We start from the raw sequence: 288,358 nt of genomic DNA, 5'->3' as shown, positions 1-288,358 counted from the left end.
CGCTGTTGCTCATTGATTAAAATTGCATGAATAGCGATCGAGTCCCGACGCTTCACTCGTCAGTCGAGTCCGCTCGGCCTTGCTGTGCGGTTGTGTAACACGGAGCATATGACTGATCACGTGAGTATATCTGCGATCGTCGAGAGGACGTGACGATGCTCGTACATTGATGAGATTATTACTGATGATCTGTATGATTCTATGAGTTGATGTACAGCATTATGAAATGGTTCTTATCAGAGCTAATATTACGTTATCTAAAATAAAATGTTCTTATCAGAGCTAATATTACGTTTATATAAAATAAAATGTTCTTTTCAGAACGAATCTTTCCGCATACGCTTATTACAGTTATTATGCACGATTACTATTTCTACGATCTATAATGCTACGTTACAAGTTAGATATTAGACATTTGTGTTAATTGATATTATTGGTTGTAGGTACAGCTACAGGTGTTTGCGTCACCATTTGATATTAATCGTGCATAAATCAAATTGTACATATGGATGCTATTTTTGAATCCTTCTACTAACATTGTAGACTCCATACCAGTCGAAGTACCTTAAAATAATGTTATTATTACATTCGCCAAATAATAATTGTTCTCCACTAAAAAATAAGTATTTAAGATATTTACCAGAATAAGTTTTGTAACGTTCGTGCTTACTTATTATTGTGACATTTTTCGTGCAGCTTGGGCGCATATGCAGCTTTATATATTTTCACAGACATAAAAATATTATTTCCTGTTCTTTTCCGAATTACTGCAGCTGTGCCTGATAGGGTTGAGTTTTTTTTAGTGACCTTATACCCCAACAGCCATCTGCTATGACGTCAATAAGTATACCATTCATCCATAGCAGCATCATTCATTCAAATGGCTAATTTTTTTCCCCAAACTTAGTTGACTGTGTCCATTCTTTTGTTAAATATGTTAGAAGATATTTAGGGCAAATGCATTGCTGTTAACAATTCATTTAATTGCGTATTGCCACATCCTATTGCTACTGCATTCGCAACTGTATTTATATTTATATCAATTTCAGTATCATTGCAACAAATGGAAAAAGTTTCCTAACACATTTTGCATTTTAATTTAAGATTTGAAACTAGCCCTTTTTTTCTTTCAATTGCCATCCACAATCTATTTTATGTTGTGTATTCCATGTGAGGAACTTCTTGAAGGTCCTTAAAAAAAACTTTATTTATATCATATCTTTTTGCTTCCAACTCGACCCTTGACGACAACGGAATAATACCGCCGACCATCCCGCGTTGTCAGAGCTCTAATACCTGAAGTACAGTTCAGACAGACAACTGTTAGGCGAGCTCAGTTTTCGTTAGGCGTAAGGAAGTCGAGCGGCCCGGATGGCATGTCTCCAATCGTGCTTAGAACATGTACGCTGGTGCTAACGCGTTTATTCCGGCAATCATATACAAAAGGCGTAGTCCCTGACTCATGGAAATCAGCCCTTGTCCATCCCATCAAAAAAAAAGGAAACAGTTCGGATCCGGCAAACTACAGGCCTATAGCTGTTACCTCCCTGCTCTCCAAAATCATGGAGGGCATAATTAACCGCCAGCTCTTGATATACCTAGAGGGTCACCAGTTGGTCAACGACAGTACGGCTTTCGCCATGGTCGGTCGGCAGGTGATCTTCTGGTATACCTAACACGTAGATGGGCGGTGGCAAACAAAAGCAAGGAGGAAGGCCTGGCAGTTAGCCTGGATATATAGCGAAGGCCTTTGATCGTGTAAGGCACAAGGCGCTTCTCGCAAAACTTCCATTATTTGGGTTTCCTGAGACCTTATGCAAGTGGACCTACAGCTTCCTCAAAATCAACCTGTAGGTCGTTATCGAAGGTTATGCTCGAATCCTAAGCCCGTGAACGCTGGAGTTGGAGGGCTGTGTGCTATCTCTCACACTGTTTCTTCTGCATATCAATGATATGTTGGACACCTCCAATATACATTGCTACGCAGACGACAGCACGGACGATGCCGTATACACGGGCCATGCAGGTCTCTCTCGGGAAATCGTCGATTAGTGCCGGGAGAAACTTGTGCCTTGTATCGAATCCTCTCTTGAGAAGGTCGCGGAATGGGGTAAGATGAACCTTGTCCAATTTAACGCCCAGAAGACTCAAGTTTGCGCGTTTACTACTAAAAAACCCCCATTTGCCGTATCACCGCTCTTCGAGAACACTTCCCTTAAAGCCTCGCCCAGTATCGGAATACTGGGTTTCGAAATCTCGAGCGATTGCCAATTCCGTGGCGTCATAAATAGAGCACGGCAATACTTCAAGCCGGCCCACATTCTAGCGCTCTACAAAGCGCAGGTCCGGCCTCACATGGAGTATTGCTGTCATCTCGGGTCTGGCGCTCCCCAGTATCAGCTCGATTCGAATTTGACCGCGTGCAACGCAGAGCAGCTCGAATTGTCGGGGACCTAGCGCTCTGTGAACTGCTGGATCACTTGGCGTTGCGTAGAGACGTCGCTTCATTGCGTGTCTTCTACCGCATTTATCACGGGGAGTGTTCCGAAGAGCTGATTCCTGCCGCCGAATTTCACCTTCGCACGACACACCACAAGTTACGATACATCCCCATCATCTGGATGTGTGGCGGTCCTCCACAGTGCGGTTTTCAAGGAGCTTTCTTCCTCGTACTACGAAGCTGTGGAGTGAGCTTCCTTGTGCGGTGTTTCCGGGACGATACGACATGGGTACTTTCAAGAAAAGCGCGTACACCTTCCTTAAAGGCCGGCAACGCTCTTGTGATGTTGCAAGAGAGTGTGGGCGGCGGTGATCACTTAACACCAGGTGACACGTACGCTCGTTTGTCCTCCTATTCCATAAAAAAAAATACATTGTATACATTATATAAATACTCACCACGTCTCTGCATTGTCTTCGAGAATCTATGTTATTTGGTATACTTACCCCTAAAAAAACATAATTATTTCATTGAAATAAAATATATTTATAGTAAACATTAGAACTCATGGTCATACTACTTGCGTAAGTAGAGATATACTTACCTATAACTATGCCAATAACAGATCTCAAGTATTTTTTGAAGTCAAATTCGAACTTTCCTTACTACGCTGCAATGTATAATAGTTACCTACATTAGACTCGGGAATATTTGTTATTTGGTGTTCTTATCAAACGAAAATGCATGATTATATCAATATAAACATACAGGCTAGCCAAAATATTTAATGTTGTTGTTTTTAATATCATTTTACTTAAATCATAATGCCAATTACTATGTACCTATATTATGTTAATAAAAATAGGTAGGTACTTATGTACTTACTCAATGCTATCACGCATCTCTTGAGTCATCTTTTTACATCGTTTGCAAGGACTGTTTTACGTTTTCTGGACAACTTCACGGATTTTCTAAGTTTCCGCCCAGTCGTATTTTTTTTACACCAAAACAGAATCGTATACCACTACCTGATACAGCAATGTGAGAGGTAATTATATCACCATCACGCTGATTGAAGTATGTGAATGATGACAGGCATGAAAAATGTATCGCCTGATCATATTTTGCGAGCGAATACTTTCTTACTTTACTTATGCCAAAACGTAAGGCGCAAACAGTTATATGCTTATAATCCTTGTTATTGATTACTAATCCTAATAAATGGACTTACATAATAAAAGTACAAGCTTTATTTATTTATTTATTTAAGCTTTAAGGATAACCCATCTGAGTTTCGTACTAAACAAATACGTCATACCGAGAAACAGCGTGTTTAACTGTAAATAAAAATGGTTGTTAAAAATAACTATGGAGTATTAACTATAACCAACAGCAAGCATTTGCAACTTAAAAATTAGACTTAAGGGTATATCTAACAAGATAAATTAGTATTCATAGCTCCAAATGCTATATTTTCACCATAAAACTTGGGTAAAAACACCTTGTTTGCGTGTTTTCTCCTCACTCTTTGCCTTAAATTTATAAGTTATATTAGAAATCAATGGATTTTTGTTAGTTAAGTTTTATGTAAAATGTACGTGAAAATTTTAAAATGTAGTCAAGTAGAAGTGGAAAATTAATTCTGTGGTGTAGTTTAGTCAGGTTTGTTCTAAATGGGGTATTAAAAGCAATTTTTAATGCTTTACTTTGCAATATTTGTAGCAACTAATAATTAGATAATATACAAGTAGAACTCCAAACGGGACATGTATACGTAATTTAGGGACGAACGAGAGTACTGTATATTCTCAGTTTAGTGTACGGGCTTAAATTACTATTGCGATTTAAAACGGGACTAAGGGCACCCAGGGCTTGGGCGCCTTTTACATGTACGTGCTTAACATGCTTTGACCATTGGACTTTATTATCCATTAAAACTCCAAGATACCGAACAGAGCTTCGCCATCGGATTTCATGAATAAGACGTCGTTTTGAGGCTTTGCGATGACGTGTAAACAAGATAGCCTCCGTCTTAGACCCGTTTAATTTTAGCTTTCATTTAGAGAAGCAATTCGATTGCAAGTTGTAATCTACTAATTATAAGATCGACATCGTCAGATGAAGTGTATGAGGCTGTGTCGTCCGCAAAACATGCAAGGCTAGTATGTGGTTGGATAGGGATGTCATTAAGAAAGATAAGGAACAAGTATGGGCCTAGAATAGATCCCTGAGGCACAAAAGCAGGGGATAGAAAACATGATGACTTGGATTTGTTTTAGTGAACTATAAATTGGCGGTCGGAAAGATAGGACTTAATAAATTTTACAAGATCTAGTGGAACATCTAGATTGAGTAGTTCGTGTAGTAAGCCTTCATGCCACACACTATCAAAAGCTTTTTCGATGTCTAATAAGAACATACCTGTTGACTTATGAAGACTTAGGTTATGAGAAATATGCCCTGATACTCTAGCCAATTGTTGCACTGTAGAATGTTTGGATCGAAAACCGAATTGTTCATTAATAAGTATATAATCAGAAACACACAATAAACGGGTGTAAATAATTTTTCCAAATAACTTACCTAAGGACGGGAGTAGACTAATTGGACGATAATGAGTAGGATTTGATTCGTCTTTGCCCGGTTTTTTTAAAGGAATAACTTTGGCCCTTTTCCAAACTTTAGGAAAATAACCAAGAAATAGGCGGCCATTAAAGATTTTTGTTAGGAAGACTACAACCTTTTACGTTAAGTTTTTGAGCATTATATTTATTTTATTTTTATTTATTCAACAGAAAAAAACGGTCACATTCATAAATTGATTAAATAAACAGGATATTAAATCTAGACCTAAAGTTCCCTAATTTTTAAAACAGCCAATACAGATATGAAAATTAGTAAGTTACAACAAACAATATAATTCTAAATTTGGTTACAAGTTTTTAAATGTATGGTTACAGCATTTTTAAATGAAGTTAATGACTAAACATGAAAACGTCTAAGTGGCAAAGTTCGGTATTCATATAATTACGCACTCTTCTGATAAAACAATTTTTAACATAAACGGTCCTGCTATGCGGAATGCTAAATAAGGGTTTACTAACTCATTTACGCTCACATCTACGGGGTACTCTAAATGTAATGTTATGCAAAAAGGCTGGAACGTCAATCACGTTATTGAGAATTTTGAAGAATAATATAGAATCAAAATAATTGCGACGAAACTCTAAAGACATAATGTTGAATTTTTTGATTAAAGTCTCATAGTCTACATGTTCGTGACAAAGCCTATAATCCAGACATCTTACAAACTTTTTTTGAACACTTTCTATTCTGTCGATATGTTTACTATATACAGGATGCCAGACTGTCAAAGCGAACTCAAGATGACAAAATGTACAAAACTGTTGTACAAGATTTTATAGGTCAATGGAGATTTGAAAGTCTTAGTCACTCGCAATACAAATCCCAGTTTATATGCTTTTATTTGTTAAAATGTGATCTATATGTGGGACAAATGTCAATTGAGAGTCCATAATGACACCCAAATCCCGAATCTGTGTTACACGTGATAAAACATTACCGCCTAATGTATAACTGTTGTTAATTATGTTGCGTTTTCTGCTATAACTAATTACGTGACATTTATCCAGATTTAGAAATAATTTATTTTGGGTACAATACATTTCAACTGCTTTTAGATCATTTTGTAGTAATTGGCAATCTTGAGGATTTTGAATTATTCTAAAGATTTTAGTATCATCCGCATAAAGTAATATATTAGTGTTATGGGCACAACAACGGCCCAAGGTGGGATCCCTGAGGAACACCTGAACTTATTTCTTTATATTGTGATGCGAAACCCTTTAGAACAACTGCTTGAGTCCTTTTTTCTATATAAGACTTGATCCAACGTAGGAGATCGCCATGGATTCCAAGTCGCCAAAGCTATATATATAATAAAGCTTTATAGCAAGCAATAGGGTGTTATGACAAATTTTGTCAAAACACCTGGAAAAATCAGTGTATACCACGTCAACTTGACGATTACCATTCATTGCATTTTAAACTATGTTTGTGAAAGTCAGTAAGTTATTATATTGTGAATATCATCGTCTCCTGGAGCTTTGTGGGTCTTGAGAGCACAAAGTGCTTTACGAATCTCTATAGGACGCACTATTCGGGTCGGCTTCACAATTGTGAACTCATCAATCTTTGTTAAAGAGTTATTTATTACAGTCTCGATTTCAGGACTTTGCCAATCCTTAGTTAGATTTATATTACTTTGGAAAGCGGTAGCCAGAGTATCACACTGTTCGGAAGGGTTATTGGTAAAAGAGCCGTCAGGACGTATTAGTGCTGGAATTACAGTGGACTTAGGCTTTAGGGATTTTGTAATGCGCCATAGGTCGGTTGAGGGATAAAAAAGTCTATTTATTACACTTCGTATATATTTTTTATCATTACTGCTAGGAAGCGTCGCAGGTAGTTTTTGTATTTAATAATATTCAAAATATAGCGGGGTAGCTTTGGAGGTTGTAATCTAGTCATGGCCGTTGGGACAGCATACTCTTTGGCAGCATGAAGCGTAGAGTGCAAGAGATCAACAGCCAAGTCGATCTCATTTGTAGTGTTAAATGTAGTTGAATCGAGACATATACATTCGTCCATTTTTGACCTGTAATGGCTCCAGTTGGTATCTTTGGTTGTAGGAAGACGAGACACGGTGCCATGAATACTTAAAATTAAGGGGTAATGATTAGATGAGAGAGCTATTTCAGCTTGGATATCACTTATGCTAACAATATTCTTGGAAAGGACCAAATCAGGCTTTGACGGCTTATGTCGGGAAGAATAATTAACTTGAGTTGCTCTACTAGTGGATTGAGTAGTCATTAGCTAACATGTGTTAAAACAAGACCCTTCCACGACTGTTGGTATAGCTACTTCGCCAAAAGTTATGATTAGCCTGATGAAAAAGTATGGCATTAAGGGCCCTGGTTTATCTTGGTTTAAATCATATTTGGATGCCTGCGTTCGCAAATCGACGTGGTAAACGTAAAGCAAGAAGTAATAACTTATAAGTCGTCCTATTCCAAATGCAAAAGTGGAGTTCCTCAGGGAACTGTTATGGGTCCTTTGTTGCTTATTATTTATTAATATGACTTTCAAAACTTACTCAACACCGTTGAGTGTTTTGTTTGCTGATGATATATTATAGATTCTCATGTCCCCTATTCTGATAATTTAAATGAATACGAATCGATTTAATTGGCTTGATAATAATGAATTAATTGTGAATTTATTGAAAACGAAGTATATGCAATTTTGTGTAAAAAGGACGTAGACAAACAGATCTTAACATTAATTATAATGGAATATATATTGAAAAAGTTGACAGTACTATATTTTTAGGTGTTATTGAAGATAACATCTACTTTAAAATTGTAAGACTACTGATCAATCTACTCTGAGAGGACATAAGTATGTGTGATGAAGGATTGTGGTCTAGGTAGCGTGCATCTTGGCATAGATATTAGTTTTGTGCACAATTTGCATTTTTTTAGTCAAAGTAAATGTAGGTGTGCTCTAAAACGTTAATGAAAAACTCATAATTATTTAAAATTGCGAGTTTATTGGGTCTTCCAAAACAAACGAATTCTAGTGTCTAAAGTTCTAAACTTAACTAAAGAGTAACTTTGGATGTTGAAGCGTGAAACTGCATGTCCTCAGCATACTTTTCATAAGATGGTACGTAATTATCGAATGCCAATCGCAAGCATGATGACGTATGTTCGTCAGTTAGTCGATTGCGATATATTGACTTAATTATCTTCATTACCACAGGAACGATTTACTAGATCGATAAATAAAAGTATTTTGCGAGCATTTTTTAAGCGATTATAAAAAAATATAAGTAATAATCTTTTAAAAGTCTGAAGGTTGCTCGTGTTAACATTATGATTGTCGCAGTTTCAAGCAAATATTATCAAGAATATATTGATATGTAACAGTTAAAATGTTAATTTCTTTAAATTTTGCTCACAATGATTCTTTAGGACCTAGCTTATAAATAGCGCAAATAGCCCTCTTCATCTGCCGCATAGATGCAACGTACCTACGTACGATGCATCTACGCGCATATTGCGTATTTTTATACAATCTAATTAATTAATCTAATTCTAGTTACGATTATTGTAATTTTTGGAGTCGGTATCATCGAAGATAGGTTTGTAACTACATACATAGTTATAGGTGAGATGTCGTTGAGTCGTGAGGAGGCGAGAGGCGAGAGCGGGTCGCGGGGGAAGGACACTGATTCCAAAAATTACAATAATCGTAACTAGAATTAGATTAATTAATTAGATTGTATAAAAATACGAAATTATTTTTATACTTTTTAGTGCACATTAGCACATTATATCTATTGATTTGGAATAGTTATTTTATAAGTGGGTTGTTTTTTGTTGAAAAAAAAAATTTATTAAATGGAACATATTTTGAGTCTATTTTTAATTTATTTAGTTTAAATTCTGTTTTTTTTTTTATTTACGTCTCTGAAGTCTGAATATTTCTTTTTTGTAGAATGGAATGTAAGTTTATTTTTTAACTAAGCCATCGACCCCTCGACTATATTTTGAAAGGGAATGGACCCGTTCCCCTATGTCGCCCCAAGCAATGACATTTAAGCGAGTAAGCGATATATCTTCATGGTAATGACTGGTAGTATGTAGCGGTATGGCCAGTCGTGTTATCAGCGCGTTCGTTATCAGAGTGATCGTTATCAGCGGCCGGCGACCGTTATCACTTACTCGGGTCCTCACTTCCACAAGACGTGTATCAGACGAGACATCACAACACTACGAGCTCGTGGGATACCCTGTAGTACACAGGACTCGTTCCTCTATGGAAATGTAAATCTTGATATAAAAGAGTGTCAATGAGTTTCTTGCTACTTCTTCTAAAGAGAGTGAGTGTCCCAACACGCATTCCTTCCTTAATATCTCTTACCATTCTAATTACCAACGAACAAGAGTCGCTCAACAAGTGTACTGCAGGCGTCGCGAGTTCGGGGTCATTGTTGTACACACCAATACTGTGACAGGCTCTTCAGCACAACATGCCGGTAGGTTAATGACACGGCAGCGCCGCTCTCTGTCGTCAAGCAGTAATGTTGCTTTATTGTATTTCGATTTGAGGGACGCCGTAGCTATCGAAATTACTGGGCAAATGAGACGTACCATCTTATGTCTTAAGGTGACGACCGCAATTGTAGTGTTGCTCAGAATTTCGTGTTTTTTAATAGTCCTAAGCAGCACTAGATTGTAACGGGCAGGGCGTATCACATACCAGTAGATAAACGTTTTATTTGTCACTCTTTCTCATAAATACGTACAATTGTTCATTATGTTCATGGGAAAATTAACGATTCTTAACGAGTGTGTAATTTGTAGGTACGAGACAATGTCGAGGCCCTTACCTCAGTACTCAATTATAACGTATACAAAATCTAATTTATGTATCAAATGTATTTCTTTTTGTATTGAAACTGTAACAAACTTACAATAATAGTTCATCTGTAAATATATAAATAAAAAACAGGTTTGCAGTAAGATCAAAAGAGTGGACTGTTGACCCTAAAACTAGTTACACTGTATATTCAGGATCAGTAATTCCTCGATAAATTAAGATATCAGTAATAATTACTGAAACATAATAATTATAATAAATTGTTTTATTTATTAGTAAGTAGGTTACCTATAGTAGACTTTCTGTTTCTGAATATGATAGATAGGCGGTGGTTTTCTTTTTTACTTCGAAAAAGCTTATCTATTGGAGATTGTGGTGACAGTTCGCGAAGGCATTTTTATATTTTGTTACGGGACATACATGGGTGGGGTAACGTGCAAGAACGGGTAGGTCGGTGTGTTTTTATTTATTTGTCGTTAGAACTTGGCATTCTAAGTTAAGTAGGGTAGGTAGGGTATCGCATAAATACCTCTTTGAGCTCTCTCTAGACTTAACGTAATACTCGGGTTCCACTCCAAACAGGGATACAGTAGGTCAAAAGTGATTGGCTTAAGGCATGGTGTAAGTTTTCACTGTGTTGGGGTCAGTCAAGTGTCGTAACGTCTTAAATATGTATATTAATTATCGCAGCTTCATTTTTAACTCTTCGATTTGTGTACCTTTGCCATTTTAGGATACAATCAATGTTGATGCTGCGGTCACTAGACACTTTTAGGAATTACAGGTTGGTGTTGTTGGATGGCAGATATGTCTGATAATATTCCAGATTACAAGTAAGACCGGGGAAGCAGATGTGAAGGAATAAGGAAGCACTTGTGTTGTTCGTATAATTAGTGTAGTTAGTTGAAAGCCAGTGAGCCACGATGTTAATAGAAATAATAATAACAACACTGGGCATGCTGTTTTGCACTATTCCAGTCATTTCCGTGCACCACGAGTGTAGTGTTGAGTGTCATCTGCATACGCCGCGCTGTACTAATACCTATATGCCGCAGTATGGTGTGTTTAGTTTGGACAGAACTGGTAGATATGGTTTATAAATAAAACTTACTAAAACTCTATTCATTACAACGGGAAATACACCTTTGTTTTAACGACGGAACTGCTCTAACTAAAGTTGAACTGTGGTTTCGAGCCTGTCACGTATTTTTTATATCTTACCTAAGAAGGTGTAATCGGACTAAAGGTTATTTTTATAAAAAGGAGGACAAACTAGCGTACCTACTTGTCATCTGGTGTTAAGTGATCACGGCCACCCACGTTCTCTTGCAACACCAGAGGAATCACAGGAGCGTTTTCGGCCTGTGTAGGTACGCGCTTTTTTAGAAGGTACCCATGTCGGTTCGTCCTGGAAACACCGCGCATCATTGCAGTTCGTGGTAGAAAGCTCCTTGAAAACCGCACTGTGGAGGACCTCCACACATCCAGATGGTGATGATATCCTAATTTGTGGTGTGTCGTGCGAAGGTGGAATTCGGCGGCACTCGCCATGATATGATGATATGATGTAGAAGAAATACAATGAAGCGACGTCTCTACGCAACGCCAAGTGATCCAGTCGTTCAAAGAGAACTGGGTCCCCGAGAATTCTAACTGCTCTGCGTTGCACGTCACGGTCGTATCGTAATGGGAATCAAGCGATGAAACAGTCGTCCATGGACATCAACACTAGGGATCAAGAGATAGTTGCTGGTCGCTTAGATGATTGATGATGTAATAACTATGAAGTTGAAGCCTCGACTGTTCTACCGGTCCGCGCCACGCCATTCATTTAATTAGCTCAAGCAGTAAACAAACTACGAACAAAGTCTCGTCCGTTGTAAGATCGTGTCAACAGTACTTCAAGCTCAAGAGGACATCGCAGTGCTGTCCAGTCGGGAAGTACAAAACACTTGAGGATTCGAAATCACTCTTTGTAAGGAAATTCAGACATATTATGGCAGCTGTACTCACTGAAGCAAGGTTATATATTTTATTGTAGACGCCGCGCCGGTCGCAGCGAGCCTCCACCGACGCCATAACACATAGCTCACCTTGATATGCCTACCTTTAAAATTGTTTCCGGGTGATTTATTTCCGGCCCGCGGGCTGGGTAAGTGTAAGGTGAACTTCGTACTGTACAGTGTTCAATTTGCAGACGTAGTCTACCTTCAATTTTAATAAAATTTTATAAGATGGCCACTAACCGAGGTACTTAGTTGCTCTTGGTTACAGAACTGTAAATATTTTTTCAACACACTTGCTCGTAAAGTCATCCTTATTACATCAATCTTGTGCAATAAACCACAGTAGACATGTCTACTGTGCATCAACTGACATATAGCACACGCGTGCGACACCTGTTCCCTACAAAGTTAAGTTAGTACCTAACTGCAAATTCAATGAGAATCAACAGAACATTTTGAATTTATATTGGGTAATAAGTACAGTTTTTGTTCTAACAACGAAGAGGTTTTATGCTGCTGAAAATTCATTTACTTTTTGAAATAGATTGTAAATATTTGTGTGTAATGAAGACGAAAACAACATTTATTATTATTAAATTATTTATAATAATTCAATTAATTAGTTATAAGATACCTACATGCGTTTTATCACTTAAATTAAAACCTTACGTTTGGCGCGTACAAGAAAAAAACTTGCGCGCCATTTGCCATAATTTGTTTGTATCACACTTGTAACTGTGGTAAAAAAATGTTTTTTTTTCAAGTCACTTGTATGATGCAAGTGACTTGAGTTGCAACCGAGTTGTATCACAATATAAGTAGGTACTATAAGACACTATCACCTGATATATTACTGGAATAATGCGACTACATCTCCGTGACGGTGCAATTTCGATACCTCTCACAATTTAGGGTCAGGACACTGGGCAGGATGTATTACTTGCCATCGTCTTGTCATATGGGCTAGGAAAAAAAATGGCGTGCGTACGAAGTACACATGTCAGAAGGGAAACTTCTTTGGAAAACTAATTTTTAAATCTCGTTTATATCAATTATCCTATCTGTTCTCTAAACCAAATGTTTTTTGTAAATATTAGAAATTATTAGATGTTCTACTTACTCGCATCCACGCGCTAAACATGCACGATACAAAGCTAGTAGGGAAGATGTTCTACGTTTTCTTTGTTTACTTGGCATTATGTTTAAGAAGGAAAAAAGAACAAATAAAAAAATCATATTTATTAACAAAATCATAGGAGTTGGTAGTCATTACAATTAACAATATATTAATCATAATTATCAATTCATTACTACTATTGAATATTTATTATTATTATGTATTTTAATATAATATAGGTATTGATTATAAATATACTTATATACATAAAATAATAATATAATAAACTTATATAATGTAACAGTATTCAAAGTATCAAAAATCAACTTAGGAACATATTCATCTATAACAATTCAGATATTACATTTAGTTAAAATTGAGCTCTTAAAATTTCAGTCCAATTGCTAGCTAATATTTTAAGTAGTTACTCAATCAAACAATAAGTTACATTGCATACCATTATTCTATGCACTACAACTTTGTGTCATAAAACCATAGTGTAGATGACAATATTTCTTAACAATAATCACTATATATTTTTAATATTGTGTAAGATAACTGCTAACTTTGCTTTTAAAAAGAATTATACTTAATTTTAGCACTCTTCTTTGTTTTTTTAATTATGTATTATTGTTATATAAATTATGAAATTCCTGCTCTTAAACCTATATAAAAAATTCTTAGTCTATTAATGGCAAGTGTTCTTCAGACCAAATAATCAATAGGTGTATTGACTTGGTTTAATGACTAATGAAAACTTTAAAATCTAATTTATATAAAATATTCTAATTTTATATATAAGTAGGTATAAGTTTTAACAAAAATATAGAGAATATGTGTATTTATCTCTTACATAGGTACATTATAACAGCATTAAGTTATGTTTCATTATAAATTTTATTGCAGTACAATGAATATACAATCACCTCTTACATGTTAGCAATACTAATTTATATATGTATATACTTAATTAAATATATGTCAGATTTGTTCACTGAAGTTAAAAATTTTCAATAACTTATTCTAGACACAGTATACACAAATTATAAACTCAGTCTTAAATTTCACTAGCACTTAAAACTACTTACAAACACAGCAACAAGAAACAATATTATATCAAAATAAAAATTTAATCAACTTTAACAGAAGGTGGAAATCAGTCTTATTATAAATGTGATATTTAAACATAAATGCCAAACATTATGACCGAACCACCTAGTAACTGTAGACATAACAACTTATTTGCATATCTTCACATTTTATGTTTATCATGTTTATGTATATCCAATTTAATGTCATTAAATATCACATGAAAAAATGGTGTTCCATCTAGCTTCCAAGCAATATAATCAGATGAACTAATAGCTGGCTAGAATAACTTGCTTATTAGCATAAAATGTATTGTCTAAAAGGTATTCTAAGTTAAAAAAAAAAGCTATTTTAATTGTTAGTTAGCTTAAACTTATATTCAACATTAAACAAAGTCCTTTTATTTCATTTTTTTATTAAACACAGGCTGCACCACACGATCAGGAAATAGAAATATTTATAACCTTGAATTGATACTGGATATAAATGTTCAGTAATATCCTCTTTTTATACTAATTTAAAAAAAAAAAAAACAAAATTAATGAACAGTATGTGATTCAAACCCAATCTCTGGAGTCTCCAACAGTTAAATACTCAGCAAGTGTGACAACATACTAATATGAACTAGAAAGCTTCATGTTTGTTCCATTCTAACAGTAGCTGGAGAGTTATTTAGAGGTTAAGGGGCTGGAGGTATATTTTTGAAATTAAAGGGCACAAAAGTCACCAGTGCTGGATCTAACAAAATAAATTTAGTGCTTTGTATCAAAAACATTTAATAGCTTTTTCAATTATTTTGGTAACATAGTCTAGAGGAGACTTACTGTCTGTGTCGTATAAGTGATAGTTGTTTATCACTTTAATGAGTCTATTATGAATATAAAATAATTATGACCTGACCCAAGACTCATTGACCCGAACTGCTGACTCTCACCTACCTACTTATTGTACATTTTGTTTGGAATATATGGATTGGTTATTTTAAAACTGTTATATTATGAATTTTATGTTTTTATTGCTATTATAATGAACTGTTGTAATAATGAAAAAATGTGTTCTGTATTGTCCAAATAATATATAATTAATTCAAAGTTCAGATTCAGTCGATTCATGGATCTTCCATATTAAGAATGTGCCAATACACACTAGTGAAAAAACCTAACTATTACAGAGGTAAAAAGTAGTAATGAGGCGATGACCCATAAATAATGGTCGAAGATTTGTTGATGTTAATAATTGTTACAACGAGGTAGTTATTATTATAGCCCCCCTGATAAATTAATCTGATGATTCCCTTCCTTGCAAGCTTTGGGATATAATTGAAAACCCCACTATTTCTAGCTAATTCATAAACACTTTAAGTACACCAACTTTAAAGTTGATTAAATTTGTTTATAATTTTCATAAACTTTTGCTTTTAAATAAATTGGAACCCATATTTGAAAAATAACAGTGAGATCCATAGTCATTCTTTGATTCATAAAAAGTATTCTTACCCTGTTTTATCAAACACACACCTATGGCACAAAATCACAGAACTCCTTTGGACAGCACCATGTATTGGATGGAACCACCAATGTTACTAGTTTGTTCACCAATATGGAGAATTCCCATCATCTTTCCTGAGCCACGAGTTGCCGTAGTTGATGCGAGCGCACGATATGCCGGGAGACTTCCGTACCGAAGACTTCTCTATTGTGTAGTTGTTGCCATCCTTGCTGTCCCAGTACTGCTCTCCTTGACAACAGAAACTCACACAGAAATCTAGCTTTCTCGAATGAATCGGCAACTGCAGTCGGAATCCGAAGGTGTCGTAACTGGATACCCTGTTCTTATTTAAGGGTCCGGATTCCACAAACGCACAATACGTGTCCTCGTGCGTCCTCCACCCGTCAGAGGTAGCTCTGACGAACACTTCTTTCTCAAAACCTATATTTTTCACTTTTACAGTCCCGTCGACAGCACCCTCGTTATGTTTCACGATAACGTTTTCCAACGCAACATATTTCTCGGTGATTTTCCGTCGGAATTCCAAATAATCGGAAGCGGGTTGAGGAAACCTTACTTCCCACAGATCGACTACGGCTAGCGGCTGCTTCCTCTGCTGAGGTGGACTTGAGACGATTTTCAACGCCCAGTACGGAGGTACATGGGATGGCTCAGTCATGAACTTGACATGCTCTAGAGCATAGCCGCGGTCATCGGCAAAAACAACACTTTTCTTTTTCTTATCGTTTGATAACTTGATGCAACTTCGAGGTGTTTTGTTTAAAGATAACTGGATTGGTTTGAGCGTTGATAAACTTGGTGCGGAGTATCTGGATGCAAGTTTGGCTTGTCTTCTAATTGGCACGGAGTAGTCGCTGAGGAAACCGGCCGGAGGGCTGTGCCCGTAAAACATTTGCTCCGACGCCAACATGTCTATAGCTGCACACATTATGTAGCTGACACGTAAACTGGCACCGCCGCCGGTGGTGATTGTTGAACTAAACAGCGATCAACTTTCCGCGCAGTTATATATCGTCCGCTGTGGCTGCCAAGCTTGATAATGGCCTGGAATAGAGTGACCAAAAATTTGAAACTTACCGGACATTGTATTTTATTATTGGTGTTCACGAAATTAGGTCAGGGGCACTGTTTATTTTAACAGTATCAATCAAATTAAATTAGATATTATGGTATACAGTTGTATTCTTCTTTCTACTTCAGTTTACTGCACACTATAAAAATAATTTACATAGTTACATACCTTTTTTTATGGAAAACGACCAATGTGCGTTCGATTCATCTGATTACCATTGTAAAAGTCCATGTGAAGCATGAAGTAGGGTGCCCTGTTCTGTTATCACGTGTAAAATGTTAACACAAATTTTTAACCGACTTCAAAAAAGGAGGAGTTATCAATTTGTCGCTATGTTTTTTTTATGTTTGTTACCTCAAAACATTCGACTGGGTGAGCCGATTTTGATAATTATTTTTTTATTTGAAAGCTGGTGGTTCCCGTGGTCCCATTGTAATTTGGCCCAAACACTGACGGTGACAATGGCATCCATGGGAAAACCATAAAAGTCTTGAATTTGCTATACACACATATAGCAAAGCTGATGATTTTACAAACAATTCAATTTCGCGCCAACCGATTTCGATGAATCTTTTTTTATTGGAAAGGATATACTTCAAAGATAGTTTGGTGAGAGTTTGGTTAGGTTCTGATTACGGAATCCATCAAAGTAAAAAAGTCAAAATCAAAGTTTTTATTTGCATAAACATGTTAGATTGATGTTACATAAATTAATATTATAAAGTACATGTTTGCCACAATTATGACGTGCAAATTTTCCAAAATACATTTCTAAATCATTAGATACAATAATATCAGTTTAAGAAAAGGTTAGTAGCAGTATTATTGATTAATATAAATTATTAAATTAAAATATCAATTTTTTAATTGAAAATATTCGTCCAATGAATATAAGCAGTTTTTAATAAGGTATATTTTTAATTTAGATGAGAAATTCCTATTTGACGATACCTCTCTTATTATATTTGGGATGTGATTATAGATTTTTATGCACATACAAAAACAGTTTCTCTGAAATAATGTAGTTCTACAGCAAGGTACTTGTAGTTTGGTGGGGTGGATGGGAAAAGGGAATTGTTTTCATGCTTACTGAAATCGCTAAAATTTTATCGAACTAACATACAGCACTCAAATATGTATAATTCAACAATTGTTAATAAGTCATATTTTTTATAATATACATATATATATATGACATATACATATATATATATATATATATATATATATATATATATATATATTTATTTAATATATATATATATTCAACAAACAGTATGGGTGCGATCTGTAGCAGAATTTCTGTCTGTAATCAAATTGCAAAGCGCTTACGTTCATTGCTGCATTGATAAATTTAGTATATCTACACATATTTAGACAAATTGTTAGTAAGTGTACTTCAAATTCACTAAAACTCATAAAATTAAAAATTAAAATAAAAACAACTGACTTCATAAACACTATTCTAAAACAAAAGATATAATATGCACTAAAAGTATAAAAATAAATGCGTATTTTTATACAATCTAATTAATTAATCTAATTTTAGATACGATTATTGTAATTTTTGGAGTCGGTGTCATCCAAGATAGTTTTGTAACTACATACATAGTTATAGGTGAGATGTGCTTGAGTCGTGAGGAGGCGAGAGGCGAGAGCGGGTCGCGACGGGAGGACAACGATTCCAAAAATAACAATAATCGTAACTAGAATTAGATTAATTAATTAGATTGTATAAGAGTACGCAATTATTTTTATACTTTTTAGTGCATATATATATCTATTGTATTTGGAATAGTGTTTTTGAAGTCGGTTCTTTTTTTTATTATTTTTAGTAAAATGTAATGTAAAAGTAAGTATAACCATTTTGACGGATGATCCTACCTCGTAATTCACCAGTTCATTTATAATTTTAGAGAGGTGAGATATAGACATTAAATGTAAAGGTATTTATATTAATTTTTAAGTTTTATTTTGACCTAACTTATTATTGCTGTATTTAGAAACACCCAAGTTTTAAGTTTTTGGGTACCAACTAGTATATTTAGTTCAGTTGATAGAAAATCGTACAATAAGTGGTATGAATTTGAATATACCTTTACATTGTTTGTAACTTTCGTGTTCTCAACTCATGCTTAGCGAGCCAACTTAAGCAGTTAGCTCTGATATAACTATTTTAAGTTATAAAATCATAATAAGTTAATTGAACACAGCGAAAAGAATAAAGTGATTCTATTATTATATTATAGTAATGTGTTAATATTAAAAATAATATTACTTATTATGGTCACAATTTTTATCAGGTACTTTCTCAACTGAGGAAAAGAAGTGATTTTTATGTGTTTGTGGTTGATATTTAATTGAAAAGTATTTTAGTTTATCACTGTTGACTGCATTTCTTTAAGATAAGGAGGTAATTAACAACATACGTATGAGCGTTTGTTTGTTAAACACTCAATGATTGTTGCTATATACTTATTTTCATAATAAAATAAGATAAGCTAATGATTTATTATCTATTTTCTGCCCTAGAACTTTTATAGAAACTGTAGAAAAAGTTAACACAAACAAGATAATGTTTTAGAAAATAGTTCTACTTATGGACAATGTTCTATTTATAATTTGTTATAACAATTATAATCAAAACTGTTTCTAGACAAAATGCACAATAATATGTAAACCAATTAAGGGGGCTATATTTTTTGTTATAATTATTAACTTATATTAATTTCTTGAAAAAACGTGTAACTATACCCCATAATATGTATGCACGTATGCAACAAAATGAAATTGTACCGAAAAAGTCCCACAAGAACAGCTTTGATGGTGCCCGCTTGTGTTCACGTTCCGAGCACTACGTTTCGCGTCGCCGGCGCGTGATACGGTGAGGTGCACGCACTGTGTGTCTGGTCTGCGATACACACATTACACACAGCATGCCGTAGACATATTTAGAGTTTCAATTATTATTTATAGCCTTATAGGTGAAGAAGGTCGCCGGTGCTTTTAGAGGACATAACCTTTGACTCTCATGGTGATAAAAAAGTTTCATGACTCTTTTTTATATACTTATTTAGTTAGATATCTCGTAATATACCTAATCACTTGGCATTTAACTAGAGGTTTTATAAAGTCTAATAAGTCTTAATTCAATTTTTTAAATCCCAATATTATGTTATATTATAATTTTGGGGTGTTGAGGGGCTTCTTTTACTCTTTAGTCTGTTGTAAGAACTTTTATCCAGGTCGTGGTGAAGTTGAATTCGATATGTTCCGCAGCATTTTAAGCTGAAATCGATGGAGGATTTCAGTTTTAAATTTGATGCAATTATCCATAGTTCAACTCCATGGGACCACATAGACTTTTATATACATTTATATAGGAGTAATTTATTTTAGGGTGACAATTTTGAGTGTCAACGCAGATGTCAACCGAGTTGTATGCCATGTGCTTTTCTTTTTATTAAAAATATGTTTTATCATGTCAGCCTTTTGTCCATGAGTAAACTCAAATATCGCACTTACTTGCACTGAGGTAATTAAATGTTATTCAATTTGACTGGAGAGCCATGTCTAAGAGTGAAGAAGTGGTCATATGATCAGATTTGTACTCATTCGCTTCGATGCGCCAGTCGCGCAGCCACACAGATATCTTATAAAGAAGTCTTTGCAGCATATTGAATGCAAATTCTGGATCTTCATGAGTAGCTAGCATTGCTTTATCTTCGTCGAAGGTCAGACGTATATAATATGTAAGACTGGACCCATAACACTTCCTTGCGGGACTCCCGCCTTAATGTCATATAAATCAGATTTTTCCTCACCTAGCTTTACATTAAAGTAACGTCGAGTAAGATAGGATTTTAAAAATCGATCTTCTATAAATCGATAAGTTTTGGAAGGATTTTCAATATCTTTGTGCCTTTGTGCCAAACTCGGTCAAAAGCTTGCGAGATATCGAGGAAGCCGAGCAGTACTTTTTTTGTTCAAAGGCGGAATTGATCTCATTGATTAGTCGATGAACATGAGCCTCACGAAATCCGAATTGGTGCGAAGGGATTATATTAATTGATGTATTGATTTCTGGTAGAAGTCTTTTCATAACGAGAGTCCAGCAGTTTAGAACCTTTTTGGAGTAGGCTTATGGGCGATGTGAAGTAACCTTATCCGGTTAATTTCCAAGCTTAAAGAAGTTTTAAAATAGCATTGTATATTTGTTTTAATAATATAATGCCTATGCCAGGTAATTCTTTTTATGTTTTTGCTGTTATGAGGTCATAGCCGGGAGCCTTTTTAGGGTTCCGTAGCCAAATGGCAAGGGGTTCTCCATACTTAGCACTGAAACTCAAAAACTTTTTTTTATCAAACCCATACGTGTTTGCGCTAGAGACACTTCCAAAGTGGTAAAATATGTGTCCACCACCCTGTTACTTCATAAATAAGAGAATGATGAAACTAAAAAAAATATATAATGTATATTACCAGGCAAGTTTCCACCGAAAATTGGTTTGAACGAGATCTAGCAAGTCATTTTTTTAATACGTCATAAATCGTAAACCTACAAGAACTTTTATATTATGTTACTTGCTGCTACGGAACTCTTCATGGGCGAGTCCGAGTCACACTTGGCCGCTTCTTTTAAATCTAGTATATGAACGGCATGGTATACTCCACTTTTGGAAAAACCATTGATGTGAAGTGATAGCTGATGGGTCAGGGAAATGTTTTCCCTAACCATGTCTGTCTTAGTTGATCTTAAGTCGGGATTAGAATTAATAATAAATAATTTTGCTTTGTCTGCATCAGTTCTAGCCCAGCTTCCATCCTCTTTGCGTAAGAGTGATTGAAAAGTGATTGGTCTTTTAACATTTTAATGAGTTTCCATAGTGAATAATCAGTTGCTTGCTTATGGTTATGCAAAAAGTTTTTTAAAATTTCGTTGCTAACTTTGATTAGCGTACTTTTAAGTTATTTTTTCGTTTATGTTCCGGAGATTATGATTCTTAATAGGTTTTTCTAGCTTGTCTCTTTTTTGTACCAGATCCACTACAATTTGGGCATTAGTCGATATGTAATTATTATAACTATGAACTGTGGAGTAGCTCCCCAAGCCGCCGCTTGGTCACACGTATTTAAATATGATACCCTGCGACTTCGACCGCATACACACAGGACTGAGCACGGAGTAGCGACATTTCGATTACGATGTAAAGAATATTTCAGGTATCTTTTTCACACCTCGGGTTATATTATTGGACTTTTAGTAAGGATCCCAAATGTTTTTGAAAACATAATATAGTCTATGTCACTCGGGGATTCAAATTCAAATTTAAAAACACTTTATTCATGTAGGTCACGGAAATGACACAGTGAATGTCAAAAAAAATATAAAAATATTGTTTCTTTTTGAATTTACCGCTACTTCGTAAAGGGTTGAGCTAATGAGAAGAAGTAGCAAGAAACTCATTGACACTCTTTTAAGTCAAGATTTACATTTTAATTGTTTTACAGATCATTTCAATCACAATATATGCAAAGTGACGCAACAAAAATACTCAAATGTCAAAAACTGAAAGGTTTACACGAGTAAGTCAAAAAAGAAAAAAATGAGTAAATGAATACTTATAAACACAAGAGTTATTGAGTATAGTAGATGCATCAATCCACACATACCGTAAATAAATAGAGGCATTATGTGAGCATTTCATAAAATAAAATATATAATAACTTTAACGGAAATAATAATAATAAAAAACACATCAAGCAGACCTCCCGATAACAAGACCATCCAGCCACCACGAGTAGCACCCGTTCACTAGCATGACGCATGGACCAGCCATCGCCTCCCTCGACCATATTTTCTCGACGATACCTGTCACTATCTACATATTATGCAATACTTACTAAATGCCTCTACTTACAATTTTGTTTCAAATTACATCTCATGATAATTATTATTATTCTTATTAAAATTGATTAAAAACAGAAACAATATTAATATTTAAATTATATAACTATAATGACATTTATCAAACTAAGACAGACATGTAACAGCTCAGCAGCTCAGTGACAAGGGTTCTTTAGATCCAGGTATTCAGATATTTTATAGTACCCTTTTGTATACAACTTTTTCTTTAGCACTGATTTATATTTATTTAAAGGTAAGTTCTGAATGTCAATAGGGACCTTATAATAAAAACGTATACATAGACCTCTGAATGAATTTGTGACTTTTTGGAGTCGACTTACATGAACAGCAAGCCTATCCCTATTTCTAGTATTGACATTATGAGTGTCACTAATTTTTTTAAACGAATTTATATTTTTTTTACATAAACAAGGTTTTCATATATGTATTGCAATGTCAAAGTCAAAATTTTTATTTCCTTAAATTTTTCCCTTAGTGACACTCTTGGTCCTAATTTACAGATGGCACGAATAGCTCGCTTCTGCAGTGTGAAAATGGTGTTAACATCGGCAGCATGTCCCCAAAGTAAAATACCGTATGTCATCAGACTATGAAAATAGCTGAAGTAGACCAACCTCGCGGTATTTTCATCCGTAAGCTGCCGAATGTTTTTAACTGCGTATGCTGCAGAACTAAGCTTTTTCGCCAAATTCATATTGTGTAGGTACCCAACAGTGAAAGAATTTTTCGAATCGGTTTAGTAGTTTCGGAGCCTATTCAAAGCAATCAAACAAATAGTCAAATCTTTCCTCTATAAAATAGCAGTATAGATTTGTACAGCATTAGTTATTGTCACAGTCAGATTTTAATGGGATTTGTTGAATCAATTCAATCTTCAAACGTTGTGTGAATCTAATCTAATCGGTATATTCACTCACACTGTACAGGGTTTGTTTTATTATAGGGCTTACAGGGTCTTTTTTCATTTATAATATAATAATATTTAGGTAGGTGTATAATACCCATGCTGTGTATACTGTCATGGAATAATACAACTTAGATCCTATTTTCACATAATTTTATATATTGATATAATGAATTTTAGCGCTATAGAAGCGGCATCAGCATGTGTAAAGGATTCGTAGAGAATAATATAAAATATTTGTAATATTATATTAATAATGTAAGTAAGGATCTCATGACACAGACACGATACTGCCATACACTACATACCGGCTTAAAAAAATAATCGTCAAATTGGTTGTTCGTATTTTGTTTTGCGATTTGTTTTATTTTGATTTTATAAGACATAAGGTTAAGTGATAGTACATATAAGGAGCCTGGTCGGACAGGACTACAAAGATATATATATACGATAGCTGATACCCCGCGACGTCGTTTGTGAACGTATTTTTACACCTTGGGTTACATTACTGGACTTTTAGTAGAGATCCCTAATTTTTTGAAAATGTAATATAGCCTATAACACTCAGGGATAATGTAGCTGCCCAACAGTGAAAGAATTATTCAAATCGGTATAGTAGTTGCGGAGTCTATTCAATGCAAACAAACAAATCTTTCATCTTTATAATATTAGTATAGATATGTATATATACACGTAGGTACAACGTGAAACATAATCGCCAAATGACAGAACCACACTACACACAGTTAAATTGGCAGACATCTAAAAAAATGTCATTCGTAAAAATATTAACTTTTTAATATTCCTTTATAAATTATTTAAAATTAAGTAGTTCTATGAAATAATTGGTCAAAACAGAATATCTTTAGCTTTCTCGAGTTTTACTGATGCCAAGACATTCATCAATAATGCTAATCTGGAAACGATGAGCTTGAAAGCCTTTAAACCATCTTTTAATATAATGCGTATGGGCTCTGTACGGTGAGTGCCAGCTGACGCCTGACTGGCCGATTGAGGAAATGTGTAAGTTCCTTTTGTTTTGTATATTACAGCCATTGTAAAATACTCTACTTAATAAAAAGGAGTGGCCGTTGAGTTTCTTGTATGTTCTTCTCACAAGTAGAGCTTTTTTAGCTTTATAGCTTTTTCTGAAAATATGGTAAATTCAGTTATTTAAGAGAAATATTTATAGTATCGATTCAAACGCGCATAATTTAAGTCTTAATGTTAGTTATTTGAGCTAGTTAAGGATGGTTACTTGTCTGGAAACCAACTCAAAATATCGTTCGTCTAATGTCATATTCGATGGCCAGCTATGCAATTCTCTAACGTAACCATTCGTGGCTGTTCTCGACGGCGCGCTCGACGTCGAGCTAGCCTTCAATTCGACGTCGAACTTACCGCTGTTGAAATTCATATTCACAAACTCATGACAGCTCGACGTCGAACTGGAGGTCGTGGCGTTCGTCGCTGTTCTCTAAGGCGAGCTAGGGATTGACTAAACTTCTAATCGGTATAAAAACGGTTTATTTTTACAAGGCAATTAAATTAAAACTATTAATTTAATAAATATTATTTACACAAAAATGGTTTAATAAGTAACATACTTGCAGTTTTACTGATAGGAAAAATAATCTAAATAATCATTTTCTTCAATTATTTTTGATAAATGTTGTAGAATGTCACCGTTATATCTACACTAAGTTTTAATACTTTTTCGTAACATTTATGGTGTCGGTCTTTTTAATAAATAAATAAAATAATAGAAACAATAAAAAAATATAAAGGTCTCGCGGAGGTCTACGTCTAACATTTACGACTAACTTACTTCTTGATTTAATTCTTTTGCCCATAAACCTAACAGGGGTTCTTCTTGTTCTCTTCTTCGTCTTCTACTCGATATTGAAAAATAATTTAAATATTATTAATTTATTGTATTTTGTTTAGAGCCGACGGTCTTGTTACCAATGCTTTAAATAAATAAAACTAACTACAACCAAAACATCTGTTGTTTACAAATAAAAAAAATCTTCGTTTGTCCCGACCGTTCACTCTATTTTGTATTATGTTCTACATTACCAAATCTGTTTTATAGTTAAAAGTAAAGAAAGCCTGTGCTAATCGTAAGTATTTTTTATTTTCTTTCATTTATAATGTTTTATCGTTGCTTACTTAGTTTTATTTATGTGGTATTAATTTTAATAGAATAATAGAAATCCGATTTATTTTAGCAAAGATGTCGCTATCAATTATTCCTAGCATAGGCTTTTCTAGCCGGTATTGCCCGGCTAGAAAAATTGTCAGATATGTTTAATAGGTACAAGTTTCTTGCCTCCGGTCACGCTTGTACTGCTTATGCTAGAAACCATATTAGAGCAGCTTGGAAGGAAGTTGTCACTATTTTCAATAGTGAGGACAATAGCTGCATTAATAGCCTAAACACTTGAACGGAATTGGTAATATTATTACCGTTATCCGGAGTATGACGCCGAATCATATGGTGCGAGGCACCCACCGGACCGTCCGATCGTCCAGCCGTACCAGAACCGATCATATGTTTAGGTTATAAGATTTCGTAGCAATAGGCTAATACCTATACATGGTAGGTACCTAAGTATGTATTTCCTAGCACTTAATTTCAGTGCACATCGGCTACTGGAACGGCCCAGGCACTGGGATCATCCAAAGGGAAACAAACCCTGCCCTAAGGGTAGAACACTCCCAAGATTACAATTTGTTTTTGATCTGTGCAAGCACGCCGTCAATTGCCGTTTGAGCGCAGCCCATGAGATGATCCGTTCTCTCAGATCCTCAAAATCTACACGGAGCCAGAGAGCAGATAGGTCCCTACCCTCAAAATTGCTGAGACGGCGACAGCAGATATCCTCCATATCGTTATGTGGAGTGTAAAGGAAAAATACTGAAAATAATTATTTTCTTCAATAATATAACATGATATTATTATCATGTGACTGGTCTCTTTCGTAAACAGTATAAATTACATTAATACTCTTGATAATTATTTATACCAACGTTCATTCTTTTATATCTGGGTCAGATCATACAAGTACTTTATGTATGTACTTGGTAAACATGCGTAAACCGTACCTATCTAGGTTCTTACCTACTTAATATGTTTTCTAGTTTTTCAATTAAAATGATTATTCTATAGTTTGCATACCTAAGTAGCTGGTACCTACCACCTACATTACATTCTTGTATGTAGATACTCATTGCTTGATTCAATTTAATCTTCCGAACCATCGGACGCGGTACCATATTCGATAGTACGTCGCATTGTCCATCACAAAATTATAATTATTACATAACCTTACCGGCTACGACGCCGGACTAATTGGTGCGAGCCGCCAACCGGACCGTCCGAAGGTTCGGCCGGACCAAATCCGACCATGTGCTTAGGCTATTTATAACACTACCGATCAACAAAATTCTATAATAACATCACAATTTAAATTACCTTTCAGGCGAATATCAATTTAAATAATAGTAAAATGAGCACAACGTTGATTTAACTCAACGATGTAAACCACAGAGTACATAATAGTACAAAATAACTCTTTTTTTTAACGAAATGGAAGCCAATTCACTAAGGTCGTTTTTCGCGCCTCCGCCCACCCGGTTCAAAGATTTTGATAACTATTGTTGTAGCTACACAGAGAAATGAGTGTGCTTACATTTAAATATTATTATAAATGATAGTTCGTTGCGCTGTCTTATCTGTGGCACATTCCCTCAACGTTAAGAGTCCTCCAAATAATCAAATAAACAGTCAGCCACACCAAGTAATAACATTCAATAACTAAAATAAAAATTAATTTAATTAATGAACATAAAGCCACGTTGCCCGCGCCGTCCGCCTTACGTGCAATTTAGTCATTGCTTCATTACTTAAATAAAACTAATACATAAACCCAACCCTCGAGGTAATATTTTTATTATGAAATTCAAACATAAGCAAAGAATATGTAATAGTACACTATAAATGACTTTCTTAATGATATAACAGACTGGGAAGCTTTGTTGTACGATATATCTATTTACTTGTGCCCATTATTTTCAGGTCATAAGCACTTATTAGGTACACTTCACTGAATTCAGTTGTTACTGAATTTAGACATGTGTAATTGTATTGAGTAACCTAGCATCCTAATTTAAGAAATAAGGATGGTTTCTGACTGACTGAATAATTTCGCACCCTAATTAGAAACGCATATAGGATGGTTTAATTGCATTAAGCTACTGATTTCAGTCTATCGTGGCCTTTATAGTAATAGTGTTCTGTGCTTTTTTTTTTTCTTTTTTTCGTGGCGAGCCCAACAAGTTTCAGGGATAATTTTTGTCAGCAGTGGTTGGGATATTAAAGAACTGAATTTTAAATCTTGATATGCATTTCCAGTTGCAATAAATCTTAGTGTTACGACCAATCTTTGCTTTGCACTAATACTGTCTCGTAGGATAGTAATGCTGGGAGAGTTTCTTGCGCCGCTTCTTCTCTCTCAGAGCGCCATTTGTTTCCGAAGCGGTAGTAGTATCTAGTAGTATAAGAAATGACATCAAAAAGAATTCTTAAGGAATCAATTTTGAGAAAATAAATGCCTTTTATCTTGCCTTCTAATAAACAGTGTCACAAGATTTATTAATATGTCAAATGACCAATCCTAATCCATTCGTAGATAATTTCTGAAGTCCGCTAACTTTCCGCGCAGTAATAAATATTCCTTCATTCACGTTCTTCTTTTTAATTTCTCTATTTCAATTGAGCCACGGCCAGGGCTCGGCAAAGACAAATTTTTTAGTGTCTGGAGCCCTCCTCGTATATGTCACCTTAAATAGGAAATTTAGTTATTGAATCATTTACCAATTTAAGTCTTTAAAAAAATTGTCCTCAGTGGGATGATGATGACGTTACATTTTAAGAATTAGAATAAATTTTTAGAATTTGTAAGTTCCTTCTGAATTAAGCCGACTACATAAATTCAGTGTAAATCGCTTTAGGCAAATTTTTTCGAATGTGTGGTAGTTTTAGACTTTCAATAAGTGATTTCAATTTTGAATAAAAATAATTAAATTTGAATTGTAATCCAAAATGATTCCAGCGAACGACCTTCTGTATTGACCCAATTGTTAAAATAAATGGGGCACACTAAAAGTTTTGCAATTTTAGCTAATCGGTAGGTACTATTTGAATTTCGAATGTTATAATTTTTGAAACGTTGTAACCTTCTTAGTAATAAAAAAAACAATTGGCGGGAAATCATTTGTTAATTGATTTTAATCACACATCAAAGTTCTACGTACGCAGCGAAAATGGAATTAAGTCGAAAAGATTATACAGGGATGATTATTTATGGACTCATCAGGAATATTTTTGAGGCCTGGGAGGAATCACAGAATGCAATTGGTATCTTCTGTGATTTATCTAAGGCTATCTTTTCTATTCTATCTAGGCTTTTAGATTGTGTTCAGCATTCAACGCTGGTCAGGAAGCTATGCCACTATGGTATAAGAGGATCTGCACTCGATCTTCTGATCTCATATTTAAATAATAGGATTCAGAGGGTCGAGGTGAATGGCAGGAGATCTCCTGGGACTCCTCTCGGTATGGGGGTACCACAAGGGTCTATTCTTGGACCCTTCCTCTTCCTAATTTATATAAATGATCTACCTAACCTTGTAGAAAAAAAGCACAAGGTGGTATTGTTTGCGGATGACACTTCACTTATATTCAAAGTGAAACGAAGCCAAGTTTTGTATGACGAAGTAAACAATGCTCTATCTGACATCGTGTACTGGTTTAGCGCCAATAACTTATTGTTAAATAATCATAAAACCAAATATATTAAATTCACCGCGCCAAATGTCAAAAATGTAGATGCGGATATTTTATTAAATGGAGAGGTGGTAAAACCAGTGGAATCTGCTATATTTCTTGGCATTACTCTTGATTCCAAATTGCAGTGTCCCCATCCCAATCCCCATATTGAAGGATTGGCGAATAGGCTTAGTTCTGCAGCATATGCGGTTAAGAAAATTAGACGGTTAACTGACATAGATATGGCGAGATTAGTATACTTTAGTTATTTTCATAGTATTATGTCCTATGGTATATTGTTATGTGGCAGTGCGGCCGATATTAATACTATCTTTGTCCGATATTAATACTATCCTGCAGAAAAGGGCTATTCGCGCGATTTATAACCTAGGTCCTAAAGAATAATTAAGAGAAAAATTTAAAGAAATAAACATTTTGACTGTTGCTTCTCAATACATTTTCGATAATGTTTTGTATGTTCATAAGCACATTGAGGAATTTTCTAGAAACTGTGACATACATAATGTTAACACGAGGAACAAACATAAACTTGTTATGCCTACTACTCGGTTGGGTCGAGTTAGTAAGTCTTTTGTTGGGCGATGTATATGCTTCTACAATATGATCCCAGAAAATGTACAAAACAAATGTGTTACGAAATTTAAAAGAATTGTTAAAAAACGTTTGTGTGGGAAAGGTTATTATAGCATAAACGATTTTCTTAATGACACCACGGACTGGGAATAAAGCGAACACCCTCAGGCTCTTTAATTATAAATGTTTATTGTACGATATTACATTGTAATCCATATTTTATATTTAAAAAAAAAGCCCGCTGAGTTTCTTGCGCCCATTCTTCTCAGGTCCGAGGCAGTCTCTTTTGAATGGGTGGTAGATTTTGACGTTCAATAAGTGATTTTAAATCCTATTTTGAATAAAAATATTTGAATTTGAATTTGAATTTATGATTTTAAAAGTTCTCTCTTTCCGCAAGACTGTGCCAGTCGTCTTCAAAATGCTTTTGAAGAGAAGCACCTTGCTTGAGCACAGGCGATGGTTTGCTGAATTTGAGAGAGGTCAGGTTTCTTTACATGACGAATTCCATGAAGGGCGGCCTTCAAGTGCCGTCAAAGAAAATAATGTGGCTACTTGTAGAAAACCTGCGGATTACTTATGAGATAATTCAAGGACTATTGGGGATTGGTATGAACCAAATTCAGAAAATTTTACACGAAGAATTGAAAGTTCGGAAACTTTGTTGTCGTTGAATCCCTCATAAACTGACAGCGGAGCAGGAGCGTGCTCGCGTGGAATGGTGCTCACAAATGCTAATGAAGTACGACCACAGACATTCTAATTTCTAATGCTGTTTATTACATTGTCACAGGAGGCGAAACGTAAATTTATTGTTTTGGAGCCGAAAAAACAGCAATTTTGCAACAAACAGAAAAATGAGAACAGGCTAACAAAAGGCGAGAAACGTTGGAAAAAAAAATTTCGCATTTTTTTGTCTCAGCTACGGGTCCCATCTGCACAATTCCACTTGGAGATCAAAAAAGTGTTAATGCCGAGTGGTATTTTACCATTTGTTTATCCAGGGTGTTAAAAAAATTCGCGAAGGACGATCGAAAAGCCGCGTTCTCCTACAACGCTTCTTCACACACGGCCAAAACTAAGTCATTTTTAGCTTTCGAAAAAGTACAACTCGTCACCCATGCTGCACAAAGCCCCGCACCCAGCACCCTGTGATTTCTGTATTTTCCCCAAACTTTTACCAATTCCGAAGAGGCTGTGATAGCGTTCAATTAGCACGTAGATAACATGCCTTCAGATCTGTGGTCCTCCTGTTTTGATGGTTCGATGGCATGAAAAAATGTATAAAATTTAAGTAAAGGAGAGCATTTTGAAAAGCAATAAACATGATATTTTGGTTATAACATGTTGTTTTTTTAAGTTACGAAAAACTTTTAGTGTGACCTACGTACTTTGATGTCTCGTCATATTCGTAACTGGACGCTTTATTCTACTTCCTACTAATATCAAAACGCGCAATTTTGTAAGAATGTGTGGATGTATGTTTGTTACTCTTTCACGCAAAAAATAATGAATGGATTCTAATGAAACTTTACAACATTTGACTGCGGGCGAGGGAGTTATTCATTTTAAACGTCTGCAGTTCCCATTAAAAGTTGCATTTTCAATTACAATGAACAGATTTGTTGACCCTCCACAGAGTACTACATTAAAACTTAGACTCACCCGATTTCCTATCTCAGATAAACATAAATATTAGACAAATGTGCCGAAGATTTGCATTACCATCAATCATCATATTATACATACACCAGTACCTACAGCTTACAAACTATAGCGTTTATAATACCTTTTAGTCAGATCATCATAAAATAGTGGATTGTTAACCGAGGGTTGAAAGAATCAGCGAGGGCGGCTATAGTCCCAGTAGGATTTGATTATTTTACCCGTGTTAAACACTCTCCTTTTCATTTCGAATATGAGGAAAATAAAACTATTTTTTTATCTAAACTATTCATAGATAATATGTAATATTATTAGTACTACCTGTTTAAAATTAATTGTCAAACTAGGACAATTAATGTCGACTTTTTGAATTTTAAATATGGAACTCAGCGCGTAATTGTTGCAGCTTATTCCGGTCAAAGAAATTTGCGCTAAGTTCACACTGGCTGTTTAAAAAGTCACATGGCCGCAGGATTTTTTTTATTAGTTTTTCTTTTACATAAAACTCTTCACAGCTGACAGCAGTTCTATTTTTAAAGTTCAATCCTGCCCTTAGGTGGGAAATTATTTGTATGAGTTTTTCCCTCTATGGAGGGAAGTAGCAATTTCCACCCAATAATCAGATCAAAACATCATTACTTTCCTTTTATCATTCATTTAACTTTTAAAAAGTCGACATAAATTGTCCTAATTTGACAATTAATTTTAAATAGGTATCTACTACTAATATTATTATATAATATCAATAGATAGTTTAGATAAACAACTAGTTTTATTTTCCTCATATTCGAAATGAAAAGTAGAGTGTGTAACACGGGGAAAAGAATCAATTCCTATTCGGACTATAGCCGTCTAAATACCTCGGGAATTGATTCTTTCGACCCTCGGTTAACAATCTACTATTTCAATTTACATACATTATACAATATAGTTGTTCGAACAATTATAACCGGAAAACGGCTGGACCGCTTTGGTTGTATTTGTCAAACACCGAAAAAATATAATATAATCTCTGGATCTACATAACCGATTTTGAAAGTTCTGTTACTAATAGAAGCCACATTTTTGTGAGCATCATTTAGAGCTATATTTTACTAATCCGAAAAATTAAAACACTTTTTCGTGGTACCTAGTTGGATTTAAAAAGTAAGTCGGAAAAAAGCGGTTGAACACAAAAAAAAATTATCTGGCAAAAGATCATTTGCCGGGTCAGCTATGTTGTAATATGTAATAATAATAATAATATTTGAAAAAAGTAATACAAGTTCTATGCAGAGGACTATTATATTATCTAATAAGAACATTTTAGTAATAGGTTTTTACCTTTTTAGTTTTAACGGAAAAATGATTAGAAGAGAATGTTTAAACCATCCTCAACGAATTAAATTTTTATTAGATACCAATTATTTACCAAACAAATATTTTCATACCAAATCTAGAGCTGGCTAGGTTATTTTGATATCCATTAAAACCTATAGTAACTTCCAAAAGTACTAATTATGAGTGCTGCTGTCAGATGACTGCCTGTACTAGAAGGACTTTGCTTAGATTCCTATGGGTGAGTCATCTGCCTTCTTGAACACAGCAGACAGAAGTCGTGTCCCGCTGACGGCTGGGTGCGTGTTATCAGCGACGCGTCACGCGGCTGGTCACGCGGCGTGTCCGTGTGTGATAGCCCGCTCGGGTCGCCGCCGGGCACCGAACACGCGACCTCGTTCCCGTTCACAGCGAGCTGGCGACCGCGACCATTGAATTAGATGTCGTATACAGTGTCATGACTTCATTATGTGACTTGAATTGTGCTGTGTCACTCTGTCAGGTGTCGTGTGTATCTGAAGCGGTGGAAGAGATTTAATGCCTCAGACTTAGAAGAATGGGCGCGATAAAATTAGCGGGTTTTTTTTTCATCAAAAAATATGTTTACAAAGTAATATTGTACAATTTAACTTATTATTTAATAGCCTGGGCGGTCGCTCCATTCCCAATGTGTAGAATCATTAAGAAAGTCATTTATGTTATAGTGACCTTTACCACACAATCATCATCAGTCAATATTGCACTACAGCGTGACGCCTCCTCCTTGGCTCGTGTTCAACTTGTCGCAGCACCCAAACGACATATTGGTCACCTCCCGCAGCGGTAGCGTGGCCGAGCGGTCTAAGGCGCTGGTTTAAGGCACCAGTCTCTTCGGAGGCGTGGGTTCGAATCCCACCGCTGCCAGATTTTTATTTTTACATTTTATTTTGTACAACCCCATTGTTATTTTATTATCACAGCTGCGAGCAAGACTAGGAGCCTATATTTAATTATTAACAAGTGTTTTTATTTCATATTTCGTTCGTAGTATAAATAATTTTTACGAGGGACCAACGCTGGTATCGTGCATGAAATTAAATTAAATTTATTGCTAAGAATACAGTATACATTCTAGATCTTAATTTTAACTTAACATTGCAGTCCAAGAGATTGTTTCCGTGGCAAGTATTTAATTCTAGCGGTAGATGATGATATTATTTAAAATTTAAGTATAATGTTGTTCTGGTCTCCGTGGCCATAAACTAGTCTATCCGGTAATCTGGTGGAGTGAGGATTTAATTCAATGGCCTTTTTAAATTAATGATTATTTTGTAATACAAATTGTGTAAATTTCTTAAGTTTCAAATATATGTACTTACCTATGTCAATATAAATATAACTTTTTAAATAAGTATTTACATGTAAATGTCGGACCTCCACTTATAGAACGTAGACATATTTTTGAACAACAAATGCAGATGAGAAGACCTATCTGAAGACTGACATATCTTTTTAACCGACTTCAAAAAAGGAGGAGGTTCTCGGTCGGTGTCATCCAAGATAGGTTAGATGTGCTTGAGTCGTGATGAGGCGAGAGGCGAGAGCGGGTCGCGGCGGAAGGACACCGATTACAAAAATAACAATAATCGTAACAAGAATAAGATTAATTAATTAGATATATATATAAAAATACGCAATTATTGTTTTTTAGTGTTTATTATATCAATTGTTTTGGAATAGTGTTTTTGAAGGCGGTTGTTTTTTTGTTAAATTTTTTTTTTATCTTATGAGAAGCAATTCGCCTCGATTTTCTAAGGACACACACAAATCTACCAATTAAACAGTATACCTTATCAATGTGACCAGAAAAATAAAGGTAACCCACCCTGTCTAATATAACACAACACAATATTGCACTGTTAACTTTTTCGAGATTAATTCAATTATAATTAATATTAAGATCAGTTTGTCAACGCGTTTTACATTAAATTGCATTAACTTCGTTAGCAATAAATCCACAACTATAGTCTATGCGAAAAAAGGACCGAAATAAGATTTGAGGGCGCAGCTTCATATAATTACCACATTTGTAATGATGACAACACAATGTTATGACTATGACATCTTGTATATTATTTTAGAATATAATGTTTCCATATTCCGTCTTAATAAATATTTTATAGGATGAGCCATATAAAAGTCATAATATTAGTTCCATTTTATGCCACGACGGTTCTCTTTCCGTACAGACTTTAATTCATTATTATTAAGCATATCAATAATATTTTTCAAAGTAGGTACAGTTAGTGTCCAATTCATATTCATTTAAATTATTAGCAAAGAGGGTTTCAGAATCGACATATCGTCAGCAAACATAAAGCATTGAGATATTTTATGAGTCATTAATATTAATAATAAGTAACAAAGGGCCCAAAATAGTTCCCTGAGAAACTCCACATTAATAGTTGGAAAATGAAGACTAATGAATTACTACTTGTATAATTGTGCGTGACTCTTTCAGCACATGTGGGTAAGTACCTGTTTCTAAGGGCAAATTAACTAGATAAGTCAACACACCAAGGATCCCAAATCCGGACTTTTTTTTATATCTTTGTAGAACCTCCATCTAACCCACAAGCATTGGTATTAATTAGTGACTTTACTACTTCTGCAATTTCTAGCTCACTGAATGACTTATTACGTTGAGCCTTGCATAATATGCATTTTCCCGCATAGTTTAGAGTACGAAAATATGTTTTCTAATTTTTTAGATATTATGTCAGTAATATTCAAAATATCCCCTGGTTAGCCACTTAGGCTCTGACAATTTGTTGGATACTCTAATTCGAAACTTGGAGAAGCATTGGTTGTACAGAACACTAATAAGTTATACTAATAATATTACTTATATAACTATACACTGCTTATTTTGCTTGCAGATTTTATTTTATTTTAAGTAAGTAAACCACGAAATCAAAAGATTATATTACTATGAATTCAAATTATAAAGCTATATTTTGATCTATTAAGTACTAAGTAATTGATTAAAATATAGTTTTAGAACATTACCTCCGTCGTACAACTACTGTTGGGTAAACAATAAACATATTGTGATGAAACCATTCTACAGTCATTTAAATTGTAATATTTCACTACGTGTGTGCACGGACGAGTAAAAAGGAGGAAGGAGGAGTAAAAGGAGGCCTCCGCGCCGTGATATTAACAAGTGAAGCATCTTTAAGCTAGTGTGTGTGCAGTTACGGAGGATACCAGCTAACACAAATTATGTCCCGTTATTAGTCATAGACCATAGTATTATATAGCCACATTACTTTTAACTTCGATTTTCTAATTTCTGATAGGCAGATTGTTTCCTAAATTAAAAATAAATATCGCAGGAATAGTATGAGTAAATAAATAAATTTCATAAAAAAGACATCTTGAAAGTTAGGATTGCGGATTATATTTCTGTGTCCATGTCTTGTTTGCAGTATCTTTGCTCCAAAGAGAATTTAAACACTACGTTCACTTTGTTCTAACTGATATAGAAATGACGTATTAACATTTCTTATTTTTAAGAATACCCAGACAAAATTCATTCTTAAGTTCGTTTGTTTGCCACTGACGTGGTATCAAGTAGGTACCTACATTTTTAGAGAACAAATAACTATGTGCTTTGAAGTGATTTGTTTGTTCGGGAAATACACAAGTGATGGACATTTTGACTGAGTACATCATGACAGGGTAGCTACAATCGCACTTACTCATTGGTGATGTCATAATCTGGGGTTCCGTGTAAGTCATACAACGTTGTATTTCACTCCCATTGTAACAGATGGTGCTTTACGCTACTATCGCACTTATTCATTGGAGATATCATAATCTTGGGTTCCGTGTAAATTATACAACGTTATAGTTCGCTCACATTGTAACAGGTGGTGCTTTATACTACAATTGCACTTATTCATTAGTGATGATACAATCCGGGTTCCGTGTGAACGTTGTAGTTCACTCCCATTGTAACAGATGGTGCCTTACGCTACTATCGCACTTACTCATTGGTGATGTCATAATATGGGGTACCGTGTAAATCATACAACGTTGTAATTCGCACCCATTGTAACAGATGGTGCTTTATGCTATAATCGCACATATTCATTAGTGATGACACAATCCGGGGTTCCGTGTGAACGCTGTAGTGCGCTCCCATTGTAACAGATGGTGCGTTTCGGTATTATCGCACTCATTAGTGATGTCACAATCCGGGGTTCCGTGTGAATCTTAAAGCGTACAACGTTGTACTTCGTACCCATTGTAGCAGATGGTGCTTTATCCTTTAATCGCACTTATTCGTTAGTGATGACATAATCCGGAGTTCCGTGTGAACGTCGTAATTCCTACCCATAGTAACAAATGGTGCTTTACACTACAATCGCACTTACTCGTTGGTGATACGTTGTAGTTCGCTCCCATTGTAACAGATGGTGCTTTACGGTACAATCGCACTTACTCATTGGTGATGTCATAATCTGGGGTTAATCATCACATTGATTTTTTTAATCTGCAAAATATGTTAATTTTAAGTAAAATATAGGTAAAATAGGTGTGATAAGATTTCGAACTTGTGTATTATTAACAGTTGTATCACGATACGCAATAAGACGAAGAAGTTACAAAGAGTTAGAGTAAAGCGTAATAAGAGGCGGGACTGCCTAAGTAAGAACTGAACCATTACATGGATTACCCAATTTTTTGGGTAAATTCCCTGTTTATTCCGGCCACACTGGATGTCACTGTCCGTCACAGACGATGGCATTTGTCATAATGGCGGTTGATCGGCTTATAAGTTATATTAGTGTAAGTGTGTGCGTGGGGCTATGTATTTACACTTTAACTGGCTTGTTTTGATGCTTCACTGTTATGTAGGTGGCACGGAGTCCTTATTTTTTTACTCGTCCGTGCGTGTGTGTAAGAAAGTACCTATATTGTGTATTGTGCAACGCACCCAAGACTGCGTAGCTGTGACTAGCAATACATACCTATTTCTACTAATATTTAATATTTTGTGCTAGCAATGAAGTTGCATTTTATTATTATGTTAATTAATATTTTATTGCTACTGACATGCACACATATTTCAACTTTAATTTTGTTATGTATTTAATTACTTATTCCATTTATTGTATTTAATTAATTTGCATGCCCTGAAACCCTGGCGAAACATACTACATTGCCTAAATGCCTCGTCTTTTTTTTTTGGATTGCGTGTAAAGAGACTTAAAGTAGCTCCACGCTCGAGCTTCTATCCCACAACAATAATCCGCCATATCTCAGGCCTAACAGCTTGACACTTAAATTGGGTTGGATATGGATGAGATGGTCTCGTGAAGCCACGTTTCATTATTCATGTTTATAAATAATTAGAATTGTTCAGGATTATGTATTTTTTGAAGTGAAACTTCTTTAGAATCGTTGTGATTTCAAACCGGATGCAACGGAAAAAACGACAGGTAAGAGACACAAATACAAAAATGTGTAGGATGAAGCCGGCAAAGAATGAGACAGAAATATGCATACTATTGAAGTGAAAACTTCTTTAACTTTGGGCGACAGTAAAAAGAGACAGACACATAAATTCATAAGAAAAGTGGGAGAAAATGAGATAGTAAGCATTATACAGTGTTTTGGTACCAGGCGATCATAGTTGAAGAAGAGATTGTCATATGTATGACGCGAGTAGGTACTCGCGTCACTCATAAACCTCTAATTGCATGCTAATTTAAATTAGCATGCATAAAGTTTATTTAAAATTTAGAAACTTACGGCCTTACAAATAAACTTGATATAAAATTATACCTGATAATAAACCAAAAATATGTAAAATGTTTACAAATAGACATTTTACTTATGATTGGTTTGTTCGGACGTATAACGTTTCCCGCGTTTATTTGCATGCAAGGTGCCTGACATTCGGGACACTTCTAAATGATTAGTGTTGTCAGTGATTTGCATATTCTTTTTTTTATTTATTTAGGAGCTTTTATATGTATATACATGTCAACTTCATTATAATCTAATTACATTAACACTAAAACAAGAGAAAAACAAAATTTTTAACTTAACAAATTAAAAAAAATAAATAAACAGGATTCAAACAGACTTATGGCAATTAGAATTCCACCTTTGCATAACACGCTACGCACAGTTAGGATATCATCCCCAATATCTGAGTGTGTGGCGTTTGTGGTGGTGTGTCCTCCACAGTGCCTTTTTCAAGGAGCTTTGTTCCACGTACTACAAAGCTGTGGAATGAGCTTCCTTGTGCAGTGTTTCCGGGACGATACGACATGGGTATTGAGAACCTTCGTACACTTGAGGCACCTTCTTATTTTTCTATGAGTTTCGTCAATTGTTATCGTAAGGTAAGTACGTGTCATATTTCGTTGGTTTGTTTTAAATATAATAACAACTTTTATTCCATGTGAGTATTCTTATAGTTGTCAGGGATATAATTTGATTACAGATATGAGGAAACGATGGCTTAAGATAAGATTAAGATTAAAGTCACTATCAATGCTGTAGGACTCATAATATAAGTACAAATCTAGCGTTTGCCCGCGACCTCGCCCATGGATGTATCGTCATATCATATCTGTTAACTTTATATTTTGTGGCAATAAACATAATATTGTCTACTAAAATACAATTTGACTGCCTTAACACATTCAAAGTCAAAGTAAAATAATATTTAGTTAATTAGGCGCTAAATAAAATAAGCGCGTCTCGATCATCACTATAAATATTTCTATTAAATTACTGAATCTACGATATATTCGGAAAAAGTAGAGCTCGTGAGAAGAACATACAAGAAAAAGATTAGTTTGCTAGGTGCTGTATCCAATATATGAATCATGTTCAAAGTTAAAAACGTTTTAAATATTAAATATTTCATAAAAAGTAATAAAGAATTAATTGTATTAAAATAAATATTCCTCCGGACTTAATGCAACCTAAACGCCTTGAAGCGTTTTCAATGTCAGTTGCAAAAGCCATTACATCTAACACAGATGAAAATTTTTTAATAACAGGAGATTTCAATCTTCCAAACATAGAATGGTCCACCAACTCTGGACCTTCTATATTAAGGAAAGGAAGTACAGAACTACAAAAGGTATCTGAGCTCTTTATAGAACAAATAAATGTTTCAGGACTCAAACAATATAACCTTACTTGCAATCATAGTAATAATATATTAGACTTAATATTCAGTAATTTTTTCTTAAGTGTTACTAAATTTAACACATCTTTAGTGAATGTAGATAAATATCACCAATGTTTAGGAATCGACGCATTCGAACTGATGCTACGCAATTTTCCGAAAACGCATCCTGAAAAACACAATTTCTTCCGTGCTAACTATGACGAAATTAACAAAGCTTTAATCGAAATCAATTGGCATCTGGTTCTTAGAGGTGTAAATATTGACGATATTGTTAAAACATTTTATACAACATTGTTTATAATAATAGAGGAATTTGTGCCAAAAAGTAAAAAAAGATTGCAGAAATATCCTCTTTGGTATTCAAAATCACTCATTCATATAATAAAAGATAAAAAGAAGGCTCATAAAAGATGGAAAACTTATAAAAATCCAAGAGATTATGATGAATTTTTTTTACTGCGAGCTCGTGAAAAACAAGTTATTAGAAAATGTTACGATTCTCACATAGAGCACTTACAAAATAATGTCATAAAAATCCAAAACATTTATGGACGCATATAAAGAATTCAAAACAGAACAATTTGGGATATCCTAATCCAATTAGCCTAGGAAGTCAAGTTTTTTCAACAGAACAGGATGCATGTGAAAGTTTCCGTAAGTTTTTTGAAAGTGTATTTCAAAGTCCCGCGACAAGATACAATCTCCCACTCTTACCAGAATCTGATGATATTTGCAATGGTATAAATGTAACTAAAGAAGAAGTTTACAAGATACTAAAAAAATTAGACGTAAATAAAGGCCCAGGGAGTGGTGGATTGCCAAATATATTTTTACAAAAGTGTTCAAAAACTCTGACTGAACCTCTTACCCATATTTTCAATTTATCTCTTAATACATTTGGAATATTCCCGGCTATTTGGAAGGAGGCCCTTATTGTACCTATCCATAAAAACGGCCTCAGAAATAAAATTGAACAGTATCGTCCTATTTCAATACTGAATTCATTTGGAAAGCTATTTGAAAAATTAGTATTTAATAAAATTAGTCCAATTATTATGAAACAAATTCCCTCAGCACAACATGGATTTATACCAAAACGCTCGACAGTAACAAACTTGGCTCTTTTTTCCGATTTCATTTTAAACAGTATGGATGATGGATACCAAGTAGATGTAATTTATACAGATTTCCAAAAAGTATTTGACCGCGTGGATCATATAATACTACTTCACAAACTGCATGCTCTAGGAATTCGGGGAGATCTCTATAGATGGATAAAATCGTACATTACCAAACGAAGGCAAGCAGTAGTTATAGGTAGTTTCAAGAGTAGTTATACAGAAATTCTGTCGGGTGTACCACAAGGATCTATTTTAGGGCCTCTCTTGTATAACGCTTACCTATTCGATATTGATTTGTGGATAAAAAATTCAAAATATTTACTATTTGCCGATGACAAAAAAAAATTCATAAAAGTTGGTTGCCTTAATGACTGCGTTCGATTACAGGGAGACTTAAATAACTTGTCAGAGTATTATAAACTAAATAGAATATCGATAAATGCTTGCACGTATCTTTTACACGTAAAAAACAAATATATAAATATGAGTATAAAATAGAAAATCACATAATAAAAACAGCTACAACAGTAAGAGATTTGGGAATGTACTTAGATTATAAAATGACTTTAACTCATCATATGGACATTAAAGATAAGGCCCTTAAGCAATTCGGCTTTGTTAAACGTACCTGTAAAACTTTTTATAATATCAAATGCATAATTTTTTTATATTTCGCACTTGTTAGAAGTCTACTAGAATATGCATCCAATATCTGGTCTCCACACAATACAACTTACATACAAAAAATTGAAACCGTACAAAAAAAATTCCTAAAATATTTATGTTACAAAGCATATCATCCCTACACGTCATACGATGAAGCATGTAGATTTTTTAATATAGACCCACTGGAACTCCGCCGAAACCAACAAGATGTAATGTTTCTACATTCTTTATTGTCAGGCAATACAAACTGTTCTGAATTATTAAGTGCCCTATCGTTTAATGTACCACAATATAGAACACGTCATACGAAACTCCTGGTTGCACCACGTACCAAAACAAAACTATTATAAAAACTCGATTATTTGCAGGATTCAAAATAATTACAATAATAACTATGATATTCTAGATATCTTCATGTTAGAAAAGGATAAATTGAAGCGTGAAATTATTAAATTACACCAGTCTAAAGCGGTGCCTTACTCATTTGTTTACAATATATACATATTGTTATCTACTAACCACACACATACGCTTTCACACCCACACACAAACATACACACAGTAAATAAGAAACACAAGAGGCAGTTGTTCTGTAATATATCTTGTTGTAAAACTATTGTAAAATAATATTGTCAATATGAGTAATCTATAATGGCCTTAAGAATTATGTTATATATTATTGTTTATTAACGTTTACTGTAACGCTGTTGATTACCAATAAATAAATAAAATAAAAAAAATAAAAAATAAATTATCGTATATTGGATGCATCAACCTTTAGATCTTGAACTCATTGTTTATGAGAGGATGCTTCGTGAAAATGATGGTCGTCATTATTATCTATAACAGGTCGACCTCTCTATCCGTCTATAACGGATACATTTGAGGGAAGAAGACGACCCGGCACACGGCGCCGCCGCAAGCAATGTCATTTTAGTGAGCATGACGAACCATGTTATAATAGCATACACATGATAACTATATAAATTACAAAAATAATGCTCACTAAGCAAGCCCACTAGACGATTCTATATAATGCAAATTACAGTAGATTTAATATGGACTAAAATAATACAATAATATTATTCATGTTACATTATTAAGATTGTACAATATTAATATTATGTAGAATTATTATTTGGTGGACCAGGAGCATCTATATCCATACTTTTTTATACTCTATATTATATTCTTTAATCGTATAGTAGGCTGTTTGTATAAAGCGAGTCTTTATAATTGTTTTGAATATAGCAGGAGTGTGACATGTTATATTATTTTGCACAGGCCAAGTTAGGATATCAAACAAGAATATATTGAGAAATACACTTGACGCTACGTAGAGACGTTACTTCACTGTGTGTCTTCTCCCGCATTAATCACGGCGATAGTTCTGTTTATTATAAATTTTCTGCCACCAACCAAACGTCGTCCAACCAGACTGTTAAATGAGTTTGCGCGGTTTTTCCAGGACGATACAATATTGGTCCTTTCAATAAAAGCTCCTACACTTTCCTTATGCTGGCAACGCTCCTGTGATTCTTGTAGTGTTGCAGAATGTGGGCAGCAGTAATCACTTAATGTCAGGTGACCGGTACCTCTCGAAGCTAGGACCGACGTGTTTATAATGCTTTCTTTAAAAATAGTAATTAATGTATAGACGCAGCTCATTTAATTATAATAATATTATTATTTATTTCAGATACCGAACTATGTCTCCCCGCGCGCCCGCCGCCGCCATGACACCTCGCGCGATACAGATAACTAAAGTTCGACGAACCGCTCGATACTTATCTTGACATTCCCATTTTAAACCAATGTCAAGGACGCCATTATTTCTCTGCAAATACATTATTTTTGCTTGTTTTTGTCATTCTGTATTCGTTTATTTATAAAATAATGCATATCTTATTCAATCTGTTTTTAAGAAAAACAAATTTATTAATGTTACTGAAAGGTTATATTTTATTTATCTTTGTCTAGTCACGTTTTCTTTACTGGTTGTTTACAACAAATAAACCAGTTTAGTTACTACTACTAGTTCAAAGTGTGTGCGAACCCGGTGTAATTACGGAAACTTTCTCAGATGCCTGTCATTATTGCCATTGTCATCTCAAATCAAAAGGGTTTCATACACCCTTCCCATTACAAATAAAATGCCGTTCAAAAGTTTTGAAAAACCCAAAATTCTGAATGGCATCCTAATTGCGTCATCCTAATTTCATCTAATAAATATCCCTTATTAATAAAAGTAAATTAAAAATTAATTTACCCCAATTACTCGATCTAAGAATTTTCGAATACCAATCTACGAATCACGCCAAAATGCGAGTATTCACTCGCATTTTGCGAAGGTTTCCCGACCTAGATCATGCAACACCGGACCTGTTCTACAGGGATGCCGTAGTGTGTTCTTCCAGGCGACACGTCACGCACTCACTTTGACTGAGTTTGACGTCTCTTACCGACAGTGCGACCGCTTTGCGCTCGCGCTCGTAAAAACATTAGTATTTTAATTTTACGCTTTATAACTTAACCTGCATCTGTATATCTTTTAACTTTTTAAATTTCCACCACCTTCACAACGTCCGAGCGTATTTAGTACTCCATTTTGGCCGGGTTTTAGGGACCGATAACAATTGATGACCAGGAAACAAACAATACAGCAAATTGATTATATACGCACCAATGATATTATAGTATTAAAAGAGTTAAATATCATTGATACACGCACGATGTCCTTGTTATAATATTATTGTTGCCGTTTTGAGACTTAAAATAAGATAAAGATAATGTCTGTTAGTGTTCTTTACTTATCATTACGTGAGCTTCTTGCTCTTGTAAGGTACAAGGATCTTATAGGTGCACAAAATATGAAGATTAGGTACCCCTTTCACTAATCGCTTGCTATTATAACAGCTTTTCAGTTTTTTAACCGACTTCAAAAAAGGAGGAGGTTCTCAATTAGTCGGTATGTTTTTTTTTATGTTTGTTACCTCAAAACTTTTGATTGTGTGAACCGATTTTGATAATTCTTTTTTTATTTGAAAGCTTGTGCTTCCCGTGTGGTCTAATAGTAATTTGGTCCAGATCTGACAATGGCATCCATGAAAAATCATAAAAGTCTTAAATTTGCTATACATACGTATAGATGCTAGAATGATAAATTTACGAATAACTCAATATCGCGCCAACCGATTTCGATGATTCTTTTCTTATTGGAAAGGATATACTTTAAAGATAGTTTGGTGAGAGTTTGGTTAGGTTCTGATAACGGAATCCATGACAAAGTAACGGAACACTGTCTGTAATCAAATTGCAAAGCACTTACGTTCATTGCTGCATTGAAAAATTTAGTATATCTACACATATTTAGACAAATTGTTAGTTAGTGTACTTCAAATTCACTAAAAATCATAAAATAAAAATAGTTTTAACAAAAAAACAACCGCCTTCAAAAACACTATTCCAAAACAATAGATATAATGTTCACTAAAAAGTATAAAAATAATTGCGTATTTTTATACAATCTACTATTTGGAGTCGGTGTCATCCAATATAGGTTTGTTACTACATACATAGTTATAGGTGAGATGTGCTTGAGTCGTGAGGAAGCGAGAGGCGAGAGCGGGTCGCGGCGGAAAGACACCGATACCAAAAATTACAATAATCGTAATTACTAGAATAAGATTAATTGATTAGATTGTATAAAAATACGCAATTATTTTTATACTTTTTAGTGCACATTATATCTATTGTTTTGGAATAGTGTTTTTGAAGGCGGTTGTTTTTTGTTAAAAAAAAAATTAAACTTATTTTATTCATTAATCAATAAGAGGACATTTATTCCGCCTTATTACAGACGGAGGTGATACAAGCTCATTTGTCCTAATAAATTATGAACTTGTAGGTATTATATGAGTAGTAGTGGTATATTTACCTTTTGGGGCACAACCGTAGTGGGTCGACACGTCCGGGGAAGTAGCACTCTCTTCAGTCTGTAGGCTATCAGGAAGTAAAAGCACACCCAGAATAATGTATCAAACTTATTAGTTCCGGAGAACCCGTTCTGGAGATGTACACACCCTGCTGCCTGGCGTACTTTGTAATGGTTGAAAGCGTGCTGACTCGAAGGAAACAAAGGAGGAGGCTCCGACCACTCCCTCGCCGCTCGGTATGGACTTTCATATTACCCGGAGGCTTCGTTCTTATCGAAATTTCGTGTCATTATGAAATAAATGTCAGGAAATAAATATTTTGACTTACAAGTTACACATCGCAATACATAAAATGAAAACCTTGTTTATGAAAAAACACTCAAAATGTCAATACTAGAAATAGGGATAAGCTTGCTACGGTAGTCATCTACTTTCTAACTAGTCTTGTAAGTCTACTTCATAAAGTCACGAATTCATTTAGAGGTGTATGAATATGTTATTACAATAAGGTCCCTGTTGACATATAGAACTAACCTTTAAACGAATGTAAATCAATTTTGAAGAATAAGTTGTTTAAAAAAGGGTACTACTGAATATCTGGATCTGCAATGACGTTCTATGTATAGATATAGATATGTACATAGAACGTCATTGTCATCTATCTAAATAACCCGGGTGACTGAACATGTCTGTCTGAGTTTGATATATGTTATTATAGTAAAATTCGAGTCTTCTATCGAGTCCTCTCTCGAGAAGGTCGCGGAATGGGGTAAATTGAACCTTGTCCAATTTAACCCCCAGAAGACTCAGTTTGCGCGTTTAACACTAAAAAAACCCCATTTGTCGTATCACCGCTCTTCGAGAACACTTCTCTTAAAGCCGCGCCTAGTATCGGATTACTGGGTCTCGAAATCTCGAGCGATTGCCAATTCCGTGGCCATCTGGAGGGCAAAGCCAAATTGGCTTCGAAGAAGCTGGGCGTCATCAATAGAGCACGGCAATACTTCAAGCCGGCCCACATTCTAGCGCTCTACAAAGCGCAGGTCCGGCCACACATGGAGTATTGCTGGTCAGGCGCACCCCAGTATCTGCTCGATCCATTTGACCACGTGCAACGTAGAGCAGCTCGAATTGTCGGGGACTCAGTACTCTGTGAACGGCTGGATCTCTTGGCGTTGCGTAGAGACGTCGCTTCATTGTGTGTCTTCTACCGCATTTATCACGGGGAGTGTTCCGAAGAGCTATTTAACCTGATTCCACCTTCGCACGACACGCCACAAGTTAGTATTTCATCCCCACCATCTGGATGTGTGGCGGTCCTCTACTGTGCGGTTTTCAAGGAGCTTTCTCCCTCGTACTACAAAGCTATGGAATGAGCTTCCTTGTGCGGTGTTTCCGGGACAATACGACATGGGTACCTTCAAAAAAAGCGCGTACACCTTCCTTAAAGGCCGGCAACGCTCTTGTGATTCCTCTGGTGTTGCAAGAGAATGTGGGCGGCGGTGATCACTTAACACCAGGTGACCCGTACGCTCGTTTGTCCTCCTATTCCATAAAAAAAATAAAAAAAATATTTAAATTGTTAGAAAGCCGGGGTATGAATTGTCCTAAGGGATTTTAGGAGCTTTTAATTAATTTTAATAAAATAAATATTAATATCAGTTATTATGAGTTATTTAAGTAAATTTAACCAAAATGGTCAAATTGTAAGTAAAGGCATTTAGTGAGTATTGCATAATATGACTATTTAGTTCTCGTGACAGGCATCGTCATGCTCGGTTTAATACCACTGCTTGTGGCGGTGACGTAGGACGGGTCGTTCCCTTCCCTAAAATATGGGCGAGGGAGGCGATGGCTAGTCCATGCGTCATGCTCGTGAACGGGGGCTACTTGTGGTGGCTGGATGGTCCTGTTACCGGGAGGTCTGCTTCATGTTTTCATTTTCTTTTAAATTAAACTTATTATATTGTTTGTATATAAAAGCGAATTATTGGACGACCAAGCCTTGTTAGAATTTTTAAGAAGGTACAAAATTTCAACAACAAAAAAAAGAACTAATAGAACATCTGGATTCGCACCGGGGTCTTCTGCTTTCAGGATCACCCAATTTCATTTGAGCTATTATAGCCTTAAATTTTGTGGCGAAATTTATCTTTGTATACTAATGTTACTGTAGCAGTTTCTCTTCTCGCCTCCGCAAACTAAATTTCAATAAATTCGTTGGAGCCGTTTCCGAGATTCAGATTCTATATATACAAGAATAGCTCGTTTAAAGATATAAGATAAAAGGCTCGCATAATGCCTTTATATATTTACGGTATGTGTGGATCGATGTATCTACTACTTAATAACGATCTAAATAACGATAAGACACAAGATCTTTTGAAATCAAGAAATATGAATGAAATTATAAATTTCCTAATTAATTTACTTTTTCTTTACTTACTCGTGTAAGGCATTTAGTAATTGACGTTTGTGTATTTTGTTGGACCACTTTACATATATTATAATTGAAATGATTTGTAAATTGCATTAAAAAATATAAGAACTTGTAATACTTTGTTTTGAAAAGAGCAACCTTACAATTTCTTTTTCGTTCTTCTCTGAGGAAATCTGACTTCTGAATGACCTGTATGAGACTAATGACATATTTCAAGTGTAATGTGATAACTCACATGATAGGCAAACCTAATATATTTGTAAGATTTGTTTTGAATGAATAAAATTAGGATTCCTATGAAATATTTTTGATTTGTCTTCCTCGTCAAGGAGGAATCTTGGGTCTCTTGCTCTACACGCAATATAATATAAGATGCCTCTCTGGCAGATACTTTCTATCACTCTCTTGCATGTGCGTCCGTCAGGAGGGTGTCTGTTTTCCTTTGCGCCTGAATTTACTTGGACGACAGGATCTTTCTACTTACTGGCTGTGCACGGACTGTGAGGACCAATCGCGTATCTACGCGTGCCTATAAAAGTCCCACAGTAAGTGGTAACACAGTAAGTGGTAACGCAGAGAGTGATCGGCTCGATTCGAGATTGTGGTTTGTGACGATTTCAACGTGGAGATCTATTTGTGATCTGTTCACAACTTCGCTTTATTATAATATGATCCGACAACACTGGTTACTGCGTCACCGCGAAACTCACATGTGAATTATCACACAAACACATCCCTTCTGTTGATCTCACATCCACACAGCTACCTGGTTTCCGTGGAAATTTGGGGTAAAGGTACACAGGTATAGTTGTGGTGAAGTATATTAGTTACGTATTATTAATCATCGTCAACTTTCGTTCAAATGTACCAAACGATACGTAAAGAACCTAAACCAATTAAAGGAAATAAACCTTACGATCTAAACGATCGGTGGAGGGATCGTGATACATTTTGACACATTTCAAACCACACATCCGACGTATTTCACTGCCTCCCATGATTTTAGAATAGAATAGAATAGAAATACTTTATTAGCAATAATAAAAACACTCACACAAAAACACAACAATATACAATATTAATTAAAATCTTAAAATACTAAATTAAATACCGTAACTATATTATAAAGATTCAAAATAAAGTAATAATAATAACAGTGTGAGCGTGATTCCCTGCTAAAAGGAGCTGACTCAGTATATTGTTGGTCAGTGCAGAAGACACCAACACAACACTAGTTTTCAGCAGCCCCTCGTGACATTTGGAGTAGACAGTTGCAGTAGTCTTCCCATTGTTATTAATTTGTGTAGGTAGGTATCAAAGGGAATGACAAAATATTATATTTTCTTTTTCGTTTTCTTAATTTATAGTGTAATAAAATAAAAATAAATAAATAATTGTAATAATAATAAATATTAAATAATAGTATAATCTGTACGTAACTTAGAAACTTCAGAAATTGACAACTCTTCTTGTTTACTCAGTTTACGCATAAGTTAATAGTAACATTTTATATGTCGCCTTAAAGATAATTATTATATAGATAATAATTATCTTTAAGGCGACGTCACCATATGGCCCAACGGAAGACCAGCGCTAGTTTTTCAAACCAGCAAATATGCTGAGTTGGGAAAAGTTAGTTACCTCTTTGTGACGTATAGAAAATAATATTTCTCAATTTTGTTTTATGTTTTATTGTACTATCGTCATGAATAAACTTTTTCTTTCTCTCTTTCTTTCTTTCTTTCTTTCTTTCTTTCTTTCTTTCTTTCTTTCTTTCTTTCTTTCTTTCTAACTGTATATAATATAATAAAGGTGGCATTAGGTACTGTAAATGAGATATAAATATATTGGTGAACATTAATATATATACATAATAAAAATACATTGCACATCAAGGATAATTTAATAATTATAATGATTCTAAAATAGTTTTTTTATATTTCGATCAAAAATTTTGAACATTTTTAATGGTCTTAATGGTGGCGGTAAATTATTCCAGCACTTAGTAGCACTGTAACGAAAACTACCCCTGAAGGCTGTTGAATGATGCCGGGGCACTGCTAATATCTGCGAGGCAGATCTGGTTTTTATATTATTAGCACTGCGTTGCCCTAGCCATTCAAGTTTATTATACAAGTAAAGAGGTTATTTAGTATGTATGATACCGAAAAGCAACGTTGCTAAATGCAGAGACCTTCCATATTAAGTATATTGGCCTGTTTTAAGTATGGACTAATGTGTTGCCTGGGCGCAATATTCCAGCAGAATCAGGCGCACGCATTTTGCATTCGTTGGATGGAACATTTTGTTTTGTACAACTGTACAAACGGTAACTACCTTAGACCATACACCACGTCACAGTAATTGAGCTTTGAAAGTACAAGTGCTTCACATAATCTGACACGAAGTTCTGTATTTAGATAGTTTTGAATTTTGTAGATAACTTTAAGTCTATAAAAACAATTGGATAACACTTGGCTTATATATTTTTCGAAGCGCATGTTTTCGTCAATTATTAAACCTAAGTTGCGCGCCTCGTGGACCCGCTCAATGTCCGTGTTGTTGACCGTAACCTTCGGATTATACTGCTCAGTCGATTTCACAGACATAGGGGTGCCAAGGATTATAAATTTTGTTTTTGAGGGATTAAGAATTAAAGAGTTACGATCTGACCAACTGCAAATTTCATTTAGATCGGAATTTAACAATTTTGTGGCATTTCTTTTTTTAATTTTTTTTTTGTTACGGGAAGCTACGACTTTATATATCATTCGTCAGCTCTCGTTGAGATCGGTCAACAATATAAAAGGGTATAAACAAAGTAACAGTAGGAAACAGTAAGTGCGACAATCGTAACATATTATTATGCCTACTACTCGGTTAAGTCGAGTAAGTAAGTCTTTTGGAAACCAGAATATGGTGCAAAACAATTGTGTTACCAAATTCAAAAGAATTGTTAAAAACGTTTGTGTGATAAAGCTTACTACAACATAAATTATTTTCTTAAACCACAGACTGGGAATATAACGACAGATTTATTTCGATCAGGTGGTAGTTTTTGACGTTCAATAAGTGATTTTAAATCCTCTTTTCAATAAAAATATTTGAATTTGAATTTTAGGTTTCAGAAAAATTAATTTGGTCAGTACATGACAGAGTGTGTTTTACGGTTTTTAAAATAGTTTAATAACCAATTACCAACAGCTATTTCGTCGCTTGGCCAATATTCAAGGAACGAGGAATCTCGCCACACATTGGCAAGCGGTCACCGTCCGGTCATAAAACGATTTAAGTACCAGCTCTCAGTCATAATCACGGAGCAACAGATGCCTATTGTGTCATCAGGCTTTTTTGATTCAGATTATAACTTACATTGAATGTTGGAGTAGTTCTTAATACGAATTCCAGCTTCGATCTAACGAAGCGGAAACAGATCGCAGTATCAATACTGTTATTGATTGGGACATGGCAGTGGACGCACCTTTTGTGGTTTAATGGTCTCCATAGGGGAAGTTTGACTTGATCACTGAACCTCGAACCAGCCACTAAGGTTAATAATAATTAATTTAAAGTGATGTTAGAAGCATATTCGCATCAAACTGCCAACGAATTATCGGCGTGGCTTGTCATAACGGCCCCATAATATTGACCCAGATCGGTAAAATTAAAAAAAGCAATTGTGTGGTTTTATGAGACCACGATGCAAATGAAACTTTGTTTCACAAAATAACGAATTATTAATATCAGCACATAAAAATGTCAATATAATATTATAAAAGTCTTGGTCAGTTGTGTCTGCGCCTTAGACCGCGCGGCCAAACTGACTAGAAAACAGTAGTTGAAATTAATGATACAACTTCATTGATTTTAATGTGACATACGATAAATGGGCGAACATATTTCAGGCGATGTAATAAAAAAAATTAAAAGTTAAAAAATCTAGGCCCATTATGAAACTGACCCACAAAGAGAAGTAAGTACGCGTTGAAGCTTCCTTGGCATGCTGAACCGATAAAGAAGTGAAGGGACATGGTGGTGACTGGTGACAAGTGAATTGTACACGCGAGCGAACAACGCAATGGCTGCCACCATCTGCTAACACCAATACGGAAACCATCGTGGGATTAGTCAGGAATCCTAGGAACTTAAAACTTCCAAATCTAATGAAATTAAAAAACGGGGTATAAAGTTCCCGAATTTTTTCAATTTTTTTTACCGGGTATTTAAAAAAGAAAGCTGATGAAAAATCTAGTTATTTAGACTCCGGCATCAGTTTTCATTAATGGCATCGAAATGTAATGATGGAATTGACATAAACTACTTTTTGCTTATTTATTTATATACTTATTATAATGAAATACTCTGAAGATGACAGTGAAAAAGGTAAATAATTTACTAGAAGACAAAGAAGAAGACAGCAGGGAGCAACCTCTCCCTCTGACTCCCACTGGAACCAAGCGCTCGTGTCCAGGGGCGGAGCTGGTGCAGCGCGATAAGCCCCGCGCGGCCAGACGTCGCAACAAGATGGCGCCGGCCGTGCTATCGCGACATGTTTTTATATTTAACTCTCTAATTACAACTTTAATTATAATAATCTGCGACTCCGCGACCTCTCGTTATCATTATTATTATACAGTTCGCATTATTTTTTATTTTATTGAGTGAATTTAAACTTAAACAAATATTTCAAGAAAGCTGAGCCACCTAGATAGTAGAAACGTAGACTCATCTGAGTTCTGTTTAATCACTCTGTTTTTAAGCTTATGTGCTGAGGCTATCAGTGCAGTTCTTAACAAATTTTGACGCCGTCAAGTCTGCGTCTAAAGCCAATAGTGCCTGACTGTCAGAGTGAATGTATATGTTTTGGTTGAGGTAGCCTTTTTTGGATACTGATTTCCGCACATTCTAAAATGGCTTTTAGGCTTTGCAGGCTGTTTAATCTGTCTGCAGTTGTTTTCTGGGTGGCTTTGTTCCACCACACGATGGAGGCATAGGTGATTGTAGGCCTCACAACTGCTGCGAAAAGCTATAGGAGGTGCTTTGGGCGTGCTTCCCGGCGTTTCCCTACCAGACGTCGTATTACTCCAAGGCTGTTTTAGCCTTTTTTACTGTTTTGTCCATGTGAGTTTCTGATCGAACGTGATTCCCAGCTACTTCACCTCAGCTGAGAATTCTAAAGTCGAGCCGTTTAGAGTGGGACACTTAAGTTTATTGAGTGGTCTTTTCCTGGTGAACGGCACTATTACAGTCTTTCCTGCATTAACTGATAGTTTATTGGCTGTGCACCACTTTGAGATGGTGCTTAGCGCCTTTTCCAATATTAATAGAATGAAGAAGAGAGATTAATCTAGAAGGCTTTGGCAGAAACATCTGACTATGACGACTAGGTCATCAGCGTACCCTACGCCTCCTTGTGGTGTATTTTTTTTATGGAATAGGAGGACAAACGAGCGTACGGGTCACCTGTTGTTAAGTGATCACCACCGATCACAATCTCTTGCAACACCAGAGGAACCACAGGAGCGTTGCCGGCCTTTAAGGAAGGTGTACGCGCTTTTTTTGAAGATACCCATATCGTATCGTCCCGGAAACACCGCACAAGGAAGTTCATTCCACAGCTTTGTAGTACGTGGAAGAAAGCTCCTTGTAAACCGCACTGTGGAGGACCGCCACATATCCAGATGGTGGGGATGATATCCTAACTTGTGGCGTGTCGTGCGAAGGTGGAATTCGGTGGCAGGAATCAGGTTAAACAGCTCTTCGGAACACTCCGCGTGATAAATGCGGTAGAAGACACACAATGAAGCGACGTGTCTATGCTACGCCAAGTGATCCAGCCGTTCACAGAGCACTGGGTCCCCGACAATTCGAGCTGCTCTGCGTTGCACGCGGCCAAATGGATTGAGCTGATACTGGGGTGCACCAGACCAGAGTTGACAGCTATACTCCATGTGTGACCGGACCTGCGCTTTTTAGAGCGCTAGATTGTGGGCCGGCTTGAAGTATTGCCGTGCTCTATTAATGACGCCCAGTTTCTTTGAAGCCAATTTGGCTTAGCTCTCCAGATGGCCACGATATTGGCAATCGCTCGAGATTTCGGTACCCAGTATTCCAATACTAGGCGAGGCTTTTAGGGAGGTGTTGTCCAAGAGTGGTGATACGACAAATGGGGTTTTTTTAGTGGTAAACGCGCAAACTTGAGTCTTCTGCGGGTTAAATTGGACAAGGTTCAATTTACCTCATTCCGCGACCTTCTCAAGAGAGGATTCGATACAAGGCACAAGTTTCTCCCGGCACTAGTCGACGATTTCCCGAGAGAGACCTGCATAGCCCGTGTATACGGCATCACCAGTGCTGTCGTCTGCATAGCAATGAATGTTGGAGGTGTCCAACATATCATTGATATGCAGAAGAAACAGCGTACGAGATAGCACACAGCCTTGGGGCACTCCAGCATTCACGGGAGTGAGGAAGCTGGAGGTCCACTTGCAAAAGCTCTCGGGAAACCCAAACGATGGAAGTTTTGAGAGGAGCGCCTTGTGCCATACACGATCAAAGGCCTTCGCTATATCCAGGTTAACTGTCAGGCCTTCCCCCTTTCTTTCAATAGCCGCAGCCCAATCTATGTGTTAGGTATACCAGAAGATCACCTGCCGACCGACCATGGCGAAAGCCGTACTGTCGTTGACCAACTGGTGACCCTCTAGGTATATCAAGAGCTGGCGGTTAATTATGCTCTCCATGATTTTGGAGAGCAGGGAGGTAATAGCAATAGGCCTGTAGTTTGCCGGATCCGAACTGTCTCCTTTTTTTTGTATCGGATGGACAAGGGCTGACTTCAATGAATCAGGGACTACGCCTTTGGAATAAGAGTGCCGGAATAAACGTGTTAGCACTGGCGTCAACTTAGGGGCACACGTTCTAAGCGCGATTGGAGAAATGCCATCCGGCCCGCTCGACTTCCTGACGTCCAACGAAAACAGAGCTCGCCTAACAGTTTTCTGTCTGAACTGTACTTCAGGCATAGAGCTCTGACACCGCGGGATGGTTGGCGGTGTTTTTCCGTTGTCGTCAAGAGTCGAGTTGGAGGCGAAAACAGCGCATAGGAGATCGGCTTTCTCTTTTGCCGTATGGGCCATGGTGTCATTCCTCATGCGCAACGGCGGCATGAACGGCTGGCTGAAGTTACCAAGAGCAGCTTTCGACAACGACCAGAACTTACGTGTTCCGGTCGGGAAACTGGAAAGCTGCTCGCCGATTTTGACAACGTGTTTTGACGTCGCACGGGCGATTTGCCGCTTAAAAAATCTGGAGGCACGGTTGTATTTCCTCTTAAGAACTATGCAGTTCGGATCCTTTGTGCCCAGCGCCGCAACCCAAGTTTGATACGCCTGTTTTTTGCAGTCAGATGCTGCTTTAAGTGACGCATCAAGCCAGGGCTGTGATCTGCCACCGGTCCTCGACACTAATCCATGCGAAACATAGCGGCACTAGACTGCTACTTCACGCCGGTATTCTGTGCAAGTGTGGTAATTAACCTGGACGAGTCTAGCTCGATTATGCTGACGTCAAAAGACGGCAGCGTGACTCTCCCACTTCTGAAAAGCCCTTAGTCGCCTCTTACGACACCCATGGGCCTGGGACTCCCCTATTCTTTTTATGCCCCGGGGAAAGTACAGGGCGAAATATATATATGTATAGCTCTATTAATGTCCCATGGAGAGAAATTAGACTTTGACTAGTGTGTCTGTCGCGGTATTGTCAAAAGCGACTTCAATGTCTAGGAACGCACAAAGTGCTTTTTGTTTGTCTTGTATCGCCTTCTCGACTCTATCCACAAGTTGTAGAAGAGCCGTATCTGTAGACCTGCCTCTACAGTAGGCGTGTTCAGAATTGTGAATGGGCTTTAGGCTTAGAACATCCTGTCTTATGTACGTATCCAAGACTTTACGTTAAACTTAGCCGAGTGTGATAAAACGTGAACTTTACTTTTGTATTCGGCTGTCTTAGCTTAAGCTCAGTATAATTTCAATCTGTCGAATGACTATAAAAACGAAATCAAAGATTATGCTAAGCTAACACTCTACTAAGTTATACGTAAGCGAAGTTTGAGCTCAGTGTAAGTACACTCTATAGATCTTAGCCCTGCAGGAATCAGCACAGTGCTGCAGATATTACATGTGGCACAATATGGTGGCGAGACTTTTGAATATAACACTTGTATTATGTATCCTCAACACGAGTGCTGGTGGCGGGAGACTGCTGTGACCTGTCAGCCACTCTCTGTTAACTATACAACAACATGATCCGTGATGGATGTCAGCGCGGCTGTAATCTAAGGTTGTGAACTTGTTTGTCAGTCTATCTGTCACCTTGTTTAACCACGAAACGCACCACTGCATTGATAGCGCCGCCTCGCTGATAACGGAGTCGCATCGGAGTGTCGGAGGTAAACAGCGGGAGACTAATTATTATTTTTGCATGTTCTCAAGATCAGCGTGCGATTCTTACATGTAATAAAAATATATTTTGGTATAAGAGAATACTAACATTTACGGACAGTGGAGAAATATTTGAAAGGAAAAACGATTCTACAGGTCACCTTATGATAAGTGATCACCGCCGCCCATCTTTGGCTTCAGAGGAGTCACGGTGCCAGTCTTTAAATCAAAACAAATCTAAGTTATTAACTAAAACGGGGCAAAAAATAATATTTGTAAATTTCGTTATACATTTTACTACATATTAACCATCACTTCAGAAAAGGTTGAGAATAACAAGAAATCACTTTTTTCGCAATTCAGTATTGGCAGGGTCAGCATGGCACGCCTCACAAGAGAGGCGTGAGCTTTCACTGGTACGAGGTGTTTTACCTAACAACACACACTGAAAATGTTTAGAAAATGAAAAACGGCTTAATGTAGAAAGTTGCCAATACTAAAAAAAAAAATAACAAAAAAACAACCGACTTCAAAAACACTATTCCAAATATTTGTAAATTTTCATTAGCAATGTTTCTAACTGGCAAGTTCTAAAAATTTTCAGTGTTACCCACGTATAAAGTCAAAGTCAATTAGGTTAAACTTTACGTTTTACGACCAGGCACATGGCGCCGCCGCAAGCATGTCTCGCATGTCATGTCAACTCGACATGTCAAAAAAAGCAGATTTCTTTGAAATCAAATTGGTTATTTTATTTTATATCGCACTTACAGATTAATATGAGTGCACTTATAGTTAAGTCAAATAATCTGTGAGGTAAATACAATATATTTCAATAATAATTATTCTGTTTAACATAGGAAATAATAACATTAAAAATAATATTCTCTGGACATTCGTGTGTCTGTGTTTATGATAGGTGTGTGTGGCAGGGAAGTTGATCGAAAAAATTATCGTATTGGAAATTCTTTTTTTAAAGTAAAACACTGCAGACCTCACTTAATATGATCGTTAAATTCACTGTTGTTTCATTATTATTTATAAAAAACTAAGATATGACTGTGTATGTTTGTGTATATCTATACATTTTACTAAAGTATTTTTTTCCTCACCTTATAATATTGTAGAAAATGAGACGTGCACTATTGGATTTTCCAAATGTTTTACAAATATTTTTAATAGGTTAGTACAATGTATGGAAAGTTATGTTACAAAATAAATATTCAAATATTTCAATTTCCAATAAGTGAAAAAAATGTGTGTAACGCACACAACAAATACCTAGGTATATATACTAGGTATATCTACTAGGTATATATACTAGTTATATCTACTAGGTATATATACTAGGTATATCTACTAGGTATATCTACTAGGTATATATACTAGGTATATCTACTAGGTATATCTACTAGGTATATCTTCGGCGTCACAAAACGAGACTCCTTAAAAATATTAGGTATTTCTCGTACTAATTAACGTTTATAAAGAGAACAATATCGTTATATATTAAATACAACCAAAGAAAATATTATTATACTACATGATTAAATTAAATAACATTTATTTAAATATCATTAAATTATTTATATACAATTAGATATACATTTTTAAATATTATAATTATATTATTTATTATTGTAAGTGAAATTGAATGGATTTAGTGAACAGTTCAATGTGTTAATACTGTGCAAATAGTGTTTTTATTTGATTGATATATCTATTATTGAAATTAAGTGTTAAAATTAAATTGAAATTAATCATTCAATTGTTATTAATTATTATGAAATTTCAAATTTATTGAAATTTCTTATTTATCACTTCAATCGGCAGTCTCTACAATTTCTAACTATTTTTATGGAAGAGAGGACAAATAGGTTACCTGATGTTAAGTGATCACCGCCGCCCACATTCTTTTGCAACACCAGAGGAATAACAGGAGCGTTGCCAGCCCTTTAAAAAAGTGTACGCGCTTTCTTTAAAGGTTCCTTTAGGTATGACACATACTCCTGGAAACATCGCACCGTATTCAAGCTCTAAAGGTTGATGCAGCCTGTATAAGATAATTTATATTTATACAATTAATTATTCAGTACTTTTTATGAAATGGTTGTAATATATTTAAAACGCTTTAAAATTTGAACACAATTCATATATTGGATGCAGTAATGTACAAACTTATTTGTTACTTTAGTTATTCTACTTTAATAATAATAATAATACTATAGTTATTTTCATAGTATTATGTCCTATGGTATATTGTTATGGGGCAGTGCGGCCGATATTAATACCATCTTTGTGCTGCAGAAGAGGGCTATTCGCGCGATTTATAACCTTTTATTTTATGGAATAGGAGGACAAACGAGCGTACGGGTCACCTGTTGTTAAGTGATCACCGCCGCTCACAATCTCTTGCAACACCAGAGGAATCACAGGATCGTTGCCGCCTTTAAGGAAGGTGTACGCGCTTTTTTTGAAGGTACCCATGTCGTATCGTCCCGGAAACAGCGCACAAGGAAGCTCATTCCACAGCTTTGTAGTACGTGGAAGAAAGCTCCTTGAAAACAACACTGTGGAGGACCGCCATACATCCAGATGGTAAGGATGATATCCTAACTTGTGGCGTGTCGTGCGAAGGTGGAATTCGGCGCACATAGGTAGATTTCGCGAATTTAGGCGGCCAAAAACATTTTACTGTGTTTACAGCTTTTAAATGGGGTTTTAGTAATTAAAAGAGGTTATTATAAAATGAAACACTGTATGGAGTAAAACAAAAATTTTTAATAAATTATTTACTCAAAATATATATAAATATTAAGATTTTAATAAAAATTTATATTATTATGTTGTCTCAGCGGAGTAATTCACGGGACGATGCCCGGTCCTTTGAGAGGCTTGCATGGGGGCATGGGTCCAACATGTAGAGGCCCTTTGAGACTTTTAACTGTATAAAATATATACATATATATATATAAATATATATATATATATATATATATATATATATATCAATATATATATATATTTACCTATATAACTAAATATATATAAAAAAATCTAAATAAGTATACTAATATGAAAAAAAATAAGACATTTGATATTTACAAAATAATTTTATTCCATTGTATATCATAAAAAACAAAAAAAATAAAACATTTTATAAAAAGTTATTAATCTTCAGAAAAAGATGTGTCGGAGTCCTATATTTCATTTTCGGTCTCATTTGGATCCCCAGGCAACAACATTGCAATAGTTTCGCTTAAAAAAGATTTATGTGAGGTTTTCCTGATTGGCCTCAAACTACTTAACAATGGATCTGATGATCTATGAAAAATATCTAAGTTGCACTCTTCGCGCGAAAACTTTCTCGCGTAATTTAGCCTGTAGGTGCGAAAGTGTTTGTTGCGTGCCTCTGCCGCTTCTTCTGACAGCTGTCCTATCGGCAGCAATGCATGTTCGATGATGCTTTCACCGTGGATTAAAATCTTATGCATTGTTGGCGTCATGGGGTGCCATCCATAAAGATCAACATATAACTTTGCTGTATCCAAAGCGTAGTTATTATATTTAGAAACATCAATTTTATGGCCACTAGTAATCACCTCTAATATAACCTTCAACCTATGGATAACTTCATGGTTAATGCCTGTAATCTCAGCAGCCAATTCAGTGTCATCAAAAAAGCGTCTACTGGTATTCCCATCATTTGTGTTACCAAAGTTAGCTTTAGGCATATCAACTAAAAGGCCAGTTTCTGTTCTGAATCTTTCTTGAATTTCCCTTTATCTTTGTTCTTCTAACAACTTTTCCTCTGGGGTCCTCCTTTCTCTGTACTTTTTTACGGGTAATTTATATGCTAAATGCAAAATGCTTTCAAAAAGCCGTATCCTGGCGTGTAAATTAGAGATTCCAAACTCGAGAGCTTCGGGACATTTTACTACATTATTTTTACTAAGATCATTGAAGTCTTTTGATGTCGCTCCACATATAAAACACCGACTTGTTGAAGAAGTGTTTGTAGCTGCGTTGCATACTTTGCCGTCAATCATCGTCATTTTCATAATATGCCGAAACGTATATTTGTTAGAATTAATATCAACTTTTGTTGCGGTCAGGCGCTTTTGTGCATTTTCTACATATGCTATTTCTTCTCTAGTGATATTTGTTGATTCTTTCACGAAGCGAAATCTAATCGGTCGGCAAAATCGTGGTGACGAAGGTGTAGGATTCTGCCATACAACCTTTTTGCCCTGTTCTCCACAGACAATTTGGATTGGAACAAAAGAACTCAAGAATATATTTGCATCAGAGTCGGCATCTTCTGTAAATTTCTGCTTATACCGCGTTTGTTGTGAGCCGTCACAACCCCATTTCAATATAATAGTTAATGATTGTCTTTCATTAGAATTAGTGTTATCAAAACTTCTTCCAGGAATTTCGATAAGCGCGTAACGGTGTGATCAATTAGGCTTTGAAGGTCCATTTCCGCGCAGGTAGCCGTTACCCGTAAAGCCGATTTTGGCGGGTAACACTCTTGCTTCGCTTTCAACAAAAGGTCCTAACAAGGGAAATGTCTTTTGTTTGTTGCTCTTATTATTTCATATTGCCTTTGTGTGAGATCAGCCTCAACAAACATCTTAAGTGCTTCGAAGGGGGTCAACGGAGGGATAGCTTCATCAACCTTAGAATAAGCCTTTTTGTATTGACTGGCTTTTGTTGGCGAATTGGTTACGTCCTTCAGGACTTTGGACGCATTTCTTTTTCCATCTGATTGTAAAAGTACTTGCGCAGCATGGACTACTACTTCAGGGTCCACAGAAGAACGTATTTCTTCTGTTTTCCTTCTCTTGCTTCGCTCACTCAAATCGGCAAACGATTTACTTGGACGACCCTGGCGATGAGTTGTTTCAATCGGAATCTCAAAGGTTCCACCTAACCAAGAACTATTATTTTTTTCGAAAAACTCTTTATTTTTATGTGCTTTCAACCATCTTTGTTTCATTTGCGATCTAACGTATGAAAATTTATGCTTAAGAGTTTTTTTATTGTCTTCTGTATCACCATAGCGCACCAGCAAGTAATTCTCTAAATAATCCAATTTCTCATCAAAAGAAGGTAAGTTTTGTCCCTGCATTAGGTCAAATAAATATTTTTTCGTCACTACCTTCACGCCAGAGGTATTTGATGACCCTAAAACGAAGACAACTATATTTTAGAAGCGTTAGAAAAAATATTTTTTTTTCTTGTTTTTTTACAAAAAATCTTTGATAAGGATTTTTCCGAGATTTGCGGTTTCTAGCGGCAAATTTAAAGTAAAAGAGAAGAAAACAGGTGGGATGGACCCTGAAGTATAATTAAAACTCTTGAGAAATCGAAAATCAATGATAAATTTGTACAAAAAACATCTTGTCTTACAAGTGAAAAAAAATATGACAATCTGTAATAAAACACCATTATTATATATAGTTTCAAAGATTCATACCTGAATTATGCGAATCCATCACTTTAACTAAGGTAATTAACTTCACAAAAAAAATATGGACTTTGTAAGAGAAGTTGCACAGTGAGCGACGCGACGCGTCGAGAACTGTAACGTACACCGGGAACGGAGGTCACGTTTCGACTATGTGTAAATAATTCATGGCACATGGCCCAAGGGTGGGGATAGTGAGGATAGATTCATGGAAGTGTCTTGTAACGGTACCGGTCAAAGTTTTATGGCTAAATTGACTTTGAAAAAATGACTTTTGGCCGCCTAAATCGTCGAAATCTACCTATGTGCGGCGGCAGGCATCAGGTTAAAAACTAGTCCTTTATAATTAAAACCTAGGTCCTAGAGAATCATTAAGAGAAAAATTAAAGGAATAAACATTTTGACTATTGCTTCTCAATACATTTTTGATAATGTTCTGTATGTTCATAAGCACATTGAGGAATTCTCTAGAAACTGTGACATTCATAATGTTAACACGAGGAACAAACATAAACTTGTTATGCCTACTACTCGGTTGGGTCGAGTTAGTAAGTCTTTTGTTGGGCGATGTATATGCTTCTAGAATATGATCCCAGAAAATGTACAAAACAAATGTGTTGCGAAATTTAAAAGAATTCTTAAAAAAGGTTTGTGTGGTAAAGGTTATTATAGCATAAACGAATTTCTTAATGACACCACGGACTGGGAATAAAGCGAACACCCTCAGGCTCTCTATTATAAATTTTTATTGTACGATATCACATTGTAATCCATATTTTATATAAAAAAAAACCGCTGAGTTACTTGCGCCCATTCTTCTTAGGTCTGAGGCAGTCTCTTTTGAATGGGTGGTAGTTTTTGACGTTCAATAAGTGATTTTAAATCCTATTTTGAATAAAAATATTTGAATTTGAATAGTTATTACGAGTAGGTACAACCATTGTTTGAGTTTCTTGTATGTTTTTCTCACGAGCTCTACTTTTTCCGAACATATAGTACATTCAGAAATTCAAATGATTTAAACCTCTTTAATGATGCTTCAAAACCGCTTAGTTGAATAAGCCTGATTGAATAAATTTTATTTAACTTTGACTTCAGAGATCCCAATGGATGGTGTTACCCAGCCGCGCTACAAGCTAATAATGAGCAATGTGCATCCCACCCCACTACACAACCACCATCATTTGAACCCGGCTCTCGCCACAGTGTGTGAAGCCTTACTGATCTGTTTCGGTCGCTCTTATCCACTTCTCATCATCTGTTATAAATCTTCAAAAACGGTTCAGTTTCATAACGACTCCATAAAAAATTACAAAAGAATTCTCGGTTCATCAGTTATCTTTCATTGAGGTCGTCTAGGTGCCACATTACCCATATTTTTTCTGTTCCCTGCTTTATCAAATTTTCCAAAACTGTCTTGTGTTCGATTCCCAGTTCTTCAGCTATCATAACGCCGACCTTGCTCCACTTTAACAAAAATGGCATTCATTTTATCCGTAACAGGGCGACCAGAGACGGGTGCATCTTAAGTAACATAAATTCCCGGATTGAAAATCCATAAATGTCACAATTTTCGCAGATTGCGTTGCATTGTATCCTTTTTTGTAATAAAATTTTTAAATTTATCGAACTTCTTCATAAGATTCACTCATTTTGAAAAGAAAAGAAAAACTATATCTGGAGTTGCAGCCAGATACACTATACTATATGCGAGAAGAAGTCTTCAAGTTTTTGCAGTGGAAAAGTTTCTACTGCAAAATCTTGTCCAGGAGTTAAAATGCCACTGCGTGTAGTGGTGACTTGGGGCGGGTCATTCTTCCCTAAAATGTGGTCGAGGGAGGCGATGGCTGGCCCATGCGTCATGCTCGTGAAGCACCGCTTGTGGTGGCTGGATGATCCTGTTACTAGAAACTCTGCTCCACCATTTCTGAAGTGGTGGTAAATGTAAAGAAAAGAAAACTTTTGACATTCATAAGTGTAATTTTATTGACCTACATCAATAAAGTGATTTTGATTTGATTTATCTTTATTTATTATTCTAATTAGTATTTAGACCGAGTCCCTAACGGACAACTAGCTGTAGAATGACGGAGCCAAATTTTCCTTTGAATTTTTATATTAGTAAAATACTTTAGTTCAAGAAAATCGTAAAGAAGTTTAAAATTTTAAAAAATCGGCATAATAATAAAAAAATGCTGCACGTTTCTCACACTTACTTTTTGTGATTACTTTTGATAATTAAATAGCACATTTCAACCTACTATGTTAAGAAATAACATCTAACAAAATATTCAAGGACCGATGTTTTACAAATGAACCAAAAAATGGCGGCGGCGGAGCTGTTATTATGATAATTAATTTATGATCTTCCGAAAATAACGTACAAGTTACCTCTATCTCAATATCAATATGTTTAATTACAAACACAGCCTAGTAATAGGTGTCGCAGTTACAGATATTATGAAGCCACGATCTAGCCGCGTGTTTATAGATAATAATAATTATTATTGGCAATGTTGTGTTTTGTTGGCGCCATTTGTAATAATTATTGTAAACTAATTATTACATAATTGGTGTGATTATATTTATTTCTGCTGGTTTACATCCGCGTGGTGAATATTATTATGTTAAGTGCTCGACAATACTTCCTTCGTCATGATCTTTGCCATCAGACCTCAGCTCTAGATCAGTATTTTACACACATCTTCATCACCACTGGGTGTCAGTATTTTATCAATCTTTTGACGACCCTAAATGTTTCGGTTAAATAATTAGATATAGAATATATCTAGAGTAATATCTGCTATTTTCAAATAATTCAATAGAACTACAAAGGAATATATCATACAGTGTTGGGGAACAGCATCGTTCACGAACTATGGTATAGCTCGTAGGATGGGTGTTTTGTGAGAACTCCCTTGTCCCATGGCCCAGTCAACGGCTGTTACATTCATTTTAACTGCCAGACCTTCTCCGTTGCTTTCTAAGATAAATCCTATCGACAAGTTAAAAATACTGGATGACTATTAGTCGATATAGCATGGTGATATTCAAATTCAAATTCAAATTCAAATATTTTTATTCAAAATAGAATGTGAAATCACTTATTGAAAGTCAAAAAAAAAACTACCACCCATTCCAAAGTGAATGCCTCAGGCCTGAGAAGAATGGGCGCAACAAACTCAGCGGGCTTTTTTTTTCATCAAAAATATGTTTTACAATTAAAGTAACATTTACAAAGTAACATTGTACAATTAAACTTATTATTTAATAGCCTGAGGGCGGTCGCTCCATTCCCAATCTGTGGTATCATTAAGAAAGTCATTTATGTTATAGTAACCTTTACCACACAAACGTTTTTTAACAATTCTTTTGAATAACGTAACACCTTTATTTTGAACATTTTCTGGGATCTTGTTGTAAAAGCATATACATCGCCCCACAAAAGACTTACTAACTCGACGAAGCCGAGTAGTAGGCATCATCAGTTTATGTCTGTTCCTGGTGTTAACATTATGATAGTCAAAGGCATGCTGTCATATAACAAAGAGCGCCATGGTCATCAAAAAGGAAAGAAAATCTGCTTCAAGATTCAAATTCAAATTTTATTCAAAATAGGATTCAAAAATCACTTATTGAACGTCAACAACTTCGTCAACAACTACCACCCTTTAAAAATAAACTGCCTCAAACCTGAGAAGAACTCAGCGGTCTTTTTTTTATATAAAAATATGGATTACAATGTGATATCGTACAATAAACATTTATAATTTAAGAGCCTGATTCATTCCAAGTCGGTGGTGTCATTAAGAAAATCGTTTATGCTTTAGTAACCGCTTTTTAACAATTCTTTTAAATTTCGTAACACATTTGTTTTGTACATTTTCTGGTAGCATAGTGTAGAAGCATATACATCGCCCAATAAAATACTTACTAACTCGAATTAACCAAGTAGTAGGCATAACAAGTTTAAGTTTGTTCCTCGTGTTAACATTATGAATGTCACAGTTTCTAGCAAATTCCTCAATGTGCTTATGTTTATTATCCTAACTCAAACCCCAGCCTCATGGCTGTAATAGGAATGAAGGCGTCAGGTTATGGTTGGACGTGTGACATAGACACGTGGAGATACAGATGTAAAAATAAGAATGGAAGGTTTGACGTAATGTTTGATGTTACGAAAGTTTGAGTAGATACATTATGCAAATAAATGTTCCCCTAGAATACTACGGACAGTCCAAGCAGGAACGCTCATGGTGTTAACACTACCGGAAATGTTATGATAGTGGTGGTGGTTTAGCGATAGATGCTTTTTTAAATAAGAAGGCCACCTTGGCTTGGAAACTGACTTTAACAACCTCAAGGGCTGAGTTAATTCGACTTTGGTAACTGTACATAATTTCTATTTGACCGCGTTGACCCAATATAGACTGCAGTGAAATGATGAGGAAAACTCCCTGAGCCCTGGACAAAGGATTAACGCGATGATAAAAAACGTTCAAATTAGATTAGATTCAAATACACATTGATACCATCACTATATGACATTTAAATGTCACATGATGGAACTGGGACGTGACCGGGATTAGCTACTAATAAAATAGACAAAATGAAAACTTAAATTAAATATAGTTCGTGTCTTTTGTTCGGTATTTTAAAAACAGTGGTATTGAAGTATCTAGTATATTAGAAATGACATCAAAAAGAATTCTAAAGGAATAAATTTTGAGAAAATAAATGCCTTTTTATTGACAATAACCTCCAGAATGGTATTTACATAAATATTCAATTATAATTATGGTTAGTGGTTTTCTGTAGAACTTTGTAAAGATATATTAATTGCCTTTTAATATTAACGATAAATAATAATGCTTTTGAAAAAATATTTGAAGTTATTTTAGACTATTTGAAGGTTGACGTTAACTGTCACACAGCATAATTTTTTTATGATTATTTTTGCATAAACCCAAACATATACTTATGTGTATTATTTTGTACAACCACCGTTTCACAATAGTGACTACCACTGAGAGTTTTAGAACCGGCTGATTAGAAACAAAAGCGAGGTTTGGTTGGTCCTCGCAAGGGGACCCTACTTTACCAAGACAACGCCTCATCGCATGCAAGACGGACAGTCGAATATTTGGCTTTAGCGGGTTTTGAGATAATGAGTCATCCAGTCCTGATCTCGCGGCTTACTACTTTAATTCCCAAAAAACAACTTTACGTTTCTGAAATGGAATCAGAAGAGATCTCTACAGAACTGAGAGCCTGCACTGCACGTAAGGAATGGAGGATATTTCTAATTCAGTTATTTTAATTTTAAGGATTTTCGGTTTGACACACGACAACCACTTTTGTATAGGTATTTTATTATTAATACTAAGAATTGTGTTCAAGCATTCAAATAATCAAGAGAAATAACCGTGTACAACCCTTAATCGCGACAATTATTTATTCATCTTTGATTTTAAGCGCGCGACTTTAAAAAGTCACCACAGAGCAGACCACAAGATGAGAAATAGGGAAAATATATAACGATGATATTATTGCGATACTTATTCTATGGCTGAAATAAGACAGCTTTTGCAATTAATTGTCAACCCTAATGTCAATTTATATGATTTTAATTCGTAGACTGAGAAGTCCGGGAAGGTTTTCTCAGTCTACGTTATAATTGAATTTTGAGCGTGACTGTGACACCTGTCACGCGGTGACAGGTGATACTGTGACAGTGGTTTTAAATTGAAGTCCGAAACTCCGAAGCATTTTCTATTTTCTAAATTAAAACAAAATGGCTGATGCTTTGGGCAAGGTGTGTCGTTAGAGTTTCGAGTGATCAGCACGTCTCCATTGGACATCAGTGAAAGTTTTGGTGTTTACTGGTTCGTAACTTTGTCTTGTGATTAATTAATGTGGATTAAGTTAATATGTTACATTCAGCTGCCGAGGACGACAGGATTGCTATAAAGAAATTGACGGATGCCAAGGAGGTGACTCGTCGATATCGATCAAGTCCCGCCGCGACTCCGCCGCCGCGAGAGCCCGAAGGCTGCATGTTTGCCTGGCGTGGGCTCTTTCCGTTCTCGCGACCGCTAAGTCGCGTCGTCGCGTCGCGTAATCGTGTTTATAAGTATGTCGGTTGGCTTGCAGCGGCTCTCCTGGACATCGAGTCCTGCCGCGTGGTGCCGCAGCCCGCGCCGAAAAGGGGCTTCGCCCCTTCGCGACTTGCCGCGCGCGTTCGGAGCCCTCGCTCCAGAGAATTGTTCAGAATAACATAGGTGAGCCGATCTCAATATAATAATACGACAGGTGAGTGGCTGCGAGAAAAATCAATATACGCCCGCCATCTTGTGAAAGTAATGTATAAATAGCTTAGGTAATGAAAAATTAAAGATAGCTCAGAAGATGAATAAGTTTTAGCTGGCATTTGGCTACCATCTGTCAAGTATGTTTCATGGAAAACTCTGGTAAGTTGAGTGATTTGTTAACTTCCGTCAGTAATAATCTCCGATCTTCTACATCTTGTGAGGATTTATTTTACTATAACAATCATTGTATTTACCATTGGTTTTACCATCTTAAACTAGTAAATAAGTGTACTTATTATAATATTATTGTAGTGGAATTCCTCAAAACTTGTGCACAATAGTTAATTAGCTAAAAAGTAAAGTTATCGGTTATAGTATAACAATGAAAACATGGTATGTTTGCAGCATCAAACATTAAAAATATAACATATTTTGTATGTTATATTTATATATAATATTATGTTATGATTAGCCATATGGTAACAATGAAACTACTGCAATTTTTAATATTTTATATATTAAGCACTAATAATACTATAATTACCATGAATTAAGATTTTCTATATGCTTTATTATAATCTCTACTTTTGGTTTTTTAATTAACCCGACATGTTCTGGGCACTCTAAAGTCTAAACCTTGAATTTAACAAAATGGGTGAATCATTGGTTCCTAGATATTTCGACCACTTAGCTGGGTGAAATTCTTGTGTTGGGTAATATGGTTTTTCCATCAAGCATGACATTTAAATCTTGTAAAAAGATCATAGTTAAATAATGAGTTTCAACTTAGGTATGGTTTTTGTTAAAGAAAATATTGACTTGCAGAGGTTTAGATTCACTTACCCTTTGAAGTAGGAAATGGGAGGTGAAATAGTTATTTGTTGTTGAGCAATAGAGGTTTTGAACAGCTGTTGTACTGTAGTTTGTAACATTATTGCTGATTGGTCAATGATATTAAACACTTTGTATTTCATTGAGCTTTGTGTTGGGATGATATTCAGAAAAGCATAAGATCCAGTCAATGTTTGTTTGTATTTAAATAGCTTTAAAATATAGTATATACTTATATTTTGTGTTCTTTAACAACAATTCATTATGGAGATAATTGTGTCAGCATTTACTATTAATTATTATGGTACATTTTGTGCCTATCTTGAGTTTATTTTGTAATGTACACATCAGCCAAGGTATCAGTTTTTAGTAGAATATTTTATGTTAGAAATCTAGAAATCATAGCAACTGTGCAATATTTATTTTAATCTTAATTTTATTTATACTTATAATATATTTTATATTCAGATACATTTACACAAATCATCTTATTATAAGTCATCTATTAATACACATAAAATAATATGCAGTCACAGAACGTGAGCGCCAAAATCACGCCAAATCACAAATAAAAATCATCTTTGAAGCCAGTGTGTGCATATATAGTATATTGCAAGCACTTCTAACATCAACATTATCCAAACACAGCAAAACATTATATTAAGAAATATTTCAAGTGCACTGTTGAAATACTTGAACATCTAGGCATTACCAAAATCAAGCATGAAAGTACACTACCTTCAGAGAGATATAAAAATAGACTGTTTCGCCACCCCAATACTTTGGTAACACCTCTTGTTATTAGACATTAGCTACAGGAAACCCTTGATCTGGTGTGATGAGCAAACACTTCACTCCAGAGAGTGAGTAAGCAGGAGCATTAGATGCTTCGGCAAGGAAGCACACTCAATTGTGAAAAACAACAACTAAATGTATTAAATTCCTAACTGCAAATGTCTGTAAGGTGAAATGTACTTGTGGACTTAGGGAGTATTTGTAACTTGTAACTTTCAACATTCCACGCTGGTCAGGAAGCTATGCCACTATGGTATAAAAGAATCTGCACTCGATCTTCTGATCTCATATTTAAATAATAGGATTCAGAGGGTCGAGGTGAATGGCAGGAGATCTCCTGGGACTCCTCTTGGTATGGGGGTACCACAAGGGTCTATTCTTGGACCCTTCCTCTTCCTAATTTATATAAATGATCTACCTAACCTTGTAGAAAAAAAACACAAGGTGGTATTGTTTGCGGATGACACTTCACTTATATTCAAAGTGAAACGAAGCCAAGTTTTGTATGACAAAGTAAGCAATGCTCTATCTGACATCGTGTACTGGTTTAGCGCCAATAACTTATTGTTGAATAATCATAAAACCAAATATATTAAATTCACCGCGCCAAATGTCAAAAATGTAGATGCGAATATTTTATTAAATGGAGAGGTGGTAAAACCAGTGGAATCTGCTATATTTCTTGGCATTACTCTTGATGCCAAATTGCAGTGGGGCCCCCATATTGAAGGATTGGCGAATAGGCTTAGTTCTGCAGCATATGCGGTTAAGAAAATCAGACGGTTAACTGACATAGATACGGCGAGATTAGCATACTTTAGTTATTTTCATAGTATTATGTCCTATGGTATATTGTTATGGGGCAGTGCGGCCGATATTAATACTATCTTTGTGCTGCCGAAGAGGGCTATTCGCGCGATTTATAACCTAGGTCCTAAAGAATCATTAAGAGAAAAATTTAAAGAAATAAACATTTTGACTGTTGCTTCTCAATACATTTTTGATGATGTATTGTATGTTCATAAGCACATTGAGGAATTTTCTAGAAACTGTGACATTCATAATGTTAACACGAGGAACAAACATAAACTTGTTATGCCTACTACTCGGTTGGGTGGAGTTGGTAAGTCTTTTGTTGGGCGATGTATATGCTTCTACAATATGATCCCAGAAAATGTACAAAACAAATGTGTTACGAAATTTAAAAGAATTGTTGAAAAGCGTTTGTGTGCGAAAGGTTATTATAGCATAAACGATTTTCTTAATGACACCACGGACTGGGATTAAAGCGAACACCCTCAGGCTCTTAAATTATTAATGTTTATTGTACGATATTACATTGTAATCCATATTTTATATAAAAAAAAAAGCCCGCTGAGTTTCTTGCGCCCATTCTTCTCAGGTCTGAGGCAGTCTCTTTTGAATGGGTGGTAGATTTTGACATTCAATAAGTGATTATAAATCCTATTTTGAATAAAAATATTTGAATTTGTAGGCACCACAGTTTGTTTGGTACTACTTTAGACTCAAAACTTTAATGGCACCCACATGTCATATATTTTAGTTATTTCCATACTGTTATGTCCTAGGGTATATAACTGTGGGGACATGTTGCTGATATTCAAATAATTTTTGTGCTTGAGAAAAGAGCTGTTCGAGCAATCTACAACTATCCCATAGACATTCATTGAGAGATAAATTTAAGAAGATCAACATATTAACAGTACCGTGTCAATACATATTTGAAAAACTAATATGTGTTCATAAAAATATAGACCATTTTAAAATAAACAATCTTGCTCTGATTCACACAAGGCTAACGAAAATAGACTAATCATTTAAGGGACAATGTGTTTGTTTTTATAATAAGAAGAAATTCGCAAACTACATAGGCTGCACTAAAAGTATCGGGAATGGAATATTACCACTGTTCCTGTCATATTAAAATCTTTTTAATTGAAAACTCCGTGGTTTTAAAAATCGAATACCATTTATTTATTTAATAAAAGATTCTCGGTCTTGTCACAAGGTCTTGTCAAACTTGTTTAGTCGTTGAGAAAATGGAATTGACTCGAGAAAATTCTAGAGCAATGATTTATTATGACTTTCGAAGTGGTTTAACACAAAAACAGTGTGTTGACCTGATGATTTCTGCATTTGGCGATGAAGCCCCATCCAAAACCACAATTTATCGCTGTTTTGCTGAATTTGAATGTGGACGTGTCAAGCTCAGTGATGATCCCCGGCAAGGTAGTCCAAAAACTGCAGTCACCAAAGAAAACGTTGATGCTGTGCGTAAGCTGATTGAGGAAGATCGACATGTGACATACTGCGAAATTAAGACAACTTTAGACATTGGCATCAGTCAAATACAAATAATCTTGCATGAACAATTAGGTGTAAAAAAGTTGTTTTCCCGATGGATACCGCATTTGCTCTGTGAAGAGCAAAAAGCGGCTCGCGTTACTTGGTGCGTCAGAACTCTCGAAATAATCCACGCAGGATCCTCAAATGCTGTATACAATATCGTATCAGGTGACGAATCCTGGATATACGCGTACGAACCCGAAACAAAAAACCAGTCACGAGTTTCGGTCTTCGAAAATGAGTTAAAGCCAACAAAAATTGTTCGTTCACGGAGTGTTGCAAAAAAAAAGTGGCCACGTTTGTCTCCAAAACCGGCCATGCTGCGACTATTCCTCTTGAGGGACAAAGAACGGCTAATGCAGAATGGTATGCTAGCATTTGTTTGCCACAGGTTGTTTCTGAGCTCCGTAAAGAGATCTGTAACAGCCGCATCATCCCGACAATGCAAGTTCTCACACCGCGCACAGAACAAAAGAGTTTTTAGACCAAGAAAACATAGAATTATTAGACCATCCGCCGTTCAGCCCCGACCTAAGCCCTAATGATTTCTATACTTTCCCTAAAATAAAGAATAAATTGCGTGGTCAGAGATTATCATCACCTGAAGAAGCTGTGGACGCCTACAAAACGGCCATTTTGGAGACCCCAACTTCCGAATGGAATGGTTGCTTCAATGATGGGTTCCATCGTATGGAAAAAAGTGTCAAATTTCGCGAAGAATACTTCGAAAAGCAATAAATACGTTTTTAAATAGTAATGTTGTGTGACTTCCTTGATTCCCGAAATTTTCAGTGCAGCCCTCGTATAATTAAAACAGTTTAAAAAAAAGCTTATTATACAATTCAAGGTTATTTAACAGATAAAAACATGGGAGTAAAACAATGTAAATAATTTGAATTATTTATATTTTCTTGTAACTTCAAAAGGTGATCCAGTTATCCTATTTTGAGAAATAAACTATTTGAATTTGACAACATATCTTTAATAGTCTAAGACTGATTGCAGATAAACTAGTAAATTATAAAAATCTTGGTTATTTTTTAATATTTTTATTAGATATTGATTAAGTCCTATATATGAAACCTTAAGATTTTAAACAATATTTTAATTAGTTTCAGTTATTATTTACATTGGCATACCGGTGCATCCCAGCCTGTTCATTAACTAAAATTCATTTTCATCATAATAACTTGTCTCCATTAACATTTATTGTTATATTCTAGAATGTCTTCATCACGACGTAACGGCTCTGTGTCCAGGGCTGCTGTTGCAGCTTCTAAGAACCGCTTGCACATGGACAGGAACCCACAGCATGCCAAGATTACTGGTGGGTGTGTTGGTGAGCCTGCTTTGGTTGCAACAAGTTGTGTGCGCACATTTTATTGGTTAACCTTATGAGTGAGTGGAGCTGACACACATTGATCATGAGCCAATAACTTACCCTCAGGAGATCCATACATTCATTTGTCCCCTCTTTGATAATAATATATGTCATTCTACCATCAGATGCTTTCACACTATTTGTTATTAATGTGCTAGGTATGCGGGCTATTTTCCGCAATTTGATGTCTAGAGACTTGAAAGCCTAGTGCCAATTTGGAAATCTTTCACTCAGGTGTAGGTTTCCTTACAATGTTTTCTTAAACCAAAGAGCATCAAATAAATGTACTCATGAATTTGATAAGCTCATACACATCAGTACTCTGGGTGGGCGGGGATTGAACAGGTGTCTCCCGGTGTTTGTGTTGCTACACTCTTAATTATATTGGATGATTTACTACTTTGATTCTTTTTTTGTATTATATGTATATATTTTTGTGTATGCGGGTGTATCTAAAATATACAAAGATCATAACAAGTGGCAGTATGGGTTCTAACACACTTGTAGATCAGTATAATATGTAACAACTAACATGTTCACTCAGATATATATCTACTAGTACTAGTTTTGAATAGAGTGTAATTAATGTATAATAATTGATGATTTCTAAGTACTGCACAACAGGAACTAGCAAGAATGAACTTGCCGAAATATGTATGTAAGGTAACACTTGTGTGTTATTGTGGTCATAATAATTAACATCGCTGTGACGACCTACGTTTTTGTTATATTTTGAAAATGGGCTGTAGTACACATATAGTCTACTTAATTTTTTTTATGACAATATGGGACGAGACTAGCAGAACGTCGCTCAGTTGATGGCGCCGTTGTGGTACCTATAATGTGGCCGGCATCCGGTGCAAAGTAGCCTCCCACTGGTGAAAATTTGCCAGTACTTACCTATACAATGGTTTGGTGGTTCGCGGAAAGAAAGCTTAGACTATGTCGAGCACACGTCCGCTGCCAGCATGTTTAATTTTTATAACAGGGTGTATACATTATCAAAATTTTTTAATTGGAATCTAAACTTTTTTTTCAATATAACTAATAACTTATAAATAATCCCAATAATTGGTTTATTACGATCGTAATATTATATAGTTATTATGGAACTCGTGCCAACATTCTCTATTCTGAGTATATATTTAATTCTATACAGAAACATAAAATCCTATAAATTATACCGACTCAAGTTTACGTGTTAACCATTAACCCCCCAACTGTCATATCACCCCTTGACAACCATATGTTTGCCCCCTCTAAGAACAAATGGTCCAGACAGACCTAAATAACAGAATAAATGTATTTTATTATTATCTACTTATTGAGTATTGAAACATATTTGAACATCATCCTTACCTTAAGATTTACTACTAATTACAGACATTTCTCTATCTATTTGTATAAGTATCGCTAAAGGGAAGGTTTACAAAAGTTTTGTTGTGCAGATCCATCAAACCCCGCGGGCCGCCGCAAGGAGATAGACAACGTGATGAAGAGAGCTCGGCAGTCGTCTCCGGGCAGCTGGGACCGCAAGCTGCTGCAGGTGGAGGAAAAGGACCCTAACAGGTAACATGTGTTGTGTGTATGAAATATAAGGCAATTGTTAGAGTATGCAGAGTACTTTAGTGGTTGTGTAGTACAGTCAGTTCAATTGTACTATAAAATAGATGAGAGAAGTATTACTTAATACGTGTCTCAAGTATAATAATTAAGAAGATATAATTGAAGAAAGTGTATGAATGGAGGAATCCAACCAACCGCGGGCGGAATAATAATTAAATTGTTAAGTGAATGAAATGTGTCAAATATTTGCTATTTTCATTGTTTTTATTAATATGTTATTAACTAGCAGTTGCCCGCGACTTCGTCCGCGCATAATTTCTGATTTCCTATGAGATTATTTTCCTGTTGGAAGGGCAATCAAACTTATCGACAAAAGTCCTATTTCTAGTAAAAACCGTAGTTCATACCTAAAGAGGTTGCAATTTACATTTTTATTTTGGAATAAAAAGCTGACATTTCTATTTTTTTCAAACTTCCCGTAAACAAAATTTCAATTTACATATTGTTATAAGCCTCCAAGCAGGTAGATTTGGTCGCGAAACAAACAATTTGTGAGAGGTACACCGTATGTTTTCAAAGTTTGATTCTGGCTTTATTATTATAATAAGATTATCGAGTAGCATAATTTCTTAACCAGAAATTGTTGCTATGTTTAAATTGCAATCGGTAATCCGCTGGTAGTGAAAAGAAGGAATTTACAGTTCTATTTTTTAAAACTTCCCTGTAAACAACATTTCTTGTTCATCTTTCTGGTTGTAGAAAAATCTGGTGAACTGACTCTGGAGCATGCCACATATAACTGGTCATGCAAGACACAATCATTTCTGAGATCTATACCGGCTAGCTTCAAAGCTTGGCCCTGTGCTTTATTAATTGCCATCGCGTAGCATAGTTTAGCCGGAAATTGCAGACGTTTCAATTCAAATCCGATGGTAATCCGATGGTATCAAGGGATTCCTAGGGATAAATACTGTTTCGCCTTGGTTGACGCCAGTAAAAATGGTGGGTTCGACCACGTGTTTATGCAAGGTCTTGACCTGAAGTCGGGTTTCGTTGCAAAGTTTTGAAGGGTTTAGATTGCGCCAACTTTGAGGTTCAAGAGTGTGAAGAAATTCTATAGGAAAATGCACAGCATCATCTACCTCCAATACAGTGTCAAAAGATTCATATTTTATTTGAACTGTTGGCTGAGTCGTTTCTTGCAGAAAGAATAGCTCTTTCTCTCACCCATGCAGCGCAATTCACTCCAGATTGAACAATATTGGGGTAGATTCTATCCGTTAAGCTAGTCAGATCTCATACAACATGACCAAGATTACTGGAAATGTTTTTTTAGTTAATTTCAAATTCCATTCTATCACCAATCTCTAGCAACAAATTGGAGAACTCCTCCGCCTTTGAATCATGTTGACGAAAGACACCCATAATTACTTTTAAGGACAAAATATTAACTTTAGGCCATAGAACTGATGAGTTAAGGCAAGCCTTCACTTCATCTGCACGTGTCCCTCGTGAGACAGACAACAGGTAAAGTCTGTCTGAAGTCACCAGCCAATTAGAGTACCGTGACTCCGCCCATAAGTGGGCTACAGTTACTTTTATCTTGGAGTGTCCTATTTAGAGCTTCAATGTCTTTCTTATGGGCCATAGTACACTCATCCCATACAATAATTTTGGTTTCTCGAAGCACGTGTTCTGGTTCAAAGTTAATTTGAAAGCAGAATGAGCAGTCTTGACTCCATCAATCAATCCCTCTTCTAAATGATGTATTAGTATAACAATTATTTATTAAATAATTTTATCATCGATAGGCGTAGGTGTCAAAGGTACTTTAATTATATAGGCACCTATACAAAAAAACCACTACGGCCGAACTTCATAAGAATTTCATCCAACATTTCAAACCTAATTTCACCCCCGTAGGAGGTTTTTCGTAAAATATTTTCTTAGGTGATACCTACTCCCTAAAAAGACCTACCAAACATCAATTTAACAATAATTAAAACTTTCCCATACAAAATTTTATCCCCTACTTAACCTTAAGGGTTAAGGGGCGATTTTTACGTCTCTCACTTCAAAAACATAGGACTTTCATACAACCTTCCAACCCCCACTTCGACCCGGTTGGGGTGGTGGATTTTCATAACATCCTTTTTTCTTGCACTTACCCCATATAAAGAACCTACATTTCAAGTTGAAATAAGTATAGTTCCAACCTTTCTATACAAACTTTACCCCCCTATCCCCTATAAAGAACCTACATTTCAAGTTGAAATAAGTATAGTTCCAACCTGTCTATACAAACTTAACCCCCCTATTTTACCACCCTTTAAAGGGGATTTCCCAAAATAACTTACACAGATTTTTATTTTTTAAACCTAATAACCTAAAAGTCGATTTTCACGTCTGTAACTTCAAAAATCTAGGACTTTCATACAAATACTTCGATCCCCCTACGTCCTACAAAGAACCTACCTTCCAAATTCGAAGTTTGCAGGCTTTGTAGTTTTTGAGATTTCGTGATGAGTCAATTACCGGTGGAAATCTGTTTTATATAATAAAATATAAAATGTTATATTTCTCTGTTTAATAAAATAAAATTTGTAACCAAAATTTATGTACACATGGAGCCACAACCTGCTGAGTTGAACAAGACATCAATCAAGATTTATTAAACATACGTCACTCGAACAGTTGGCTCAGTGGAAGAGCGTTTGGACGGAACCCAAGAAGTCGCGGGTTGGAGTCCCGTATCGTTCATAAATTTTGGTTACAAATTTAATTTATGTTATAAATTAACAATAATGTTGTTACATATACATATTTGACATTATATTTTATATTTTTTTATTTGTTGTTTTGTTCAGATGGCGCCACACGGGCTACAAGCAGTTGTACTTGGAAAGCGGATCCCCGCGCCGCTCGCGCTCCAGGTGAGTCCCGGATCACGTCCCGGAACAATGACAGTGAGGATGTAGTATGAACTGCAATAATTACCACCAGGTGGTGTATGACACGGGCCATCATATCCTCTATCGAATCTGACGCGAGTGCATATTCCAAATATATGCATAATAAAATAAAGGACCTAAGTGCAAGCCCTGGGGGACGCCGGATGTTACAGTAACGTAAATTGATCTTAAGCCTTCCAAAATAACAGTCCACGAGTAGTTGGTGAGATATGATTTCAGCCTAAATAATAAGTTACTATGTATTCTGAGGCTCTGTGATTTGAACAGGAGAAAGTTATGTCAAAATAAAGTCAACACGGTCTAAAGCTTTGTTGAAGTCCATGTAGATCACATCAACTTGCACACTTATAATATAAAAGGCATTTATTTTCTCAAAATTGATTCCTTCAGAATTCTTTTTGATATATGATGATAATCCTAGAAGCCTTCACTTTTAATAAATAATATTGTAAATATTTAAATACGAGAATCTTATCTTGGTTTCAGATCACCGGTAGTGCGCCGGTCTCGCTCGCCTCTGGGTCGCCGGTCTCGCTCGCCTCTGGGTCGCCGGTCTCGCTCGCCGCTGGGTCGCCGGTCCCGCTCGCCGCTGGCGCGTCGCACCCGCTCGCCGCTGGGTCGCCGCGAGCGCTCCCCGCTGGGTCGCTGGTCACGCTCACCCCCGGGGCGCCGCTCTCCGCTGCGCCGCACATCCGTCCAGAGGAAGTCGCGCTCGCGGTCCATAAGGCGTAGTCCCAGGCGCAGTCCCAAGCGCAGCCCGAAGAGATCCCCACCGAGGTGAGACTAGCCACTACAACTGAATATTGAACTGGTAATTTTTGGAGTTTATTGGAGTTTACTCTTTAAGAATAGATTTTCATATAAGGCGCCCGGTATGAGAAAAATATGGAGAGTAAAACCTGTAGGCTGTCGTGTAGGCTACCTAGCGTTACTTTTGAAAATTATTTTATTTTGCAATAAGAAGTGTTGTGGCTAATGTATGTTAGTTTCCTAAACTTTATTAGTTGGCGTTTAACGACAAACACCCCATCTAAGTTTAGATTAAAAGTTATCTAGTATCACTTTTATAAACTATTTTGTATTTCATAATCGAACACTGAATATACCGAGAACGACAACATAACGGATTACGATAGATGGCGCTGATCACAGATTTTAATAATTAGGTACTTGACCATAAGAAAAATCAATATTAATAATTATGAAGAAGTTTTGTTAAGTTTCCATTATAACTTATAATTTGTTATTTTAAAATTTATATATTTTTTTAATTAATACGTTTTTATTAGCTTCTGCTGTATGTTTATTTATAACCAACTTCATTGGACTTTATTTTGTTTAGTACCTGATCAATGACAATCGTCCTTGAGGAGTAAGCTCCAGTCGGGTGTTGGAGCTGACACACACACTTTTTTTTATCAAGTTTAAACATATGTTACTGATGTTAGTTTTACTCGAGTATATTAAAAAGTATAATACTAATTTTTAGTAAAAAAGCGAGAATCTCACAAGATACCCAGGTAATGTTGGTGAGTGCCTAGTTAAAAGACTGTGAGTGAGTCGTGGTGAGTTTGGCAGCTGATCTGACAAATAGGGACAGTTGTGACATTTTTGTTACAGTCAATATGTCTCCATATATTATAGAAAGTTAATTTATATCTTTTATTTACACCCATGCTTTAAATCCTCTATCAAAGATTCTGAAACAGTTAGCTTATTTATTGCCAACATTAAAACACCCAATGTCCTAATAACCATTACATCATCCAAACGAGTGGTGTAATGTTGTACTGAATTTCATAACAACACTTCTTTCATTCATAGGCAAAGAGTTTCAACAGACAGACACATTTTTATTGCTCGATACGTGGGATCTGTATGAATTTTTAAAAATAATATTTTCGTTTACGCGAATCCCCGCCATTGTTGTTTTGTTTATAAATTCAAGTTTTGACAACACACTGCCAGATATGTGAATGTTGCAAAAGAACATAATATTCAAGTGAATTTTAATAATTGCACTAAACAAAATGCAAATTACAACTAAATAAATAATTCTTTCATTAATACTTAGTTTATTTGTATATAATCAGTACCTAATGGATGATATTAGGTCACTACTAGGACTGGTGTTTTAATGTTAGCAGTGAGCTAACTGTTTCAGAATCTTTTAGAGAATTCATGTTCTGGGTGTAGATAAAGTCTTGTATGCAGCTGTTGATAATTAGGTGTTAAAACAGTAATGTGATAGTATTATAACATTCGTGTTGTAGCCCCCTTATCACACAACAGTTGCATGTAAGTATTATAAATGTGTGTTTGGTGGTGCCAGGTGATGATCGTTGTTTGTCTGTTTGTTCGTCAGCCGCCGACCGCCCGCGCCGCGCCGCGCGCCGCCCCGCCCGCGCCCGCCCTCGCCCGCCGACCCGCGCCGGGTGAGTGACAACCGCGATCATAACACACAAACAGAATAACTGACGATAAGAGATGCTCAAAATGCCCAGGTAGGCTGGAACTGTAATTGATACGACACGGAAATTGGAATGTGACAAAATTGTAAGTACAAAAGCGGAAGCGATATATATCAGCCTATATATACTGTTCTAATCGATATACTGCGGAGATGTTTTGATTTGATCCATTAGGCTCACTCGAGTATGTGTAGTTTGGTGGCACTGTACAGAAAAATTGCCATCTTCGGCGTCTAGACGTCCGAGCGCATTATCTAGGCGTAACGATGTTCTTTGTGGTGGACCTACTTTTTTAAACAATGTTTGACTTTTGAAATGAAATATCCTATGATCCTCTCCAGGAAAATATATCTAGTTACCCGACCACGTCTCTGTCATAGATAACGCCCCGGCATTTTTACGGATCCGAAACATCTCGGCTTTTTAGCCTTCCCGACGACTAGTAACAGTAATTTATACTTCGCTGACTTGTTTACACAAGGCATAAAAGTGATTCTGTTTTAGATACCTGGGTACCGGGTGCACTAAAGTAGAAGAGGCTTAATTTTAATCTGAGGGAACCTTCCAAAACAATCCTGATTTGTCTGCATTGTCGATTGGTTCAGGACACAGGTCTTCTTCTCCTCACTTTCAAAAACTTTTCTTGGAACGGTTGAACAACCCCCACATTACTAGAGACTTTCTCACCTGACGTATGCCATGGCGCTTTTTAAAATAATCCAGCCTACTTTGACTTTTTGCATTATGATTTCACCTGATAAATTTGCTCTAAAAACCAAGTGTGCGCTTCTTCGAGCATTAAATTATCTGGCAATTTTAGCGTTTTTCTTAAACCTGGACTTTTTTAAGTTTGACCTGTAGTTTCTATTCCTTTTTCTTTACGTCATCTCTATTGTCTATTACACAATTTTCAGCTATGGTTATAATTTTATGTTTGCGTTTTGGCGTAAGAACCATTTCTATAACCTCTAAAAAACGTGGCGCGCGAGTTTATCACAGAGAAACGTGAACACGCAAGCTGACTCTTTCACAACTGAAGACAAAACAAGATCGGCAGTCACGGTAAGAGAGAGAGAGGGGCAGTCGGCGGATTGCAGTTTTTCTTACCACAAAAATCAGTGGCAAAGTTCCAAAGAACAGATCTGTGTATGTCTTAGAGTTCACACTGTTCCAAAAATAACGTGACGTGTTTGTGGCAGTCGTCGTCGGGCTCCAGCGACAGCACCTGCTCGGACGAGTCGTGCTCGGTGTGCTCGGGCAACAAGAAGACGGCGCCCGCCGCCGCCAACAACAACAAGAGTAAACCACCGTAAGTTAATATAACAGATTTTCATATATTTAACGGAATGTACCATTTTTAAAGAAAATCTTAGAGTGTACGATTTCTATGCTCTCGAGGGTATATTTATATTGTAAAGGGGCTACTTATGTATAATTTGGTAACACGTGTTTCATAAAAAAAGCACCTCGCATCAAGCGGGAAATGCATAAATTACGTCACACGAATTTAATGATCTCTTGTCACAATAAGAATGAGGGCAGGGTCACAAGACCCCGGTCACATTGTGAGACCCCTCTCTACTAAGTGTGATGTCACATATTTCGCAATTTTACGTTTAGAAATTTATGAAATTATGAAATCAGCAATAATATTACATTTACAAGTTTATAAGTAGTTTAAAATTAGTGCTAAAATACTTAGATATAAAAATATATACTCGTTGAAACAAAAATAGGGCCACCACGTTTTTACAGTATTCTCATGAATTCTTGAGGTTTAAATGTTGATTAATGATTCTATTGGATAAATTAATTGATTTTTACTGTAGACAGCATAAAATATTGATGCAAACAATAAAAAAAAATGACATTTTCTCAACTTTTTCAAAAATAGCAATTTTGCAAAAATAATTAGTGAAGAAAAAAATTTTTGAAAAAAATTTAAATTTTATAAATTTTTGAATTTCCTCAATATCTAGTATACCCTCCTCGTTTTCTAATGCACTCTTGAAGCCTAGAAGGTACACTCTCCACTAGGTGTACCACTGTTTCTTGAAGAATTGATTCCCAGCTTGATTCAGAATGTTTATTAGCTGTCTTTATTGTGCACGGGTTGGTTTGTGCTTCGAACACTGCAATTCAGTGAATTCCACATGTGTTCAATGGGATTGAGATCCGGACTGTTTGCAGGCCAGGGCAACACCTATGTATACCAGCCTCCTCTCTAGCTGTATGAGCGCGAGCATTATCGTGCATCAGATGGAATATGGCGCTGATTCTCTATGCATATGAGACCACATGGGGTGTTACGACCTCCTTGATGTAACGTTGAGCTGTTATTATGCCTTCATTTAGAATTACCAGCTCGGTTCTGCCCGACATAGAGATTCCTCCCCATACCATAACATTGGGGCCCCCAAATCTGTCACTTCCATGGATACAAGCATCCGAAAATCGCTCGCCTTCACGCATCATGCGAAGGTCATCACTAAAAGTTGAACTTTGCACTCATCCGTAAACAATACTGATGCTGCCTTGCGAACGATAATCGGGTTGCACGATGAGCTCTTTTAATGATATATGCACTACGCGTCTCCTGGAGAACTGCAGGTCCTCGTGTAAACGATTTCTAATGGTTTGATCACTAACACGACGTGTACCGTAGCCTGCCGCAAACGCTTATGTAAGGAGCAGGCTGTCATGCAGCGTTCTCTGCGCGCAGTCAAGCGTACGTTAGCGGTCCTTCTCTGCGGTAGTTGCTCGAACTTTGCCAAATCCCCGTCTCCTGATTACACTCCCAGTCTCTTGAAAACGATTCCAAGCATTCTGGATCGTTCGCCGGGAAAAACCCAGCTACAACGCCACAGAACGCTGCGCATGGTCTTCTTGAGGCAATGGTACGGCACTAGGTACGGTTGGCAAGTCCATATGACGTCGAATTCTCGGCATAACTTTTTTAAAATGTTAATTCAGCTACTGGTTAAACAAAACTTATAGTGTTCTTGACAGAATCGTCAATTTGACTGAGTTGAAATCCGTCTTTAAATCGGATAGAATCAAGTAGTTCCAATAAATTATCAAAAACTACCCACTTTAAACAATTATGCAGGTGGAATACTAAAAAATGTGTGTAAACAAATAAGGTAACACCACGATAAATAATCAGCTACTTGAGAATACATAAAAAATATTATTGCTAAAGAGGTCAAAAAAAATCAAGTGGCCCTTATTTTGTTTTGACTAGTATATATTGAAAAAAATATGATGTCACATTATTGAGGATCCCTCCCTGCCCACTGCCACAACATGTCACACACAAGTCAAATAAGCGTGTCGTAACAGAAGTGTGGTCGTCGTTACAGCGCGGCGCCGAGCGCGTCGTCCAGCAAGCGAGCGGCGGCGGCGGGGGCGGCGCCCACCCGCGAGCTGATGAAGGCGCGCGAGGCCAGCAAGAGGAGCCGCGAGGAGAAGGTGACCACCTTACTGCTGGTATTGTAGGGGCTCCGGACCTCCTTCCGTCTGTCTGTCTAGACAGAGGTATTGAGTTGAAATTACATCAATATGCTGAAGTCTACACAAAATCAAACTAATAAGTTATTTAAAAACAAGGGAATCAAGATTGTCCACCATTTAGCTAATGCCTATTATACTACAAATGATTTGAGTTTTCTTTAGTGTTAATTCCGCCAATATTTGTCTTTAAACAATTCGACACGTGTTTCGCCTCTACACGAGGCATCCTCAGGACGCGTTTTCTCGCCAAAATCTGGCACGAGACTGAATCAAATGAGCCGGAAGAAGTTAGATTTATATTTTTAGGTTACATTTATACAAGTTTATAAGGAGATAAAGTAACATTCATTATGTTTATTAATTCATATTATAGCCTTAATTTTGGCTTTAGCTGAGGCGAGAGACCCACAGAAAATATCCATTTTATGAGAGTTACAATGAGAACAGAACATTAAGAATATTTTCCAATCTTGCAGAGTGAACCAAGTACTTTGGAGACCATATACAACTATTGTAAGAGTACATATGCTTCTGACGATGCTTGAAAAGATTGTGGTTAAGAGATGCGGATCTTTAAAAAGTAATAAGCCTAGAGATAAAACCAGAACGCTTGGAAGATCTTTTAATAATGCTTTCAAAATGTTCCCTGAAAGTTAATGACCTGTAAACTATTACTCCTAAGTCTCTTATGCTTTGAGAAGCATATGCAATAGCAATTATTTTCATTCAACAACATTTTGTTAGGTCTACACCAGTTGTTTACTTTGTCCAGTTTCTCCTGTAATATTATGTTGTCATCATCCTGCTGTATTTTCTTGTACAATTTTAAATCGTCAGCATACATTTTAAAATCACATTTTAAGTCATATGCTAAATCATTCATAAATTTGATAAAGAATAGTGGACCCAAGTGAGATCCTTGAGGTACCCCCATGGGTATTGACTATGCTCTCAATACATAATCTTGGATTTTAACGATTTGAGTTCTATTTTTGAGATATGATTCGCACCACCTGTATAATGAACCATGAATACCCATTTCCAAAATCCTCCGCAGTAATAAGTCATGGTAAATGAGGTCGGAAGCTTTACTAAAATCGGTATATATAAAGTCCATTTCCTTACCTTCATCAATACTTTTCGCGACCTCCTCAATTAATCCAATTAAATTAATTATAGTCGATTTTTTTGGTAAGAAACCATGCTGCTGTGGGTGTATATACTGTTTAATGTGCCAATACATTTTCTGGTGTACTATCGATTCAAAAACTTTCCCAAGAGCTGGTAGGATGGATACTGGACGATAATTTGAGATGACATTTCTCTTTCGCCGTTTTCCATATTGAGGGGAACACACCATCACGTATAGATTTATTATACAACCTACACAAAAGAACAGATAAATTTTCAGCACATTTAGTTAATACAATATTGGGAACTCCATCCATGCCCATACCTTTACATTGGTTAAGTCTTACTAACTTTGTAAAAATCTCAGAGTCACTTAATGAAATTTCACCTAATGAAGAGTAACTTTCGGACGGAAAATTTATATGCGAATGGGTTGCTGTTCCTGGGGGCTGAGCCTTATATACTGATTGGAAGTATTACTGAATCTTACTGAAAAAAGTTCGCATATTTCTTCTCCACTGGTTGCCATTTTGGGGCCTAGGAGAACTTGGTGTGGTATAGAGCCACTGTTGCGTTTTAAATTATTTACAAAAGACCATATGTGTTTGGGGCTTTTTTTCATAGTTATGGCAGCCTTTCCCTTAAACGTGCAATACCATTCTCTTAACATTTTTTCATATCTAATTCTCAAGATTTCAAAAGTCTCTTTGTCTCTAGGATTTTGGTATATATAGCCTATATCTTTATGAAATATAAGTTTTTCTTTGGAACACTTATTTAAAGAGCTACTAAACCAAGTAGGATATGATTCATGTGTACGGCGTGTTATCTTTTAGTAATGGTAGAATGGTAGAATAGAACTTATCCACCATTAGATCTACTGTTGCGCTTGTTTCCCAAATTTTTGACCGTTGCAACCGCGACAGGTCCTCATTTACTTAACTAAAGTCAGATTTATTGAAGCTTAGGGTGCGACTTTTAACACTCTTTAGGAAAGTTGAGTCCTGAGATCCTGTTTTCTCTTGGATGAGATTGTTGAGCAACGGTCTTTTCTAAAAATGTTGTACCAAAGATCCAGAAACTCATGGTCAAAAACTGTATCATTTAGCCAGGTTTCAGTCAAAACTATTAGGTCATAATCATATTGTAATGCGTTTAAGCGGAATTTCTCTCCTTTGGTTCTCAAGCCTCTTACATTCTGGTAATAAATATATAGAATTTTGGAAATATGCAAATCCAAAAATAAAAAATGTGAAAAATGAATTGAATCAGAGAAGCAACTACAACCACGATTACAGCTTTTTTAGTTTTTCATCGCAATCAATAATAAACGATTTCGATGCAGTGTTTTTTCGAGCAAATATTCTTCCGTTACGGATCCACAAAAACTCGTATTTTTTTTCTTTGATGGCAATTCGAGCGGCTGCATGCTGTTTTTTATTAATGGGCGATGGGTGCTCTGTAACGTATATGGACTGTCTGTTATCGCCAATTCCTGAGTGACCAGAGTGCAGCTTTTCTTTAGGGTATTTTCGATTGAAATTTAAACAGTTCGTCTCGAATGCGAGGGCTTGTAAACTTTACTATTAGGGATCGCGGTCTACTAGACTGTTGGTTTACTTTTTGCACTCTGTGAAGGTCAACTATCTCGTTATCTAGAATCACTCTTGATACGGTGACGTCATCCATCGACCCTTATGTTAACCACTTGTATACCTGTTGGCCATCGAGTTTAGTACCCATATAACCCAATGTGTATATGCGCCAGGTGCTGGAGTGGCAGCGGTCGCAGCTCGGCGTCCGGGCCGCGCCCCCGCTGCACCCGGCGCAGATCAAGCGCGAGGGCGAGCGGCGGACGGCGGGCGGCGCCGGCGCCGGGGGCGTGTCGGTCGCGGTGGTGGCGGCGGCGCTCACGCGCTCGTCGTCGGAGGAGGAGAGCGAGGCCAGCGCGGACGCGGCGCCGCAGCGGCTCACGCTGTCGGAGCGCTTCGGCAAGATGGCGCAGTGGTCGGCGGCCCGCGGTGCGCGCGTGCAGAACATGCGCATCACGCGGCGCGCGCCCGGCGCTGGCCTGCACGTGCACATCGAGCCCGCGCCCGCGCCCGGCCCGGACGGCGCGGCCGAGGGCGCCTACCCCGAGGAGTTGGCGGCCGCGGCGCCGGGCGGCCTGCTGTCGTGGGACGACGTGCGTGTGCGCTACGACTACTACAAGCAGCGCGGCTACCTGCGCGGCCTCACGCTGGCCGACTACGTCAAGTGGGAGGAGTGGTGGTACAAGTATCAGGAGTGGCTTAAGCGGGAGCGCGCCTACGAGCGCTGGGCCGAGCAGGACGCCGCGCCACCGCGCCGCGAGCGCCGGCGCCGGGGCGGCCGCCACCGCCGCAGCTGAGGGCGCGCCGCCCCCGCCGCCGTCCTGTGTGTGGACCTGGCGGGGGCCGCGCCCCACTGAGCGGCGCGACACCCTGGCGGCCTCGTCTAGCGCGGTGAGTCATAGGCCCGCCGCACATTTCAACTATTTTTAAATTCCAAAAGGAAAAAATTAAAGACAGTTGAGTCAGGAGGAGATATATAACGGTATCGGTATAGTACTAACAAGTAGATTCACCAGACTCACAAATTTGCAATGTTTTTGTTTTGTTTGACGGTCGAACCCTCCATCCGGCTCGAAGGACCAATTTGACTATGTCCGAGCTGTTGCTACAATACGATAGTCAAATGATAGATGTTGTTCAGAAATTACGTATAAATTTAAAAGAAGTTTGGGGACTGATTGCACATGCACATATAAAAAAATAAATAAAAAGATGTTGTTAATGTGAATGAGCACCCGCGGTTAATATTTGTCGTGAAATCGTACTAACGTTAATACCGCGCGTGTCGCGTAAAGTGGTGAGAGAGGAAGGTATACGTTTGAACCGTACGTTTGTTTTAAATAGGTGATAATATATGATATTATGTAACTGTTATCTCCATGTTGAGCAATAAACAACTGGTTAATAACAAACATTTATCTGTATTCACTTCAAAGTATTTAATTTATTTATTATTAAAATTTTATGAACGATGCGGGACTCGAAACAGTTCGCCAATCTAAATATATACTACCAGAACGTAAGAGGGATAAAGAGTAAAATACGGGATGTTAAACTTAATATCTTATCTAATGATTTCCATGTCCTCATATTCACTGAGACATGGCTCAATGACGGTGTATTTGATGCAGAGTTTATTGATAGTCGCTACATAGTATATCGTAGAGATAGGAAGAAATAAATATAAACAAAGCTAAAAATGGAGGAGCAGTCTTAATTGCGGTTAAAAATCAAATTAAATATAATCGAATACCGCAATGGGAGAACAATTGCGAAGATCTGAGGGTGACAGTAGATGTGCTGATAAAAAACAAACCAAGCTATTTGGCTATCTGCGCTGTTTATCTACCGCCACCGATCAAAAGAGATACACTTAATGATTTCTTGACAAACACTACCAAAGCAATTTACAAAAACGAACAGGTTCTTGTTGTAGGAGACTTTAACATGGTCAAAACTGCCCGAGTTAAACTACTTATATCCATCGTGTTGTTGCAGTCTGGATTATATCATTGTAGACTTCATTGAAGAACACGAACTCAAACAATTTAATTCCATACTTAACACCAACGAAAGAGTACTGGATCTGGTCCTGTCAAATACTACCCAAATCACTGTTAATAATGTTGCCACCCCATCAGTATAGTTGACGATCATCATCCACCGTTGTCAATAAGCCTCAAATCAAATGTGGTAGGCAATATCAGGATATAGCAATAGCAGGATCTAGAATTGTCCCAATCTATAAAAAGGGTGGTCGTGAGAATATTACCAATTACAGGCCGATCTCGATTGTGTCAACTTTATCAAAAGTATTCGAGTATCTGTTGCACCCAATATTGTCACGCCGTGTTCTTTACGAGCTCTCGGAAGCCCAGTATAGATTCGTCGCTGCCAGATCAACTACTGTTGACTCTCGTAGACAAGTTGATGTTATTTATACAGATTTCTCGAAGGCTTTCGACAAAGTTAATCATAGATTGCTAGTTACAAAGCTTTCCTCCTTTCGCTTTGGTGGATCAATTTTATCATGGCTCTCATCATTTCTCGCGGAAAGACGTTCATGTGTTGCTTTAAAGGGCTATTGTTCTCAACCATTTAAAGTAACATCGGGTGTTCCCCAGGGATCAATTTTGGGGCCACTCTTATTCAATATTTTTATAAACGACATCACCAAATGTGTAATAAATTCAAAATGCTTGATTTTTGCAGACGATCTAAAGCTTACAAAAGAAATACTAACTCATGATGTCGCTTTATCCTTGCAGGAAGATATCGATAGAATTGCTGACTGGTGTAATTTAAATGGCATGGATCTAAATCCTGTAAAATGTTCCATTATTAGCTTCACTCGTACACGCTCTCCAACCGAACACAAATATACAATTAGCAACTGCCCACTGCAGAAACTTGAAATTATACGTCACCTAGGAATCACACTAGACACAAAACTACGATTTAATGTTCATGTCGAAAACACTTGCAGATCAGCGCGCAAGATGCTAGGATTTTTGTTCAGAAACGCGAAGCCTTTCAAAAAGCTTAAAACGAAAAAAAAATTGTTTTCTACACTAGTTAGAAGCAAACTTGAATATGCTACGGCAATTTGGAACCCTGTCTACCAAGTTCATAAGGATCGGATCGAAAGCATTCAAAGAAAATTCACAAAATTTATTCCATTGGAAAAGACAAGCAACTACCATAATACAGGGTGGCGCAATAGAACGTGCATATTGCATCATCTTTTTTCGCGGGCGGGGGGAGTCTGCATCGTTGGGTAGGCGGGCTCATGGAGTTTTAGTCACTATGAGTCACTTCGACGGGAAGCGTCGCGCATTTCGCGTGCGCGCATTTTACGTTCTGAATATGGACTACGGCAAATTAGTGAAGTGCTAATCCGAGTGCTAATTTAATTTTATTTATTTACTTCCATCATTTGGGCTTCCCGAGAGCTTATGCAAGTGGACCTCCAGCTTCCTCACTGGGCGCAGCATACAGGTCGTTATCGACGGTTATTGCTCGAATCCCAAGCCCGTGAACGCTGGAGTGCCCCAAGGCTGTGTGCTATCTCCCACGCTGTTTCTTCTGCATATCAATGATATGTTGGACACCGCCAACATGCATTGCTATGCAGACGACAGCACTGGTGATGCGTCGGGAAATCGTCGACCAGTGCCGGGAGAAACTTGTGTCTTCTATCGAGTCCTCTCTCGAGAAGGTCGCGGAATGGGGTAAGTTGAACCTTGTCCAATTTAACCCCCAGAAGACTCAAGTTTGCGCGTTTACCACTAAAAAAAACCCCATTTGCCGTATCACCGCTCTTCGAGAACACTTCCCTTAAAGCCTCGCCTAGTATCGGAATACTGGGTCTCGAAATCTCGAGCAATTGCCAATTCCGCGGCCATCTGGAGGGCAAAGCCAAACTGGCTTCAAAGAAACTGGGCGTCATAAATAGAGCACGGCAATACTTCAAGCCGGCCCACATTCTAGCGCTCTACAAAGCGCAGGTCCGGCCACACATGGAGTATTGCTGTCATCTCTGGTCTGGCGCACCCCAGTATCAGCTCGATCCATTTGACCGCGTGCAACGCAGAGCAGCTCGAATTGTCGGGAACCCAGTACTCTGTGAACGGCTGGATCATTTGGCGTTGCGTAGAGACGTCGCTTCATTGTGTGTTTTCTACCGCATCTATCACGGGGAGTGTTCCGAAGAGCTGTTCAACATGATTCCTGCCGCCGAATTCCACCTTCGCACGACACGCCACAAGTTAGGATTTCATCCCCACCATCTGGATGTGTGGCCGTCCTCCACAGTGCGGTTTTCAAGGAGCTTTCTTCCTCGTACCACGAAGCTGTGGAATGAGCTTCCGTGTGCGGTGTTTCCGGGACGATACGACATGGGTACCACCTTCAAGAAAAGCGCGTACACCTTCCTTAAAGGCCGGCAACGCTCTTGTGATTCCTCTGGTGTTGCAGGAGAGTGTGGGCGGCGGTGATCACTTAACACCAGGTGACCCGTACGCTCGTTTGTCCTCCTATTCCATAAAAAAAAAAAAAAAAAAATATGGGTACAGCGTTTTGAAGAGACTGGTTCAACGTTTAAACCACAAGCAAAACGTTGTCATTACACTCGCTCAAAAGATAGGGTTTAGTCTCGAGGAACGTGATATAGTGAATGCATATAGGCTCGGTGTACGCATAAATGCTGTGGAATCCAGGGGAGCCGGCTCCGAAGGAACCCGACGGCCGCGCGCCGTAGTGGTGCGACTCACACGCCGATACCTGCGCGATGAGTTCCTGCACGCGGCGCGCGTCCGACGTGGAGTGGACACCATGGGAATGGGCTTAGGAGGAGAACCGCGCCGTTTTTATGTAAATGAGCACCTGACTCGCGTAAATCGTAAATTGTTTTACCTAGCGAGAGAGGAACTTGCACGACAGAGAAATTGGCGCTTTGTGTGGACCCGAGGTGGGATAATATATGCTCGGCGAGATCAGAAATCCTCTGTTCATGTTATTCGTTCTGAACGGGACATCAGTAAGGTTTTTGGCAAAGAGTGAGTTTAGTACTTTTTAAAAGTAATTTATTTTTATTACATAATTTTAATTATATTGTTTTCGCTATAGTAAACATTTGTCAATCACATTATATTGGAATTTCGAGAGCTACAAAAACATTAATCACAGAAAATTATTATTATTTTAATGCACTTCTCTCTTTTCTAATGACGCTGAGTCTGAATGATAACGGCAATAATTATAATATTGTCTGGAACTTTATGTACTATATTTTAGTTATCTTTATTCTAGCATTAATGTGTTATTATTATATAGAGATTCTATGTGGCATGGTTTTGCAGTACTATTGTGGACAAGTTTTATTAACTTTAAATTTTAAAAGCGGTTGTGATGTTATTTTATTATATGTACGTATAAATATTTTAAATCAAGTATGGTTATATAAAATGAAAAATTATCTACATATTATATTAACAAATTTTTATTTATTTTATTCTCTTACAAATATAAACGTTATTTCACTTGGTCACATATACATTGTTTCAAAATATCACTGTGTTCAATTATAAAAAAAAACTTAAAATTGGTCTGCTAAATCCCGGCTCACTTGGAACCAGACATGACGAATTTGTAGCGGCAATGCAACGTCATACTGTTGATTTGATGGCTATAAACGAAACGTGGCTGCGCCAGGGCCAAGAGGGTCGCGCACCCGCTGTCCCTGGATACAAACTACGACATGTTCCGCGCCCAACCAGCGTGCGCTCTCGAGGCGGTGGCGTTGGATTCTACACGAGACAAGGCCTATCTGCACGTATCTTATCACATCCAATTACACCAAGCGTTGAACAGATGTGGCTTAAGCTTTTTATCCGTGGCAGAGTTTTGGTCGTGGGCACCGCATATCGTCCTCCTTGGATGGATGTCAATACATTTTTTGATGCTCTTACTGAGTCAATGGGCGCGTTTGTCTGGTGTGAAAACATTGTCTTACTTGGGGATTTTAATATTAACTTTTTTGATTCGAATCATATTAATTACAAAAAACTTGAAACATTTTTAAACACCTTTAAATTAAAACAACATGTGACAGAGGCAACGCATTTCACTTCTCAAACAGAAACACTTATAGACTAAATATGCACACATGTTCCCGTATCATCTGTTACAGTGGATCATGTTGAAAGTCTGAGTAGCCATGCGTTTATATCATGTGTTTTAAATATAAATAAAGACCAACCTGTTCCAAAACAGGTCGTGTGTCGACCTATAAAAGACATTAACGTGAATGATTTTAAGCAATCATTAAGTGACATCCAGTGGGAGAAATTATTAATATTAGAAAATGTTGATGAAATTGTAGTCTCATTAACATCGATACTATTATCTTTATTCGATTTTTATGCACCAAAGAAATATCATATCATGTTAAAATCAAATGTAATACATACCCTTGGATTACATACAATATTAGGAAGATGATGCAGTGTCGTGATGAAGCCCAAGTAAGGGCACGCAAAAGTAAGCCTGAAACTCATAAGAAATTTTATAAAGAAATAAAAAACTATGTTAAGTTCGCAATACAAAGAGAGAAACAGGCATATTTTGATACGTACATAAAATCCAATATAAATATACCGCAAGTATTGTGGAAGCATATTAAACAGAATACTCAAATCACTACGAAAAAAGAATACATATTACCATCTCACCTTGCAAATCCTAATGAAATTAATAATAGCTTCCTTAACATTCCAGGCAGTGCTGAGATTCTTCTGTCTACTCTGACACATTATGAGTTCCATCGTCATAGTGACTCTGTTTTCGATTTTAAACTAGTAAATGAACATACGGTATTTCAGACTTTGAATGAGTTGAAATCACAAGCCGTGGGAATTGATGATATTTCATTGGATATGCTTAAGCTGACTACAGAAAAAACTTACTGTACTTACTCATATCATAAATACATCCTTGTCGTCAAGTAAGTTTCCAGACTTATGGCGTCATGCCCTAGTGCGTCCCATACCAAAAAACGACAATCCGAAAGACTTTAAAGAACTTCGTCCTATCAGCATACTTCCTTGTTTATCAAAAGTAATTGAAAAGATTGTGCATAAGCAGCTAATGAGCTTTTTGGAGGACACCGAGGGACAACTACAGCGTTAATGGACGTAGTTGACAATATTCTTACTGCACAAGATGATGGAAAGAGTACGATTTTATTACTACTTCATTACTCGCGCGCATTTGATACCATAAATTCGAGTCTGCTGCTCTCCAAACTAAGTTACTATGGATTGAGTCCGAAAGCAATAAAATGGTTCCACAGTTACCTAAGTAATCGAACCCAAACTGTAGTCATTACACAGGAAGATGGAAGTAGGTCATTCTCTGATTGTAATGCTCTTGAGCGCGGAGTACCTCAGGGATCAATATTAGGACCGCTATTATTTATCTTGTATAGTGCCGATGTAGTTAAAAACATTAAACATTGTAAATATCAAATATATGCAGATGATATTCAACTTTACATAACTTTCAAGCCAAACGAGATGTCAGATGCAGAAAAAAATATTAATTCAGATGTCAGCCAAATCTATACTTGGTCGGTAAATAATTCACTGGTTCTTAATCCATCTAAGACCAAATTTATGATACTGGGAACCCCTAAAGTCGTTGAAAAAATTGAACGTTACAATCCTAAAATAGTTATTAATAATAAAGTTATTGAGCGAGTTCATGAGGTTCGTAATCTAGGATTAATATTTGAAGAGAATCTTAGATTTGAGAAACATATAAACTCTACTGTTGCGAACTGTTTTTATCGTTTAAAAGTACTCTATCGCATTAGGAACTATTTAAATACAAATCTACGTGTCAGGTTGTGTGATGCTTTGGTACTCTCAAAATTTAATTATAATGACACTACGTATGGTCCTAGACTACGAGCCCGCACCAAAAGTACTATACAGCGAGTGCAAAATGCCTGCGCCCGGTTTTGTTGGAATATTCTACACAGATCTCATGGGAGTCCGTATCTTAGAGAAGCCAATATTCTGAACATGGAAAGTCGCAGACGGCTACACTTCGCTTGTATGATTTTTGGAGTTATAAAGACAAAAACGCCAGCATATCTGTATTCGAAACTTTTATGGGCAAATGAGGGCAGGGTGTTGAATTTTATAACAAGGAACATTGTAAAGGCTAAGCTTTGTCTTCCCAAGCATCACACTGCGGCTTTCAGGGGAAGTTTCAAGTACAAAGCCACCAAGTGCTGGAATAATTTACCACCGCCGCTACGGGGTTTATATACAGTCTCGAATTTTAGAAAAAAATACAAAAAATACTTATTAATGACCAATACCTCCCTACATCTTCTGCCTTGGTGAACACTGTTTATATTTCATTATATTATGTAAAATAGCTTCTCGTATTTATTATTATTTTTTCTTCCTTATATATTTACACACATACGTTTTTTATTATTTTTGTTATTGTCATTATTTATTTTTAGTTACATTTTTTTTTTGTTAATCATATTTTTTTCTCTCATAATAATTATTTTAGTGCCACAATTAATTATATTTTACTTTTAAAAATATGTCAGTTCAGCTCCAAACTTCACACAATGGGGTCACTGAAAATCAGTGTTGTGCTCATAGTGTATGGACACAACTATAACTGAGTGGACTCCAGTTTTGGAAGACCACTGCCACATCAAGTTTTGCTTTTGTTCCTTTTGTATTAAGTTAAGTATTAGATTAAGCATATATTTTGTTCTCTTTAACTTTTTTGTGTGAATGTGTCAGTTTTTCTTCCGAAATAAATTCATTTTCATTTCAAAAGGTCGTCCAAGAACATCTAGGACCGACGACAATATTGAGAGTTATGCAGCCTGTACGAGGAGATCCACAAATGTCTACTCGCAAGAGATCGTCTGTCTTACACTTATCGAGACGAAGTTTGCAACGAATTTTAAACTTGGATCTTAAACTGCATCCTTACAAGCTGCAGTTAACACAAGAATTGAAAGAGTCTAACTTCGGAGCAAGGCTCGCATTTGCTAATGAAATGCTTAATCGGTTTTCCAATTTTGACAATATCCTTTTCTCAGATGAGGCCCACTTCCATATCAATGGGTTCGTAAACCGTCAAAATTGTCGTTACTGGAACAGTGAGAATCCCAAACTCAAGCACCAGAAACCACTGCATAGTCCTAAAGTGACAGTATGGGCAGCAATCTCTGGTAGAGGTATAATTGGACCGTTTTTCTTTGAAAATGCGCGGGGGCAAAACGTCACTGTTTATACCGAACGCTATGTTGCGATGTTGGAAGGTTTTTTGGCTCCAGTGCTTGAAAATTCAAGAATAGTGAATTCTAGGACTTGGTTTCAACAAGACGGAGCTACCTGTCACACATCAAATGATTCCATGGCGGTTGTGAAACAGATGTTCCCTGGCAGACTGATTTCGAAAAGAGGTGATATCGCATGGCCCCCACGTAGTCCAGACGTGACGCCTCCTGACTTTTTTTTGTGGGGATACCTCAAGAACAAAGTCTACAGCAATAATCCGAAAAACATTGATCAGCTCAAGGAGAATATCCGTGGTGAAATGGCAGCAATTACACCAGCATTACTGAAGAAAGTTTTCAATAACTTCCGTTTGCGATTAGAGGAGTGTCGTCGTAGAGAGGGTCATCATTTAGACGATGTTATTTTAAAAAAATAAACTTCAGTTATTTTTTAATAATACCTCAGTTTTAGTTTAACCATAGCTTTTGTATTTATTTTTTAATCAATATTTTAAATATGCACGTTCTATTGCGCCACCCTGTATATCATGCGGCTAAAAACTTTCAAATTGAACTCACTGGTAGATAGGCGGAAAATACATGATATGGTATTTTTATTTAAGCTCCTCAACGGCATCACAAATAACACTGATCTTTTGAATTAAATAGATTAAAATTGTGAATATTTTTTTACTTTATTATTATTCTTGTATTTTTATCTTTTACTAGCTGATCCAGCAAACGTTGTATTGCCCATATTAAAATCGCGATACAAAAGTAACTGTTGATCGTAGATGGGTGAAAATTTGAAGTTGTATGTATTTTTAATGCTGACTCATAATCAAATAAATTTAAAAGAAATGTCAGAAAAAATTTAAAAAAAAATTCGTGTTGACCACCCTTAACATTTAGTGGTATGAAAAATAGATGTTGGCCGATTCTCAGACCTACCCAATATGCGCACAAAATTTCATGAGAATCGGTCAAGCCGTTTCGGAGGAGTACGGGAACGAACATTGTGACACGAGAATTTTATACCTATATGAGATGTACCTGTCATTATATAAATTAAACATTTACATAACTTTATTTAGCCTTTACTTTTTATATAAATTTTAACTTTTTGTACGACTTGTTTTTGTGTACATGCTGTAACTGCCTATAAATATAATTATGTGTATCCCTAGCACCTAAGACTTGTTTAATGTTAATGTATCACATGTAATTCTGTTGGTAGTTCATAAATAAAAAAAAGAAAAAAAAAAACCCACAACCTCCGGCGTTCCGTGCCGGTGCTCTAACCAACTGAGCTAACCGTTCAAGTGATACCTTACAAAATATTGTATGCTTTGTTCAACTCTCAGGTTGTCCTTTCAAAATTTATTTTTGTTTTAATCCTAGAAGTGAGGGTTATCACTTTAAAAACATAACAAATTATTCAAAGTATTGCCCTTTGCGTGCCCTCTCATTGCAGTTAATAATGAGATGTCGTAAATCATCACATAGTTCCATGTTTATATCAATAAAGCAATATAGATATTTTTTACACACACATATTTTTTTATATTATGTTTGTATTGAAGCCAAAAAATTTCTTCACAGTTTGATTTCTTTCTCTTTGTTTGTGGGCCAAATTATAATTGTAGACTCTTGGTTACAGATACAGTTCACTTCAAGTGGTAATGCTGCCTCACCGGGTCAGCTGATCAGTGTGATGATGTGAGTGCTTTAGCTGACCTCGGGACTCGTGTGAAGTGATTTGTGCGCGCGTCGCTCCTGGAGACGACCAGCCGTCAAAAAATATGGACGTTAGATTGTGACTAGATTATATTATTATATACAGATTTATATTGCATAGTGTAGATATATATTATATTTAAATGTATTAATTGTATATAAGGTATTGTGGTGATTAATGCGGTTTGCAGTTATCAAGAAACAATTAAATATAAACAGTGATAAACTTGAAACAAATTTATTTATATGTATTAATTATATTCAGTTGTCCTACAATCTTATATAAAAGTGTGTAGTGTTAGTGATGATGAAATGAGGTGTGAGGCTTACTCACACAGACATATTGTTGTCAAATATATGAATCAGCCAACAGGCTGTTCAAAATGTAATTAAGATGAACAATAAATCATGAATTGAAAATCAATTAAGTGTTTGCACATCAAATAACTGACAATATGAACACACCATAATGACATAATATTAATTGAAATATTTCTTTCAACTTAATTATTCATTGTTCATGGTTCAATCCAGCCCCAGTATTAAGACAAACAAAAAAGAAAGTACTTATACAATTCGGTCGGGCTGTTTTTAGTTTTAACATGTCTGAGTAATGGACAGCAATTGATTTTTATACAACGTGTTAGAAAATACCCCGTAAAAAAATTAATTATGATCTGATCAATCACTAGTTATTCGCTGGTGACCAGCGGGGAGCCATGCAGTACCGTCTTATTTATATTTGTATGGTCAGTAATGCTTAGTAATGCTTTGAACAAGGATTCCCAAACTTCACGATTCTTATTGGACCCACGGGGCAAAACATTCACAGTAGAAATATTTGATTTCTATTTTGTTTTTTTTTTTTTTTTTTTTTTTTTTTTTCCTTTTTTTGTTCTAAATAACGTATTTCCGCGTGAAATTCATTGTGAACTTATTAACACAATGATGCCTTGTGTACATCTACTATAGCCACTCGCACGCGTAGCTTTATGCCCGAAGTAGATCATAATCCAATCAAACCCACTGATTCTAAATCGAAAATGTAAAAGAAAATTATTAGAATTAGGGAAGATCCATTGCTTTTAAAAATAAGAATTATAGTAAAGGTAGTGTCGACTACGTCACAGGTTATTTCAATGTTATAAATGTTGATCTTTAGCGTTAATTCCAATAAGTTTCACAAGATCACCTCGAGACATGTTCAGGAGTTGTTCACTCGCCTAACGTTGGAACAAGAGATTCATTCTTGCGTGTTCGTTGACTTTATGAAACCCGGAATTAACTCCAAATACTATAATTTATAATAGATACCTTCGTTGTCGACACAGATCATTAGCCGGTGGTCAGATAAAACATGTAACACCTTGACCTAGTCCATGTTACTCTTGTAATATATAACACATATATAATAACTGTAGAACAATATTTATGAACAAATGAACATCTTGTTATAGATATACGTTTTTAGTACAGTAGAGCCTTGATAATCGGAACTAGCAAAACTAACCCCTGTTCGGACTCACGAAGCGTTCGGATTATAGTATGTAAGGAGAAAAAAAAACATTTTTATTCTTAAAATAGTGTTTAATTATATACATAGTTTAAGAGGTACAGTAAGCAACGAGCTGGGCTTTACATATTGACCTTGGGAACGCTCTTATTACAAGCAGCGTAAGGACTACAGTCGTAATGCAAATAAAAAGCCCGGCTCGTTGCTTACCGTACATTTACATAATAATTAGGTACCATAAAATACGTAAGGTGTAAATTGTCTATTTAGTCATAAACTGATCTATTTTAGTTTGGCGAGTCCTGTTGATGGACCAGAAAAAAGCTTTGTCCCTCAAGTTACGTAGCATCATCTTTTCCGATAAGGACAGGTCATTTTCTTCAGCCCACTCCAAGCAAGTGTTCAAAGATGATATGGCTTGTGAATGAGTAATTTTCTTGACATTTGAAGCAAAATAATCTTCAGCTAAAGACTCGTCATTCTCTTGCGTTATTTGGGTTATGATCTCATCATCAGTTATAGGATCTGTGCAATTCTCCTCTTCACTCATGGACAAGAAAGTGGAAATGGTTTCTTCTGTATAACCACGATTACGTAAAAGACTGAGCGGGAGATCGTCTTCTACGTCGAACTCATCATTTTCTTCTGATCTATCTTCTGTTGAATTTATTTTTTCAGGCCAAAGAGGCTTCCAAGATTTTTCGATAAGAGACGATGATACATGATCCCAACATTGCGCTAGCGAAAAAATGGCGTCTTTAATTGTGACGCTTTTTATAACATCATGCAAGGTTAAAGCCTCATCGGCTTCTTGCTGCACGAACATTTGAATCAGGAGTTTCTTTTTGTAATTTATCTTGACATTTTGGATTACGTTTTGATCCATAGTTTGGATCAAAGGCGTACAATTTGGAGGCATGTACAGTACAGAGAAGTTGCCGTCTTCTGTTGTCAAATCTTCAGCATTTGGATGTCCAGGGGCATTGTCTAAGAGTAGTAATGCTTTTTGTGGCAGTCCCATTTTTTTTAAATGGCGTTTGACTTCTGGAACAAAATGGCCTCTAAACCACTCGAGAAAAATATCTCTGGTTACCCAAGCACGCCTCTGCCCTTCATAATGCACTGGTAATTTTACAGATCCAAAAGATCTTGGCTTTTTTGCCTTCCCCACTAGCAATGGTAATTTGTGATTCCCTGTAGAGTTTGCGCAAGGCATAAAAGTTATTCGCTCTATAGACACTTTCGACCCAGGAGCGCTAGTTTCAGCAGAAGAGGCTAAAGTTTTGTCCGGCAGAACCTTCCAAAACAATCCTGATTCGTCGGCATTGTAAATTTGTTCAGGGCAAAGGTTCTTTTCTTTTATCTCGTTTAGGAATTTTTCTTGGAATGGTTGAACAGCTTCCGTATTGCTAGAGACTTTCTCACCTGACACTTTCAGCTGACGTATGCCATGACGTTTTTTAAAATTATCAAGCCATCCTCTACTTGCAGAAAAATCCGAACCTGTTAGTTTTTTATGGAAGAATCTCGCTTTTTCCATTACGACCCCACCAGACAATGGAATGTGGCGTCGTCTTTGTTCTAAAAACCATGTGAACAGTGCTTCTTCTAGCACTGGATTCTCTGGTAATTTTAGAGTTTTTCCGAACCCTGGTCCTTTCTCAGTTTTAGCTATAAAAGATCTCAATTCTTGCTCATTTTTCTTGAGGTCTGTAATTGTTGATTTTCCAACGCCATACTTACAAGCAAGAGAAGTTGCCGACACTCCGTCCTTTAAACTGTCTAGTATGGTGCACTTTTCGGCTATAGTCAAAGTTTTATGTTTGCGTTTTGGTGTTGGAACCATCTTTATAACCTCAAAAAACACGCCGCGCACGAGTACAGAGCAGAAAAACGTGGAATGGACGCGCAACGTGGCAGTCGTAACTGCAGACTAATTAATAAACAACATAGCAGCGAGGCGAAGGCGAGGAAGTGGGGTGGGGTATGCAGTTCGGATTATAGCGACGTTCGGATTAGCCTGAGTACGGATTATCGAGGCTCTACTGTATTAAGTAGTTTACTTTTAGTAAAGGTTTATTTACATTGCAGAGTATCTTGTGTCTGTCACTTACTGTTGTTGCGGTGATATGTGGACAGCCAGCAGCACTTACGGCCTTAGTAATAAACTTGGTATAAAGTTATACCTAACAATAAACCAAGAATATGCAAAATGTTTACAAAAAGACATTTTGCTTGATTGGTTGATATTAGTTAGTGTGTTAGTTCTTACTCCATGCCCAGGCTGTCCTACAGACTTGTAATTGTTTAAAATCAGAGGATTTGTGCTTATTGGGTCTCTTAAACTTGTTCGTGACACATTCTGGTAACAGTTCTAGTGGGAGAGAAATGTGGCAACAGCTTACTTTGGACTTCCTCTGAAAGTGTATCGTGAAAATATCGTAATATAAAATCGTGTCTGGTGGATCATGTTTCACACGCGGTAATATAACTAATTTATAAATAATAATAGTTTACAGTGTAGGAAATTAACTATTAGATATAAAATGTTGATGTGTGGACATGAGAACAAGAGAGTTGATGTCGTGTCAGTGTCGGGCCCAAATAACTGATTATACTTGATCTAAATGAAATGAAATCATGTTTTAGTAAAATGGCCAGCAGTACAGGTGTATGTGGCCCGTCTTATGTAATATGTTGTAATACTGCAAATTAATGATTAACTTATTATTATATTGGTAAATTATTGTAATGAACTAAATTATAATTAACAGTAATTGTGTCGTGGCAGCTTGTTTACTGTATGCTATCGTAATAAAACTTGATTAGTAATTCAGTAGTGTTTCATTATCCCATGTAAAGTCATCGGTCAACGGACGGCGGAACAACAGTGCGAGAAGCCCCGCCTTATTATTTTGAGCCGCCGCTGAGCTGACGCTAGCTCTCCGCCATTGGACCGAGGTCAGGGAGATGACCTTAGTTCACCGGCAGAATAAGAAGTCAGGGGTTTTCATAATTTTTGAAAACATAATTTAATATGAAATGTTGATTTTATTTTTTGTGGTATCTTCGCATTCTACTTCATATAATCGCTTATAAAATGCTCACAAAATGCCTTTATTTATTTACGGTGTGTGTGGATGATACAGCTACTGTACTCAATAACTTTTGTTTTGTATTTATTTACATTAACTTTTTTGACTGACTATTTGACTTGTAAGGCATTGACTATTTGACGTTTGAGTATGTTTGTTGCATCAATTTACATATTATATTGTAATTGAAATGATTTGTAAAACGATGAAAAAGAGTCTTTTTCATTAGTTCAACCCTTTACGAAGTAGCAGTAGATACAATAAGATTTTTTTTTACATTCATAAGACGTGTCATTTCCATGACCTACATAAATGAATAGTGATTTTGATTTGATTTATCCATGTCAATTATCGTACAAAGTTTTTTTAATACATTCTATGAGGCCGGACCTGGCTTTGTAGAGTGCTTAAAATGCTGCCAATTTGCTTTGCCTTCCAGATGACCGCGGAATTGGCAATCGCTCGATATTTCGAGACCTAGTATTCTGATACTAGGCGAGGCTTTAAGGGAAGTGTTGTCGAAGAGCGGTGATACGACAAATGGGTTTTTTAGTGGTTAACGCGCAAACGAGTCTTCTGGCGGTTCAATCATACATTGAATTGAATTCGAATAGAGAGGACTCGATGGACTACAAGTTTCTCCCGGCACTCGTCGACGATTGTTTGAGAGAGACCTGCATGGCGCGTGTATACCACCACCACCGACCAGTGTGTCATCTGCATAGCAATTTTAAATCTCTTAAGTTTTTTGAATTTATTTTTTGTGCAATCTAATTAATAATTTTACATAGCGGTTGATTTCATCGCTGCTGCATCCCTTTCAAAAGAAAGTTCGTAGAAAATCATAAACTGATTAAACAAGTTATTAGTTTTATTATATCTTTTCAAAGCACATAAGGTACTTGTCGACGCCTGCAGCTTTAAGCCAGCAAAGTTAATATTTACATGTTTAATGTATTTGTGTAAGGGTTTAGTGTAATGTGTTTCTTGTTCAATTACACGTGCGTCAGCAAGCAATAAATTTGTTTCATTTCTTTAATTAAAATTAAAATACTACCTGTTGAGTGCTTCTACAGTACTTGATAGATACTTGACCTTCAAGGTAAGGTCAAAATTTTATGATTTGAGTTTACTTTTATTATGTTGTTTATAATTAGCCATTTCTAAAAACTTAGTGTCATCCTATTAATTATAGGTCATACAACTTGTGTAAAGCGTGCGAAGATACAGCAAGATAGAAAAGGTAAACGATCTATAGTTACTGTAACCAATTTTGTTTGACAAGTCGTAAACAGTCAGCCACGCTTGGAAATTAAATCCTTAGTAGATAATATTAATCTAACTGACGCACAAATCTTCAATCAAAATTGGTCACGCACTATCGGCACAGTAGACCTAGGTATCAGTACGGAAACTAAGCCTTGTTGATGAAATACTTAGCTATATGTGCGTACACTCCATTGAAGCAATAGGGTTGTTAGATTACTTTTCTAACCGACTTAAAAACGAGTTTTGGAACGAAGTTTCATAAGGGGCGTTGCAGAACGTAAACGTTATCCCTTATTCATATTTGTCTGCTAACTTCAAACATCCGCTAAGGAGTGTTTTTTCTCATTCTGATTTAGGTCAATAGAAGAAGACAGAGTGAGAATTAGCAATGCTATAAGTTAGCAGACTATTATGAATAAGGGGGAAAGTGTATATATAATGCAATATTATAGTTTACATGATGACTGTTATGTAATGTTTTTAAACATTTTATTGAATGTTTTTCTTGGAAATATTTTTTTTTTAATTTTCGTTGAAATATTTTATTTGAAATATTGACGGGAAGCTTTGAAATATGTGTTTTTAAACTTTGTCCGTTGAAGTTTCACTTCCACCACAGTCTTAGAAACTCTTCTCCCACGAACATGCCTAGACGGGGCAATTATTGTTTTCGTGAGTGTCTATAACGAATATGTCATCTGTTTTGCGATACGAGATGGCGAATGTGACTTTTACAATAAAATCAAATTGGGTATCAATGTTGAGATTTTCTGGAGTGGAATTATGACAAATATGACACCCATTTCAAGATCCAAGATGGCGGATGTGACATTTTCAATAACATCAATATGGGTATGATTTTCGGGAGTGTCGGTGAATACACAATTTTATTTCAGTCTTCGTTTCTTTAAGTCCAGCATTATTGGCTTCAACACTCTTAAGAATCATGAAATTAACACCCATGATAAACAAGTTGATAATTTCATGTAGCTCCAACTTGGATTTACATTTTGACAGCACTATCAGTTTCAACATCCTCAAAAACTATGAAAACGACACCTATAACGAAAAAATTGACAATATCATGCGGCCGCCATCTTGGATTAATATTTTGACAGCACTATATATCTCAGCACCCTCGAAAACCATGAAAACAGCACGCGTGACGATAAACTTGATAATTTTTTGCAGCCGCCATCTTGAATTTTATTTTGACAGCACTAGCTGGTATTGGTTTCAAAAGTCACGAAAACCATGACAAAACAATGTAGGTAAGTATTTTTGTCCAAAATAAATAAATATAAAAACATCCTAGAAAACCATTAAACTACACTCATAAAAAATGATAATAAATATTGCAGCCGCCACCTTAGTGTAAAATGTGCATTATGTTCACGAATTTATTATGATTGATCTCACGGACTTATAATTCGAATACCTACTAATTATAATAATATTAAAACAATAAAACATTATTATATACTACTTTATAGTTTAAAAAACGAAAACTGGAGTTTTCATGGAGCCGAGTTCAAATAGCCGTATACCACGCAATACTCTGGCATTAATTAGGTACTCTGGAAACAAATAACAACGTGACACTCGACTCGTATTGACTGCGAAAACTGCTTAGTAGACCAGGGTCGATAATTTTTGAAACCAAAAAAAATTAAAGTAGGATGAAACCCATTGGTAAAGGACGAGAATATAACAAAAATTAAGGGAAAAATAAATTACGGGCGATCTGAGGTCGGGAAGTGGAAAAGGGAGGGTGTTTTAGGGTAAAAAACGGCTTATCTCGATTTCCGGCAAAACTACAAGTCCTATGGCAAAGTTGTAGGTAATAAAGAGATCTAAAACTTTTGTTATTACCATTTTTTCACATAACCTCAAAATTTAGATGAAAATTCATAAAACCAAGTTTTTGGTTTTTTATTTATATCTTTTTCAAAAAAAAATTTTTTTGGTGAAAACTTGCCTTATTATGTCCCAAATACACTGTAATTTATTTGATTTAAAATATTTATTTTTTCGTCTTATTTTAACTTAATATCAAAAAAGGACCCTACGTCAGAATTTCGATTGAAAACAATCGAAAATTCTGACGTCAAAATATCAGCTTTTTTCAAAAAGTTTGGAGGCTTTTTGTTCGTTGAAATATCTACCTTCTGATGGTGTAAAAAAATATAAATTACAATGCCCGTAATTTATTTTTCCCTTAATTTTTGTTATATTTTCGTCCTTTTCCAATGGGTTTCATCCTACTATTATTTTGTTTCACTTTTTATCATTTTCAAAGGCTTCGGCACTGGTCTATAGGGGCCTCGTCGATGCGCATGTTTGTGTGAATGTGTCATTTCGAACGTTTGTAGGCAGTTTCCGTACTGGTACATATGTCTACTGTGCTATCGGGCTGTCAGGTAGTCTATACGATAGTATAAACAAGTTGTTATGCTTTTAAAGTGATAACACTATTTGAAAAGAAAATTTTATGAACAATACGGGATTCGAACCCACGACCTCTCGCGTTCCGTGCCAGTGCTCTCCCAACTGTGCTAACCGTTCGAGTGACGTATCGTCATAAAATCTTGATGATGCGAGGGAGTCAAAATGGGGTGCGGTGTAATGCTAGATGTCCAGGTTAAGTCAGGTTGCGGGTAATCTAGTTTGGCCTGTTCACAATCAATAAACATAAAACGCCAAGTGGCTGAAGTACTCACCTGATACTGGTCAGCCCTTTCCTCAGACAAGCACTTCACTTGGCACTACGATGATGCGAAAGAAGTAGTATAAAAAACCACGTGCGACAATGATGCTCGAATGCGTAACGCGGCGCGTGCGTGGTCAGCGGTGTCCAGTCGAACAAGGTCAATCGGTAAGTGTCGCGTTGTAAGCGGCCAGAGAGTCGTTCAGCGCCCGATGCGAAGACCAGGGTGATGCCAATTGCTCGGATTGTACATCAGCCCCCCAGATGGCGCTATATGCTATTGAATGCGAACAATAACGGCGCAAACATACTCCCCGGCTTGGAAATCAATGGGATTTTCAAAGGAAAAACGCGGGTAAGGAAAAGGTGTAAGAAAGTAGGAGAGGGTTATGATCAGAAAATTTGGCATGAACATACCAATATTTAAAAATGCGGTGCGTAATATATAATATGAGATGCGGTGATGCGTTAAATTAAATGCGAATACAAAAAAAAATGCAAGAATCTATGTTATTAATAAATGTAATAGTTACTGAAAAAAAATTATTGTGATGGAAGCGGACACAACTTCACGACTGGACGCTTAAAAGTTCCAGTAGCAGTGCGTACTAATGCAACGCGAACAACTCCGTCTTTTCCGGGGAATACTTGTTCAATAATACCCGTAGGCCAGCGCAATGGTGGTGTATTATCTTGGTGAATGAGAACAAGAGTACCTGGCTGAAGTGGTCTATCTGGAGTGTTCCATTTTTGTCTATGTTGCAATGTGTGTAGATAATCTACATGCCACCGTTTCCAATAACTATGAACTAAACTATATAAGAGTCTCTTTCTGTTCGAGAGGCTCATAGATTCGTCCATTTCATATGTGGGCAGAGACTGTAAAGGTGTCGTGTTTAAAAAATGTGCGGGAGTTAGAATAGTATGTGGTTCATCCGATATTAAGCACAGTGGGCGCGAATTTAAGAGACATTCAATTTGCACTAGTAAAGTCAACAATTCTTCATAGCATAACAACTGTTGACCTATGCAGCGATATAAATGAGTTTTTATGCTTTTTATGTTGCTCTCCCACAGTCCTCCAAAGTGAGGTGCGCGTGCAGGAATATTCCGCCACTTTATTCTATGGCTGTTTAATTCTGTTTGCAATGCGGTAGACATATTTTTTGAACATAAAAACATGTATAATTCATCCAATTTCCGTTTCGCACCAATAAAATTGGTTCCATTATCGGAATAAATACAAGATACTGGACCCCTTCTAGCTAAAAACCGTTTAAGGGCGTCTAAAAAAGTTTCGGTGCTTAAGTCAGATGCAATTTCAATATGCACTGCCTTCGTTGTTAAACACACGAATAGACATATGTATGCCTTTTGACTTTTTACGCCACGTTTTCGGGTAAGAGTAATATTGACAGGCCCAGCATAGTCGATGCCAGTGTGTGTAAAAGGCTTAGCTTGTTGTACACGAGCAGGAGGGAGGTTTGCCATTATAGGCGAAAGATGCGACGGTGCGACCTTAAAACAGAAATTACAATTTCTTATGCGTTGTCTGATAATATTTCTAGCCGAAATAATCCAATATCTCTGTCTGAGTAATGACAGAAGAAGATGAGAACCTGTATGACAATTTGATCGATGATAATCATCAATTATAATATCAATCAAATGATCACGACGAGGTGAAAGAATTGGATGGCGATTTTCAAATGGTATATTTGCGTTTATTAATCTACCACCAACACGAAGCAATCCGTAATCATCTACAAACGGATTTAGTTTTCTTAAAGAAGGGGATGATACGTTACCCTTTTTTATGTTTTTTATTTCGTCAGAAAAATATTTTCTTTGTAATTCTCGAATAATTACCAGTTAAGCAGCCTCAATGTCAGCGATGTGAATTGTAGTGCTGCGTGGTAGTTTTTTCATAAAACGAAGTATATAAACAATGATGCGTAACAATTTTTTCCAAGAAGAAATTCTATGCAATAATTCCAGAACCGGCGAATTGTTAATATTAACTGTAGCAGTCAGAGTAACTGTACTTTTAAACTCGGGAACTATACCATCAATACGTGATGGTTCAAATGGCACTATAGGCCAGTCCGTTGTCGGACGGCGCATCCATGGAGGACCATACCACCAAAGCGGGTGATTTATTAATTGAGAGGGTAATAAACCTCTTGATAGGCGTTCAGGCGAAAGAATATCTTGTATTTTACTGACTCGGTTGGCAACAAATACTTGCCACCGATGTAGAGATGAATGAATCCAAGACAATGCGATTGTGGAGTCAGAGAAAACATAGATTTCGTCTATAGAATAGCGGTCATGAAATGCAGAATGCACTTGTTTCACAAGCTCAGATGCAAGCAATGCGGCACATAATTCAAGCCTTGCTAAAGTATTTGTTTTAAGAGGAGCCACCTTTGATTTGGCGCAAACAAAATGTATGGAAACTTCATGATTTGGATGTGTTACATGCAAAAATAATACGCAGCCGTATGATTTGATACTAGCGTCCCCAAAGGCGAGCATGCGCACAGTACAGCCAGCTGTGACACCTAAGTGGCGTGGTATTTGCAAGTTAGCCAATAATGATAATTCATTTTTAAATTTAATAAAACGTTCGGTTATAGTTTCCGGTGGTTCCTGATCCCATTCTACTTTTGCAAGCCAAAGTTCTTGTATCAAAAGTTTTGCGTATGATATGACAGGTGCACCAAATCCTAGAACGTCAAACAAGCGAGCAATAGTTGAAAGTATCGCCCGTTTAGTACTGCCTACAGATGTTGAGGATATAGTAAACGTGAAGGTATCGGTAGTAGGTATCCACTTCAAGCCTAACACCTTTAAATTACTATTGTCATCGCTGAACTCAATCGACGCGCGGTGTGACTCCGGTAAGTGTGTGAGAAGAACGTGCGAGTTACTTGCCCACTTTACCAAATTAAATCCTCCGGATTTGAATAACGCGCGTAACTCGTCCGCCAAGCGTATACCGTCGTCAACAGAGTGTACTGAGGTGGTCAGATCGTCCATGAATAGTTCCTGTGTAGCAACTTCAGCAGCGAGAGGAAAGCGTTCACGTTCATCCTCTGCGAGCTGTCGTACAGTCCGCATAGCTAAGTACGGACTAGAGCGAAGGCCAAAAGCCACTGAATTAAATTGAAAAATGCGATTTGGTTCGTTATCAGCGAAGCGGTATAAAATTCTTAAATACATTTGTTTTATATCTGCGTTTAAAGCGATTTTAAAATAACGAAACCTTAAAAGAAGTGTAAATAAATCTGCCTGCAAGTTAGGCCCAATATGCAATAAGTCATTAAGCGATACGCCAGAATCGGTTTTAGCACTTGCGTCTAAAACTATGCGAGTTTTTGTTGTCGATTTATCTGGCCGAAAAACAGCGTGATGCGGAATAAAGTAGCCGTCAGATATAGCGTTTAAAGAATAGGGAATTTCTGATAAGTATCCATTTTCAATATAATCTACAATAACTTCATTGTAGGCTTTACGTAAAGCGGGAAACGCATGGAATCTTCGTTCCAACGCGGTCAAACGACGTTGAGCGTTAATAAAAGAATTACCTAATAACTTTGGATCGGTCTTAAAAGGAAGCGAAACGATATAGCGACCACAAGAACTTCTTGCGACCGTTGATTTAAGAATCTGCTCACATTCCTTATTTTCAGGACTTATATTATTAACAGAAGGCACTTGCTCCAGCTGCCAAAATTTTACTAAAATGTTATTTAAATTATTTACTAAAGGGCCGAAGGACCAGACTATATCGTTAGAATGAGTGGAAGGTATTTCCCCCATAACAATATAGCCACGCGTTGTTTCAAGCGCGTGGGGTGCTGAGCAAATGACACTGGACGAGTGAGCAGAGCGACCGAGCGGTGGTGGTATAACTTTACCGCTAAATAATATAAAAGCGAACATCTGAGCACCGAGAATGGCGTCTATATTTCCGGGCGCGTTCCAAGATTCATCAGCGAGCGATAAATGTTCAAAATAATGTACAGTCGACTTGTCAATCGTGTGCGCCGGTAACGGTTCAGTTATATTATCTACAACTAAAAGAATTAAATTGTATTGAGCGTCTGAAACACGTGACTGTATTGTAAGCGAAACGTAACCTTTAATAGGAGTGGAAATAGACCCTAATGTCTTAATCGATGAATTTATGAGAGGTTTAACATCTAAATTTAATCTAATGCAAGAAGCGCGCGTGATAATATTATTTTGCGAGGCGCTATCAATTAAGCACCTTATAGTATTATACACCTTTTTCGACCACCAGTCACAACATATACTTGCGCGGTTGGTAAAATAGATAAAGTGTCAAAGCTATGCAAATGACGTAATGCGACGTTACTATTAGCCGAATGCATGCAGAGCGACTGCGCACCATCCTCGAGCGGCCGCTCAGCTGTACTGGACGAGCCTACAGCTGTGTGATGTTCCGTATGTATCAGCGGTTGCGGAACCGGTTTGTTGTTAACAAAATGGATTAATGAGTGGTGCTTCTTATTACACTGCTTGCAAGTATTTTTTGAATTACAATTAATCGCCATATGTTTTGAACTTAAACAATTAATACATAACTTATTATTTTTAATATAATTGAAGCGTTCATTAACTGATAGTTTTATAAAATCCGGGCATTGATATATATGAGAATGTTTTGCGGTTTTACATAAATTGCAAGTGTTGTTGTCATTGTGTATTATTGCAAAGGTATGAGAATTATGCGATGGTTTAGAAACGGTTCCGCGAGATCTTTGAACGTTCGATATATTATTTGGCCGACTGGTGTTGGTTGTTCGTTCTAGTACCTTAACGTGGTGTCTTATGAAATCAACTAAGACGGCACTCGATGGAATATCTTTTTTAATGGATGATTCAAAGCGTTGTACTAAATTTGTATCTAATTTCTTAAGCGCGAGATGAAGAAAAATAAATTCTGTTAAATCTGAAATTTCTAATTGTTTTAAAGCGGACATAGACGCATGAAACTTTTCAACAAAACTATTGAGGTGGGAGGGGGTCTCAGATGTATACCTAATGTCGAGTATGTTATTTAAATATATAGTACCAAGTGCTCGCTTGTCTTGGTATTTATCAACTAACGACTGCCATATTGTCGAATAGTTATGTTCATTAGGCATGATACCGGCAAAAATGTTAAGCGCGGTTCCACTTAGCTTGCCTACCAAATATTGCACTCGTTGCGAATCATTGAGTTGCTTATTATTATGAACGTTTGTGCTAAAACTGTGATAAAAGAGAGGCCAGCTTTCGGGTTGTCCTGAAAAACTAACCAAGTCAAGTGGTGGTAGGCGACAATCATTATTAACCGAATTAGATTTATCCGGTTCAACTTGATGACGACGAGATTGTAATAACTCATTCCGAGTTTGCTGTACAACAGAAAATAATGTTTGAAATGCGGTCCAATTGTTAAAATTCAATTCAAATTTTGGGTTTTGTTCCAATAATAAAGCGTTATGTTGGTCACATAGATCGTTAAATTCGCTATATAATTTCTCAATATTCGCCGACGTGGCCACAAATTCTTGTGAACTTCGCGTATTTGTATCAATAGAAATCTTTTTTGCAGTACTATACAGTTCATTTATATGCGAAAATATTGCCTGTTTCTTACCAACTACAAGTTTGATTTTTGTTTCAAGCGCCATATTGAAAATGTGTTGTAAACTTGTAATGCTTTTTTATGAAATGTATATGTTTCGTTATGATACAGTTAGATTATGCGAAATTAATGAGTAAAGTGTTTATTATTGAACAAATATTTATATAATAAACTAAAGTGAATAGCTAAATATATTAACACTATGCGAAGGTTGGAAATAGATATGAATTGCGAATCGATTCTAAGTTAGGTAAGCAAAAATAAAAGCAAATTAAATAGCAAAAGCTGCTGGTTCTATCCGGCTCGAAGGACCAAAATTAATGGTGATGCGAGGGAGTCAAAATGGGGTGCGGTGTAATGCTAGATGTCCAGGTTAAGTCAGGTTGCGGGTAATCTAGTTTGGCCTGTTCACAATCAATAAACATAAAACGCCAAGTGGCTGAAGTACTCACCTGATACTGGTCAGCCCTTTCCTCAGACAAGCACTTCACTTGGCACTACGATGATGCGAAAGAAGTAGTATAAAAAACCACGTGCGACAATGATGCTCGAATGCGTAACGCGGCGCGTGCGTGGTCAGCGGTGTCCACTCGAACTAGGTCAATCTATAGTGTCGCGTTGTAAGCGGCCAGAGAGTCGTTCAGCGCCCGATGCGAAGACCAGGGTGATGCCAATTGCTCGGATTGTACATCAGCCCCCCAGATGGCGCTATATGCTATTGAATGCGAACAATAACGGCGCAAACATATGTCTTGTCCAACTCTCAGGTTGTGGCTTCATCTACAGGATCTACTTTACAGTTTATAACCTGCTCAACCTCAATATTTGCATATTAGGAAATTGACTTGAGAAGTCGCTCTTGCTAATCTAAACTAAAATTTTGTTTTCAAATTTTATTTGTGTATACGATAGTATATTGTAAGTCTGTGATCAGGACTGACTTGGTTGTGAAAAAAGAATATCCAAATCTAATTATGTTTTTTTTTGTTTAATTGAGAGCATTATTGTCTATAAATTAGTAATACGAAAAGTTTTGTTATTGATTGTGGCGTAATAGTGTGAACGCATATAGTTGACATGCAGAATTGAGTCTTCTGGGGTTAAACTGAACCAGGTGGGTCTACCACATCCCGCGACGATCTCCAGACTGGCCTCGATAGAAGAACGATATTATTAACGCTGCAATACACGTTCCGATAGCTGGCAGGAGCCCCTCTTTGAAACTTGGCCGAGATGGGCCACTAAGTATAGATTATCTGTACGGTTATGATGAATTTTACACCATCAAAAAGTAGAGATTTCAACGAAGAAAAAGCAAAACGACTTTTTTGATAAAACAGACATTTTGACGTGAGTTTTTTTCTATTCAAAGTTAGGGTTCGTTTTCGATATTTAAGTTAACATAAGGGGAAAAAATTAATATTTCAAATAAAAATATACAGTGTATTAAGAATATAAAAAGATAACGATTCACCAAGTTTCGTGGAAAAATTATACATTTATATTTATTTATAAATAATGTCTGGACAGTGGCTGGTACTTTATTCAATAGTGTATAAATTTACCCTCAAAGCTATTATGTATCTCATGAAGAATTAGTTACAAGCAATCTCATATTTCTAGTGTTATAGTAACGAACGTATATTAAATTTTTATAAATTTACTGACATGAACGGTCATAATATTTATTTCTTTAAATTTTTCTTTGAGAGACTGTCTATAACCAAGCTGATACATAGCAAGAACAGCTCTTGTTTTTAGAGAAACACTATATCAATGTCAGCAGCATGAGCCCACAGCAAAATACCGTACGTCATGATGCTGTGAAAATAACTGAAGTACACTCATCGTAGCCGTATGCCGCAAAGCTGAGTCTATCTGCTAGTTGGGCAATATGTGAACCCCACTGGAGCTTTTCATCTCTCGTGATACCCAAGAAGACCGTAGTGTCCAAGTTCCAACCTCTGATAATTTATAAGTACGTTGGTTTGTACTTTTTTTATATTAGAGGGGGCAAACGGGCAAGCGGCTCAATGGATGGGGAGTGGTGAGGTAACCGCCCATAGACATCCTCAACAACAAGAGATGCGTTGCCGGCCTTTAAGGGTATGCTCTTTTCTTGAAGGTCTAAGTCATATCGGTTGATTCCGCAAAGTAGCTGCGCGAGGCAATAAATTTCTTGCAAAACGCGCGGTTGTGGAATGCCAGACGTCAACATGATGTGGACTTTGCACGTAATGGAATTCGGCCGCTGGAATCAATACTGAGCACTCCCCGTGATAAGAAGGTGCAGAGAGAACTCACATCTCTACGCCACGCCAAAGATTCAAGCCGATCGGAGATCACTTGATCGTTAATGATTAGTTGTATGCTGTCAAATGGAGTAAGCTGGTACTGGGGAGCACCCGCCCTGAGGAGTGAACAGTAGGTACTCCATATGAGGCCGAATTTGCGCCTTATATCGTTGCAGGCGGTGGCTTATAGTGAAGTACCTACGCTGTATTGTGTCATCAGCAAACAATACAATCTCATGGCTATTATAAGGCTTGTTGTTTCGCCGAAAATCGAGATAAACCGTTTTTTACTCTTCAGGCTCAGGATCACGCCAACGACACTATTTGTTAGAGCGATAAAAACATCACCAGTAGTTTGGTAGCAGTGCAAATCTTAAAATTGAACACAGCTTCATTTCAATAATTTTTATTACATTACAAATTTCTTACAAAATTTTTAAACGTTCGGATAGGAGATTACATATAAGTCTCTAACATATATTTTTTAAATCTCCCCTAGCTAACTCATTGCAGGGCATTAGGCAATCAAAGATGATCATTTTAACCCCCAGTAAGATCACCTGTAAATTATTTTTCCTTATATTTTTGTTATATTGTCTTCCTTTTGCAATGGATCTTATAATCATTAATCGTTTTATTTATTTTTTGTTTCAGAAATTATCGACCGTAGTCTAGAATGCTAGCTGCTGTCTGCGTCGTCCAAATGGACGCTATGAAGCCGCAAACAATCAAGAACATACAGACAAACAGACAAAAATTCTATAAAGTAGTTTTTTGTTTTCGATATTGCTTGTAGAACACACAGCAAGTATTCAATGTGCAGTTTATACTTTTTTATTGAATATCAGTGTTGAGGAAACCAAACAACAGTTTTATAAAATATACTTTAATGAAAACATATCGTTTTACAACTGAATACATACATAATATACAAGCGTCATATCTTATCCATAATTGTTACTAATACTTGCTAATATATTGGTCTTTCATGTTTCACACATACATACATACATACATTAAGTAGTTTAATGAGAAACCTAACCCGCAGTGAATCACCATGGTGACCAGACTGTGGAAATGTATTACCGATTATTATCGACACTATGATTAGTTACAAACTTAACAATGTAATATGAAGTTATGTAGTTGAAGTTTAATATGAAGACTGTTCAGTTTAAAATATAAGACTTATTTATAAGGAGGATTACATATTATTATTATGCTAAATAATATGTTGTAAAAAATGTTACTAAATCTATGCACTGAATGAAATTGGAGTGCCGTTTGTTTAATAAAAAAAGTATTCGTAAATGCTTTTAATCCTTATAGACGATATTTGAAATTTTAATCTTTCTGTTTTTACGAGACGGGCTGTCTCCGAAATATCTGTACCGACTTAGCCGGCAAATGTTCAAAATGTTTGAGGTTCCCGCCCACAATATTTATTGATTGCCGCAATTCTAATATTATAATGTAAAACACCGGGTTGGTGATGAGTGTGACTCCCAGTATAAACTAGGTGATGTAGAATATGATATAACTAGGCTAGACTAAATATAAACTTTATTGAAAATTTAATACAATTTATCAAATGTATCCAAATATCGCTATAATTATTTATACAAATATTGAGTTTTAAATAATCCCTTCTTCATCTCGGGGTGAGTATGTAATGTAATGAGACAAGGTATTTAGTATATCAGGTATATTGTGCGATTATTATAACAAACTCATGTCTATTATTTCAAATATTACTTGTTCTAATAACGCTATCTACCTCTGTTTTAATCGTATCATCTTCTCTCTCTACTCTTTCATTATCGTCCATCAAATCCTCCACATCGTCTAGACTCGCTTGTCCCTTGCTATTCTCACTCTTTTGTTCTTTTCTCTTTCTATCTCCATTCTCTTCCAACCCTTCATCGATTATTTCCAATCGAGATCGAGAGAAGAACCGCTGCAGTGACTCCAGTTTGTCGAGCGCTCGCTCACTCTTCTCTGAAGTGAGGTTCGTGTCCTCCGTCATACAGGAAGTATCGATTCGTTTGGATTCGGATATCGATTCAGACATATCGGTAGTGGATGTCGATTTATCGACTCTCACGACCTTGGGCTTTAATATAAAACTCGGTGGCAGGTCCGGAATGTTTCTTAAATCTACTAAGCTGTGGGATTTCTGAGTCGGACTCAAGTCGAACTCGCGGCTGAACTCCTCCGTGGAGGGCACCGAACTGTTATCGAACGGATAACTCTGAATCCTGTCTTCTATATACCTCAGCAATTCATCGGCACATAGTCTAGCCTGCGTCGCACGATCTTCTTGAGACATCTTCCTATCCACTCTAGAAGACGGCTCGTCTTCTTCTAAGATATCGGATAGCTCAACGCTGTAAGGGTAACTGAAGCTGCACTGTGGAGGGTTCATGTACGCGTTGTAGTTGTCAAGGTCTTCCTGATCGCTCATGGTGTCATCCATCATCTGTAGCTCCTGCACGCGCCGGACGGCCGTCTCGCAGATCTCCTCTATGTCTGATTTGATCTGACTCAGGTCTACCATTGTCTCTGATATCCTCCTGGACTGGCTGCGATCTTCGAACCTATCTATCACGGTGTCCTGCGTGTGCAGAGTAGAGTCTGATTTGGTTTTGCTAAAGTCGCTGATGGTCTCCAGCTTACTGATCGTCGTCTCAGACTTGGATTTTTCGGAAAGCGGAGTCACAGACAAGTTGTTATCTTTAGTGGTGTAGGTCTCCATGTATTTGATCAGCATCTCGACAAGCGTGTTGTCGTCAGGACTATCATCTATGTAGGACATGCTTCTGATGTTAATGTCTGATTCAGAGAGACTCATTGCCTTTCCGGTGATCTCTATTACTGGTTTGTTCCACTTCTCGTCCGAACCGAATAGAAACTCCATCAGTGTTATTTTGTGGTCATCTTTATTTTCTTCACTTTCAGCATGGCCGCTTGACGCGAGGAATTCTATGAGCGTTTCCATTTTCTGTTCAAGTTCCGTATTAACTTTAGTTGGAACGTACACTTCTTCAGTGCTCGCTTCTGTCTTAAAACAGCTTCCTCCACTGCCTTTTCTATCATATTTTTGACTCTTGACGATTGTGAAGAAGAAGTCTATCAAATTAGCGACTCTCTTCTCCGTTCCTTCTTCTTCATCTGAACTCAAATCCGATTCTTCTTTTACTATGGGACATCGTTTTTCTTCAAATTTTTTAGCAAAAACAGTTTCTTGCACAACTTGCAATAAGTCTCTCGCTAGTTTAACTGGCGATTTTGATTCGATTGTATCATATGTACCTTGCGAACGCCGTCTGTCTTTGTCTATCTTGAAGAAGTCCCAAAGTGATCCTAACTCTGACGAGAGTGATGCACGATGGTTCGCCAAACTCGTCCCGAGCCGGCGGAACACCTGTTGACATTAGAAGCATCAATTAAAAGCAGAAAAGAGTTGTGCAGACATTATTGAACGGTCAACGGATAATAGCGATACCTCTCCGTAAATTTCTAGAGTTTATGACTTTTGTGAATTAGTAAGCAACACCGTGGTGTCCTCCGAGCTAACAGAATATATATAAATATATTGGTGATATTGAGCCGTTCTTTTTGCTATTTCTTTTTCATCTTATACAACCATTTCACAATCTTTGGCTAAGATAAGTCAAGAACTGGATCTAGGGCAGAGCGTTTTACTCAATGACGCCCTATATATATGGACATATCATTAGCAGTCTGATAGCAGAACAGCAAAAGTGTGCTTAATGTGAGCACACTTTTCTCTTTAGTCGTATACTTTGTGTCAATTACCAAGCCTGTGTATCCTATAAAAAAGTGCTCAATTAATAAATTGACGACGTAAAAAAACAATCAACACTGTTGTAAACAGAGATGTCTTTTCACCGGTAAGTTTGGTTTGCAAAATACGTAAATAATTTAGTAAAACGAATATTTTTTCATTAAATATACATATATAGATACAATTATTAACAAATATTCAATCCCTTTCTCAACAACTTTTCAGAAAGAGACAGATGAAAGGACGCGGCCAGCACACAGTCGGAAATTTATTTATTGGTCTACCAGCGATTTTACATAAAAATATTTCTGAAATAATTAACAATTTAAATTATATGTGCAGGGTATGCAAAATCATTTAAAGGTAAACACAACATGCTAATTTCGCTTATCAATACATTGTTACAAATCTAAAAGTTAGTTAAAAACTAAAACCAGTGAAAAAAAATTATAAACAATTTGGAAGTGTGAATTAATCAATTGAGAATTGTTAAAAGGATAGTTAGGGAAACAAATAAGAAATTGAAAATTTGTATTTTGTCTACAAAACGTCATTGCCGGAGAATGTGAACGGCTTACGTGAAGAACAAACAACTATATATCTAACAGACGTGACGTTTGATTCTTGTTGTACACAGCAGTCCGCAAATCTGTTAAAGCTAATTTTTTAGCTTTCCCGTACACGAGATGAAAGAGAATTGGCGCCAGCAAAAGAGAGATTTGAAGTCTTTTGTCATTTGCTCAAATCATTTACTCGAGGCTAATTTATATTACACCACTAAAGGATTTAAGCGTTTAAAAATTCATGCTCAAAAAGTAAGATAAAACTTTGTTTAACCTTACAAGTATTGAGAACTCTTTCAAATGTCAATATATTTATTCAGATTAATTAATTATTATTAAACACGCAAAGGTCCAATTTAGCCACATTTATAATTTGACAAAAGCTTTCATGCAAAGATATATTGGTGTCCGCTTACACTACATAATATGCCAAACAGATACCCTGGAAAAGATGTCTAAGTATTAGAGATCAGTTTTTATCAAACTAAATTGATTTCCAGGGAACTAAACATTTTCATATATACCAGTTTACCGAATTATTTTCTGTAAATAAAAATATTATATTTGAGTGTTTGTTTCTCTCATTATAGGGTTACCTTAACTTATTAGATCCGAATCCATTTAGACAGATAAAAAGTACAAAATATAGACACAAACCAATAAATAAACATACAGATTAGTGCCTTTATAATATGAGTGTGATTTCTGATTATAAACGTAAAAAACCTCCGAATGAACATATCTTGATCAGAAAATAGGGACAGACTGACAAACGTAAAACTTATAGCAACCCACTTTTTAGTCAGGGTTTAAAAATATACCTACTCTGCTGATGTCACTGTTCAATTTGGGTTCTAAATTCAAAAGAAGCAGCTTAATCTGAAAAAGTGTTTACATTGCTACCTATTACATTGCCCTACCAATAATATCTTAAACAACTGGAGTTAACGCAGGAATGTATTGTATGGATATGGCAGTCATATGTGCCATATTCTAGCAGTGTAAAAACAAGTAATTTAACATGTACTAGAATAAGTGATTATTGTAAAATGGCAAACCTGATGCACCAAAACATGCAAGGATTATTTTGTAAAGAACTTGAACTTGAGTTATTTATGGATCATAAAGATATACATATTTTATGTTTAACAGAGCACTGGCTCAGAAAATATGGCTATATAACTTCAGTGGTCATCAGGTGGCAAGTGCGTTTTGCAGAGAAAAGGCTACACGTGGCGGTTCTCTTATACTTGTAAGTAAATTATTTAAATTCAAAGAACGTGAAGATATTGTAGGCCTCTCTGTTGAACGTACCATTGAAATAGCCTGTGCAGAGCTCGATCGCGCCATTGTTGTTAATATATACAGACCCCCAGATGCAGTATATGAATTATTTGATAGTGGATTTGGATATAGATATTGGAGGAGGTTTTATTAAAATTATGGAAGTCGAAGAAGTATATCATGATATGTGGTGATTTTAATATTAATTTATTAGAAAAATCCACCACCAGTATTAGATTCAGATCTTTGTTGAAATCATATGATTTAACCAATATTGTCTCAGAGCCTACTAGAGTAACCGGCTAAAGCTGTATTGATAACATATTTTCAAATTATAAACCCATTTCTCAGGCAATAATAAACCAACTGAGTTCAGACCACTTTGGGCAACAATAAATGTTCTAAAATTAAAAAGTTTACGTTTGTTCCTGTGAATAATAGGCGGATGGAGAAATATAGAGGTAATGTGTCAGTTAAACTCTCAAATTTGGATTTATTGAAACATAACATTAATCCTAATGAAATGTATGATATGTTATTTAAAATAATTAAAACAGAGTTTGCTTCTATATTTACTTCAAAGACAGTCAAATCAGGTGGTCTCTTGTCATTTAATGATTGGGCAACAGCTAGCATTCATAGGAGCAGACAAAGGCTATATGAACTATATAGTGAGAGATCATTATATAATCATAATGCATCTTTTCTCGAGTATGTTAAAAAATACTCTAAATTATTTAAAAGTGTTTGTTCTATTGCAAATTCTATGCATATAAGACAGATAATTAAAAATGCACCGAGTAAAATAAAGATGACTTGGAATGTGATTAACTGGGAATCTGGAAGAGTGAAAGTAGCGGTCTTTCATTGAATACAATTTATCAATAAACAATACTATAATTCAATCTCAGCAGGAAGTTGCTTCTGCTTTTGAGATTTTTTTTTCTGACATTCCAGTTTCTATCACAAGCATTCTTGTCTCCTACACCAGTGTTGCTGAGTCACTTCTTCTGAAAAATGTTAAAGAATGCCAACAAACTTTCAATTTTAGTTTTGTTAGCCCTGGAGAAATAATTAAAACTTTTAAGTCTCTCGACATGAAAAAAACTGCTGATATATGGGGCACTTCTGTTAAAATAATAAGTTCAATAATTGATGTCATAGCACCATATCTTGCAATAGTATTTAATACTTGTATTAATCGTGGCGTGTTTCCTGACCTTCTGAAACATAGTAAAATTACACCAATATTTACGTCGGGATGCTCTTCTGATCCGAACAACTATCGTCCTGTGTAGGTTTTGCCGACCCTTAGTAAAATTTTTGAAAAAATAATTTTAAGCCAAATGCTTACTTACTTTAACTCTCATAAATTACTTCATTTGAAACAATTTGGCTTTACTAGGGGACGTTCAACAACGGATGCAGCTGTTGAGTTGATCAAGAATATTTTTGATGCCTGGGAGGAATCACAGAATGCACTTGGCATCTTCTGTGATTTATCTAAGGCTTTTGATTGTGTTCAACATTCAACGCTGGTCAGGAAGCTATACCACTATGGCATAAAAGGAACTGCGCTCGATCTTCTGACTTCATATCTAAATAATAGAATTCAGAGGGTCGACGTGAATGGCAGGAGATCTCCTGGGACTCCTCTCAGTATGGGGGTACCACAAGGGTCTATTCTTGGACCGTTCCTCTTCCTTATATCTATAAAAATGATCTTCCTAATCTTATTGAGAAAAAACATAAGGTAGTATTGGACGGACGACACTTCACTGATTTTCAAAGTGAAAAGAAACCAAGCTATGTATGACGAAGTGAATGATATTTTATCTGACATCGTGTACTGGTTTAGCGCTAATAACCTATTGTTAAATAGCAAGGAAACTAAATACATTAAATTTACCGTACCAAATGTCAAAAATGTAAATGCAATTAATGTTTTGTTAAACGGAGAGGTGATAGAACCGGTGGAATCTGCTATATTTCATAGCATAACTCTAGATTCCAAATTACAATGGGGCCCCCATATTGAAGGATTGGCGAACAGACTTAGTTCTGCAGCATACGCGGTTAATAAGATTAGACAATTAACTGACATAGATACGGCGCGACTAGTATACTTTAGTTATTTCCATAGTACTAAGTCCTATGGTATATTGCTATGGGGCAACGCTGCCGATATTAATACAATATTTGTGCTGCAGAAGAGGGCTATTCGCGCTATTTATAACCTAGGTCCTAGAGAATCATGGAGAGCAAAATTCAAAGAAATTATTACATCTTGACTGTTGCTTCTCAATATATTCTTGATAATGTAATGTATGTTCATAGGCACATAAGTGAATTTGCCAGAAACTGTCATAACCATAATGTTAACACCAGGAACAGACATAAACTGATGATGCCTACTACTCGGCTAAGTCGAGTTAGTAAGTCTTTTGTGGGGCGATGTATATGCTTTTACAACAAGATCCCAGAAAACGTTCAAAACAAAAGTATTACGTTATTCAAAAGAATTGTTAAAAAACGTTTGTGTGGTAAAGGTTATAAAATAAAATAAAGTAAAAAAGCCTTTTATTTTTTATTATACTAAATTACATAATTAAGTTAAGCTAAATTTAAAAATTAAAACAAACTTATAATTATTGTTAGTAAACTTAACTTAACTTAAGCCTAATATTATAAGAACTTAAAAAGAGAATAGTTTTATGTTAGTATTATTTTTTTCTATTTTTTAATAATAAATGTTTAATTAGTAGTATGGGCCCCTCTTTGGGTGAAGGCCTCCTCCATTTTTTTCCACACTATTCGGTCTTTGCCCAATATGCCAGTCTTTTCCAGCGTATTCAATCACATCATCAGCCCACCTCTTACACGGTCTTCCAACTTTTCTAATGCCCACCGGCCCTTTCCATTTCGTTGTCTTTATCGTCCATATATGACCGGCCCATTGCCATTTTAGTTTCAATGCGTGGGTCAGTGCATCTTTTATTTTTATTCTTTGTCTAATTAGAAGATTTCTTATCTTTTGAATTTTTCTTATTTTCAATATACTTATTTCTATTGCTCTCTGTGTCGTTCTAATTTTTTATTTTACTTTATTCGTGAAAGTCCATGTTTGACATCCATATAGAAGACAAGGTACTAAGCATGTCTCAACTACAGTTTTCTTCAGCTTTAGATTGAAATCTCCCTTTAGAATTTCTTTCAAAGACCAAAATTTTTAACAGGTTAGAATCCTTCTTCTTTCGACTTCTTCTTCGTTGGAATTTTTATCAAATGATATTTGTTTGCCTAGATATATATATTTTTCAACGTATTTGATTTCATTGCCGCTAGTGGTGATGGGTATTTGAAAACTGTTGGTCATCACTTTGGTTTTATTGAAATTCAATTTTAATCCAATTTTTAAACTTTCTTTGTCTAGTGAATTGATCATATTTTCTAGGCCTTTTGGAGTTTCTGCTAGTACTTCGATGTCATCAGCGAACCTTAGATGACTCAAGAAACAGCCATTAACTATTATGCCTTTGTTTACCCAGTCAATTTGTCAAAATACATAATCCAGTACCAAAATGAAAATTTTTGGGGACAGAGGGTCTCCTTGTTTTACTCCGCGTTCGATTTTTATTGACTCTCTTCTTGTTTCCAATTTAACATTACTGGTACTATTAGAGTAGATGTGTTTTATTATGTTCTGATACTTTTGAGGTACATTAAGGGATTTAAGTGCTTTCCAAATTGAATCTTGACTAATACTATCGAATGCTTTGTTTTAATCAATGAAAGCTGCGTAAAGTGGTCTATTGTACTCTTTATATTTTTCGAAAACTTGTTCTAAGGTATGAATATGATCCATTGTACTGAAACCTGAGCGAAAGCCAGCTTGTTCTACAGGTTGTTCGTTATCAATTTGTTGTGTTATCCTTTTTAAGATTATCGAGGAAAATAATTTATATATGTTTGCCAGTAAATTAATAGGCCTGTAGTTCTCTATATTGTTAGGATCGCCTTTTTTATATAATAATATGATATCTGATGCATTCCATTGTTTCAGTACTACTTCTGTCTCAACTATCATATTAAATAGCTTGGTCAGATGAGGAACAAGAATGGGTGCATAAATTTTAAGTATCTCATTAGTTATATTGTCCGGGCCTGGGCTTTTATTTGTTTTTAGGTTTTTAATATTGTCATATACTTCTGTTTCTTGTATTATAATATCATTTGTCTGTGTACATTTATTATTTGTATGTTTTGTTATTTCAGACCTCAGTTCCTCTTCCTATGTTTTACGACATAATTCTTTATAAAAATTTTATGCTTGATCCATTATATATTTTCTAGTATTTGCTATGGTTCTTTTATTTTAAATTTTGGGGATCCATGTTTTATGAGTACACAATTCTTTGAAAGCTCTTTTTACGCTACTGTGCTTTTCTAAATTTTTTGTGATAATATTTTTCCTATGAGTACTGTAATCTTTTTTATCGATTTTTTAGTTTATTTGTAAATTTTACTCAATTCTTCTTTAAGTTCTTTATTCTTATTTTTTGTATTTATCAATTCTGTTCTTTTTTTAATTAGATTGTCTGTTTTTTCACTAAATATTCTGTTCCAGTTTTTCTTTATCTGCACTTTTTGTGGTGTAGGTCTTTGTAATATAGCCTCTACTAGAAAATTGTAATAAGTTTGTACATCAATTTCTTTTTCCCATTCCCTTTGTTGCTTTTCCATGTAACATTTACAGTGTTCTAAGTAATTCTTTGTTTCTTCTTCTGTTTTTGGGATGGGAAGCTTTGTACTGTATGACCTCCTACTCTTCTTGATACAACTTAATATAAAAGTTAGTCGTAACAGTCTATGATCCGACGGAAAATTTAGTTTACTTAAGACCACAAAGTTTGTGACAGATTTTGAAATGAATGAATGAATGAATGAACACTTTATTATTAATAACAAACACAAACCACACAGAATAATACAACTAAGAAAGACTTAGAGGTAAAAAAAAAAAATTAAAAACTTATACTTAGCATAAAAATATACAAATGATAAAAAAAAAAAATGAAACAAATGTATGCATAATATTATAGTGATTATCTTAATTTAAAAGTACTGTGTAGCAGTCATTGTTATTAAAAGGAACTGACTCAGCGTCATGCTGCATTGGAATAATACCAACACAGCGCTGATTTTCAGCAGCCCCCAGGTGACCCATTGAGTAACTATTAATGTTAAAAAATAAATTTAGTTTTATTAAAGGTTCCATCATATTATTTTTAAAGATGATAATTTGAAATTAGCTTCTACTTGTTCAGAATATTACATAAATATACATACATACATAAATATTAAAATAACAGCAATTGTAGAAATATTTGCAGAAACAAATTAAAACTTCGATCCCATTATGTATTATTAATAAGATAAATCTTATAATGTAGGACTTATGCACATAATTTGTAAGCAGATACTTAATAATTTAAATAGACGTAAGGATGAGATTTTTAACTTTTTTCTGGAAAGTTCCAACAGTCTTCAGATTGCGAAACGGTGGTGGTATATTATTCCAGCACTTGGTGGCACTGTACCTAAAACTTCCTCTAAAAGAGGCGGAATGATGGAGTGGGACTGACAGGACATTGAATGCGAACCTTGTTTCAGAATTTAACTGGCTGCGCTGACCTAGCTATTCCAATTTACTATATAAATATTTTGGCGTTTTTGTCTTAATCATACCAAAAAGAAGCGTGGCTAAATGAAGTCGTCTACGAGCATCCATATTTAAAATATTTGCTTCTTTGAGGTATGGAGAAATGTGTTGTCGGGCCGGTATGTCCCAGCAAAAACGAGCACATGCATTTTGTACTCTTTGTATTGACTTTCTTGTTCTGCCAAGCAGCCTCGGACCATACACTGTATCGGTATAGTTAAACTTGGATAGAACAAGAGCTTCACAAAGACGTATGCGCAATTCTGTGGTTATAAATGGTCTAATTTGGTACAAAACTTTTAATGTATAAAAACTGTTGGAAATGACTTTATTTATATGCTTCTCAAATCTTAAGGATTCATCCATTATCAACCCAAGATTGCGAACTTCTTGTACGCGTTCGATATCCTTATCATTAATGAGTACAACATTGTCATTAATGAGTAATTAACATTGAATTCATTAATTAATTCTAAGCCGTTACAATTGCCGAAGATCATAAATTTTGTTTTATTCGGGTTTAAAATCAGTGAGTTTTTTTCAGACCACATGAATATTTCATGAAGATCAGCATTTATAATATCTATTGCCTGTTGGGCTTCGTGTGGCGAAAAAGAAAAATATAGCTGTATATCATCAGCGTAGATTTGATAATTGCAGTGTTTAATTTTTTTAATTATGTCTGCAATATATATTATAAAAATAAGGGGCCCTAAAATAGAGCCCTGAGGAACTCCCCTCGTTATAGTGTCACGTTCTGAAAATTTTGTGTTACCCTGCTCATCTATCACTGAGACCGTCTGTGTTCTATTAGTGAGATAGCTTTCAAACCATTTAATACTATTTTCACTAAAACCATAGTACGCTAGCTTGGAAAGTAGGAGATTTATATTTAAAGTTTCAAAAGCACGTGAAAAATCAAGAAGTATTAAAATTGTTACTTTTTTCTCCTCTTGCGCTGCCAAAATATTATCTACTACGTCAATGAGGGCCGTAGTTGTGCTTCGCTGTTTTCTGAAACCGGATTGGTGATCCGGTAGTATATTTTGAGCTTCTAAGTAACTCATCAATTGCTTATGCACAATTTTTTCTATAATTTTTGAAGGACAGGGAAGTATACTAATTGGTCTTAGGTCGGAAAAATTGCGTGGTAGGTCATTTTTTGGCAGAGGACGAATCAAGGCATGTCGCCAAAGGTCGGGAAAAGTATTAGTTTTGAAAGAAGTGTTAATAATGTGTGTTAGTATGGTTAAAGTCTGTGATAGCGTGAGGAGCAGCATGTCTAGAGAAATGTCATCAATACCAATAGCGTTCGACTTGAGCTCTTTTATAGCCATAAGAGTAGAATTTTCGTCAACAGTCATAAAGTCAAAAGTAGAGTTACCGAAACGGTGAAACTCAAAATACGTAAGGGTTGATAATGTTACTAGATTAGTTCCAGGGATATTCAAAAAGTGAGAATTAATTTTATTTGGATCATTTAAGTGGGGCGGTAATGGGTTGTGTTCTTTTGATTTTATGCGAATATTATGTTTTATGTGTTTCCACATTTTTTGAGGATTATTAATATTAGAGTTAATGTACGTATTGAAATACACTTGCTTTTCCCTATGCAAAGCCTGAAGAACATACCGTTTTAATTCCTTATAGAATTGTATATGTGACTCAAGTTTTGTTTGTTTTGCTAATTTTTGTGCATCATCACGACGTTTCATTATTAATTTAATGTTATAAGTAATCCATGGATATTGGGCTTCTTTAATATGTATATTTTTTTTTGGCGCGTAAAAATCGAACAAATTTATAATATAATATGTCAGCAAAGATACAATTTCATTTACATTAGTTAATAATAATAATTTTTTCCAGATAATATTGTTCAGCGAATAAATGAAATTAATTGAATCAATGTCTTTAATAGGTCTGCATACAATATGTTTAGGTTGTGTTTTATTTTTTGGTATATTTAATGTACACGTTATAAATGCGTGACTACTAAGTGACTCTATGTAGTCTACCCCTATACTCTCTAAACTAAGCGTTTTATTTGTACAGACTAAATCTAGAAGGGATTCTGAATGTGACGTAAAATGTGTTGGTTGCGTTACATGTTGCACTAAACCAAACGCTGTTATAAAGTTTTCAAACTTTTTATAACTTAAACTGGTTTTGTTTAAGCCATCGATATTAAAATCGCCTAATATAATTAAATGCTCACACCATACAAATGAGCCAACAGCTTCTGTGAGTGTATTTAGAAATAAATCGACATCCAACAATGGGTCCGATATGCTGTACATAGGACACATGTTTTTCCTCGCAATTTAAGTTTGACCCACATTTGTTCTACTATACATGTTTGAGGCGGTAACAAAACCTGTACTCCTATATTTTTTTTTTATAAAAAACCCAACTCCTCCCCCGCGCGAGCGAACGGCAGGCGGGCGCGGAACATGAAGCAGTCTGTAGCCAGCTGGTGCTGGCGCGCGCCCCTCCTCCCCCGCGCGAGGTCTCGTTTATGGCCAACAAATCCACACCGTGTCGCTGCACTGCTACGAGAAACTCGTCATGTTTCGTTCCTAACGAGCCAGGGTTAAGAAGTCCAATTTTTATTTTATCACTATATAACATTTTTCGAAAGGTTATTTTGCAAGTAGGATTGGAATATGAAGTCATATTTAAGTATGGTGATGTTGCAGTATAAAGAAATAATAATAATATATAAAATAATGCAATAATAATAATATGCACATTTTCTTTGTGCAACATAACAATATGTTCTATTGCTATTTATAAAATAATAATAATGTAAAATATTATTTGCTGCAAATATTAGAGATACATTAAATCCACCACACAGTACTTTTAAAAATAACACCAAATGTGATCTGAGCAGATGTACAACTATGATGTCGCCTACGTGATATATGCAAATAATTGTTGACACGCAGAAATAATAAAAGAAATTAAAATGAGGCCGACAGTATATACGAAATAATAAACAAATAAAACAATAACTAAAAACAGCGATAAAATCAAAAAATAATACAATATCTCTATTTATCTTTTGCAATGAGCAGTATTTAGCAAAACTATCTAAAATTTTATAACACAATATATAGAAATATCTTAAAAAATGTCTTATTAAACTTACAAGGTTATTGAAGTAATGAGTAAGGATATATTTTTTACCAAAATAATATAGTACGTATAAATATGTTAGAAAGTTGTAGTTACTAATATTTAAGAACAAAACAGAACAGTTATTCAAGATAGAAGTTGAAATATATAACTCCAACGAAATTAGAGAGCAAAAACCTGTGTTAGGTCCTCCTCAGAACCAATGGTATAAGTTTTTGATGTGCTGTCCCTTCTGGCATGGATGCGCCCGTCCCGTGTCCAGACAAAGCGCCAATTTTTCTCACGGACCATTTTCTCTCTCACTAAAATTTTGGTGAATTCGTCAGGGCAAAATCGATTTCATTTTTGACTTTTTGATCTGGCGACATCTACGTCCATTTATTTTTTGTTTTTTATTATAAAACGTATTAGTTATTGACAGTTTGTGTTCAAGAGCATATTCTATTAATCTTTCTCTTCTTTCGTTTCTTTGTCGAATACCATATTTTCCCATGACCATACTTTCTCTTGTTTTAGGTTGACCTATTTTTGCATTGAAGTCTCCTATAACTACAAGCTTGCTGTCTGCTAAATCATGCGCTTTTTGAAGGTAATCATAGAATTTATCAATTTCTGTATCATTTGCTTTTTCTGTAGGTACCTGTAATATTGAAATTTTTATTTCGTAAAAAGACATTTGTAGTAATTTGACAAGAGTAGCACTCTTTCTGATATTCCTCTGAAATTTGATATATTTTGTTTAAATCTCTTCTTCACCAAGAATCCTACTCCATGCTTGCCTTTAGTTTCTCTCATGTAACAAAATATATATTCTTGATATTCTTCTATACTGCAGCCTAGTCTTCTTACTTCAGCAAGTCCTATTATGTCACAATTAATAGATTGTAATGCGTTAGTTAATTCTAAAAGTCTTTCTACCGAGGATAATGATCTCACGTTGTATGTACAAATTTTTAATAATTCGTTTTCTTTGGATGGAGGGTTTTGGTCTAAATCCTCTCGATGACCAGTCGGATTGAGGATTGGTTTCTTATTTTCCTTATAATTATTATTGTGTTTTTGCTTGTTTATTCTTTGCGGTTTATTGCGGTGGCTGATGATTATTTCCTATGCTGTGTTTTTATCTCTGGTCATGATTAGCGTTAACGATGATAAAGTGCTGCTTCTTTCTCTCATCACATCAAACGCGTTTTTTCTATTCACTTTGTTTGAGCTATTAGTCTGTTTGTGTATTTGGCTTAGAGGTGAAGATGGCTTTATTTTATGTCGTTGGGTAGTTTTCTGAGGAAGTACTTTCTTAACTATGAGTTTATCAAATTTGATAATTGCAAAGTTTCCTTTGCTTCTTTCTTCCATCATCTTTATTTTTAGTGCTTTTCTCTTTTCAATAACTTCCTTAGAGTAATCATCGCTGACATAAATGTCTTTAAGTTTCTTCTTGTATTTTATTATTTCGTATTTCATCCATCTGTTCGTTAGTGAAATGAGTACTGGCCTTATTTTTCTGTGTTCTTCTACCTCTTTCTTTCCTAGGCTGTAAATGTAGTCAATATCACTGTTACTCAAGTTTATATTTAATTCGTTTTTTTAGTTTTTCTACTGCTATTTCCAAAAGATTAACAGTTGATCGTTCATTCTCTTTAAGTCCGTGTAAAATAATATGTTTTTTTTCTATTTTGGTTCTCCATATATTTTCTCTTTTCTTTTAGGTTTTGTCTTTAACTCTTCAATATGAACCATTAATGAGGCCAATTTTGTATCCATTTGCGATACTATCCGTTCAGTTTGATGTTGCATTTCATTTTTTATTTGTTCGAATAAATCCTGCAGGTCTTTCATATCAATATTGTAATTGTTTTTGCGGTTAAAATTTTTACAGGGGTTATAAATGAATGAAGTGGTATGATATTACTAAAATTTTGCTTTAGAGTATACTAAAGGAAGTGGTAATAATATATTTTTTAACATAGTAAAATGAAAATAAATAAAATAATATTATATCAGTTTGGATTAGAACCGGAATAGCCGATGCTCAAATCCGTTCTCATTACCACTAGGGCATACTGTATTTACGTAATAAATCGAAATATATGAAGTGATGCCTTTCAAATACCAAACGTTATGAGCACGATTGCACTTAAGTTTGTCCAGTTTAAAGCTAAGTTCATATGGCCGCGCGGCACCGCGCGCCGACGCGCGATGTGAGAGTTCACATGACAGGGTATATACGAGCGCCAGTCTGGCATTAACATTGATATACAATGGACGTGGAGGAGGCAATTTGCTTGTGGATTTTATATAGAAGACTGAGACGTCGCAGAAGACGACAAAGGCGATACTGGGTGCATCCAATATTAAGTGACAGACTTTCTTCAAGCCTGTTTGTCACCTTATACCCTAAGTTGAGGTTACATGAAGAAATTTTTTTTAATTATTTCCGTATGTCAGTTGCAACCTTTGATTTTTTATACGATTTCATTGAAAATGATTTAAAATCCAGTGAAAATGCTGTAAGATATTGCATATCACCAAAAGAAAAACTCATTGTAACATTGCGGTAAGTTAACTGTTTATTAATCATAATCACAGTAAAAATTATAAAAAATAAGAAATTATGAGCGAGGCTTCTTGGCAAATTAACTTTTAGTTTAATTGAACAGATCTAATTCTTGAGAATCTTCGTATGACGGGTCACAAGTAACATCACCCGGGGGTGATGTTGCTTGCGATGAACTTGTGGGAGGTGAAGTGTATGAACTAGTTGTATAGCCATATTGTGTTGATTCTCTATCAGAGTACTGCATTGGGTTGCTATATTGAGAACTTTGAAATGAAGCATGATAGTTTCTGGGTGGTCGTTGTGAGCTATATGAAGTAGACGGGTAGTTAAAATCTTCAAGTGGCTGTGCTCGTGTAGCTTGGTATCGTTCTAATAAATTATAAATTTCAATTTTCAGTTTTAAACGCCGGTTTTCAGGAACTTTTTTTATTTCCCTAACCAATGAAAGACAAAATAATTTATCTTCATCGTCATCTTTCTTTTCTGCTGCATTATTATTTCGAGTATTTATGCTTTGTTGTAAAAGATTTGCAAAATGTTCATCGGCAGGGTGAAGTTTGAATTTTTTCCGGGGCACATTTTCTGTTGAAGCTTGAACGCCGCTGCTGTTAACTGCACTATCCAAATCAGGATTCTCTGTAACTTCCGCAACATCAAGGCTGTTGTCAGTTTTTCGTTTCTGGACAACTTGTTTAAGAAATGACAATCTTTGGAAATACGAAAATGAAGATGGTGTTGATGCTGAGGAACCAGACTTCAAATGTTTTGTTTTCTTAAGTTCTTTTACATAGGCATCTCGTAAATTTTTCCATTTTTTTTGCAAAATCGATCCTAGAAAGTAAATAATTAATTATTAGTTTTCATTGCAAAACTATTGAAAAATGTTGTACGATACGGGTGCATAAAGAGTCCTTATGACCTACTCGTACTTTATGCAAATTGTACTTTGTGCACTTTAGGCTCACGTGCCACACTGTAAACACTCGCTATGAATGTGTTTTCTTTGTAGCACTTATTCAGTAAAGATTTCCTTAAAAGAAATAGACATAGACATAGAATTAGGAATAGGAATAGGAGTAGGAATAGGAGTAAGTAGGGGTAGGAATAGGTATGGGAATAGGAATTTGACGAGGAATAGGAGTAGGAATAGAAATGGAATATTTATCGTGGCACGTGAGCATATGCACTTTATGCTCGCGTGCCACACTGTAAACACTCGCTATGCTTGTGTTTTCACTGTAGCACTTATTCGGTAAAGATCTACTTTATGCACGTGTATCTTAAATAACTATTATGTTACAGGTACCTAGCAACTGGTTCTTCATTTGCAGAGTTACAATATGGTTATAAAATTGGCAAGTCTACGATATCGGGTATAATTAAGCAAGTGTGCCAAGTTTTTTGGAGAAATTTAAAAACTTTGGTCATGAGTCCACCAACAAAAGAAATCTGGACACAAATATCTATACAATTTGAAAATAAAGCATATTTTCCAAATTGTGTTGGAGCGTTGGACGGCAAACACGTTCGTTTAATACAGCCACCAGAATCAGGATCAATGTATTACAATTATAAACACTTTTTCTCATTAGTTTTAATGGCTTTATGTGATGCTAACTATTGCTTCATATGGATAGACGTTGGAGCTTACGGAAAAGACAGTGATTCGGGTGTTTTCAAGGAAACGTCATTATTCAAAAAACTCTCAGAAAATTCGTTGAACTTACCAGAGCCTAGATCTATCACAAATAATGAGAGCGATGCATTTAAACTACCATACGTAATTGTAGCTGACGAGGCTTTCGCTATGACTAAAAATTTGATGAGACCCTATGGTGGTAAAATGTTGTCAAAAGAAAAAAAAATATTTAACTACCGCCTTTCTTTAGCACGAAGGTATGTCGAATGTACATTTGGCATAATGTGTAACAAGTGGCGTATCTTACACCGGCCAATAGACGTGAAGATAGATTTTGCTGTTGATATCGTCAAAGCTATTTGTGTTTTACATAACTTGGTAAGGATGAGAGATGGTATAAATCAGGATGATATGATCAATCCAGCGCCATTACCTAATGTGAATCCAACTAACAGTGGACGAGCAATCCATGAAGTAGATAATATTCGAACTAAATTCACAAATTATTTTGTTACTGAAGGTAAATTAGATTGGCAAGATAAAATGGTGTAATAGGTGATGATTTTATAAAACTTATTTTAAATAAATAAAACTAATTAAAAAACAACTTACCCAAATTTTTCTTTTTTTCTTCGGAATCATCATTTTTGCAAAAAATTAAAACTAGTTCTTCCCAAGACCTTCTTTTTAATATTTTATTTGAATAATCCTTAGAGTTAAGATTCCAAATCGCATCTCTTTTTTCGATTTCGTCGATAAGCAAATCGATAGGCACAATGTCATCTTCGGTACTCATTGCATCGATCTATGTGTCTTTCCGTCTCAAGGCGCGCGGATCAACTGAACAGGTCGATACAGGTTTGAAATACTTGGGCCGCGCGGCAGCGCGCGGTTCTAGATCTTGCGCGCGGGTCAGAGCGCGCCGCGCGTTGGCGTGCGGTACCGCGCGGTAATGTAGACGATAATTATCGTTTATATTGATCTTGTGCCGCGCGGTTCGTAGTTCCGCGCGGTACCGCGCGGCCATATGAACTTAGCCTAAAAGTACCTTCACAACTGTATTTATTTTTCACGAACACATATTCACTTAGTTAATTATTATAGCACAAAATTACGATTTTATTTAGTTAATCCTTAAAATCCGTGAATTGTAGTTCCGTGTTATGGTGTATAAGTGTTAGTTTTGCTTTGATTTGTCACTAATCTAAGACATTTAATGGTGACGCTGGAACCACTAGAAGTTTTGATTTCACAGTATTAATTCAAGATTCACTTTAAATTTGTGTAATTTGCTGCTGGTTATTGAAGTACGGACAGTTATCTACTTTTTAAGACTAAGGTAATATAGATTTAACAACTAGGATAATTTTAAATTAACTTTAACAGAGAGTAACGCTTACTTGAAACCGAACACACCGCAGTAGGATATATAGATACTTAATTAAATAATATATTATATTGTTTTCATTACAAAAACAAAATACTGCCCTTATAATCCTTCAGTCAATTCCTCAATCAGCTGTCGGCAGTGTAGACCAGGGTCGATAATTTTTGAAACCAAAAAAAAATACAGTAGGATGAAACCCATTGGAAGAGGACGAGAATATAACAAAAATTAAGGGAAAAATAAATTACGGGCGATCTGAGGTCGGGAAGTGGAAAAAGGGGGGGGGGGGGGGGGTTTCCATCCATATTTTTGCTGCTACTTATTAACAGGTGTGAATTTTTTATGAAATGCCTTTTGTTGGACTTAAATTTTCCGAACATTTACAATTGTAATATATATATTTTTTTGAGAGACTCTCACCATGAGAAAGTAGATATTTTAATGAACAAAGAGCCCCCAAACTTTTTGAAAAAAGCTGATATTTTGACGTCAGAATTTACGATTGAAAATTAGGGTGCTTTTTTGATATTAAGTTAAAATAAGGCGAAAAAATTAATATTTTAAATCAAATAAATTACAGTGTATTTGGGACAATAAGGTAAGTTTTCACCAAATTTCGTAGAAATATATTTTTTTTGAATAAGATATAAATAAAAACCCAAAAACTTGGTTTTTTGAATTTTTCACCTAAAATTTTGAGGTTATGTGAAAAAAGTGTAATTACAAAAGTTGTAGATCTCTGTATTACCTACAACTTTGCCAGTTAACTTTTTGCCATAGGACTTGTAGTTTTGCCGGAAATCGAGATAAACGGTTTTTTTACCCTTTTCCACTTCCCGACCTCAGATCGCCCGTAATTTATTTTTCCCTTAATTTTTGTTATATTCTCGTCCTTTTCCAATGGGTTTCATCCTACTATTATTTTGTTTCACTTTTTATCATTTGCAAAGGCTTCGGCACTGGTCTAGTGTAACTTTAGGTAGTTATATTACAACAAGTAGCTCAACGTTTGAAGGATGACGCAATAGCTCCGAGCACAACAACACTAAACTTTAATTTCACTTTGAACTTTATTTATCTATTATCAAGTTTTTCTAACAATACATATATTTTATTTGGGTGGAAACTATACTTTTAAACTTAATTTACTCATGTATATGCAGTATTTCTTTTTATTTCAATTTTTAACACTACGTCAATGTTACCACTCCTCACATCCACCACGCGCAACGGTAAAGGTTACTATAATATAAATGACTTTCTTAATGATACCACAGACTGGGAATGGAGCGACCGCCCTCAGGCTATTAAATAATAAGTTTACTTGTACAATGTTACTTTGTTAATGTTACTTTAATTGTAAAACATATTTTTGATGAAAAGAAAAGCCCACTGTGTTTGTTGCGCCCATTCTTCTCAGGTCTGAGGCATTCATTTTGGCATTCCAAAAAAAAATTACCACCCATTGGTGGTAATTTTTTTTGACTTTCAATAAGTGATTTCACATCCTATTTTGAATAAAAATATTTGAATTTGAATTTGGCTTTCTTTTCGTATGACGTGAATTGTGCATTTAAAAATGTTGAGATAATCTACAACACAATCTAGTATTTTATGGATAAGAGGACGGCGATGATCGACCGCACTCTGAGCAGTACAAGAGGAATCATACCAGACTCCTGTACGAACTTTGTCTAAGTTGAGGTGTTCGTGTCAACAGAAACACCGCGCAAGGGTCCATGGTGACCACACTTGGAGGAGCAACACATCAAATGGTGAGGATTCATTGGTGCGATATTGGCGTTTGACAGCAGGAAGGAAGAATTGGAGCACAGGATCCCACAGAACCAGGACACCAACCTGCCACACTCAGGATCGCCACGCCCGCAGCTTCCTCAAGGAGAGTCTCTTGAAGCGAGCCACCTGCGCCGCCAGGGCCTCCGCACTGAGGGACCGGCCCGCCCCCTCACTGTCACTCTGAGGACGGAGAACCCGTGATATTAGAAGAGTCTGTACAAGATCTTCGACAATCCTAATGGTATGTTATTATTAGGAGAAATAATGACAAGGTAAGTATATATATTATATCTAAATATAAATAGTTATTTTAACCAATTCAATAAAACAACAGAAATATTTAAATAATTTAACAAAAAAATAAATAATTAAAAATGTGTGTCCCAAGCAGAGCTGCTGTACTCACGTCCCTCGAGGTGGCCATCCGCTGCAGGAACCTGATGTCCTTGTCGGAGTGGCCCTTGGAGGCGCCCACACCCTCGCCGCCCACGGACGAGACCCGTCTGTAAGACAACACGCAACCTCGCTACACATTAGAAGTCATAGAAACACTAAGTCGCCCACATCATGATAATTAAACAAAATAACTTGCTGGTATTTGAAAGCTGTCACCGCACATTATGAAGTATTTTTAATTTTGTATGAGAATCATTTTAATTTGGAGCATCTTCAAATTTTTGCAGTTTATAAGATAAAGTCTACACAGGCGAAAAGAACGTAAAGTTTTATTAAAATCAAAAACAATCATTTATTCATTTCGGTAAAGGTACATACACTAAAGGATACATTTACCACACACGTTGAGGTTTATTGAAAAGAAGTGGCAATAAAGTGATTGCCACTCTTGTTACTAATAATAATAATAATAACAGCTTTCATACAATACATGTAAAGTGATACAACAAAAATTCTCAAATATTTTGACTTAGTGTGAATGATAAAAAAATAAACATAAAAACTATAGAGTACGTAACTAGTGCTGTAGTTATTGTACCAATCTGTACACGCTGCCTGTAAGATAAAGGTACTTTACATAGTATAAGATCATTTTATCATCATTATATAATATTTAATAAATATTTTAGCTATAATACACTAGTAATTAAAACTTTAAAATTATGTTACATAATATATCAGCCAATCTTAATTTTCAATGTAAGTATTTCATTTCAATGTAAACTTTGCTTTGAAAACCCTAAATGTATTTTATTAGTCAATTCCGTACATTCCTGTTGTAGGTAGATGTATGTTATATGGAAATAATGAAATTTTCCATATTTTGTTATAATTAAGAAACTCCATTTTGAAGCCGGTTGAAAATAGCCGATGCACTAAAGGACCAAACCCAAATAAAACTAGGAATGGAGAAATTCGTCCCTTACATTATTGGCAATTGTCAGTACTGCAATAAGATACGTAAAAGTGTTTAACGAACAAATAAGACTTTTTATGACAACGAGGTTAAAATAATTCGGAAGGAATGATAAAGATCAATATTTTAAACATTTTATATTATGTATGTACCAGACAATAAATACACTGGCCTGCAAAAGTAAGTATCACACTTTTCAAATTATTTTTTTTTCTTAACTATAGAAGGTAGAGATTTAAGATTAAAAAGGTTTTGTTGCAAATTTTATAGGCTTTAATTCTTAGAAACTAAAATTATACATTAGTAACATTTTTAACTTAAAAAAGATAAAACAATGAAAATAGACATTTTAGTTTAGTGTAAAAAAATTCAACTAAAATGTATTACATGTTATTTAAGTTTTAATAACTAGTATTGCCTCCTCGAGCTCTGATTACAGCTTCGAGCCGGTTTGGCATACTGAACACTAGGTTTCGGAGCCAATGTTGGGGAATATTCTCCCATTCTTCTACCAGGGCCTGCTTTAGTGCCCTGAGGGTAGTAGGTGGTGGTCTGCGATTTCTGACTAGCCTCCCAAACTCATCCCAGGCGTGTCAATCGGGTTGAGATCAGGACTTCTTGATGACCAAGCCATGACGCTGATACCGACCTCCTGAATATACTCTTGTACGATATGAGCCGTGTGTGGCCGGGCATTATCATGCATCAGCATCGATCCATCACCCATATTTGCTAAATATGGCCCTGCATACTCATCGAGAATCTCTTGAGCATATCTTTGCCCAGTGAGGGTGCTATTTTCTATGGCTACTAGCTCTGTGCAACCTTCTGAAGATATGCCAGCCCATACATGTACACTGCCTCCACCGTATTGGACTCTTTCTGAGATGCAGGCTTGAAGGTATCGCTCACCAGGTCGCCTGTAAACACTTCGCCTTCCATCAGAAGTGTAAAGGGAGAATCGAGACTCATCTGCAAACAAAATTCTTAACCATTCTTCTTCATCCCACTGCATGTGTTCACGGGCGTATCGCAGTCTCGCTACTCGATGCTGTCTCTCGAGTTTTGGGCCACTCGCTGGTCTTCGGGGTTTTAGTTGCTTCAGCAAGTCTTCTTCTCACTGTACTGTCACTAATGTAGTCCCTCCGGGTTCTCGGGCACTGGTACACCTGGGTCTGCCATTACAAGGTCCTCAGATGGTGTCCAGTCTTTTCGTACCTTCGCTTTACCTTCTGGACCGTTCGTACCGTCACACCCACCATTCTTGCAGTGCGACGCATACTGATGCCTAGTTCCAGAAAAGCCATGATCCTAGCACATTCTTCAACTGAAAGAGGCATGATAAATAAATGTTATGTGCTTTTAAGCATAAATTTTTAAAACAAGACCCATCGATCTTGAAAAAAATTTAAAACAGAAAGGTAAATGTGAATGGTAAAATTGTAATTCGGAAACGTCCACTTTGAAAAAGGAATGGTTTTGTCTTAGAAGTTTTTTTTCAGCCAATTCTTAAAAGAAGGTTAATGACTATAAAGTTTTTATGTACAAAATTAAATTCTCTTTGGAGTCCTTTTTATTTCGAAAGTATATCTTGTGAACTTAAAACGTTATCTCAATTTTAAAAGTGTGATACTTACTTTTGAAGGCCAGTGTATTACATGTCTAATAATAACATTTGACCAGAATTATGCCAGAAGGTGTAATAATCTTAATATTTGTAATTTGTCAATCTGTGTAATGTTTAGTAATGTACCTGCAGTGAGTGGGGTCGCTGTAGGCCATCTGGACGGGGGTCTTCGCGATGGGGGGCTCCTGTGACGTCACGCTGCTCACCAGCGGGAACCCCGTGCTGCCTGCGCGGGCAATAGCCACCTCATTCATTACTAGTATGGAGACCTTATGTGATGGTTGCGGTTCATATATGTTTCACAATCACAAACACTAAAGTGTACACTGTACATAATCCAATATTTGGGAATAAATCCAATCAAAATGATTTATTAAAAGAGTATGGCTTTATAAAATATTTATTCATAAATAATTATTTTTTTATCTTTTCTTATATTTAATCATCGAATGTGGGCTTAATTTTGTGTTTAAAATCAATTTTATTGTATTCGCATTGTTTATAACAATATACAGTTAAATGATAAAATTACTAATATCTTCAGTGCGTATCTTATTCGTACAAATAATATTATTTTAACAGACTGTACTGGCAAATAATTTGACTTGCATCGTTGCGGTCTCTTGTTTTACCAATTTTATTTTTTACTAAATAAAACGCTACTTGCTAAGCAAGATTAGTTATTATTCAGTTTCCAGCAACCACATTCAGAGTTTTCCAAAACTTGAACACTCTGGAAGATGTTCTCTCCTGAGTCCTGAGTTACCTGTGATGGCACCACGAGTGATGCTGAGCCCGCGCTGGATCCTGGCAATGCAGGCTCGGTGTCGGGGCAGCGGAGCTGAGCTGCCTTTTTCTTGCAGGAGGAACCGACCCAGTGTCTTCCAACTCGCCTGTCAATATAACGTTGGAAACAATACATCATATGGACCAGCGAAGCCTGAATGACAAGTGAACCTGATCTCCTTTTCAGAGCTGGAGTAACTATAGTCCCAGTTGCCTTTACCATAACTGAAATTTGTGGGAAGGAGCCATTCGGAATAAGAAGATCGATCAGCTCAGCTCAAGCAATATCAGGCGGTTTTCAATTAGTGTTACAACTATCACACATTGCAGGATAGAAACCAGCGCCTAAGACACGGTTTACGTTTCGTATGGATAGGACTTAGAGAGTCGAGAAGTTACCTTATTTGCATACGTTGGTGACATATGGTGGACTAGGTTCAGATATATAAATCTGATAGTAGAAATTTAAATGTACATTTACTTATTAAATTTATTTAATATTGCCAATGATCTATATAAGTATAATCTTTGTTGATCATACTTCAAGTCACCAACCTACAATCCAAGTGTGGAAGATAATATATCCTTGCGTCGCTCTTTGTTTCCAGCTCGATACTGCATCAAAGGATCTGTCAACTGTTCTGTTGTCTTGCAACAGAGCATCTACAGTGACCTGGCGATCAGCCACCAGGTCCACCACATGATCCACAAGTGATCACCGACCTGCACCTCGTACACCAGCTCGTCGGGAGCCAGGGTCCGCTGCTGCACGCCGCTCCGTCCGCCCCACTCCAGCAGCTCCACCAACACGAACCTGGGTGAGGATGCCACTTAAATATCTGCACTTCTAAATAATATATCTTACCACGGCTGTTAGATGCTTTATGATCCACATATAACGTCACAATGTATAAAGCGACATATTTAAATGAGCAGATTTTTTTTATGTCTTGTATACCTAGTCTTGCCATAAATACTGAAACAAAGAAAAAAATATTTTCTATTCAAATAACATTTATTACTTTTACAGTGTGTTAGTTTAATACATAAATATAAAACAATTAAAAATGAAAAAAAGCTTATTCGAAGTGGCCTTTATTCGCTACAATACAGTCCTAGAAGCACACACTCTTTTCATGGGAAATTTTTCTTCATTGCCAATCGTACGAATTGTTTAAGGGACTACAAATTATCATGGCGTTTAGAGCAAGCCCTACTCTCTAAAACTGACCATAAATCATAATCAAGTGGAATACGATCGGAACTAGACGACGGCCAGTCTTTAGCTCTGATGAACTCCGAAACGTTGAGTTCGATTCAGGCAGGCAACGCGAGCACACGTGCCGCGTTATCTGTCCTCCTTCGAATATTTTTATTACCTGCGTTATCGCACTATCTGCTCAGGCCACCTGGGCTGCTATTGTTATCGCGCGCTATTGTTCGGGACTCTTTGAGTCTCGCACCTGTTACGTTCCTTCGCGGAACGTAGCTTAGTTATTATCAGTGTTAATTACCCGGTTTTACGATCGTGTTAGTTAGCACCTGTGCTGTGTTTCGCGATTCTGCACGCTAATCGTGTGTGTTTGTGAGTTGCAGTTCGTGCCGTTTGTGTCTTCTCCGCGGGGGCCTGCACAGCGTGCATCGGGGTTCCGGCCCAGCCAGTCTACATCCAGCAAAGCTAAGTCTTAGGCTTAATTATTATTATTAATTTCTTTTAATTTTTGCATATTTTATTATTATTAATATTATTTAATAATGTGCAAGTGTACAACTTAACTATAGTTGTCCACTTAATTATTATTTTCCCCCGCTGCCCGAGTCAGGCAGAGGGCAGTTGTTGCCCGCTCAACCTAGGTAATAAATATGACAACCATGGCTTCACCAATGGTTGCCGACGAGGGCCTTCTAAGCGCCCTACTAGATAGGTTATTCACGGAGAAGATCGCTCCTCTAATGAAAGTAACAATCAACGAGACAGTGGATGCCGCTATCAAAGCGAAATCCAAAAACTATAACTCGTCGTCCGACGTTTCGGGTTCCGACGGGGAATCCGAAATGGAATTAAGCAACATCTCCGCTGTTAGTTCCGTGGCCTCGGTCAAGCCGAGAAAAGTTATCACCCGATCAGCCCGCCCGCCTGTCCTTCAGGCTTACTTTGACGCGCAGGCGACCCCTAAGGTCCCCGCGGTCACTCCTGATGGAACGGAAGCCCCTCAGGCTTCCAGTGCTTCACCAGCCCAGCCGGAAACCGCTCTACCGTCGAGAGCGGAGAGTGTCGCGTCAGACACGGACGGCTTCACCACCGTGAGCCGTAAAAAGAAGCGCGGTCGCGAATCGCCTTCTGTCGATGGCACGCCCGCCAAGAAAGCCGCGGCCACGACTATCTCCACTCCCGCGCCCGCGCCCGCTAAAGCCCGCGTACCGCCTCCGACCAAGCGCCCGCCCCCTATTTTTATAGGAGACCGAGGCCGCTGGTTGGTGATCAAAAATAGGATCCCAAAGACGTTCTCCTTCCAGGAGGGCGTACCAATCTCTTGCGTACCAATCTCTTATAAAATTAGAGACCAAAGAGGTAGCGGACCACCGCGCCTTGACATCTCTTCTTAGAGAGCTGAGTGTGGGTTTCCACACGTACGCCCTGCCTGAGGAGAAGCGTCTGAGGGTCGTTATTAGGAACGTCCCGAGAGAGATAGACGAGGCCGACATTCTGTCGGACCTCAAAGAGCAGGGTTACCTGCACACGAGGTGCACCGTATGCGCGGCACCAACAACAAACAACCATTTAACATGGTTCTCGTCGTTCTCGATATCACGCAAGAGAGAAAGGAAATCTTTAATATAAAATCGGTTTGCTCCCTTCAGGGCATCCGGGCCGAAGCTCCTCGCAACCGCGGGGGGCCCGGTCAGTGTCACAGATGCCAGTTATACGGGCACTCGGCACGCAACTGTGAACACACCCCGAGGTGTGTGAAGTGCCTCGGTAAACATGGCACGCCGGAGTGCCCTCGACCAGCGCAATGCGCGGAGCCCACGGCCTGCGTCTTGTGCGGGGAGAAGCACCCAAACACAAGCGTCATTCAGGGCGCCGCCAGCCGCAAGGCAGAGCAGAGAAGGTGGAGTTCACTCCGACCTTCAAACCTGCGCCGCCTCCTAAGGTAAACGCCTGGGCGAGGTCTCCTCCGGCTGCCAACGCTGCCACAGAAGCCACTCTCGCGGCCCCCGCGCCCCTCCGGCCACCGCTAGCGTCCCGTCCGGCGGCGTCGGTCCCGCGACCGAGGCCACCGGCGCCCGCGTCCGCGGCAACAGGCAACCAAGGCGGCAGCGCCTTTGCCTTCATGTTCGAGCTGTCAGAGCTGTTCGACATAGATGAAATCACAGCCCTAGCCAGCAGGCTCGAGGCTGTCCGGGACGACCCGCCGTCGCTCCTGCAAGTTATGGCAGACAACGCCAAAATATTCCGAGCCCTCACCGATATAGGGCGAAAGCATAAAAACATTCGCGATGCCTAATTACGTAAGCGGACGGGTTAAACCACATACGCTACGTATAGCGTATTTTTACGCCCAAGGCCTTAAGCCTCAACTAGACTTGGTGAAGGAGTTCGCTCACGAACATCAATTAGACCTATTCTTAGTGCAAGAGACATTTCTAAAACCACGTATACGCGATCCACGTATCGCTAATTACAACTTAGTCAGAAATGATCGCACCACCCGTATGGGCGGTACCCTCATTTATTTTAAAAGGTCTGTACACTGTATACCTATAGATCCTCCGGTCCTCACTAACATCGAGGCCTATGCCATCCGAGTCAGTATGGCGAATCACCAGCCGATCACTGTTATTTCAGCTTATCTTCCGCCTAACAAACAAGTATTATACACAGATATCAAAGCATTACTCGGCCACGGGGCCGCAGTCATAGTGGGCGGCGATCTTAACGCCAAACACTCCAGCTGGAATAGTAGAGCCACAAATAGAAACGGAATCTTATTAGATTCACTGACAGACACGCTGAACTTTTCAGTAATAGCACCCGACGAACCAACACGTTATCCGGATAACGTCGCGCACCGACCCGACATTCTAGACGTTGCGTTACTTAAAAACGTAACGTTCAATGTAAATTTAATCCAGGTTTTTCATGAATTAGAGTCAGACCACCGGCCCGTCGTCCTAAATCTAGGCCCACCGGTTAACTTTCAACCACCGACGAAAACAGTGATCGACTGGCAACGGCTGGAAAAGGATCTCGAGTCTATCAAGTCCGACGAGCTTGACCTTATACCGGACGTCATCGACTCGGTCGACACGACTCACAGTGCTATCTCTCATGTGACGTCACATATACAGAATAGGATCAAGGCCTGCTCCAGGCAGGTTCCGACGATGCAACCGCATCGCCTAAACCTGCCTCCAGAGGTCAGGAACTTACTCACACAGAAGCACAGAGCCACTAGACTTCACGATAGCTATCCGTCGGTCGAGAATAGGCGCCACCTCCGCTACCTACAGCGGGTGGTACGGGAACGTATCGCGGAACTCCGCGGCGAACGTTGGGACCGCTTCGTGAAGTTGAACGTCGCTCCGCCCTGAGCCCTTCAGGCGATGTAATAAAAGCCACCTCTTACGAAGAGGTGAAGCTAATCATTAAGGAGCTTCACTCCAAGAAGGCCCCGGGGCCCGACACTATAAACAATAGGGTTCTTAAAATCCTACCCTTGACTCTTATTACTTTATTGGTTACCATTTTTAATATTCTATTGTCTAATAGCGCGTTCCCCGAACAATGGAAGGAGTCCATTCCATCCATGGAAGGATTCCATTGTTATCGGTATCCCAAAACCCAATAAACCTAAAGCTAATCCGAGTAGCTATAGGCCTATTAGCTTAATTAACTCGATCGGGAAACTTTACGAAAGATTAATTCTCGCGCGTCTTAATCATAACATCGCGGAGCTCAACCTGATACCCGACATACAGTTCGGATTCAGAACCGCTCACTCGTGTCTCCAGCAGGCTCACCGACTCACCGAGTACATTCTCGTACGGCGTCAACTTCACGCTACCACGGCAGCAGTGTTTTTCGATGTCGCGAAGGCATTCGACAAGGTATGGCACAACGGCTTAGTATTCAAGCTGTATCAACTGGGAGTGCCAGACAGGCTCGTGCGCATCATACGAGCCTACCTTACTGATCGCTCCTTCCGATATCGAGTAGAGGGCACCCTATCCTCACCCAGACCCATCAGGTCTGGCGTGCCACAGGGTTCAGTCCTCTCTCCCACTCTTTTCTCGCTCTTCACGAGCGACATTCCCAAGTTTCCGAGTGTCCAGCTCGCTCAATACGCTGACGATACGGCACTCTACTTTGGCTCCGCTCTATTGAACCGCTCAACCTTGAGCAGGAACATTAAAGTGCTTCAAGCCGCCGTCGATGAACTGGGCAACTGGTTCAGAAAATGGCGGATTGAAGTGAACCCCACCAAGAGTGCAGCGGTACTCTTCGGTAACGCGAATAGCATCCGCGCTAAAAAACGACCGACCGACGTCATTAAATTGTATGAAACACCCATACCGTGGGTGAAGGATTACAAATACTTAGGAGTCACGTTCAACAGCAATATGAACTTCAAGAAACATATTGATACGGTATGCAATAGAGCCCGATTTGTCCTCAGTCGCCTTTATCCACTTGTGTGTGGGCGAAGAAAACTTCCGCTCAAACACAAAGTGACTCTGTACAAAACCATCGTACGGCCCATACTGTCATACGCAAGCGTCGTTTTCGCGCACACCCGACCGAGCTACTTACATCGTTTGCAAGTAGTTCAAAATAAATTCACGCGCATGGCAACCGGAGCCCCGTGGTTCATCCGAAACGTTGACCTTCACCGCGACCTAGAGCTTCCGACGATAGCTCAACACTTTAAAGAGATCTCGCGACGCTTCTTTGACAAGGCGCCTAACCATTCCAACATCTTGGTTAGGAAGGCATGCGGGTACACCCCCCTTTACCATAGTCTCAACCCAATAAGACGTCCCAGACACGTAACGGTAGACCCGGATGACGACATCACCATCGCGAACGCGACACCCACACAAACACCGACACAGACACGCACACACCGCCTTCGCAGGCGTAGGCGCGGTCAACCACCGCAAACCACTGGCACTCGTCACTCTGACGATGGCCAGCGGCCCGCACCCTAGATACACCACACATTGTTTTGATACCCGACGAGACATTAGTCCTCGTCCTGTAATCGTTTCACTACACTCACTCACACACGGACTGACTGACGGACTGACATACACCACTTACACAATCACAAACACACTCCACAAACAGACACAAACACAAACATACATGCACACTAACATTTACACTACTTACACACATAAAACATACATACATACAATTTATTTATTTATTTATTACACCACACTCGCCGACGAGTGTGTTCTTCTCATCTTCATTTTCATTTTGATTCTCTCTCCTTCCCACAAGCACACAGCCGGTCTGAAGTTCGAGTCTCCTTAGGAGACGCCCCGCGACTGTTGTTGCGTAGTCTTTGCGGCCTCCACGGCCCACGTCCTACTTCGCTGTGAAAGCCAGGGCTGCTAACAGCACAGAGGAGGTTTTAGTCGGTATGGGGCGTCCGCTTACGCGGACACTCGAGTCCAACATATTACGCCCCGTTCCGGGGCGTAAATACGTAACAGTATTTCCGCCTCTCAACAAAAAAAATCCGAAACGTTCAACCAAGACTGCGTAGCTTTATGACCCGGCGCCGAGTCCAGCTGGAAGGACTGTTCTTGGTTATTGAACATGGTGTTCTTAAGGAGCTTCACTACCTTCTCAAGAATGTTACTTGATACACTTGTGCCGATGTTTTGACACCTTTTTCACAAAAGTATGGCTCAGTCATTCCTTCATAGCTTATATCCCACCAAACCATAATTAAAGTCGAATAGTGCACACGTTGCACTCTGTCGACTAATTGGGAAGCTTCCTTAGATATTTGAGCATATATACGGTTATTTTGTTTGTTTAAATGCTTAATTGTACAAAAATTCTCATCCATAAACAAAATTTTCCTGTGAACTCCCTTTGCGTACCGCTTCAGTAGTTGTTTCAATTTTATCACCCTATTTATTTTTTAAATTATCAGTTAAGTAATGACCTGTACGTCTCTTATGCCTATAAGGCGTAAGTCATCTTTTAAAATACGCGACATGGTTCTAGATGCTATCTTCATCTCCCGATAAAATATTTTGCTTTAGGACAGGATTTCATCGAATTCTTTCCCTTACTGCTTTGACCACCTTTTTCGTACGAATACTACTTGGACACCCAGATCTTTTTCTGTCACAAACCGAGGAGTACCTATTAATAGCCCGTTACACAAACATTTTATTAATATCAAGCGTACGAAGAGTTTTAGGAATTGCATTTGCCTCATCATTCCGGTTCTCTTTATCACTCTACTCCATTTCAATATCGTATAATATTGTACAATATATTGGCGCCAAAATGAGAAAACTCAATGAACATGTCACAATATGAAAATGTCACATTCAAAATTCAAATGTAATATTTTGTTTATTTTTAATTGTAACAGTATCTATGGCCAGACTAAGTATTTATTATAATACATAATTTAGTATTCATTAAAAATTGGGAAATTTATACATATTTTGATTTAAAAGAAGCATTCGATAACGTGGGTAGATGTATCATTATATCTAGGCAATCGATTCTATTAAAAAATGTCCTATCTAGGGTTGTTTTTCTTGAGCAGCTACTTACATGATAGTTGACAACATAGAATAAAAACGCTATTCTAAGGTTGACAATATGTTGATTAGTTTAATTTCGTCTCAGTGGACTCGGAGGAGGTCCACTTTATTATAATGAACAACGAGATATTTTCAGGAATCGGGAGTGAATCGACGTGATTATTATTTGTTGACAACCTTAAATATTAGCTTAAAAATGAACGATTAATTGGATATCGATAGAATAGTAAAATGGAGTTGATCATTTGTATTTACTACATATTTTTAAATGTGTGTATTTTTCTTGATATCATTCTTTTGAGTTCGGTTTTCAAAGCATCACTCATATTAATTAGAGTTCCATCTGTTAGCAAGCATAAGATTTTGCAGCAAGCCCACTGATCGTTAACATGCATCGGACATAGCTCGGTTACACAGGAACTGCCTCAGTATATGAAAGATATGGTATATTTATATAGTAGTAGGTTACCTCTTAGGATCATCAGTACACCTGGCCTTGGTGAGCGCCTGATGGATGACGTACGAGGCGGTGGCTGACAGCGGCACCTGGAGAACGTCTGCTGTTAGTTGCTGGGCTGCTGAGACAATACTCACGTTGGAAAGCTCACTTGTCAGCTAACGGTCTTCCCGTGATCACTTGCGACAGGGAACCACTCAGTAAATGTGATAACACACAAATACATTATGCCTACTATTCGTGTTGGTCGGTTTTACAAGCGAGGTACATGTTTCTTCAACAGAATCCCAGAAAATATACAAAACATAATACAGTATATTGTGTTGTGAAATGTATAATTACAAGGTAGCCTGTGTGATACGGTCACGTCATTAAATCTGTCATTTTGATATTTTGGTGTTAAGTCCAGTAGCGGCAAACAATGAAATGAAAAAAAATGGTTTGTTAGTATTCATTACATTTAGTTTGAAGAAATTTATGTGAAAAATTAAATAATAAATGTAATAAATTGTGTCTTATAGGTATGCCTTTACTGAAATTATTCCACAATAATAACAAATCATTGATAAATATTATGTCCTTGACCTCGTTGGTATCCAGGATTTACGTATCGGGTCCAATATGAAGTAGTAGTAGGTATACAAATGTGTTGTATACTTACTTATAAAATTAAAAAAAATGTGCTACCTACTAGTGATAAACTAAAGTAGTTTAATAAAAAAATGGCACTTGTAGAGACTGCCGATAGAAGTGAAAACTTAGAAGTTTTAGTATTAAAATTTATAATTTCATAATATTTAAAATATAATTATAATGACAAACATAATGTTAAATTCTTTTCAATAGTGTATTAATCAAACAAAAACACTATTTCAGCAATGCACAGTATATATACATTGAACTTTTCAGTAAATACTTACATTCAAATTCACTTATAAAATATACACAGCAACAATGTTGCACAACACGCCAGCTGTATAGCTACAGATATACTGCTATAAGTTCGGTGACGCGAACTCACGAGCTTTCATCCATCTAAAAAGTGTCTATAGTTAGGTACTATATTTATATTGAGCATGTCGGAGACGCGAACCCATAAGATTTTCCCCTACCAAAAAGAGCCCTACGCGGTTTCAATTCAAAAATGTAAGTTTGTAATTTTTCTATTGGCCGATCAGAGTTTGGAAAAATCTGACATCTTCCGTGTTGATACGCTTCTGTCGCTTTCCTGTAAAAACCCGGATAGTCCGTGCTGGATCGTGGCTGTGACTCACTTTGAGGATGGCGTAGGGGATCTCGTGGCACACGTTGTGCACACACACCAGGAAATTGTCGGGTGGCCTCTCCAGCGGGGCTGGCTCCAGGGCTCCGGGGGTCGCCGCCGGCTCGCGAGCCTTCTCTGCCGACGCTGACCTGGGCCCACCATGACCAGGGTTATGTATAGGATGAGTTCAATGTCACTAATTGAATAAAGACTTCTGAGAAAAAATTAACCGGCAAATGTTAACCGTATCTAATTACATATATTTTCCCCGAATGAATTATCATTTCAACCGGGTTGTCTAATACAATAGTTTGTGATGATGCAAAATGATGATTTGACTTTGCAATAATCAGATATTGTTTTTTTGTCATGACACTGTACTTGTTACTTGGATTTCCTTAACTCTATTCAAATTTTCAATTTAAAATAACATATAATTCAATGGTAGTGACACCTTCTAAGGCCTTCAGGGAATACAAGTTCTTTGTCACATAAGAACGAGTGCATCTACATTCTTGTGTACACTTTTACAAATAAATAACCAATATTATTGTGGAAAATGAGATTATGAGGCGTGCACATTTGGATTGTCCAAACCATTTCAATATTTTAGTACGTATTAAGTACTATATACTAGTATAATAAAAGGAAAAAAAAAAATTGGACGATGCTACACCCCTGTGTTTCACCCCGTTTATTTTTGTGAAATACTTTTTCCATTTTCAATTTTATTTTGTTTCCGGTAAGTTTCTTGTTCGTTCTTCTTACGGCACCATCTTCTTCAGAATAGATGGTAGATTTTTAAATTAATTTATGGCTTAAATATTATTGAATAAAGATTATTTTAATTTAAATTGAATAATGAAGTTTCAGCTCATTCTTATGTAACGGCGTGACGATTGAGAGTGAGGACGTCACTTCCAGCGGCATCGCGACCCTGGCAGTCATCTTGATTCGCAGGGCCCACTCTCCCCCATCGGCCGCTGCTAGTGTGTCCGCTGGTTCAAGTGACCTGATGCTGGTGAGCCAGGCCCGGCTGCTGGGGTCGTCGCCCACCCTCTTGAGCAGCAGGCGCGAGGCCGCGGGCGCCAGGCCCAGCACCAGCTCCCGCGGCGCCAGCACGCGCTGCGAGGGCGAGCGGCCCGCCACCTCCTCCACCAGCACGTACTCCGCGCGGGAGCCCGCGGCCGCGCCCGCCCGGCTCAGGACCTGCCCTATCGCCTGGCAAAACAAATGAGTCTTTTTTTTATTCTTCCACTATATAACGACCCTATCATCCGGGCAATTCTGATTTTTTCCCAACACTTATAATCTCCAAAGATTTGTGATAGAGGCGATGGGTGCAAGCAGACAGTCAAAAATACAAAATTTTGGATGGTTGTCATCATATAATATAATTTTAAATTTTTACAATAACATGAACGCAAGGTTGTTTTCGCAGCGGTGGACAAGTAAGGCAGTAGTTGTTGGATTCTGTTGAAACATCAGACTGATAACAGGACTTAATAATAAGGGTCCCGAGTTAATCGACCTTTCTTTCAAAAGTTCATTCCATAGTTGGTTATCGTGGAGGAAAGTTCATTGAAATTAGCATTGTGGAGGAACGTCCCCCAGGTGAGTGTGATACGTATCAATTTGGTCCTGCTGCTCTATGAAGCACTCCTTGTAATATTTGATCACTTCTTTGTGATAACTTATAATCGTAGTAGTAGAAGATACATAAACAGGCGCCGTCTCCACCAAGTGTCAATGTATCCAGCTGTTCACAGGGCACTGTGTCCCAAAAATTGTTTGTTTGTCCCACTTTTAAATAGATTTGGAGGCTCTGTAATTGAGTTTAAACCCATCAGTTGTCAGAGAAGCAGCGCACCTCATCAGCTGTGGTGTCGTGCGTGACCTTCAGGATGCAGGAGGGCTCGCTGAGCAGCGGCGCGTGGACCACCACGAAGTGCAGCTTGCGACGCGCCGGCGGGGCGGAGGGGGAGCCCCAGGCCGCGGGGGGCGCCTGCTCCTCCGAGCAGCGCGAGAAGATCAGAAGAGACGCCATGTTCAGCGGCTGATTGGTCGGGGAACTGCGCGGCGTGGAAGAAGTGACCATATTTTGAATAAAAAACACAAATTATAAAAAGCTATTATTTATATACTATTTAATTATTTATTTAAGGCAACAAAAGTCCATATATAAATGTTAGTGAAATAGTCTTAACCTATGTTAGGAAATACAACAATAAATTACATATATGTTAGTAACAAACTTATTCTATATTAGTTGATATAATGAATAAACTTACAAACCAAAGCAGACATCCAGTGCGCTTTGAATGCGCTGTCCTGTCTGTCGACTATCACCTTCAAAATAATATTGGGACTCCTCTCCAACCTATTTTTGACGGAGGCGATTCTTTTCCGTATGATTGCGGAAAAACCATCGACACGGTTCGGTATTAGATAAGTATTCTGCGTTTTAGACATATTTAATAAGGAAGGCGCAGGATGAAAGGCTTTAGCGATATTATTTGTGGTAGGATGGGAAAACAAGCGGCAAAGTAGAACTTACAGGAAGGTACAAAGGAAGCACGTGATTCGAAACTAAGCTAAGGAGCTACGTGTTGGAGACATTACGTCACGGATCCCTAAACATGGGTAACCTCTGCCCAGCTTCAACCCAATACCCTGCAGCCAACACATAAACTGACACGGAGTGCTAATTAAAATAGACGGGTTCAGCGTCTCTCGTGTTACTGCGGGTTTTGGTAAACCGATTGATGTTGTTTCGCTGAATCCTAGATAATATGTATGTGGGTAACACTGAAAATGTTAGCTATAAACATTGCTAATGAAACTTTTTTGGATTTCAATTTTAGTACTCTTTGGTACCCTAATGTAGTATATTGCATTCATTTGTCATTTGTTTTTGTAAATTGGCGGCAAATCTCTAAAAACTCTTGTTACACGTGAAAATGAACCTAAGGCGAGAAAATTTTCGGTCAATGATTTGACTTTCGTTGGGGGCTTACTCAACAACAAAGCTATGGTAGGCTGCGATTAGCATTTCTCAATGAAGCCCCATCTCGTGCCACTCAATGCTCAATGATAATGCGCGTGAGGGACGTCCTTTAACAGCGACTACTGAAGATAACATCAGTGCTGTACGCATGATAGAGAAAGATAAGAGAGTGATATGGGCTATCAGCAGATATGGGGAAGCCTAGGCATTGGCATTGAGTCCATTTAATAAAATATTACACGAACATTTAGGCGTCAGGAAGCTTTGTACCAGATGGATTTCCTATACTTTAAGCGACGACCAGAAACACCTTCGCATGGACTGGTGTCGCCAAATGTTAGATAAGTTCAACGGCGGTGACTCAAATGCTGTATTTGACATCGTCATTTGATGAAAGCTGGATATATATTGAAGATGCGGTGAAAGCGTACGAAAATACCATAGAAGAGACTCCTAAGGAAGAATGGGCCCACTGCTTTTCTCAGTGGTTCCATCGAATGCGACGATGTGTTGAGAGGAACGGAGATTACTTCGAAAAACAATAATAGTATTGGCATCTTTCTACATTAAGCCGTTTTTCACTTTCTAAACATTTTCAGTATTACCAAGGCAGTAGCGCGACACCATTTTAAGAAACACTGTAATTACGACATACTCCTAACTGACTGATAAACTGTTGCCTCTCAATTTATTCTTGTTAATGTAATGTACGTACATAGAGACCCACCAGGGAATGTTCTATAAACTGAGATAATCATAATGAACACCAGGAACTAATCTAAACTTGTACGGACTGCTACTTTTTTACTATTGCATTTAGAACATGAAGAGGGCAGCGAGAGAGCATTCAATGTGGACTCATTCTATTCAAATGAGTCTCTGGGACGCATGTATGTATGGTTACTTTATATGTTGTATTTAAAGAAGTTGTGAACCCATTAGGGTTATTATTAATACTTCTCATTTTCGCACGAGAGTCAATGTTTGGTGAGCAACTTGTTCCAAGTGAACCTATCTCCGTGGTCTGGTACTGACCGCAGCCGGACGTGCCGGTACCCTGGCCGCAGGCAGGTCGCGGGGATCACTCGCTGCGAGAGCATGTAGTTGGTGTCGGCGTCGAACACCTCGAACCTGACGAACGCCAGCTCCGGGAAGTTGATCTGAACAAATAAATAATGTGGGTTAATACAATATTAATACGTATGATTACATGAACTACAAACTATCTCTACGAGGAAGCGTAACAAGAATACTACTACCATTTCTGCGTTGGATAGCTAGGCTGATTCGTTGATCAAAATAGCTGCCATCGCTTGGATTTCCAGTAGACATATTGAGGCGCGTACATAGTACTTTGTACATTCTCCGCGCCTCTGAGCCCCACGGGCCAACTGTCTCAAGTGCACCCAAGCCACCAGGGTCATTTTACCTGGACGATTGTCATCGTGACGAGAACGAGTACTATTTGGATCTTAAAGAGCTGTGTTATCTTAGAGAGTTGTGTTATCTTAGAGAGTTGTGTTAAAGCGGCCATCTGAAGGAGCAGGTAAACTATAATTGATGCTGGTGTCACCAGTGCCTGCGATGTTAGCCAGGATAGCCCCTGACGACCTGGACCATCTTCATGAGCGCTTTTTTTCATCAGGCTGACTTGTTACTATAGCGATACATAAAGTACACTGGGATATTTTCATTTTAAAATTTATTTATTATAGTAAAGTACATCTGGGATTAAATGTAACAATGAACTAGTTGAGGGTCACCTTGAAGTGAAAGATCTCGTCTCAGTTGAGCGCGTTGCGCCGCGCCACGCCAGTCCGCGCGCGACGACAGTCGGGCGGCTTATAGCAATGAACTAGACGAGGGTCACCTTGAAGTGGAAGGTGGTCGTCCCAGAGGGGTTGAGCGCGTTGCGTCACGCCACGCCAGTCCGGGCGCAGCAACAGTCGGGTGGCGTGTAACAATGAACTAGACGAGGGTCACCTTGAAGTGGAAGGTCTCGTCCCAGACGGGGTTGAGGGCGTGGCGTCGCGCCACTTCGGTCCAGGCGCGGCGACAGTCAGGCGGCGTGTAACAATGAATAGACGAGGGTCACCTTGAAGTGGAAGGTCTCGTCCCAGACGGGGTTGAGCGCGTTGCGCCGCGCCACGCCGGTCCGGGCGCGGCGACAGTCAGGCGGCGTGTAACAATGAATAGACGAGGGTCACCTTGAAGTGGAAGGTCTCGTCCCAGACGGGGTTGAGGGCGTGGCGTCGCGCCACTTCGGTCCAGGCGCGGCGACAGTCAGGCGGCGTGTAACAATGAATAGACGAGGGTCACCTTGAAGTCGAAGGTCTCGTCCCAGACGGGGTTGAGCGCGTTGCGCCGCGCCACGCCGGTCCGGGCGCGGCGACAGTCAGGCGGCGTGTAACAATGAATAGACGAGGGTCACCTTGAAGTGGAAGGTCTCGTCCCAGACGGGGTTGAGCGCGTTGCGCCGCGCCACGTCGGTCCGGGCGCGGCAACAGTCGGGCGGCTTATAGCAATGAACTAGACGAGGGTCACCTTGAAGTGGAAGGTCTCGTCCCAGACGGGGTTGAGCGCGTTGCGTCGCGCCACGCCGGTCCGGGCGCGGCAACAGTCAGGCGGCGTGTAACAATGAATAGACGAAGGTCACCTTGAAGTGGAAGGTCTCGTCCCAGACGGGGTTGAGCGCGTTGCGCCGCGCCACGTCGGTCCGGGCGCGGCAACAGTCGGGCGGCTTATAGCAATGAACTAGACGAGGGTCACCTTGAAGTGGAAGGTCTCGTCCCAGACGGGGTTGAGCGCGTTGCGTCGCGCCACGCCGGTCCGGGCGCGGCAACAGTCAGGCGGCGTGTAACAATGAATAGACGAGGGTCACCTTGAAGTGGAAGGTCTCGTCCCAGACGGGGTTGAGCGCGTTGCGCCGCGCCACGCCGGTCCGGGCGCGGCAACAGTCGGCCGGCACGCCCGCCACCTCCACGTGCACGTACACGTTGTAGAAGCTGAACACGCACTCTGCCACGTACTGGCCCGACACCACGCGCAGCGTCAGCTCCTTAGCGAGGATACCCTCGAACTCCTTCTCCATGGGGTTGAAACTGCAGCAAGACACATGTCTTTAATTGAGGGAGGCTGGGGAGTAGTAATGTCCAGTCCTTATTTACACAGTGAATATAAACATTGAAATATTTCAAGAGCTTCTCTTTCCGACGAAAGAATATCTTGCGTTTGAAAGAAACCCGATGACATTATTGAACAATAATAACATGCCGTATGCGGCACCAACAGGTTCGATACGTCTCATGTTTGCAGTCAGCCGTTGCTTTAACTGACGCATCGAACGAGAGCTGTGTTCAATAAGTGATTTTAAATCCTATTTTGAATAAATATTTTACGGTGTATCAGTACAGGGAGTGTTAGCCTGGCACCAGGGCGGCGGTCGTCAGTAACCGTTAGCATCCTCCGTCAATAGTGAACAAATCAACATGTTAGGTACCGGCGGTATGCGATGTGGTGCGGGTCCCACATGACGCGCGGCTTGCGTACGTAGCCGCGGGCGCCGCCGGCCTCGAACAGCGCACCGTTGAGCGCCATGGCGGCGTCCTCCGTCTGGTAGTTGAGAGCCACCAGCTGCACGCCGCAGCTCCAGAACAGCACCGGGTCGAAGTTGGACGAGTCGATGCGGAGCCTGCCGCCACACGCTCCGATATAATATTATGTTATGATATTACAAGATAATGCGCCGCGCGTCGCGGGGTGTTATAACATGATACTCTAACTTCTCGTTTACACCAAGGTATTATACACGTATTTGACAAGATTCATGCAAATTACAAATACAAGTTGTATGCAATGTTTTCAAAATACAAAAACATAATACTTGTCGTAGACAATATTTGTATGAAACTTGTCTGATGAAATTGTTTTAGTAATTGTCTACATGTATATGCTCTAATGTTTTATACTTGTAGTAGGCTTGTAGCTAAACTTGTTTACGACATGTCAGTGCAGAAGTTAATGAATTTGACAACACAATTATTGACTACTGGTACAGACAATAGAAAGTGAAGGTACTGCGGAACATTGCTTCATGAGTATACTTGTACATCATACAGAATGAAGGAAATTCAAGAAAACCACGCAAGTACTGGTCGCGATAATTTTTGAGGAGTCGACAGCAAGAAGGGGCCTATCGTTCCTTATTGAATAATTTAAAAATAGAAGACAGAAGTGGATTCAGAAATTTTGTTAGAATGAGACCAGGAAATTTGGAGAATTTGCTTCAAAAAGTTGCACCATACTTTTCTTAGCAGAATTCACAGTATCGAGATGCCATCACTCCAGCAGTTATTATTACAGCACCAATTATTTTTTTTATGGAAAAGGAGGACAAACGAGCTACGCACGGGTCACCTGGTGATACGTGATCACCATCGCACACATTCTCTTGCAACACCAGAGGAATCACAGGAGCGTTGCCGGCCGTGAAGGAAGGCGTACGCGCTTTTTTTTGTTAGCTGTTTATTTGAGATTTCTAGCTACTGGTGACTCATATTCTTCTTTGTATTTGCATCGGATATCAAAGGCAAAATGTAGTTAATGCATTAATAATGCTTTCGAGACGATTATAAAAGTATCGAAAGAATATCTTAATATAAGCCGAGATAAATATTACTAATAAAGCTTATGTCTTAGACCACACCATTTATCTTCTTCTTTTCCACAAAAAAAAACGGTCTGTCCGGTAAATGTTAAAAACTTTACCCACCAAGCATGGATAGAGTATAAAACTTGTTTTAAATAAGTATTATACATAAATTTCATTAAAATTAACAATTATTGTTTAAAACATGTGTTTGAATGTTGGTGTGAACGCTGTTTTGTATCAGACTGTATCAAAGATGTCTCAGATCTATATGTGAACGCAAATGTGTTTTATATTTGTATAAAAACTTGTTGGCAACACAGTGTGAACGCAAGAATGTTTCAGACAATTGCAATACATGTTAAAAACAAATAAATGTTTTGACAAGTATTCTACAAGCTTTGTATAAAACAAGTTTTTGACTTGTTTCTTGGTGTAAACGCGTGGTAACTATTTACAATACTTGTCGTAGCAACCTACATTTATTTGACCGTGAGAGAAACAGGACTCTTACTTTGTTGCCATAATGATTTAAAGTTTGATATTTCGTTTTGTTAATAATTGTTAAGCAAAAGGCATGTTGCCTCCGCATCAGGATCTCAATTCTGGGCATGGTTTAACCAAATAAGAAAAAACTAATAAAATAAATATTCATGATATAGACAGCCCGGCGAAGTGCGGCAACCCTTCTATAAGTAATGTGAATGAGCGCAATAATGTATTTTATATATCTCAACTTGCGGCAGTATTTGTAATCAGCTAAATAAAATATTATCTTTTTTAGTTTTAGTAAAATACAGATAAATAATCTATATCTTAATCAATTTATGCTTTTGAACTATTGTAACTGCTATAGTAAAAATATTATACTAAAATTAGATTGTATAAAATCTAATTCGTGTTCGTTTACAATGATAGTCTCCTGGGACCCTGCACGTTCCCTGTCAGTACTGACCCGGCGGGGTAGGTGCGCACCAGCTGGCTCTCGGTGTGCGCGACCAGCGCCAGCGGGTGCTTGCGGCAGATCTTCTTGGCGATGGCCTCGTTCACGGAGGAGCAGCGGTAGCAGGGATGCTGCGGGGCCACGCGCCGCGACCAACCCGTCGACTGCTGCGGGCACACACGAGCATGGACTGTGACAGCCTCTGTCCCAATCGATATGACTGTCGGTTTATTACATTTTAAGAGAAGAACTGATTTATAAGAAATTCGTTACGAAGACAGTTTGAGACTCTGGTAAGAACATAGTTTTTTCCGGAAATCATCGATTGATGGGGTGAAAGTTAAAAGAAAAGAAATATAGGAGCTCGTTTTAATATTGAATTAACAATTGTCATAGATTAATTTAGTACCATAAGTAAATAAATATTTTTACCACAAAACCAATATAATATCTATCTACCCCTAAGTGCACCCCTTTTCAAATCATTTCGAAAGTCCCTAATACACGACTCATCAAATTATACTTCTTATGAGAGATATATCATATTTTGAGCATTTTTTAACGATTAATAATATTTCCTCCTATCAAACTACTCAATGTCAGTTAATTCTGCCGGACAGTCTTCTCGTCGCTCCACAAAGCTGCTGGCAGCCAGTAGGTGGCGGCGCGTGACTCACGGTGGCAGTGCTGTCGCTGCTCTCCGAAGACTCAAAGCTACTGCCGGGCTCCGCCTCCTTCATCATCTGCTGCTTCACCGAGCTGACGGCGGCATTCCTCGTCATCGACTCCCTCACCGAGCTGCGCGGCGAGAGAGGATTCAGACCTCGGAACTTGATTGCCTGAAACATAACAAACACTTCACGCACGCTCGCTAACATTGCTGTGGGAGACGAAACCGCCTGCCTCGCTGTCTTGCGACAAAAAGTGGTGGATAACCCTTCCTGTATCTTACCTTGCCCCAGAGTACAACGGGTGGGTCGAAGTGGAATACTACAGGAAGGAGCACCCTCTGGAGTGTTATCTCTCACATATCTTTTTGAGGAAGTATTGTACGATTTTACTTTTTACAATCATTCCTGTATTGTAAAATTTGAATAAGTAAGTTTGAATAAATTTAACTTCAAATATTCTTATTCAAAATAGGATTTAAAATGACATTGAACGTCAAAAACTATCACCCATTCGAAAAAGTATGACTCAGACCTGAGGAGACGGGTGCAAGAAACTGAGCGGGCTTCTTTTTTTTAATGATATTTCGTTGTAACGAATACACTACAATATTGTAATATTGTAGAACGTGAAAGGAGAGAACAGACGCTCCCGACTAAGTATCATCGCGCCGCGCCGCTGCCCACCTGCACGTAGGTCACCATGTCGCTGAGCTCCCGCGCCACCTGGTTGCTCCTCTTCCTGGCACCCTGCTTCAAGGTGCCGCCCGCCTCCCCGTCCCCCTCACCCCTGTGCGGGCTGTGGTACATCGACAGGGAGGTGCGGCCTGTCTTGTCTTCCATTGAACTCAGTATTTTATGCAGCTCCTTTTCTGGAAGTGAAGTTTTATGATGATGGTGTAAATATGTTTTTTACTTGAAAAATATTAGTGTTGCAAGAAGTCAAATTATTAAAACTTTCGTGAGACATTGTTAACTTATTCAGTAATACGGCTTTACACTCGTTTTATCGGCGTGGGTACCGACTAGTTTCGAACCATTCGGAGGTCGTAACTAGTCGGTACCACTGGGTTTGCGATAACGTCCCGTCTCTTACTGCGGGCTTGTGCTCGTAGTGCGCGGCTGGACAGGGCGATGTGTGCCGGTGGTGATGACGAGCATGATAGTAACTATACTTTGCAAAGTCTCGGAATGGGGACGACAACATTTAGTCGAATTCAACTCTAAGAAGACAAAAGTTTGTGCACTCATCGCTAAAAATTCTACCTTTGTCGTATCCTCTCGATTGGAGACCACTACCACTCTTTGGCGTTGCGTAAAGATGTAGGTACTCTCTGCATCTTCTACCACATTTGTGTGAGTACTCAGAGGAGCTGTTCGGGCTATACTATCGGGATATACTAGCAGCCGCATTCCACCAACCGACATTACGTCAAAATGCTAAATACCACCCGCATCACGTTGACGTGTGGCATTCCACAACCGCGAAGTATTCAAAAAAATTCATACAGCCACTTTGTGGAATCAATGCTGGCTGCTGTTTTCCCGAACCGATATGACCTCAAAAGATATTGAAAGCCGGCAACGCATCTCTTGACCTCTGGCGTTGCGGTGTCCATGGGCGGCTGTCTCACCCGTCTCCATCACCCCTCCCCCGACTCCTTATTATAGCGCACCTTCGAACTCGTCGTCGTCGTCGTAGTCCTCGTCGGACAGGTAGTCGGTGAGGCAGGACGCCGCGGACTGGTGCGACAGCAGCGAGCTGGTGCGGCTGCCCGCGACGGCTCCGCTGGTCGCCGCCCGCCCGCCGTTCACCCTGGAACCACGCGGGGATGACTTACAGTTCTCTAACACTGGCGCACCAAACCCGGCCAGTTTAATTTCAAAATTGTACTTTATACAGGAGGGCCTAAAAAGTAACAGAAATGCCACATATAAAGCTAAACGGAATATAGTTAAAAACGGTTGATCTGTCTAAATATCTTGGCCACACCTTCCCTGAGGGACGACGCGACGCAGATGTTGAGCTGGAACGAAGAGCGATGTCGGTAAGAGCTAATATTGTGATCCGTAGGGTTTGCACCGAGCTCTTCAGCTGTTAAGATTACTCTGTTTGGGTCCTACTGGACCTCATTCTACACCTGCAGCCTGTGTACTGACTATACGCAAAGATCGTACGACGCCTTTCGGGTCCAGAACAGTAATGCTTTCAGGGTGCTGTTGAGGCAGGGGCGTGCATTTAGTCTTAATTAATTTACCTACACTAATTCAGATAAATTTAGTTCTTTTATTCTATAATCGAACTTCTATTGAACACCCAACCAGCAAGTTTTTCGTTACGCGATATACTACATACTGACAGTAAGCAGTTGCGATAATGCTTACTCATGCCAAGTAGAATACGTTCAATTTCTATAACAAAAGTCATTTGTCAAGGTAATACGACCAAGCTAAGATAAGGTAAGCAAGCTTATGACACTTCAAAATGACAACCGAGCTGTCACGGATTAAACCAACGAAAGAAATGATACCTCCATTAAGATTTATGAGTAATTATTATGACGTGTCTCGTTCGCTTAGTGTCCGAGTTTCAACCTTATTGCGCTCCCATAAGAGTGTTGGCATCGCACATGACGTGATTCATGAATTTGAGATATAAAATATGACATTTCCGGAAGTAAAAATATATTGTTCACTAATCAACACTGACACCGCCATTTTTTTAGTTGTTGTGTTTTCGTCATTCGTGTACTTATACGGGCGTGAATAATTTGTTTTGTGTTGATTTGTTTATTGTTAATTATATTTAGTGTTTATATTGGAAAAAGAAGTTTTGTGTTTAAAATAGGTAACTAGTAAGGAATTAAAATATAATGGAGGAATTCCAGTGTCAGGATTGTGGCGAAAATACGATTTGTTTACATAAATTAGGTATGTATCCTTTTGCACAATTTTCTTTCGTAGATAAAATAAAAATTGTTTCTCTTTATAGACCAATGCAAAAATATGAGTTTAACTCAACAAAAAGGTAAAATTATGCGATATTTCAATACCAAGTATCACGAAAAATACACTTGGCTAGCTGGATGCCGCCATTCCAATTTCTCCCCTGCTGTTTATTTTCTACAACGAAAACTGTGTGGAATGATACCTGTTACGGTGACTTGCACTTTGACAAATCTTGCTAAAAACACGATCAATCTGACAGAACAGCAGAAAAATGTTGGTAAGTGAACTTATATTTATCCTTATAACAGGAACTTATTTTTTAATATTAATCGCAAATACGACTACTTGGACTTCAAGTGCCTACCGCGCTGGAAAACCAATGCACGCCTTTGTGTTGAAGCTACCTCGTTATTGCAGCGCCCCAGCAAAGTTTGCCGAAGCCGTTATTGACTGATTCTATGCAATAATGCGAAAGAGAGACACGTCGCAGGTGCAACGACTGCGAGGAAGAGACAACAGTATGCTGGCTGCACTGACGGATCAGCTATACTGTGTTTATATAAACCGCTGTTGTGAACTGCACCTTGCACCTGCACACAGGGACTGAATAAAATGGGGCTCATATTTTGATGATAATTTATAATTTATGTAAATTCTTTAAATTTTTTTTATATTAATAACTGTGAATGTGGCCATAGTAGCCATTATAAAGAATTCAATAACTAATTATTATGACACAAATATGAAAAACGTGTATCATCTAGTGGGCATCTCGTCCAATACTATAAGCATTATTATCGAGATATTAACCATGATTTAAATATTTGTAAGTATCCCCATATTTGAACATTATGTTACCTGGAGGCGGCCCCGGCTCCCGACGCAGGTGCGGCGCCGGGCCCCGCCATGGTGGGGCTCGACTCCACCGCCATCATCTTCTTGTTCTTTATCAACACCTGTCATGATACCATTGCTGTCAGGTTCTACAAAGTATACTATTCTATAAGACTGTACAGTGGAATGTGAAGAACCAACACTTACGTTCACCACGTCCTGTGTGAATCGTTTATTGCTGACAACGTGCCGAGCTAATTCCGCAACCTGGTGCCTCTACTGTGCACTTTATTTACAAGAAAATAACCTGAATTCAAGATCTCTTTGCCCTGTTGCTTGCTCTGGCTTATTCATTAAGTGAACATCACATTTGAATTTCTTCGCATGTGTGTAGATCTCCAAACGATGTTTCCCTTCACCGTATCAGTATGATAAACATATTAATTACATAACAACAAGTACATATTAATTTGAAGATCAAGAACACATATACGTATACCTTCTTAAATGGCCGGCAACGCTCCTGTATTTCGTCTGGTGTTGCAAGAGAATGTTGGCGGTGCGGTCATTTAACATCAGATGACCCGTACGCTCGTTTGTTTCTTCCATTAAATAAACATTGGTGTGAGGGACGATATTAAATATTTGGAGATGCAGAATGTCGCTGGAATGTAAGATTGTTAAGTACGTAGCAGCGGCCCATCACCTTTTAAAAAAATTGCGGTTGAGTTTGAAGTTATTTAATGGATTGTCTCGTATACCTGTATTTTTTTGTAGGTACCCGTAGCAATGGCCAAAATAAAAATGTATGACATAGAGTAAGGTACCATAGAGAAAGTAATCGCTGTGTGACGTTCACCTTGTACTTGAGCTGGTCGGGGCTGGGCAGGCGCGGCTCGTCCGAGTAGTCCACGTCGAACAGGAATGACGTCACCAGCTGCTCTCCGAACACTGTCTGGAACATAATACACCACTACAGTCGTCACCCATCAAGTAGGCCCGCTCTATCTTACGCAAGTCATTTAATTATATTTCTTTAAAAATTATGTTTACTGATTCCATATCTACAACGTTAATATATTAACAAACTCATATGATCAGAATTAAAAATTATTTCTTGGACTTGATTTGCGCTTTAGCGCTGCTGGTCAATGTAAGAAGCTCGTGGCAAAAAAGCGAACTGTCTCCTTTAAATTTACGGCTTCATAACCACTCGCAAACATTAACTGTCTAAATACAACAATTAGTAGTAAAAATTTAGGATGAAATGTGATATTAAAGGCATAAAGGCATTTATTTTCTCAAAATTGATTCCTTTAGAATTCTTTTTGATGTCATTTCTTATACTACTAGATACTACTACCGCTTCGGAAACAAATGGCGCTCTGAGAGAGAAGAAGCGGCGCAAGAAACTCTCCCAGCATTCTTTTTTTTGCGCTCTTTTCAATAAAAATATACAATATTGTACAGTTGCTATAAAATAATCACAATCTAGTCCCAGGCGGTCCGATCATTTAGATATTCAGCAGTGGAGTAATAGGATTTACGACAGAGCCATTTTTTTATAAAACATTTAAATTTATTTATAGACAATGCCTGAACAGTGGCTGGGACTTTATTGTAGAAGTGTATACATTTACCCTTAAAGCTATTATGTATCTTATGAAGAACCATTAAGGTTCAAAAATCAAAGGACCACATTAAACTGTAGTCACAAACCTGATCCTCATTATCCTTTGTCGGGAACCAACGAAAGATATAATACTATAAGATATTATTTTACTTATACAGTGACTATAGTGAATAACACCTCAAACGTGCTCGCCATGACCTGCTGCTGCGGCAAACTGCAGTGGTTCTCAATGCTCAGGATGAGAGGGTACGGAGAGGTCACGAAGGCACTTCTGTAAAAATTAAAGGTGGACAAATATGACACCACGTTGAAAAATTAAACAAAACTGACGATGAGATCTTTAAGGAATGTAGACTCACTTCATAGCTGTACTGTTTATGACATTAGACAATAGTTAATACTTAATTACAATATCTAACGTACGTACAGGGAATCGTAAAGCTGCTGTATACATCTCATTCCAAGTTGCTAACTGTGATAAATACTTTACCCGTATTATTTAGTGGATTGGATGGATATACTCTGGTACCAATATATAACATACTTATAGATGTAACATCGTCTGCTTCAATTTTAGAGCTGGGTCCACGAGTAAAAAGGTATCATATTATAATGTTCTACTAGTAGGAGACGCGCGAGTGACGGGCGGTCGGGCGGGACCGTCATGTCACCTTCTAGTGAACAAACCTCTTTTTCAATGTGACTCAATTCAATGCACAATGTTCGAACCAGAATAGCTTTTGATCCCGACCTCCTAGAACCCAAACGGTCTGTACCTACCTGTTGTAGTGACTGACGAATAAAATTGTCAACGCCGTATTTGTGTTTTTTATGTCTAATAGATATTAGAAAGGGCGTTACATATTGTATCTAATAAGTGCCAAGGGCAGGCAAATATTAATTTGATACTAGCTATTGCATGCGACTTTGGCTGTGTTATATTTATATCACGTTCACTCGGGGTCATTTAAAAACTCCGGTGTAGTAGGACATACACTCAAACAGACATAAGTGGTAGGTATTTCTTTCAGTGAGCTATAAAAGTAATATAATAAAATAAACACATTGATCACATAATATGTAACAATATTAATTAATAGACTATATAAATAAAATAAGCCTTTATTGCTGTTACTAACAATAACATTTTCTAAATATATGTCCTTAACTAATTGCTTACTATTTTCTTAACAGCTTGTCCTTCGACATAGGCATTCTCCAAAGACTTCCATCGTTCTCTCTCTCTCGCCATTCCTATCCATTCTGGGCCAGCCACTCTCTTAAGGTCATCCTCCCATCGTTTTATTTGTCGCCCTTTGCTTCTTTTGCATTCTCGTGGATACCACTCCGTTATGATTTTTGTCCATTTTTCGCTTTTGTCACGTAGCATATGTCCTGCCCATTTCCACTTTAATGTTTTGCACACAGTTTTGACATCTTTGAATTTAGTTGTACTCTTAATTTTTGTTACTTTTATTTTATCTCTTCTTTTAATTCCAATAACACTTCTTTCAATTCCGTTTTGGCAGATTTCGATTTTTTTCAACAACTTTTCTGTAAATGTTTGGCAACCATACGTTAGACATGGCAAAATGCAGGTATTATATACTTTTCTTTTTTCTTTAATTGGCATATCTACATTTTTCACAATCTCGCTAAGAGACCAAAAAATTTCCAGGTGTTGGCTATCCTTCTATCAATTTCTTTAGGCATGGTGTCAGTTGCGGCTATAAGCTGACCTAGATAAATATAAATATAATACTTTACATATTCTATTTGTTTCTTATTTACTGTGATGTTATAGGATTGCGAACCATTGGTCAAAATTTTTGTTTTATTTGTATTCATCGAAAGTCCTGCAATGGCACTTTGATCTGACAGTTGTTGTAACATTTGTTGCTCAAGGGTTTTTGGACATTCAGAGAATAAGATTAAATCATCTGCGAAACGAAGGTGAGTTAGCTTTACGCCATTGATGTTGATTGCATTCATATCCCATTCTAGGTTTCTGAAGATCATTTCTAGGGCCGCTGAAAACAACTTCGGTGAAATTGGGTCACCCTGGCGGACGCCTCTCTCTATAGGAAACTCTTCACCAATTGTTTCGAGCCTAACTTGCGCTGTACTTTTTGAATAAATATTTTTAATTATTTGTATATACTTCTCTTGTATTCCCTGTCTATGTAGTGCTTGCCAGATATATCCGTGCTCCAAGGAGTCAAACTTTATTATAATCAACAAATCCCAGATAGTATGATTTGTTATATTCTTTATATTTTTGTAAAACTTGTCTAAGAACATGGATGTGATCTACTGTTGAATACTTGCTTCTGAAGCCTGCCTGCTCTTTCGGTTGATTTTAGTCAAGTGTAGAGGTAATTCTGAATAGAATTATATTTGAGAAAACTTTATATAGACATCAAGTTAATTGGTCTATAGTTCTCTATTTCACCTTTATCTCCCTTCTTATGTAGCAATATTATTGTTGATTTCATCCAGTCTTTGGGAATTATTCCAGTCTCTATAATTTCATTAAATAAGTCCGTTAATATAGGAGCACTTACCGAAATAGTAGATTTAAGTATTTCATTTGTTACTTGATCAATTCCGGGTGCTTTATCTCTTTTTTGACTATCAATTGCTCTTATTGTTTAAGCCTCTAGTATTTTCGGTATATCTTCAGAGTCTATTCCGTTACTTAAGTCTTTCACTTCTTGGGAGTTTGTTCTTTGGTATAAATTTTGAAAATAATTCGTGGCTAGTTTGAGAATTTCTGACCTTTTTTTTTGTATAGTTTCCATCCTTTTTTACCCTTAGCATCCAATCTTTTTTGTGGTTTAGTTCTTTAAATGCTTTTTTGACTCCACCAGTTCTCTCAATGTGTTTCTTTAATGTACTTAGCCTCTTATTTTTCTTGTCTTTTCTAATACTAACATTTATTTTTTTACTGATTTCTGATATTTTGAAACGGTTACTTTTCTTCTGATTATTCTGTAATAGCTCTTTTCTTTCCTGTAGAAGACATTGTGTTTCAACAGACATTGTTTTTTTGCTCTTAGCATTTACTTTACTAGTTTCTGTTTTCAATAGGTTAATAAATTGTTCGTATTTAGCCTGAGTGGGCATATTTATAATTTCAGTATATTCTTTTAATTTATGTACATTATTTAAATGGTGGTCGCTGTTTCCGGTACAAACTATGGCTCCATTATCGTTATTAAATCTTCTGCGTCTTTTTATAGGCGTGCTTGTTAACTTAGCACGAACCATTTTATGATCGGAGTGAAACATTTAAGCTATGTACGATTGATACATCTTGAAAAATGTTCGTATTGTTAGACATGATGAAATCAATTTCATTTTTGTGCAGTCCATTTGGGGAAATCCAAGTCCACCTTTTTGTTTTTTTTTTGATAAATACTGTTCAAAATTCTCAGTTTATTTTCTATAGCAAATGTGACTAATCTGTTACCATTTTCACTTCTTTTACCTGTTCCGTATTTCCCTACAGTGTACTCTTCTTATTACGCTTTCCATTTTTACCATTAAAGTCGCCCATTACGATAACATTTTTGTGGGAATTTAGAACAGCTTTTCGTAGATCGTCATAAAATCTTTAAATTTTTAGTATTTCTTCTTTTTTGTTTGATTCAATTGGCGAGTATGCTTGAATTATAGACCATTTCTCATTGTTCTTTATTGGCATCTTTATATCCAAGACTGCTATTCTTTCCGATATACCATTAAATTGTTCGATGTTATTGGCGAGTCTCTTTTTGATTAAAAACCCTACGCCGTACAGACCTGGTGTCTCGCCTTTGTGGTATAAAATGTAATTCCCATGGTCTTCTATGCCTTCCCCAAACATTCTCATCTCGTTGATGCCAATAATATCCCATTTTACTTCTGATAGAGCGAATTCGAGTTCGAGACGCTTCTCATCAGTTCGTTATGATCTTACATTGTATGTAGCAATGTGTATATCAGTGGTTATATTCGAGGATTTTTTTTCTTTCTTTAGAGGGTTGTGGTTTTCTTCCCCCACGATGACCAGTCGGCTTGGGGGAGTTGTTTCTGTTGTTTTCTTTATGTTTATTGTACTTAGTTTTTGTTTGCTGTCGCCGACTAATAGACTATAGACAGTTATAATACAAAATGACATAAAAACAAGACTCTATAGATTTATATACTACCACTAAATTATGATGATACTGAATTGCTCTTACAACACATACGCTAACACACACACATAAGTACTTATAATATTATTATGTTCTCTAAGTTTGTAATTTTAAGGCTAAGAAAGAGCGGAGCCTCCTGGCACAAGCATTCTTAATACGCTTAACAGGAGGTTCTTGCCACTATTTATTATGGAGAAATTGTTAAAACCAATAAAGAATTTTTATTTATTTATTTTTATATTATATAGGTACCACACGTTACCTAAAGAACGGACACATGAGTACGGCCTTCAAAGAAGCATCATTGATGTATTATTGAATATATTATAAAACAAATGCGGCTCTGTGGTAAGTATCTACAACCATAGCTACAACGCTACGATTTCTCGTTACCGAATCAATACATAGACCGACATAGAACACATAGCGTTAGACATAGACTTACACCACACCTCACTCTTTGCTACTACCTATACCTATGCTAGAACACACATACAATCTTCTTATAATTCTACTAACATTTCACGGATCGTGAAATGTAGGATCTTTGATATCTTTTTTATGTCATAGATATTTTTTTTCATCCCACTTCCAAATAGAAAGAGATTCTCAATTAATATCTCATGACTATGATTTTGTCTGAAACTCGCGACGTTTGTGAACCGAAGTTTGTTATTTGTTTGTCAATTATTGTTTTATATACAGATTCCAGTTTGTTCCTCTTTTAAATAATAGTTTTGATGGTACGACCTAAGAGCAAGTTTAGACATTATCCAATTTAACTTGCAAATTTAGTTTGTTTCAAAATGTTGTGGAAAATAATAAAAATGTTGTAACCTGGCGATAGTCTCCACTACCCTCCGGAACGGGATCTTCGTGGTGAAGGTGTGTCCGTGATAGATCACCGGGCTGCCGTCGTCTCCGTCCCAGCAGTCCAGCTCCACGCAGCGGCAGCCCGTCAGCAGAACCTGCCGCCGCCAGCCCGCCATGCAACAATTTTATGATAATTATCACAAGTTGAGACATACGCAAACTGGTTCAAATTGGGTGCAGGTACACAATTCAATTTTCATATGAAACATTTATGGGCGAGGATAGGGCTTCTTTTTTTGGAAATGTTTTTTAATCAACATTCTATTGAATGTTTTTTTAGAAAATATTTTTTGGGAATACTCTTTTATAAAAAAATTTCAAACAAAACAAATCTAGTCTATAATCTATAGTTATAATATATTTACAATACTATGACTACATAAAATTAAAACTATCATTACGTGGAAGCTTACCAAGAATACTGGCAGCATTTCCGCGTTGGATAGCTAGGCTGATCCGTTGACCGAGATAGCTGCCAGCGCTTGGGTTTGCAGTAGCCTTATTGAGGCGCGAAGATAGTATTTTGAACATTCTCCGTGCCTCTGGGCCCCACGGGCCAAGTGTCTCGGCACCAAACGGCACTAAGATGTATGACTCACTGAGACCAACATATTTGCGACGCTTGCCGTCTTCGGCAGTCGAAGCAACAGCACCAACTGACGTAACCTAGACATGAGACGGAGCCAGAGTGTCGACGCAAGTCGCGTCCCACATCAGCGCCCTTCCCCGTGCTCACGCCACCAGCGTCAATCCATCAGGACGCTTGCCATCACGGCGGGTAATACGATCTGGCTCTAAAACAGCTGGTATATTAAGAGCAGCAAATGCCCTGCGGATGACTTCATTAATGCTGGCGTGACGACTGATATGGCCTGCTGATTTTAGGCAGGATAACCCGTGACGTCCAAGAGCATCTACCTGAACTCCACATCTACATTGATGTGGTTCATTCAGTTTTATACCTAGCCGGAGTGATAAGCATATTGACAATGCCATATTGTCAAGTAGCGTTCCAATCGGCGCAGAAGGCAAGGCTTGTAACCAAAAGCCCGACTCATTTTGTGTCACGGCCAAAAGACGAACATGCTCTGTTCTGTCAGTAGATGCGATCAAAAGATCATCAAAGGCTGACTTACAAAGAAGTGTGTCCCATGCTTTTTGACACTTTAAATCGTCTGGAAAATTTTGAATATTTGCAATATTTAGCCAAGCATTGTTAGCTTCGTTCAAATCTCTGAGTAACCTGGTACATCATTTACAATTCCAGTAACCAAAGGCTGCGCACTATGAACAGAAGATAGAAATGCTGGTAAGGCAACGCCCGAAACTTTGCGAGCACCCAAAGTACCAAACCGTATCGGCAAAGAGTCTTGAGACCATGCACGATCTGTAAACGTGCAATTCAAAACGGTTTCTAAAATATTTTTAAGTGAAATATCAATTACAATATGTTATGTTTTTAAAGTGATAACCCTCACTTCTAGGATTAACATACAAATAAAATTTGAAAAAAAAATATGAACGATGCGGGACTCGACCTCCAGCGTTCCGTGCCGGTGCTCTAATCAATTGAGCTAACCGTTCGAGTAACGGATCGTTATAAAATCTTGTATGCTTTGTTCAACTCTCAGGATCTACTTTACAGTTGCTAACCTGCTCAATCCCAATATTTGCATATTAGGAAATTGACTTGAGATGTAAATCTAAACAATATGTTATGTTTTTAAAGTGATAACCCTCACTTCTAGTATTAATACACTTTATTAGTTTTATTATCTCATTATTTTTATTATTATTAGTTTTATTATCATTAGCTCAGTTGGTTAGAGCACCGGCACGGAACGCCGGAGGTCGTGGGTTCGAGTCCCGCATCGTTCATAAAATAGTGTTTTTCAAATTTTGTTTGTGTAATATCAATTACATCAAGTAAATTTGGAAATTTCCATGACGGGCTAGACCTTAAGAGGTACGTAAATTTTGGAACAAATAAACAAGACCGAATAATAGTTAAAGCCATATGAGAATTAATTTTAAGTAATCTGTCCGAAGAAGGGGGCGCTAGTGTGCCACGGTAAACATCGACTCCGTAGTTATTGTTAGACTAAAAATGCAAATAAGTTCAATTATTTACTGAAATTAAGTGCAGTGATAACCTAAATAAGTGAAAAACACCATATATTGTGGGCAAAGCTCAAGAACAGTGTACAAGTAATTAAACACGCATAAATCAAGCATCCGCTCCGACACGTACGTATATAGGCCTTCTCCTATATAACATCAAGTGCTCCATAACATAAAAATTCATTCAAACCAATAAATCTTAATATATTAAAGTGATAAGAATAATATGTGCAGTAGTGAAACGAGAAGTAAGCTCTAAATCAAGAATGCTATAGGTACGTAACACAACTTAAAACATTTGTGCTTAGCCCTTTGGACTTGTAGTTTGTTTTTTTCTTTTCATAACATTTACCTGAGTTAACTAAAATATATGTACTCACCAAACATTTTAATAGTGAAGCATAGTTATAGTGTGCCAGTGTGATAATACAACCAGACAAGTGAGTTTTACAAATTAAGTCATTACATAAAAAGTGTGAAGGTAGAAACATTTTGTAAACAATATATATTTTTAATGTGCTATTAATGACCGTCCATTTTTAAAATTACCCTCACAGTGACTTTTAAAACTATAGTACTGCTAATTCAACGTAATTGTCATTGAATCGTTTGATGAATGGTTATACGCACGAACTGAAAAAGTTGGACGATTAACGCGAAGGCGGGAGTTCTAATCTCGGTCGGCAAAGGGTTTTATTTTTTATTTTTCTTTCTTGAATGGTTAAATGTACATACTGTAAAATAGATTGTGAGAATATATTTAAATATAAGCAAAAATATATTTATAACAACTGAAATATAAGTTAATAAAATGGAAGAATTAAAAAATATTATTTTGGAAATGAAAACTGGAATAGAAAAAAGACTATCATCAATGGAAATGCAATTAGCACAATGTGAGGATAAAATTACTTCTAATATTAAGTCGCACATAGACCAGAAATTGGAAAACTTGAACAAGGATGTCGAAAAATTGCGTGTAGAGGTAAATTCCCAAGAAAAGAGATTATATGAATTAGAAAAATGCAACGTTCAGAAAAACCTCCTTTTTTTGGAGTTCCAGAAACAGAAAAATCCTATTTCGAACTTCAAAGAAAAATCTTAGACATTGTTAGCAACAACATGAAAACAGACACTAAAGAATACGAAATAGAATCAAATAGGTGATTAGGAAAGAAAGGAATTAACCCAAGACCGATTTCCGTTGCATTCACTACTCTTAAAAGGAAAATAACTATTTTACAAAATAAAAAAATGCTAGAAGGAACAAATATCTATATTAAGCAAGAATTCCCTCCCAAAATCTTGGAGGTTAGAAAAGAGCTGAATATACAATTACAAAAAGAAATAGAAAAAGGAAATAAGGCATACATACAATACGATAAAATTGTAATAAAAGAAAACAAGAAAGGAAATAACTTCAAAAAAAGACAATTATCAGAATCTCCTTTGCAAAAAACTACAGTAAACAATGACACTCCACAAAATGATCAACCCCAAAACGGGAGGGACAAAAAACAAGCACCGAAAAAACACAAAACGACCAAAAACTCTATGTTTTCATACATAACAAATACTAAGGAAGCATGAAGGTCAGAAGCCCCCTCCATACAACAGACAGAAACTAATTTATGTAAACAGGCGACCCCAATACGGCTGGTCACCGCGGGGTCAGTAGACCAAAACCCTCCAACAATAAGAAACTTCCCCAATCTTAATAAACATAAAAATAAAGACAATCTAACCAACGAATATTATAAAAGCCACAACAAACTGTATATCGCTACTTTTAACGTAAGGTCACTTGTGAACCAGATACGAATAATAGAATTAGAACACGCAGTAGAAAATATTAAATGGGACATAATAGGTATCTGTGAAACAAGACGACAAGGTTATACGATTGAAGATCGAAAAGAATACCAATTGTATTGCTATGGAGAAACAAAAGGCAAAAACGGAGTAGGATTTATGGTTAAAAAGAGAAACAATATTCAGGTTGTAAGCTTCATTGGAATATCCGAAAGAGCGGCAATAATTCACGTAGATATTCATGGAAAGGTATATTCGATAGCACAAGTATACGCACCCACCTCTAGCTCAACTGAACAAGAAATAGAAATATTTTATAAAGATCTAATAATAATTATTGAAAACAGCAAAAGAAACCTAATACTTTTAGGCGATATGAATGCGAAAATCGGATCACGTAGAGATGGAGAAGTGAACATAATGGGTGAATACGGATATGGCAAGCGAAACAAAAGAGGTGAAAGGTTTGTCCAATTTTGTCTTCAAAACAACCTGAAAATAGCGAACACAATGTTTAAGAAACCACATAAGCTACGATGGACATGGAGATCACCTGATAATACAGTTAAAAATGAGATAGATTTCATTGCTACAAACAAGCCGCAAATTATACTAAACTGCAATGTCATCAGTAACTTAAAACATCCAAGTGACCACCGCTTAGTAAGGATGACTACCAACATAAATGTTAGAAAGCAGTCAAGATGTAAATTCAATACTAAACTTTCAAACAACTTTGACTGCAAAAACTACAGCTTACATCTTTCTAAATTCGAAGACACAGAGAGTACTTCAGTACAAACTTACTACGACAGTATTGAAAAAATGATTCTAGAGAGTGTGAAAATTACTTCACGCCCACAGAAAGTGCGAAATAGAAGGGAGGAAATAATGACACAAGAGGTAATGGAACTATATGAACGAAAACATATATTAAGGGAAAAAGAAAACAAAACAAAAGAAGAAAAACATGAACTAAGTAAAATATATAGAAGAATTAAAAAGAAAATAGAGAGAAATAGAAAAAATATAGATGTGGCATTATAGAAAATTATTTGAAAAAAACAGGAGCAGTCAAGAAGGCAAACAAGCATTTAAGTAATAACAAACAACTGATGAATCAATTACGGGCAGAAACAGGAGCAGTAGTCACAAATAGGAAAGAATTAGTACAAGTTGCGACAAATTTCTTTAAAAAACTATACATGCCGACAGAATCTCCTGAGGAATATTTTGAATTGAAGCAAAATATATGCGAAGAAATTCCATTGTTCCTCGAAAGTGAAGTAGAAATGTCAATAAAAACGTTAAAACTTGATAAAAGCCCCGGACCAGATGGAATTACTAACGAGATGATCACTGCTGGAAAAGATACACTGATTAGGCCATTAACTAAGCTATTTAATCTTATTTTAATAACGAAAAAGATACCAAAACAATGGACAAGCACGGATATAGTACTACTATTCAAAAAAGGCGATTCAAAAGACATCTCCAATTATAGACCCGTCAGCCTCAGTTCGTGTATATACAAATTATTCTCGAAAACAATATTAAGACGATTAACTAAAAGATTGGACGAAAATCAGTCAGTGGAGCAGGCGGGATTTCTACAAAGTTTTTCGACATTAGACCATATCAACACAGTGAAAATTATCATAGAGAAATACTGTGAATACAATATACCACTATACATATGCTTCATAGATTACAGCAAAGCTTTTGACTCAATCTCTCATAACTCAATTTGGAAAGCTCTGTCCATGCAAGGCATAAATACAAATTACATTGACATAGTCAAAGAGATATATGAAAAAAATACTTCCAAAATTAAATTAGATACTCCAGGACCATCATTCAAAATAGGAAGAGGAGTAAAACAAGGAGACCCGCTATCACCGAAGCTTTTTACGTCTGTTTTAGAGGAAGTCTTCAGAGCACTAAACTGGGAAGATAAAGGGCTCCAACTTCACGGCAAAGATCTCTCACACCTCAGGTTTGCAGATGATATTGTATTATTCTCAGAAGATGCAATAGAAATGCAATTTATGATAAACTCACTCTGCCAAGAAAGTAAGAAAGTGGGCCTCGAAATAAATCAAGACAAGACAAAAATAATGACTAACAGAGAACAGGTACCTATAAGTCTTAATGCAAAATTTATTGAATATGCTGACGATTACATTTACCTAGGGCATGTAATATCCTTCAAATCCTGCAATGAGAAAGAAATAGAACGTAGAAGTAAAAGCACTTGGAATAAATACTGGTCGATGAAGGAAATTTTCAAATCAAATTTGCCAACGAAGCTTAAAACAAAAGCTATGGAGACCTGTTTAATGCCATGCCTCACTTACGCTTGTCAGACATGGCCTCTAACCTATAGAAACTTAGAAAAAATTAAAGTTTGTCAGAGAGGAATTGAGAGAAGTTATATGGGGCTAAGAATAAGAGACAAAATTAAAAATGTCACAATAAGAAATAAAACAAAATCAAAAAATGTAGCCTTATCTGTTCTGCGTTTAAAATGGAAATGGGCTGGACATATACAAAGAACAAAAGACGAAAGATGGTCCAAAGTAGTAACGAATTGGTACCCTATAAATAGGAAACGAAATCAAGGCAGGCCTAATAAGAGATGGAGCGATGACATAGTAGAAACAGCAGGAAAGATGTGGACAAGAATTGCAAGAGACAGGAACAAGTGGAAATCAATGGAGGAGGCTTTTACTGCTAAAGGCGGTCCTTATGTCGAAATTAATAACTAATTATAATAACAAAATTTATATTTTTATTTAAAATAGTGAATACTAACAAATACAATTTATAAGTAAATATCTTAATGTATAGATGTAAGGAAACAAAGCTATAAATAAATAAATAAATAAAATAAAATCTGTCCGAAACGTTATTAATTTTTTTAATATGATATCTAAGATCGTTGGAATTGAAACAGGAAATAATGGAGCTCCAAGAAGGTGAAGTGAATTCTTATTTATAAATAAACTTTTTATTTAAACACTTTCAAAGGACTAAAACGCGTGTAATTGTGACTGTATTTTTACATTAGATTTTAAATTTAAATTTTTTAACACAAAAAGAACCGACCTCAAAAGAACTATTGCAAAACAATAAATATAATATGCATTAAAAAGTAAAAAACAATTGCGTAATTTTATACAATCTAATTAATTTAATTCTAGTTTCAACTATTGTTATTTTTGAAGCCGGTCAGCCAAGGCAGGTAACAACGTAAATATCACCTATAACTGCACTGTGATACACACAGTACAGTTATAGGTGAGATGTACTTGTGTCGCACGCGCGACATCTCCAGGCGAGAGGTGAGAGCGGCGGGATGATTAGCAAATCGCCAAATAGTTTTAAATTGGGATGTGTAACGAGATTCAGGTAGGTTGCATAACAACTGGAATAAATATACAAGTGCCTAGGTAAGTAGGTACCTACTTAGTTATTTTTAATTTGTAGTACGTATCACTGTTTGTTGTAAATTTCAAAAAGTTGTGGGATTTATATTATAAGTGTACCTAAATATGAATTTAAATTATTGTTCACTTTAATAAAACGCTTGAAATTCACGTGTTACGCATTTCTGATGATATTTCAATATCGAATGGTTTTTTTAGTATGTAAATTTTATAATTAGTAAACGTTGATACTATGATGTAAATTTATAGATTTGAGCTTAGCTTTTACCAAACAAAGTTACTTAAACAGCGGTGTCTACGATATTTTTAAAGCACATTGCAGTGCAATGATTGCACATCAAACGTATTAGCGCCCGTGTTCAGTGAAATCGCATTAAACATTACTCGCAAGTCGCAGGACAGTAACCTCTATTTATGTGTATTATCTATAGCCTTAGCCCATGGCGCATGAACGCTTGTATTGATTTTAGAATGATTGTTTCAGGATCTCACTAGTCTAACCACTCATTGTCACGAATTGACAAGGATCGGTGTTACATATTTTTTGTGTGACTGTAAATATTGCATCACCATAGATATTTTAAATCTGTCAAAGTAACAAAGAAGTTTTTGACAATAATTATTAGTTATACCAAACGTCAAAAGTCAAAACAATCAGCAGTCAGCACCTATTTGGACTTTCGTAATTCGTTGTGTTTGTATTTTGCCGGTGTACACTGTTGGTGTTTTTTTATTATTGAGAAATCGTAACTTAGTTGTTTATCTCATAAGTTTAGTATTAAAATAAAATGAAGGAAACTACAGGTGATATTGATACAAAGAACGTTGTGAAGAATAGAGAGTTGCTTTATCGTATGATTATCAGGTAAACAGATATTTATAGACAAACATAACCAAAACTTTTTTGATAAATAGTTTTCCACATTTATAATTATATAAAAAGTATATCCAATGTTTCTATGTAGAAATCCTTATTGTATTTTCATTGTATTTTTAGCTAACAGGTTACTGCAACATATTTTGGTTATAATTTGATAAAATGTATCCTAGTGACATTATAATAAATATTTTATAATGTATAAACATTGTACTCTTATTTTATATAACTACATACTATATAAGGTAGTAAATTAAATGTAACAAATAAATTCGTAAAGGTCCCTCAACTTAGACTGACTTTAATATTCCACATATTGTGTATATTGAGTTTATATTATAATCACATTTAACTAAGTATAGCTTGATTTACTTTTCCAAATTAGTACATAAATAAAATAGATATGGATTTGTGGTGCACTTTTATAATAATTTTTAACATATGAGACATTATTTGGTTTATTCTTGTCGTTATATTTCAGTCAGCTGTACTATGATGGATACCAGCCTATTGCAGCATCATTGTCAGCTGCGGTGCATGCAGACCCACCATGTCCACCCAGTGATAGGTTAGTAGTTACATTAACACTCAGTAGCGTTAGGACTAAGATCCATATGTAGTATATTATTGTGTTTTCAATTTAAATTAATATTGAATCAGTTTAATATTATTAAGTTTATTACAGTGAAGAAACCAACTCACACCTGCAAAGAAATACAAAAACATAAATTTTGGTTTGGAAGTATATTCTCAGTCTATGTGGAGGTATTAGTGCCAATGTTATCTTTATTTGATGCAAAATCAAGTGGTTGAAAAACGTTTTACTAATGTATTACATTACTTTTACAATTATATATCAAATAGAATGACTTATATATCAAGATATTCAATCATTTTAAGAACTTCAACTTAAATCTTTCACACAGAATGTATTATTATTACCAGATCATCATAGATGGTAGCACTAACATACCTTTACTTAACATGATACCTCTGTCTGTCTTATGCTGGGATGTCACAACACTTGCAGTCCATTCCAAATACAAACATTGTTGAGTTTGCACTTGGAATTGCCTGGAGTCAAGTTAAATGATAATATTATCCTTAAAAAATTTCAGACTTCTAAATGTCATGATGGTGGGACTGCAGCATGAGCCGGAGAGACGGGACCGTCTCGCGGCCTCCAGTGGTGCTGAGCATCTTCTGGGCACCACAGGCCTTGGTAATAAACAAGTTTTCTGTTGCTAGCCCTACCAGTGCTGTTACAGGAATTCTATATATTTATATATTTTCACAAGAAAATTAAAGGTTTAACAGCCCCTAAATCAATAAAGAAAAAAAAAGAAAATTAAAATTTAATTCAATTACAATATATTATCTCTCTTCTTACTTAAAATGTTTACAGTAATAATAATAATAATATACATTAATATCATCCTTTCTTTGGGAACTTTGCTTTTGTTGGTAATAAAAGTTTAATTTTATATATATTTCCTAATAAAATAATTATTATGTGGATACAATTTACATGTAATATCAGTGAGTGTAAATACTGTACTTTAAGCTGTTTTAACGTTTTTTTGTCCATCTTATTGCAGTGATTTTATGATAAAATGAAGATGATATATGGATTTAAAAGACTTTCAAACTTCACTTCACAAACATTTCTTTCAAAGTGATTGTAAATGGCTATAAGTGACATTTTTGACATAATTAACGAATTTTTAATTTTCTTCTTGAATTTGCTGTCCATCACATTCATTCAACACACTTAGGTACAAAATATACCGCCCATATGTATAGAACATGAACATGATGTTCGTCGTAGATCTGGAGTTCGAGATGGACGCGTCCTCGCTCGCGCCCGAGCCCGCCACTTACGAGACGGCGTACGTGACGTCACACAAGATGGCGTGCCGTGCCGGCGCCTTCAGCGCCTGCGGCCAGCTGGTCGCCACCGGCAGCGTGGACGCCAGTATCAAGGTACGTCACTGACCTGCTGCCTGAGCCACCGTACCCGCGCTGTGCCAGTGGGCACATAGCTCGGCGGCCAGCTGGTCGCCACCGGCAGCGTGGACGCCAGTATCAAGGTACGTCACTGACCTGCTGCCTGAGCCACCGTACCCGCGCTGTGCCAGTGGGCACATAGCTCGGCGGCCAGCTGGTCGCCACCGGCAGCGTGGACGCCAGTATCAAGGTACGTCACTGACCTGCTGCCTGAGCCACCGTACCCGCGCTGTGCCAGTGGGCACATAGCTCGGCGGCCAGCTGGTCGCCACCGGCAGCGTGGACGCCAGTATCAAGGTACGTCACTGACCTGCTGCCTGAGCCACCGTACCCGCGCTGTGCCAGTGGGCACATAGCTCGGCGGCCAGCTGGTCGCCACCGGCAGCGTGGACGCCAGTATCAAGGTACGTCACTGACCTGCTGCCTGAGCCACCGTACCCGCGCTGTGCCAGTGGGCACATAGCTCGGCGGCCAGCTGGTCGCCACCGGCAGCGTGGACGCCAGTATCAAGGTACGTCACTGACCTGCTGCCTGAGCCACCGTACCCGCGCTGTGCCAGTGGGCACATAGCTCGGCGGCCAGCTGGTCGCCACCGGCAGCGTGGACGCCAGTATCAAGGTACGTCACTGACCTGCTGCCTGAGCCACCGTACCCGCGCTGTGCCAGTGGGCACATAGCTCGGCGGCCAGCTGGTCGCCACCGGCAGCGTGGACGCCAGTATCAAGGTACGTCACTGACCTGCTGCCTGAGCCACCGTACCCGGGCTGTGCCAGTGGGCACTTCTGCCGGCTCAAATAATGATGATGAAAGCTCTTCTTCAAGCTCATATGCCTGCATCTGTAGCTAAGCTATCATTGTTTACTGTTGCAGATCCTTGACGTGGAGCGGATGCTGGCCAAGTCGGCTCCCGAGGAGGTGGAGGCGGGCCGCGAGCAGCAAGGACACCCCGTCATCAGGACCTTGTGAGTGCCGCTCTGAACCATTGTGTGACGTCACCCTCGCGCGAGTGTTAGTGATGGTGTCAAGTTGTCGGCAGGTACGACCACACGGACGAGATCACGGCGCTGGACTTCCACCCGCGGGAGCAGGTCTTGGTGTCGGCCTCGCGCGACTGCTGCATCAAACTGTTCGACATCACAAAGGCTTCCGCTAAGAAAGCGTACAAGAGCATTACGGTGAGGTGATCTTCTCTTAGGTAAGGTTGCCACCTTTTCAGATTATTAAACTAAAATACGAAACGTATGGACGTCGAGAGCACAACGGTTTAATACGAAGTTGGGAAACACCAGGACCAGTGGGTTCTGAAGACAATCTAAAGAAATACGTGGTTCACCACGTCTACCTTCGCAGTCGTCACGTAACGGACTCGAATTGATTTTTATTAATATTTTATAAAACAAACATCTCCAGTTTAACACTTTATAATCTTCTCAAGTTTCTTGAATTACCTCAAAAGTAAAAAGTACACATCACATCATCATAAGTTTTGTGTTTTATGAAATGCATTTCAATTAGGTATGAATCTGTTCACAAACCATTGTTGCGAAACTCAAGTGCTGTTTTATCCAGCATCACTAGCACGTGTACGAGCTGTGCTTATAATTCATATAGTTATATTTACAGTGTGTGTGGATTATGAATGTACATAATAACTCACTTTAATTTTTAAATTAACTCGTGTAAGATGAAATATTCTAAATCAATTTTAAATCTGTGTATATTTATTCTGCTGTAAGTTTCTTACTACTTCTCTCATGCTCAACTTTTCTGAAGTTCTGGTAAATGGTAAAATGTATAACTTTGAGATTTATAACCTATTTTTTTTTGGTCTAAATGAATCAGTTTTGATTTTATTTTGTTTATGGTCCTTCGAGCCGGATGAACCAGTACTGGGATTTTTTTAGGATGCTGAGCCGGTGCTGTGCGTGGCGTTCCACCCGCTGGGTGACCACATCATAGCGTCCACCACGCACCCTGTCATCCGGCTGTATGACGTCACCACGGGTCAGTGCTTCGTGTGCCCCATCCTCTCGCACCACCACAAGCGACAAGTCAACTGCATCAAGTGAGCTCTACAACCTTCATTCACTATTCAAAGTTAAATCTCAAAAATGACAGCCATCAATGACGACTATCATAAAATTATTACTCCATTCCATATAATTCTAATCAGATCCTGCACAATTTTTGTTTCATATTTGTTAGAAACTGTATTCTCATTGAAGGATCATTGAATAATTGGCCTTAATCATTTCCCCTAGCGAAGTTTCGAATATTTTTTTAAATATGTATGTATAAAGGTTCTCTCCGAACGGCAAGTACTTCGCGAGTGGCAGTGCTGATGGCAGCATAAAGCTGTGGGACACCGTCTCCAACCGCTGCTTCAATACATTCATCAGCGCGCACGAGGGCTCCGAGATCTGCTCTGTCGAGTTCACCAGGAACAGCAAGGTACGAAATTTGAACACTAGTTGGAAGTACCTTAAAAATTATGTGTTCTTAGTCATCATGACATATTCTTGGAACAAGTTAATAAGCTGCCAATAGTTTTGGATATTTATAACGCATTATTTGCTGGATTATCTGCTTTTAGATGATAAACTAAAACTACGTGCGTTGATAACATGTACCGTGTCTTCCAACTTTGATTTAAACTATTTCAAGTGTCCCATGTGTGTGTGTGTGTATGCAGTACCTGCTGACGTCAGCGCTGGACTCTTCCATCAAGCTGTGGGAGCTGGCCAGCAGTCGCTGTCTCATCCAGTACACGGGAGCGGGGACCACAGGTACGTTACTTCTACATTACCGGGTTTACAAGAACGGACCGTACATTCCATTGTTTACATGCCTGGTAGATGCGTCGTTTCTATTATTATAATAGGTAGGCATTTTCTAATCAATAACATCCATAATTATAATAATTTTATAAGCCTATAGTCATATAGCAATAGGAAGGAGCCAATAGGAGTTATTTACACGTCCTCCTCAGGCAAGCAGGAGCACCCCGCGCAGGCCATCTTCAACCACTCGGAGGACTACGTGCTGTTCCCGGACGCCGCCACCACGTCGCTGTGCACGTGGCACTCGCGCAGCGCCAGTCGCTGCCAGCTCATGTCACTGGGGCACAACGGTGCCGTCAGGTGAGTGTGACTCTCTTGAGAGTTGCCGGCTTTTAAGATATGTTTCTTTTAAAGAATCGGCAGCAAGATCAGTTCCGAAGAGTTTCACTTTCACACCCTCATAGCATTCCTCCATAATCAGTTTGCACCCTGAACCGGAGAGTTTGAGTACCAGTGATCACCTGTCGTCGGGCGACCTCGCCTGTGCACAATTGTATGAAAATTGACAATTCACTGCTGACTTATTTTGCCAATATTTGCAGGAAATAAATTTAGTAAATTAAGTGTATTGTAGACTGGCCCTGGCTCTGATGAAGGGCTACGTTCCAGCAGTGATCTCAATACTATATTTTCTCTCTCAATGTCGTGTCTCCCTCGTCCTCAGACACATCGTCCACTCGGGCACGGCGCCCGCCTTCCTCACGTGCAGCGACGACTACCGCGCACGCTTCTGGTACCGCCGCAACACACACTGAGATATAACTCACCGGAAATATACGAGGATGAACATCCACCCGCCTTATTATGTGTTTTATTTATATCCTTTTCAAATATTTATGATACAATCGAGAAAGTAGCTGCTCGTAACGAGGGTGCATACGTCCGAGTACCGCACTCATCCCGAGTGATACATGGTGCCTATTTATACTTACGACATGACATTCAACGCAGAACCGCTGTTTGAATTATTTTTGGTAGACTTCTTGAAATGACAGTTGTAACTACAAACAAACAATTTACATACAAACTTTGTACATAAACATGTTACTCAATACACAAACGATTCTCGTTCAGTCCCGGCGGCTGACTTGTACGTCATAACAGTTATCATCAATACCAAATGTTCACGTGATGGTAAGTGTCAGTAGTCCGGGAGTGCTACTACCAGCAGCCTCCAGCTGCAGCGTCTTTCTAACAACTAATCGTCTGAGACACACACGTAGCGTCCTGCGTCCTGAGGTAACAAGACTCTCACTGCCTACATAATTAAACACTAGAAGAATATATCATAATATCTGATCTACTCTTAACTTATTGAATTTGCATAATGTATTGAAATTGAAATGATTTGAAAATTGTATTCAAAACAGGGACTCGAAAACAAGCTAATCTGTTTTGAAAAGAGCAACCTTAGAGTTTCTTGCTAGTTCTTCTCTAAGGAAATCTGCCTTCCGAATGAGCTGTACGAAAAAAATGACATATTTCAAGTGAAATGTAATTTACCTATGAAATAAAATATGTTTGATTTAATTTAAAATAATAATAAAATTTAATAATTAAATAGCCTAAGGACCGTCGCTCCATTCCTAAGACAAAAAGTAAAAAATATATATTAAGTAAGTCTATTTATAATAATAGACGAAACAAGGGGGAGGATGTGGTGCGGTGGGAGAGGAGGAAGCGGCGCGCCACTTGGGACTTATTTACTGATTGTAATTTATATTATAATTAATTATAGATTATTTTTAAGTAAGAAAATCAAATGTCGAGTTTATTTTTAAATGTAAATGTTTTCTCAGGTAGGTAAATCTCGCCTACAGGCAGGTAGGTGTTCATGTTAAAATTAAATAGATTACCTTGTGACCTTTTGATAAGGAGGTATTAAAAAGTCACAGCGGCTTATATATGTCTTATAGTTTTCATATTAGCGAAGCGACAAACAAAAGATCGTTCGAAGATTTGTTTGTAGATACGATTTTGACATCCCTACACAAGTGTCGCGCAATCAATGTTAGTACGTAAGATGTTCTATTTATTCAGGGCCGCTCGCTCCAAGTAGGTACTTCGCCCAAGGTGTGGAATGTCGTATGTAGTAATTATATAGAAACATTTCCCACACAAACAATAACTTGTCAACTTATCAAGACTAAAATAATTTACATATTATTAACTCGCATATGATCTTATTTACGTACCATGAGCATTGGTCGTTCGAGCCCGATTCGAACTAGAGATCTACGGGTATACATATCACTTTTTGACTGTTAATTCTCAGTACAGGCTCTTTTGCTCAAAGTAGTGATATTCTTAGAACACGAGAAACAAGAATAAAATATAATATAGATTTTTAAAAAATTAGTTCCAGTCTCCATATTAAACTAAAACATATACATACCTGCTTATTAAAAAAACGTGAACCGTCACGGGACGCCGGGCAGATGTGAAACATTGAAATTATCATGTACAGTAGAAGCTCTTTATTCGCAGGGTATATGTTCCGTAAATATGCCGCGAATACAGAAACTGAATACGGAATGGTAATTTATATGGGATTATAAGGGATACGTTCCTAGGTGACAAAATAAAACACAAACTTAAAAAAAAAAGAATTTAATTGAAGTTTTTGATTATACTTATCAATCATTATCTTCAGGCTTAGGTTGCCTAAGGATTAAGGAATTTTGTAATTTTTTCTTGCATAACAGTTTTTAAAAGCTCCTTTAGTTCAAACTGATATTCAGCAGTGGCATTAGCAATTTGCCTCTTAAAATAAGACTTCGTTCCACAGACGGATCAATTTTCATAAAGAATTCACAAAGCTCATTTGTCATTCTTAAACCTTCAATAAGATTTGTCAAATTATATGTCACATTTCCAGTGCTTGTTGAAGCTTCTACTTCAATGGTCTGTGAATTTAACATTTCCTCTAAGTCAATTTCAAGCAAGTCCTGAATGTCACTTGATTCTATTTGTTCGAACCCATCTCATCCTATTCCATTCGCAATTATGCAACTATGTAGGAATTCTTTTTAATAATATGCATGTACTATGTACCGATTACATCCGCGAATAAAAGAATCTTTAGCCGCGAATATAGGAATTGGGTCACAATTTTTTAATCCGCGAATAGTGAAAACGCGAATGAAGGAAGCGAGAATAAGTAGCTTTTACTGTACCTACCTACACGTAATGTGCATAAAAGTATAGTTTATAACAGGATCCCCGGTAGTCTGAGGTTCTGACCAACTAGTTGGTGTCAGATATGTTGCTACCAATATACCGACAATTTGCCGTCAACTTCTGAATTTAGAATCGTGGGCGACAATTTGTTGACAAATTGGGGAGAAAGATGCCGTAATATTCATAAAATTCCTTAAAAATTTTGTCATCAACTTGATATGAAATAGTTTCAGACAATTTTATTTTTATTTACACAATGTTGTTTCGAAATATTAAAAAAATCCAAGTAATGATTTCAAAATAGACTACATATAGTACATAATAATATATTCCACGTTATAGCGTGGCGATGCGTCGGCCACTGTCTGTATCGCCACGCCAACAGTCAGGTTTACCCTCGCCTGATGTTTCACATCAAAATTGACTGCCGTATATCTGATTAACTATTCATCTCCAGATCACCTTAATCAGTTGTCCAAAGAGACTCGATGGGGGGGTCTACATTGGCGTGATAAAAAAAATCTGGTGTTCACAATTCGTAAGCGGGAAGTCCACGAAAATTTATCTGAATTCGATAGTGAAGAAATGTTGGCTTAACTTCACCTTTCAGTCTAGGCAGATAATATATTAAGAACCTCAGCGACCGTTCCTTGTTAAAACTTGCATATATTATATTATATATTGCATATTTTATGTGATAAATATAATGAGAATTGATTTGAAAGACTGCTGTGAGTTGATGTCAAAAAAGCAAAGCTGGATTGAATCATTATGACATCCACTCACAAGACAATCAATTAATTAATTAACCAATGTATTGTCTCTTTTTTTTCGAAATACTAAGAAAGAATCGTTGAGCTAGAGCGCCAGACGCGTTAAAATAAATATATATTATTTGTAAATTATATTCCCAGTCGTGAGGGATCTCTTAAAATGTAAGTGGTCTGGTGTGAGGTCCACTCACCTGGCTGTAGAGCTCCACTGAGGACTCTCCTTTCAGCTGGTGGCCGGTGAGGTAGGTGTTGTGGCTGCTGGCGATGTAGTACTGGCTGAGAGGACCCGCCAGCTGCCCGCCGGCATCCGACCTGAACCATCGCTGTGATTGCATTACACAAAGAAGGTATGGAGCCAAATGCAATTTTTTAAACTCTCCATACGCTTGGTATTAAAATGTTTGTGTACCAGGCTATTAATAGCTACAACGAGACCTCATCTGTTTGTGACAGAAAAAGATATGGCCGTCCACGTAGTGTTCGTACGGAAAAGGTGGTCAAAGTAGTAAGGCATTGAATTTGAAGAAATACTGTCTGAAAGCAAAAGGTTTTATCTCGGGAGATGAATATAGCATCTAGAACCATGTCACGTATTTAAAAAGATGACTCAGGACTTGCGGCCGCAAGTCCTGGTATCCTTATAGGCTTATAAGGATAGGGTGGTAAAATCGAAGCAACTACTAAAGCGGTACGCAAAGGCAGGTCACAGAAAATTTCTGTTTGCGTACAGAACATTTTTACAATTCAGCAACATTTTAACTAACAAAATGACCGCATTTAAGCTCAAAGCTCTAAGGAAGCTTCCCAATAAGTCGACAGAGTGCAATGTGGGCACTTTGACTTCAGTGATGGTTTTGGTGGGGTATTAGCTATGAAGGAGTGACTGAGCCATACTTTTGTTAAAACTGTATCAAAACATCGGCACAAGTATATCAAAATACCATTCTTGAGTAGGTAGTGAAGCCCCTTAACAACACCATGTACAATAACCAAGAATGGTCCTTTCAGCAAGACTCGGCGCCGGGTAATAAAGCTCGGTCTACGCAGTCTTGGTTGGAAACGAACGTTTCGGATTTCATCAGAGCTGATGACTGGCCGTCGTCTAGTCCCGATTACTGGTGGTATTCCGGTACTAAGGGGGATACCGATAAGTCGAGGGTTGTCGAAGATCGGTCGGTAGTACGACATATGTTCTACGTGCGTTAACCACAAAAAAACAAAACGTTTTTGTGGTTAACACACGTAACTTGAGTCTTCTGAGGGTAAATTTGAACAAAGTTCATTTTGCATCATTCCGCGTCCTTTACAAGAGAGGACTCGATAGAACACACAAGTTTCTCCCGGCACTGGTCGACAACTTGCCGAGAGAGACCTGCATGGCGCGTGTATGCCGTATGTACGCGTTACGCAGGTATCTGTGTCTCTAGAACTGCCATCGGCAGAGCAATGCATATTGGAAGCATCCAAGAGTGGAGTGGTGTGCCGTGGAGTTGTTGACTCGGTGATTAGCCGTACTGTGCCCTCCCCAGAATACGACAGGCGACTTGAGCGAAAATATTTGTGCAGGAATTCCCCGACTCTGACAGAGCCTGTACCCTTCTGGGGTAGAATCTATAAGGACCGCTGTCATACGTCATGGAGAGGTGAGTGCCGATTCTCGACATCAATATATGCGAAACGTAGCGGAGCCAGTTTGGTACTAATATTGTGGAGACTGTCCCGTTGTCTGTTGTGCTGTCGTTATACGAGGGCAACGTGACACTCCAACATTGAAAAGCCTTTGAACTCCCCTAATCTTTTTACGCCCAAGGATAAACAGGGCAAATGACATGATGAAATCTTGAATTCTGTCGTGTAGTCTCAAGCAAAGCGTTTCTTTAGTATCGAATACCATCTTATAAAGCGACATTGTGTAGAGATGTATGTCTGATACCGCATTTATCACGGGCAGTGTTTCATAGAGCTGTTTCACGTGATCCCTACAGCTCAATTTCAACTTCGCATGGCACACCATTAACTTAAATAACACTCATCATCATCTCATCTGTGTCGTTCATCCTCAGAACGGCTTTTAAGGAACATTCTGCCACGTACTACTACGGTGGTACTTCTTCGGAGGTGTTGCTGTGTCGCCTGTTTCTGTGATTCCTCTTTCGTTGCAAGAAAATATGTGTGATGGTGCTCACTAACCGTGCCCCCTACAGTCTTGTGTCCTTCTCTTCCTTAATATTAATTGTCGGCTAATGTATTAGTTGTATGTGCTCACCCGAGTGTCGTGGACGGTAGCTCAGGCACGAAGGCGTAGTTGTCCTCGTCGGAGAGGAAGCGGACGAAACCCTCGAAAGACAAGCAGCACTCAGCCCGCAGCGTGGGGTCTGGCTCGTGTCTCTACATCGTGAACACGAACAAGAGCTTCAAATAATGTCACGAACATTTTACACCACGCAACTGGATAATCGTAATATACAGGAAAATCCTGTACTATCTTAAGGGGTATATTGGTATCATGTAGTGAGTACGAATAAATATCGATTTGCAGGAAATAAACATTAAAAAAAGTTAAAAAAACGAGAAATAACGTACGTACGAATACCCAATTATAAAAGTTAGGACATCACTGCCTGCGGCCATTTTCATTTTTCCACGACCACCCGTTTTTTTTGGAATTTATATATTTTTTAATTTTTCTTTGAAATGTTTATTTGAAATATTGATAAATCAATATGGGTATCATTTTCAAGGATTTCGGGAGTATCGATTCCGAATCTGACGTCTATTTTAAGATCCAAGATAGCGGATGTGACTTTTTCAATAAAATCAGGATGGGTAACATAAACATGGTTTTCGGTGGTAGATTTACGTTCAATAAGTGATTTTGAGTCCTATTTTAAATAAAAATATTTGTATTTGAATTCAGGAGTGTTAATTCATTGTCTTCTCTTCAAATATCTCTTGTTACATGTATAAGCACAATTAAAATATTACTTACTTCATCTAGCCCCGCTCCCATCATAGAAGTAGTATTTTTATAAATTATTGTAAATAAAATAAAGATGTTAAGATAATTTTGCAAAGTAGTTTTTTGATTCATTGATCACAATTAAACTGAATAATTATTTTGTTTATACCTCGAATAGGACTTGATATTAATATTTTTATAATAAGGAACTTTGTTCCTATCTGGTGTCCCACGACACCACACGGTTTTTGTTTTTATGGAAAAGGAGGACACACGAGCGTACCTGGTGTTAAGTGATCACCGCCGCTCTCATTCTCTTGGAACACCAGAGGAATTAGAGGACCGTTTAGGGCCTTTAAGGAAGGTGAACGCGCTTTTTTTGAAGGTACCCATATCGTATCGTCCCAGAAACCCGCACAAGGAAGTTCATTCCACAGTTTTGAAGGATGGAAGAAAGATCCTTGAAAACCGCACTGTGGAGAACCGCCACACATCCACATGGTGGGGATGATATCGTAACTTGTGGCGTGTCAAAGGTCGTGTCGTGCGAAGGTGGAATTCGGCGGTAGTGTACAGTGTACTGTCGCATGTGATGACGCTGGAAAGCATTGCGAGGTGACAACTGGATAAAATCAAACCGAGTGGAAGTTCTTGATTTTGTTCGTTTACATTTATTGCGCTCTAGATACGTAAGCACGTTAAAATATTCTTCATTCGAGTACACGACGCACAAATACTTACAAACTATAACTAACACTAAAACATCAAAAATCACGGAATTGACGCGGGCGCAAAATTTGCACATCCGATCCAGTCGCGAGCTGACGAGTATCTGAGTGAGTGTAATTTTGTGATAATTCTAATTTCCGCGATTGGCAGCATCGCGGCATCGGTCAAAGCACAGAGGCCCCGCCCTTACGTTTGAAAGTTTTGAAAAACCGCTCAGCTGACGCTAGCTCCGCGCCATTGGACTGAGTTCAGGGCGATGACCTTAGTTAATTGGTAGAATAATAGGTCAGGGGTTGCCAAGATTTTTGAAACCATTTAATATGAAGTGTTCTCTTTACTGTAGCATTTAATCTAAGGGGTTTTGATTTTTTTTGTGGTGTCTCCACATTCTACTTCATATCCGCCTCAATTATCACTCAGGGTTTTTTAACACAGTGTATATTGACGTCTAATACATCTCATTTTTACGCAGAGGCCCAGGTGAATGTACACTAATACACATACAACCGTGTAAAAAAACAAATATCACGCTCTAACGAAATATCTTTACGGTAAGATGGTTTGCCATCACTAATTCATACCCGGTTCGAAGGACCAAAATGTATAGTATTGAGGTTACCGTACATTTTAATTTTTGGTACACCTTACACTTAAGTTAAGCTTTCAAATTTAATTTATCGAAAGTAAATAGACTCCAGGGATACGCTCCGGCGCTGTAAAACCACTAAGCCAATGAATAAGCCGTGTCAATAACGCATGATCCATGAATCATAATGTGTTTTTTGAACTGTTCAGTAGTGATGTTAGTAGCTAGAGCACTGCGGTGTATCCCTAGAAGTGAGGGTTCGAATACAGCAGCATCCATAGGTTTTGGTACAAGTTAAATTAATTTTATACTGAATCACAGGAGAGTGAGAAATCAAATAAATTGTAGTAAACTTAATAAATAACAATTGGTTTATTGAACTAAATTCAAATGTTTAACATGAGACAATCAGTGTTAAGGGTGGTAGTAATGCCACAGCGGGTGATCGCTGCGTCCCGCTCACCTGCACGATGTCCCGCAGCTGTTGCTCGGAGCGCGGCTCGTGCTGCCGCGACTCGCAGAACTTGGACAGCGTGGGCAGCGACACCACGCGCCCGCTACTATCCCACGCCGCGCCTGTCAACACTCCTACCTTGACAACACATTCAGCCCCACACAACCAAACAATGGAATGATGTCTTCAGCTCGATACAACATTATTTATTTATTCATATTGGATGTTATATACATTATCGCTTACGCAACATTATAAAAGGCCCCTTTCAATGAGTTTTTTTTAAAGTACTTTTAAAATTTATTAAGGGGTAATCCTCTTATTTCGCTAGTTATTTTGTTGAAGTACAAATGTGTTGCACGTTGATCAAATTAACATAAGAATTATATATTTTATGAAGTCTAGTCGTGGTACATATCGGTTTTAATTTCGCCTGTTATTTTTGTGAAAGACACCATTGATAATACTTGGGTACCTTCAAAAAAAGGAAGAGCACTCCTTTCTTTAAGCCTTTTAAGGCTGGAAGCGGTTCGGTATCGATGTAGGTAGGCATAATTAACTTTTTTTTAAATATATTGATACTTATAAATTGCGATTTTAACACAAAACTAAAAGAACGAGGTGCCTTGACGATAATTTTATCTAAATCTTTAGCTAAAACCACAAACTAAGGTAAGCAAAAGATTTTAAGATGTGTAATTATATTATAATAATTTTTGAATTTTTCTAGTGCCTACTCGTAAAAGTATTAATTATTTCATTTATACTTTACTGAAATCTGACTAGATCTTGTAGACCATAAATGTAATAACGCTATTATTGTATTTATTATCGAGCTATATATTTTCTATTGTCATTTTTCTACGAAGAATTTTCAAGTCCCCCCGACTAAATGAAAGTATTTTGAGTGAAGCTCATTCCACAACTAAGTTGTTTGGCTAAATAAATAATAAAATTATATATTTATTTTTATTATAGTAACATCTATTATGTAGAAAACATGTCTTGATTGACTTACGTATAATTGTTTAGTAAGTGAAAGTAGCATCCTTCGACATAGCGCGGGCGTGATTACCTTCCAAGACGGGGGCGGGCGGCGGTGATCACCTACCACCTGTTAGACTGTGTTCTGACGTCGGCGGCCAGTTAGTTCTGTCGGAGGCCAGTCAGTTCTGTCGGCGGCCAGTTAGTTCTGTCGGCGGCCAGTTAGTTCTGTCGGCGGCCAGTTAGTTCTGTCGGCGGCCAAATAGTTCTGTCGGAGGCCAGTTAGTTCTGTCGGAGGTCATTCAGTTCTGTCGGTGGCGGTGGTAATTACCAGGTAGCGCAGCGGCGGCGAGCATGTCGAAGGCGTGTCTTCGGCCAGCCTTGTCGCTGGTCAGCTCCAGGTCCAGTGAGCCGTTCCTCGTCAGGAGACCTGCGGTGATGACGGTCTTAGTGAGTATTTATTACATAGTAGTAGTAGTTTATTACATACAGTTATGGATTTCCACAAATTAACGGCTAATTCAATAAATGTTTAGTTTTGTTAAACAATTAAAATAAAAGTTTATTGTTTTGTTCTTTACTGTCTGTTATTAAAGCGACATGCTGCCACAGAACAGATAAAAGACATAAACTGTACTGTGCATGCTGCAGTGGTATATGAGACGCAGCGCCAATCGACACACACTAGAGTGTCAGTAGATGGGTTCCTCTGAGTTAAAGATGTGAATATCAACCAATCAGTAGCAGGTCCTCGACTCACCACTCCTGCAGCCGGTGTGTTTGTTCGACAGCTCGGGGGAGCTCCGGCTCCGTTCGGCTGTCAGGGCGGGGCAGCGAGCTCGCGGCACGGCCAGCTGTTCGAAGATGTCCCGCAGCTCTGAGCGCATCATGACGCTGAACACAAGAGGGGCGTGAGGTGCGACGTGTTACATTATATGACGGAAGTGGAGTGGAGTGGAGAGTAAGAGGACAGGGCTGGAGGGTGGCTCAGCTTTGTTACTAATAAAAAGTTGAACGTTTCATATTTCTTAAAAATATATTCTTAATAATTGGTTCTTATATGTCTAGTATGTTTAAATACATGTATAAACTCGGTCTGTATGTTCTTTTATAATTTAATAATGGCTTGACCAATCATAATGAGAATTAGTGTGTAATATGAATATGTGATTATGCAAATGGAAGGCTATATTAAGTTATTATAATTTATGGTTTCCATAAGAAGCGCACACAGTTAGATTAATATTGTATGGTCCAGGCAACCAATGTAGAAATACGTAAATCTATGTGCTTGTCACGCTTTCACTCCTGAACCACACAACCAAGTATGAACCAAGTGTTCAATGGTAGGTATAAGAAGAAATAAAATCAATCACAAATAGCGCATAACCTTCCCAACGGATTTATTAAAAACAATCGAGGATTTAACGGAACCATATTGTTGTTATGGCAAAGGAAATGAGAGTGGTGGATGGCGGCTACAATATGCACTGGAATAGAAGCTGACTGTAGCAAATACATAACTATGTAATTATAAATAACACAAGTCTCTGGGTCGACTAGCCCAAGATTGATTAGTTCTAGAAACAAAAATGAAATTGAAAGATATATTCTAAAATTAAAAAAAATCTAAAATTAAATTCTTCTCGTAAAATATGACATGGAGTTTAAATAAAATAAAAAATGATAAATAAAGCTATGGATGTCTACTTCCCTACAAGTCATACGGTTCACAAACTTGGATATGCAGTAAATATAAAACAAAATACAAGGGATAAAATACCAAAGAACCAGCGCACTATGGAAAGGAGCGTCAATAAATATATGACCTTCAGTAAATCAAATGGCTGAAGTGGATGAAATTGATATGGACCACGAGCCACTAAGGCCACATCTTATACGTTGGAGATGATGAAGTAAAAATTGCCGGAGGAGAAAGACCACCAGGTCTTAACAGTAAAACTGTTAAAGTATATTAGTATAAATTATATAAATATATTTTTTACTTAAAATGGTGCTTTTGCTGCATAAAACCAAATAACATAACGAACAATGGGCTCTCCTGTTGAACAATTAATTATGAAGGAAATAAAAGGGCTATGTTATTATATTAGTAGTCGTCTGGTCATTCAAATTCAAATATTTTTATTCAAAATAGGATTTAAAATCACTTATTGAACGTCAAAATCTACCACCCATTCAAAAGAGACTGCCTCAGACCTGAGAAGAATGGGCGCAAGAAACTCAGCGGGATTTTTTTTTTTAAATATAAAATATGGATAACAATGTAATATCGTACAATAAACATTTATAATTAAAGAGCCTGAGGGTGTTCGCTTTATTCCCAGTCCGTGGTGTCATTAAGAAAATCGTTTATGCTATAATAACCTTTCCCACACAAACGTTTTTTAACAATTCTTTTAAATTTCGTAACACATTTGTTTTCTACATTTTCTGGGATCAAATTGTAGAAGAATATACATCGCCCAACAAAAGACTTACTAACTCGACCCAACCGAGTAGTAGGCATAACAAGTTTATGTTTGTTCCTCGTGTTAACATTATGAATGTCACAGTTTCTAGAAAATTCCTCAATGTGCTTATGAACATACAAAACATTATCAAAAATGTATTGAGAAGCAACAGTCAAAATGTTTATTTCTTTAAATTTTTCTCTTAATGATTCTTTAGGACCTTGGTTTTAAATCGCGCGAATAGCCCTCGTCTGCAGCACCAAGATAGTATTAATATCGGCCGCACTGCCCCATAACAATATACCATAGGACATAATACTATGAAAATAACTAAAGTATACTAATCTCCCCGTATCTATATCTATGTCAGTTAACCGTCTAATTTTCTTAACCGCATATGCTGCAGAACTAAGCCTATTCGCCAATCCCTCAATATGGGGGCCCCATTGCAATTTGGAATCAAGAGTCATGCCAAGAAATATAGCAGATTCCACTGGTTTTACCACCTCGTCATTTAATAAAATATTCGCATCTACATTTTTGACATTTGGCGCGGTGAATTTAATACATTTGGTTTTATGATTATTTAACAATAAGCTATTGGCGCTAAACCAGTACACGATGTCAGATAGAGCATTGTTTACTTCGTCATACAAAACTTGGCTTCGTTTCACTTTGAATATAAGTGAAGTGTCATCCGCAAACAATACCACCTTGTGTTTTTTTTCTACAAGGTGGTATTGTAGGTAGATCATTTATTTATTTATTCATGTATAGGAAACAAACAGTATTATGATACTTAAATATTAACAAATCTTAAAACTTACACTTTCACCAGTGAAGTTTCCAACAATTTATACGACACTTTTAGTTAAAAGGTAAGCAACGGTAAGATAAAAACCACAAAACAAAAGTAATACAAATTAACAACTAATTACAAGCTATATAAGTTACACAATACTATACACGCCTATTATACAATACTATAATGAATTAGTTACAAATGAGATAAGTATTCAGAAAAAAAAATATAAGAATGGGGTTAAAAAAAATCAGTAATTATTTAAATTATCACAAACCAATGATCTGAAAACATTTAACTTTTCATGAAATATGTCAATATGACTGTATGCTCTATTATAACAGCTACATGCCCGAATTATAAACCTGTTCTTTCCATGTACTGTTCTCGCATAGGCAACATCTAATACATCTTTACATCGGGATGTAGGCCTTCTGCAGTGTAATCCTATTTTACTTAATAGAAATGGAGAATCAGCTATATTATGTAATAATTTATATAAAAATATTATGTCTCTCTGGGTTCGACGGTCTTTCAAAGAACTTAAATCGTTGGAGTGAAAATTAAACGTGGGATCTAAATGTTGTCGGAATTCTAAATGCTTTATGAATTTATTTTGAATACGTTCCAAGCAGTTTATATGAATATTATAGCAGGGGTTCCAAAAAACTGACGCATACTCAAGATGTGACCTGACAAAAGCGTTGTATAAAATTAAATATCAGGCAACGCTCTTGTGATTCTCGTTCGTCCTCCTATTCCATAAAAAAAAATATGTATGCAATTTTTTAAACTCACTTCCCTGCCTTAAAATGAAACCAAGCATTTTATATGATTTATTAATCATACGATCATAGTGGGTTCTAAATGTGAGTTCACTATCCAGGATTACCCCCAAATCTCTAACCTCTTGAACTCTTTTTAATTTTGTGTCATATATCTGATAATTATACAGTATTGGATTAGATTTTCTTGAAAAACTTATGGCACAACATTTTTCAACATTTATAGTGAGACCATTTTTTACGCAATAATTACCAAGCTTATTCAAGTCAGTCTGGAGGAGTATGCTATCATCTGAATTCTTAATTTTTGTAAATATTTTATTATCATCAGCGTATAGAAGAGAGCTTGTATTCCGAAATATATTGTATTTATATAAATTAGGAAGAGGAAGGGTCCAAGAATAGACCCTTGTGGTACCCCCATACCGAGAGTGTGGTACCCCACATCGACCCTCTGAATCCTATTATTTAAATATGAGATCAGAAGATCGAGTGTAGATCCTCTTATACCATAGTGGCATAGCTTCCTGACCTGCGTTGAATGTTGAACACAATCAAAAGCTTTAGATAAATTACAGAAGATACCAAGTGCATTCTGTGATTCCTCCCAGGCCTCAAAAATATTCCTGATGAGTTCAACACCTGCATCCGTAGTCGAGCGTCCCCTAGTAAAGCCAAATTGTTGTATATGAAGTAACTTATAAGTGTTAAAGTGAGTAAGTATTTGTCTTAAAATATTTTTTTCAAAAATTTTACTAGGGGTCGGCAGCACCGAAACAGGGCGATAGTTATTCGGGTCAGAAGTGAGTCCCGATTTAAATATTGGTGTAATTTTACTATACTTCAGAAGGTCAGGAAACACGCCATGTTCAATACAGCTATTAAAAACTAGTGCTAGATATGGTGCTATGACGTCAATAACAGAACTTATTATTTTTACAGATATGCCCCATATTTCAGCAGTTTTTTTCATTTCTAAGGATCTGAAAGTTTTAATTATTTCTGCTGGGCTAACAACACTGAATTTGAAATTTTGTTTACATTCCTTAACATTTTCCAAAAGAAGTGACTCGGCAACACTGGTGGAGGAGACAAGGGTGCTTGAGATGGAAACTGGAATGTCAGAAAAAAACTTCTCAAAAGCAGAAGCTACTTCCTGCTCAGAGTGGATTTTTGTATTGTTTATTATTAGATTATACCCAAACTTGCAGTCTTTCGCTCTTCCAGATTCCCAGTTAATAACTTTCCAAGTCATTTTTATTTTATTTGAAGCATTTTTAATAATTGCCAAGTACCTGAAACTCCTGAAGAGCGTGACAAAGTCAGTGAAGTCGAGTTGTGTTTCGAAGCCCACGGAGCCGGTTCGGAGGTGCTTCAGGTTCTGCCAGAATCGCTCGCTCGTCTCTAGGCGCCGAAGACTGCAACACATCGCTTGGCTTAATTGTAAAACCTTCATGTAAATGAAGAAGAGAGATCAGTCACGAATTATTCTCGTTGCAAATAACACGTATTCATATTTTATTTGTACGGTGTCTTAAGAAGTGTACTTAAACTGAACCTTATTTATACCATATTAGTGTCGCAATTCCTCTGTTAATCACTTTGTTTATGCAATCATTAACTCATCTTCAATACCATTTTGTTTATAATTTATACTCTTATTACAAACATTTTTAAGTTTTTGTCGAAGTGTGATACTTGTAAAAAAGATTTAAATGACGGAGTACAGTGTGCGGGATGCAAGCGTAATTTCGATTATAGCTGTGCGGGTATATCGGAGACCGGGTACCGCAAACTTGGACCAGAGCGTCGAGCTGCATGGAGGTGCACATATTGCAAAGGTGGAAGCTCGCCTAAGCCCACTCAACTGGACAGTATGCAAGAACAACTAAACAATATTATGGTTAAACTGGCACCGTTGTCCTCTTTAGCGGTGGATATTAAGTCCATCAGAGATGACGTTAATAACTTAAAGGACTCATTAGAACTGGCACACCAATTGATCGGTGACTTCTCTGGAACTATCAAGGGCTTGGAGTCCAGAATAGTGAACGTTGAGAGTATGGTTCGTGAGGTTCCAACATTAAAGGAGGAGGTGGTTAGACTTACAAAGGAGCTACATGATCGTGATCAGTTTGCAAGGGCGAATAACGTGGAGATACGGGGCATACCACTTAAGAGAAACGAACATTTATACGATATAGCGGAAAAGATTGGCCTGTTGTGCAACATACCTTTGGAAAGAAGTGAAATCAACTATATCGCACGTTTACCGACCCGGTCACCCAAAACTGAGAAACCGATCTTAATTGCGTTTAATAACCGGTATAAGAAAGAAGAGCTTATCGCCTCAGCTCGTAAAAATAAGCAAACAAGCTGTCGGATCTTGGTTACAAAGAACAAACAAACTTTCGTTATATATGGGTTAGACATTGTAAGATAATGGCCCGAAAGTCCGATACATCTCCCGTGTTTTTTATCAAAGAAGAAAAGGATTTAGGGAAAATAATTTAATAATTAATATCGTATTTCTTTATAATAACTTTATGTATTTAGTATTACACTTATTAATTTGTTTTTTCTTTACGATATTTAGTACACACTTATATTTCACTGCAAGAAACTTGAAAAATGCATACAGATCCGGCAAGTAAGTCAATCAAGTAACACGCATTTATCACACCGTTTCGCTGTACACAGCGTTGCTTTATGGCACATTTTTGCGAGCGCTTTGCATAGTTCGGGACTATTATTGCTTGCATCTTACTTAGATAGTGCTGTTCTTTATATTATAATAATTAAATTTGTGCGTACTTTTGAATTACCAATTAACTACTTTGTATAATAGTAATTAACTTCTACATCTTTGCATTATTCAAATACATTTTTGTTATTTTATATTTTCTCGGATATATTATATGCTTAAATATTTGCATTCATCAATATTTTATCCTATTTTCAAGACGTATTCTGAATATTGACTGTGAATTGTCGTTTGTAAATTTCTTAAAAGACGTGTATTGCTCAATAATACCTTTGCTTACCCCTATTGCTTATTTTATTATCATAATTTTTTTATTGGAAACTGTAGTCACTAATGTTATAAAATGTTCTTTAAAGGGTGTAGGTTTCTTAAGCTTAGATGTAATAATTGTGCTTCAGATTATTAATTTCAAATGGCTATTAATAATTTAAAAATTTATTATCAGAACACAAGGGGGCTTCGAACTAAAACAAGTGCTTTTAAACGGAACCTTCTTTTAAGTAATTATGATGTCGTACTTATTACGGAAACTTGGCTGTTAGAGAGTATTAGCGATAGCGAATTATTTGATGATTGCTATACAGTATGGAGACGAGACAGAAATTACTCAGCTACTAAGGAATTATACAGAGGAGGTGTTTTAATTGCAGTTCGCTGTGAATTATCAACTCTCGTTCAGCCTGAATGGAATTCATCTGCCGAAGACTTGTGGGTCACGGTGATGATAAAATCTAAGAGTGGTATGACCAAAATACATTTCTGTGTACTTTATTTATGTGATGAACATCTTGGCTACAATTTTAATTCTCAGCTATCAAATTTTACAGATAAACAATCCTTAGTAGTTGATATCTGTCCTGATGACATTTTTATTATTGCGGGGGACTTCAATATGAAAGATATCCAATGGACTACGTACTATAATGATGATCACCCCGATCCCACGGGTATTAAGGGAGACGCGCAAATATATTTTTTTGATATTTTACTAGAAGCAAGCTTGCGGCAGTTCAATTGTTCTTATAATATCAACAACCGAGTACTAGATTGGATTCTAAGTAATAATACCTTATCCGTTAAAACCTGTCTAGACCCCTTAGTACCGGAAGATGCTCATCACAAGTCTCTCTTTATATCACTCCTAGTGAAACTGATTTACTTAAGGTTAGTCCTAGGTTTAAATATCTGTACCGATCAGGTGATTATGTAAATATCAATTGGTCACTTAGAGAGATCGATTGGGATGTATGTCTAAATTGTGGGACCTTGGATGAAGCTGTGGACTGTTTCAATAATCACTTATATAACTTAATTAATAACTATATACCGAAAAAATATATGAATGCGAAATCTTTTCCACCGTGGTACACTATACCTCTGAAAAAAATACTTAAAGAAAAATTTAAATATATAAATAAATATTACACATATGGCAATACCGATGATTATGTTTCCTTTTCTATCCTACGGAAAAGAGCTAAGGAATTGGAAGATGAATGTCATAGGAATTACATTAAAACTATGGAAACTTCTATTGCTGCAAATCCTAAACTATTTTGGTCCTACGTAAAATCAAATAAAAAAGGCTCCAATTCCCTACCATCCACATTAACATTAGAGGGTCATGTAGCTGATACAGGTGTTTAAATATGTAATCTCTTTTCTCAATACTTTCAGTCTAATTTCCTCATTCCCACGTCACAGCCTCATCAAAGCTCACATACAGTTAATCATTGTCCTTCTGTTTATAGCAGCACTATCAGCACCGTATATATTGATGATTCTACAGTTAGAAAATACCTTAAGTCAGTTGATCTTACAAAAGGATCGGGACCAGATCATATCGACCCATTATTTATATCCTCTTGTTCCAATAGCCTTGTTAAACCATTGACAATACTCTTTATCAGATCAATTAATGAATATATAGTACCTAAAATTTGGAAATCCGCTTTCGTTACTCCAGTATACAAAAATGGAAATAAAAATGACATTAAATATTACAGGCCTATCTCCAAGCTATGTATATTTGCCAAAATCTTCGAACGTATTATTCACACTCAGATTTACAGCTCTCTAAAATCTAGGTTCATACCTGAACAACATGGTTTCATGCAGAATCGGTCGACCACCACTAATCTGTTATCATTTATTGATTACACGACTGCAGGTATGGATGGAGGTGGACAAGTAGATGCTGTTTTCACCGATTTTAGTAAAGCATTTGACCGAATTGATCACTGCATACTATTACAGAAACTTCAATTTGCTGGAATACATGGAAATCTATTCAGTTGGTTCACCTCTTACATTGAAAATAGGTCTCAACAAGTTGTTATAAAAGGCTATGCCTCTTCTTTGATTACTGTATGTTCTGGAGTGCCACAAGGCTCATTACTAGGCCCTCTATTATTTAATATATTTATTAATGATGTAGGCGGTTGCTTTGAAACATCCAATTTTTTACTGTATGCTGATGATATGAAAATATTCTCAAATATCACCAGAGATTCAGATTGTCAGCTTCTTCAAGCGGATCTAGAAATATTTTAGGCATACTGTCTTCTTAATAAACTAGACCTAAACGCGTTAAAATGTCATTCCATTACTTTTTCTCGTAAGTATAATATAATAGAATACAAATATAAAATAAAGGGCGTTGTTCTTAATTCTGTAAATGAAATTAGAGACCTCGGTGTTCCACATGACAGTAAACTTACATAAAGGCCAAGAAAGCTTCTGGTTTCATCAAACGGATATGTTCTCAATTTTCTAGCATAAAACTCATTAAAATGTTCATATGTTCGAAGCACCCTTGAATATTGTTCTCAGGTTTGGAACCCTCAATATGAAGTTCACAGTAATAGACTTGAAAAAATTCAAACAAGTTTTTTAAGATATTTACAATATAAGTGTTATACATATGATGCAGATTATATAATAAGATGTAAAAGGCTTCAAATACTTCCATTACAAATAAGACGTCAAATAGCTGATACTGTTTTTTACTCTAAGTTACTTCACTCTAAGATAGACTCTTCTAAATTAACATCACAAATTGGTATCAAAGCGCCCAATAACTACACCAGGACAAAATGTACTATTTACGTTCCTCATTGCAGTACTGATTACAGGCAACATTCATATTTTATAAGGTGTTGACAAGGAATAAATCAGATATCAGTAGACTTGCCAGATTTCGATATATTCAATACGTCACCAAACGCGTTAAGAGGTACATTGACGAGGCGTTGGATGAGTGTGTGTTCTCTTGACTGCTAAATACCTGAATACTATAATATCCATTCAATTTGTCTTCGTGTATTTATATCTATATACTTTTATTGTATTACTTTTTGATATTTTTTTTGTATTTTTGTTAATTATTTGTAACACGCTTATTGTCTCTTATATGCGAAAACTGTAAATGGTTAATAGATGTATATTTTTTGTAACCTATTTATGTCATGTAATACTGTTTGTTTTCCTAATAAAATAAAATAAAATAAAATAAAATAAAATAAAATAAAATAAAATAATAAATAAAATAATGAAGTTAATTTGCCGGGGCCAACGGATAGGGAGACGCTCTTACTACCGATTATGAGATCCTATACACACATGAACCATGCTAACCTGAAACTGTTGAGAAGGGTGCTCACGAGTGACGGATAGTGAGGGGAGATCTGGTGGGGAAGCATTCTGACCTGCTCCTGTTGAGAGAGCTGCCCGCGACGCTGGTGGCAGTGAGGCTGCTGTGGCGGGACATTTAGGGGGAGGGAGGAGTCTGGACGCATTGTTTGCTCAGTTCGAGCTGCAATATATAGTATATGGTGGGGAAACATTCTCAAAAAAAAGGCCAGGGCAAGAGTACCCTAAACCGGAGAGCATGTATGAAAGGAATAATAAGTGGACGAAGCGAAACAAGTATGTAAGGATCGTAGCAAGTGGAAAGAAGTGGTCTCTGCCTACCCCTACGGGAAACAGATGTGATTTTATGTATGTATATATGTAACATTCTCACCTGCTTCTGTTGGGAGAGCTGCCCGCGAGGCTGCTGTGATGGGACAATCAGGGGGAGGGAGGAGTCGGGACGCGTTGTTTGCCCAATATGAGCTGCAATATATAGTATCTGGTGGGGAAATATTCTCACCTGCTCCTGTTAGGAGAGCTGCCCGCGAGGCTGGTGGCAGTGAGGCTGCTGTGGCGGGGCCCAACGGATGAGTGGGGGGACGCGGTCACGGCCGAGTATGAGCTGCAATTCAAGTATAGTTTTTAATAACACTTAAACTTTTTATAGGTTACAGGAATTCTATGCAGCCCTGGAGAATCCGTCTCTGGGCGTCCACAATTATGGCCTGTACCTAACAGTGGTTGCCCAGGCTGCCCCGCGTATTCTGGAGGGGGCAAATCTGCGCTGACTCGGGGCAAACAGAGCAGGAGGCTCAAACCACCCTCCTCCACACTAGCTGTGGACTTTTGCAACATCAGGGGGCTTCGCTCAAATTTAAATGCCTTCCACTTTCACCTGGAGACGGCGAAGCCGGCCCTGCTCTTTTTAACCGAGACACAGATATCCTCCCTGGCTGATTCATCTTACCTTTCCTACCCGGGGTATAATTTGGAACACTCCTTTATACCACGGGCTGGCGTGTGCGTTTACGTCAGGGAGGATGTCTGTTCTCTACGCCTGAGTTTTCTTGAAGGACAAGATCTATCCATCATCTGGCTGCGTGTAGACTGCGTTGACCATCCGCGAATCTACGCATGCCTGTATAGGTCCCATAGCGGTAACGCAGAGACTGACCGGCTCCTCGAACACATCCAAATGGCTACAGATTCCGTGTTGGAGCAGATCCCCACTGCAGAGATCGTGTTTCTTGGCGATTTTAACGCCCACCACGCCGAATGGCTAGGCATACGTACCATTGATCATGCAGGGAGATCTGTTCACGACTTCGCCTTAGCATATGGTCTGACGCAACTGGTTATTGCGTCAACGCGAAACCCAGATGTGCAAGATCATACACCTTCACTGTTGGACCTTCTGTTGACCTCACATCCGGACGGCAACCTAGTTTCCGTTGACCCTCCTCTGGGATCGTCGGACCACTGCCTGATCCGGAGCACCGTGCCGATCACGCGCCTAACACGGCCCCGCTTCTTAGGCTGTCGCCTCGTGTGGCACTATAGGTCAGCAGAGTGGGACGAGATGCGGTGCATTTTTGCATCCTACCCATGGAGGCAGATCTGTTTTTCGCTGGGAGATCCAGATGCCGCTGCTGACGCTGTTGCTGATGTGGTACTGCAAGGTATGGAACTCTTCATTCCATCCTCCTCTGTGCCTATCGGTGGCAGGTCCCAACCATGGTTTGACCGCTCCTGCAAAATGGCCTTTCGCCGAAAGCAGGAGTGCTATCAGGCTTGGGTCAATGCGGTGGTATCTAAGGATGTGAATTCCAGCGAACTTAAAAAACACTTCAATCATGCCTCCAGGTCCTTCAAAAGAGTTATTGCTGACGCGAAGTCAGACGCCATTCCGCCACTGCACAGGGATGATGCGTCCAACTTGATTCTGGATGACCAAGGTGCACCACCACCGCATATTCCGCGGTGCGATTCATATATGCCGGAGGTAAAAATCCGGCATGGTGCCATGCTTAAGGCGCTTCTCATCTTGGACATTCACAAATCGAGCGGGCCCGATGGCATTCCCCCGATAGTGCTGCGGACATGTGCTCCAGAACTGGCGCCAGTCCTTACCCCTCTTTTCCGGCTCTCCTACTCATCAGGCGTAGTCCCGAAATTATGGAAGGCGGCTTAAGTGCACCCGATCCCTAAGAAAGGTGTACGCTCAGATCCGTCCAACTACCGCCCCATTGCCATTACCTCCATGTTCTCCTAAGTAATGGAGTCGATCATCAACCGCCAGCTCTTGGGATACCTAGAGGGGACCAGCTGATCAGCGACTGCCAGTATGGTTTCCGTCAGGGTTGCTCAGCTGGTGATCTTCTTGCATACCTCACCCATAAATGGGTGCAAGCGGTTGAGTCGAAGGGAGAGGCGTTGGCGGTGAGTTTAGACATAGCGAAGGTCTTCGATCGGGTTTGGCATAAAGCACTTATAGCGAAACTGCCATCCTATGGGCTTCCCGAGAAGTCGTGCAAATGGGTCACTAGCTTTTTGGCTGATCGGAGCATCAAGGTTGTTATCCACGGTGCATGCTCCGACTTAAAACCCATAAACGCTGGTGTCCCTATCCCCTACGCTGTTTCTTCTGCATATCAATGATATGCTGCAAATCAGCAATATTCATTGCTATGCAGACGACAGCACAGGGTATGCTTCCTACACCGGCCGTGCCAACGTGTCCCGGGATAGCGTCGACGAGAACCGGAACAAACTTTTGTCTGAAATCGAGACTATGCTTTGGAAAGTCTCGGAATGGGGCCGACAAAATATAGTCCAATTCAACCCCAAGAAGACACAAGTTTGTGCGTTCACCACTAAAAAGTCTCCCTTTGTCGTATCCCCTCGATTCGAGATCATTCCTCTAACTGCCACAGCCTGTATTGGCATACTTGGCGTCGATATATCGAGCGACGTTCAGTTCCGTGGTCACTTGGAAAAGCTTGGTGTACTCAGTAAGGCGAGACAGTACTTCACTAAAAGCCACCGCCTGCAACTTTATAAGCCGCAAATTCGGCCTCACATGGAGTACTGTTCTCACCTCTGGGCGGGTGCTCCCCAGTACCAGCTTCTTCCATTTGACCGCATACAACGAAGAGCGGCTCGAATTATCGACGATCAAGTCATCTCCGATCGGCTTGATTTTCTAGCATTGCGTAGAGATGTGGGTTCTCTCTGCATCTTCTGCATTTATCACGGTGAGAGCTCAGAGGAGCTGTTCGGGTTGATTCCAGCGGCCGAATTCCACCACCGGACATTACGTGCAAAGTACCATCCGCATCACGTAGACGTCTGGCATTCCACAACCGCGCGTTTTGTTCGAAATTTCTTGCCTCGCACAGCCACTTTGTAGAATCAACTACCGGCAGCGGGCTTCCCGAACAGATACGACTTAGGGACCTTCATGAAAAAAGCATACCTTAAAGGCCGGCAACGCATTTCTTGACACACCTGTTGTTGCGGATGTCTATGGGCGGTTGCCTCACCTCTCCCCATCCCGTGACCCTCTTGCCCGTTTGCTCCCTCTCATATAAAAAAAAATGCATAAGCACCCTTAAAAGTTTATTTAAATGAAAATTTAAAAATATATTGAGACCGATATAATCATACTAGCTGAATACAGAAAATATTAGATAAACTGATTATAACACACAACTTATTAAATATTAAACTGATTTCAATATCTTACCAACATTGACAAGGTTCTCAATGCGGATTAAGGCAAGGGAAATCGAGAGAAGACGCTGTCACTGCTATAAGTATGTTTATTACTCAATGACTTTCTAGAACGTCATTGTTATTATTGAACAACTTGATGAATGAAATAAATGTCTGGCAGAACTCTTTGATCTAAAGAAATCTTTTGGCTCTGAATCTGTATTCGTATAAAATGTAAGATAGAGAAAACTGGAATTCGGGGAACACCGCTTTGTTACTTATGGATTACCTATCCGATAGGAAAATGAAAGTTAAATTGGAGCATTTTACCAGTAAGCACTTGGATAATATATCATATACTGCGTCCCTCTAGGAAGTATTTTAGGTCATACATTATTTTTAACTTAACCTAAGTAAGGTTATTGATGTAAGTTAAAAATAATTTTAATATTTAAAAAATTAAAAGTAGAAATAAATTTTTCCTACGCAAATGATACAGCAGTAGTATTCTCTACTAACGCCCCAGGTTTTGAAGCGTGGAATGAAAGTGAAACAGTGAAAGTAATAAACCCTCCGAATTTTCTTTTCTGTATAATTTCTATATGAGTCAAAACCCCAAATTTAAATTGACAATGAATAAACATTATGGTGGAGACTGTGATAAGCTGGTCAGTGACCTGTGCCTGGGGGAAGGGTGGACCGCGTCGTCGTCGGTCCTCCCCGAGGAGTGCGAGGAGTGGCTGCGCGGTGACCCCCTCAGCTCCCACGACGCGCGGTTCTTCCGGAAGCGGCTGCTGGCGCCGCGTCCTGGCTCCGACCCGGGCTCGCCAGCCTTGCTCGGGGTGGAGTGAGTCGAGTTGTTGAAGATGGAGTCCCTGCCGCCGAATATCTGTGGCCAGTCGCTATTATACACTAAACCAGCACTAATGCCAATATCATGATCATGGCCTCACTGATCGGCTCCAACCATACATAGTTGGTGAAGAAGACGATGATTCCGAATAGATCTAAACCGCGTACGTTACTGATACAGTCGGATACGGAATATACGGGGTATTTGGACGGTAATGGTGACTGGTACCATCCATAGAAATATAAATAAAAAGGTAATGGAAAACTTATAACTGCTGATTACTAGCGGGCTATCACCGATACAGAGGAACATGTGCAACAATCATATGGAAAGTGACGGCAATGGGAATGAATAAAGAATATCACTGTGATAAATTATCGTCAATAAATGTAATATTTTGGTTGTTAAGGTTACAGGTTGTGAAAAGTTTCCGCATTTAAATGAGAGCCAACTAGACGGACTAAGAAAACGTTTGGGAACATCATACGCTGGCAATGGAAGAGATGAAGCTGACCGGGACAGGCTGGTGGAGGGTTTATCCAGTAATAATACTATAAAAAAAATTAACACGCATGTGTTTTTCTATCACAAAAAGAGAAAGATTCAGATCAGAAGGCCAGAGCGAGACACGCCAGGATCCCGAGAGCAGCACAACACATCAGCTAGCAGCAGGCAGCTCTCACCCGGATGGCGTCGGAGACCAGCGGCTCGCAGCAGCAGCCGTCCTCGTAGTAGAGCGCCGTGTACTTGTTCTTGAGCCACAGCAGGCTCCGGTCTGCCAGCCGCGCCTGCTGCATCAGCGCCTTCACCACGGAATACAGACCTACGGCCCACACTCTGAAAAGCCACGCCTGTTATGAGTTTCAGTATGCTCGACAGTTCCCATGCCGAAGGTGACTAGGATATTGATAAGCTGACGGCTTCTGGTCTATTAGAAGTTGGCTAGGATTTCCGAGAGCAAATGCAGATGGACCGGTATTGTGAAGATCGTTATAAATGTTGGTTTATTGAACCAAAGCATGTAAGAACCCAGGTTCGGGAAACCTGGGTTTAGTCTTTTATTTATTTACAGTAGGTATGTTTAAACTGGTGCATCCACCGTACTCTATAACTCTAGTGGTTTTCTTTGTGACTTACTTTAGTTTTAAGTTTAAAAAAAAAGTGAAAAACTTACGTAAGTATTACTACTTATTGTATGTTATTACTTTGATATTCGTAAGTAATTATTGGCCTAGTTGAATAAAAAAACTAGTTTGAAACAGATCCATGCGTTCTGGTCGGCTGCTGTGAGTCTGCGCGGTATCAGCTCGAATAATTGGGTTTTTGATTTTTTTTTTGTGATAAATGGAAAGATCATATATAAGTTTTATAACAAAACTATTTTTTTTTCGCAATAATTCAGAAGTTATTTCAACATAAAAAAATAATTTTTGAATCCAGTACCGAAGACACGCCGACAACTCCCGAACAAACCCGAGCGCGTGTGACGTCATAATGTTAGTTTTCATTCATTGCAGTTGGTAGAAAAATAATAAATACAGTGTTTTGATCTATTTAATTTTGTTGTCATTGTTAAATATTTTGTTGCCTTGGCACCTCGAACTTCAGCAGAATTAAACCGAACGTCATTTTTTAAAAAATCGGTGATCATAGATATATCAACATCAGGAATATAATCAGACTTTGCCTTAATAAATCCTTGATCATACAAAGCTAATCGGAACCAACTAACAACTCGTATTTTAGCAATAAGTTTTCAATATTATTGTCTAGTCACGTGTAATAGCCGTAAACGCTGTACTGTTATTAAAATATAGCTATAACATTATGACGTCACAACTAAGGTGACCAATCATGGTGCGTTTATAGTCACGTGATTTATATTTAAATTTCATAAATTTTTAATTGTTTATAATTAATTGAAAAAATTTTGTTTTGAAGTTTTTTGCATTAAATATCAATATTATTAATAATAAAGTTTTAAAATACAATAAAAAAATCATTTTTTTTTCAATAACCCAATTGAACAGCAACCTCGAATTATCTTAATTGTGGGTAAAAGTGGATTTGCTAGAAATCATTTTGTTACCTCCAGGAACAAACAAAAACTTATAATACCTACTACTCGGCTAAGTCGAGTTATACTAGCAAATATACTAGCGGTACGCTATGATGGTCGTTTTGACGTTATAATAGTGATGTAAAATGTCAATTTACTCTCGACAAAAATATAATCAAATTTATTAGTTTTAGTTGCAAGTAGTACCTGATTAAAAAGGTTTAATAAAACAAAAATATAAATGTTTACTTAATATATTAGATGAAAATGAATATACATACTTTATGTGCACATATGAATACAAAAAAAGACAAAAAAAAGGTGTAACAAAAGGCCAGATTTAATTAGATTCGTCCATACTGCTATTTTCACTGTCGTCACTGCTATCATCACCTACATTAATTATAAGTTCGTTTTCTAAAATATTATATTTTTTCAGATCTCCTTCATAATCTTTTATATATCTCATCATAATTCTTTTCCCAGTCTCCTTTAGTCACATGTTCACAAGCTTCTTCTAATATTTTTAACATTTTTGTTGTGGTAAATGTGAATTCTGCATTGCGTCTTGCAGCATATCCCTTAATTTGAGCTCACATAAACTCAATTATATTCACTGGACCCTAATATAGTTTAGAAATCAATGTTATAAATAAATTTTGTGTCCTAAAATTATATCCATTCCATCTACTAGGCTCCGTAAAATTGCAAAATCTTTTAAAGTGGATTGTGTTATATTTTATAATAAACTCCCAAATGATATTAAAATATTACCTATATAAAAACTTAAATGTATTGTAAAAAATAAATTAACATCTAATCAGCCTATTATAATGTGAAAGATTATTTGAATGATAAAGATAGTTGGAATTAATGTTCTAAATTTTGTTAATTAATATTGTTATACTCATTTGAATGATATTGTAACTTTTGTACTTCATCCTGACTTGCACTAAATAACTTATAAAGTTTTTACAGTGAATAAAGATTTTTTGACTTTGACTTTGACTATACATTCGATAAATTTTTATGACTAACTGCACGTAAAAGACGTATATTTGATAAAGGTTACTATAAATTAAATGACTTTTCTTATGATACCACATTTCAATCTCTAATGATTCATCAAGCCTAGAGCGCCTCGACAGCGGTTAGCACCTACCATCATGTAGTCCTTTATCCCCAACACAGCTATCGGGAGTAGTGGCGGGGTACCTGTGGCAGTAGAGCGGCATCAGCAGGTGCAGGGCGCGGTTGTCGCTGAGCGTGGCGCCGTACACCAGCGTGATGAGAGGCCGCGGGGTGCTCGGGGCCAGGCCGTGGCGCCGCGCCCCCGCCAGCTGCTCGGCCAGCTCGCGGGGCTCCAGCAGGAGCCCGCCCAGCCGCACGTCCTTCACACACTGCAGGTCGATGAACCTGGGCGTCACGCATCATTAACAACACCCGCGCCGCGTGCTCACACAGCCTGGGGTTATTGAGTCTGTGTGTTAGCTGAAGGTCCTTCGAGTCATTTGTCGACTTTCATTAACGATCAGAATAGAATTTAATGTAATTTAATTATTGAATGGCTCACTCAATTGTGCCTCTCTTCGTCTCCCTAAACATATCAAAACAGATTGGATGATGATGAGATGGGTCTTATTTGACAATATTATGATTCAGGGTTAAAAACCAAAATGAAAAAAGTCGAGAACGTTTGTATGGAAAAATGGCAAAATTATTAGAATCGCTGACGTGACAAATATTGCGGGTATTGTGATATATATTTGAACTAGTGACGACTCGCTGGACCCTCGCGTGTCTTCTAACACACAAACAAAAGCACGTGAATTATAATGTGAACATACCAATTTGTTCTCAATTGCTAATAATTGTTGGCACGTAGTGAACAAGCATCATTTTCAATTCATAAAATTCATTTCAAAAATGTAACTCTATGGGAAATTGTTAACCTGCATAACCTTAAATCCCGACCATAATATACTCAGTCATTTCAAGCTTCTCTCATCAAGACCTTTCCAACGATATATCAGTGGCGGATTTACAGATTTGCCGCCCGCAGGCTACTAAATTTTTGCCGCCTCAAAATTTTGATATCTTAGTCCACAAAATTATATCAATTTTCTATCAATAAATTTCGAACTTTATGATTTGTGCTCCATCATCCTCGTTACATCAACTTTTCCCGTATGGTTAGCATCATTGAGAAGTATGGTACCGTGTTAGATCAATAATTTTTAGAATAACGCAATAGCGATTCGATATTATTTCAGGGTTAGCACATTTCTCGTTGTCATAGATAGACTCATATCGGATTTAACGAGAAATTGTTATTTTAATTAATAAAGCGTTTAGCAATTGTTTATGTAGAGATATTTATTATTTAGCATTGTTTACAGGACTATATTTCGACTATATATTGTGAAATATTTTAATTTCTCTCCAATTTTCAAAAATAGTATTTTGAATGTATAATGTTTTTCACAATTTGCAAATCGAATTAAAAAAATTATGAACTAAATTTGTCGCTCCTTAAAATTTGCCGCCCTAAGCTCCAGCCTACTCAGCCTGCTGGTAAAGTGGCGGACACTGCGATATATTATGGATCGTTGTCTTTGTGCTTTATATAACATATTAGAATAATCTGGCACATATTCTAATAGATCTGGGTCAGAATGGCAGATTGTATGTGTGTAAGAGAAAATCAGAGAAATAAACTTACAAATTATACAAAATCAACATAATATTTAGACAAAGGGTAGTTGGCTCAGCGTATGCTATTTGTAATCTTATGCAGCACTGATGGTCGTCCACCACAAACCCCCTAAGGTGTTAAGGTGGGATATATAATAAAGAGAGGGCAAACTATCAACTATTACTAAAATATCAATTTAAAATCTAAAGATCTATCTATTTTTAAATATTGTATCATAAACTGTGTGTCTCTGAGTGTAGTGATAACTATTAGTGTTTGTGTACCTAAGTGAATGGATGTGTTTATATCTATGTTTTAAGCTTCCTGTTGTTAAATTAATTAAGCCACTTTATATTTACCTAACCTTGAACCAATTTATGTCTTTGATAGAAATACCTGAGTGCATTCATTGCTATTTAGTAATTTCGTAGTCTTAGCCTCCTTATAATATGGTCTATATATCAACATATTGAATAAAATATCCAGTAGTATTATTCAAATTCAAATATTATATTTAGTGATTGATAAGTATTTGTATGAGACCTGACAAGAACCGGCGAAGGAAGCTCGAATATGACTCACCCCTCGTCTCCAACGACACCAGCCTCACCATCAAACGCAAGGTTCCCGGAGTACTTCAGGGGGATCACTTCTTCTGGGTTGTACGACAGATTTATCTCTGGCTGCGGCACATTCTCCGAGGGAGTTTCACCTGGAATGTTTCTTGTTAATTTCATAATAAATACTGAGCAACTACGTATTCCAAGTTACATGATAACCTGGCACCTGGCACCTGGCAGGAGGCACCGACACCGATACCTTTCATCTGTTTATCTTAAGCTCACACATTGATCATTTCATTTTGAAAATTTATTGAATCAGGCGATATTTTGAGGAAATCTATAACTAACCAAATGTTGTAACTCTTTATTAATTGTAACTTCTGTTATAAAAAGGACAAACAGGTTGAAATTTCTAAATTAGATTAAAATAACATAACATTTTCGCAATAACAAATTTTGCACATTTTGCGAACCATTTAATTGACACCGTTCACTCACTCGGAAACAATAATAAATTCAATATTTTAGTCATGTGAAAAAGGATTCCGCTTTAATATGTTGGAACAATAACAAGTTATAAAACATTAAAATAACATGATTACATTGTTGAATGAACAAATAAATTGGGTCTCTTCACGATTGTTACGTATCTCTTCCGGGAGAAATACGTTACAACAACCGATTAATCACAGCGCGCCAATTCATACGACAAGGGTATAAAACAGCGGTATCCGGTTCATTCCATTCAGTCTCTTGCCAGAATTTGTCAAGTCAGTCAAAATCTCGTGAGGATGCCTAGTTTAAAGGTGAAATACGTATTGAATTGATTAAAGACAAAAATGACAGTGAATATAAAATTTGAACATTTCGTTTTGGTCTCGTAGAGTGTGTGTCCAGCTCGTACCTGTGTGTGCGTGCGGTCTGTGTGTCCAGCTCGTACCTGTGTGTGCGTGCGGTCTGTGTGTCCAGCTCGTACCTGTGTGTCCAGCTCGTACCTGTGTGTGCGTGCGGTCTGTGTGTCCAGCTCGTACCTGTGTGTGCGTGCGGTCTGTGTGTCCAGCTCGTACCTGTGTGTCCAGCTCGTACCTGTGTGTGCGTGCGGTCTGTGTGTCCAGCTCGTACCTGTGTGTGCGTGTGGTCTGTGTGTCCAGCTCGTACCTGTGTGTGCGTCTGGTCTGTGTGTCCAGCTCGTACCTGTGTGTGCGTGCGGTCTGTGTGTCCAGCTCGTACCTGTGTGTGCATGTGGTCTGTGTGTCCAGCTCGTACCTGTGTGTGCGTGCGGTCTGTCTGTCCAACTCGTACCTGTGTGTGCGTGTGGTCTGTGTGTCCAAGTCGTACCTGTGTGTGCGTGTGGTCTGTGTGTCCAGCTCGTACCTGTGTGTGCGTGTGGTCTGTGTGCGGTGCGCGTCCACGAGAGCAGGGCACAGCCCCGCTCCAGCCGGAGGTGGACCAGCGAGCCGCCCCACTCCGCCTCCCCCACCACACATGACGTGCCGTGCTGCATTATCTGCGAGAGTCACACGTCACTATAAGATGCCAAGGATTCTTAGAGAGGTTTGGTCAAGTAGAGTGTCAATGTCCTTTCCTGCATCCAGGAAAGCGCCCACATTCTTTTACATCAGAGGTATCAATAAAGCATTGCCGGCCCTTTATAAAAGTATATGCGCTTTCTTTCTGCGCTAGAATGTGGGCGAGTTTGAAGTATTGCCGTGCTCTATTTATGATGCTCAGCTTCTTTGAAGCTAATTTGGCTTTGCCATCCAGATGACCGCGGAAGTGGCAATCGCTTGAGATTTCAAGACCCAGAATTCCGATACTAGGCGAGGCTTTAAGGGAAGTAAGTTTTGTCGAAGAGCGGTGCTACCAAAAATGAGGGTTTTGTAGTAGTAAACGCGCAAACTCAAGTATTCTAGGGGGGTTAAATTGGACAAGGTTCAATTTACCCCATTCCACGACCTTCCTAAGACAGGACTCGATAGAAGACACTTCCGGCACTGGTTGACGATTTCCCGAGAGAGACCTGCATGGCCTGTGTATTACAGCAACACCAGTGCTGTCGTCTGTATAACAGTGTATGTTGGAGGTGTCCCACACATCGTCAATATGCCGGAGCCTGGTCCGTTCTGTTGGCGGGAGGTACTCGGAGCTGACCTGCAGCAGGTGTCGGTCGAGCGAGTGCAGCGGCGGCACGGTGACGCCGTGGTCGTGCGCCAGCGGCTGCACCGGCTCGTACGTGGCGCCGCCCCGCGACCCCGCGCCCGACCCCGCCGCGAGCCCGGCCCCCGCGAACACCGGCTCCGCGCACGAGGCCATGGCTGTTCTGTCGGAGAGACGCGCCTGTTACTCACTATACACCTTCACACAATTATATTGTGTGTAAAATATGATCTGGGAATAAACATTGCGACCCTCTAGGACGGGTCGGCAACGCGCGGCTCGAAACTGTTTTGTTAATTATTATTTTTTAATTAATTTAATTAAAAAAAAAAAACAAAAATAACAATTAATATTTAAAAAATAAATTAGCTTCTCGTCTCACAGATGAACATTTGAGAGCCATTCTACGAATTTCTACAACCGACATGAAAACTGACATACAAAATTTTCATATTGACATAAAAAGATCAATTGACATAAAAAGTTTGTTACACTTTCATCATATTCTAGAAGGTTGTAGCCAGCCCCAGCCGTTCATCACCTGAGCTGGTCTCCCAGCAGCGGCGGGCCGGCGCGCGCCAGCTCCTGGCGGTGCCGGTGACAGCTGGCCAGCTGCTGCAGCACGGCCTGCGCGCGCTCCACCTTCCGCCGGCCGCCCGCCTGCTCCGGGAACGACCGGGTGTCCTGGACCAGGACCACACACTGTCAGCCACATTATTGTCGCACTATTCGCACACTTTGGCACTAAGATCGAATATTATTCCGTCAAAATCGTTATTTAATTCTTAATAAATTTTTATCATAATAAATAAGAAATCAGTGTTTGTATGTTTGTTCCCTATGCGTTCCGCAGTGAAGCTGACTTCCTCCTCGAATTCTCTACAATAGTGTGAGTGGTAGAAAAACTTACGGGTGGAATTAAGGTGAAAGGAATATTCCTACCAAATTTCAAGTCCATACGCCTTATGGTTCCAAAGATATCGTGATGAGTCAATATATAGCTGTAAACTGTTATATATTAAGTCTGGCCATAAATACTGTTACAATTAATACATAATAAATCAAATATTACATTTGAATTTGTAATCTGTCATTTTTATATGATTGTTTATTGAGATTTATCATTTTGGCGCCATTTTTTTACATTTTACAATATTTTGCGATATTAAAATGGAGTGGGGTGATAAAGAGAACCGAATCGCTGTGATTGCATTACACAAGGTAGGTATGGAGCCAAATGCAATTTTTAAAACTCTCCATACGCTTGGTATTAAGTTCAAGTTCAAGTTTTTATTCGTAAATACTATTACACGTCATACATACTTAACATAATAATTCAATTATTAATTTATAAATTCATTATATGAGTAAAACGAGCGCTCAATGAGCCACCTTTTGAGTTTATATTTAAAAGTGTTACAATTTGACACGCTTGTTACGAGTATATAGTCCGGGAGAAACGAAGAAAGGTCTTACGCATTGGTCCGACGGTATACCAGCTAGTATGCGAACGGCTCGCCTTTGTAGGCGACAAACTCGTTCAAAGTCCGCGGCGCGTCCCCAAAATTCAACTCCATATTGTACCTGTGACTGAAAGGTTGCAAAGTAACAGGTACGTAGCGCTTTCTTTGACAATGTCGAGGAAAGTCTACTTAATGCGAAACAGCTACGGGCTAATCTACCAGATAGATTTTCGATGTGGTGATCCCACGACAAAGTTTGATCTAATTGAAAACCGAGGAAGGACGCTGCTTTAACCTGTTGTAAACGAACATCATTGATATTTAAAACCAGCTGCCGCCGAGTCCGACCAGAGAGATCGAAACATATAAATTGGGTCTTTGTTAGATTTAACACCAGACCGTTTCCGCGGAACCATTCAGCCAATTGATTTATTACCGAGTTGAGCTTTTGTTCGAGAGCATCTAGTCCCGGCGCAGTTATCACAGTAGCCACATCATCAGCGTACATGTATACTTCGGCGTTCTCTACGATTCTCGGTAAGTCGTTCAGCAGAATAGAGAAGGCGAGATTAGACAATGAGGAACCCTGAGGTACTCCTACAGTCGTATAGAGACCGTCTGACTTTAATTCACACCCGCTACCCGTAACGTATTAAACTCTATTGCTCATGAAATCTAACATAAGTTTTAACGTTCGGTGATCAATACCGTAGTGCTGAAACTTAGTAGCTAGTACGCAATGATCGGCTACGTCAAATGCCGTAGACAGGTCACAGAAAAGCAGTACGACCTCTAGCCCTTTCTCGCGGGCATTTAAAATGCATTCGACTACTTTACGAGTCAACATGGTGGTTGAATGACCCGCGCGATACGCATATTGCCGATCTGAGATAGCTGCCACGCTGCTAAGATAATTTGTTATTCGAGAGGTGAGACCATTTTCGAATATTTTTGCAATAGCTGGTATTATTGAAATAGGTCTATAGCAGTTGGAATCCGTCTTTTTGCCTTTACCCTTATAAAGAGGAACGACTCTTACTTTTTTGAAGTATTCCGGATATATTCCGTCTTATTATTAGAAAAACGTTTGTGTACCGGGCTATTAATAGGTACAATGAGACCTCCTCTGTTAGTGACAGAAGGTATACTTGAAAAAGTAGTGCCCCTTACAAGCCTCTTACACCATGTTCAATAACGAAGAATGGTCCTTTCAGCAAGACTCGGCGCCGGGTCATAAAGCTCGGTCTAAGCCAGATAGTCTTGCCAGTGAAGAATTTTACCCATGGAAAGAGTGCGTGCTTCTATTGATAATTGGCCTCAACGATTAATGGACTGTATTGCAGCCAATGAAGACCACTTCGAATAAGCTTTTTATATTTTAATTTATTTTACATTTATGTGTTAAACTAACACATTGTATAAGTAATAAATCGCTGCCTTGGAAGAATATTGTTTCAGCTCAACAATGCTATTCTTTTCAATGGAGTTGATTGAAGTTTTCTGTTATTTCACATCTTATAACTTTTTATCTATTGTACTTTTATGGTTGAAAATTAATTAAAAACAAAGAAAAATATCTATCATTCTATTTATTACAGAAGCACCTGTTACGATTTCATCACTTCCGTGAAACAATACTTACAAAATAATAAAAGAACTTCGATGTACTTCAGACCGTTTTTAGTAATTTTATGACGTATACTGACTCAATTACGTAATGATACATAATATAAATCAAAAAATCTTTTTTATCATTAACGTTGTATTTTCCAATATCTCCGCATGAATATTACAATTATCTATAAAACAATGTCACATTTTGGATTAAGACAATCACAATATGTATTAATATAGAGTCATAAGGCGAATTCGGCCACTTTAAAACAGAAATACTTATAAAACTTAACCTAGAATAATCAATAAAATTAGGATTTTGGTGGTACGTAGCTCTGATACATATAGTTCTAGGATACCTATACCTTTACATAGAAACGTACATTATAGTACCACTAAACTTTTCCAAAAAGTGATAAGAAAATTAACACCTGAATAGCCCATATCAGCGTGGGTATTCAGGTGTTAATTTACGTTGCGTTCTCTTACGTTCTGTCTGATTCTTGAAGTACCTACCTACTAATACTATAATAATACTCTAGCTAACCCGGATAAACCCCATACAAAAACAGAACGTTAAACTTAAAACGTTATAAGGGTTACATTGTATGGAGATCAACTTGGAATAAAAAAAATATAACAGTAAATTACATTCTAAGGATTTCATAGAATCGTCAGTGACATTCAGGAATTGTTTTTATGAAAAGTCCAAGCAGTCCTTTTTTCTTTTTCTTGTATAAGCTTTTGTACGTGTAATATTATCCTGCAATTTTTAGGTCTTCATACCTTATCTAAAACTACAACTTTTTTGAAATTCTCGTGATCACAGGAAGTTTTTTATGAGAAGGTGTAATCTAGGGTGTCATCCATTTCTACTTTAATATTTTTCATATATGTTAATATCATGACTTATTTATCAGAGATTTTTGAAAAATTTGTGTCCAAAGCTGTTGTTAACTTTTCAACATCTTTGGACTTTTTTCTACATAGTACATTTCGTTTACCTTGTAGGAATTACCAGTTTTCTTAGCACTTTTTACTATCTGGGTGTATTGATCTGGTGTATATATTGATCCAGATCTAAGGTTTTTTGGATATTCCTTTCTACTACCAAGTGAACGATATCACCCTCTTTTTGTGTATGTCCCTTTATTAAATATTTATAACATGTATTTATAACATTCAAATGTAACCTGCCATTATTTAGCTAATAGTTTTGGCAACCGTCTGAATAAAATACCAAATCAAACGTTGATTCTAGTATTTTGGACGTTTCTTTTTTAACTTTCAATTTTGAAGCACACTACGACGATTCCAAAAATAATAATATATTTACCGACGTTATAATATTGTCGTAACAATTTTATTAATTTTTAGGTATTTTGAATATTTACAATTATATACTATAAAAATAGGTTGATTATAAAGTTGTAGAGGAATACGCAATTATTTGTATTCTTTTTATTTATATATTGCTTTGGAATCTATTTTTTGAAGTCGGATGTTTACCAAGACTGTTGGTAACGACCGCACCCTTACTCTTAGAATGTTTTTGCTTAGATACTCGTGTTTTAATTTCAATTATACGAAACTACATGACAATTTCATCACAATATTCAAATTCTTATACATTAGCAGCGTTCATCGATCAGCCACAGAAATATAAAAACATTTTTAAATTCGTTACCATACCAAATTTCATTAAAAAATCTAACTGCAATAATAACCGCTTTTTTCTTAAATAGGTTATTAATTGTTAGAACCTATTTGATATTTTAGGTAAAAGCGTCTTATTCAAAAACATAACATAATCAACATTGGTTATTATTTTCTTCTAAGCAGTCTTATTAAGAAAAGTGACAAAATTATTCCTCTTATTTGTATCTAATACGGTATTATTAACCGACTTCAAAAAAGGAGGAGGTTCTCAATTCGTCGTTTTTTTTTAATGTTTGTTACCTCAAAACTTTCGACTGGGTGAACCGATTTTGATAATTCTTTTTTTATTTGCTGGTGCTTCCCGTGTGGTCCCATTGTAATTTGGCCCAGATCTGACAATGGCATCCATGAGAAAACCATAAATCTTAAATTTTCTATACATAGCTAAGTGGATTATAAATTTACGAATAACTCAATATCGCGCCAACCGATTTCGATGATTCCTTTTTTATTGGAAAGGATATACTTCAAAGACAGTTTGGCTAGTCAAACTCTGATTACGGAATCCATGACAAAGTAACGGAACTCTTCAATTCTTAGGAGAAAATTAAGGATACTCGGCCTATTCTTTTTTATGCTATCCGGATATTTAAGTTATCTACATAGTTATGGTCAAGTAATTGTCGTAGTCGAATATGATTATCAATGGGACTCCTTAACGACTTACAGAAATGGTGCGATCTGTGGCAGAATTTCTAACTGTCTTTAATCAAATTGCAAAGCACTTACGTTCATTGCTGCATTGAAAAATTTAGTATATCTACACATATTTTGACAAATTGTTAGTTAGTGCACTTCAAATTCACTAAAAATTATAAAATAAAAAAAAATTAACAAAAAAACAACCGACTTCAAAAACACTATTCCAAAACAATAGATATAATGTGCTCTGAAAAGTATTAAAATAATTGCGTATTTTTATACAATCTAATTAATTTATCTAATTCTAGTTACGATTATTGTAATTTTTGGAGTCGGTGTCATCCAAGATAGGTTTGTACTCAGTGGCTTGCATTGGTTTTCTAGCAAGGCATAGATAATACACTATATACAAGAGATAGATGTGCAACTGATGTTTTTATTATTTAAAATCAGTGTACCCAGGCTAAGAGATGGCGCTGCGTTATTTTTAGTAAAATATTTTACGCCCGTAGTGTACCGAAAACCGTTGCTAGTCGCTAGATGGCGCTCATTATGTATATACTTTATCTATTGATTTTGATTGCATATTGCGATATTGATTAATATTGCAAATTGTTCTTACTTCTTTTTATCTTTATTCGTGGATGGAAATTCTTTATCGTAAACAAGCTCTTAACAATTAGCAAAGAAATAAAAATCGATTTAAACATTTCACTTGAAGTTTTTTTTAGTAAGTTAAATTAATAAATTCAGTCAATTACTTAAAACAATCGCGCCCTGCGTAAAGCATCCACTTGGATTCACAGACACTGACAGATCGTACACACTTCCCGGAAGCTAGGGGAAAACTGTCTACTGAATCAACAAATACTAAAAAATGGCGAAAAAAATAATAATAGCGTATATACTGCCCTGTACTTTTCCCGGGGCGTAAAAAGAATAGGGGAGTCCCAGGCCCATGGGTGTCGTGAGAGGCGACTAAGGGCTTTTTAGAAGTGGGAGAGTCACGCTGCCGTCTTTTGACGTCAGCACAATCGGGCCAGGCTCGTCCGGGTTAATTACCACACTCGCACAGAATACCGGCGTGAAGTAGCGGCCTAGTGCCGCTATGTTTCGCATAGGTTAGTGTCGAGGACCGGTGGCCATTCCACCCCCCCCCCCCCCCCCCGAAAATGACAGCGGAACTTTAAAAGATTTTACCCCAGGAGGGTACCGGCTCTATCAGAGTCCAAGAATCCCTCCCCGAGCACTCTAGCCCGGGCTGCCCTTCGTATTCTGGGGAGGGCACAGAACCGCGCATGACCAAGGACAAACGAGGCAGTAACACCACGGCACCCCGCTCCACACTCAACGTGGACTTTTGCAATATCAGGGGAATTCACTCCAATTTAAACGCCGTCCACCACCACCTTGAGACGGCGCAGCCGGCCTTGTGTTTCCTTACGGAGACGCAGATATCTCGACCTAGCGATACGTCATATTTAACGTACCCCGGGTACAAAATTGAGCACAATTTTTTGCCTCATGCCGGGGTATGTGTGTACGTTAGGGAGGATATCTGCTGTCACCGCCTCGGCAATTTTGAGGGTAGGGGCCTGTCCACTCTCTGGCTCCGCGTAGATTTAGAGGACCGCGTCCGCATCTATGCGTGTGTCTATAGGTCCCATAGTGGTAACGCAGAAACCGATCATCTCATGGGCTGCGTTCAAGCGGCAATTGACGACGTGCTTGCACCGATCCCCTCCGCTGAAATCGTAGTCTTGGGTGATTTCAACGGGCACAATGCCGAATGGCTTGGAGCACGTACCACAGACTACGCAGGGCGATCTGTGCATAATTTTGCATTGGCGTATGGTCTGTCCCAATTGGTCAAGTCGCCAACGCGGCTCCCGGATGTGGATAGCCACATGCCGTCCTTATTGGATCTTCTGCTGACTACACATCCCGATGGTTACCAGGTCTTTGTCAACGCCCCTCTCGGAATGTCCGACCATTGCTTGGTCAGGAGTGTAGTGCCTATCCGACGCCAACGTCGCAGCCCACCAGCGACCCGCCGCGTTTGGCACTACAAGTCAGCAGATTGGGATAGGATGCGTTCCTTTTTTGCATTCTACCCTTGGGGCAGGGTTTGTTTCCCTTCGGATGATCCTAGTGCCTGCGCCGTTGCAGTAGCCGATGTGATACTACAGGCTATGGATATTTTTATACCAAACTCTGTAGTACCCATCGGTGGCAGATCACAGCCCTGGTTCGATGCGTCAGTTAAAGCAGCATCTGACTGCAAAAAACAGGCGTGTCGAGCTTGGGTTGCGGCGCTGGGCGCAAAGGATCCGAACTGCACAGTTCTTAAGAGGAAATACAACCGTGCCTCCAGATTTGTTAAGCGGCAAATCGCCCGTGCAAAGTCAAAACACGTCGTCAAAATCGGCGAGCAGCTTTCCTGTTACCCGACCGGAACACGCAAGTTCTAATCATTGTCGAAAGCTGCTCTTGGCCTCTTCAGCCAGCCGTCCATGCCGCCGTTGCACATGAGGAATGACAACCTGGCCCATAGGGCAAAAGAGAAAGCCAATCTCTTGTGCACTCTTTCGCCGACCATCCTGCGGTGTCAGAGCTATATGCCTGAAGTACAGTTCAGACAGAAAACTGTTAGGCGAGCTCTGTTTTCGTTGGACGTCAGGAAGTCGAGCGGGCCGGATGGCATTTCTCCAATCGTGCTAAGAACGTGTGCCCCTGAGTTGACGCAGGTGCAAACGCGTTTATTCCGGCACTCTTATTCTAAAGGCGTAGTCCCTGACTCATGGAAGTCAGTCCTTGTCCATCCGATCCAAAAAAGGGAGACAGTTCGGATCCGGCAAACTACAGGCCTATTGCTATTACCTCCCTGCTTTCCAAAATCATGAAGAGCATAAGTAGCAGCTCTTAGTATATCTAGAGGGTCACCAGTTGATCAACGATCGACAATACGGGTTTCGCCATGGTCGGTCGGCAGGTGATCATCTGGTATACCTAACACATAGATGGGCAGCGGCTATTGAAAGCAAGGGGGAAGGCCTGGCAGTTAGCCTGGATATAGCGAAGGCCTTTGATCGTGTATGGCACAAGGCGCTCCTCTCCAAACTTCCATCATTTGGGCTTACCGAGAGCTTGTGCAAGTGGACCTCCAGCTTCCTCACTGGGCGCAGCATACAGGTCATTGTCGACGGATATTGCTCGAACCCGAAGCCCGTGAATGCTGGAGTGCCCCAAGGCTTTGTGCTGTCTCCCACGCTGTTTCTTCTGCATATCAATGATATGTTAGACACCTCCAACATTCATTGCTATGCAGACGACAGCACTGGTGATGCCGTATAAACTGGCCATGCAGGTCTCTCTCGGGAAATCGTCGACCAGTGCCGGGAGAAACTTGTGTCTTCTATCGAGTCCTCTCTTGAGAAGGTCGCGGAATGGGTAAAATTGAACCTTGTCCAATTTAACCCCCAGAAGACTCAAGTTTGCGCGTTTACCACTAAAAAGACCCCATTTGTCGTATCACCGCCCTTTGACAACACTTCCCTCAAAGCCTCGCCTAGTATCGGAATACTGGGTCTCGAAATCTCGAGCGATTGCCGATTTCGTGGTCATCTGGAAGGCAAAGCCAAATTGGCTTCAAAGAAACTGGGCGTCATTAATAGAGCACGGCAATACTTCAAGCCGGCCCACATACTAGCGCTCTACAAAGCGCAGGTCCGGCCACACATGGAGTATTGCTGTATCTCTGGTCTGGCGCACCCCAGTATCTGCTCGATCCATTTGACCGCGTGCAACGCAGAGCAGCTCGAATTGTCGGGGACACAGTGCTCTGTAAACGGCTGAATCACTTAGCGTTGCGTAGAGACGTCGCTTCATTGTGTGTCTTCTACCGCATTTATCACGGGGAGTGTTCCGAAGAGCTGTTTAACCTGATTCCTGCCGCCGAATTCCACCTTCGCACGACACGCCACAAGTTAGGATATCATCCTCACCGTCTGGATGTGTGGCGGTCCTCCACAGTGCGGTTTTCAAGGAGCTTTCTTCCACGTACTACAAAGCTGTGGAATGAGCTTCCTTGTGCGGTGTTTCCGGGACAATACGACATGGGTACCTTCAAAAAAAGCGCGTACACCTTCCTTAAAGGCCGGCAACGCTCCTGTGATTCCTCTGGTGTTGCAAGAGATTGTGGGCGGCGGTGATCACTTAACAACAGGTGACCCGTACGCTCGTTTGTCCTCTTATCCTCCTATTGTCTCTCTTTATTGTTTAGTTCTTCGTAATTCACAATCATTATCTCTAAACTACTTCATAATTTATCAAAACAAATTTACGAAGCTGTTTAGTTTTAAATACCTAGGGTGTAGTATTTTTACACGCTTTATATAAGCTTCACTTGTATGTTTGTTTGATTGTATGTATGTTTGTAACTGACTCCTTTAGACGCGATTTTGACCCACTTGAAACGACCAGATTTTTTTCAAACTTTGTAGATTTATCGAGGACCCATGACAATACACTAATTTGATAAGATTATTCCATTATTATATTATAAGAGCTAGTTCGGTGATCTCCGGCTAGTTGAATTAAGTGATCTTTCAATATAACTAAAATATTTTTATTCGCAAATATTAAAATCCCTTCATTGAATCTAAAAAAAATACTAAAAAATGATTAATAGATAATAGTGTAATAGTTATGTTTTTTTTTTAGCAACTGTTGTGTAATAAGGGGTATTAAAACACGAATGTGGGTTTATATAATATAATAGTATCAGTACATGAGTGTTTTAATACCTAATTATCAACAGTTGTATACAACTTGTATACAACAACTTAAAATGACTTTATCTACACCCAGAATTTGAATCCTCTAAAAGATTCCGAAACAGTTTACTGCTAACATTTAAACAGCCACTCCTAATAGTAACCTAATATCACCCATTACTGATTATATACAAATAAACTAAGTATTAATGAAAGAATTATTTTTTTAGTAGTAATTTACATTTTGTATAGTGCAATTATTAAAATTCCCTTGAATATTAAGTGGTGTGCTGTCAAAACTTGAATCGCTCATTTTTTGTAAACAAAACATTAAAAATATCGAAGAAAAATGGCGGGGATTCGAATAACCTACTTTTTTTGCGGCGCGCGACGTTCTCGTAGTGTATGTAGTTCTGGTATTTATTTATAGATATTTTAATAATATCTTAAAAAGCACCCCACGCTTTATTTATAATGAAATATATTTTTTACACTCTTTTCAATTTAAATTTATAAGATTTGAATTTCTATTTTTTAGTTATATTTTATATAAAGTATATTTAAAATAATCATTAGATAACAATTTCAAAATAAACTTCAACAGCTTATTTTTATCGATTACGTTAAAGAAAGCTAATTATCAATAGAAGATCCTTTACCCTACGCCGCGCCGTACGATGTTCGACCTTGCCTTTGAATAGTGGCGCCGTTCAAGAGATACCACCGGCACGTGTATTTTAAAGCCTAAACACATGGTCGGATTTGGTACGGTCCGATCACAAGCCCGATGGGCGTGGGTGGATACCTCGCACCAATTGGTCCGCCGTCGTACACAGTACGGTCCGGACGGTAATAATAATAATTTTGTGCGATGGACAATGCGACATACCATCGAATATGGTCCAGTACCAGACCACGTCCTGCCATTCAACTTTTGCACGGCAAACCGGCAACTCCGCCTTATGATATTGAAATATTCGAGTTCATTGAGTCATTGACCCAGTTACCTATTCTACAGTACGTTTAAATTTGCTAAAAATTAAAAGTCTACTTTTTGACAAAACCAATGCACGAATTTTGTTAATTTTTGGTATATCGTCAGCAAATATGCTAACAAGTATGTACCTACATTTATCTCACATATACTAGTTACATACTGTATAATTTGTATCATTCTCCGTCGCGTGGTCTAATAACCTCGAAATTGTGGTATTTTGTAATAATACACTATTATTCCAAAGCAGCGAATTCTTATTTGCAATAGATTTTTTTAAATTCTTTATTTCAGTATAAAATCAAATCAAAACAATTTATTGAAAGTAGGTGTATACAATACACTTTTCCACGTCATAAATACAATAGAATAATTTAATACGTTATCGTAAAAATATAAATGTAACAATAATAACAATATAAATGTCAATAATAAAAATATAAAATATAAATGTCATAGATGGTATTGTACATATAATAACTGTTACCTATCATCTATTTATTTTGTTTTATCACTAAATTACAATTAGTGTTCCAAATAATTTTGTCATTTAAATATTCTTCTATCTTATAATACGCATTTTGTGATAGTATGTGCTTAATAGCAAACTTAAACTTATTTTCACTAAGACTTATAACATTTAATACATATGCCCATAAAATAATTATTAACTTAAGACAATCTGTAGGTACTTTGAACATGCTAGTTTATATTTGTTTCTCGTATCAAGATAATGTTTATCACAATTTCTATCAAAATTTTAAATATTTCTTCGAGCATACATAATATTTTCATATATATTTTGTCCAGGCACCGTCATTATATTTATTTTTCTGAAAAGTTCTCTCAATGTATCACGGCTACGTAGATTATAAATACTTCTAATTGCCTTTTTTACAGTATAAATATAGACTGTATATCAGCTGCTCGACCCCACAGCAGTATGCCATATGACATAATGCTGTGGAAGTAACTAAAATAAACAATACGAGCCGTAGTTACATCAGCAAGCTGTCGTACTTTTCTTACAGCGTAAGCAGCTGAACTAAGTCTTTTCCTCAAATGTGAAATTTGAGGACACCATTGCAATCTGGCATCCAATCTAATGCCCAGGAAAATTGTTTCATTTAAAAAATCCAGATTAACATTGTCGGGAATAATTTTATTGGTATAATCCATCTTTGATAGGGAAAATTTAAGACACTTTGTCTTTTTTGAGTTTAAAACTAAGTTATTCGCTGTAAGTAGCAGTTACTCTTTAAACCGCGCGGTGTATGGATGTGTTGTTTTGTTTAACCATTACCCACATTGCGAATAAACGTTACTATAATATCAAACGTGCACGATATAAATGTTTTTACCTTTTCTAATATTTATTCCAAGTGCTAATTTTATTTGTTAAGTGCAAATTTAATGTGAAACATTGTTTTAATTTTTATTAACTAGAAACCGTTAAGTGATTATGAGCCTTCAAAGAACACCCCCGAAAGCAGGATCCACTCCTGATTTGTCAAGATCTGATGCTGATTCCCAAATTATGCACAGAAAACGCAAACAGCCCGAGGTTCATCCTCGGGCTTAACATTGACTTTGGCAGTCTTCCGTTCTGAATAAATGGCCTCCATTGATGAACTATTTAATAAACAAAACAAGGAGTTAATGGGCTTGAGTGACAGCATCAACGGCATAAAAACGGAATTATTAGAATTGAAAAAATCTAATCATGTTTTGAAAGAAGAGCAAAGTAAGCTTCACACTCAAATTTCAAATAGTTCCTCCTCGTTCACGGACAAAATAAAATCCCTGGAAAGTTCTCTCAGTAACAGTGAGACTATTATATCGGAGTTGTCAAACAAATTAACAGTGAGTGAACAACAAAGTCGCATGAACAACTTGCAGGTATCTGGGGTACCTATCTCGAAAGGGGAAAACTTAAATAATGTACTAAAAATAATGCTATCAAAATTGGGTTCGATTTAACTACGGCAGGTGTTGACTACATACATCGCGTAAGAAAGTTTCCACCCAAAGGAAAGGATATGTCCTTAAATTCAATAACACCAAACATTATTATAAGGTTTACCCAACGTAAACTGAAAAGTGACTTTTTAGCATCGGTACGCGCTCGACGCGGGCTGACAACGGCTGACTTGGGTTTCGACGGCTCGGCAAAACCGGTATTTATTAATGATCACTTGACTCCACATAATAAGCTGCTATATAGAAGTGCGCGTCTACTAGGAAAGGAAAAAAATTACAAATACATTTGGATTAAAGACTGTAAAATCTTTCTTCGCAAAAGTGATACATCCAAATCAATTTTAATTAGTAACAATTCCGATCTACTCAAATGACTTTTTATAAGATTTTCATCACATAAAACTCCCATTAATCTATCTTCTTTTAATATTTTTATATATAGTTTAAAGTGTGGTAGGGCATTTAAACTCTACACATAAATGTTGGTAGGCTGTCGTGTAAATAGACAGTCTACCGCGGGGAACGTAACTCGAAAAAGAAAGCGGATAATTATGGCGACAACTAATACAAAAAACCAATCCACTAACCTGTATTGAATCTAGGATTTCCTAAGGAGGAATACTCGCAGATCATTCTTGATTCGTGGCTTGTCGTTGTCGCAGCAGAGCGGATAAAAACAGCAATCAGGAAGCATCCACAGTATATTCGGGAACTAGATTGATGTCACAAGCAAGTCTTCAAAATATATGTAGCGGACACGTGGCACACAAGACACTTAAAAGGTTATAGAATCAATCACGGCAGGCAGACAACTCGAAGACAACTTTGATACTGTTTTATGGCGCGCGAGTCGATTATTCGCACGTATTCAGCGCGCATGCGAGACAACTAGCGCAGTCTAGACCTTTCATGCGTAACTAAATACAATTTCAAGTTAGCAGAAGGCCCAATGCATCAGACGCCGTCATAATTTATCCACATAAATGAAGCATTAATATTTTAGTGCACTATGCAATGAGCTGCTTCACCATGCTCCCCGCCTTGGAAGGTCGGAGACCTTTCAACATGAATGAAATAATATTAAATAAATTAAATAAAAGAGTACAACCAATTATCTATAGTTACCTCTAACTAAGCGGTATCATGAGTACTAGAGAAAAATCTAAATTAATCCCATAAGAAATAAATTTAAGCGGTAAAGGAGATTAACTTAGAATTACGACAAAAAACGTAAAAACAAAATGGCTCTAAGAGTGGTCAATTAATTAATAGTTTTTTTTAAATAAGCTAAAATAAATCTTATAAACTAACAGAAAAAATAAGAAAAAATGAAGTTACTGAGTTGGTATAGGATAAAGTTTTACAACTGGACGCTTGAAAATACCGAATCTAGTCTTAACCTTTGCAACTCGAACAATATTATCGGTGCCAGGAAAAACCTCCGGAATAACCCCTATTGGCCAACTTAGCGGGAGGGAGTCATCCTGTCCAACTAATACGACAGTTCCAACCACCACTGGTTTGTCAGGAGTAGACCATTTTTGTCGAATCTGCAGCGTATGCAGATATTCAGTGTGCCATTTCTTCCAAAACGATTGCACCATGCTGTCTAACAAATGTTTACGCTGTACTAAATTAACAGGTTGATCAGACAAATCTGGAGCAGGTAAATATTTTAGCGGTGATGCCATTAAAAAATGAGCGGGAGTAATAACCTCAGGATGTGGATCAGAGGATACCACATTAAGAGGACGTGAGTTCATGATACATTCAACTTGGGTTAGAACTGTTTGGAGCTCTTCATAAGTGAAAAGCTGCAACCCAATAACTCTATATAAATGTGTCTTCAAACTCTTAATATTTGATTCCCACATAGAACCAAAATGTGGTGATCGAGGCGGTATCATTTTCCAATTAATTTTATGCAAGATAAATTCTTGAGAAAGGGAAGTCTTAAATTTTGAGGTCAATAAAAATGTATATAACTCATCCAATTGTACTTTAGCGCCAACAAAATTTGTTCCGTTATCGGAATAAAGGCAAGACACAGGCCCCCGACGGGAAATAAAACGCTTGAAAGCGGCTAAGAACGCATCAGTAGTTAAATCAGAAACTAACTCAATGTGGACTGCCTTTGTGACTAAACATACAAATAGACAGATGTATGCCTTTTGAGCATGTTGCCCTCTTCGTTGAGAAAGAGTGATACGAATAGGACTTGCATAGTCTACTCCAGTATGCACAAATGCTTTAGCCTCTGATACACGATACGCAGGAAGGTCTGCCATGAACGGCGTCGGATGATGCGGGTTTAATTTAAAACAACAATGAGCTAACTCACATAATATAGGAGGCTCGGTCATAGCGGTAGCGGTTAAAACATGAGCTTTATGCTCTGGAAGTTCTACGGAATTCGTAGGAGAAAATCTTTGAATGGGCCAGAAATTTGGTGGTTGCTGCAGCCATGAGGGGCCCCTCATCCACCACAATAGATGAGATACAAGTTGGGATGGCAGCAAACCACGAGAAAGGCAGTCACTGGGATTTTCAACTCCAGCGACATGATAGAAGTTTTCAGGACTTAAGTTTTCTTGACATTGGGCGATGCGGTTGCTGACAAAAACATAAAAACGGTGTGGAGATGAGTGAATCCAGGATAGAGCAATCGTGGAATCTGAAAAAGCATAAATTTCTGAAATTGGAAAGCGGCTGGAGTAAGACTCCTTCACAGTAAATATTAATTTAGACATTAGCATGGCTGCACATAGCTCGAGTCGTGCCATCGTTGTCACTTTAGTTGGTGTTACCTTAGACTTTGCGCAAAGCAACGTCACTGTGACAGCAGAGGGGAAGGTACAGTGGGCATAAATTGCACAACCATATCCTTGAATACTTGCATCACAGAATGCAACAAGGTTTAAAGTGCACTCAAGTGTAACACCTACATGACGCGGAATACGCAAGTTATCGAGTAACGGAAATTCCTGTATTAGGGCGGTAAATTTTTGTGTGATGTGCAACGGAGTAGGATCATCCCAGCCAATATTGCTCAACCACAGCTCTTTAATGAGTAATTTAGCGTACAAAATGACGGGAGCGACCAGACCTAGCACGTCAAATAAGGGGGCTACTACGGAGAGTATTTTTCTCTTAGTACATTCCTCAGAAACTTGACAGGAAGTAAAGCGGAAAGTATCACTCAAAGGTTCCCATGATAATCCTAAAACCTTCGATACATTTTGACAAGCGTCAAAGTGTAAAGAGGAACGGTGTGTATCAGGTAGACTGCTCATTAACTCTGGCGAATTGCTTCGCCACTTTACCAAATCAAAGGAACCCGACGCGAACATTTTAATCAGGTCCTGAGCCAAATTCTTGGCAGTTTCCTCATTGGGAGCGGAGTATACAAGGTCATCTGTGTACAGACTCGATTCTGCAATTTTAGCAGCTTCTGGGAAGTGGGAACTCATGTCTAAAGCCAGCTGTCTCACTGTGCGCATTGCCAAAAATGGGCTTGACTTGAGACCGAAAGGAACGCAGTTAAATTCAAATGTGCGGATATTTTCATTTTCATTGAATCTAAATAATATTCGTATGTATTTGCGTTGATCCTTAAACACCCCAATGCGGAGGTACATATGTTTAATGTCAGCATTCATAGCGACAGGGAATAATCGAAATTCTACTAACAAACGAAACAGATCGGTTTGCATGTTACGGCCAACATGAAGAACGTCATTTAATGATAATCCCGTATGAGTTTTCGCGCTAGCGTCAAGCACAACACGCGGCATAGGCTTGTTGGAACGAACGATAGCATGATGCAGTATATAATAACATGTATCCGAAACTTCGGACTCCGAGACCGAACTCAAATACCCGTTATCTATATATTCTTGTATAACCTTGTTATAATTATCTCTTAGCTTAACATCTTGTCGAAATCTCCTCTCCAAGGCCAATAGTCGACGCAATGCAACAGCACGAGAGTTTCCAAGCTCTGACGGCTCTTTACAGAAAGGGAGAGAGACAACATAACGGCCGGTATCGTCCCGAGTCACAGTGGAAGTATACAAATTCTCACATTCCGTTTCCTCAGGCGATAAAAATTCAGATTGCGGTAATTCTTCAAGTTTCCAAAATCTTTGAATTAAATCATTTAAATTCAGCGAGATAGAAGAAGCGGTAGTGACATTACAATTAAAATCAGCGGAAGCGGTCGATTCAATAAGTGAAGCGGTCTTAGTACACAAACGCGCGGTATTATCATTTTTCTGAGAAGGATAGTCACCCATAAAAATATAACCAAAAACAGTAGATAAGGCGGGTGGGGCACGCGGTCCAATATCTAATTTATTTCCCAAATAAATGTATGGAAATAACTGTGCACCCAATATAATGTCGATGTTACCTGGAATATTCCAAGTCAAATCGGCGAGCGGTAACTTATCAAAATATCTTAAATCATTATCTAATTTTATAAAGCGGGAAGGTAACTCATCCGTTATACAATCTACAACCAAAGCGTATATCTTATATTTATATTCAGTAGATAAGCGAGACTCAATCTCAACATAAACATAGCCATGAATAGGTCGAGACGACATACCAACACCCTTAACAAACGAATTACATAACGGTACAATCGATAAGTTTAATTTGCGGCAACATTCAACAGTAATCAAATTATTCTGTGAACCATTATCAATAAGACACCTGACTACAACTCGCCCCATTCTCCCCTGCGGCTTTGCAAATACTTGAGCGGTCGAAAGTAAAATCGAATTATTAGATCTAGCCTCTGACGTCAATGAAACCGACGGATTAATATATCCGGGCACATCGCGCAACTGTGGTACCGACAAGTTACCAGCAGAGGGCACGATGGTGGTGGCGGTAGTATTGTTGGAGGTGGCCACGTTCGCGAGCGAGGGCCCAGGCGGCGGCGGTGGTGACGGGAGCTTCACCGGCATATCTTGCGATGACAGCGCAACAGTTCGTGTTTCACGTCTACTAAAATCACATTTTTTATCTTTATTAAAGTGCAAAAGTGTATGGTGTCGCTTTTGACATAATTCGCAAACAGACGACGACCTACAGTTAGTTATGGTATGCGTAACACTAAGACAATTAACACATCCATGTTTAGATTTAATGAAATTAAACCGATCATGTACAGAAGGTACGTTTTTAAATTTAAAACAATTATAAAGTTTTGTGTGCTTATTATCTGAACAAAAAACACACACAAGCGGTGTATTTGAATAAGCGGGAGAAGTAGGTATAGTAGCACAGTCGTGGCTCGCGACGAATGACTTGTAGGTTCGTGCGCGCGATTCACGCGTGGTCGCAGCGGTAGGTTTGTTCCCAGCCGGGGCTAAGTCTGTGTTGATATTAGAATTACGTATTTTGTCTGAACGTTCTAAAATCTTAGCTTGATCTTGAATAAAGTTTATCAAGTCTTTTGAAGAAGGAATTTCAACATCGCGGACAGATAACTCGAATGAATGTGCGGTTTGAGAATCTATTTTTCTTAAAGCACAGTGCAATAGAATAAAATCTGTTAAATCGTTTATATCTAATTGCTTTAAAGCGGCTAGTGATGATGAATATTTTTCTATAAAAGCATTTAAACTATATGCGGAATGAGAACAACCCTTTAATTCTAAGATATTATTTAAGTAATGTGTGCCTAACGATCGTTTATCTTGATACTTTTTAACTAGTGAATTCCAAATAATTTTATAGGAATCACCTGTAGGTATTATACCTGCGGTTATTCTTAAAGCGGAATCAGTTAACTTACCCATTAAATATTGGATACGGTGAGAGTCTGTCAGTTCTTTATTCTCGTGAATATTTGTTTTAAATGACTCATAAAAGACAGGCAATTTTTCTGTCTTTCCATCGAAACTAGGCAGCTCAATGGATGGAATTTTGATATGGAAGGAAGTATTGTTGTTCAAGCGTGGCTGTGCGTGTGGCAAAGACAAGTGATCCGATAATATTTTATTCCTAACCCTTTTAATTTTAATATATAAATCATCAAATGATTCTAAGCTTTGAAAATTAGGTGAAGAATCTGGTTTTAAAGTTAATTCAATATCAATAATCTGATGCAATAACTTTTTATACTCTACCCTCAACTCATCTGTAGTTTCTGAATCAGCTAAAAACTGTTCATTATTGCGTGATTCGAAACCAGAAACATTGACGGACAAATTATACAAACGATTTATTCTCTTAAATATTATTTCCTTTTCACCGTTCAAAATACTAAGCTGTTTAGATAATTTGTCATGATCCATTTTGTCTTTACTCATTTTACTTGAACAAGTTAATATGATGAATATTAAGCTAATTGGTTGTTGTATGAAGTTAAATAAAGAAATTTATTTATATTATGATATTAATTACGTTATGATAATTATATGCTGGACAATATCCGGCTCGAAGGACCATAAAGTGTGGTGGGGCATTTAAACCCTACACATAAATGTTGGTAGGCTGTCGTGTAAATAGACAGTCTACCGCGGGGAACGTAACTCGAAAAAGAAAGCGGATAATTATGGCGACAACTAATACAAAAAACCAATCCACTAACCTGTATTGAATCTAGGGTTTCCTAAGGAGGAATACTCGCAGATCATTCTTGATTCGTGGCTTGTCGTTGTCGCAGCAGAGCGGATAAAAACAGCAATCAGGAAGCATCCACGGTATATTCGGGAACTAGATTGATGTCACAAGCAAGTCTTCAAAATATATGTAGCGGACACGTGGCACACAAGACACTTAAAAGGTTATAGAATCAATTACGGCAGGCAGACAACTCGAAGACAACTTTGATACTGTTTTATGGCGCGCGAGTCGATTATTCGCACGTATTCAGCGCGCATGCGAGACAACTAGCGCAATCTAGACCTTTCATGCGTAACTAAATACAATTTCAAGTTAGCAGAAGGCCCAATGCATCAGACGCCGTCATAATTTATCCACATAAATGAAGCATTAATATTTTAGTGCACTATGCAATGAGCTGCTTCACCATAGTTTGTTAACCATATTGTACATTATGAACCCCAAAGCATACATAGGAGAAACAAAGTTATCAAATCGGCATGTAATACAATTTCATTAAATTCAGCTATTTATTTATAATGGCGCTCGATAATAATAGTACAATAGTAATACACATATTAGTTATTTATCTTATTACAAAAAATTCAAAGTTACAAAATATGCAATAGGTTGTGTAAAATGGGTGAAACAAAATATTAATAGATCTTTAAGTAAACTTAATTTAAGTACTAATGTCATTTAACAGTAATCTATCAATTTACTATCAAAACGTCAGGGGCCTGCGAACAAAATCTCATAATTTCTTGTCATGTCTTCTGAATTGTAATAATGATATTATATGTTTAACTGAAACTTGGCTTAACTCTAATTTTAATAACAATGAATTTATCGACGATCGCTACATAGTGTTTAGACGTGACCGTGAACAAATCGCGAGTGCAAGCGCATCTACTAATGGAAGCCGACGAGGCGGAGGCGTAATGATTGCAATTCGGCGGGAGCTGTGTGCACAGCTCCGGGTCGAGTTCAGCGCACCTCCACCAGCTGACGCTGTATGGGTAACTCTGTCGCTGCCGCCGCGATCACCGGGCGCTGCCTCCGCGCTTCACGTTATATGCGCGTACGTACCTCACAGTGATCGACACGAAACTAATTTAACCTGTCTTTATGATAATATTATTAACTTCATGGACATACACACTAACGATTTATTTATTGTACTTGGCGATTTCAATGTCTCTGCGGCTAACTGGTATTATAACAGTGAGCTTAATAGTATGAACATCATTACAAATAACAATAACTTAGCATGCTTGACGGCGGATTTTATGATGTATTCTTCGCTAAATCAATATAATTCGGAGTATAATAATAAACAAAGACTTCTCGACTTAGTATTTAGTAATGTACACTGTAACGTAACATCTTGTGACAATCCACTTACACCAGAAGATTTACATCACAAATCGCTGGATATTACTTCAAGTTCTATATCCAACTCCCTTCCAAGGTAAGATTTTCAAAAAGAAGTTATTTTTTAAATCCGATATGGAATTAATTAAACGAGAACTAACGAAAATCGATAGGGTCGATTTATTTACGCCTATGAATAATGTAGACGACATGATCGATAGTTTTTACAAAAATTTAAACAGTCTCATAGACAAGTATGTACCTACGCGACTGTCGTCGAATAATACAAAACCTCCTCCGTGGTTTACTAATTCACTAATTAAATTGGAGTGAGAAAAACGAAAATACCACAAAAAATGGAAAACTTACAGTAACCGCAGTGATTATAACACTTTCGCTCTTCTTAGAACTAGATTTAAAAGTTTAGAGAAAATATGTTATCACTCATACTTGGAGTTTGCAGAAAACAAAGTTAATAATTATCCAAAATATTTCTGGTCATTTGTTCAGTCAAAAATGTCGAGAGGTAGTATACCAGACAAATTGAATTACCAGGGGGAAATTATATCGGGTGGAGAACAAACTTGTTCATATTTTAATAAATACTTTCACAGCGTGTTTATTCCCTCAAACAACGCGCCAATTACTAATACTCCAACTGCTTTTAATAATGTAAGTTCCCCTGTTGAAATAAACTTTATAAATTATAGCCAAAACATTGTTTTCCAACAATTAAAAACTGTAAATATATACAAAGGGGCTGGAGGAGACGGTATTCACCCATTCTTAATTTCTTCGTGCGCTAAAGAATTAACAGAGCCCGTTACATATTTATTTAAAGTGTCAATGGAAACTGGTGTGTTCCCTCAGGTCTGGAAAAAAGCACTAATTACACCAATCCCCAAAAGTTCGAAACATGATTTTATTTCAGAATACAGACCTATATCAAAACTATGCCTGCTTGGTAAAATTTGTGAAAAAATTGTTACTGAAAAGTTATATGAATCAATGAAACACCATATCTCAGATAGCCAGCATGGTTTTAGGAAGGCAAGAAGTGTAAATACTAACATGCTTACTTTTACGGACAATTTACTCCACCATATGCATAGAGGTCTTCAGGTGGACGTTATTTACACCGACTTCTCCAAAGCCTTTGACCGGATAAATCATGATCTCCTTATTACGAAACTTTCAGAGATTGGTGTTCACGGAAGTCTCCTACGATGGATAGACTCCTACATCCGGAATCGTAGTCAAGCTGTTTGTGTCAAAGGTTGCTGCTCTGGATTTCTGGTAATTCCCTCGGGAATCCCACAGGGATCCCACTTGGGACCTTTATTATTCTCATTATATATTAGCAATATAGGATCAACCTTCAAAAATTCAATGTTTTTGCAATATGCCGATGACACAAAAATTTTTCGTATTATTGAAACCATAGATGACTGTAAAAAATTACAGTTGGATATCGAGTCGTTGTCAGATTATTGTACGAAAAACCAACTATTTATCAATATAGATAAATGCTCCGTTATCTCATACACTCGCAATAATAAAAGAAAAATAACATTTGACTATAGGTTAGATGATTACAATTTAAAACGCGTAGATACGGTAAGAGACTTAGGCATACTGATGGATCATAAACTCACTTTCAATCATCATATAGATACAATTGTGCAGAGAGATTTCCGTAACTTAGGTTTTATAAACAGAGTCTGTAAACCATTTAAATAACCTCGAACACTATTAATGCTTTATTTTTCGTTTGTAAGATCACTTCTGGAGTTTGGTTGTAGTGTATGGAATCCTAACTATAAGTTCCATGAAAATAGAATAGAAAAAGTGCAAAAGAAGAAAATAAACACTTTAAACTATCACTCCAATAATACGACTCCTTCTTATGCAGACTCACTAGAAAAGTACAATATTCTTAGCTTAGTTAATCATCGTAAATTCATCGATATTATATTTATCCATAAAATTCTAAATAATAAGATTGACTGTCCTTATCTACTTTCAAAAATATCACTTACATCACGCGCCAAACTTCCCATCCGCTCCTGTCGTAAATTAAATATCTTTGTTCCACCACGCTACACAAAAAAATATACTTTGAATCGCTTTATACAACGAGCATTTAACTCCTATAATAAAGATTTTTCTGATATGGATCTTTTTGGTTTACCTTATAAAGAATTTAGAAAGAAATTAAATCTCAAACTTATGTAATCTTGTTACGAATAGAGAATAAAATATAGTTATTGTTAGTTAATTAATAAAATATAGTTAAGTTATTGTATTGTACACGTTTGTTGTAAATGTTAACTTTATATGTTTATGTTTAACACTAGGTATTTATTTTAACATTGTAATTTTCGGCACTATAAGTCTTCTTTTTAGTAATTATCTAACATTAAAATTGTAATTTTGTGACTGTTTGATGCCAAAATAAAATAAAATAAAATAAACGATTGGTGAACAAGTTTGAGGACACTATTTAATTTGTCAAAGTCTGGATTTATTTTATCAACCTCAAATAAAAGAGAAGTATCGTCTGCAAATAGAACAATATTGCACATATCCCGTACATAGAGCGGTAAATCATTTATATAAACTAAAAACAAAAAAGGACCTAATTTAGATCCCTGTGGTACTCCCATTTTAATAAAGGAACCTTGTGAATTAGCTTCTTGGATCTGTACCTTTTGAGTTCGGTTTTTAAGGTAGGACTTTAACAGATCATGTGCTGTATTTTTAATTCCGTAGTGTTCCAGTTTACAAAGCAAAGTATCATGAGATACACAGTCGACTGCCTTAGACAAGTCACAAAATATTGCAATAATATTTTTAGATCTTTCCCAAGCCTGAAAAACATGTTGAACAAGTACAGAGCCGGCATCGATAGTGCTGCGACCCTTAGTGAATCCAAATTGTTCGTTTACCAATATGTTATTTAAATGGAAGTGGGAGAGCATTTGGTTGAGCATAATTTTTCAAAAACTTTGCTCAGTACTGGGAGCACAGAAATAGGTCTATAATTACTAGGGTCTGTTTTATTCCCATCTTTCAATAATGGAACAACTTTGCTCACCTTCATTAAGTCTGGACATTCTCCTGTGTCCACGCAGATTTTAAAAAGTGTGGCTAAGTAGGGTGCTATTGTGTCAATTATATTATGACATAAATTGACAGACATTCCCCATATGTCTTCAGTATTTTTCTTACTAATTAATTTTAAAGATTTAACAATGACTTTGGAATCTATTTCAGTCAAAGACCTTATGTCATACAGTACAAATAAACGGTCCCTGCTTATGCGTATGCCTTTATTAGCCCAATAATTAAATTTTTGTTTCAAATTTATTTTTACTCTTTCCTTTTAAAAATTTCAGCGTATACTGGCTGCACTATATTAAAAAAGTGATTATAATAGTTATTCGTATTACTGTAATCATAATTTTGTTATTGCAACAATTTATATAAGATTGAGTTAAGCTTTACTATCTGCTTCTTAGTTCTTGGTCTACCTTTGACGATAATACTCTAAATAAACTGAGAAAAAGGTAGAGAGAGAAACACTAAGCCCGCTATGATCAGACTATAATTTTTTTATAATTTTATAATCAAAGCAATTAAAATTAGTAAACACATTGTCAATGCAAGTCGCAGTTGTTGAAGTTGTTCTCGTTGGCTCTTGAAATAAATGTGTAAGGTCAAAAGATTTAAATAAGTTGAGTAGGTCGTTTGAGTATTTATGGCAATACTATGATGTATATAAGAGATTTATTAGGATTATTTCTGTTGATGTGGTAACGTTCTTGTTTATACCGACGATAAATCAAGAAGGCTGTTTAAAACATTAGCTACCACATAAAATAGATGAATGATATGATAGCCAATTAATAAAAAAATAATTAATCGTGTACCGAATAATATATTGGGCGGTATGGAGGAGGATCTCAAATCGTAAACATAATAATTGTTTGGTTCTTCATATTATGAACATATGACAAGTAGCGTTTCAAACTAAAATTCAGACAAATTGGCAATATGACTAGGTGCAATAACCCCAATAGCAAAAAAAATCAAAGTTGTTAAAATATTCTAAACCATACAATAAACTCTGACTACAACATAAAAACTTCTCAAAACAATTGCCATAAATATACATATAATAAATAAATAAATATATATATAATGGATATAAAATCACCTATTGAAAGTAAAAAACTACCACCCATTCGAAAAAGTATGCCTCGGACGTGAGAAGATATTTTTTTTCATAAAATATTAACAAATCTGTAATGTAAATGTTATTCTCGATAACACACATTTACATAATATTTAAATGTTTTAATTATCCTACATAAAAACTGCACAAAAAATTATGGCGAGAAGTTCTAAAGTTTCAAAGAATTGTATCACAACTAATATTAATATTGAAAAGTAATTAACACGTCTCAACAGTTTTGGCGCTTCTAATTAGATACAAAAATAATACAACTGAATATTATTGGATTACCTTTTGACAGAAAGTCAGCAACAATAAGTAATAATTATTTAAGAGTGTGTTGCGAGCCCCCTGCCACAACACAACATAAGCTAGTACCGTACTGACCTCTGGTCTCCTGGTGTCATGGCGGCCGGTCACTCGCCTGCCCTCGCTCTCGCCCCCGCCACTCTCTCTCCGCAGGTCCTCCTTCTCTGATCCTTTGCTGCAGCAACAATCATTAAGTATATGAAATCACTCTACCAGCAAAGGCTTCTTTGCACAGCATGCTGACTAGCTGGGGACCCCAGCGGCGCCTTCTTCTGTGTTCAAGCAGTATGATGTTTCGGATTGGGCGGCGCCGTAGCCGTGACCTTACTGAGCTGGTGGAAATTAACATCTGATGCCTCCAAAGTGACCAGCGCGGAATTTGGATTTTTCCAGTCACTTTTTGCGAGTCACTTACTACCAGATGTATGTCATGTTCATCTCATTCCTTATTTTATAAAAAAGTCTAAAGGTGTGTTTTTATAATTTTTTTGTTTCAACAGACCTGTCGTCCCCGCCCGCCTCACGTCTGACGTCGCGACGCGGGGGCGTGTCCGTCTGTATGTCCAGTGGCGGAGTGGTCGACAGGATATCTCTGGAAATAATATAGTAGTACAGACCCTATAAATACAAAGTAAGGATATGTTACACAGCAGTCCGACGAAGTCATCTCGAAGGGCGATCGGGCTGTAAGTGAGTTCGCGTTACATGATCTTTCAGCTTGCAGAATGCTTCAACAGCGTTTTTTACAACGGCTACATGAGAAAACGGCATTCGTTGTCCGTTCAATACAAGAATAAACAAATATGGCTTCGCTAGAGATCGCCACAGCTGGCGGTCAGCTAGAGGTCATGTTTGCTGCATATTTTAAACAAATTACTTCTTTATTAATAGAAATTTAATAAGCGTAAGAATGGATATCAAGTAATAACAATTTTACCGTGTTTAGCATTATATTATAATATATAATTGCACACTACATTTTTTTTAAAAAGATGCTTTAATAAGCGGCAGAACAAAAATAATAATTGAGAAAAGCATCAAAGGTTATCAGAGTACCTACAGTATGTATAAATGTTGTTATTAAGAATATACAACACAAATCAGCAACAGTAGTTTCCGATCGCCACGTATTTCTTAATTAAAAGTTAATGAATGAGTTTTATAATGTACATGTCACAACACAACAATGCTAATTATGTTTACCACAAGACAGATTATCGTTGTAGCTGTGAGTTTTACTGGAACTTTTTGTTTCACATAAGACCAGAAGGCTCGCGGATTTTTAGCTATACCAGTTTAAATTCTGGTCATATATTCGACCAACATTTCGTTTTCAAGTTCTTTATCACGTTCCTTTAAGATCAGAAAAGAATCCCAACCATCGCGCTTGCCATAGCGCTTAAACTTGGTACGATGCTTATGTTTTTCTTTAAAAGTAACTTCATTAAAGGACACTTATACCATAATGGATAAGTACTCATAACAAGATGCGACGCGAGAGTATAGTTCCATAAGGAGCAACGAACTAGTATAGTTCTATAATGAACAACGAACAAGTACAGTTCTTTAATGAACAAGGAACCAGTACAGTTGTATAATGAACAAGGAACCAGTACAGTTCTATAATGAACAAGGAACCAGTACAGTTCTATAATGAACAAGGAACCAGTACAGTTGTATAATGAACAAGGAACCAGTACAGTTGTATAATGAACAAGGAACCAGTACAGTTGTATAATGAACAAGGAACCAGTACAGTTGTATAATGAACAAGGAACCAGTACAGTTGTATAATGAACAAGGAACCAGTACAGTTGTATAATGAACAAAGAACAAGTACAGTTGTATAATGAACAAAGAACAAGTACAGTTATATAATGAACAAGGAACCAGTACAGTTGTATAATGAACAATGAACCAGTACAGTTGTATAATGAACAAGGAAACAGTACAGTTCCATTATAATAATTATTGTTCTGTCATTATTTTGAATATTAAACCCCTAAGTAACGCACGCATTGACAAATATAACTGTTCACGCATTATCTGGCTGGTCGTCTATACATTAGTAATAATGTAAGTTCGTGACTTGGAGCGTCACTCAGCTGGAGGTCATCCGACCGTCCACCCAGGAAAGAGCCGGATGTTCAGCTGAGTGCGGAGTTAATGAGTCCGCTATGAGTCATTAGACAGGCCCAAACGAGAGGAGGAGGGTCGTCTAACGGGAGGAGAGGGAGAGCTAAATGCAGAGCAGTGAATTGCTTCTTATGCACTCGCACGCTTAATTAATATCTGTATAGAGCTGCGTTAACGTTATGTAGAGTGGATGTATGTCCGGGGAAACGCATAAAGTATTGAATAGATTTAATTAAAATGTAGCATGTATCTTAACAAGAGGTCGGGACAACTTTACAAGCCATATATTGTCACGCTAAATGCAGTTATATATAGTTGTATTATTCATACTTTAAAGCATATGCGCGATTGACGTTGCGGGCAGCAACTTGATGGATAATATATTTTGTTGTAGCAGCTCTCAGTGATGTCTCTACGCAAGTTCCATTAGACCGCTCCCATTGTATTTTTACATTAAACGTTTCGAATTTCAATATGTATTATCAGTTGGTAGTCCTACACACAAAATGTGCTCAGTCCGTTATTTTAGGATGTAAAGCTACTCCGTATTACATTATCATGTTATTATCTGTTACAAGTCGATGTAATATGAAGAGTATAGTTAACATTAAGGTATTATGTAAAAGCGGTTGGCCCGCGCACACTTCTTTAGTCACAGTTATACGGACTCCGGTGATAAAATCATAGAAATGTAAATAAGAATCTGCAATAACGACATCTGATGAACGCAAGGGTAAAAGGGTAAACGTTATTATAAAAAGAAAAACAAAATTCGCTTCAATTAATAATGTTTCCTAACTATCATTTCGCAACGTAGCCCGTTGCCCGTAGCCTAAAGAAAATGAATATACTACGTAGCGTAGCCGTTCAGGGCAAAAGGGCAAGAGGCTCACGGGAGAGGTGAGGCAACCACCCATGGTCATCCACAACAATAGGTGTCAAGAGATGCGTTGCCGGCCTTTAAGTTGGGAATATGCTCTTTTCTTGAAGGTTCCCTAAGTCCTATCGGTTCGGGAAAACCGCGGCCGGTAATTGATTCCACAATTTACTGTGCGATGCAAGAATTTTCTTGTAAAATCCGCGGTTCTGCAACGCTAGACGTCAGGGTGATGTGGGTCTTTCTTTGCACGTAATGTCCGGTGGTGGAATTCGGCAGCTGGTGTCAACCAGAACAGCTCCTTTGAGCACTCCCCGTGATAAATGCGGTAGAAGATGCAGGGAGAACCCACATCTCTACGCAAGCCTAAGAATCAAGCCGATCGGAGGTGACTTGATCGTCGATGATTTGAACCGCTCTTAGTTGTATGCGGTCAAATGGAAGAAGCTGGTACTGGGGAGCACCCGCCCAGGGGTTAGAACAGTACTCCATGTGAGGCCCAATTTGCACCTTATATATTTGCAAGCTTATAGTGAATTACTGTCTCGCCTTACTAAGTACACCAAGCTTTTTAGAGGCCAGTTTGGCCTTCTCTTCCAATGGACCACGGAACTGAACGTCGCTCGATATATATCTATCACGTTAGATAAAAAGCTTCAGTGGGGTCCACATATTGCCCATCGAGCAGATAGACTCAGCTCTGCGGCATATGCAGTTAGAAAGATTAGAGAGTACACGAATGTTGCGACCGCTAGATTAGTGTACTTCAGTTATTTTCACAGCATCATGACGTACGGTATTTTACTATGGGGTCATGCTGCTGACATTGATATAGTGTTTGCTCTGCAAAAGAGAGCTGTTCGTGCTATATATCAGCTTGGTTATAGACAAAGAAAAATTTAAAGAAATAAATATTATGACTGTTCATTGTCAGTACATTTATGAAAAATTAATATACGTTCACAAAAATCGTCACCTATTTGCTCTTAATAGTGATTTTCATTATTATAACACTAGAAATAAGGGATTGCTTGTAACTAATTCTAGTAGGCTTCATAGGATACATAATAGCTTTAAGGGTTAATGTATACACTTCTATAATACAGTCCCAGCCACTGTTCAGGCATTATCTATAAATAAATTTAAATGTTTTATAAAAAAATGGGTCTGTCGTAAATCCTATTACTCCACTGCTGAATATCTAAATGATCGGACAGCCTGGGACTAGATTATGATTTCTTTATAGCGATAGAAATTACTGTACAATATTGTATATTTTTATTGAAAACAAAAATACAGAGGACGACAGAATTACGGTTCCTGGGAGTCCAATTGGATGAAAAACTCACCTTCTTGCCGCACATCTTATCCTTATCTGGAAGAGTTAGAAAACTCATGAATATCATAAGGCTACTCAGGAACTCAGCTGACTGCCAATTGCTTAAATCAATATATATTGCACTATGTCAATCAATCATTATGTATTGCATAACAGTCTGGGGAGGAGCTGCAAAATCTCATCTAATAATATTAGAGAGAGCAAAACGAGCCTTTCTAAAAGTCATGTGCAGGAAGCCACGACGACACCCTACGGACAGTTTGTATACGGAATGCGGTGTGCTAAGAGTTCGACAATTATTCATATTGGCTAGTGTAATGAAGGAGCACAAAAATGTTCTCAATACTCCGGGTTTTGCCACTAACAAAATGAAACGCACGTTTAACATAACTCGCCCAAGAATTAATACCAAGTTTTCGGAACGACCGGCACCTTATATATCAAATATTTATGGTTTATGGTTTAAGAATCTTTATTTCTCAAAAGAATTAACAATTCACTTACTGAGAAAACTTAAATTATCTTAAAAGTAAGTAATTTACGTACAAAGCAAAGGAGTATGAAAAGTAACAAAAGAAAGATTTACTAATATCTAATAGTACAACAAAATATAATAACACACTAATAATATGAGAATCGGTGAGTAGTCACAATTACAATTAGTCACAAACCACTAGAACAATAAATGAAATATGGCAGCACGAACAAAGTGAACAGAACCGGATCGCGCGTCACAGAATAAGATAACTGAATATGGCTTCACATTAGGAATGACAAGTTTGGAAAAATTTTAACTTTAAAAGTATTGTGTAGTATATTGAAGTACTTACTATGGATATTTTATGTTTTTAATTATTTATAATATTATCTGTTTCAATGATTAAAAGTACTTACCCAAAAATATTAATTTTATGTTTTTAATTTGTGCTTAATTAATTCCTTTAACTTAAGAATTACATAAGTGATTTTCTTATTATTTATTTGTATCTACTTAATCTAATTTAGATGACCGAAATATTTTTAGTTATATATGATTTTAATAGCCTTTTGAAACGCAAACTATTGACGGTATCTTTTATGTCATTTGGAATATTATTATAGAGATGAGCACCTTCATACATTAAGCTATTTTTACCATAATTCATTCTTGGTGCTCTAAGAACCAGGTTATTAGCACTCCTGAGCCATCTCTTTTGGATTTGTATCTTCTTGGTGAAAGATATTTGAATACGTATGTCTTTATTAAGTATTTTTCTTATAAGTAAGCAAGTCTGGAATATAAATATTTGTTTTACGCTTAATATTTTTGTATTTTTATATATTTTGTCAGTCGCCGTTGAGAAGTCTAAGCCAAATAATGTTTTTAAGAGTTTGTTTTGCCTTATTTGCAAGGTTTTTAAATTTGTTTTTGCGGCTGACCCCCAGATCTCAACCAGATACTCTAGATGTGGTTTGACTAGAGAATTGTAAATTATGTATCTTATGTTTGTTGGAAGACATTTAACACAGCCATTTAACGCACCTGTTAGAGATCGTATCGTAGAACAGACCTTCACAATATGTGGCTTCCAGTTTAGTTGATTATCTAATATGAGACCGAGATATTTTTCACTTGATTTCTTGCATATCAAATAAATTTTATTTAAATATTTATATAATTTTATGCATAAACATGTTGGCATATTGGACTTAAGTACAAAAAATATGAAAATAAAAATCAGTAAATGCCTAGGAGAATAAGATTATGAAAAAACTGAAAATATTTTGATCCCTCGTATTTAATTTTATACGCACATACACATAAACACACACACACACGCACACATAAACTTACACACACACACACACACACACACACACACACACACACACACACACACACACACACACATGTTGTTACTTTAATTTAATTTTACTTTCATTTAAATTTAGTACTGATACATTTGTAGTTTATTTTAATTAAATTATCATTTTATAGTTGTTTATAGTGTCTTCAAAATTTGTAATAGTAATGCCAATGATGACAACCAAGATAATGGTTTACTGTTAATCATATCGTTATTTGATCTCACGATACAGTCTCCGACTAGTGTGGTGATTCAATGGCAATCATAATTTAGTCATACTTATATACATATGTATAAGCTTGTAAAATATTTAAAGTTAATGTAATTTATGTAAAAAGATCAATTTAAATAAATTATTCTTATTCTTATTCTTACATCAGCGTTTATAGGTTTTAAGTATCATAACAGTGGGAACTCACAAGTATTGCAATAGGGCTATAGCCCACATTGCAATACTTGTGAGTTCACTCAGAGTGAGAGCCGCTATGTTTCCCATAGGTTAGTTCGAGGAACGGAGGCCATCCCCCCACCCCTTCTCCCCAACAAGATTATAATAAAGCGGTCCTAAAAGAGATATTACCCGAGGAGGGTACTGGCTCTACCAGAGGCGGAAAATCCCTCCCCGAGCATTCTCACTCTGGCTGCCCCTCGTATTCTGGGGAGAGCACAGTACCGCGCACCCGTAAAAGGACAAAAAGGGCAGCAACGCCACGGCACCCCGCCCCACGCTTAATGTGGACTTTTGTAACATCAGGGGAATTCACTCCTATTTAAACGCCGTCCACCACCACCTTGAGACGGCGCGGCCGGCCTTGTTGTTCCTTACGGAGACGCAGATATCTCGACCTAGCGATACGTCATATTTAACGTACCCCGGGTACAGAATTGAGCATAATTTTTTGCATCATGCCGGGGTATGTGTGTACTTTAGGCAGGATATACGCTGTCGCCGTCTCGGTAATTTTGAGGCTAGGGACCTGTCTACTCTCTGGCTCAACGTAGATTTAGAGGACTGCGTCCGCATCTATGCGTATGTCTACAGCTCCCATAGTGATAACGCAGAAACGGATCACCTCATGGGCTGCTTTCAAGCAGCATTTGATGACGTGCTTGCACAGATCCCTCCGCAGACTATGCAGGGCGATCTATGCATAATTTTGCATTGGCGTTTGGTGTGTCCCAATTGGTTGAGGCACCAACGCGGCTCCCGGATGTGGATAGTCACATGCCGTCCTTATTAGATCTTCTGCTAACTACACATCCCGATAGTTACCAGGTCTCTGTCGATGCCCCTCTCGGAACGTCCGACCATTGCCTGGTCAGGAGTGTAGTGCCTATCCTACACTATCACTACAAGTCAGCAGATTGGGATAGGATGCGTTCCTTTTTTACATCCTACATTTGGGGCAAGGTTTGTTTCCCTTCGTATGATCCTAGTGCCTGCGCAGTTGCAGTTGCCGATGTGATACTGCGGGGCACGGATATTTTTATACCAAGCTTTGTAGTACCGATCGGTGGTAGATCACAGCCCAAGTTCAATGCGTCAGTCAAAGAAGCATCTAACTGCAAAAACAGGCGTATCGAACTTGGGTTGCGGCGCTGGGCTCAATGGATCCGAACTGCAAAGTTCTGAAGATCAAATCGCCCGTGCGAAATCGAAGCACGTCATCAAAATCGGCGAGCAGCTTTCCAGTTACCCGACCGGAACACGCAAGTTCTGGTCGTTGTCGAAAGCTGCTCTTGGTAACTTCAACACGACTTTTTTTTTTCTTCGACACCCTGGCCCATACGGCAAAAGAGAAAGCCGATCTCCTGTGCACTCTTTTTGCCTCCAACTCGACTCTTGACGACAACGGAAAAACACCGCCGTCCATCCCGCGGTGTCAGAGCTCCATGCCTGAAGTACAGTTCAGACAGAAAACTGTTCGGCGAGCTCTGTTTTCGTTGAAAGTCAGGAAGTCGAGCGGGCCGGAAGGCATTTCTCCAATCGTGCTAAGAACGTGTGCCCCTGAGTTGACGCCGATGCTATTGCGTTTATTCCGGCACTCGTATTCAAAAGGCGTAGTCCCTGACTCATGGAAGTCAGCGCATGTCCATCCGATCCAAAAAAAGTGAGACAGTTCGGATCCGGCAAACTACAGGCATATTGCTATTACCTCCCTGCTCTCCACGATTATGGATAATTAACCACCAGCTCTTGAGGGTCACCAGTTGATCAACGACCGGCAGTACGGCTTTCGCCATGGTCGGTCGACTGGCGACCTTCTGGTATACCTAGCACATAGATGGGCGGCGGCTATTGAAAGCAAAGGTAAAGGCCTGGCAGTTGGCCTGGATATAGCGAAGGCCTTTGATCTTGTAGTGCAAAAGGCGCTCTTCCCTAAACTTTCATCATTTGGGCTTCCCGAGAGCTTATGCAAGTGGAACTCCAGCTTCTCACTGGGCGCAGCATACACGTCGTTGTCGACGGTTATTGCTCGAATCCCAAGCCCGTGATCGCTGGAGTGCCCCAAGGCTGTGTGCTATCTCCCACGCTGTTTCTTCTGCATATCAATGATATGTTGGACATCTCCAACATACTTTGCTAGGAAGTTAGTGCTTAGGAAGGCTCAAGTTTGCGCGTTTACCACTTAAAAAAACCATTTGTGGTATCACCGCTCTTCGACAGCAACTTCCCTTAAAGTCTCGCCTAGTATCGTAATACTGGGTCTCGAAATCTCGAGCGATTGCCAATTCCATTGCCATCTGGAGGGCAAAGCCAAATTGGCTTCGAAGAAGCTGGCCGACATTAATAGAGCATGGCAATACCTCAAGCCGGCCCACATTCTAGCGGTCTACAAAGCGCAGGTCCGGCCACACATGGAGTATTGCTGTCATCTCTGGTCTGGCGCACCCCAGTATCGATCCATTTGACCGCGTGTAACGCAGAGCAGCTCGAATTGTCGGTGAGCTAGTGCTCTGTGAACGGCTGGATCACTTGGCGTTGCGTAGAGACGTCGCTTCATTGTGTGTCTTCTACCATATTTATCACGGGGAGTGTTCCGAAGAGCTGTTCAACCTGATTCCTGCTGCCTAATTCCACCTTCGCACGACACGCCACAAGTTAGGATATCACCCCCAACATGGGTCTATAGCGGTCCTCCACAGTGCGGTTTTCAAGGAGCTTTCTTCCTCGTACTACAAAGCTGTGGAATGAGCTTCCTTGTGCGGTGTTTCCGGGACGATATGACATGGGTACCTTCAAATAAGCGCGTACACCTTCCTTATAGGCCGGCAACGCTCTTGTGATTCCTCTGGTGTTGCAAGAGAATGTGGGCGGCGGTGATAACTTAACACCAGGTGAACCCTACGCTCGTTTGTCCTCCTATTCCATAAAAAAAAGGTGCAACAAAGCAGGTCGATCCGCTCGGCCACCACATTAAGAGAACCAATCGCGCGCGCCAGCGGGGCCTTCATGGCCAGATTAGTCCGGCCGAGTGGCAACGTCAGCAGTGACGGCCTGTGCCTGCACCACACGTACCGGTCCGGCAATCGAATATTCACCTGCCCTAGTATGTCCGCATTAAATAACTTGCCTCTTATAATTTTAAAAATATACAGAACAAGCGCTAATTTCCTAATAGACCTTATCTCATTGTATCCGACCATACCCAACACAAATAGTGTAGGGTACATTAATGGGTAAAATGGTTAACAAACAACAAAAATAAACCCCATGAAACGTCATGTACAAGAATCTAACAAATTGGTTTGCACCCGCTCCAAGATAAGACTATATTTAGCCTCATGTGGTGTGCATTATGACAAACATAATACAATAATGTCACAGACAGATTCGTGAGGAACCCAGCAGTGTGCGTGTGTACCTTCCTAGTACCTACCTATATTATATTATGTGGGACTGCAGCCGGCGCTCGATGACGATGAGAAGGCTGAATGCCTCGCCGATAGTCTCGAGATTCAGTGCTCTCCAAATGCAGCAGCCGACCCGACACACGTTGACGAAGTTGATCGTGAAGTTGAACGTCGCTCCGCTCTGAGCCCTTCAGGCGATGTAATAAAACCCACCTCTTACGAAGAGGTGAAGCTAAACATTAAGGAGCTTCACTCCAAGAAGGCCCCGGGGCCTGACACTATAAACAATAGGGTTCTTAAAATCCTATCCTCGACTCTTATTACTTTATTGGTTACCATTTTTAATATTCTATTGTCTAATAGCGCGTTCCCCGAACAATGGAAGGATTCCATTGTTATCGGTATCCCAAAACCCAATAAACCTAAAGCTAATCCGAGTAGCTATAGGCCTATTAGCTTAATTAACTCGATCGGGAAACTTTACGAAAGATTAATTCTCGCGCGTCTTAATCATTACATCGCGGAGCTCAACCTGATACGCGACATACAGTTCGGATTCAGAACCGCTCACTCGTGTCCCCAGCAGGCTCACCGACTCACCGAGTACATTCTCGTACGGCGTCAACTTCACGCTACCACGGCAGCCGTGTTTTTCGATGTCGCGAAGGCATTCGACAAGGTATGGCACAACGGCTTAGTATTCAAGCTGTATCAACTGGGAGTGCAAGACAGGCTCGTGCGCATCATACGAGCCTACCTTACTGATCGCTCCTTCCGATATCGAGTAGAGGGCACCCTATCCTCACCCAGACCCATCAGGTCTGGCGTGCCACAGGGTTCAGTCCTCTCTCCCACTCTTTTCTCGCTCTTCACGAGCGACATTCCCAAGTTTCCGAGTGTCCAGCTCGCTCAGTACGCTGACGATACGGCACTCTACTTTGGCTCCGCTCTATTGAACCGCTCAACCTTGTGCAGGAACATTAAAGTACTTCAAGCCGCCGTCGATGAACTAGGCAACTGGTTCAGAAAATGGCGGATTGAAGTGAACCCCACCAAGAGTGCAGCGATACTCTTCGGTAACGCTTATAGCATCCGCGCTAAAAAACGACCGACTGACGTCATTAAATTGTATGAAACACCCATACCGTGGGTGAAGGATTACAAATACTTAGGAGTCACGTTCAACAGCAATATGAACTTCAAGAAACATATTGATACTGTATGCAATAGAGCCCGATTTGTCCTCAGTCGCCTTTATCCACTTGTGTGTGGGCGAAGCAAACTTCCGCTCAAACACAAAGTGACTCTGTACAAAACCATCGTACGGCCCATACTGTCATACGCAAGCGTCGTTTTCGCGCACACCCGACCGAGCTACTTACGTCGTTTGCAAGTAGTTCAAAATAAATTCACGCGCATGGCAACCGGAGCCCCGTGGTTCATCCGAAACGTTGACCTTCACCGCGACCTAGAGCTTCCGACGATAGCTCAACACTTTAAAGAGATCTCGCGACGCTTCTTTGACAAGGCGCCTAACCATCCCAACATCTTGGTTAGGAAGGCATGCGGGTACATCCCCCTTCACCATAGTCTCAACCCAATAAGACATCCCAGACACGTAACGGTAGACCCGGATGACGACATCACCATCGCGAACGCGACACCCACACAAACACCGACACAGACACGCACACACCGCCTTCGCAGGCGTAGGCGCGGTCAACCACCGCAAACCACTGGCACTCGTCACTCTGACGATGGCCAGCGGCCCGCACCTTAGATACACCACACATTGTTTTGATACCCGACGAGACGTTAGTCCTCGTCCTGTAATCGTTTCACTACACTCACTCACACACGGACTGACTGACGGACTGACATACACCACTTACACAACCACAAACACACACAAACACAAACATACATGCACACTAACATTTACACTACTTACACACATACAAACATACATACATACAATCATAAACACATACACACACACTTACATACATTACACTAAACATCACCACACTCGCCGGCGAGTGTGTTCTTCTCATCTTTTCATCTTCATTTTCATTTTCATTCTCTCTCCTTCCCACAAGCACATGGCCGGTCTGAGGTTCGAGTCTCCTTAGGAGACGCCCCGCGACTGTTGTTGCGTAGTCTTTGCGGCCTCCACGGCCCACGTCCTACTTCGCTGTGAAAGCCAGAGCTGCTAACAGCACAGAGGAGGTTTTAGTCAGTATGGGGCGTCCGCTTACTCGGACACTCGAGTCCGACATATTACGCCCCGTTCCGGGGCGTAAATAGTATATAATAACAGTATTTCCTCCTCTCAAAAAAAAAAAAAAATATATTATGTTTTATGAAAATAAAAATTCACAAATGACAGCGTGTGCTTATATGATTACATTTGATGTCAAACATAATTGTTGAACTGGTCGCGTGAGCATTGGTGAACATTGACGAACAAAATGTAATACTTTACCGGCAATTTAGATCTATACTTCTAGATGTTGGTCTAGCCATTAACGCACAAAGCACCAAGTTAATGTGCATACAATATCCTCATAACAAACCTTTAATAGTAGCCCTCTGTCACTACTGCCAACACAACAGTACAAGTCATAATAGCACAAACTGTACGTAGTGAAAGAGCATATGTACCTTGGGCTAGTTCAACAAGAAAATAACCTCAAAATAAATGTATTACGAGGATGTATTGGTATATAAAACATTTCAATTGTTATTAACAAACCAAAATAAAAAAATAGTTTTCGTTTATAACTCAACAACTATTATTATACACAAATAAAAATTGAAATCAAAATTTTAAGAACGACGCGGGATCGAACCCAATGCTACGACGTTCCGAGCGAGTGCTCTCCAAACTGAGCGAACCGTTTGAGTGAGTATCGTCTTAAAATCTTGTATGCTTTGTTCAACTCTCAGGTTGTGGATTCATCTAAAGGATCCACTTTACAGTTGATAACCTGCTCAACATCAATATTTTCATATTAGGAAATTGACTTGAGATGTCGCTCTTGTAAATCTAAACAACCTGAGAGTTGAACAAAGCATACAAGATTTTATGACGATACGTCACTCAAACGGTTAGCTCAGTTGGCAGAGCACTGGCACGGAGCGCCAGAGGTCGTGGGTTCGAGTCCTGCGTCGGTTATAAATTTTTGTTTTCAATTTTTATTTGTGTATTAATTCTAGAAGTGAGGGTTATCACTTTAAAAACATAAAAAATTGTAATGTCAAAGTTAACTCATTTCCAATTCAGTTCAGACATTATCCTTTACTTTCATTATAAACGTCTATCACATGGAGCCATGATTGAGCAAGTTAACCTTGTGTAAAAGTATGACTGATACCTGAGTTCCCGTAGGAAGGCTCCGAAGAACGGCACGAGGCGACACTCAGGCAGCGCCAGGGCGCGTGCCTGCGCTCGCTCGTGTTCCGCAGATAGCAGCGCCGCAGACAGGAAGTCCAAGGTGGGCAGGGCCTCGCCCCCCACCAGCTGGCGGACCCGGGCGCTCCTGGGACACACCACCCGCTACAGACACTCACAGAAACGGTGACAGAATGTACAAGGAGGGATTCAGAAATATCACCCAGTTTCGGTGAAATACTGAGCTTAATAAAATACGGCGATCAGCCATGAAGCACCAATCAGAGTGAATGACGTCACGACTCATTAATGTAGCTCGAAGTTTAGTTACACAAAGAGTTACGTCTGAGGCGTGACGTCATAAACGGTAATTTATTTGCAAAAATTTGTGTACCGACGTTATTGAAGACTCATCCAGTCTGTCATGGTGGCCTGTTGTTATATGTATCACGCGATCTGTGAGAGACATTGACGTGACCGAGACCATGTTGGATGTAAAGTCGACGAAACGTGATTAACGATAGTAAATACCAGTAATTCAATTATAATAATAAGAATAAGAATAATTTATATATATCGATCTTTCTACAAATGCATTGTCATTCAATTAAATTAAGATTAAATATTTTACAAGCTATATACAATATATATGATTTCATTGTGATTGTCATTAAATCGCCACACTAGTCGGAGACTGTATCGTGGAATCAAATAGAGGTATTATTAACAGTAAACCATTATCTTGGTAGTCATCATTGGCATTACTATTACAAGTTACTATATTATACTATAAAATAATAATTTATTTAAATAACTATAAATTTATCAATACTGAACTTAAAAGAAAGTAAAATAAAAATAAAGTAACAACATGTGTGAGTGTGTGTGTGTGTGTGTGTGTGTGTTTGTTATACATGTAGGAAGGACAAGTTAAATACAAGGGATCAAAATATTTTCAGTTTTTTCGTAATATAATAATATCGTAATGTAATATATTTCGAACTTTAGACTAATATACCAGCATGTTTATGCATAAAATTATGTAAATACACTGGCCTGCAAAAGTAAGTATCACACTTTTCAAATTAATTTTTTTTCTAAACTAAAGGTACTTTACATAGTATAAGAGCATTTTATCAACATTATATAATATTTAATAAATATTTTAGCTCGCTATAATACACAAGTATTTAAAACTTTAAAATTATGTTACATAATATATTAGCCAATCTTAATTTTCAATGTAAGTATTTCATTTCAATGTAAACTTTGCTTTGAAAACCCTAAATGTATTGTATTAGTCAATTCCGTACATTTCTGTTGTAGGTAGATGTATATTATATGTAAATAATTAAATTTTCCATATTTTGTTGTAATTAAAAAACTCCATTTTGAAGCCGGTTGAAAATATCCGATGCACTAAAGGACCAAACCCAAATAAAACTAGGAATGGAGAAATTCGTCCCTTAAATTATTGGCAATTGTCAGCACTGCAATAAGATACGTAAAAGTGTTTAACGAACAAATAAGACTTTTTATGACAACGAGGTTAAAATAATTTGGAAGGAATGATAAAGATCAATATTTTAAACATTTTATATTATGTAAGTACCAGACAATAAATACATATATAGATATATAAGGTGCCAGTCGTTCCGAAAACTTGGTATTAACTCTTGGGCGAGTTATGTTAAACGTGCGTTTCATTTTATGAGTGGCAAAACCCGGAGTATTGAGAACATTTTTGTGCTCCTTCATTAAAAATAAATTAAAATGGTGCGAAAATAATGAAACTCAATTAAAAATGGATATAATTGCCGCGCAACGATCTAAAGGCGATTTTAAGAGCTTTTGGAAATATACTAACAAACTAGCATTTAAAACAACCGCTCCAGTTAGTGTAAATAACACTCAAAATAGTAGTGAAATTGCAGAGATCTTTGCTCGCCAGTTCCAAATAGTGGGGGAAGCGGCTCGCGGGCGCAGTATGACTCATCGCGTTCGGATCGACGTGTCGGTGAGTCCTTGTCGAAAACAAGTATTAATATATCGCCCGCAGAGTTGTTTAACTGTATAAAAAATATGAAAAGGGGGAAGTCACCTGGGCACGACGGTCTAAGTGTGGAACACGTATAATATGGCGGGTGTTTCTTACATGAATTAGTTTCAAATTTTTTTAACCTATGCATGTCTCATTGCTATCTTCCTGCAGAATTTATGAAATGCGTTGTTTATTCAAATTCAAATATTTTTATTCAAAATAGGATTTATAATCACTTATTGAACGTCGAAATCTACCACCCATTCAAAAGAGACTGCCTCAGACCTGAGAAGAATGGGCGCAAGAAACTCAGCGGGTTTTTTTTTTTATAAAATATGGATTACAATGTAATATCGTACAATAAACATTAATAATTAAAGAGCCTGAGGGTGTTCGCTTTAATCCCAGTCCGTGGTGTCATTAAGAAAATCGTTTATGCTATAATAACCTTTCCCACACAAACGTTTTTTAACAATTCTTTTAAATTTCGTAACACATTTGTTTTGTACATTTTCTGGGATCATATTGTAGAAGCATATACATCGCCCAACAAAAGACTTACTAACTCGACCCAACCGAGTAGTAGGCATAACAAGTTTATGTTTGTTCCTCGTGTAAACATTATGAATGTCACAGTTTCTAGAAAATTCCTCAATGTGCTTATGAACATACAAAACATTATCAAAAATGTATTGAGAAGCAACAGTCAAAATGTTTATTTCTTTAAATTTTTCTCTTAATGATTCTTTAGGACCTAGGTTATAAATCGCGCAAATAGCCCTCTTCTGCAGCACAAAGATAGTATTAATATCTGCCGCACTGCCCCATAACAATATACCATAGGACATAATACTATGAAAATAACTAAAGTTGTAGTGCCCATACCTAAGAATGGATCTGGTAATGCTTCTAATTCCAAAAATTATCGTCCTATCTCCCTAGCTACCATCATGTCTAGGATCTTGGAGAGGCTGCTACATTCCGAACTCCTAAAACATATTAAATTAAATAATGCACCGTTTGGTTTCCGTTCCAATCTCTCAACGGATATGGCTATTTTCGCTTTAAAAAACACTGTAAAATATTATTTATAAAGAAAAACAAGTGTATACGCGTGCTTTATTTATTTAATTATTTAGAAATACCAACATTTGTTTACATTGACGCGTTAAATATTTATAATATAGACTAAATATAATGTGCTTAATGTAACAAACAATTACAGGTATCTATCACATGCTTTAATAATTTTCACAAAGTAAATATTCGTTTAAGGGGAAAAAAATATACGCTAACAAGTAATAATGGTTTAATGATTTGGTTTGAAATTATTATTATTTAAGATTATTATATATATATATATATATATATTATAAAACTAAGAAACATAATTATTATGACTACATTTTATTCACTAAACTTACATACAAATAATTTACGAACTGTATAGACAGAAGTCGTGAAATTAATATCGATGTAATCTCTATATATGTTTACCATCTTGCACAGCCTAGGAATAGGAGAGTTCGCTCCAAACATACATCTTCGAACCGGTGGAACTAGCGGAGCAATTTGCTTCCGGGGATATCTACTAGGGACACGAAAATTACTGTTCTGCCCCCAGACTGTTATGCTTTCTTGATCTTAGCCGCGCATTTGATACTATACACTATGACATATTATGGTCTCGGATGGAGGGGACTGGTGTTCCCCGTGATATACTAGGACTGTTGAAATATTGGTATGGAGCCCAAATTAATGTGGTTAAATGGGGTAGCAGCTTCTCCAAAGAGTATAAGCTAGAGTATGGCGTTAGACAGGGTGGTCTCACGTCACCAACCCTATTTAATCTTTATATGAATGGACTTATAGATGAACTCAGCGGGTCCAAAGTCGGCTGTTATATGTGTAATCAACCTGTCAAAAACTTGAGTAACGCGGATGACATGGTCCTGCTGAGTCCCTCTATAAAGGGCTTACGGAAACTTATAAACATTTGTGAACAGTACGCCTCAACTCATGGTTTAAAGTATAACGTAGATAAGACGGAAATTATGGTATTCAGGCACGACGGGTCGCACATTTCAAACCCAGCTATCACGTTGGCGGGATCTCAGCTCAAAATTGTTTCTCAATTTAAATACCTGGGGCACATCATAAGAAATAACTTGAAGGATGATGATGATATTGAAAGACAAAGGAGGTCCATTGCCGCCACAAGTAACATGTTAGCCCGCAGATTCGCTAGGTGTAGTGTACCTGTCAAAATAACCTTATTCGGCGCTTATTGCCAGTCGTTCTATACCAGTTACTTGTGGAAAAACTATACAAAACGAACTTTCCATACGCTACGTGTGCAGTACAATAACGCTTTTAGAGCAATGCTTAAACTACCGTGGCGCTGTAGCGCGTCGGGTATGTTTGCGGAGAATAGGGTTGACGATTTTTAGCCGTGTTATGAAAAAGAACCGCTTCCTTTATGGACCGCATTAGAAAATGCAGTAATTTAATAATTAATTCTGTGTATGACTGTTGTAAATATGATATCTGTGACCTGTGACAATTTATTTATGTTATATATTTGACATAATATATATATTTTTTTTTAATAATGTAAGAACTGAAATTAAATTAAACATCATTGAATATCAACTTTATAATTTCTATTTCTATAATTTAATTATTTTCTTTTTTAATTGTAATTATGACATAATATATTAAGTTTTCCTTTTTATCTTTAATTTAATTAAAATCAAAGTAAAATGTAATTTAAGTTAAGATTGTTAGTAGATTTATGGGTAAAATGCCTGAAATAAATGATTTATTATTATTACACTAGCCAATATGAATAATTGTCGAACTCTTAGCACGTCGCATTCCTTATATAAATTATCCGTAGGATGTCGTCGTGGCTTCCTGCACATTACTTTGAGAAAGGCTCGTTGAGCTCTCTCTAATATTATTACATGTGATTTTGCAGCTCCTCCCCAGACTGTTATGCAATACATAATGACTGATTGGCATAGTGCATTAAAGATAGATTTAAGCAATTGGCAATCACCTGAGTGCCTGAGTAGGCTTATGATATTCATGAGTTTTCTAACTCTTCCAGATAAGGATAAGATGTGACTCCCAGGTACCGTAATTCTGTCGTCCTATGTATCTTTGGACAATATATAATATATATAGCATGGTGTTTCTGCTGCTTTATCACATCTATGTATTTGTATAAATTCGCAGTCGGTTGGAGCACTAGCTTTTGTTATGTGAAACGACAGGTAATTCGTTTTTCCGGGGTTAAGAGTCAGGAGGTTATTATCTAGCCAGTTAGTTACTACGGAGAAGTCTTTTTCTGACATGTGTTTTGAATCTTCCCATGACTTACCTTTAAATAATATTACGGTGTCGTCAGCATAACAAACGGTATCCGCGTTTTCAATGTTCAATTTAAGTAATGTTCATGTAAATTGAAAACAGGGTTGGGCCTAAGATAGACCCTTGTGGACCACCCACAGTGACTTTTTGCAATTCACCAATATGTTTACCTATACGCAGACACTGTTTTCTGCCAGTTAGACAACTAGAAAACCACTTCAAAGGAAGGCCTCTGATGCCAATACATTACAGTCGCTTTAAAAGTATTGGAACTGAGACAGTATCAAATGCCTTAGACAGATCCAAGAATACGCCAATACATCGATGTCCACTGTCCATGTACCGTGAGCTCAATTCTGTTACCAATAAACATCTATCTTCTGTGGATTTTCTTCGACGAAAACCAAATTGACGATCACAGAGTAGGCCCTTAAATCCAAGATAAGAAGTCAGCCGGGAATTGACTACCTTTTCCAAAACTTTTGATACGACACTGAGCAATGAGTTTGGTATATAATTTCCAGGCACTTCTTTTGGTCCAGTTTTATATATTGGAATTACCATTGCTAGCTTCCATGATTCAGGAAAGACTCCAGTGGTGATACTCAACTTTATTATATGAGTCAGCGGTAAAGTAATATGGTCCGAGTTTTGTTTAAGTACTACTGCTTAAGAGCAGACCAAATAAGTTTGGTCCATTCCTGAAGCATTATCTACTCGTAGATCGTTTAACCATTGTTTTATTTCAGTCTCGTCAGCTGGTTTCATGAAAAATGACCTTATTTTAGTGTTTATGTTATGTTTTATTTCGGATGCTAAATTTTCCTCATTTTTTTTGATATTGAAGAAGAAAGGATTGTCTCACTAAGTTGTCTACCCACAGATGCAAATTTTTTTTTTTTTATGGAATAGGAGCACAAACGAGCGTACAGGTCACCTGGTGTTAAGTGATCACCACCAACCACATTCTCTTGCAACACCAGAGGAATCACAAGAGCGTTGCCGGCCTTTAAGGAAGGTGTACGCGCTTTTTTTGAAGGTACCCATGTCGTATTGTCCCGGAAACACCGCACAAGGAAGCTCATTCCATAGCTTTGTAGTACGAGGGAGAAAGCTCCTTGAAAACCGCACTGTGGAGGACCGCCACACATCTAGATGGTGGGGATGAAATCCTAACTTGTGGCGTGTCGTGCGAAGGTGGAATTCGGCGGCAGGAATCAGGTTAAACAGCTATTCGGAACACTCCCCGTGATAAATGCGGTAGAAGACACACAATGATGCGACGTCTCTACGCAACGCCAAGAGATCCAGCCGTTCACAGAGCATTGAGTCTCCGACAATTCGAGCTGCTCTACGTTGCACGCGGTCAAATGGATCGAGCAGATACTGGAGTGCGCCAGACCAGAGATGACAACAATACTCCATGTGTGGCCGGACCTGCGCTTTGTAGAGCGCTAGAATGTGGGCTAGCTTGAAGTATTGCAGTGCTCTATTGATGACGCCCAGCTTCTTCGAAGCCAATTTGGCTTAGCCCTCCAGATGGCCACGGAATTGGCAATCGCTCGAGATTTCGAGACCCAGTATTCCGATACTAGGCGTGGCTTTAAGAGAAGTGTTCTCGAAGAGCGGTGATACGACAAATGGGGTTTTTTAGTGGTAAACGCGCAAACTTGAGTTTTCTGGGGGTTAAATTGGACAAGGTTCAATTTACCCCATTCCGCGACCTTCTCGAGAGAGGACTCGATAGAAGACACAAGTTTCTCCCGGCACTGGTCGACGATTTCCCGAGAGAGACCTGCATGGCCCGTGTATACGTCATCACCAGTGCTGTTGTCCGCATAACAATGTATGTTGGAGGTGTCCAACATATCATTGATATGCAGAAGAAACAGCGTAGGAGATAGCGCACAGCCTTGGAGCACTCCAGCATTCACGGGCTTCGGGTTCGAGCAATATCCGTAGACAACGACCTGTATGCTACGCCCAGTGAGGAAGCTGGAGGTCCACTTGCACAAGCTCTCTTGTTATGCAACTTTTAACAATGTTCCACTTCATCAGACGTTTAAATTCATTCTTCAGCATTCTGCTGTGAGCGTTTATGAAGAGTAATGTCTCCAATCACCTTCCATAGCTTTTTTTTATCATGTTTACTTTCTGTCAAAAGTGTGCGTTCGTAGTTTTACTTTATTATTATTATTATTATTACAGAAATATCTATATTTTATATAAATTACATTTTTAATTTCATCGTTTGGATTATTTTTGTACTTTTGATGGAGTTTGTCTCGGTATATAACATTCATTTCAATCTATTAAGAATAATTTAATTTGAGTAATGATTCTTATTTTAATTGAAACATGTTTTGGACAACTACAAAAAGACGGCACAGGTGAAATAGCCACGTGCTATTTGTGGTTCGGTTGAATACCACCGTGGCGTGTGAGCTACTGAGCTGATCAGACGCAGTGTCTTATGTCTCAAGTTGAAGAGTGAAGCTTACGTTATAATTTTGAGTTACCGGTAATTCTGTGGAGCGTTACATTCCCAGCAGGCGAACGTGTCACTCTCTCGCTTCATGTTCACGAAGCATCCAAACACAAACGATGAATTCAAGCTCTAAATATACGATAATTTTTAATTATTTAATTTAGAAGTGGGAGACTCACGCTGCCGTCTTTTGACGTCAGCACAATCGGGCCAGACTCGTCCGGGTTAATTACCACACTCGCACAGAATACCGGCGTGAAGTAGCGGCCTAGTGCCGCTATGTTTCGCATAGGTTAGTGTCGAGGACCGGTGGCCATTCCCCCCCCCCATTCGGGTGGAGGGCCACCCGAATATGACAGCGGTACTCAAAAAGATTTTACCCCAGGAGGGTACCGGCTCTACCAGAGTTGGAGAATCCCTCCCCGGGCACTCTAGCTCGGGCTGCCCTTCGTATTCTGGGGAGGGCACAGAACCGCGCATGACCAAAGACAAACGAGGCAGTATCATCACGGCACCCCGCTCCACACTCAACGTGGACTTTTGCAATATCAGGGGAATTCACTCCAATTTAAACGCCGTCCACCACCACCTTGAGACGGCGCAGCCGGCCTTGTGTTTCCTTACTGAGACGCAGATATCTCGACCTAGCGATACGTCATATTTAACGTACCCCGGGTACAAAATTGAGCACAATTTTTTGCCTCATGCCGGGGTATGTGTGTACGTTAGGGAGGATATCTGCTGTCGCCGTCTCGGCAATTTTGAGGGTAGGGACCTGTCCACTCTCTGGCTCCGCGTAGATTTAGAGGACCGCGTCCGCATCTATGCGTGTGTCTACAGGTCCCATAGTGGTAACGCAGAAACCGATCATCTCATGGGCTGCGTTCAAGCGGCAATTGACGACGTACTTGCACAGATCCCCTCCGCTGAAATCGTAGTCTTGGGTGATTTCAACGGGCACAATGCCGAATGGGTTGGATCACGTACCACAGACTACGCAGGGCGATCTGTGCATAATTTTGCATTGGCGTATGGTCTGTCCCAATTGGTTGAGTCGCCAACGCGGCTCCCGGATGTGGATAGCCACATGCCGTCCTTATTGGATCTTCTGCTGACTACACATCCCGATGGCTACCAGGTCTTTGTCGACGCCCCTCTCGGAACGTCCGACCATTGCCTGGTCAGGAGTGCAGTGCCTATCCGACGCCAACGTCGCAGACCACCAGCGACCCGCCGCGTTTGGCACTACAAGTCAGCAGATTGGGATAGGATGCGTTCCTTTTTTGCATCCTACCCTTGGGGCAGGGTTTGTTTCCCTTCGGATGATCCTAGTGCCTGCGCCGTTGCAGTAGCCGATGTATCACTACAGGGTATGGATATTTTTATACCAAACTCTGTAGTTCCCATCGGTGGGAGATCACAGCCCTGGTTCGATGCGTCTGTTAAAGCAGCATCTGACTGCAAAAAACAGGCGTATCGAACTTGGGTTGCGGCGCTGGGCACAAAGGTTCCGAACTGCACAGTTCTTAAGAGGAAATACAACCGTGCCTCCAGATTTTTTAAGCGGCAAATCGCCCGTGCAAAGTTAAAACACGTCGTCAAAATCGGCGAGTAGCTTTCCAGTTACCCGACCGGAACACGCAAATTCTGGTCGTTGTCGAAAGCTGCTCTTGGTAACTTCAGCCAGCCGTCCATGCCGCCGTTGCACATGAGGAATGACACCCTGGCCCATACGGCAATAGAGAAAGCCGATCTCTTGTGCACTCTTTTCGCCTCCAACTCGACTCTTGACGACAGCTGAAAAACACTGCCGACCATCCCGTGGTGTCAGAGCTTTATGCCTGAAGTACAGTTCAGACAGAAAACTGTTAGGCGAGCTCCGTTTTCGTTGGACGTCAGAAAGTCGAGCGGGCCGGATGGCATTTCTCCAATCGTGCTTAGAACGTGTGCCCCTGAGTTGACGCCGGTGCTAACGCGTTTATTCCGGCACTCTTATTCTAAAGGCGTAGTCCCTGACTCATGGAAGTCAGCCCTTGTCCATCTGATCCAAAAAAAGGAGACAGTTCGGATCCGGCAAACTACAGGCCTATTGCTATTACCTCCCTGCTCTCCAAAATCATGGAGAGCATAATTAGCCGTCAGCTCTTGGTATATCTAGAGGGTCACCAGTTGATCAACAACCGACAATACGGGTTTCGCCATGGTCGGTCGGCAGGTGATCTTCTGATATACCTAACACATAGATGGGCAGCGGCTATTGAAAGCAAGGGGGAAGGCCTGGCAGTTAGCCTGGATATAGCGAAGGCCTTTGATCGTGTATGGCACAAGGCGCTCCTCTCCAAACTTCCATCATTTGGGCTTCCCGAGAGCTTGTGCAAGTGGACCTCCAGCTTCCTCACTGGGCGCAGCATACAGGTCGTTGTCGACGGATATTACTCGAACCCGAAGCCCGTGAATGCTGGAGTGCCCCAAGGCTGTGTGCTGTCTCCCACGCTGTTTCTTCTGCATATCAATGATATGTTGGACACCTCCAACATTCATTGCTATGCAGACGATAGCACTGGTGATGCCGTATACACTGGCCATGCAGGTCTCTCTCGGGAAATCGTCGAACAGTGCCGGGAGAAACTTGTGACTTCTATCAAGTCCTCTCTTGAGAAGGTCGCGGAATGGGGTAAATTGAACCTTGTCCAATTTAACCCCCAGAAGACTCAAGTTTGCGTGTTTACCACTAAAAAAACCCCATTTGTCGTATCACCGCTCTTCGAGAACACTTCTCTTAAAGCCGCGCCTAGTATCGGAATACTGGGTCTCGAAATCTCGAGCGATTGCCAATTTCGTGGTCATCTGGTAGGCAAAGCCAAATTGGCTTCAAAGAAACTGGGCGTCATTAATAGAGCACGGCAATACTTCAAGCCGGCCCACATACTAGCGTTCTACAAAGCGCAGGTCCGGCCACACATGGAGTATTGCTGTCATCTCTGGTCTGGCGCACCCCAGTATCAGCTCGATCTATTTGACCGCGTGCAACGCAGAGCTGCTCGAATTGTCGGGGACCCAGTGCTCTGTGAACGGCTGGATCACTTGGCGTTGCGTAGAGACGTCGCTTCATTGTGTGTCTTCTACCGCATTTATCACGGGGAGTGTTCCGAAGAGCTGTTTAACCTGATTCCTGCCGCCGAATTCCACCTTCGCACGACACGCCACAAGTTAGCACAAACAGTGTTGCAAGATATTGTGGGCGGCGGTGATCACTTAACAACAGGTGAACGCTCGTTTGTCCTCCTATTCCATAAAAAAAAAAATCTTGATTACTTTTTATAAAATATTTGATATTATTCAAAAACCTTTGAACCCGATTCTTATATTGGATGGAGCATCTCACAAACTCATTTATTTTGTATACTACAGCCATTGTAAAATATCTAATTGATTGAAAAGAGGTGAGTAGCTCGTAAGTTCTTTTCACGAGCTCTACTATTTCCGAACATATTATGGTAGATTCAGTAATTTAATAGAAATATTTGTTGTGACGATTTAAATTCTCTTATTTTCAGCCTTATTGAATAAAGTTTATTTGGCTTTGTTGCTCCGGCTAGCTGACTTCGAACTCCGGGACTGCTCGAACAAAGCACTTTTGAACTGTGAGGCTGTGTTTTTATTAGGAACTCAAACTATTTATCACGTTTTTAATGCAAAATATTTCCCTATGACGTCAGACCATCCTCAATCCAATTGAAAGAAACTTCTTCTCCCACAGCCTGTTGGCGGGCGCGGCCTGATATAACACGTTATAATCGATACGTTTGAAGAACATTATATTTTAAGACACGAGAAAAAAGTTTGTCGGCAAGTATCACGTTTTGATTTGTATTTATTTGTCGTTTGTGTGTGATATAGCGGTCTACTTTTAAATATGTTCAGCGAGGTCTGAAAACATTCTGATATCTGTGATACACCGAGTTGTCAACAGGTATCGGCAGACCGGACTGCTTACGAGGCTGGAAGAACAGATCGGAAAAGTGTGACCGTTTTATCGTTTACAGTGTGCTTAGAAACAGAGCCTTGTATTCTTCTTAGCTAAGAACGAAGCTCCAAGAAGTTAGATTTGCTGTAGTTGTTGTAGAATATGTTCGAGATGTGGATATTAATGTAATGAGGTGGCCAGCACGATTACACTCCCTAAGAGCATGTCTGGGTCAAGCTTAGGAGACGAATTAAGAAAAGAAATCGTACGCTTGCATGAGAGAACTTAAGAACATGTTACAGGAAGAACGCGGACCGCAATCAGGCAAAATTTTATTGATAACTTGATTGGGAGTATGCCAAGGAGATAACAGAGAAATAATTCGAAGAGCTAGAGGGAGCAATACTTTATGTTGATTGTCTAACTGCGTTAACTGATTTTCGATGTTACTCATATAAAGTTTGTATAAAAATTGATAGATGGCGCTAGTAGTTGTTTACTTCGCGCTAACAAGATATGTAACGTTTTGCCCTATCAATTAGTTGGTTTGAATTTTTGTTGTTGTTCTTTATCAAAGTGAATATAGTGTTTTAATGTGAGTGTCAGTGTTTTAATGAGTGAGTGTGGATCCCTACGCAGGTAAAATTGTACATGGTGCCGAAACCAGGGATAATTGTAAATTGAGAGAATGGACTTTGGACTCTTGTGTATTTCAAAGACTTAGAAAAGTTTTGATCAATTTGGGACTTGTAATATTTTACAGAATATACAAGTAGATCATCAACTTAGAACATTTCTATCAATTTAGGACTTGTAATATTTTACAGAATATACAAGTAGATCATCAACTTAGAAAATTTCTATCAATTTAGGACTTGTAATATTTTACTGAATTTACAATATTATCAACTTAGAAAAGTTTCGATCGATTTTGGACTTGTAATCATTTATAAATTTAATAAGTGATTGATTTAATTCTTTGATTATTGGTGATTTTGAACGCAGACATGGCTGCTAAATTAATTAAAAGTCAAGCAGAATTAATTGCGAGATTAGAAAAATCATTGACGAACTTTAAGAAGAGCCTAAAATCAAGAGTTACCAAATCATATGTAGAGACAAGAATTACAATTTTAGAAGATTTATATACGGAATTTAAGAATAATCATAGAGAGCTTATTCAGATTGCTACAACTGAACAAGTAGATGGCTTATCGTATTTCAAGAATGATGACTTTGATACTTTTGAGGAATTATATACCGAATATGTGTCAGAACTTAAAGAAAAATTAGACATATTTCAAGAGAAACCTAGTTCAGTAACTAATAATCCGATATATGATGAAGTCAAACTTCCAAGAATTCAATTACCGTCTTTCTCTGGCAAATATGAGGAGTAGCAAACATTTCACGATATGTTTGTGTCGCTAATACACAGAAACGAGAAATTATCTGCAGTGCAAAAACTACACTATCTTAAGAGTAGTATATCTGGAGAACCGGAAAGCTTGCTGCGTAATTTTCCGACCACTGAAAGAAATTATGAAGAGGCTTGGAAGCAACTGACTAAACGTTACAACAACAAACGTTACAATACAAATGCCATAATGAAAGTATTATTCGCACAAAAACAAACGACTTCAGAGTCTTCGCATTCTATCAAGCAACTACTGGACACAACTACCGCTTGCTTAAAGGCGTTTAACAAAATGGGTATCGACACAAGGTCGTGGGATACAATAGTGATTTACATAGTGGTTTCTAGATTGGACGTAGAGTCTCACAAACAGTGGGAAAATCAAGTAAGCATGCTAACAGAGGAATTGCCTACCTGGTCGCAGTTAGTGGACTTTCTTGAAGCTAGATTTCGTAGTTTGGAGATGATTGATTCCGGAAAGCAAACAGTTAAAACAAGTTTTCAACCTAAAAGCAAATCACTAAAACTAAATCATTTCACACAGCAGTTCAACAAGAAAGCAAGAAGCCAGATACTTTGTGTGCTTTATGCGGAGATAATCACTACTTAAATCTATGTAAGCAGTTTGGAAAACAGACAACACAACAGAGTAGAGAATTAGTACAAGCTAAGGGTCTGTGCTTCAACTGCATGCAGCCCACTCATGTGGTTAATAAATGTCGACAATCCACATGCTGCAAGAAATGTGGGAGAAGACACCACACGATGCTGCACTTTGATAAAGAAGGATCCATAGAGAACACTCATAATTTACAAGAAGTCACCAAAACAGGGATTGAGAATACTATTCAAGCACGTACGTCAACAGCAGAACCAAGAATCGTGGCTAATTTCTCGAAGCGTGAAAATCAGAGTAATAATGTTCTACTGGCGACAACACTTCTTAAGGCTCGATCAAGTAATGGTAAAAGACTTTTAGTGCGTGGTTTGTTAGATCAAGGCTCGCAAGCCTCATTCGTTACAGAATCTGCGGTTCAATTACTTGGCTTAAAACGTACTTCTGTTAATGGGTTCGTATCAGGTCTGGGAGATGGTCAAATGCATATTAAACATTTAGTTATGTTATATTTAGAGTCACGCCACAATCCAGAATTTTATATTCAAGTAAACGCATATGTTTTAGGTTCGCTTACATCAATGCTTCCATGTGAAAAGCTAGATTCACCTGATTGGTTAGAGATTGAGGACTTGGAGTTAGCTGATCCGAATTACGCAACCCCGGGTAAGATTGATATCTTACTAGGAGCTGAAGTTTACGCAAATATTTTGTTAGAGGGCATGATAAAACACCCTAAAGGAAATCTCATCGCGCAAAATACGGCCATTGGTTGGGTTTTATCGGGACAAGTGTCCAATTCATCTTCGGCTAAGACTAAAATAACAAGCTTGCATTTGCAAATCAAGGACAACGACGATTATCTCAAGCGTTTTTGGGAGTTAGAAGCTGAACCAGATAAAATTCAGAAAAGATTGTCTAAGGAGGACCAAATGTGCGAAACGCTTTATGAAGCTACAACTATAAGGGACAAGGATGGAAGGTTCATTGTTACACTACCGTTTACTAATGAGGATCCTGAATGTCAGTACGGACAATCAAAGGATATAGCAATGAGAAAACTACTGGCTTTAGAAAGAAGACTAAACAAAAATCCGAGGCTGTATGAAGAATACAGAAAAGTATTACGTGAGTATGTTACTCTTAATCACATGGCTCTAGTCGAAGCAGATGATGTGGACAATCCTAAAGCCGTCTATTTGCCACATCACGCTGTAGTTAGAGATGACAAGGAAACAACAAAAGTTCGTGTTGTTTTTAACGCGTCGAGCAAAGGTGTTAATGATGTGTCGCTAAATGACAATCTTATGGTTGGACCCAAGATACAGCAGGAATTAAGACACATATTGATGAGGTGGCGCACACATCCCATTTGCATCGTTGCCGATCTGGTAAAAATGTACAGGCAAGTGCTTGTTCATCCGAAACATGTCAATTTTCAGAGAATTTTATGGAGGCCAAGCCGAGACATGCCCGTCCAACATTACAAGCTACTTACATTGAAATTTGGAACAGCATGTGCACCGTACCTTGTGGTTAAAAGCTTACAACGTTTGGCTGAAGACGAGAAAATTAAGTTTCCTGTAGCTTCAGAAATTGCAAAAAATGACTACTACATCGACGATCTTATGACTGGATGTGAAACGATTCAAGAAGGTAAAATTATCTATGAAGAGATGAATGCACTTATGACGTCTGGTGGTTTTGAATTACAAAAGTGGAGCAGTAATAGTCAAGAGCTGTTGCAGTATATCAGAGATGACAATCATAAGAACGATAAATGCAGCACATTACCTATTAAAACAGATAATATGGTGAAGGTTTTGGGTATTCAATGGAATCGAGAATCCGACAATTTTGAGTACGTTGTCAACATTTCAGAAGTAAAATATCCAATCACAAAAAGACAAGTTTTATCAAACATTGCACGACTATATGATCCTATGGGTTGGATCGCACCTGTAGTGATCATAGCAAAGATATTAATCCAAAAAATATGGAAATCACAGTTAGATTGGGACAATCCATTAACTGAGGACTTGAGTGAAATGTGGCTCCAATTTCGGAAGGAGTTGGTAGAAATTGAAAGAATTAGAATACCTCGATGGATGTGTTGCTCACGCGATAGCAGAGTTGAGCTTCATGCGTTTTCAGACGCATCGAGGGCAGCTTATGCAGCAGCAGTATTTATTCGGGTCATTGATCAGGATAAATCTGTGCATGTGAATTTAGTGTCGGCTAAGACTAAGGTTGCGCCGATAGAGAAGGAAGTTTCAATTCCGCGTTTGGAATTGTGTGGCGTAGTTCTTGCAGCGAAATTATTAAATGAAATATCTCAAGTGATCCCTACATCAAAGGAAAATCTATATGGTTGGACTGATTCGACAATAGTATTAGCTTGGCTGAAGGGGGGATCAAGTGAATGGTCAACGTTTGTTAGTAATCGTGTGTCAGAAATTCTATCTATAATGGACTACGATCAATGGAGACATGTCTCGACCGAGACCAACCCTTCAGACTGCGCTTCAAGAGGATTAAATCCATCAGAAATGGTATCACATGATTTATGGTGGCATGGACCTCAGTGGCTGAGAGAAATTGATATTAATGTACCTAACCTACAACTAGACGAGACACATGAAGAAGAAAGAATAATTTCAATGAAAGTTACAGAGAGTAAAGAAGATTTTGAATGGGTGAGATTTTCAAGTTTAACGAAATTGTTAAGAGTGATTTCGTACTGTTGGAGAATAATACTACCAAAGACGATGAGAGAGAAGCTTTACCTAGATTTATTACTGTAAAGGAAATGAATCAGACATTAGACAAGTGCATTAAACAAGCTCAGAAAGTTGCTTTTAATGAAGAGATTACGTTACTAGCGAACGGAAAGGAAATACCGAAACGAAGCATTCTTCATACTCTTTGCCCAATTTTGGATCAAAAGGGGTTATTAAGGGTAGGTGGACGTATTGATTTGGCCAACGTAAGCTATGACGCGCGGCATCCGAATATTATACCGACTAAGTCTCATCTTACACAGTTATTAGTATCGGATGCGCATAGCAAAACGCTTCACGGGGGACCACAAGTTATGTTAAATTTCATTCGTTCCAAATATTGGATAATACGGGCTAGAGATCAGGTCAAAAAGCATTTCAGGAGATGTATTGCTTATTTAAGATATTCAAAAGCGAATAGAGTGCAGCTAATGGGACAACTTCCTGAAGCAAGGTTAAAGCCATGCAAGCCATTCAAGGCAACAGGGGTAGATTATGCAGGACCAGTTAATATCAAGTTTTCGCCAGGACGTGGTGCGAAATCCTACAAAGGATATATTTGTGTATTTGTCTGTATGGTGACACGTGCTATACACATTGAGGCTGTGACGGATTTAACATCTAAGGGATTCATTGCAGTATTTAGAAGATTCACATCTAGACATGGGCATTGTCAAGATCTATATAGCGACAATGGCACAAATTTTGTTGGTGCTGATAATCAATTACGCGACATGTTCGATCGAGCTAAATCGAACCTCCCAGATGAAATAGCCGAGCTATTAACATTGGAATCTACAACGTGGCATTTTATACCACCACAGTCACCAAATTTTGGAGGCTTATGGGAAGCTGGAGTACGGTGCGCTAAAAATCATTTGAAGAAAGTTATCGGGGATAGTACTCTTACATACGAAGAGCTAGCTACTGTACTATCACAAATAGAAGCATGCTTAAACTCGCGTCCTATTTCCGTAATTAGTAATGAAGCAGATGACCTTCTCCCATTGACTCCTGGTCATTTTTTGGTAGGTGAGTCTTTATTAAATGTTAGTGATGAGAGTTATATTGACTGTAATACTAGTAGATTAGATAGATGGAAGTTAATTGAAAAAATAGTTAGAGACTTTTGGCAAAGGTGCTCTAAAGAATATTTATGTAATTTAAATCAAAGATATAAGTGGCAGTCAAAATTGTATGAACCAAAACTTAATGATGTTTGCATTGTAAGAGATGATAACATTCCACCATCTAAATGGATTTTAGGCAAAATTACACAGAAACATGTTGGACCTGACAATGTAACTAGGGTTGTTACTCTTAAGTGTAAAAATGGTTTTATAAAAAGACCCTTAAGCAAAATAAGTGTACTTGAAAATGATTGTGGTATTTAGTTAGGTTTAATTTTATAGTTTAAGTATATTAGATTGTCTGAGTAGTTCAATTCATCACAAACTGTTTAGTTTTTTTTTGGATTTTGTATTTAATTCTGTGAGATGTTCACGGTGGGCGGTTCAGTAATTTATTATGAACCAGCTGTTCTATGTTTTCTGTAAAATTATATGTTGTTAAAATGTTTAGAAGGCTCTTAGTTTTTAAAGGATAAATCCTTGGTGGGCGGAATGTCTAACTGCGTTAACTGATTTTCGATGTTACTCATATAAAGTTTGTATAAAAATTGATAGATGGCGCTAGTAGTTGTTTACTTCGCGCTAACAAGATATGTAACGTTTTGCCCTATCAATTAGTTGGTTTGAATTTTTTGTTGTTGTTCTTTATCAAAGTGAATATAGTGTTTTAATGTGAGTGTCAGTGTTTTAATGAGTGAGTGTGGATCCCTACGCAGGTAAAATTGTACATTGATGATTGCCCACGTTGGGACCTTCCTAAATATATAGTTAGTTTATAAATATGAATGTATTTTAAGTGAAAGGATGAGTAATGTTCAAAAGTTTCTTGGTGAATAGTTTCCAATGGTGTTTAGGAATCATAGGAATTTTAGGTTAGGAATCATTCAACAAGGCTTTGTTATTCTGTTTTGTATGGTCTTGAAATAGTTTTAAATTGGTTTTTTGGCTTAGCTAGATAGAGTAAACGTGGATTCACTAGGCCATTGTATATCAATATATATAGTTGCAATATCAAAGTCGAGATTTTTTGTATTACATGTACAACGAAATATTTGTTGAAGAGAACAAATTAACGAACGTCAAGATACCTTTCAAATGAACGTTAGGTGCGCCGCTTTCCCGTTAGCCTCCCTGATCGAAATAACAAAATGTACTTAAGCTTAATGATATAAAACTATTTTGAATACAAAACTCTGTTTTACTCTGACGCGTTGGTCCATGCCAAGAAGGCTTCCATCATTTTTATCCGAACGAGCTATTTACTTAATACCTTCACACACAGTCAGTATGTTCACTATCGATCCAAGCTGTAAAGTAATACAAATGGAAAAGTGTGCCGAAATAAAGTAATAGATGATTCTTGTCACGCGCCGCGGTCTCGGCTCGCGTGACAGTGTGAGAGACATTTAGAAGTAGCACAACAATACTCTGAGATATACGAAGACGAGCACGACTTGCTTCAACTAATGGACGGTGTTCACGTTACACAAGAACAATACGATCCATTGTACGTAGACGACGATGACGTCATTATATTACAACAAACTCACATTATCTTCGAACACATTTGTGTTATTACTTGTTTATTAATAGTTGACTCTTGCTTCATCACTGTGACTAACATTAAATATGAATGTCGTTTGTTACACAATAAATGAACTATGTAAGTATGTTCATTAGAAAAAGAAATAACATCAAGTAGTAGTAAGTGCATAACTTACGTCAACGTCAACGGGTTCATACATAAGTGTTATAACAAGAAAGAAAAGAAGACTGTAATTATATAATAATGAAGAGATTATCACAAACATACGTCATTGCTTACAATGTTATTATGAGATTATATATTATTATAGATAGTCTCTATTGAGAATACTTAATGCGACAGGTAACAAAGGCGGCAGCACCTTTGCCTTCATGTTCGAACTGTCAGAGCTGTTCGACATTGATGAAATCACAGCCCTGGCCAGCAGGCTCGATGCTGTCCGGAACGACCCGCCGTCGCTCCTGCAAGTTATGGCAGACAACGGCAAAATATTCCGTGCCCTCACCGATGTACGGCGAAAGTATAAAAACATTCGCGATGCCTAATTACGTAAGCGGACGGGTTAAACCACATACGCTCCGTATAGCGTATTTTAACGCCCAAGGCCTTAAGCCTCAACTAGACTTGGTGAAGGAGTTCGCTCACGAACATCAATTAGACCTATTCTTAGTGCAAGAGACATTTCTAAAACCACGTATACGCGATCCGCGTATCGCTAATTATAACTTAGTCAGAAATGATCGCACCACCCGTATGGGCGGTACCCTCATTTATTTTAAAAGGTCTCTACACTGTATACCTATAGATCCTCCGGTCCTCACTAACATCGAGGCCTCTGCCATCCGGGTCAGTATGGCGAATCACCAGTCGATCACTGTTATTTCAGCTTATCTTCCGTCCAACAAAAAAGTATTATACACAGATATAGAAGCATTACTCGGCCACGGGGCTGCAGTCATAGTGGGCGGCGATCTTAACGCCAAACACTCCAGCTGGAACAGTAGAGCCACAAATAGAAACGGAATCTTATTAGATTCGCTGACAGACACGCTGAACTTTTCAGTAATAGCAACCAACACATTATCCGGATAACGTCGCGCACCGACCCGACATTCTAGACGTTGCGTTACTTAAGAACGTAACGCTCAATGTAAATTCAATCGAGGTTTTTCACGAATTAGAGTCAGACCACCGGCCCGTCGTCCTAAATCTAGGCCCACCGGTTAACTTTCAACGACCGACGAAAACAGTGATCGACTGGCAACGGCTGGAAAAGGATCTCGAGTCTATCAAGTCCGACGACCTTGACCTTATACCTGACGTCATCGACTCGGTCGACACGGCTCACAGTGCTATCTCTCATGTGACGTCACATATACAGAATAGGATCAAGGCCTGCTCCAGGCAGGTTCCGACGATGCAACCGCATCGCCTAAACCTGCCTCCAGAGGTCAGGAACTTACTCACACAGAAGCACAGAGCCACTCGACTTTACGACAGGTATCCGTCGGTCGAAAATAGGCGCCACCTCCGCTACCTACAGCGGGTGGTACGGGAACGTATCGCGGAACTCCGCGGCGAACGTTGGGACCGCTTGCTCGGCAACCTTAAGCCATCACATGTGGCTTTCTGGAAGCTGCCTCGCGCGTTCAAACAGGAGCCGCCCACTGTCATGCCTCCTTTGGACAGACCGGGACTGCAGCCGGCGCTTGATGACGATGAGAAGGCTGAATGCCTCGCCGATAGTCTCGAGAGTCAGTGCTCTCCAAATGCAGCAGCCGACCCGACACACGTTGACGAAGTTGATCGTGAAGTTGAACGTCGCTCCGCTCTGAGCCCTTCAGGCGATGTAATAAAACCCACCTCTTACGAAGAGGTGAAGCTAATCATTAAGGGGCTTCACTCCAAGAAGGCTCCGGGGCCTGACACTATAAACAATAGGGTTCCTAAAATCCTATTATTCCCTCGACTCTTATTACTTTATTGGTTACCATTTTTAATATTCTATTGTCTAATAGCGCGTTCCCCGAACAATGGAAGGATTCCATTGTTATCGGTATCCCAAAACCCAATAAACCTAAAGCTAATCCGTGTAGCTATAGGCCTATTAGCTTAATTAACTCGATCGGGAAACTTTACGAAAGATTAATTCTCGCGCGTCTTAATCATTACATCGCGGAGCTCAACCTGATACCCGACATACAGTTCGGATTCAGAACCGCTCACTCGTGTCCCCAGCAGGCTCACCGACTCACCGAGTACATTCTCGTACGGCGTCAACTTCACGCTACCACGGCAGCCGTGTTTTTCGATGTCGCGAAGGCATTCGACAAGGTATGGCACAACGGCTTAGTATTCAAGCTGTATCAACTGGGAGTGCCAGACAGGCTCGTGCGCATCATACGAGCCTACCTTACTGATCGCTCCTTCCGATATCGAGTAGAGGGCACCCTATCCTCACCCAGAGCCATCAGGTCTGGCGTGCCACAGGGTTCAGTCCTCTCTCCCACTCTTTTCTCGCTCTTCACGAGCGACATTCCCAAGTTTCCGAGTGTCCAGCTCGCTCAGTACGCTGACGATACGGCACTCTACTTTGGCTCCGCTCTATTGAACCGCTCAACCTTGAGCAGGAACATTGAAGTACTACAAGCCGCCGTCGATGAACTAGGCAACTGGTTCAGAAAATGGCAGATTGAAGTGAACCCCACCAAGAGTGCAGCGGTACTCTTCGGTAACGCGAATAGCATCCGCGCTAAAAAACGACCGACCGACGTCATTGAATTGTATGAAACACCCATACCGTGGGTGAAGGATTACAAATACTTAGAATCACGTTCAACAGCAATGTGAACTTCAAGAAACATATTGATACGGTATGCAATAGAGCCCGATTTGTCCTCAGTCGCCTTTATCCACTTGTGTGTGGGCGAAGCAAACTTCCGGTCAAACACAAAGTGACTCTGTACAAAACACTGTCATACGCAAGCGTCGTTTTCGCGCACACCCGACCGAGCTACTTACGTCGTTTGCAAGTAGTTCAAAATAAATTCATGCGCATGGCAACTGGAGCCCCATGGTTCATCCGAAACGTTGACCTTCACCGCGACCTAGAGCTTCCGACGATAGCTCAACACTTTAAAGAGATCTCGCGACGCTTCTTTGACAAGGCGGCTAACCATCCCAATATCTTGGTTAGGAAGGCATGCGGGTACACCCCCCTTCACCATAGTCTCAACCCAATAAGACATCCCAGACACGTAACGGTAGACCCGGATGACGACATCACCATCGCGAACAAGACACCCACACGAACACCGACACAGACACGCACACACCGCCTTCGCAGGCGTAGGCGCGGTCAACCACCGCAAACCACTGGCACTCGTCACTCTGACGATGGCCAGCGGCCCGCACCTTAGATACACCACACATTGTTTTGATACCCGACGAGAAGTTAGTCCTCGTCCTGTAATCGTTTCACTACACTCACTCACACACGGACTGACTGACGGACTGACTGACACCACTTACACAACCACAAACACACTCCACAAACAGACACAAACACAAACATACATGCACACTGACATTTACACAACTTACACACATACAAACATACATACATACAATCATAAACATATACAAACACACTTACATACATTATACTAAACATCACCACACTCGCCGGCGAGTGTGTTCTTCTCATCTTCATCTCATCTTCATTTTCATTTTCATTCTCTCTCCTTCCCACAAGCACACAACCGGTCTGAGGTTCGAGTCTCCTTAGGAGACGCCCCGCGACTGTTGTTGCGTAGTCTTTGCGGCCTCCACGGCCCACGTCCTACTTCGCTGTGAAAGCCAGGGCTGCTAACAGCACAGAGGAGGTTTTAGTCGGTATGGGGCGTCCGCTTACGCGGACACTCGAGTCCGACATATTATTTCCTCCTCTCAAAACAAAAAAAAAAAAAAGAATACTTAATTTAATAACAATCAGATTCATGACATTAATATAGTTTCAATATTCTTTTAATTGCTGATTTAAATTGTAATTCAGTTATAATCTAATATGTCAATATCGGAACAGATAAATCGTAAATAAAATATATGCAAGGGGAGCGTCGTGCTCATGAAATAGTGACTTTTGTGGTTATTATAGTAAATATATGAAGCAGTACATTTATATAATTCTTAAAAATTATTTCACATTGTTACAAGTTTACATAATACCTCACTATTCCTTCACATGCATTGGTAAATGGTAAAATGATAATATAACTTGTGACATTATAGTCATTGATACATAAATTTAGTAAAAGTAATATTTAATATGCGGTTTTACATTTCAATATACTATAAGAGATAAGCGCGTAAGTCGCTGTTGACAGCCTGCTGATGGTCCACCGTGGTGTGTCAGCATCCGTCTCCCTGCAGTCAGCGCTGGTCTCCTGGTGACGTGAGCAAGTAGTTTCCGCCGGCCTACAGTCTCCACAGCTGAAGGCCGAAAGAAACCCCTGCCCATCGTCATCCTTCCTTTGTGCTGTTATTTCTTCTAATTCTCTGTTCATGATAATCTTATCTTCTCTTTCGTGCTACTCATACTTCTGGCTTCATCTCATTTTATTATAATATACTATTATTACAATAATTCTTATGAATACATAACAGATGTTTGCAAGACACTGAGTCTTTTTTTATTTCGAACATAAATACTGATCGTTTAATTAATATTTTATCCCAATTTTAATTATCAGTGTAACGCGATGTGTTGAGATAAGCTACTTTCTAATTGAATCACAATTAAATATTAAATACCACGTAGATAAATAATTGACAGTAAGAAATAATTGAGCGCGAAACAGACGAGACACGAGACAGTCGCGGTTACCATTACAAACATTGTGTTCAACAGATACGACGTGATACATTAATTACGTTTGTTAACATTTATTATTTTATTATGGTACAATTATTTAAAATATGGAAATAATACAGATATATAATTGATATACCAGAGTATATTGTATTAAATATAAGAGGTCCAGACATTATATTATGACAATAAAACATAATTTATACACAACTAATATGACAAAGCTTACTATCTGAAATAATATTATATTTAACAGAATGATCGATACGATACCATATAACAGTATTGTATTATGGAATGCCCTGCACTTTCCCCGGGGCGTAAAAAGAATAGGGGAGTCCCAGGCCCATGGGTGACGTAAGAGGCGACTAAGGGCTTTTTAGAAGTGGGAGAGTCACGCTGCCGTCTTATGACGTCAGCACAATCGGGCCAGACTCGTCCGGGATAATTACCATACTCGCACAGAATACCGGCGTGAAGTAGCGGCCTAGTGCCGCTATGTTTCGCATAGGTTACTGTCGAGGACCGGAGGCCATCCCTCCTCCCCCACAACAAAATATGAGAGCGGTCGTCCATAAAGAGATATTACCCCAGGAGGGTACCGGCTCTCACTCCAATTTAAACGCCTACCACCATCACCTTGAGATGGCGCAGCCGGCCTTGTGTCTCCTTACGGAGACGCAGATATCTCGACCTAGCGATACGTCATATTTAACGTATCCCGGGTTCAAAATTGAGCACAATTTTTTGCCTCATGCCGGGGTATGTGTGTACGTTAGGGAGGATTTCTGCTGTCGCCGCCTCGGCAATTTTGAGGGTAGGGATCTGTCTACTCTCTGGCTCCGCGTAGATTTAGAGGACCGCGTCCGTATCTATGCGTGTGTCTACAGGTCCCATAGTGGTAACGCAGAAACCGATCATCTCATGGGCTGCGTTCAAGCGGCAATTAACGACGTGCTTGTACAGATCCCCTCCGCTGAAATCGTTGTCTTGGGTGATTTCAACGGGCACAATGCCGAATGGCTAGGATCACGTACCACAGACTACGTAGGGCAATCTGTGCATAATTTTGCATTGGCGTATGGTCTGTCCCAATTGGTTGAGTCGCCAACGCGGCTCCCGGATGTGGATAGCCAGATGCCGTCCTTATTAGATCTTCTGCTGACAACACATCCCGATGGTTACCAGGTCTTTGTCGACGCCCCTCTCGGAACGTCCGACCATTGCCTGGTCAGGAGGGTAGCGCCTATCCGACGCCAACGTCGCAGACCACCAGCGACCCGCTGCGTTTGGCACTACAAGTCAGCAGATTGGGATAGGATGCGTTCCTTTTTTGCATCCTACCCTTGGGGCAAGGTTTGTTTCCCTTCGGATGATCCTAGTGCCTGCGCCGATGCAGTAGCCGATGTGATACTGCAGGGCATGGATATTTTTATACCAAGCTCTGTAGTACCGATCGATGGCAGATCACAGCCCTGGTTCGATGCGTCAGTTAAAGCAGCATCTGACTGCAAAAAACAGGCGTATCGAACTTGGGTTGCGGCGCTGGGCACAAAGGATCCGAACTGCACAGTTCTTAAGAGGAAATATAACCGTGCCTCCAAATTTTTTAAGCGGCAAATCGCCCGTGCGAAGTCTAAGCACGTCGTCAAAATCGGCGAGCAGCTTTCCAGTTACCCGACCGGAACACGCAAGTTCTGGTCGTTGTCCAAAGCTGCTCTTGGTAACTTCAACCAGCCGTCCATGCCGCCGTTGCACATGAGGAATGATACCCTGGCCCATACGGCAAAAGAGAAAGCCGAGCTCCTGTGCGCTCTTTTCGCCTCCAACTCGACTCTTGACGACAACGGAAAAACACCGCCGACCATCCCGCGGTGTCAGAGCTCTATGCCTGAAGTACAGTTCAGACAGAAAACTGTTAGGCGAGCTCTGTTTTCGTTGGACGTCAAGAAGTCGAGCGGGCCGGATGGCATTTCTCCAATCGTGCTAAGAACGTGTGCCCCTGAGTTGACGCCGGTGCTAACGCGTTTATTCCGGCACTCTTATTCCAAAGGCGTAGTCCCTGACTCATCCTCATCAGGGAAGTCAGCCCTTGTCCATCCGATCCAAAAAAAAGGAGACAGTTCGGATCCGGCCTATTGCTATCACCTCCCTGCTCTCTAAAATCATGGAGAGCATAATTAGCCGCCAGCTTTTAGTATACCTAGAGGGTCACCAGTTGATCAACGACCGGCAGTACGGCTTTCGCCATGGACGCTCGGCAGGTGATCTTCTGGTATACCTAACACATAGATGGGCGGCGGCTATTGAAAGCAAGGGGGAAGGCCTGGCAGTTAGCCTGGATATAGCGAAGGCCTTTGATCGTGTATGGCCCAAGGCGCTCCTCTCAAAACTTCCATCATTTGGGCTTCCCGAGAGCTTGTGCAAGTGGACCTCCAGCTTCCTTACTGGGCGTAGCATACAGGTCGTTGTCGACGGATATTGCTCGAACCCGAGGCCCGTGAATGCTGGAGTGCCCCAAGGCTGTGTGCTATTTCCTAAGCTGTTTTTTCTGCATATCAATGATATGTTGGACACCTGCAACATACATTGCTATGCGGACGACAGCACTGGTGATGCCGTATACACGGGCCATGCAGGTCTCTCTCGGGAAATCGTCGACCAGTGCCGGGAGAAACTTGTGTCTTCTATCGAGTCCTCTCTCGAGAAGGTCGCGGAATGGGGTAAATTGAAACTTGTCCAATTTAACCCCCAGAAGACTCAAGTTTGCGCGTTTACCACTAATAAAACCCCATTTGTCGTATCACCGCTCTTCGAGAACACTTCTCTTAAAGCCGCGCCTGGTATCGGAATACTGGGTCTCGAAATCTCGAGCGATTGCCAATTCCGTGGCCACCTGGAGGGCAAAGCCAAATTGGTTTCGAAGAAGCTGGGCATCATCAATAGAGCACGGCAATACTTCAAGCCGGCCCACATTCTAGCGCTCTACAAAGCGCAGGTCCGGCCACACATGAAGTATTGCTATCATCTCTGGTCTGGCGCACCCCAGTATCTGCTCGATCCATTTGACAGCGTGTAACGTAGAGCAGCTCGAATTGTCGGGTACTCAGTGCTCTGGGAACGGCTGGATCTCTTGGCGTTGCGTAGAGACGTCGCTTCATTGTGTGTCTTCTACCGCATTTATCACGGGGAGTGTTCCGAAGAGCTGTTTAACCTGATTCCTGCCGCCGAATTCCACCTTCGCACGACACGCCACAAGTTAGGATTTCATCCCCACCATCATGATGTGTGGCGGTCCTCCACAGTGCGGTTTTCAAGGAGCTTTCTCCTCGTGCTACAAAGCTAATAAGCTTCCTTGTACGGTGTTTCCGGGACAACACGACATGGGTACCTTCAAAAAAAGCGCGTACACCTTCCTTAAAGGCCGGCAACGCTCTTGTGATTCCTCTGGTGTTGCAAGAGAATGTGGGCGGCGGTGATCACTTAGCACCAGGTGACCCGTACGCTCGTTTGTCCACCTATTCCATAAAAAAAAATGGAAGTACAAGGTCCCGAGATGGTAGGTATGTGTTATATGCCGGCTACAAGCTGCTTGTTATACAGATGTACCATATACTATATACCCATATTGTATATATATAAATACCCATATTGTATCGCCCTGGGACACATTACAAGAGTGATCATTACAGTTTGGCAGAAACTTACTGTCGTTGAAGGTTTACTGTATTGTGATAACACTAGCGAGTGTAGCCTTAGGAGTTGATGTTGGAGTTGTTAGTGACACGTGTAATGACAGGTGCGATGACAGATGTGGTGACAGGTGACAGGCCAACACAACGGACTACAAACACATTATCATTAGGAGTGGCCAACGTCACCCATTACGAATGAAAGTTAAAGCTGCGTTACATTATAACGAGTTATTTGGAGCTACGATAAAGAGTTATTGTGCGTGCGCTCTAATGAGACATAAATAAATTGTGGAGATACAACGATGATGCTGTGGTAGATCTTAATAAAACACAAAACCAAATCTATCAGAACTTAACTTTTATAAATAACCAACAATAATATTATTATGTTCAAAATAAAGATACTTCTGTATGACATTCAATGCTCTTACAATTGTTTACTGTCTTTATCTGCGGAGCGCCCGTACTGAACGGGACTTGCGGACGGTACTGGTAATAACCAACGTTTAACTAAAATAATAAATAATGGAGTTCGGATAGACTCAATTCACTTAAATTCATAATAACGTGTGTCCTCGAGAAATCATAAAAATTTCAATATTTAATGTACTCAAAGTGGGTGCAAAATTTCATAATTGACTGTGAAGTGTCCGGTGGGAAAGCGCACCAAACTAATAAATAAGCTCATGAAATATTAAATATTCTGAGACTATTTTGCACTCTTTCGTTCATACTCGTAAGAAAGCTTGGAAAATCAGAAATTGAGAAATTAGTGTGTAGTAAAAACTTTTCCCTCATGTTAACATGCTCCAAATGAAATAATAATAGCAATAGCTTTAAATCTACTGTAATAATAATAATATATTGGAGTGAAATAGAACCATTTTTGTTCTATCTACAAGTTGAACACACGACGACTATCCCCACACCTGTAATTAAGCGTGTTTACTGATTGAAACGAGCACACGAGCACCGGCCCCGAGGGAGTTGCTCAGGGATCTATTGTTGGACCTGCGCTCTATTTAGTTTATAACAAGTATCTCACGTCGAATGAGAATTAATTAATAGGTTCTAAATGGCACAACTAACACATCACAATAAACTCAGACTCACATTCTGAAAGATGTATTAATGGGGACATTAACGTATTAGGACGGTCAATAGACGGGCACCACACCGTAACAATGTAGTATACTAACGGTTTTTGTTACGGTATGAGCACGCTAAGACCCTATTATTTCACAGTCTTGTGCAGCACTACTGTTTGGACTGGAAATATTTCTTGGGAGAACCTCAATAATTATATAAATATTTTAGAGAGAGACAAATTAGCAAGTGGGAAGTGAACAACAGCCACCCAAGACATCCGCAACACCACAGGTCGAAAGTTGCTGTTTAAAGTGGACTTAGAAACCTGTATGATCTAAGCTTACAGGTCTCTAAGTTGTTTTAGTTCGGGGATACTGCATCCAGCAGTTACTTCCACAAAATGCCGATATGGCACACACCAGCTATGTAAGGCGGGAGTGTAAGACAAAGTGGACCACTCACTTGAGACCGGCCACCAGCTCCATGGCGCCGTTGAAGTTCCCGATGTTCCAGCAGGAGAGCGCAACCCGCACCAGGCTCGCCAGCACCGCGCGCCGCTCCTCGGTCGCCGCACCCAGCACCAGCGAGGCGGCCCACCCAGACACCTGCGCACACACAGACAGTCACACCGGCCGCCCCAGAGCACATTACGAACAGAGCTCACGAGGCACTCATTTAAATTCAAATACTTTGTTTCAATATATTAGATAGATATTTAAATCATATATTGAACATCAAAAGCTACCGTCTACTCTTTTGAAAAGATATTCGTCACATCTGAGAAGAACGTGCGTAAGAAACTTAACGGGCCTCTTTTAGGAACTAAGTTCTATAACGCGGCTTATAGTAGAGTGAGCTGCTAGATATACTCCAATGAGTAAATACCTTAAATTCTCCCCATCCAAGGAAATTATTAGCTTCATAGAAGTAGAGAGTATTATGTTGTAGCATGGATGACAAAGTACGAAATACATATCATAGAATCAGAATCGAACAAGATTGATACTTGACTCGAGAACACGCAACGCCACTGGCAATCAAAAGGATCACAGAACCTATTTATACAGCTCAATAAAAGGAAAAACTTTTTAAGGGTTAAACCGCGTGTACAAACCTGCTTTACAATCCCTAAGTAACAATTATTTCTATAAGTTACTTTTATCGATGCTAGATCTGTTATTGTTTCTCTCTACGTCAACAAACCCTACTGTGTCAAAAAACCTTTGTGAGGCCGCAGCCGATTTTGTATTTAGCTGATAGATTTCTTATTAATTACGTATTAATTATAATAAATAATTACAGTAAGAAATAGACAACAAAAGAGATAAATTGATTATAGATGAACCTCGAACAGCTTGTATTAAACCGTCATCTCTATCACACTAAATAACTCGTCTTATCAACTAAATATACATATGAAAACTATGTAAGCTATGTAATCAGTTGAGGAATATTGTATATATGGACGGAATATTGTGTATAAGAAATAAAAAAAAAATTATTGTAAAAAACAGTTTGGTGCATTTCAGTAAAAAATAAAAATGTTTCAACCTTAACCAATATCTGTTAATAAAATATTTACAGCCATTGACATAAACGATACATTTTTTTATAAATCACACAGTAGTGTGTAAGAAGTATCTTATTTAAACTTTTTGATCGTTAGTATCTTATTTTTAGTTTGATTTTCTATCAATCGTATCTTTTAGTTTCTTTTAAGTTATATTATTTTATAAAACATTATAATAATCTCAGAAGCGGTCTCAAGGATGGAGTTCATGGGCCAGGCTGGTCCTCCGTGAACCTCCAGGAACTGTGGACTCCAGCCACGTGGGCGTGAGACTCGCAGCCGATATTAATGTAAATTATTTAACGTCATGTATTATAACTACATACATACATATGTTTTAGAGTTTCGTACTTTCCAGTGAGTGTCGGCCTGTCTATCTGTCTGTCTGTCAAGGTACGTCTTATTGGCAATAAAAAGTATATTTTTGTAGTTATTCACACACGCAAAAGTAACAGTGCATAAAGACAAATACCTGTTAGTTGTTACACAATACTACTCGTAGTTGTTAAATGTATAATTTAGTATCTATAGTCAAGATACTCGAAGAATTCGGATTATCCTTTTTCCAAATAATATTAATGACAATATTTAACAGGTTACTAGATACTATTATATGTATTATATTATGTACCATTTCGATAAGTTTTTCCCACCTTTTGTAGGTAAAACATGCATCCGTTGCTGTAGACATTTGGGAATTCTTACCAAAAAACCGTGGCGGTCTTATTGATATTAATTTGACCCGACCTAAAGCATTCCGAACATAATAAAACATAATTGGTGGACTGTATTTGATTTTTTTCATTTTCAGGGCTCATGTTGTCGAAGCACGTTATATATCGCCCAACAATTTACTGACTCAACTTAACCGAGTATACCAACTTTATGTTTGTTGATAGTTTAACATTATGACTATCACAGTTTTTAGTAAATTATCTAATGAGTTTATGAACATACATAATATTATAAAAATGATTTAAGTTTTCTTTAGTGTTAATTCCGCCAATATTTGTTTTTAAAACAATTCGACACGTGTTTCGCCTCTACACGAGGCACTGGCAGGAGACTGGTGGAATTAACACTAAAGAAAACTTAAATCATTTGCATAATTATGGATTTCCGCAAAGTAACGCCTAATTCAATAAATATACATAATATTATTTAGGATAATATATTGAAACCCAACGGTTATAAGAGTCCCTAAGAGGGTATATTAATATTTATTGTTAAGAATCAATATGATGTCTCCCTAATGTTGTAAGCCCCAGTGAGTGCGGTCGTCGCTAAATTATTCAAATTGTATCGCGGGGTAACAACGCACAACAACTTAATAATAAATAACACGCGCCGGGCGGGGCTCACCACGTTACAGGAGGCAGGTGGTCACTATAACCCACGAAACTTAACTGTGAGTGATACTCTCGGTATACCTTGAAGACCAACAGTTGACTGACGACCGACTTTGAATTTAAAGTAATTTGTGTCTTCTATCGAGTCTTTTCCTGAGAGGGTCGTGCAATGGCGTAAATTGAGCCCTTAACACATAAGAACTGTGCGCTCTAACCACTGAGTAAATCCTATTTGTCGTGTCACAGCTTGTCGGCAACATTCCTTTTAAAAACATTCAATTAAAATTGCTCCACTTACAGCCTCACCTCGTATTCGAGGTTTCGTCATTTCGTTGCGATGACTAATTCCTCAGTCATCTGGAGGGTCCAGAAGGGATACCCAATTAGAAGAGAAACAAACCTTGCGTGTAAGGTAGGATGTGAAGACAAATGAAACATAGTTGCGACGCGGGTGTTCAGAAATGTTATTTAGTCGTCTGTTTGTATAAACTCCTAACCGGCCAATGGTTGGATTCACCAAGAGTGGTGTCGATGATAACCTGGTATAGACATACTAGGTGAAAATTACTGCAGATGCAAACTTAACATTACACTGAGCATATCTGGAAAGAAGTTCGCACTCTTTGTATCGCAGCCAAGCTAGTCTGAACATTGCTACGCCGTAGCCGACCCTACACCGTACCCCTTCTTGCTTTAATACACACTAACTTGTAGAGCTTGTCATCGCAAGTGTAATTATTTATGTTGACATACCGACATGTGTACGGCGTGATTCAGTTAATTATTTGAGTGAGCGGTCGTTGTAGGGGGAGTTGGGAGGGGGGGGGGGGGGGAGCCGGGTCTGGGGCTGGCGCCGACACAAACACAAACAGAGTTAAGTCATTATAATAATGTAATAATTAGAACCTAATTACAAAGTCGCCGCTGTAACGAGATTAGTGGGCGCCCGTGAACCGCACCTCCCTCCCCCCCACACACCCGCACCCCGGCACCAGCCCCATATACATGATATATAATATAATAGGAATTTTTAATAAGACCTCATTTACATCATATCTTCATATTTTATATAATACTAACTGACCCGACAGACGTTGTTCTGTACATAATAAATAAAATACTATTTTTCATGAATTTTTCAATAATATTTCATAACATCAAGAATTATTTCGTAAAATATGCTCCCTGTTATACCGTGCGTCAATAAATTCTCTTATCGAAAATATATCCATACAAAACTAAGACACAAATACATATTTGAAATAAAATAATTATGGGTCCCAAATCAAAATAAAAACTATCCTATCTCTCAAATTGGACTAAACTACACTCCATTTTAATGGGGATTACTTCAATCCCCATTAAAATCCGTTCACTAGTTTAGGAGTTCACTCGAAACAAACATCAGGACACTGGATTTATATAAATACTAGCTGATGCCTTCGACTTCGTCGGCGTAGATAAAGGGTTTTTAAAAATAATAACCAATTTTTGAATTGAAGATTATATCATGTCCTATTCCAGTTCCGGTTCCCGTTTTGCTCCCGTTCCCAACATATTATATGAATCTTATTTCGAGGAAGATTGCTCTGGCACACTAAACCTACTTACGTATAGTACGCTCATGGACGTGAATTTTTCAGTTTTTCATAAATTCCACGGGAATTATGGATTTTTCGAGGATAAAATATAGCCTATGTCTTTTCTCAAGCCCTGCCTAGTCTATCCCTGAACAAAATTTCATCAAAATCAGTGCATTAGCTTCAGCGTAAAAGCGTAACAAATAAACTTACATTTACATTTACAATATAAGTAGGGATTTAGATAGTCAAGTACGATCTACTAGCGTTCTATAAACAGTATATTATCAATAAGTGTGTGATTTTTATTCTTAATTATTAACAAATTAATGGACTTTGAAAGCTGTTCTGTTGCTCCGATGAAATATGTCTACCGACTGTCAGATATATCGAAAACAGCATTAAATGTGCATGCACACTGAAACCATCTAGCAACGAGGGGGCAGCTCCTGTAACTCCTCTGGTGTGGAGATTGTGGGCGATTCACTCGCTCACCGTGACCGACACCATCACCGCGCGATTCGTTTAAAACTTCTTGTCTACCAACCGCTTTGTGAAATATGGAAGGTACCCATGTCATGTCGTCCCGGAAACACCGCACACGTTTTCCTTTGATGGAGCGAAATCCAAAAAAAAAATACAAATTTAAATACAAAGACAATAGTTTGAAATGAATTCATCTAACGACTTTGAGGCGTCACACCACGACGG

At 38.1% G+C, this 288,358-nt stretch overlaps 6 protein-coding genes, 1 long non-coding RNA gene and 1 other non-coding gene across 12 annotated transcripts; 4 read left to right on the top strand and 4 right to left on the bottom strand.

Moving 5' to 3' along the window:
- Nucleotides 1-13,138: 13,138 nt before the first annotated feature.
- LOC126973272 (protein phosphatase 1 regulatory subunit 3C) lies at nt 13,139-16,641 on the bottom strand. The gene has a single exon (XM_050820485.1). The coding sequence runs from the start codon at nt 16,557-16,559 to the stop codon at nt 15,714-15,716; it is 846 nt and encodes a 281-aa protein (XP_050676442.1). The 5' UTR covers nt 16,560-16,641; the 3' UTR covers nt 13,139-15,713.
- Nucleotides 16,642-33,766: 17,125 nt separating this feature from the next.
- Nucleotides 33,767-33,848, top strand: Trnal-aag (transfer RNA leucine (anticodon AAG)). Its single transcript has one exon. It is a non-coding gene; the product is annotated as a tRNA-Leu (tRNA).
- A 34,145-nt stretch (nt 33,849-67,993) lies between these two features.
- LOC126973240 (serine/arginine repetitive matrix protein 1) lies at nt 67,994-102,554 on the top strand. 5 transcript variants are annotated; one of them, XM_050820439.1, is made up of 11 exons: nt 67,994-68,107; nt 68,376-68,503; nt 73,750-73,853; nt 75,356-75,476; nt 78,341-78,406; nt 78,932-79,222; nt 80,811-80,880; nt 82,116-82,225; nt 84,279-84,387; nt 87,329-88,043; nt 98,129-102,554. In XM_050820439.1, the coding sequence occupies exons 3-10, from the start codon at nt 73,751-73,753 to the stop codon at nt 87,947-87,949; spliced, it is 1,491 nt and encodes a 496-aa protein (XP_050676396.1). In that variant the 5' UTR covers nt 67,994-68,107; nt 68,376-68,503; nt 73,750; the 3' UTR covers nt 87,950-88,043; nt 98,129-102,554. The 5 variants fall into 5 exon arrangements, with proteins under 5 accessions (XP_050676396.1, XP_050676394.1, XP_050676397.1 ...); XM_050820437.1 differs by having other exon boundaries at nt 73,750-73,865; XM_050820440.1 differs by having other exon boundaries at nt 68,376-68,534.
- A 13,081-nt stretch (nt 102,555-115,635) lies between these two features.
- On the bottom strand, nt 115,636-191,595 carry LOC126973534 (1-phosphatidylinositol 4,5-bisphosphate phosphodiesterase epsilon-1-like). The gene is made up of 24 exons (XM_050820878.1): nt 191,488-191,595; nt 189,017-189,138; nt 186,942-187,062; nt 169,656-169,786; nt 164,815-164,908; nt 163,864-163,959; nt 163,029-163,126; nt 160,898-161,037; nt 159,909-160,093; nt 159,231-159,392; nt 158,566-158,720; nt 156,462-156,653; nt 155,844-156,063; nt 153,998-154,122; nt 151,826-152,027; nt 150,968-151,176; nt 149,966-150,104; nt 148,704-148,780; nt 141,155-141,245; nt 140,412-140,538; nt 139,772-139,871; nt 137,053-137,149; nt 136,710-136,826; nt 115,636-118,169 (listed from the first exon to the last, which is right to left on the bottom strand). Exons 5-23 carry the CDS (start codon nt 164,830-164,832, stop codon nt 136,719-136,721), a joined length of 2,541 nt encoding a protein of 846 aa, XP_050676835.1. The 5' UTR covers nt 164,833-164,908; nt 169,656-169,786; nt 186,942-187,062; nt 189,017-189,138; nt 191,488-191,595; the 3' UTR covers nt 115,636-118,169; nt 136,710-136,718.
- On the top strand, nt 131,417-134,069 carry LOC126973255 (uncharacterized). Its single transcript, XM_050820462.1, has 2 exons — nt 131,417-131,820; nt 133,126-134,069. Exons 1-2 carry the CDS (start codon nt 131,525-131,527, stop codon nt 134,012-134,014), a joined length of 1,185 nt encoding a protein of 394 aa, XP_050676419.1. The 5' UTR covers nt 131,417-131,524; the 3' UTR covers nt 134,015-134,069.
- LOC126973270 (uncharacterized) lies at nt 131,808-134,486 on the bottom strand. The gene is made up of 2 exons (XM_050820482.1): nt 134,075-134,486; nt 131,808-132,654 (listed from the first exon to the last, which is right to left on the bottom strand). The coding sequence occupies exons 1-2, from the start codon at nt 134,256-134,258 to the stop codon at nt 131,912-131,914; spliced, it is 927 nt and encodes a 308-aa protein (XP_050676439.1). The 5' UTR covers nt 134,259-134,486; the 3' UTR covers nt 131,808-131,911.
- Nucleotides 177,606-183,599, top strand: LOC126973245 (cleavage stimulation factor subunit 1). The gene is made up of 11 exons (XM_050820446.1): nt 177,606-177,938; nt 178,432-178,518; nt 179,069-179,172; nt 179,779-179,933; nt 180,828-180,919; nt 180,994-181,132; nt 181,862-182,022; nt 182,258-182,408; nt 182,650-182,743; nt 182,947-183,097; nt 183,462-183,599. Exons 1-11 carry the CDS (start codon nt 177,862-177,864, stop codon nt 183,550-183,552), a joined length of 1,302 nt encoding a protein of 433 aa, XP_050676403.1. The 5' UTR covers nt 177,606-177,861; the 3' UTR covers nt 183,553-183,599.
- Nucleotides 191,596-210,817: 19,222 nt separating the features above from the next.
- LOC126973301 (uncharacterized) lies at nt 210,818-214,282 on the bottom strand. The gene is made up of 3 exons (XR_007731328.1): nt 214,179-214,282; nt 212,824-212,953; nt 210,818-210,962 (listed from the first exon to the last, which is right to left on the bottom strand). It is a non-coding gene; the product is annotated as an uncharacterized LOC126973301 (long non-coding RNA).
- Between the last annotated feature and the right edge of the window lie 74,076 nt (nt 214,283-288,358).

Source organism: Leptidea sinapis, chromosome 29, assembly GCF_905404315.1.
Source record: "Leptidea sinapis chromosome 29, ilLepSina1.1, whole genome shotgun sequence".
Lineage (NCBI taxonomy): Eukaryota > Metazoa > Arthropoda > Insecta > Lepidoptera > Pieridae > Leptidea > Leptidea sinapis.
This window is presented reverse-complemented; position numbering and strand designations above follow the sequence as displayed.

Bases quoted from the DNA above. Each gene is read 5' to 3' on its own strand.
- LOC126973272 (XM_050820485.1), bottom strand. From the start codon at position 16,559: ATGTGTGCAGCTATAGACATGTTGGCGTCGGAGCAAATGTTTTACGGG.
- LOC126973240 (XM_050820437.1), top strand. From the start codon at position 73,751: ATGTCTTCATCACGACGTAACGGCTCTGTGTCCAGGGCTGCTGTTGCA. The intron at 73,866-75,355 runs GTGAGCCTGCTT...TTTGTTGTGCAG, and splicing joins GATTACTGGTGGGTGTGTTG to ATCCATCAAACCCCGCGGGC. The intron at 79,223-80,810 runs GTGAGACTAGCC...TTTGTTCGTCAG, and splicing joins CCGAAGAGATCCCCACCGAG to CCGCCGACCGCCCGCGCCGC.
- LOC126973255 (XM_050820462.1), top strand. From the start codon at position 131,525: ATGGACGTGGAGGAGGCAATTTGCTTGTGGATTTTATATAGAAGACTG. The intron at 131,821-133,125 runs GTAAGTTAACTG...ATTATGTTACAG, and splicing joins AAACTCATTGTAACATTGCG to GTACCTAGCAACTGGTTCTT.
- LOC126973270 (XM_050820482.1), bottom strand. From the start codon at position 134,258: ATGAGTACCGAAGATGACATTGTGCCTATCGATTTGCTTATCGACGAA. The intron at 132,655-134,074 runs GTAAGTTGTTTT...TTTACTTTCTAG, and splicing joins AGAAAAAAAGAAAAATTTGG to GATCGATTTTGCAAAAAAAA.
- LOC126973534 (XM_050820878.1), bottom strand. The intron at 158,721-159,230 runs GTGAGTCACGCG...GTGTGCCCGCAG, and splicing joins GCAGCGACAGCACTGCCACC to CAGTCGACGGGTTGGTCGCG. The intron at 151,177-151,825 runs GTGCGCTGCTTC...TTGTTTTGCCAG, and splicing joins ACGACACCACAGCTGATGAG to GCGATAGGGCAGGTCCTGAG.
- LOC126973245 (XM_050820446.1), top strand. From the start codon at position 177,862: ATGAAGGAAACTACAGGTGATATTGATACAAAGAACGTTGTGAAGAAT. The intron at 180,920-180,993 runs GTGAGTGCCGCT...AGTTGTCGGCAG, and splicing joins CACCCCGTCATCAGGACCTT to GTACGACCACACGGACGAGA. The intron at 183,098-183,461 runs GTGAGTGTGACT...CCTCGTCCTCAG, and splicing joins GGGCACAACGGTGCCGTCAG to ACACATCGTCCACTCGGGCA.